We start from the raw sequence: 288,358 nt of genomic DNA, 5'->3' as shown, positions 1-288,358 counted from the left end.
TCAAGGAGTGAGAGCACCTTCAAATTTCTTAAACAGTGTAGTGATAGTCACTGTTTCGCATCATAAACATCAGCTTCATTATCAGTGTCACTCTTCGGCAGACCGTGGTGTAGTGGTTAGAGCATCCGCCCGGAGTGCGGAAGGTCACGGGTTCGATCCCCGACCGCGTCATACCAAAAGACGTTCAAATATGGTACTTGTTGGTCCCTGCCTGGCGCAGGGCATTTATTGGTACAACAAGGACTGGTCGGCTCGGAGTCAGTATAATGTGTCTGAGTGGGGTATTCATGCTTCACTGCGGCATGGTATCTCAGTGGGCTAGCACTCTCAAACCAGCTTCAGTCTGGGCTAGTACAAGCAGCCGCACATACACATACACCCGCATGCACGTCGTCATATGAGCGAAATATTCTCAAGCACGACGTTAAACCCAATTCCACCATCACCACTCTTTGGCATGTCATGGTCCTCCCATACCATGTTGTCACAAGTCTGGTTCGGACATGTCACGGTGCATTTCAGTCCATCGGTAAGGCATTGACACCTTCCTGAAACAAGGTCCGACGCTTCCTGATCCTTGCTCCGCTCCGTGGTGAATCTTCTCACGGTCTCTTCCATATCTTGTTAATCCTTCCCCCAGACAGGCAAGATTAATCTTCTAGAACAGTTTCGTACACTCCACATACATCCGAGCAGAATTTTGAGATCGTAGAGTATCTGAATCTAGTATCAGCTATTTAGGAATTGTGGATTTGTTGGGTGTTTTTTTGCGTTCCATGACAACAGAGTCAATTTTAAACGAACATAGGGATAATTTCAAGTGCAGAACTCAGGAAACGTATCTGGTTTCTTTGTACCAGGCAGGCGAGGAGCCTCGGGGCTATTGAGCTGGTTTCCTTGTTTCCCGGTATTTCTTTCACATGATAAACTAACGTTCACATGATAGTTTCACATTTGCCGGTTAGTTATATGTCGTAATGTCGGTTGCATCCACCATGCTAAGTCACTGGACCCTATTTACTAGGATTACAGGGCTCCTTATATGCCGACACTACAGTGGTCCTATACACCTGGATTACAGTGGTCCTATACACCTGGGTTACAGTGGTCCTATACACCTGGATTACAGTGGTCCTATACACCTGGATTACAGTGGTCCTATACACCTGGATTACAGTGGTCCTATACACCTGGATTACAGTGGTCCTATACACCTGGATTACAGTGGTCCTATACACCTGGATTACAGTGGTCCTATACACCTGGATTACAGTGGTCCTATACACCTGGATTACAGTGGTCCTATACACCTGGGTTACAGTGGTCCTATACACCTGGATTACAGTGGTCCTATACACCTGGATTACAGTGGTCCTATACACCTGGATTACAGTGGTCCTATACACCTGGATTACAGTGGTCCTATACACCTGGATTACAGTGGTCCTATACACCTGGATTACCTGGATTACAGTGGTCCTATACACCTGGATTACAGTGGTCCTATACACCTGGATTACAGTGGTCCTATACACCTGGATTACAGTGGTCCTATTACAGTGGTCCTACACCTGGATTACAGTGGTCCTATACACCTGGATTACAGTGGTCCTATACACCTGGATTACAGTGGCCCTATACACCTGGGTTACAGTGGTCCTATACACCTGGGTTACAGTGGTCCTATACACCTGGATTACAGTGGTCCTATACACCTGGATTACAGTGGTCCTATGGATTACACCTGGATTACAGTGGTCCTATACACCTGGATTACAGTGGTCCTATACACCTGGATTACAGTGGTCCTATACACCTGGGTTACAGTGGCCCTATACACCTGGATTACAGTGGTCCTATACACCTGGATTACAGTGGTCCTATACACCTGGATTACAGTGGCCCTATACACCTAGATTACAGCTATGATAGTCGCAAGAGTATGTTAAAGTATGGGAGTTACGATCAACTTAGCGCTACGATCGCTTTGAGGAAAGAAGCCCTGGATGACAGTGGTCCTATATCCCAATATTGCAGTAGCCCCGTGTATTCATTATATGTTTGAAGAACAACTTGAAAAGTAATGTTTGAAGTTGGCGTTTTCAAGCAACGGCGCGCGAACACTTAGGTAATGATTAATGACATGGGTTTATCAGTTATGACGCGCTAGTGATTAATTCTGTAGTGCATGATAGCTTTTGACAATATACAAGTGGAAAAGGTAAGCTTCTTTGTTGCCTAACCAGTGACACCTGTGCAGATGGAGTATGTGTGTCAGGATATAGGTCGACCGACACAGGTCGAGACGCCAGGTAGGCACACTTACTGTTATATCATCATTTTAATGGATGGGCAGGTCATTAGTGCCAGGTTTTGGCGGTGGCATATCAATTATGTTGTGGTAACTTATGTCCGCTTATTTGCATATCTTGTAAGTGTTATTGTCAATCCTAGAAATAGTATCCTAAACTTGGCTAATAGATGTAATGCAATGAGGATTTACTATGAAGCATTAACTAACAAGGATGTTCATTTCATGTTTTCAAACCAGTATTTATAATCCCCTTGCACTGAACACTGGTACAGTATAGATACTTCTACGCGTCCCTCATCATAAAAAAACACATCCAAAAGTAGCCTCGCTTTCTATCGTCATTGAGCGCCTCTCGCCATTCTATGTTATCCTATCTGTGAAATACACAATACCATTTTAGAAAGTGGTCAAATGTAACATATGTTATATTTGGGATTACACTTTCTCAGTAGAGTACAGATTCTAGTACTTTGGGTGTGTGGGGGGTGTGTGGGGGTGTGGGGTGTGGGGTGTGAGTCCCATCCGGGATTCGAACCAGCACCCTCAGAGTCCGGCACCTAATCGCCAGCACACAAAGTCAGACGCCTAGACCGCTCAGCCACCGCGGCTTCCACAAAATGGAAGTCGGACAACTGGTAGTCTAGACTGGTAGTCTAGAATCTGTACTTTACGGAGTAATCCCAAATATAACATATGTTATCCCATCTGATCGGTCTTATGTGGACGTGGTCTTACGAGCCTCAAAACCAGATTACCGGGGCCATGGTACTTTCATCTCTACAGTCCATGCATCTTACACAGTCCATGCTGTGCCCGGTCCAAAGCCTTAACTCAGTTTTTGGCAGTTCGTCAAGAAACAAATGGTTATATATTCATACATGTCAGCTCTTTTCCTGTAATAATAAAGGTGAGAATTTATAGATGTCAACTTATTTATCATGGGGAATAATGTTTTCCTCATAATATCAACGTTGCCATCCATAAATTCACCCCTTTTAGGTGCACACTTCTAAATGCCGTTCAACGACTCCATAAATGGGGTTCCAGTGCCAGTTGGTGCGTCCTGAGGAAGACCCCACTGCACCAAAAGACTCCCAGCCTTACTCTACTCATTTCGTTTGGACAGAGCTGCAACATCTTCCTTGCAGATGAAATACATACAAACCTTACATCTGAATTCTTCAACTTTTCATATGATGCTAGTCTGTCTCACAATCCCTGAACCGCCTTATTTCCTCTTCTACCTAGCCCTTTCTGCAATGGTAAAAGCCTTAACTGAAGCAAGTCCTCAAGTTCAGGATCTCACTTCTCATTGGGGCTCCTTTTCAATTTAAATGGAATTGTTCCCTATTTTGACTAGTACAATACGTTCCCGAATTATTTCAGGTGAACAATTGACTAGACTTTGCATATGTTTATGATGGGTGCCACTGGTGGGGCAGGAAACGCTCACCTTTTCGCGACCACTTGGTATCTTCCACTATTTCATAGTGATTCATTAACACATGCTCTGTCATGGTATCACGTGGTGACAGTCACCGGATTGTCTGGTCCAGACTCGATTTGTTTACAAACAACATCGTACAACTGTAGTATTGCTGAAACAAATATATGCTCACGATATGGTGACAATTGTACTATCGACTCTGCTTTTAGCATGGATTTCTTATGAATGCGGAAAGCGTTTGGTCGCTTCTATTCCTGCAATGCTGAAGCCCTATATGAAGCAGGTCTAGATTCCCAATCTCCCAACTCACTGAGGCTCCTTTTCAATTTAAATGGGTTTATTTGTTAAAAAGTATATCAAAATTATATCAAAATTATATATATATATATTCTGAGACTAAGCGTTAGCCTAATATAACGCTAACACAAGTCTGTTTCGTGTGTTACAGGGTCAACGTGGGTTATAGGGTCCCGTTACGCTGCATGGCTGTAGGACTACGAGCAGAAACCATGGCCTTAGCGGGGGCCTCACCTGGCCAACCAGGCCTGAGGTGAGTCAATGTGAACATAATGTATTGTCCAGTTCATAATTGAGGGGCCCATGAAGGCCATTCAATCTCATCCACCTCGGGTCCAACGAAACGCAACCCACACCATCACTGGGCCACCACGAGACAAGTTCGAGACAAGCCCCAGAACGCCCAGATTCAAGACAAACTTCGGGCCGAGTAAAAATCTCGTATAAACACAATCTGGAGCTCAGAGCTAAATGCTCGAAATAAGGTCAAAACCACCAATACTTTTGCTGTGCCAGTCCTTTCCTATACCTTTGGGGTAGTTGATTGGACGAAACAAGACATCCAGAGTCTTGACCACCTGACCAGAAGGATCATGTCTGATAACAGAGCCCACCATGCTTGTTCCTCTCAATCGTTTATATATGCCAATCACTTTGGTAGGTCGGGGTTTGATTAATGTAGAGGCTCTTCGTGATAGAATTTTAGTGTGTACTTTTGCACATATTTATTATCGGATGATCCTCTCGTGATGCATGTCAAGATTCATGATGAAAGCAAGGAATTCCACTGCTATTTTCAGCGTGCCAAGGTTGTTGGACAGAATCTGAACGTTGAGGTTGATTGTGCTGGACGGTACAGCGATGGGAGTAAACCAGGTGAAGTCCGTCACGGACATGCCTACCCACTTTAAAGAAAATAGTAAGATCAACTAAAACAACTTGTAAGTCAGGTGCCTTTGCTAGTAAGGCATGTTAATGTCAAGAAATAAAGGTAAACATAGCTAATGTACCTTCTCAGGTAGTATCCGATTCTTCTTTCAATACAGTCACCTATTATACAGTTTCTGATACACAAAGAGCACTTCACAAAACCATATTTTGTCAGGCTGGTAAAAATTTCTTTGGGAAAGATGATTTGTACACACAGGATATCTACTTAAGCAAAGACTTTGAATATGCACTCTTCTAAGATGCTTCGGTGAAAGATCAAAGGCGCCGACAGTACTTTATCAGACACTTTAATGTGCACTTTTTGCATTACGTCACTATGTATTGGCGTCACTGCGCCATTCTAGTCTGCCCCCTCGTAATCGAACAATTTTGCATTACGTCACAATGTAAACGACGTCACGATGCATGTCAGTTGTCAACGCCTCGTACAGCCTCCTACAGTAAACTACTCCTTTGCATCCCGTTTCTTGGTTTGCCGTTGTTCACGCGGCTAACATCACTGGTGGAAAACATTACGTTTATGTTTTCCAACGGTTAAAATGTCTCAATTCGACTCACAAGTTTTCAGCGACACGGTAACGTTCGCATTGTTTACATTCCCACAATGCAATCATGGAATGTCGCTTGGCTACTCAGTTTCATCTGGATGTACTGATCTAAACTTACGTTGGTAGTAAGAAATGCGACGTTCATATTGCCCTATATGGTTTACGTTAATCACAGACGTAATTAAAATATTTTAGAGAAGGTATTTAATTCGACCGTAAACCGTCATCAAACTGTTTATCCTCTTTTTGCTGGTAACGTTCGTCTTAACGTAGGGGGCAAACAGATCAATACAACAGCGCGCCAGTTAGCCCTGTGCGAGGATTCTTAATTTAGGTAACCGACACGGTCGTTTGTTTTCTACCTTAGATTAATCGTAATTATCCTTAGAAAGTATTAAATTTGGCATCTTAGAAAAGAAACACTATACACTATACTATAATCAAGCTTTTGACCCGTGTTTGGGAACTTGATTAAACCCTTAATAAGAAGAAGAGGAACGATTACAGTCAAGCAGTTTACTGTCAGTGGTGTTTTGTGTTACAGAATTGGATACAACAGAAATACATGGCATATGGATTGACAATAATATGAATGCATGAAATATATACAAACAACTTCGATATGAAATGTCAATATTTGTATTACTTAAGGGGAAGCTAGATAGATAGGGGATATAGCTGTAGGTAGAGCTAAGCACACGTTCATGTCTAGAGAGAGAGAGCATTACGACATGTAAGTGAAAATGAATACATATATGCTTGGATTAATACCTCTAAACTATGATGCGTAATTCATTACATGATGATAGATATATACACACATATACATACAAAATAAGGAATATACATATCTTAAAACACACAACGTATCGTGCATGATCATTCATAAAAGAAATAGTTAATACGTATAACCCATATACAAACAAGGGATAATTACGCATAACAGTGCACGTGTCTAAGTGGGTTTATATTAGAAGGTGAGCAACCAATTAAATCATTAACTGTCTAGATTTTTCTATACATATAAGACAACAGTATCAATTAACAAGGCGTAAATGTTTCTTACCTTAATAAGAAGAAGAGGAACGATTACAGTCAAGCAGTTTACTGTCAGTGGTGTTGTGTCCTGACCAGTGAAGATGCTTGGCTTTTATAGTAATCGCCCTCCTATGTTTTGACTTTGAGTGATACCTTACTGAATGAATTGTACATTGTCTTGAATGTTAATCGTGACCGATGATACGTCGCTGCTGTATTGTTACGTAACTATATCCTGTACGGCGATGCAACTGCGACCGCCACACAGTAGACCGTCAGCGGGCGCGATGGCGTTGATGGATGTGTCCATCTTACGTCACTACGTCACACTGTCAGTGTTCAATCTGCCACATACACATCTACTGTTAGATTTGCTTGTAGATATATTCTAATAGAAATGTTATGAATACTTCGATTCCATTTAGGTTTAGTTAATAATTATATTAGAGAACCTCAAATATTTATAGGCAATAATGGAAGTATAATGAGTGCCTTTTACACTGGTATAATACACGTAGAAAGAACTGTATTTCTTACTTCAGTCTCTTGAGATGAGGTTCAGAATACTTTTTATTGAAGCATTCTCCTTCATCTCCTTTCAGTATCATTAGGATTCTGCACTTCTTGAACTGAGCAAAGATCTGTACTCATTGTGATTTTTTTCTTATGAAAGAAAATGTCCTTAACATTGAGCATTTGAATGTGGAATTGTGATAATTCCATGCATGACTTGCGTTTGATATATCGGCTGTCGCTTCACGTTGACGTGAACAGGGGCTGTTCCGTGGCCCTCCCCCTATTATACTATTATACATTTAGCCAGTGGACAAGCTCACTTGCTGGATACCGATATGGCGACACGGAACAGCCAATCTTGTCCGAGAGAAGGAAACGTTTGTTTAAAGTCTTTCACTTTGAAATAAACTCTACAATCACTGTAAGATGCAAAGATTATTTATTCATAATGTTTATGATGCGATTTTTGTTTTTCAGTACTTTATATGTACCGTAAATGACTCTGTAAATAGCATGGACATGCCTATATCTGATATTCTACTATTTATTTCGTAAGGAATTTCAGTATGATCGTAAGGTCGTAATTTAGCACTAGAAATAGTAAGCCTTACGCCAAAATCGTAAGGATAGGCAATCCTGCCTTCACCAAGTCTGCCCAGAGTCGGCCATTTGTGGAGAAGCTTTCTGAGAAACCATTGCATCGTGTGTACATGCAGTGTGTGGAACAGAATAGCAATCCACCATACTCCTTCGCCTGGATGAAGTCGGCTGGTGGCTTCCCTTTTGCTGTCGAGGACCAGGCACTTCCCCCATTCGCATTCGCCTAAATGTGATTCTTAACGAAAATAATAACATGACATGCCGACTGTGTAATGCATGAACAGAGACTGTCCAACACATTAAACACAATAACAGTTTTCCTTAGGTTCAACTAACTGGTTGAAGTAAACTGTTTTTAAAAACTGCTATGGAGAAATATCCAATTGGGACATTCCCATTTACATATGGTAATTAACCCCTAGTCCAGTGTCTGACAATTGGGATGTCTAACTGGTGGGATGTGCAACTAATGGGAGTAAATCCATGTGACTACAACCTTCTAAGCGCCTCACAGGAAGTTCGGGTCATCCGGGGAAAACATGAACTCTCTGCACTATGTGCATGCTGTCGGTGTGGATTTAGCGCAATATAAATGGACTAAATATTATAAAATTCATGAATTAAATTGAATTATAATAATCGTGCGGTTAATGTTCATGTTCCTGCGTCAAACATGTCAGTAACATGCATCGTTGCAGTTTCTAAAAAGTTAAAAAAAGGTGATGTTTAGCAATGTCGTGTTTTAAATCAGATCAGAAATCTGTAGTGCACCTACTGCATGGACATGGGACAAATAGCGTTTGAGATACTGTGTGAAGTACGATCTTTACATGTGCAGAGAGTATGACCAAATAGTAAATTTACATGTTAATGTCGCACATTGTTGTATAACAATTCGTATAATATCCGATTTATCATTTTTTGATTTCATGAAAGGCGTCATTTGCACAGCGCATCCAGATAGTGCGGAAAACTAGTCAAACCAGTCGTGAGTATGACCCATAAAGAGCACATTTTGAGGAAAAAGCCTATCCATATTTCAACCTTCAAGTTGGAGGTTTGTTTCTCTCCTAAGCCAACGCCCGCCCGTGCTAGCAATTCACAAGGCTAGCGATATAGCAAGACATCGGGGGGCGGTGGGGTAGCCTTGTGGTTAAAGCGTTGGCTCGTCACGCCGAAGACCCGGGTTCGAATCCCCACATGGGCACAATGTGTGAAGCCCATTTCTGGTGTCCCCCGCCGTGATGCTGCTGGAATATTGCTAAAAGCGGCGTAAAATCAAACTCAGTCAGTCAGTCAAGACATCGGGTGCGCTACGGCGCTTGTTGAACTGAACTACAGCCGCAAGTGTTCGAAGCCGAGGTTCACAGATTGCTGGGTGATGTAGTGCCTGACAATAGGAATATAGTGGCAAATGTGGTATTTAGATATTTTGATGCTATTGTCGATGCAGTGGAGAAGTCTGCTGCCAAGTTCATACCAGGTCTAGCCCGTAGGCCGTACCCGAAACCTTACTGGAAATCTTGACCTCTGCCATCACCGGATACTCCAGGGAACTAGAATGTTGTGAGCAAGAGGCAGGCCCGGGGTGCCAGCTGCGACTCGTGTACCCTATACACGCATGCTTAATGGGACGGTCAAATTGGTGAAAGTAAACTGTTGTTATATTTTTCACTTTCTCGGTAAAGTATAGATTTTTGTACCATCCGGTATTCGTACTTACACCACCCGAGTGCGACGCCTACTCGCCAGCACACAATGTCAGCTGTAAGCCACTCAGACAACGAGGCACCCTCAAAACCAAATTTGTAACAGACTGGGAAACGATGGACTAAAGAAAAATACGTCCTAATAAAGAACAACATGTGAAGCATATATTGCTAAATTCAAAAGGTATTTAAAGACACATATGTCATCAAAGACCGTAAAGAAACACCTGAAGAATACTGAAGTATACTAGCCACATTAAACATTACAGCAATGGACTATCAGAAGTGTGAACAACTGTTCACACCAGGATGCGGCTCACTAGGTCTCAGAGATACCACTCCAAGACGAGTGACATTGAAATATGTTCATTAAACGACTGAAACAAAACTGCTAGAAAATGAGATCAACTGGACCTGACAAAATCACAAATGAACATATTTATTTACTTTTTTTTTATTAGTTTTGCTCGTCTAACATTTTACAGATATGTACACCATGATGATCACATGTACACCCCCTGAGCTGTCAAGATACAACTATTAAGGACTTACCGAATCCTGCCAATTACAGAGATTATTACCCTCACTTCCTCCTTGAGAAAGCTGCTTAAAAAGACCCTGTTGGAGAGAATGGAGGTATGTTAAAAATATGCTGCCTGATTTGGCTTCCGAGAAGAGCATGGTGCAAACATAGATACCTTTGTATATACACTAGACATCAAAAGAAACGTTACCCTCCTATCTTTATGAATTACTGAAAAAACTATCAAAGATATGTTAGAAGGTTTTAGTTTACAAGAAAGCTTAACAACACAGCTTAATGCAAATCACGTAAAACAATTCTCAAATGCATTCATATTTAGGTGAAATGCATCTTTTTCAGAAGAGGTAAATTGTCCTATATTCGTCCATGCCGAAATAAACCAATAATAGTGATTTTGATGTCCAAAAGAAAGACTGAAATAAAATTCTGCTTTGGGATAATGATAAACCATCTAAAGTCACCATTTTTCAACTACTATAACAACAAACAACTGTTGTAGAGTGTGTGTAAAAAACGTAAAGCAATCATTCCTATGATCTCAGTCTTTTAAAACATTTTCTGCTGATTTGCATTAGTGAAATATTGTGAACAAATGTTTAGGAACATCTAAAATTATCTTTGTTAATATTTTTGCTTGCAAAGTAACACTTTTCCATTTTCTGTTTTACACATAGAAATATTAATCGCCAAAACGCAGCAATATTCAAGCAGTATTTACATCCATTTCACATGTGGAATGATTCTATAGGGTATAAAGAGAGCCTAGAATACATGATCTGATACACAAGTACGAGAAATAAGTACAGCTGAAGAGAGAGAAAGAGCCATTGTGTTGGTGCAGATGGGGTCGACATACAATGCTGTTGCCAACGCCCCCGGATGCCACCGCATCACGGTTATATGACTTATTTAGGGCTTCAGACAGACTGAGGTCACCGTAGAGAGACCAAGAAGTGGACGTCCACGCATCACAACGCCAGCTGAAGATAGGTACCTCCGTCATTAAGGAAGGAGGGTAACGTTTCTTTTGGCGTTTAGTGTACTCCAACCAGTCATATCTTTCTTCACGGAAATATCAACCATTGCATACACTGTGTTTCTTCATCATGATGAACCGTTTGATGGCGTCTGGTACAACACAGTACTTCTGGACCTATGGTGGTGAATCATTGGTGCTGGAGGGAAACCTAGTCATGTGATTTGTCAGTCGTGCCAATAATCTGCTGCCCGTGTCAGACATGCTGGCGAGGCAAAGGTGTAGGACAAGGCGCGACGTATCCTTTTCCATTTGACCTCTCGGATGGTATAACCATCTAAAGCTAAACAGGTAGTGACCTATGTATATCCATTAGTCTCACTCTCGGATGGTATAACCATCTAAAGCTAAACAGGTAGTGACCTATGTATATCCATTAGTCTCACTCTCGGATGGTATATCCCTCTAAAGCTAAACAGGTAGTGACCTATGTATTCACTCTCGGATGGTATATCCCTCTAAAGCTAAACAGGTAGTGACCTATGTATAGCCATTAGTCTCACTCTCGGATGGTATAACCCTCTAAAGCTAAACAGGTAGTGACCTATGTATATCCATTAGTCTTACTCTCGGATGGTATAACCCTCTAAAGTTAAACAGGTAGTGACCTATGTATATCCATCAGTCTCACTCTCGGATGGTAAAACCATCTAAAGCTAAACAGGTAGTGACCTATGTATAGCCATTAGTCTTACTTTCGGATAGTATATCCTTCTAAAGCAAAACAGGTAGTGACCTATGTATATCCATTAGTCTCACTCTCGGATGGTATAACCCTCTAAAGTTAAACAGGTAGTGACCTATGTATATCCATTAGTCTCACTCTCGGATGGTAAAACCATCTAAAGCTAAACAGGTAGTGACCTATGTATAGCCATTAGTCTCACTCTCGGATGGTATAACCCTCTAAAGTTAAACAGGTAGTGACCTATGTATATCCATTAGTCTTACTCTCGGATGGTAAAACCATCTAAAGCTAAACAGGTAGTGACCTATGTATAGCCATTAGTCTCACTCTCGGATGGTATAACCCTCTAAAGCTAAACAGGTAGTGACCTATGTATATCCATTAGTCTCACTCTCGGATGGTATATCCCTCTAAAGCTAAACAGGTAGTGACCTATGTATATCCATTAGTCTCACTCTCGGATGGTATAACCCTCTAAAGCTAAACAGGTAGTGACCTATGTATATCCATTAGTCTTACTCTCGGATGGTATAACCCTCTAAAGCTAAACAGGTAGTGACCTATGTATATCCATTAGTCTCACTCTCGGATGGTATATCCCTCTAAAGCTAAACAGGTAGTGACCTATGTATATCCATTAGTCTCACTCTCGGATGGTATATTCCCTCTAAAGCTAAACAGGTAGTGACCTATGTATATCATTAGTCTTACTCTCGGATGGTAGATCCCTCTTAAGCTAAACAGGTAGTGACCTATGTATATCATTAGTCTTACTCTCGGATGGTATATCTCTCTAAAAGCTAAACAGGTAGTGACCTATGTATATCCATATCTTACTCTCGGATGGTATATCCTCTAAAGCTAAACAGGTAGTGACCTATGTATATCCATTAGTCTCACTCTCGGATGGTATAACCATCTAAAGCTAAACAGGTAGTGACCTATGTATATCCATTAGTCTTACTCTCGGATGGTATATCCCTCTAAAGCTAAACAGGTAGTGACCTATGTATATCCATTAGTCTTACTCTCGGATAGTATAACCCTCTAAAGCTAAACAGGTAGTGACCTATGTATATCCATTAGTCTCACTCTCGGATGGTATAACCCTCTAAAGCTAAACAGGTAGTGACCTATGTATATCCATTAGTCTTACTCTCGGATGGTATAACCATCTAAAGCTAAACAGGTAGTGACCTATGTATATCCATTAGTCTTACTCTCGGATGGTATAACCCTCTAAAGCTAAACAGGTAGTGACCTATGTATATCCATTAGTCTTACTCTCGGATGGTATAACCATCTAAAGCTAAACAGGTAGTGACCTATGTATATCCATTAGTCTTACTCTCGGATGGTATATCCCTCTAAAGCTAAACAGGTAGTGACCTATGTATATCCATTAGTCTTACTCTCGGATGGTATAACCCTCTAAAGCTAAACAGGTAGTGACCTATGTATATCCATTAGTCTTACTCTCGGATGGTATATCCTCTAAAGCTAAACAGGTAGTGACCTATGTATATCCATTAGTCTTACTCTCGGATGGTATAACCCTCTAAAGCTAAACAGGTAGTGACCTATGTATATCCATTAGTCTTACTCTCGGATGGTATAACCCTCTAAAGCTAAACAGGTAGTGACCTATGTATATCCATTAGTCTCACTCTCGGATGGTATAACCATCTAAAGCTAAACAGGTAGTGACCTATGTATATCCATTAGTCTTACTCTCGGATGGTATATCCCTCTAAAGCTAAACAGGTAGTGACCTATGTATATCGATTAGTCTTACTCTCGGATGGTATATCCCTCTAAAGCTAAACAGGTAGTGACCTATGTATATCCATTAGTCTCACTCTCGGATGGTATAACCCTCTAAAGCTAAACAGGTAGTGACCTATGTATATCCATTAGTCTTACTCTCGGATGGTATAACCCTCTAAAGCTAAACAGGTAGTGACCTATGTATATCCATTAGTCTCACTCTCGGATGGTATAACCATCTAAAGCTAAACAAGTAGTGACCTATGTATATCCATTAGTCTCACTCTCGGATGGTATATTCCTCTAAAGCTAAACAGGTAGTGACCTATGTATTGCCATTAGTCTCACTCTCGTATGGTAGGTCCCTCTTAAGCTAAACAGGTAGTGACCTATGTATATCATTAGTCTTACACTCGGATGGTATATCCCTCTAAAGCTAAACAGGTAGTGACCTATTTATTTACTCTCGGATGGAGTAAACAGACCTATGTATATCCATTTCTCACTCTCGGATGGTATAACCATCTAAAGCTAAACAGGTAGTGACCTATGTATATCCATTAGTCTCACTCTCGGATGGTATAACCATCTAAAGCTAAACAGGTAGTGACCTATGTATATCCATTAGTCTCACTCTCGGATGGTATAACCATCTCTAAAGCTAAACAGGTAGTGACCTATGTATATCCATTAGTCTCACTCTCGGATGGTATATCCCTCTAAAGCTAAACAGGTAGTGACCTATGTATATCCATTAGTCTTACTCTCGGATGGTATAACCCTCTAAAGCTAAAACAGGTAGTGACCTATGTATATCCATTAGTCTCTTACTCTCGGATGGTATAACCATCTAAAGCTAAACAGGTAGTGACCTATGTATATCCATTAGTCTTACTCTCGGATGGTATAACCCTCTAAAGCTAAACAGGTAGTGACCTATGTATATCCATTAGTCTTACTCTCGGATGGTATAACCCTCTAAAGCTAAACAGGTAGTGACCTATGTATATCCATTAGTCTCGGACTCTCGGATGGTATATCCATCTAAAGCTAAACAGGTAGTGACCTATGTATATCCATTAGTCTCACTCTCGGATGGTATAACCCTCTAAAGCTAAACAGGTAGTGACCTATGTATATCCATTAGTCTTACTCTCGGATGGTATAACCCTCTAAAGCTAAACAGGTAGTGACCTATGTATATCCATTAGTCTTACACTCTCGGATGGTATATCCCTCTAAAGCTAAACAGGTAGTGACCTATGTATATCCATTAGTCTCACTCTCGGATGGTATAACCCTCTAAAGCTAAACAGGTAGTGACCTATGTATATCCATTAGTCTTACTCTCGGATGGTATATCCCTCTAAAGCTAAACAGGTAGTGACCTATGTATATCCATTAGTCTTACTCTCGGATGGTATATCCCTCTAAAGCTAAACAGGTAGTGACCTATGTATATCCATTAGTCTCACTCTCGGATGGTATATTCCTCTAAAGCTAAACAGGTAGTGACCTATGTATATCCATTAGTCTCACTCTCGGATGGTATAACCCTCTAAAGCTAAACAGGTAGTGACCTATGTATATCATTAGTCTTACTCTCGGATGGTATATCCCTCTAAAGCTAAACAGGTAGTGACCTGGATGTATATTTATTTACTCTCGGATGGAATATCCCTCTAAAGCTAAACAGGTAGTGACCTATGTATATCCATTAGTCTCACTCTCGGATGGTATAACCATCTAAAGCTAAACAGGTAGTGACCTATGTATATCCATTAGTCTCACTCTCGGATGGTATAACCCTCTCTAAAGCTAAACAGGTAGTGACCTATGTATATCCATTAGTCTTACTCTCGGATGGTATATCCCTCTAAAGCTAAACAGGTAGTGACCTATGTATATCCATTAGTCTCACTCTCGGATGGTATAACCCTCTAAAGCTAAACAGGTAGTGACCTATGTATATCCATTAGTCTCACTCTCGGATGGTATAACCCTCTAAAGCTAAACAGGTAGTGACCTATGTATATCCATTAGTCTCACTCTCGGATGGTATAACCCTCTAAAGCTAAACAGGTAGTGACCTATGTATATCCATTAGTCTTACTCTCGGATGGTATAACCCTCTAAAGCTAAACAGGTAGTGACCTATGTATATCCATTAGTCTTACTCTCGGATGGTATATCCCTCTAAAGCTAAACAGGTAGTGACCTATGTATATCCATTAGTCTCACTCTCGGATGGTATAACCCTCTAAAGCTAAACAGGTAGTGACCTATGTATATCCATTAGTCTTACTCTCGGATGGTATATCCCTCTAAAGCTAAACAGGTAGTGACCTATGTATATCCATTAGTCTTACTCTCGGATGGTATATCCCTCTAAAGCTAAACAGGTAGTGACCTATGTATATCCATTAGTCTCACTCTCGGATGGTATAACCCTCTAAAGCTAAACAGGTAGTGACCTATGTATATCCATTAGTCTCACTCTCGGATGGTATAACCATCTAAAGCTAAACAGGTAGTGACCTATGTATATCCATTAGTCTTACTCTCGGATGGTATATCCCTCTAAAGCTAAACAGGTAGTGACCTATGTATATCCATTAGTCTCACTCTCGGATGGTATAACCCTCTAAAGCTAAACAGGTAGTGACCTATGTATATCCATTAGTCTTACTCTCGGATGGTATAACCCTCTAAAGCTAAACAGGTAGTGACCTATGTATATCCATTAGTCTCACTCTCGGATGGTATATCCCTCTAAAGCTAAACAGGTAGTGACCTATGTATATCCATTAGTCTCACTCTCGGATGGTATATCCCTCTAAAGCTAAACAGGTAGTGACCTATGTATATCCATTAGTCTCACTCTCGGATGGTATATCCCTCTAAAGCTAAACAGGTAGTGACCTATGTATATCATTAGTCTTACGCTCGGATGGTATATCCCTCTAAAGCTAAACAGGTAGTGACCTATGTATATCATTAGTCTTACTCTCGGATGGTATATCCCTCTAAAGCTAAACAGGTAGTGACCTATGTATATCCATTAGTCTTACTCTCGGATGGTATAACCATCTAAAGCTAAACAGGTAGTGACCTATGTATATCCATTAGTCTCACTCTCGGATGGTATAACCATCTAAAGCTAAACAGGTAGTGACCTATGTATATCCATTAGTCTTACTCTCGGATGGTATATCCCTCTAAAGCTAAACAGGTAGTGACCTATGTATATCCATTAGTCTTACTCTCGGATGGTATAACCCTCTAAAGCTAAACAGGTAGTGACCTATGTATATCCATTAGTCTTACTCTCGGATGGTATAACCCTCTAAAGCTAAACAGGTAGTGACCTATGTATATCCATTAGTCTTACTCTCGGATGGTATAACCCTCTAAAGCTAAACAGGTAGTGACCTATGTATATCCATTAGTCTCACTCTCGGATGGTATATCCCTCTAAAGCTAAACAGGTAGTGACCTATGTATATCCATTAGTCTTACTCTCGGATGGTATAACCCTCTAAAGCTAAACAGGTAGTGACCTATGTATATCATTAGTCTTACTCTCGGATGGTAGATCCCTCTAAAGCTAAACAGGTAGTGACCTATGTATATCATTAGTCTTACTCTCGGATGGTATATCCCTCTAAAGCTAAACAGGTAGTGACCTATGTATATCCATTAGTCTTACTCTCGGATGGTATATCCCCTCTAAAGCTAAACAGGTAGTGACCTATGTATATCCATTAGTCTTACTCTCGGATGGTATATCCCTCTAAAGCTAAACAGGTAGTGACCTATGTATATCCATTAGTCTCACTCTCGGATGGTATATCCCTCTAAAGCTAAACAGGTAGTGACCTATGTATATCCATTAGTCTTACTCTCTCGGATGGTATATCCCTCTAAAGCTAAACAGGTAGTGACCTATGTATATCCATTAGTCTCCTCTCGGATGGTATATCCCTCTAAAGCTAAACAGGTAGTGACCTATGTATATCCATTAGTCTCACTCTCGGATGGTATAACCCTCTAAAGCTAAACAGGTAGTGACCTATGTATATCCATTAGTCTCACTCTCGGATGGTATAACCCTCTAAAGCTAAACAGGTAGTGACCTATGTATATCCATTAGTCTTACTCTCGGATGGTATAACCATCTAAAGCTAAACAGGTAGTGACCTATGTATATCCATTAGTCTCACTCTCGGATGGTATATCCCTCTAAAGCTAAACAGGTAGTGACCTATGTATATCCATTAGTCTCACTCTCGGATGGTATAACCCTCTAAAGCTAAACAGGTAGTGACCTATGTATATCATTAGTCTTACTCTCGGATGGTATATCCCTCTAAAGCTAAACAGGTAGTGACCTATGTATATCATTAGTCTTACTCTCGGATGGTATATCCCTCTAAAGCTAAACAGGTAGTGACCTATGTATATCCATTAGTCTTACTCTCGGATGGTATAACCCTCTAAAGCTAAACAGGTAGTGACCTATGTATATCCATTAGTCTCACTCTCGGATGGTATAACCATCTAAAGCTAAACAGGTAGTGACCTATGTATATCCATTAGTCTTACTCTCGGATGGTATATCCTCTAAAGCTAAACAGGTAGTGACCTATGTATATCCATTAGTCTTACTCTCGGATGGTATAACCCTCTAAAGCTAAACAGGTAGTGACCTATGTATATCCATTAGTCTTACTCTCGGATGGTATATCCCTCTAAAGCTAAACAGGTAGTGACCTATGTATATCCATTAGTCTCACTCTCGGATGGTATAACCCTCTAAAGCTAAACAGGTAGTGACCTATGTATATCCATTAGTCTTACTCTCGGATGGTATAACCCTCTAAAGCTAAACAGGTAGTGACCTATGTATATCCATTAGTCTTACTCTCGGATGGTATAACCCTCTAAAGCTAAACAGGTAGTGACCTATGTATATCCATTAGTCTCACTCTCGGATGGTATAACCCTCTAAAGCTAAACAGGTAGTGACCTATGTATATCCATTAGTCTCACTCTCGGATGGTATAACCCTCTAAAGCTAAACAGGTAGTGACCTATGTATATCATTAGTCTTACTCTCGGATGGTATATCCCTCTAAAGCTAAACAGGTAGTGACCTATGTATATCATTAGTCTTACTCTCGGATGGTAGAACCCTCTAAAGCTAAACAGGTAGTGACCTATGTATATCCATTAGTCTCACTCTCGGATGGTATATCCCTCTAAAGCTAAACAGGTAGTGACCTATGTATATCCATTAGTCTTACTCTCGGATGGTATATCCCTCTAAAGCTAAACAGGTAGTGACCTATGTATATCCATTAGTCTCACTCTCGGATGGTATAACCCTCTAAAGCTAAACAGGTAGTGACCTATGTATATCCATTAGTCTCACTCTCGGATGGTATATCCCTCTAAAGCTAAACAGGTAGTGACCTATGTATATCCATTAGTCTCACTCTCGGATGGTATATCCCTCTAAAGCTAAACAGGTAGTGACCTATGTATATCCATTAGTCTTACTCTCGGATGGTATATCCCTCTAAAGCTAAACAGGTAGTGACCTATGTATATCCATTAGTCTTACTCTCGGATGGTATATCTCTCTAAAGCTAAACAGGTAGTGACCTATGTATATCCATTAGTCTCACTCTCGGATGGTATAACCCTCTAAAGCTAAACAGGTAGTGACCTATGTATATCCATTAGTCTCACTCTCGGATGGTATAACCTCTAAAGCTAAACAGGTAGTGACCTATGTATATCCATAGTCTTACTCTCGGATGGTATATCCTCTAAAGCTAAACAGGTAGTGACCTATGTATTTCCATTAGTCTCTCTCGGATGGTATATCCTCTAAAGCTAAACAGGTAGTGACCTATGTATATCCATTAGTCTCACTCTCGGATGGTATAACCCTCTAAAGCTAAACAGGTAGTGACCTATGTATATCCATTAGTCTCACTCTCGGATGGTATAACCCTCTAAAGCTAAACAGGTAGTGACCTATGTATATCCATTAGTCTTACTCTCGGATGGTATAACCCTCTAAAGCTAAACAGGTAGTGACCTATGTATATCCATTAGTCTCACTCTCGGATGGTATATCCATCTAAAGCTAAACAGGTAGTAACCTATGTATGTCCATTAGTCTCACTCTCGGATGGTATAACCCTCTAAAGCTAAACAGGTAGTGACCTATGTATATCATTAGTCTTACTCTCGGATGGTATATCCCTCTAAAGCTAAACAGGTAGTGACCTATGTATATCATTAGTCTTACTCTCGGATGGTATATCCCTCTAAAGCTAAACAGGTAGTGACCTATGTATATCCATTAGTCTCACTCTCGGATGGTATAACCCTCTAAAGCTAAACAGGTAGTGACCTATGTATATCCATTAGTCTCACACTCTCGGATGGTATAACCCTCTAAAGCTAAACAGGTAGTGACCTATGTATATCCATTAGTCTCACTCTCGGATGGTATATCCCTCTAAAGCTAAACAGGTAGTGACCTATGTATATCCATTAGTCTCACTCTCGGATGGTATAACCCTCTAAAGCTAAACAGGTAGTGACCTATGTATATCCATTAGTCTTACTCTCGGATGGTATATCCCTCTAAAGCTAAACAGGTAGTGACCTATGTATATCCATTAGTCTTACTCTCGGATGGTATATCCCTCTAAAGCTAAACAGGTAGTGACCTATGTATATCCATTAGTCTTACTCTCTCGGATGGTATATCCCTCTAAAGCTAAACAAGTAGTGACCTATGTATATCCATTAGTCTCACTCTCGGATGGTATATTCCTCTAAAGCTAAACAGGTAGTGACCTATGTATATCCATTAGTCTTACTCTCGGATGGTATAACCCTCTAAAGCTAAACAGGTAGTGACCTATGTATATCCATTAGTCTTACTCTCGGATGGTATAACCCTCTAAAGCTAAACAGGTAGTGACCTATGTATATCCATTAGTCTCACTCTCGGATGGTATATCCCTCTAAAGCTAAACAGGTAGTGACCTATGTATATCCATTAGTCTCACTCTCGGATGGTATAACCCTCTAAAGCTAAACAGGTAGTGACCTATGTATATCATTAGTCTTACTCTCGGATGGTAGATCCCTCTTAAGCTAAACAGGTAGTGACCTATGTATATCATTAGTCTTACGCTCGGATGGTATATCCCTCTAAAGCTAAACAGGTAGTGACCTATGTATATCCATTAGTCTCACTCTCGGATGGTATAACCCTCTAAAGCTAAATAGGTAGTGACCTATGTATATCCATTAGTCTTACTCTCGGATGGTATATCCCTCTAAAGCTAAACAGGTAGTGACCTATGTATATCCATTAGTCTCACTCTCGGATGGTATATCCCTCTAAAGCTAAACAGGTAGTGACCTATGTATATCCATTAGTCTCACTCTCGGATGGTATATTCCTCTAAAGCTAAACAGGTAGTGACCTATGTATTGCCATTAGTCTCACTCTCGTATGGTAGATCCCTCTTAAGCTAAACAGGTAGTGACCTATGTATATCATTAGTCTTACGCTCGGATGGTATATCCCTCTAAAGCTAAACAGGTAGTGACCTATTTATTTACTCTCGGATGGAATATCTCTCTAAAGCTAAACAGGTAGTGACCTATGTATATCCATTAGTCTCACTCTCGGATGGTATAACCATCTAAAGCTAAACAGGTAGTGACCTATGTATATCCATTAGTCTCACTCTCGGATGGTATATCCCTCTAAAGCTAAACAGGTAGTGACCTATGTATATCCATTAGTCTCACTCTCGGATGGTATATCCCTCTAAAGCTAAACAGGTAGTGACCTATGTATATCCATTAGTCTCACTCTCGGATGGTATAACCCTCTAAAGCTAAACAGGTAGTGACCTATGTATATCCATTAGTCTTACTCTCGGATGGTATATCCCTCTTGGTAAAGCTAAACAGGTAGTGACCTATGTATATCATTAGTCTTACTCTCGGATGGTATATCCCTCTTAAGCTAAACAGGTAGTGACCTATGTATATCCATTAGTCTCACTCTCGGATGGTATAACCCTCTAAAGCTAAATAGGTAGTGACCTATGTATATCCATTAGTCTTACTCTCGGATGGTATATCCCTCTAAAGCTAAACAGGTAGTGACCTATGTATATCCATTAGTCTCACTCTCGGATGGTATATCCCTCTAAAGCTAAACAGGTAGTGACCTATGTATATCCATTAGTCTCACTCTCGGATGGTATATTCCTCTAAAGCTAAACAGGTAGTGACCTATGTATTGCCATTAGTCTCACTCTCGTATGGTAGATCCCTCTTAAGCTAAACAGGTAGTGACCTATGTATATCATTAGTCTTACTCTCGGATGGTATATCCCTCTAAAGCTAAACAGGTAGTGACCTATGTATATCCATTAGTCTCACTCTCGGATGGTATATTCCTCTAAAGCTAAACAGGTAGTGACCTATGTATATCCATTAGTCTCACTCTCGGATGGTATATCCCTCTAAAGCTAAACAGGTAGTGACCTATGTATATCCATTAGTCTCACTCTCGGATGGTATAACCATCTAAAGCTAAACAGGTAGTGACCTATGTATATCCATTAGTCTCACTCTCGGATGGTATAACCCTCTAAAGCTAAACAGGTAGTGACCTATGTATATCATTAGTCTTACGCTCGGATGGTATATCCCTCGGCTAAACAGGTAGTGATATCCATTTATTTACTCTCGGATGGAATAACTCTCTAAAGCTAAACAGGTAGTGACCTATGTATATCCATTAGTCTCACTCTCGGATGGTATAACCATCTAAAGCTAAACAGGTAGTGACCTATGTATATCCATTAGTCTCACTCTCGCATGGTATAACCCTCTAAAGCTAAACAGGTAGTGACCTATGTATATCCATTAGTCTTACTCTCGGATGGTATAACCATCTAAAGCTAAACAGGTAGTGACCTATGTATATCCATTAGTCTCACTCTCGGATGGTATATCCATCTAAAGCTAAACAGGTAGTAACCTATGTATGTCCATTAGTCTCACTCTCGGATGGTATAACCCTCTAAAGCTAAACAGGTAGTGACCTATGTATATCATTAGTCTTACTCTCGGATGGTAGATCCCTCTTAAGCTAAACAGGTAGTGACCTATGTATATCATTAGTCTTACGCTCGGATGGTATATCCCTCTTAAGCTAAACAGGTAGTGACCTATGTATATCCATTAGTCTCACTCTCGGATGGTATAACCCTCTAAAGCTAAACAGGTAGTGACCTATGTATATCCATTAGTCTCACTCTCGGATGGTATAACCCTCTAAAGCTAAACAGGTAGTGACCTATGTATATCCATTAGTCTCACTCTCGGATGGTATAATCCTCTAAAGCTAAACAGGTAGTGACCTATGTATATCCATTAGTCTCACTCTCGGATGGTATATCCCTCTAAAGCTAAACAGGTAGTGACCTATGGATATCCATTAGTCTCACTCTCGGATGGTATAACCTTCTAAAGCTAAACAGGTAGTGACCTTTGTATATCCATTAGTCTTACTCTCGGATGGTATAACCCTCTAAAGCTAAACAGGTAGTGACCTATGTATATCCATTAGTCTTACTCTCGCATGGTATAACCCTCTAAAGCTAAACAGGTAGTGACCTATGTATATCCATTAGTCTTACTCTCGGATGGTATAACCATCTAAAGCTAAACAGGTAGTGACCTATGTATATCCATTAGTCTCACTCTCGGATGGTATATCCATCTAAAGCTAAACAGGTAGTAACCTATGTATGTCCATTAGTCTCACTCTCGGATGGTATAACCATCTAAAGCTAAACAGGTAGTGACCTATGTATATCATTAGTCTTACTCTCGGATGGTAGATCCCTCTTAAGCTAAACAGGTAGTGACCTATGTATATCATTAGTCTTACGCTCGGATGGTATATCCCTCTTAAGCTAAACAGGTAGTGACCTATGTATATCCATTAGTCTCACTCTCGGATGGTATAACCCTCTAAAGCTAAATAGGTAGTGACCTATGTATATCCATTAGTCTTACTCTCGGATGGTATATCCCTCTAAAGCTAAACAGGTAGTGACCTATGTATATCCATTAGTCTCACTCTCGGATGATATATCCCTCTAAAGCTAAACAGGTAGTGACCTATGTATATCCATTAGTCTTACTCTCGGATGGTATAACCCTCTAAAGCTAAACAGGTAGTGACCTATGTATATCCATTAGTCTCACTCTCGGATGGTATAACCCTCTAAAGCTAAACAGGTAGTGACCTATTTATTTACTCTCGGATGGAATATCCTTCTAAAGCTAAACAGGTAGTGACCTATGTATATCATTAGTCTTACGCTCGGATGGTATATCCCTCTAAAGCTAAACAGGTAGTGACCTATTTATTTACTCTCGGATGGAATATCTCTCTAAAGCTAAACAGGTAGTGACCTATGTATATCCATTAGTCTCACTCTCGGATGGTATAACCCTCTAAAGCTAAACAGGTAGTGACCTATGTATATCCATTAGTCTTACTCTCGGATGGTATATCCCTCTAAAGCTAAACAGGTAGTGACCTATGTATATCCATTAGTCTTACTCTCGGATGGTATATCCCTCTAAAGCTAAACAGGTAGTGACCTATGTATATCCATTAGTCTCACTCTCGGATGGTATAACCCTCTAAAGCTAAACAGGTAGTGACCTATTTATTTACTTTCGGATGGTATATCCTTCTAAAGCTAAACAGGTAGTGACCTATGTATATCCATTAGTCTTACTCTCGGATGGTATAACCCTCTAAAGCTAAACAGGTAGTGACCTATGTATATCCATTAGTCTTACTCTCGGATGGTATAACCCTCTAAAGCTAAACAGGTAGTGACCTATGTATATCCATTAGTCTCACTCTCGGATGGTATAATCCTCTAAAGCTAAACAGGTAGTGACCTATGTATATCCATTAGTCTCACTCTCGGATGGTATATCCCTCTAAAGCTAAACAGGTAGTGACCTATGTATATCCATGCAAACCACCATCTACATTCTTACGAATTGAGGCTGGTGTGAATGCGCGTACATGCTATGTCTTTAATGATACATGGGACCATATGGACCTGTCACTTCCTTTTAGACCAACTATTGATATAGTGGCCCAGGAATCAAACACAATATACACAGGCCCTTTTATCAGCGCCCATATAGAAATTCGAAGGACCACGATAGTTTGTGCCACGGTGAGAAAAGATTTGAACTCCTTGAGATACTGGCTTGAGAACTGGCGGTCTGAAGTCGGTCCGTCATGTAGACATATGGCTTACAGTGCAATTCCATTTGCATTCTACGCATGTGAACTGTGGTAAAATGTCCAAGACAGAATAGAATTGACTTGTAAATCTCCAGCACTACTTTGCACGTACTGTGCACACTATTTTCTGCAAGACCTCTGCCCGACAGCTGCAACCATTCAAACTGTGGTGTCGTGCAGTATGGAAGCAGTATGGAAGCTACTGTCGACAGAATGAAGCTGATGTTCGTTGAGGGGTAAATGATAGATTTGCCTTGAAACGGTAAACTGTTTAGTTGAATATGTAACACCCAGTCACTAAAGTAAATCTGTTACACATGTTCTACTAAATGTAGGAAAGAAATATGAATTATGGACTTAATTAACAGAACATGAGGGGGCGTGGTAGGCGAACTGGCTAAAGCGCCAGGCTACTCATCCAGCGAGCTTGAGGTGACGGGATCGAGTCCACCTGTGACCGGGTGTAAAAACCTTCTAGTCAACTTTGTGTGCAGACTCTTTCAGTGTTGTCACAACCCCTAGTGTACAGTGCACAACCCTGTGCACTTAAAAGAACCCAGGAATCCGTTGGTATATGACCAGATGGTGGCCACATGGATACGTGCAAACACCTAGTTGCGGGTCCAGCAACGGGCAGTGAACTTGGACAAAGTACTGTGACTATGTGTCCCAGTCCACCCAGCTGTGAATGGGTATCTCGTAAGGATTGGAAAGCAACACTAACTCGGTGCGCCTAGTGGCTGTTCCCCAGGGAGTTAAGATTGATAATACGACGTGCCGTTGAGATTGACATCCAGTGATCGAGGGAAAAAAACAAAGCGCCGTTGAGCAGCTGAGCTGGATATCGGCGCTATACAAATGTTAGTATGTAATGTAATGTAACATGGAACTGCTCGATGTCACACGTCTGCAAGATCGCCCTAAATTGAACAGATGTTATACAGTCCACATCCAGCTTGTACCACATAGGCGGGAATGTTGGTATCTCAGCAGTATGTCAACTAAACCTGTATATTCACATGTGAAAGTATGCACCTACCGAAAACACTGAACTGTGCGTAATATGTGAAGAATGCGAAGAATGCAATATTGTACAGCTTTAGCTGATGCAAGGGGCATACGTTATGAGTATCTGTTGGACACAATAATGAGTGAGTGAGTTTAGTTTTACGCCGCACTCAGCAATATTCCAGCTATATGGCAGCGGTCTTTAAATAATTGAGTCTGGACCAGACAATCCAGTAATCAACAGGATAAACTTCGATCTACGCAACTGGGTTGACAATTGTCAACAATAAATGTATGTGTAGTGAAAAATACAAATTGTGACATTACTAGGCGGTGGATATGAGCCTTGGCAGTTGGGCTGAAGTCACATAATCAATATCGCAATGGCTGAAGTCACATAATCAATATCGCAGTGGTTGAAGTAACATAATCAATTTCGCAATGGCTGAAGTCATATAATCAATATCGCAATGGTTGAAGTCACATAATCAATATCGCAATGGCTGAATATCATAATGGCAAATCATATCATCAATATCGCAATGGTTGAAGTCATATAATCAATATCGCAATGGTTGAAGTCATATAATCAATATCGCAATGGTTGAAGTCATATAATCAATATCGCAATGGTTGAAGTCATATAATCAATATCGCAATGGTTGAAGTCATATAATCAATATCGCAATGGTTGAAGTCATATAATCAATATCGCAATGGCTGAAGTCATATAATCAATATCGCAATGGTTGAAGTCACATAATCAATGTCGCAATGGCTGAAGTCATATCATCAATATCGCAATGGCTGAAGTCACATAATCAATATCGCAATGGCTGAAATCATATCATCAATATCGCAATGGTTGAAGTCATATAATCAATATCGCAATGGTTGAAGTCATATAATCAATATCGCAATGGTTGAAGTCATATAATCAATATCGCAATGGTTGAAGTCATATAATCAATATCGCAATGGTTGAAGTCATATAATCAATATCGCAATGGTTGAAGTCATATAATCAATATCGCAATGGTTGAAGTCATATAATCAATATCGCAATGGCTGAAGTCATATAATCAATATCGCAATGGCTGAAGTCACATAATCAATATCGCAATGGCTGAAATCATATCATCAATATCGCAATGGTTGAAGTCATATAATCAATATCGCAATGGTTGAAGTCATATCATCAATATCGCAATGGTTGAAGTCATATAATCAATATCGCAATGGTTGAAGTCATATAATCAATATCGCAATGGTTGAAGTCATATAATCAATATCGCAATGGTTGAAGTCACATAATCAATATCGCAATGGTTGAAGTCATAATCAATATCGCAATGGTTGAAGTCATATAATCAATATCGCAATGAGTAAGCACCTGGGCCTAGATTTTCGAAGCGCTCTTAGCCCTAAGATAGTCGTAAGTGCCACACATTAACATTAACTTTCGACTATCTAGGCGCTAAGAGAGCTTCGAAAATCTAGTCGCTGGAACCTGCGCCCAGTGATCAGTCTATAGACAGCAACTCATTTCAAACCAGAATCATGTAAATGTGTGGTTCAGTCAAAATTCTATTTCTCTGCTTAATGCTTCTCCATATAAGATCTGTCTACATGGTAACAAACGTATGTTACCTCCGGAGTAATTGGACGAAATATAAACTAAAGGTTTATGCAATCAGTCATATATTCACCAACCGATATACATCCGGAATCCTACAAAAAGAACCCAGCTATCAATCAGCTTATGTAACAAATATTTTCTGGTCCATTTTTTGGTCAGTTGTAGCCTTTTGATCCTGTTCGTATACCGTGAGCAGGCTAAGGTTGGGTGCACGTGTACATCCTTCAACACTAACACTAGAGCAACTTACCTGTAACAGACGCTGGCTGTGACAAACTGTTTGGGGCCCTTCCTTTATACCCCCAGGACACCTGACGACCTTACCTGGATATGTTAATTGTCAAGTGTGGGAAGCTTGTCACACACACACAACCACATGTCAACTAAACCGTTCATTAAAGTTCCTCGAAGCTGTTCTCGCAGTTTATTACTGTGATATTTAGGACACACCTACCTCATGACACAGCAGCCATCCATTGACACAGAAAAAGAGTTTACACATCGAAACGCCATTGCCCCCTAGAACTAACACAGCACATAGAAACACCATTGCCTCTCAGCACTAACACAGCATATCGAAACACTATTTCCTCCCAGCACTAACACGGCACATCCAAACACTATTGCCTCCCAGCACTAACACAGCATATCCAAACACTATTTCCTCCCAGCACTAACACAGCATATCCAAACACTATTTCCTCCCAGCACTAACACGGCACATCCAAACACTATTTCCTCCCAGCACTAACACGGCACATCCAAACACCATTGCCTCTCTAAACATGACACCACTGTCAAATAGCTTTGACGGAAGTGTTGTTTGACATTGTATTGACGTGTATTACTGTCTGTGGTTGCGTATGACTGTATGGTTGTGCATGATTGTATGGTTGTGTATGATAATGCATGGTTGCGTATTACTGTATGTGGTTGCGTATGACTGTATGGTTGTGCATGATTGTATGGTTGTGTATGATAATGCATGGTTGCGTATTACTGTATGTGGTTGCGTATGACTGTATGGTTGTGTATGACTGTATGGTTGCGTATGACTATGGTTGTGTATGACTGTATGGTTGCGTATGACTGTATGGTTGTGCATGACTGTATGGTTGTGTATGACTGTATGGTTGTGTATGACTGTATGGTTGTGCATGACTGTATGGTTGTGTATGACTGTATGGTTGTGTATGACTGTATGGTTGTGTATGACTGTATGGTTGTGTATGACTGAATGGTTGTGCATGCTTGTATGGTTGTGCATGATTGTGTGGTTGTGTATGATAATGCATGGTTGCGTATTACTGTACGTGGTTGAGTATGACTGTATGGTTGTGCATGATTGTATTGTTGTGTATGATAATGCATGGTTTCGTATTACTGTATGTGGTTGCGTATGACTGTATGGTTGTGCATGATTGTATTGTTGTGTATGATAATGCATGGTTTCGTATTACTGTATGTGGTTGCGTATGACTGTATGGTTGTGTATGACTGTATGGTTGTGTATGATAATGCATGGTTGCGTATTACTGTACGTGGTTGCGTATGACTGTATGGTTGTGCATGATTGTATGGTTGTGTATGATAATGCATGGTTGCGTATTACTGTATGTGGTTGCGTATGACTGACTATGTGGTTGAGTATGACTGTATGGTTGTGTATGACTGTATGGTTGTGTATGATTGTATGGTTGTGTATGATAATGCATGGTTGCGTATTACTGTATGTGGTTGCGTATGACTGTATGGTTGTGTATGACTGTATGGTTGTGCATGATTGTATGGTTTGTATGACTGTATGGTTGTGTATGATTGTATGGTTGTGTATGGTAATGCATGGTTGCGTATTACTGTATGTGGTTGCGTATTACTGTATGTGTGGTTGCGTATTACTGTATGTGGTTGCGTATTACTGTATGGTTGTGCATGATTGTATGATTGTGTATGGTAATGCATGGTTGCGTATTACTGTATGGTTGTGTATGATTGTATGGTTGTGTATGATAATGCATGGTTGTGTATTACTGTACGTGGTGATTGTGTAACACTGTACATGGTTGTGTATGGTGGTTGTGCATGACTGTATGGTTGTGTATGATAATGCATATTTGTGTATAACTGAATGTGGTGATTGTGTAACACTGTATATGGTTGTGTATGATACCGGTGTAAGACTATATCACTGTGCCTGGCTATGTATTCCCCTGTGTGGATGTGTGCGACAATATATGGTTGTGTATGATACCGGTGTAAGACTATATCACTGTGCCTGGCTATGTATTCCCCTGTGTGGATGTGTGCGACAATATATGGTTGTGTATGATACCGGTGTAAGACTATATCACTGTGCCTGTCTATGTATTCCCCTGTATGGATGTGTATGACACCGGTGTAAGACTATATCACTGTGCCTGTCTATGTATTCCCCTGTGTGGATGTGTGCGACAATATATAGTTATGGACGGTTGTGTTTCGCCAACCAAACACAGATGCTCGTATTCTACACAATACTTACACAGCCGTCAAATTCATTGCCGGATGTTTCATTATTCATAAATGCAGACCCAGTTTTCACCCTTTGGTTGGAGGGCCGTCAACACTTTGCTTAGCATGCCACACGAAACATAGCTTGATGTTTCTACTGTTCAAAGTAAAACTAGTTCTAGTGAAACTTTAGTCAAACTGACAGAAGACAACTGGTATTGGTCCGGCACAGCGCCAAAGGTACATTATCACACACCCTGGATCTGTAATAAACACGATATGAAAACATCCAGCTACTGACGTTTGCTGTCAAATACATGAGAAAGCAGTTCAACTTCGTGACTATAAAAGTGACTACAAAGTTCGTGTTCTGACTATGTCCTTTCTCGAATATATGTAAATGTAGTGTACGTGGCAGAGCTCGATGCCTGTCTGACATGGCTGAGGAACAAATTGTCCAGTAACTTTCCCAGCAGTCCGTCACATCCGTAAAACGATTCACTATGAAGGAGGACGGTGTCTCTTTACATTCGCCAGATCGAAGATTCCTGACTCAATTAGAGCTGGTTATTGCAGCATTGGTGTGAAGGTGTATGCACCTAATCCACTCCGGTGCTACAACTGCCAAAAGTTTGGACATGGATCCAAGTCCTGTCGTTCCTTTGTTACCGCTGTGGTGACAAGCACGAAGGCAATGACTGTGAAAGTGAAGTGTTCAAACTGCAGTGGTAACCATATGGCCTCTTCCAGATGTTGCCCCGTATGGCCAAAACACAAAGAATATGTCTCCTTTCATGAAGCTAAGAAGAGGGTTGCAAGTCGAACTGCATCCCCTTCAATTATATCCTACTCTTCTGCTGTTTCCCGTCCTGCTATCACTACTGCAACTATCTCGTGTCACACTGATCTAACATGGGTCGAATCTACTCAGCTCATCTCAGCCGCTTCATCTTCAAAACCGACAGTTATAACTTCTGAATCACAAACACAAGAACCTATGCCAATGCCAGAACCTGTAAGCCAAAACAAAAAAGAGAAAAGAAACTACAAGACTAAAGGAGCATGAGCCACTGCCAACCCCCAAACCAAAGGCCACCTCTCCTTTACTCCTCTCCTTTACTCCTCTCCTTTACTCCTCTCCTTTACTCCTCCCCTTTACTCCTCCCCTTTACTCCTCCTTTACTCCTCCTCCTTTACTCCTCTCCTTTACTCCTCTCCTTTACTCCTCTCCTTTACTCCTCCCCTTTACTCCTCTCCTTTACTCCTCCCCTTTACTCCTCTCCTTTACTCCTCTCCTCCCCTTTACTCCTCTCCTTTTACTCCTCCCTCCTTTACTCCTCCCCTTTACTCCTCCTTTACTCCCCTTTACTCCTCTCCTTTACTCCTCTCCTTTACTCCTCTCCTTTACTCCTCCCCTTTACTCTCTTTACTCCTCCTTTCCTCCCTCCTCTTTTTACTCCTCCCCTTTACTCCTCCCCTCTCCTTTTTTACTCCTCTCCTTTACTCCTCTCCTTTACTCCTCTCTCCTTACTCCTCCTTTACCCTCCTCCTTTACTCCCTCTCCTCTCCTTTACTCCTCTCCTCCTTTTACTCCTCTCCTTTACTCCTCTCCTTTACCCCTTTACTCCTCTCCTTTACTCCTCACCTTTTACTCACCTCTCCTCTCCTTTAAAGGTCCCCGTTGAGGTCCATAACTCCTTTGGTACTCTGGATATGGAGGTCACTCCATCTCCACCTGACACCAATAGGAGTACTTTAAACGCTTCCTCACGTTCACGTGACATGTCACCGGTGGAAGCACCATGAATCCACAAAACATGAGTCAATGGAATTGCAGAGGACTTAAGAATAATTTTAATAAACTACAGTTATTGATTCAAGACTTTAAACCATCTGCGTTTTGTCTCCAAGAAACCTACCTATAAAGGACTGATAAATTTGACATCCATCGGTACAGTTCCTACCACTCCTTTACTCCTCCCGGTGTTAAAGTACAGGAGGCACTTCTATCGAGGTGAGGCAGGGCATCCTCCATGGCCCTGTTCCTTAACACCAACCTACAATCTGAACATGGGGTTTACACTATGTTAACCCTATCTTCCTATCTGTAGGGTCGTTGTGTGTGACTAGTACCTATAATTCAGAGATTTCATTTGGGACACTCTTGAAAGATCGCATAAATGTTCAGTTGTTTTTGAAAAGTTGTTTACGGAAGGATCCGAGTCCTGCCGAACAGTCAAAAAAAAAAGTAGATCAGGTAGACGTGCAATACGAAAATCCCCTCAGCTCGGCGTATCGCACAACTGTGTATGTGTTCATCCTGTGATGGTGTTAGTGTAACAGGAGATTGTGTTTATAGTTTTAGCAATACAGTTTTATATTTATCATTTCAAGTTGTTGTTTGTGTTCATTAGTTTATAAGCTTGGGTTACTTATCCAAGCAGTTGGTCTGTTTGGGGCCTCAACAGTCTAGCTTTCAATACAATAGCCCTCAGCTTCCTATTAGATTAACATTATATAACTATAGCTTTCCTTCATAGCACTTGCACACTTTTTAGTCACACTGCTAACAACTCTGCACAGGACAAGCCACTCAGCACAGCTCAGTTTAGACATTTACTTTATATTAACCTAAATAGAATCTCAACTATCCATTAAATATGTTATAAATAATATAAAGTGTTGTAAATAATAATATTTTATATCAAGTAGTCTATACACCTTTTAATCTATCAATATGAAGTGTCTAAATGTATGAATGTGTGAGAGCATGATTTGATCGGTAGTTTGAATGTTGAACAAGAAGTTTCTTTCTACATTATTAATGTAGCCATAGTAAAATATTGTACTTATTATTTGTTTTAGGAATGCATTAACACAGAATACTTGTGTGGGTATATAGACACACCCTGGTGTCACCCACAGGGTATGTACATATTATCTTTTATGATGTATGTAATTATCTATGTGTGATTTAAATATCACCTCTATGATCATTTAGGTTGATCATTTGCATGTTACGTTAAAGCATTATGTAGTGTTTTATACATCAGTGGTAATAATAATAACTTATTATAATTATGAACTAGTTATGTGTAACTGTACGTGTTGCATGTTTAGATTTATGTATAGCATTCTTTCTTATATTACAGGGTGAATGACTGATCAATTGAATAGTTGATACCTATATATGATGTTGGAATAAACGTCACCTCACAAACACACCCGCAGTTCGTCATTATTATTGACTCACCCGCAGATTGTATACGGCAATCAAACACAATGCCGGATATCGCAGCCACTGCTGGTTTGTGTGGTCGCTTCAGGGGATCAACATATCTTCCTCCTGACAAGAAAATCCATATATACAGACAGACCCAGTTTTCACCCTCGCTAGTTTGGCCTTCGGCGTATTGGGAAACGCGTTTTTGGCGTTTTGTACTGGGTTTTGGTAATTTCCTGGTATGAGTAAAACTCAAAATTAGTCTTCCAGGTTGTCAGAACAAGGGAATAACTCAAAATACAACACGCCTACTTACGTCAGGGTAATCCTTAAACAACCCTAAACATTTAAGTGGGATTAACATGATTATAAAATGTATATGTACCTTCCACTGCCAGGGTAAAGTAAGTAATATCTATGACAACACATCCGCCCCCCCTCCTCCCTCCTCCCGACACGCACGCGCACGCACGCACGCACGCACGCACACACACTCGAAGAAAGAGGACGAAGAAAAACACAGAAAACAAAACAAAACACCCAAAATGTAAAGCTACCGTTGATAAATTAGAACATTTGAAAGTTTCCAAAACAGGACGAGTGTTTATTCTTCTTTAAATATGCGCAAAAATTCACACAAATACACCCTTGTCCTCTTGGTCGTGACAGTACGGCTGTCCACCCGCGTTGTGTAGATTATGATGAATAGCGTGCACGTTAAGCGGTTGAGGGTCCGTCACAGCGAGTCGCGATTTAGAATTATGATATTCGGTTCTTTTTTTGTATTTTTTGTATATTAGCCAAAACGTATTTAACGAGTTTCACCCCCTAGAATTTGTAACCTTTGTGAAAACAGGCCATGGTTCATGTCGTGATTGACGTGGACGGTTGCTCATGATGCCAGTTATCGTCTCAGCTTAAATTATTCACAGACTCTCATGATAGAATATAAAAGAACAATACTTCATCAACTCAAAGAGGAATGTGTTTCACAGGCAAAGCAACACAAGATAGACTGGGAATGTACATGAACACACAATCTCTTTAGAAAGTGGTCAAATTACTATATGTTATAGATACACATTAAAACAAATAATTTGCACTACACCATTAAGATCAATATACGCATAGTTTTATCAAAGAGAGAACAACGAATACCTTATAAAGATACTATAAACATGGAAAAACATATTGCAAACCAATTGTAACCGTTTGTACTCATACCACAATTATAGGTTTGTTTGCATTATTATTTTGTCACTTCCGGCTTTACCATAATTTTAGATAAGCACGTACTGGGATCAAAAGCGAGCATCCCGTGCTACACGTGTACCCGTCATTAAGCAAATATAAATTGTCAGTAAAATGTTCTTACAACTTGGAAAATCAATTGCTTTCGTTGTTGATAATCAAATACGGGTCCTTCTCAACAGTCAACAGCTCAAGATGGCATATCATTGGTATGGGAGTGCGGGCAGCCATCGACTATCAGCCGAATAACCCGATAACGTCCCAATGAAAAAATCGGCATGCAAGTAGCTAAGGACCGACGCGTTCAGGTCGACCAAGAGAATAACTCCTTGGAAGGATGGAACCCTTCCCAGAATCACAAGACTTCACCTGTTCATGTCAGGTTAAGTGTGAAAACCAGAGTGGATTCCACGTCGTCGTCGCCTATCACACGACCTTTGTTATCTCCAGTGTACATGGCAGCACGACTTGCTTGTTGTCAACCTTGACGTCACTTAATTTGACGTCATAGGGACTTGGGAAGGGTCGTTATATTAACGTAAAGTTAGTTAACTGTACGTTCAAATTGAACACGCTTTTGAACAATCGGGCCCTGTTGTATAGTGACCAAATGGAAAAAAGATGGGCACATCGCAAAATCGGTTTCCCTTTCAAGCAGTTGTAAAAATGATTGTCGATCACAACCTCTGTAGGTCGGTTTGGGTCAAAATGATCCTGATGAATCTCAATCTAACTCCAAATCGGTTCATGATTAAACATGCATTTCAACACAGAATGTCTAATGAAAACGTCAGATCAACTCTGGAAAAAAGATTAATAAAGTTTGTCTCCAAAATAAAAAAGTTACTCAACAAACTATTATAATTTTGTTTTGATTTTCCGTGGGAGGTTGCAGGAACAGACTCAAGGGCGGGGAGCACGTGCAGCTTAGAATGTCAACATTTGATAGGGGGTGTATCAAAACTCTTCCGGACTGGGATCTGAGGAAATTCCTAATTCACTGATGATGACTGGGTGAATGGTGGCATAATCTAAACCACTTTTATCCAGTACTGATTCTCTATTTCATCTTCAACTTTCTGTACACAATTTTGCCAGATTGCTGATGTTATTTTACTTATGGCGTTGTGTACTTCGTTTTGCACGTCCGAGAGTTTGAACGTGGCATTGTTGAGACCCACATCCGATTTTATCATACTGAAGTCGTGCTTGGCTTACGGCCAAGGTACTTCGTACCTAGAATTGGGGAATTAGCCGGGAGGGATCTCCACACCTTAATACAAACAGAAGGGTTCCAGGGTCAGACTGTTTTATTAATATATGGATTCAATGTCATACAAAATCATTCAACCACAATGATATAAATGTCATTGATGCACATGGGAAGGGTAGAATAAACATATAAACATTACTATATAATACATCATTATCAATTAAGTTAAACTCAATGCAAGGTACCTCTACCGTAACGAGGGTGTAATATAAACATTTATATAGTTATAGATAACATCATGTCTGTACTAAAAATATCTTACTTAAAATGACCTGTATTCATTTATTGTGAACATTTACTCATGACACATTACACCTTTCTTGAACACCTTTCTTTCAACATAGGGGCGTCCTTTACATCAAATACGGTACGCCCGTACGGTGTTCCTTAACATGTACTGTTAATGCCGGATGTACGGTAAATGTAACATAACAGTTACAGAGGAGCAATGATATATTTGACAAATAAATATCATTAAATCAGTTCAACATATGGAGTGATATACAGCTACTCCATGGGTGTAAATGAAAGACAATGTGGCTGATCGTTAGAACGCACTGAGATTGCCTACGGTACGTTACGTCACAAGTAAGCAATCTATAAGTGGACTAGCTGTACTGACCAGTGTGGCGGCGGTGTCGTACCTGGAAGTAGACATTTGTTATTACAGTAAAAATCCTTTGATGTTCGGCCGAGGTAGATACATGTTGTTTTAAAGGATTAATGAGATGGGTGACACTAAAACTTGAACTGGTGAGTGAACTCGGAGTTCACTAATTAGTGATATGAACTCACTAGTTCTAACTATGAACATAGTTGCTGATATGAACTCACTAGTTAAATGACAAATAACACAATTATGATTATTTGATTGATATCAACTCACAAATTAACTATAGAATTTAGATTGATTGATGGTGGCCAAGTCATCTCTGGGTCCGATACCGACGCTGTACAACGAAGTTCTGGCCTCAGTGAGCATATACCCCAGAACACCGGTCCAAGAACCAATAACCACCTGGAAGGTTGGCATGGTCGCCTTAAGAAAATTATTTCTAAGGCTCACCCCAATGTCTTCGAGATGTTGTCTTTCCTCAGGAAAGAGCAGAAACTGAACGAAATCAAGCTTGTTCAGTACGCTGCTGGGAGGAAACCGCCACCAAAAAGGAGGAAGTACATCCATGTCAACTCAAGACTAGAGACTCTGAAGCAAGAACTCCGAGATGGTGCCATGAGTGTCATGGTTTACGCTGATGCCGTGTCGCATCTAATGAAGTTACAGTGAACTGACATTTAGTGTGTGACTTTGAAGTGTGATGCAGTAGACCTAGTGCTAAGTACTGAATGCAATGTTAATCATGCTTTGTGTATAATATTATTTAATTTATGTATGTAATATTAATGTAAATGAACTAATAAAATAAAATAGTGATACCTGATACTTGTACATGACAGTGTTGACAATATCACTTTTGTGATATTTGTGTATATTTATTGAACTTTATTGTATACATATGACTTATGAAATAAAAGTAAGAACGAAACTATGCTATGTATTTTGTTTTTACCTTGGGAATGGTTTGTGGATGTATTCCATCTATTTACCAGTTAACATTTTTGTATGACCCATGTGGTTGAAATAACATAGAACCTCCATTGTTCTCTGGAGGCAGTGGACTTGAAAATCCTTACATGCTCCACTGGTTTGTTGTTTTAAACATCACAAATGTCTACTTCCAGGTATGTACAATGAACCGTTACCGTTGCATTGTTGCACACATTTTACAGCGTTAGCATTTAATCGATAAACCAACTGAAGTGCTTTAAACTGATAATGTAAACAAACTCATTACATGTATTATAACAACTAAGCTGTTAACGGCTCAGTATAGAAAGTTATGAAGAATATGTCTGTCAGTTTGGAAATCTGAAAAAAACGGTTCTTTACGAACTAACCTACAATACACATACACTAAATGTCGTAGCTTCCAAATGATTGCTATTTACCGGACATTTGCCGACTTAATAATTGACGATAGTGAACGACAGTAGCGTGTATCAAATGGAAATTATATATGCACTTAGGCCTTGCTAATGATGTACGCATTTAGTCAGAATAACTTAATGTTCAAGTATTTCTTCTAAACATATGCTGTCACAACTTAGTAACCTGAGAATACAATATCTACGAAAACATTTAGTCACAATATAAAACATATACTTGCACTGACTTGGTTTTGGTTTTCGACAATATGTGATGGTAAAACGTCTGATTTGAAGTAAACTGATAACTCTGACCGTCAGACAGGAATTGTACATGAAACTGAACAGTGTGTTGACACCGGAAAGTATGGATATAACTCATGCTTCATGTTATTCAACATCTTGCATTATATTTGAAAATCACTTTACTAACGGCACACCGACGAATTTTACACATATGAATATTACAGTCCGTGCCAAATTAGCGACTTAAAACATATTCTCGCAGAGTGTAACATGTACATATTCTAATTGCAAAACGCACGTATATACATTGTTAACGGAAAACTTCCAGGACACATATTACGATTGGGTAGAAATAATAAAAGCCTAACTTGTAAACCACGCCTGTGATAGTCAGCCGAATTGTATGTTTAAGTTCTAACTATAGTAATCTTACAAAGTGTTGGATACAGAACTACCGTAGTAAATGATACCAAGTTACATTAATCATAACAGCGCGGCCAAGGTACAAGGTTAGAACATAAATTTGATAACGTGTAGAACTAGGTTCATTGTTCAAGTAAGGCACATTGTAAGCAAAAATATGAAAACAACAAAGTAATAAGTAACTATGGCTTACCTTAATACAAACAGAAGGGTTCCAGGGTCAGACTGATGTATGTGTCAGACCCTGGTGCTTATATAGCTGAACCCTCTGCTTGTATGATATAACCAATTTCCCTAATATGGAGGTGACGCTTTTGACCTATCTTTTGAAGAGTTGTGGCTTTGCAATATTGCTCAATTTTGGCCGATAGCTTTAGTGATTATAATTGCCTTGGTCGTGTGTTATCGGAAAAGTTGAGTAATAACCAGTAATGTACGTGGTTAAGCATACACATCTACGTCTGTCTGATTTTACAGCGTGTACAGGCGTGAATATTTGACCATTAAGTTGTGGCCGGTGCGGTCACTACAAACACTGGAGTGTATATTCAATTAGGCTCTTAGCGGCATGGGCGATAACGGCGGCATAGACAGCTGTCAGTTACACAAGTTGCCGATAACCAGTCTCTTACAACGTGAATACTTTAACAAAGTGTGAGAAATATAAAATCGACTTTGTTGCGAAATCTCTGCACAATTTTAGGTAAAAATAAACACATTTTGCAACTGCTATAGTACTCCAGATAAGTTCTATTGGATTGAGATCGCAGTGGTAAGGCGGTAAACGTAAAGTAAAACACAAATACCATGGCTGACAACGTCTTCTTGATTGTATGTCACAACGTTTCTGGGCTATTCCTTGCCCCTACGTCAGGTGAATTGTAACAAACAAGATACATCAATGAGTATATATACTAAATGTACAAGAAGCCAGTGTTGCATGTATATACAATAAATTGGATAAGAAACGGGAGATGAAAGTGTGAGATGTAAAGATGATGGGCATTGTTTATACAAGAGAAGAGTTTATACAAGTGATTAGCAGATGTGGGTAGAAGCCAGTAATGAGCTAATTGACTTCCCAGGCAGTGGGGAGGTACACTCCTTGATCGCTGTTCAGCTGCGGTTGTAATTGTCTTATTGTTAAAGACTCTAATAGTTTGCGCTTGGACATTAGTGGTTTCTATGGTTGATTGTTGCCAGTCAATAGATTGAGTAGGGTTTTTGACGATGTGCTCTGAGAGAGCTGATTTTTGGTCCATTTTTTTGTACAGATGTTTTGTGCTCCTTCAGCCGTGTATGTCAAATGGGCGGGATGTTTCACCTATGTATGTGGAGCCACAATCACAGAGCAGTTTGTATATGCATCCCCTGGGTCTATTTGGGGTCTTAGTAGAGGAAACTCACCCATTGGCTTTCAGGATGGTTTTCAGGGTCTTATCAGAGTGGAATGTCACGTCGATGCTGGTAGTTTTCTTTAGGAGACGGCTGATGTGGTGACTGATCTCGCCATGGTAGGGTATGTTGATTCTGATAGAAGGTTCAGGTTTAGGAGGGAGTTCATCTTGTTGCTGCTGGAGAGTTGAGGCTATAGTTCTTTCTACTAGATGTTTGGGGTAGCCGTTGAGGTTGACAAATGTTGCTCTGAGGTGGTCTATTTCTGCTGGGAGCTGGGCAGGGTCACAGATGGATTTGGCTCGTCTTGTCAAGGTTGCTACTATGGCTCGTTTGATCTGAGGATGATTGTTGGAAAGGTAGTGGATGTATTGATCTGTATGGGTGGGTTTCCGATAGACTGTAGGGATGATCTTGTCGGGATAGTTCTTAAGGACAAATCAAGAAAGGATGGTTTCTCCTGATCTTCAATCTCCATGGTGAATTGGATCCGGGGGTGTTGTTGGTTAAGATGGCTGAGGAGCCGTGGGGTCATGGTCAGGATCTAAGATGGTGAAGGTATCATCCACCTTTCTGAACCAACAGAGTGGCTGGAAGGGGAAGTGGATAGGGCAGACTCTTCGAAGCTGGTCATAAAGATCTCGGTTATCAGTGGTGAAAGAGGGGAACCCATGGGAGACCATGGGTCTGTCTTGCCAAGTAAAATAGGAGGTGTGAAAGCAGCTTGAGGCTACATTCACAATACTGTCTACAGTCAGTGTAGAGTCCAGGGTATTGATGCAGGAGACTAATCTGGCACGGAAGACATCAAGGGCTTCGTCTAGTGGAATATTTGTGAACAAGTCCACAACATCATAGCTGACCATAGTACCGGATACGTTTAAGTCCAAAAGTTTTTTGACAAATGTAGCAGAGTCGCCGATGAAGGACTTGCCTTCTTTACCTAAAGGTGAAGTAGTTTAGAGAGGAACTGAGCAGTATTGTAGTATACTGAGCCATGAGAACATACAAGAATTCTAGTTTATACAGGCTTTTTGTAGATCTTAACAGTAGCACAAGCATATGGAGACGTACAGTTGATGGGATTGAGTTTATTAAATACAGTGTCATTTTTTTCCATGTTGTCGTGGAGAATTTTTAGGGCCTTCTTGTGTTGACGTTCCAGTCTAGCAATTGGGTCTTTGGGCAAGATCTTGTAGGTGGAGGGGTCGTTCAGGGTGGTGTTGATGAAATCAGGGGTGTCCATGATTACGACTGCTTTGCCCTTGTCTGCTTCGGTGATAGTGATGGTTGTCAAATTTCTTGGTCTGACGGGCTTTCAAGTTCTCGTTGAGGGAAACGTAAAGTTTCATGGCCATGAGCTTTGAGATCTACATGTAGTTAATTAGAGTTGTGTAAAGTAAACGTCCCCTAGAAAAGTTCTCTTGTTAGTTGAATTAATGGAGGCATGGGATATCACAACCACATGATTTTCACATTCCAAAGGAAGTCAGTGTATGACTACACATGAATTCATGCTCCTGGCAGGGCAGATCCTCGAGTCCCGCCAAGTAGGGCCTTGAGAAAACTCTTCTTGTTGATTGAGCTCAACTCAAGGAAGCCATTGTATCACCAGAAAAGTCACAGCTTATTAATATTTCATGGGAATAGGAATCCATCTGCGACCACTACAGTCTGTTTGGGTCAAATGATACCGATGAATCACAATCTAACTCCAAATCGGTTCTTGATCAAACGTTCATTTCAACGTGTTTTGTTGCGCTTAGTTATGTCATACAAAACAGGTTTAGTTGCTTTTGATGGAAATGGAATACCTTGTTTTTCTAGCCATGCCACTATATCACTTTTCCTGCTGTTGGTTGTTGGAGCTTTTGCATCTGGTTCCTGCACGCTATGATGCGTTGTCCAAAACAATTGAACGTTTCTGAGGAAGTGCTGGTACCAGCTGTTTTTTAACCCAATTTAAGAAAACTTCTCCATTCTTTTCAGTGTGGTAATCTCCGTTTTCTTTGGATTTCGCCTTGAACACGAGTGAACAATCAGGCAGAAACCAAACACTTTTACAACCTGCGTGTAACACAGTGAGTCGCTCACCCTTGCCTAATGGCAACTTCCTGTTTCATGATTCTATAGAGGAGCTATCTACCCATTGTGTGTTTGCAGTGCGGCTGGCAGAACAGAACAAAACTTTATTGCTTTTCAGCATATGAAGATCACAGTAATTATACAAATGTATACATTTGACGTTCACCCATGTTTCATCCAAAAACACTGCTTCGAATCCTTCTTGACGGTTTTATCTGATTGTGCGTAAATATTCGTTGCGTAATCGCACGATGTCAGCTCTGCACATGGCGAATGTTCTGTCTCCATGTGTTTTTGCAAAATGCGTAAGGAAAGGAATTTATTTTTGCTATAGAGTCTTCTAACAGCATTTCTTACTAACTCTTTGTGAAAACAGTCAAGTCAGCGCTAACTGGCGCGCTGTTCTATCGATGTGTCTGCCCCCTTCATTAAGACGAACGTTACCAGAAAAAACCCCAAATGATAACAGTTTGATGACGGTTTACGTTCGGAATAAATATCTTCTCTAAATCTGTGATTATCTGTCTTTATACCCGCTTCAATTCGACCCAAGATCGTCCCAAAAGTATAATACCAAGAGTGACAACTCTTGCTCAGGACCGATTCATCCGGGTGTTTGGCCTGCGTCATCAATATACTACAGCAACGGACACTGCAGGACAGGCTCCTGGTCTTCGAAGAATTTCCGACCAAACCAGAAATCGTCTGAGGGAAGTGGGAATTAAAGCATACCGACCAGAGGTTGGACCTCTCCTGACACAACGGCGAGTTCCAATGGTGCAACAGGGTACCAAACGCGTTTGGTTCAGCGATGAATCGCTTTTCCTCCTGCAACGTCGGGATAAGAGACAATGTGTCTATCGACGTCGACACGAACGTTTTAAACTGCGTTCGACAGGTGGACAGATTTGTGGAGAAAGGGTCATTGTGTGGGGAGCCATGTCCCACTCGGGTAGATAAGAGCTAGCGGTGGTTCAAGGCTTACAGCAAATCGCTACATCGACCAAATCCTGCGACCTCGCCTCCTCCCACGTTTTAACCGCCAGAGGGAGCTGTTTAAACACAACACTCGCCCCACACAACTCGTGTAACAGGTGCCTATCTCGCCAATGTCATTCCCTGGCCTTAAAAAATCGCCTGCTCTGAACCGGATCGAGCAACTATGGGACGAAATTGATCTACGCGTCCGTAAATATCACCATCGTCCTCAGACACTTGCAGAGCTTGCCAACGCGTTGCGGGAGGAATGGCAATTAATTCCCCAAGCAAAAATCCGACGACTTGTGCATTAATGTGCAAGTCCTTCAAAGGCGGTGTGTCGAACAGTGACGGCTGCAAGGGGTGGTGTACTGACCTGAACGTCCCCTTGTGTCCACACATGTGCAGTGAGTGAACTGAATTAATGTTGACAATGACAACAATACATATGTTCATCCGTGTGTCGAATTCCCTTCATCTATCTTCAAGTTTAATCGCCACTTAAATACGTTTAATATATTTCCTTATTTTTGGCTTGTGCGATTTTTGGCTTGTGCGTTTCTTGGTTTTTGAAGACTTTATTACACTTGGAACATTGCCAAACTATGAATAACACTGGCACAGAACACTAACTGTCAAACTGATGTTTCATAAAACCTTTACTTCACTTCACTTATGTGGAATAATATTACCTTAGCTGTTAGAAATTGCGACTCTGTTGCATCATTTAAATCTTATATCCACGTGAAAGACAAATGTGCACCTAAATACTATTCAAATGGAATAAGGAAGTTAAATGTTTTTACCTTAATACAAACAGAAGGGTTCCAGGGTCAGACTGATGTATGTGTCAGACCCTGATGCTTATATAGCTGAACCCTCTGCTTGTATGATATAACCAATTTCCCTAATATGGAGGTAACGCTTTACCTATCTTTTGAAGAGTTGTGGCTTCGCAATATTGCTCAATTTTGGCCGATAGCTTTAGTGATTATAATTGCCTTGGCCGTGTGTTATCGGAAAAGTTGAGTAATAACCAGTAATGTACGTGGTTAAGCATACACATCTACGTCTGTCTGATTTTACAGCGTGTACAGGCGTGAATATTTGACCATTAAGTTGTGGCCGGTGCGGTCACTACTATTAACACTGGAGGGTATATTCAATTAGGCTCTTAGCGGCATGGGCGATAACGGCGGCATAGACAGCTGTCAGTTACACAAGTTGCCGATAACCAGTCTCTTACAACGTGAATACTTTAACAAAGTGTGAGAAATATAAAATCGACTTTGTTGCGAAATCTCTGCACAATTTTAGGTAAAAATAAACACATTTTGCAACTGCTATAGTACTCCAGATAAGTTCTATTGGATTGAGATCGCAGTGGTAAGGCGGTAAACGTAAAGTAAAACACAAATACCATGGCTGACAACGTCTTCTTGATTGTATGTCACAACGTTTCTGGGCTATTCCTTGCCCCTACGTCAGGTGAATTGTAACAAACAAGATACATCAATGAGTATATATACTAAATGTACAAGAAGCCAGTGTTGCATGTATATACAATAAATTGGATAAGAAACGGGAGATGAAAGTGTGAGATGTAAAGATGATGGGCATTGTTTATACAAGAGAAGAGTTTATACAAGTGATTAGCAGATGTGGGTAGAAGCCAGTAATGAGCTAATTGACTTCCCAGGCAGTGGGGAGGTACACTCCTTGATCCCTGTTCAGCTGCGGTTGTAATTGTCTTATTGTTAAAGACTCTAATAGTTTGCGCTTGGACATTAGTGGTTAATATGGTTGATTGTTGCCAGTCAATAGATTGAGTAGGGTTTTTGACGATGTGCTCTGAGAGAGCTGATTTTTGGTCCATTTTTTGTACAGATGTTTTGTGCTCCTTCAGCCGTGTATGTCAAATGGGCGGGATGTTTCACCTATGTATGTGGAGCCACAATCACAGAGCAGTTTGTATATGCATCCCCTGGGTCTATTTGGGGTCTTAGTAGAGGAAACTCATCCATTGGCTTTCAGGATGGTTTTCAGGGTCTTATCAGAGTGGAATGTCACGTCGATGCTGGTAGTTTTCTTTAGGAGACGGCTGATGTGGTGACTGATCTCGCCATGGTAGGGTATGTTGATTCTGATAGAAGGTTCAGGTTTAGGAGGGGAGTTCATCTTGTTGCTGCTGGAGAGTTGAGGCTATAGTTCTTTCTACTAGATGTTTGGGGTAGCCGTTGAGGTTGACAAATGTTGCTCTGAGGTGGTCTATTTCTGCTGGGAGCTGGGCAGGGTCACAGATGGATTTGGCTCGTCTTGTCAAGGTTGCTACTATGGCTCGTTTGATCTGAGGATGATTGTTGGAAAGGTAGTGGATGTATTGATCTGTATGGGTGGGTTTCCGATAGACTGTAGGGATGATCTTGTCGGGATAGTTCTTAAGGACAAATCAAGAAAGGATGGTTTCTCCTGATCTTCAATCTCCATGGTGAATTGGATCCGGGGTGTTGTTGGTTAAGATGGCTGAGGAGCCGTGGGGTCATGGTCAGGATCTAAGATGGTGAAGGTATCATCCACCTTTCTGAACCAACAGAGTGGCTGGAAGGGGAAGTGGATAGGGCAGACTCTTCGAAGCTGGTCATAAAGATCTCGGTTATCAGTGGTGAAGAGGGGAACCCATGGGAGACCATGGGTCTGTCTTGCCAAGTAAAATAGGAGGTGTGAAAGCAGCTTGAGGCTACATTCACAATACTGTCTACAGTCAGTGTAGAGTCCAGGGTATTGATGCAGGAGACTAATCTGGCACGGAAGACGTCAAGGGCTTCGTCTAGTGGAATATTTGTGAACAAGTCCACAACATCATAGCTGACCATAGTACCGGATACGTTTAAGTCCAAAAGTTTTTTGACAAATGTAGCAGAGTCGCCGATGAAGGACTTGCCTTCTTTACCTAAAGGTGAAGTAGTTTAGAGAGGAACTGAGCAGTATTGTAGTATACTGAGCCATGAGAACATACAAGAATTCTAGTTTATACAGGCTTTTTGTGGATCTTAACAGTAGCACAAGCATATGGAGACGTACAGTTGATGGGATTGAGTTTATTAAATACAGTGTCATTTTTTTCCATGTTGTCGTGGAGAATTTTTAGGGCCTTCTTGTGTTGACGTTCCAGTCTAGCAATTGGGTCTTTGGGCAAGATCTTGTAGGTGGAGGGGTCGTTCAGGGTGGTGTTGATGAAATCAGGGGTGTCCATGATTACGACTGCTTTGCCCTTGTCTGCTTCGGTGATAGTGATGGATTTGTCACTGCGAAGTTCTGCTATGGCTCTCTGTTCCTGTGGTGAGAGGTTGCTGCGTTGTTTCGGAGTTTTCCTGATGAGTCTAGCTATCTGGTGTCGGAGATAGTCAATGTTGCCATTGGGAGTCAGTTGTTGCAGGCCGCTCTCAATGCAGGTGATGAACTCGTTGGCCTTGCTGCTGCAGCTAGTAGGGACAAACATGAGGCCTTTGGACAAGTCTGAGCTGGGCTCGAGTCAGTTGTTTAGAACTGAGGTTGACAACAGTCTTCTGGATGTCGGTTTCACGACTTACTGTACTCGGTGTGGTGTCAGGTGACTTGGCTGCTGCTTGTCGTTTGAGGTTGTCAAATTTCTTGGTCTGGCGGGCTTTCAAGTTCTCGTTGAGGGAAACGTAAAGTTTCATGGCCATGAGCTTTGAGATCTACATGTAGTTAATTAGAGTTGTGTAAAGTAAACGTCCCCTAGAAAAGTTCTCTTGTTAGTTGAATTAATGGAGGCATGGGATATCACAACCACATGATTTTCACATTCCAAAGGAAGTCAGTGTATGACTACACATGAATTCATGCTCCTGGCAGGGCAGATCCTCGAGTCCCGCCAAGTAGGGCCTTGAGAAAACTCTTCTTGTTGATTGAGCTCAACTCAAGGAAGCCATTGTATCACCAGAAAAGTCACAGCTTATTAATATTTCATGGGAATAGGAATCCATCTGCGACCACTACAGTCTGTTTGGGTCAAATGATACCGATGAAACTCCAAATCGGTTCTTGATCAAACGTTCATTTCAACGTGTTTTGTTGCGCTTAGTTATGTCATACAAAACAGGTTTAGTTGCTTTTTGATGGAAATGGAATACCTTGTTTTTCTAGCCATGCCACTATATCACTTTTCCTGCTGTTGGTTGTTGGAGCTTTTGCATCTGGTTCCTGCACGCTATGATGCGTTGTCCAAAACAATTGAACGTTTCTGAGGAAGTGCTGGTACCAGCTGTTTTAACCCAATTTAAAAAAACTTCTCCATTCTTTTCAGTGTGGTAATCTCCGTTTTCTTTGGATTTCGCCTTGAACACGAGTGAACAATCAGGCAGAAACCAAACACTTTTTACAACCTGCGTTTCAATTGTTTTTCAGACAACCCAACTGCACATGCAGTGCGTTTGATTAATTTACCAACACAGTGAGTCGCTCACCCTTGCCTAATGGCAACTTCCTGTTTCATGATTCTATAGAGGAGCTATCTACCCATTGAGTGTGTTTGCAGTGCGGCTGGCAGTGGTTAAAACAGAACAAAACTTTATTGCTTTTCAGCATATGAAGATCACAGTAATTATATCAAATGTATACATTTGACGTTCAGATGAAGCAGATCCATGTTTCATCCAAAATGATTATGTCACTGCTTCGAATCCTTACTTGGTCATCGGTTTTATCTGATTGTGCGTCAAATATTCGTTTCCCGCGTAATGCGCACGATGTCAGCTCTGCACATGGCGAATGTTCTGTCTCCATGTGTTTTGCAAAATGGCGTAAAAACATTGGAAAGAACGAATTTATGATTTTGCTATAGAGTCTTCTAACATGCATTTCTTACTAACTTTTTCTGAAAACAGTCAAGTCAAACGACGGTGTCGGTGGCCTAAATTAAGAATCCTCGCACAGGGCTAACTGGCGCGCTGTTCTATCGATGTGTCTGCCCCCTTAAGACGAACGTTACAAGAAAAACAACCAAATGATAACAGTTTGATGACGGTTTACGTTCGGAATAAATATCTTCTCTAAATCTGTGATTATCTGTCTATATACCCGCTTCAATTCGACCCAAGATCGTCCCAAAAGTATAATACCAAGAGTGACAACTCTTGCTCAGGACCGATTCATCCGGGTGTTTGGCCTGCGTCACCAATATACTACAGCAACGGACACTGCAGGACAGGCTCCTGGTCTTCGAAGAATTTCCAACCAAACCATCAGAAATCGTCTGAGGGAAGACGGAATTAAAGCATACCGACCAGAGGTTGGACCTCTCCTGACACGACGGCGTGTTCCAATGGTGCAACAGGGTACCAAACGCGTTTGGTTCAGCGATGAATCGCTTTTCCTCCTGCAACGACGGGATAAGAGACAATGTGTCTATCGACGTCGACACGAACGTTTTAAACTGCGTTCGACAGGTGGACAGATTTGTGGAGAAAGGGTCATTGTGTGGGGAGCCATGTCCCACTCGGGTAGATAAGAGCTAGCGGTGGTTCAAGGCTTACAGCAAATCGCTACATCGACCAAATCCTGCGACCTCGCCTCCTCCCACGTTTTAACCGCCAGAGGGAGCTGTTTAAACACGACAACACTCGCCCCACACAACTCGTGTAACAGGTGCCTATCTCGCCAATGTCATTCCCTGGCCTTAAAAAATCGCCTGCTCTGAACCGGATCGAGCAACTATGGGACGAACTTGATCTACGCGTCCGTAAATATCACCATCGTCCTCAGACCCTTGCAGAACTTGCCAACGCGTTGCAGGAGGAATGGCAATTAATTCCCCAAGCAAAAATCCGACGACTTGTGCATTAATGTGCAAGTCCTTCAAAGGCGGTGTGTCGAACAGTGACGGCTGCAAGGGGTGGTGTACTGACCTGAACGTCCCCTTGTGTCCTCCACACATGTGCAGTGAGTGAACTGAATTAATGCTGACAATGACAACAATACATATGTTCATCCGTGTGTCGAATTTCCTTCATCTATCTTCAAGTTTAATCGCCACTTAAATACGTTTAATATATTTCCTTATTTTTGGCTTGTGCGTGTCTTGTTTTTTGAAGACTTTATTACTCTTGGAACATTGCCAAACTATGAATAACACTGGCACAGAACACTAACTGTCAAACTGATGTTTCATGAAACCTTTACTTCACTTCACTTATGTGGAATAATATTCCCTTAGCTGTTAGAAATTGCGACTCTGTTGCATCATTTAAATCTTATATCCACGTGAAAGACAAATGTGCACCTAAATATTATTCATATGGAATAAGGAAGTTAAATGTTTTGCACACTAGATTAAGATATATGACAGGTACACTTAATTATGATTTATTTAGAATAAATGTAAAAAGTAACGCATCATTTAAATGTGGCCATGGATGTGAGAATGCATGCTTTTCATTACTTCCTTAAATGTCCATTGTATACTATTCAAATACATACACTGTTAAAATCTTTAGGAAATATTTTTAAAAATAGAAACACTGATTGGTATTATCTTATCTTACATGGCAGAACAATTTTGAGAACAGAAGACAGATTATTTATTTTTTTTATAATTTTATTTCTTTTCACCGGTACATGTTTTACAGCAAATGGATAGTTCATAGTTCAATACACATAGTATCTTATCAAAATGGGTATGACAATTCAGTAGCTGATGGTTATGGCTTTTACAGGAGATGTATTGTTCAGGTAAATAGGCAATGACATATTGACCAGTACTTCGTGAATTTGGTGTAATCACAAGTTAAGGATGAGGTATCTCTGTCTATATGATATGCATTGGTTATATCTCTTTTGATGTATAGGAAATGTGGTGGTCGTTTAGAAAGTTTGCTTTTATAAATGTTGAATTTAGTTGTATTTATGATCAGATTTACAACATCATTTCGCTTTTCATGATAGCCAAACAGGATATGTTGTTTGGTAAAATCTAGTTTTATTCCTGTTTTCTCCTCGATCCAATCTTCTAGTTCTCTCCAGATATGGCTAATTTCTGTACATTCGTAAAAGAGGTGTGTTATTGATTCAATGTCAGTTTTGCATAAGTCACATTAATTTTGTTATTATTCGTATATTTCATTTTATATAGGAGGTCGTTTGTGGGTAGTATTCTGTAAATGATGTTGTGTTGAAACCATTGTAGTTTGCTGTTTGCATGTGTGCGGAAGGGTATATAATGTATGGTTTTCCATTCTCGTTCTGTCAGGGTACATCTGAGATTGTTCTCCCATTTCCGAATGTGTTTTCTGGTCTTAATGTCGAACATGTTTGTGTTTAATGCGTCATAGAATATCCTGCAGCCTTTTTTCGTTCCACATACATCTTTGATAAAATATGGCAAAGTTTTGATTTGAGTTTAACGCGTTTACTTTTAACATAAGACTCAATTGATTTGATAATGCCATTATATTCAAGGAAGGTTTTTTTTTCTGATATTTCTTCAGAAGGGAGGAAATGTTGGGATAGTTTCCGTCGTTATCAATTAAGTCATTAATGTAGTGGATACCTTTGTCAGAGAAGTGTTTATAGAAGAAGGTGCTTCCTCCTATTCTAATGTTCTTATTGTGCCATACGATTTGGGAAAGGATATCATGTTCGTTTTAGCATTATCACCTTTAAAGTTTAGGTATAATAACTCCCAGCATTTCAGGACATCCCTCCAGAAGGGATTTGTTCTGCGATCTGTTAGTTTACATGTGAGGTTATCTTCGTTATTTATGAGGTGGTCGAGAGATGATCGCGTGGTATTGAAAAGAAATAAATCAAGGGTTTTTGAATTGGGTCTTGAGTTCAATAGTCGTCTAATCCATGATATTTTTCTAGAAGATATTATCTGCCTTGTGTTTGGAGCTCGTAGTCCTCCTTCATCATATGGTTTTGTAATTATTTTTCTACTGATTTTATCGGGTTTGCTTTTTCATATAAAACTGAAGCAGAGTGATTCGATTTCTTTGATTAGTTTATCGTTAGGATCTGAAAGCGACGCGAATAGATGGTTGAGCTTTGATAAGATTAAGCTTTTTAATAAGGTAATTCTTCCTAATGGAGTTAGATCACGTTGTAACCATAAATTCATAATCGACTTAATGCCTTTTAGTTTGTCCTTATAATATTTTTCGACCATTTCCGCCAGGTTGTGTGTAAAGGTGAGGCCTAAAAGGGTGAAACTTTTCTTTTCCCAATTTCCATTGTTTACATAATTTTGCATCTGATGAGCGTTGTGAGCCTATCCAAAATAGTTGTGTTTTAGTCTATGTTGAATATGATTTCTCCATTTTCATCAGTTTCTTTTTGAAATAATATTTTTGTTTTTTTAACGTAATCTTTGTCATAAAGGAGTGAATTATTGAATTTCCAATATCCGCTGCCTCTTCCAGTGTTATCAAATTTAAGGGTTATCCAGTGAATTGAATGATCTGATCTATATGCTGAATCTATTCCAGTTTTATGTATGAATTTGTCGAGGTCGCGCGATAGAAGGATCAAGTCGGGATTGCTTTATTGGTTTTGTTTGTCTCCTGGTATATCGGTTTGAGTTTTGGTGTAATTCTCTCCAAGGGTCATACATGTTATAAACATCGATAAGTTCAAGAACATTTTCTCTTGTATTCGGGTTATTTACAGCTTTATAGTTATATATAGGTCAATGTCCGGGTTTTGGATTAAGTTCCAGTCGCCACAGATGCAATGGTGATCAGAATCGAAGTTTTTAACAATATCAAACATTTTTTCAAAGAACGATGGTGAATCCGTATTAGGTCCGTATATTGTTATTAGTGTAAAGGTTACGTCTGATAGTTGCGGCTTTAGTGCGAGGAAATTTCCATTTTCGAGGTCTTGAAGTAGGTCTAAGATTTTAAATTCAAAATTATCTTCGAAAAGGATAACTACTCCGCGGGAATTACTCCTATATGAGCTGAAGAGACAGTGTTTTGTTCCCCATTCATCTTGTATCTTATTTTCATATTCATTCGTAAAATGGGTATCTTGTAAGCAGTAAATGATCCCCTGTTTGTTTTCCAGGTTTTGAAATACGTCTGCCCTTTTAATTTTGTTATTCAGGCCTTGACATTTACAGCATATTATTTTTAGTGATTCAGCCATTATCTACGGCTGAGTGTTGGGTTATTGAGTCTGATTTGTGCAATTGAACTATTTTCTTATTGGTGGTATGTACCGTATTTTGTTTAAAAGGAAAGGACTTAGAGGAAGGGTAGGTGTGCAAGGTATAAGAAATTAAAAGCATTACCTTATTGAATTTGGAGGGCAGTGATGTGAATCAGCGTTGCTGTTTGTAGTTCGGAGTCTGTCCAAGGCTGTGTCTCTGTACCGTCGGTGAGGTTGATTTAACGTCGTGCTTGAGAATATTTCTCTCATATGACGACGTGCGTGCGTGTGTGTGTGTGTGTATGTGCGGCTGCTTGTACTAGCCCAGACTTAAGCTGGTTTTATAGTGCTAGCCCACTGAGATACCATGCCGCAGTGAAGCATGGATACCCCACTCAGACACATTATACTGACTCCGAGCCGACCAGTCCTTGTTGTACCCATTATTGCCAAACGCCAGGCAGGGACCAACAAGTACCATATTTTAACGTCTTTTGGTATGACGCGGTCGGGGATCGAACCCGTGACCTTCCGCTCTCCGGGCAGACGCTCTAACCACTACACCACGGAGGCACTCTGAAGTTAATGAGTTGTTAATTGGTTTGGAAGTATAAAGTGGTACTATTAATACATTATAGTTAAATTATCGAATTCTATGTGAAGTTCAGGTTCTAGACATTACGCATGCGGATAGTCGAGTTGTTGTTTTGCTTTGAATTATAAATCAAAGTGCTTTTAATTTACAAGTTATAGGATAAGACACTTTTTCTAAAGGTAGTTGTTAGTATTTGTTGTCGTTATTAAAATTCTATGTTAGGCTTGACATGTTTGCCAAGTATGACAAGCTGTTATAACAAAGGCACGATTTTCACTTTAATCCCCTCAAGTGGGGTCTGGTAATTTAAAAACAAATTTCATGATTTGTTTGGTGTAGGTTGACATGCTGTAATATGTTGTGTTTGCTTTAATTTATGTGTGTCTTTGTTTCATGGTAATTACGAAGTTCAAAGTTGATTTGATAGTGTGTATTATTATGAGCAACTATATAGGTGATTCTAGTGGTATATTTGTGTATTTTGATGCGTTTTGTTGTTGAGTTCATGTATTCTGTGGAGATCTGTGTCAGGTTGTTGGTCTTGATAGTCTGTTGTATATGGTCTATCATGTTGTGTCAGCTGTGTGATGTTGTGAGTTGGATTAGGTTTGGTTGTATTTTGTTGTATTTGCTATGATTGTTAGGACTGGATTGGACATGATTATAAGTATATATGGGTGAGTTTTTCAAATTTTGCCTATTCGAAGAAAGACTGGTCCCATACTATATACATTATTATGTGACATACTATATACATTATTATGCATTACTATATAGTAGAAAATATATTCATCAAGGTATTGTCAGGGCCAAGTTAATGTAAAACAGCAAATACTCATGGTAGGACAAGCATATACATGCATACACATATCATACACATATCATACACATATCATACACATGATCATACACATATGCACATTCACATAATATCTGCACACACATAGAGATAATACATCCGTATCATATAGTATATACATTCCCTCATAATAATAATAATAATCTTTATTTGCACTGAGAAGGCCACAGGCCTATAGTACATAAAGTTATGTTACATTTGAGAGGAATTTAGATCGGGTAATCATAGCATAGTAAATGAACATTGAAATATTTTGTAGAAGAACTGGATTTTTACTACTTAACAATGAGGAGAATTTTATCACATTTGGATGGACATAGTAGTATCTTTAAAATATTTTGTTCGCAACCGGTCATAAAATGGACATATTAGGAGAAAATGTAATTCATCTTCTATTTCGTTAAAATTACAAAGTGTACATATTCTATTTTCTCTTTTTACATTCATATATCTGCCTCTTTCAATCAACAAATCATGAGAAGAGCACCTGAATCGTGCCAGTGCTATTCTAAACTTTTTAACATTAACACAGGATAGATATGACTCAAGAACTATGGCATTTTTAAACAATGGATAATACATGCATTTATTTGATAAGGATATCCTTTCACTCCATGTTTGAATATACATATCTTTTAATCTTGTCGTTAAGGATTGTATGAATAACGTAGGTGATTCGACATATTGTGTATTCCATGTAATTCCAAAACCAATAGAATATACATGTTTATGGCGGTGAATGTGTCTGAGGCTTGGTGTTGTAAAACACCAGTGAATGTATAGAGTACTTGTCAGTAGTGCTTACATATCATTATAGGTTTTAGTTTCATGGTATCATCTTGGTCAGATGTACCTTCGTCTTGTACGGTTTAGTTGTAGATCAAGGTATATTGATACTGAGTGTATAAGTGGGCACACATGGGTATACATGGGTGCACAGGTTTGTCTTTGGGATGGTCCCATCAATTTGAATGTTTCATGGGTACATATTATCACCTTAGCTTTAACCTGTTATTGCGGATTTTGACATTGAGTGTTTTAATGAGAATAGATGTATACACAAGTTTGTTTTGGTGATGTTCCACCATGTTTAGTGATTTTTGGGTAAATGATATCCCCTTAGCTTACGGAATTGATACACAAAAATATATGGATTGATGAACATTCCTTATATACACATACACATGTACATACACATATATACGCACACATACACACACACACATACATCGCTATATAAGCTGAATGTATGGTGAGATATAATCTTATAGATAGGCACGACAGGCATGGATAACGAAGTTAGCCATGATGTTTTCAATTTACTCCAAGTTAAACTAACATCAATTGGGTACATATAGTTCGTGTGTCTGGTGTGGTAGAGTCAAGAGTCAGTACTGGGCCAGTGAGTCAGGGATGGGTACAGGCACTCTCCTCCAGGCAGTGTTCCGTTCGTCTAGTTGTTTGACTTCCAGCACTAAATCTATACCTTTTTCTCTCACTCGTGTGTAGAGACCTTTTTCCTTTCTTAGTCCATAGGCACTCTTATTCAGGACAGCTCTTATTCTTCTCATTGAGGTTGGTAAGTCAGTTTGTATAGTTTTCTCGGTGCCGTAGAGCACTTTCTTAGCTTAAAACACATAGTTCCTGTCTTTCATAGAGACGAAGGCTGCTATCATTGTTGGTGGTTATGGGGCGAGTGTCTTGATATCTTGGTTTCCGAAGTCTATGGACATTCCTAAACTGGATTTGTTTGGCTTGGTCTTCAGGGAGTTGGAAATTTATGTCTGCTCTCAGAGTTGTTAAGACAGATTATCATTTAATCACAACAAAGTTCTAATTACACACAATCAAACTTCTCAGTAACGAACCTGTTTCAGTCTCACCCAACTACGCACTAGACAGTGGACTGTTCCATTATACCGGTAGGCGTTACCCTAATTAACCTTCTAGCTCAGTGTCTGTCAATCGACTGTCGGTCAATTGGGAGATAACCATAACACCGGGAAAAAAATCAATCTCTGTTCGGGACATTGACAGTATTACTGACCGACAAGTAGTACATGAAGACAATACAGTATCAAGCAATAACTCTCACGTCGTATGTAAATCCCAATTATTTTTTTATGTTCTTATATATTTCTATATGGGTTTGTCATGATCTAACCCGAATTCTAAGGAATTCCCTAAGGGATATTATGTTTTACCCTATATAGAGAGAGAGAGGAGAGAGAGAGAGAGAGAGAGAGAGACTGCGAGAGAGAGAGAGAGCACTGCGTGTGTGTAACCGTATTTTGGGGGAATTATAAAATTTAGATCACTCGGGAGTGCTCCTTATTATTAATTTATTATCTAGATCGATTCGGTTTGCTTCGCGTACATTTTTACATTAAGATAGATTATGAAAGATCAAGCTCACCTTTTATTATCAGAGTGCAAGGAAGAGTATTTTTTTATCACTGAAATTTCCAAACATTATGAAAATGGACATAACAAAACTTTCAATGGTGGGTGGGAGATGGGAACCACAGAGATACGCTCTGACAGCCTAATCAATATGTTTTTGTTTGAAAAATGCGCATTCTCTGGGCAGAGATTCGACTCGACACGGATAGATTTTCTGGGCTCGGACCGTCGACAGAAACCCTCAGCTGGCCCCCGTCTCACATATCGCAAGTGGACGACGCGCAAAGATTGTCCGATACCAGCTTACTGGGCACAGAATAAGCTGGGCCCCGTCTCGCATATTGCAATATACGCAAGGTGGCGTGCGCAAAGGGAGCCCGGAACCAGCTTTGGCACAAAGAATATAACACATACAACTATCTATAGTTACGTATATTTTCTCACTGGTATCGATTTCATTTGATACCACATGACTATTTATGTTAAAATTTTAAAAAATACCAGGATAATAAATAAAACTAACGAGCCAAACTAACTTTTACTTGTAACTGTAATAGATGGATTCAGTGTGTCGAGTAATAATGAACGATTGCTAATGTGGAATAGTACATGCTGTCAAAATGGCGACGACCTTGGTAAAGTGAGTTTAGTTTCAAAATATTCACCTTTGTTGGTATGAAGGGATATCTTATGTATCTAAAGCAAAACGTACCGGTAAAGTGCATTCTAGCCCGTACCTTAACATGGCCCTTAAACACATACAACTAGTTTACTAGAATAGAAGCCACGCTGTTGCAGGTGACTGCTGGACCCCCCGACAGCCCCAATGTCGTGTCCAGTCATTCTAATTCTACTGGAAATCTTCGATTTATAATCAGTTACTGTTTCCCTTCGTAATTCATTGACAAAACGGCATATTCAGCATAGTCAATATTGTGTAAAATCGCAAGTTATTCAACCAAATTTTGAGATTGCTGTTATCAGAACTATGGCATATATTTTTAGGTCCTTCACCGTCCTTGTTATGTAGAAAATATAGGATCTGCACTTACAATCAGTCAGTGGCGTTTGGTGTCAACAATGAAAGTGTTGATAATCGGAAACCAAATCCACTATCGATTATTGGAGGATTGTGGTGAACGATTATCGATTTTAATCGAATTATATACATTTTTAATGTAGTCACCAATTTTAAGGGGTTTTCCCCAGTTTATTTTGTTAATTGTAATTAATGTGGGTTTTTTAATCACTAATGCTGTCATGCAATGAAATGGGGCGGGAATTGTAATTAAACAATAAAAGTGGTTACAAGTTTATAATGTGCATAGCCTTACGCTGTGGAGCGCATGTTTGTTCGTGAATATTCATCAGATTTGATGGTTAGTTTACTTCATTCAAGGGTGTTATACAAAAGCAACAAAATTCCGAGTAATCGAAAATGTGTTTTTGACAATCGATAATCATTTTTTAAACTTCTTTCAATCGATTTTCGATCATCGAACATAATAATATGTTTTTGTTTGAAAAATGCGCATTCTCTGGGCAGAGATTCGACTCGACACGGATAGATTTTCTGGGCTCGGACCGTCGACAGAAACCCTCAGCTGGCCCCCGTCTCACATATCGCAAGTGGACGACGCGCAAAGATTGTCCGATACCAGCTTACTGGGCACAGAATAAGCTGGGCCCCGTCTCGCATATTGCAATATACGCAAGGTGGCGTGCGCAAAGGGAGCCCGGAACCAGCTTTGGCACAAAGAATATAACACATACAACTATCTATAGTTACGTATATTTTCTCACCGGTATCGATTTCATTTGATACCACATGACTATTTATGTTAAAATTTAAAAAAAATACCAGGATAATAAATAAAAACTAACGAGCCAAACTAACTTTTACTTGTAACTGTAATAGATGGATTCAGTGTGTCGAGTAATAATGAACGATTGCTAATGTGGAATAGTACATGCTGTCAAAATGGCGACGACCTTGGTAAAGTGAGTTTAGTTTCAAAATATTCACCTTTGTTGGTATGAAGGGATATCTTATGTATCTAAAGCAAAACGTACCGGTAAAGTGCATTCTAGCCCGTACCTTAACATGGCCCTTAAACACATACAACTAGTTTACTAGAATAGAAGCCACGCTGTTGCAGGTGACTGCTGGACCCCCCGACAGCCCCAATGTCGTGTCCAGTCATTCTAATTCTACTGGAAATCTTCGATTTATAATCAGTTACTGTTTCCCTTCGTAATTCATTGACAAAACGGCATATTCAGCATAGTCAATATTGTATAAAATCGCAAGTTATTCAACCAAATTTTGAGATTGCTGTTATCAGAACTATGGCATATATTTTTAGGTCCTTCACCGTCCTTGTTATGTAGAAAATATAGGATCTGCACTTACAATCAGTCAGTGGCGTTTGGTGTCAACAATGATAGTGTTGATAATCGGAAACCAAATCCACTATCGATTATTGGAGGATTGTGGTGAACGATTATCGATTTTAATCGAATTATATACATTTTTAATGTAGTCACCAATTTTAAGGGTTTTTCCCCAGTTTATTTTGTTAATTGTAATTAATGTGGGGTTTTTTAATCACTAATGCTGTCATGCAATGAAATGGGGCGGGAATTGTAATTAAACAATAAAAGTGGTTACAAGTTTATAATGTGCATAGCCTTACGCTGTGGAGCGCATGTTTGTTCGTGAATATTCATCAGATTTGATGGTTAGTTTACTTCATTCAAGGGTGTTATACAAAAGCAACAAAATTCCGAGTAATCGAAAATGTGTTTTTGACAATCGATAATCATTTTTTAAACTTCTTTCAATCGATTTTCGATCATCGGAACATCACTAAACAATGATCAAACACTTAAGCTCCCAAATTTTTCGTAATATGTTTACCTCAATGGCGATACACAGACCTATTTATATGTGTAATTTATTGTGCATGTGTGCATTAGGCATTAACATAGGCCATTTTGCCAGTCCCCCAAAACCCTGTTATATAAACATACAAAAATATAGTAAAATAAACACGCTTTCTCATCTGAGGAAATCTGGACAATTATTTTCCCTATTTTGAGAAATATAATAATAATTAAAGTTTGTATTTATATAGCGCCTTTTTCAACAACTTTGCTCAGAGGCTCTTAGGCTTAGGCAAAGAAAATATTAAATCAGTAAAAATTTAGTGTAATATTTTGTTACAGGCTAGCCAGCAAGCTAGCAGTTGGTGCTGGTGCCGTGTATGTGACCATTGACCAGGGTGTGTGGAGCAACAGCAGCAATGGCAGTCAGGCCCTGGAGAAGGTGAAGGGATCTGTCCTGCCTGCTGCCAGTGATTATGCTAAACAGGTAGGCAACATCGCAAGTATGCATGGTAACCATGGTAACAGACTTAAATATCTATTTCATCCAGGAAGAATCAACAATATCCTCTGTGATAAATTATTTTCTTCTTTCCTTTCAGATTCCATCTTTAGATGATGTCAACAATACAGTGTTAAGTGGCTGGAACTCAGGTAAGCTTGTTATTTTTTGGTATGCATGGATAGTAACTCTCACATAAGCTGGTATAATGTGAATGACCCCCCTAAAATTTATGTACAAAATAAGTGACAACCCCCATGTGCAAAAAATCAAGCCCCCCCCCCCCCATCTACCCATAATTTCTAAGCATAATTTTAAACATGTTCTCATGTACAAAGCTCGCCACAACAAAATGGGTGACCCCCCTTAAAATCATCATCACACACGCACCCACCCACATACAGCCATAAATTATGAATGGTCCCTAAGTCAGATGCCTGACCCACTTAGCTACCGTGGCTAACCCCAAATGTAATATATGTTACATATATTACATATAACATTGTGTGTGTATTCTCACATTAGTGTACTATGAATTCTAATTCTCTCTTGTGTTCCTTGACTGTTGAGGACCACAAAGCCTAAGGAGGGATAAGCAAGGTTATTTATGAGGTATGTGCAGAATGTGAAATGGAGAGATTACCAAGCTGTCCTGCCATTCATTCATGTATATTTTTAAGGATAATTTCCACAGCATGCATCACCATGACTTCAGTTTCAAAAACTTTCTATCTTGGACTGACTGCCGAAAGATCTTTAGATTTGGGAGGCCTGTTGGAAAACGGGGCGAACCAGGAAGGCCTGACACTTAGCTCTGTGTTTTGTCCTTTGACTCAGTGAATGATGTTGATTACATGATGTGTTTTAGGGGTGAAGACTGTGTTCCACTACGCGTCATCAGCACCGGATACAGCAGGGGAGTACAGCAAGAAGGCTGTGTCGTCGTCCCTCAACTTTGTGCGTGGAAACTGATGAGGACTTGTTGTGTGTGGCAGATAGCTGAATGACTGGGATTAGATGCATGTATAAACAAAGGACATTGATCAGTGTATATAGCAGAGTGTAATCCTTTAAACCAACGCTAAACTGTTTGGTTTGAGCTCATTTCCTGAACTGTAAAGTGAAGCCTTGGACAGTTCTACATACCATCATATTCTAAAGTATAAAATCCTGTATATTTATGACAACTGTGATCAGTAAACACTTGCAAAACCAATAGCTTTTGTCATATTCATTTTTAGACAATGGTTAAATGTAACCTTTTCCATGTATGAAAGTTCACTAACTATCAAAGTCCAGTTTCCATTCTTGCAGAACTAGGCTGGAATATCATATCTAGATTATAGTACTACCAGTGGCTCATTCAGATTCCATCTTGCAAACTCCATCACTCTTCAAACAAAATGGTGTGAAATGGTCTGATCAAAAATCTGTTTTGTAATAAAACCAGTCTTAAAGTGCATCAAATCACTTGAGCAAGTTAAACTACAAAAATGTGAAAACATCTTTGATTGCCCTGTTGACAGCATATCTTTTTCAAATCCTGTGAACCACAGAAATCTGCACTCCATGTTATTTGTTGTTTCCATTGGCTGGACAGTGTGACAACTTTATCTCAGAAATTCCATCTTAGTTACACAAGGGAGGAAACTCTACTTTCAAATTAGCTCATTCCTTTGCCTGGGGAAGGTGATCTGTGGCATGCACTCCAACAGTGGTGACACAAATGTGATGTCACTTGGGATGGGGTTGACACTGTGATACAGTTATGCTTCATACTAACTAAACAACCTTTTCATTGCATTACCGTTGTCACATTTTCAGCTCACTATGACATTGTCAACCATCCATTTACTAACAGCAGCCTGACCTGTCCAACATGTCACTTGCTACACAACAAAAGCGAACTGCTTCAGCAGCCATCCTGAAAAGTCAGTTAATTGTTCCTTTACAAAGAACACATAAATATTCAACCTCATACAAATCCAGTGTTACCTTCTGAGATAATACCTCTCTGAGTAAGTGAGTGAGTTTAGTTGTACACCGCACTCAGCAATATTCCAGCTATATGGTGGTGGTCTATAAATAATCGAGTCTGGACCAGACAATCCAGTGATCAACAGCATGAGCATCGGTATGCGCAATTGGGAACCGATGACATGTGTCAACCAAGTTAGCGAGCCTGACCACCCAATCCTGTTGGTCGCCTCTTACGACAAGCATGGCAAGCATGGGTTGCTGAAGACCAATTCTAACCCGGATCTCCACGGGTCACCTCTCTGAGAACAACTGTAGTTGGCCATGCACAGTATGCACACTTGTTACATTTCAGCCTCAATAAATTCCCCCCCCCAAAAAAAAGATGAAACTGAAACTGGCAGGGAATATGGAAATGGAGTTTGTCACTTTTCGTTTCCTGGGCAGATCTTGAACATCGTCCAATATTTTATTTTACAAAACATGGCACATGGATAGGTCTACTGGTGAACTAGTGGCTTTGGATTGTTGGGGAGTTTTGAAAAATGTTTCTAGCTTCCATAGCATCAACTTTGACTATGGCTGGAAAAGTCAGTTGTGCTCGTTTCCAGTACAGATTTTGAAAACCATGCAATATTTCTTCAACAAACTTGGCAAATAGATAGGTTTACACATGCAACAGATGTGTCTTTTGCTACTGAGATTCCACAAGATTAGACGGGTCTCCTTGTGGTTGCAGTAGGTTTCATTTCTAGAGCAGAACTGAAAAACTAAGAGATATTTATACAATACTTACTGCACACATTCATCATTAATGATTCATTATATGTAGAAGTTTCTTTTGCTATTTATAATTCCTGTGAATATATAATATTTAAATGTAACATTTATAAATTTGGACTTGTTCCCTGAAATAAATTTAAGGAATGAGTTTCATTCCTGAAGCATAATTGAAAAACTATAAATGTCTTTACGAAGTGTGGTACACACATTCACCATCTGAAGTAAATGTGTTGCACCATACATTCTATTCACTAGCTTTAATTAACTGGTTTTCCAGTACACACTACAACAGATTCAGCTGTGAAAGGAAAGCCTTCATAGGAGATATACGTAAGTGAGTGAGTTTAGTTTTACGCTGCACTTCATAATATTCCAGCTATATGGGGGCGGTCTGTAAATAATCGAGTCTGGACCAAACAATCCACTGATCAACAGCATGATTATCGATATGCAACTGGGATACGATGACGATGACGTGTCAACCAAGTCAGCAAGCCTGACCACCCGATCCCGTTAGTTGCAGTTTACGACAAGCATTGGTTACTGAAGATCAATTCTAACCTTCATAGAGCAGTTAATGAAAGACCTCGGGCTTCTGCAAATGATAATGCCCTGAAAAATAGTGTTACCCATATATTGTTACATACAGGTTCAGCTTCACTTACTCCAGCAAGACAAAGAAGAGATGATGAGATACACATTCCTCTGGACAAAGAGAAAGATTGCATTCAGTACATTCACTCGAGTCAATGCCAAAATATGCATATTTTTTTGTTTCAAAACCAGTAAGTGAGTGAGTGAGTTTAATTTTACGCCACACTCGGCAATATTCCAGCTATATGGCGGCGGTCTGCAAATAATCGAGTCTGGTCCAAACAATCCACTGATCAACAGCATGATTATCGATATGCAATTGGGATACGATGACGATGACGTGTCAACCAAGTCAGCGAGCCTGAAAACCCGATCCCCTTTGTCGCCTCTTAAGACAAGTATGGGTTGCTGAAGATCAATATTGTAACCCGGACCTTCACGTGTTCAAAACCAATAGAATCTTTACTGAATACGGACCATGTACTGAATAATTTCACGGATAAAAATGTAAATTTTCAAGTGAAATATATATTTTTATACTTATCCTGACTCATGATCTTTTGCTTATCTCCCTTTTCTTTTCGAATGGTAGTGGAACACTTGAATCCCTTGAAGTTCCCGAAGCGGACGTAAAAATACACCCGCCCACGAGTTACCACCCTTTTGCTCTTTCCCGCGCAAACAGTCATGTGACCAGCCTTACATGTCACTCTCTCCTGATTTTCTGCCCATGCACTTGGATCGGCTGTGAAATCCGAAGTGTTTCCAGCGGGGAGGTTGGGAGGGCTTCTCGTCATGAGTCGGGATAAGTATAAAAATATCAATTTTACTTGAAAAATTACATATTTTTTCTTATCCTGACTCATGATCTTTAGCTTATAGAATCCGACTGATTGGTGGTGGGTCAAGCCACTTTGTGGATTCATCAGCTGTTATGTCCTTACATACGTCCTGTATCCCCATGGGAACTGCAAAACGGCATTTCCGTGATCCTATTCTTCCAACTTCAGTTATAACTCGGGGGGAGCACTTTCTTGTCTTACTTCAGTCTCAGACAAGTTGAATCATGTTGATTCATGTGGCTACAGATAAACTAGTATCTTCTTATTACTAGATATCTTATAACAACCCATAGATTATGATAAGATCTTTATCATAAATGAGTTGCGACCCCTTGACGTACAGGTAAGATCTTTACCCGTACAGGATCTTTAATCACTCATGCTAGCCTGTCCTAGACTGTGCGCATGGACTTTCAAACTAATACTTTTCCTTAGTAAAAGTTATCAACAAGTCAACGTGATAAAGGGTGAGATTTTCCAACTCAGCGCCTTTGAGGAACCGTTACTTGCTGTGCTACAACAAGAGGCCCAAATTGGTGAATGCCTGAGACGTCTTCAGTGGCTATGCCTCGGCGGTAGTGGTTGGCAAACACCGTGTCCGACTTCCAAGAGCAGCCCTCCATAATTGCAGATATAGAGTAATTTCCATGCACAGCCAGTGTTCACGCCAGTGCTCTGACTTCATGTGGGTTGGAAGCTCTAGGAGGTTCTAGTCCTGCTGCTTTATAGGCTCTCAATATGACGGCTCTCATCCAGAACGATATGGTCGTTCTTGAGACTTCTGCTGATGTCTCTGTGGATAATGGGATGAACAGGCGCTTGAATTTCCGTCTCCTTGTCTTAGTCTTTTGAAGATATATCTTCAGGGCTCTGACCAGACACAAGGATAAGTCCTCTATATCCTCTGGTCCAAGGATTGTAGATAGCGCTGGTAGGTGGAACTGTCCTATCTGGCTGACCAGGTAGTTGGTTCTTGGCAATGAAGTCCCATCTAAGTCCCAGATGAACTGCAGCATGTTGCCCCGTGTCGAATCTGGTTCGACCAAAGTCCAGCGCATGTATCTCTGATATTCGAGCTGCCATGGCTTGCGCAAGCAGGAACAGTCTCTTCTGTGTCAGCAGCTCGAGGGTAGTCTGGTCTAGAGGTTCGTAGGCATCACTCGTAAGATGACGTAGAATTACATTCAGATCCCAGGCTGGAGCTCTGAACTTCTTTGCTGGTCCTCCAGTTTAAAAGATCTCAACAGAGCAAGTAATTCTGGTACTTTCGTCAACTTGATGCCTGTTTTCATGGTACTGTACTGATGGCGGCGAGGTATGTAGATAATGTCGAACCTTTCAGATGTCTGGTCTGTCTAAGAGAACACAGGTATTCCGCCACTTGAGGATGAGAGGCTTTCATCGCAATGAAGCCTTTCCGCCTTGCATAAGTCTCAAACTTCAGCCACTTGTCATCATAGAGGTTACGAATAGATCTGCTTAACGCTAGCGTTACTGCCTCGGCTGCCCTGGTGGAGTATCCTCTTTTCTTCAAACATGTTTTGATATGGTCCACACGTGTAGCTGGAACGCTGACGGGTTCCCGTGGACTTGCTTGATGTGTGGATGTATGAGTAGGTTTGGCCAATCTGGTAACTTGATTGTTGGGACTTCCGAAATCTTCTATTAGGTCTAGGAACCATACTCTCGCTGGCCAGTATGGCGCGACCAAAGTCAGTTGTAGCGCCTGTGTCTGTTTGATCTTCAACAGTACTTCTGGAAGTATTATCGGGGGTGGAAACGCGTAAGCGTTTAGTCCTTCCCAAGATATGCTCAGTGCATCTTTTGCCCAGGCTTGAGGATCTGGAACTGGTGAGACAAACGTCTGTAGTTGTTTGTTGAACCTCGTGGCAAACAGGGGATCCTATTTCCCTTATGATGAGCCGGAACGCTTCTGGATGGAGCATCCATTCCGTAGGTGACGGGTGCAGTGGTCGGGAGAGAGCGTCTGCAAATACGATCTTGGCTCCGGGTATCCTTTATCCAGATGTTTGCTTCCTCCGTGATGTGGAACAACTGGAATGTGAGCTGTAGCAGGCTTGGAGACCTTGTGGATCCTTGCCGATTTATGGAGAATGCCACTGTAGAGTTGTCCGTGTGGACCATCAGCATTTTGTTGTTCAGCGAGCTCGACAATAGTTGTAAGGCGTTGATCACGGCTTTCATCTCCAGCAGATTGATGTGAAGATGCTGCTCTATTTTGGACCACCTTCTTGATGCAACTTGATTGTTTAGATGCGCACCCTAGCCTTGTATCGAAGCGTCTGCGTAGAGATGTGTGTCAAAGGCCGGCTCTTGTAAATAGGTCCCTCCGCAAATGTTCGACCTGTGTGTCCACCACTGTAGATACCTCTTGAGGTTGTCTGGCAGCCAGATTGGGTCGACGCTGTCTAGATGTTTTGTCAGGACCCGTTGCAGCGGTCTTAGTTGTAACCTTCCTGTGCGAGTCAAGTCCTGCGCCGAGGTTAGTAGACCGAGTAGAACTTGCCATGATCGTAGTGTTAACGGAGAGATGACTGCTAGTTGAATCATGGCTTGTTACTTGACCCAACGATCTTCTGGGACGACAATACGATTCTGTGTTGTGATAAACCTTATCCCCAGAAATTGCAGATCTTGTTTTGGTTCCAACTCTGACTTCATAAGGTTCACCAGCCATCCTAGTTGAGTGAGCAACTTGATTGTGAAGTTCAGTTGTAGTCTGAGTTGACTGGCATCTTGGTGAACCTGAATTCAGTCGTCCAAGTAGAAGGCATTGCGTAGACCTCGATGATGTAGATATGCGACTATAGGCTTGGTTACTCATGTGAATAGCCACGGAGCTGAAGATATTCCAAACGGTAGGACGTTCCATTGGAAGTGCTACCCTCTGAATAGGAATCGTAAATACTTTCTTGATTCCGGATGTATGGGGATGTGTAGGTACGCATCCTGCAGGTCTATGCTGGCCATGTAATCTGCTGGACGGACGAGTAGTCTGAGTTGAGGTAGGTGGATCATTCTGAACCTGTCTGGTTTCAGTAGATAGTCTTTGTTGAATTTGCACATGTTGTAAATCAGTGTGAACATCTCCTTGGAGTTCTTCTTGGGTACTAGAAAATTGGGGAGTATAAGCCTGGAGTGAGATGATGCTGATCTACTATCTCTACCGCCTCCTTCATAAGTAGTGAGTTGATGGCTTCTTGTAGTTTGTCTGCCTGCCGCTCTGCATAGTCGAAGACCATCGGGCTGAGGGTTAGCGGAGGTGTGGCCTTGAGTTGTACTCTGTATCCTTCTCGTAGTACTTGGGAGACGTAGTCATCCTCTAGTATTCCCCAATTTTTTCCAGTACCTTTGTAGATGTCCACCCACTGTCAATGGTTTTACAGGAACAGCTGGGGGTGGAAGACTCCAGTCATTCCGAACCCTGATATCAACGTCTAGTTCCTCTGGGAGTCAGCCTCTCCCTGAGTTTCCTCTGTAATTTCCGGATGGGCGACGAAAAGATCCTTTGCAGCCTCTGAAGCTGGAGTACTTCTTCTCCTTTGCCTTCTGTATGCTGGAATATTTGGACTTGCTGTTATACTTTTGCGGAGTATGACAGATGAAGTTGGCTAGAGTGTCTATGTATGTTATCATCCTTATTTCTCTAGAGTCGTGCGTAGCTTCCTTAGCTGCATCGTCTATTTGTCCTCCAAAGATAGTAGGCGCCTCCCATGGAGCTCTCAGTAGCGATTGGGTGAATCTGTCACTCCATGGACAGGATGCAAGTAGCTCTTGTCTGCGTAGTAAAGTGAGACCTGCAGATATAGATGCCAGTTGGTCCGATAAATAGTATTGGTCCTTCTGAGTTCTGAGCGTCGAATATATCATTCTGGCCTCTTCCGAACTTGAGTTCTGGAATTTATTGATCAATGCTTCATTGATAGCTCTGGACCTGGCCAACCCGAAAAAGGATCTCCTTGTAGCAGTATCGAGTTGAGATAACTTTTTATCTTCTACTTTATACATCTTGTTCCGGGAGTCGTTGACTAACTTTATGTTATCATCCCATTCAGGCGCCTTTGTAAATGGATCCATATGATGTAAGGGTAATCTCTTTACATCAAATGATGGCAAATGCTGACTCTGGTACTTGCGAAGGTTGGAGGGTACCTTGGATATAGGTTCAATCAGAGGGATAGTGACGGAGTAAAAGTCGTCGTTACACATCATATAAGTAGATTTCATCTTTATGCTTAGAAGGAGACTCCAAGTTCAACCCGTTGGCAATCCAATCTGTAACCTCTGCGTCTGGGAAGACGAAGTCCGCTTGCTCATCCAGTATCTCCTGATTATTAGAGCTAGGCCTCCTCGTATCATCCATCTGCGAACCTGTATCCCTTGTCGAACTTTCATCATCCTTTCGCGAACCTCTGTCTGCAGATTCCTCCCTACGCGTATGTCTATCTTGAGAGTCCTCTCTTCACGAACCTCTGTGATGTGAGCTTTCTCTTCACAAACGTCTGTCGCAAGATGTATCCCTTCGTGAACTTCTGTGATGTGAGCCTCCTCTTCGCGAACCTCTGTCTCGTGATGAGTGACTTTGCGAACGTCTGTGAGAGATATGAGATCTCGATCTAAAGCGGCTAGGTGTAGGAGATGGATCCTTCGATGTTCTCGAAACATTGAGGGTTCGCAGATGTAGAACGATGAGTAGGCATCTCATGTCTTCTATCCTCCTCCAAGATGACAGAGTCGTACCACTGTGGAGACCTTCGCAAAGGTGTACGTTCGCCAACGTAGTCTTGAGACGTAGTTCTCTGAGGAGTAGGTTCGCGCAGGTCCGTAGGTTTGTGCACGGTGTCGGTAGATGAGAGGCTTTGCCGAGCCTTCGCTTCTTCCTCGAACCTGCGTTTCATCATGGTCATCATCTGGTTGGTGAATTGTCTCATAAATTCACCCGGGTCAAAATTCTGCGTTGGTTGAAACTGCTGCGGTGTAAAGAATGAGTTCTGTGCCTCGACTTGTGCCTCCGTTGAGAAGTAAGTGGTAGTTCATCAAACAGCTGTCCTGCTGTGACGGTTGCAGGAGACGATCTAGTAGTCGTAGAAGTCGATTGAGTTGCTGATCTCGTAGGTACTTCGGGTAGAAGTAATGGGGGATCATCAAAAACGTCTACTTCATGTGGAGTAATATCTCTTCGTTGAAGGATTTCTGATGCGTTGACTTACTAGCCCGCGTAGATGCTTTCTTCTGCGATGTAGAAGAGGATGACGTCTTTTTCTTAGCTTGAGTTGGAGTCAACTGCGTTGTAGCTGATCTCTTCTTAGCCCCCGTACCAGCAGACTGCCCCTGCAACATACTCAACATAGCACCAGTATTATGAATTTCAGCAGTAGCAAGCAGCATACGGTTTGCAGGCTGATCTCCTGTTTAATCAGCCATGACTTGAGATGACTTCCTCACCTGATCCATGGCACGTCTATAGATATAAGACAAATATTGATTAAATTGTAGATTTGATAAATTAACACAATAAGTACAGCGCAAGCTGGAAGAACATGGTTTTATGCACGAAGGGCATTGGGGTGAGGATCAGCCACCGGATAACCTGTGCCTGCAAACACTGCAAGATTTCATGAAATGTAAACAAAGTTACATAACGATGAAATTTTGACACAAATACAAATAATTTTTACATTTTTTTTTTACATATAATACAAAGTAGCTATTGCCAAATCCATACACAGCGTAATTTTGAAGAATAGGAGAATAAAAATGATATAATGCCGTATATGGGACTCCAGTGCTCGCCCAACCAACCAGAGAGAGTGACAAGTAAGGCTGGTCACATGACTGTTTGCGCGGGAAAGGGCAAAAGGGAGGTAACTCGTGGGTGAGTCTATTTTTACATCCGCTTCGGGAACTTCAAGGGATTCAAGTCCACTACCATTCGAAAGGAAAAGGGAGATAAGCAAAAGATCATGAGTCAGGATAAGACAAAAATACACTTTTTTTCTAAGTGTGCCTTAGGGCACCATGCAAAGATTTTAAATGTGCCTTTCAAAAATCAAGTGTGCCCACTGTGGCACATGTTTTCCAGAGTAAATGACTGTAGCAATGATGATGATCATTTGAACCTGTTTTCTGTTATCACTGATATGTCTTCTGTTTAAGATGTCTTTATGAAGCTTCATTTGTTCTACTTTCCCAACACCTTAATAGCTGAGAATTTTGTGACAGGTTCACTTTTTCAGTATATCTAACATACACAATTTCCTCTTCACTAACCGAACTATCAGTACTCACAACATTCTACATGGAAAACAACCACATTTCTTAATATCATCCATCATAATTCCAGTGATTTCCTTGGCAATAAAGTCAATAAATGTTTTTGCCTGTTTGTCATTTGCGTATGTGTTTTGTTTTGGGGATTAAATGACTAAAGGTGTGTTATGCAGTGTATGAAATAATTTACAGCTAGCCAGTCCGATGGTCTGGTAAATTTTTTAGATGTTCCATACATCTGAGTAAATTCACCATATATCTTGGTGTCTGGTCTGGTTAAATCCATTTTGGACTGGTAACATTTTGAAGTTACGAGCCCTGACGCCTGGCGGGGTTTTTGGCTTATTTCATACACTGTGTTATGTCTCTAAAACTTTAGGCATGCCTTAAGGGCACCAAGAACTTTTTTTTATCTGTGTCATTTCAATATTTACTGTGCCATGGCACGCTAATATATAGGATATTTTGAACCCTGATAATCTATCCAAACCAAGGAATATATTGGTTCACATTTTTTATATGACATGTCAAACTGTTTTGGTGGTGAATATTCCATGCTTGTTGAAAATTAGCTGTAGAACAAAACAAGTCAAGTCTATTCTGGCATTGCATAGATTTAATGAAGATATATCACATATCATATATTACAGCATACAGATTTAACTATGATTGTTAATAGAAAGGTGGTAATGAATTACATACAGCCTGACGTCCATCCACGCCCCAACCTGTGTATTACCATGATCAATATACAGTGGAATTATGTAGTGCTGTATAACTTCAATGTAGTGTTTGATAAACAATGATGAATGTTCACAACCTAATTGCATTGCCTCATCAAGTGCTGCCACACTGTGGAATGTAAGCCAGAATCAGCAGCAATGATGCCTTGCTGAATGCTGAACGTTCTTTGATGATGCTGTTGTCTGTCTCCATCAGAGGCGATTCTTGTTTAGTCAATGTGACTGAAGTTGGAGGAAGTCTAGTAGTCTGGTGATGGCGTCATGATGGTGTCTACAAACCTCTGGTATTGCACCTCGGCGCGTGGGTTCAAGCCGTTCTCCTGGAAGAGGCTGTCCACTACAAATACACATAACAAAGCACAATACAGTATAGACCCTGTTGGTTTTGGGTTCCGGGTCGTTTCACCCCAAGTACTTTCACAAGGTTGTTTCATCCCAGTTCCAAACTAGGTCAATTCATCCCATCATATTTCACCGCTAATCATGAGTTGTTTCACCCAACAAATTGAGTATACATGGTGAATGGTATTAATTCTTAAATCTGCTAATCCTAACTAGGCAATGTTTTACAACAATCAAGTAACTGCTACTGTGTCTGTGTTGAGATGGCACATAGGACATAAGCTTATATCTCATCTCATCTCACCTCACCTCATCACGCTTAAAACATTTAAATACGTCGACAATGAGTTAGATATTACACTTGCATTTCTGCCATGGCGACTGCATGTTTGGAGATCTGCCTCAGCCGACTCTGTATGTCTGTCTGCATGTTACACAGTGCTGTTATAGACCCACCCATATATACCCACAGGCATTCGATAAATAATGTTTAATTGATGCCTTTCAAATATCCAACGAGTAAATTTAATCTGTAAATTGTTATTATTCAATAAACTGACTATTTACTTTTTTATCGTGTCTGTATAGGACTTCACCCGATCCAACACAGCCAATATGAACTGATACAGTTATTCAAACAATCTGAATGGAAACAATGTTATAGTTGATAATAATAATAACTATTTGCTGGGTGAAACAAACTCTAAATGGGGTGAAACTGTATGGGGTGAAACAGCCTAGGGTGAAACTGTGCTAGGGTGAACGTGTTTGGGGTGAAATAACCTGTTACCTTGGTTTGGTACCCTACAGTTTGTTACAGTGTGGAATCAAGAGTGCTTCTCTGCATTTCATAAAAATTACTTATAAGGAATATTTGTTAAAATACACACAATAAATCATAAACCTCTACGTGTATATCCAGACTGTGCTGACCATGATTTAAATGACCACTAGCTCCCACACATGTCATAAATAGCAACCTGCTAGACTGGCTTGTCAGACTGTATAACTTCAGTGCATGCATCATTGTTCCCATTATCAATCACTGGATTGTCTGGTCCAGACAATTTACAGACCCCTATCAGCAAGACTATTGATGGGTGTGGCATTTAGTGTTGGGAGTTGGTTAAAATCTCATAATTGATGATTGGTTCATTACAACCAATCAAACATCAAAGATAATTGGTTAGCATAATTTATCAAATTTTCCTGGTTGTTTGTTAATGCACACAAAAAAATAAAGAAAAAAACATGTCGTTATTTCGAGTGTTTTTGCAAATTGCATAAAATGCATCTGCAAAAATTTCACATCTTTAAAGGGTGACTAGTATGTTAGGAACATAAATTTCCTGAAGTCTTTAAGATAATTTCAATCATGACTTGGAACGAGCATGTAGCGCTTATGAAATGTAACAGACAAAACCAACCTAGTGAAAAATGTTGCAAATGCAAACAGGTGTTCCAAAATTGTTTGAGTTCGATTATGAGAAAACATGATTGATTGCTTGGTTGTTTAGTCATTATGACCAATCTTCGATTATTTCAGTTAATCAGACCACCACTAAAAGCATTATACACAACAAACCTTCATTCCTACTCAGCTTTTCTCCCATGGTCATCAGGATGTGTCTCATTTCTGTGGCAGACACAGTTCCCCTCTTGCCATCATCCTGTGCCCGGAATCCCTGCAGCATCTCAGTCTCGCAGTTCTCCACCTCACTGTGCTCATGCATCACGTCCAAGAAGGAGGCAAAGTCGATCCGGCCTGGGGCTGTAAGCACCAACACAGAGGCTTAGAAACTAGTCACACTGCAGACTCAGGAACTAACGACAATTTCAGCAGCATCAACAGATCACACTGCAGACTCAGGAACTAACGACAACTTCAGCAGCATCAACAGATCACACTGCAGACTCAGCGGAACTAACGACAATTTCAGCAGCATCAGCAGCATCAACAGATCACACTGCAGACTCAGGAACTAACAACAATTTCAGCAGCATCAACAGATCACACTGCAGACTCAAGAACTAACAACAACTTCAGCAGCATCAACAGATCACACTGCAGACTCAGGAACTAACAATAATTTCAGTAGCATCAACAGATCACACTGCAGACTCAAGAACTAACAACAACTTCAGCAGCATCAACAGCTCACACTGCAGACTCAAGAACTAACAACAATTTCAGCATCATCAACAGATCACACTGCAGACTCAAGAACTAACAATAATTTCAGCATCATCAACAGATCACACTGCAGACTTAGATCTAACAATAATTTCAGCATCATCAACAACAAGACTCAATTTAATTTCAGCATCATCAACAGATCACACTGCAGACTCAGCAGAAAGAACTAACAATAATTTCAGCATAATTTCAGCATCATCAACAGATCACACTGCAGACTCAGAACTAACAATAATTTCAGCATCATCAACAGATCACACTGCAGACTCAAGAACTAACAATAATTTCAGCATCATCAACAGATCACACTGCAGACTCAAGAACTAACAATAATTTCAGCATCATCAACAGCTCACACTGCAGACTCAGGAACTAACAATAATTTCAGCATCATCAACACCTCACACTGCAGACTCAGGAACTAACAACAATTTCAGCAGCATCATCAACAGATCACACTGCAGACTCAGGAACTAACAACAATTTCAGCATCATCAACAGATCACACTGCAGACTCAGGAACTGCAGACTCAACAACTTCAGCATCATCAACAGATCACACTGCAGACTCAGGAACTAACAACAATTTCAGCATCATCAACAGATCACACTGCAGACTCAGGAACTAACAACAAATTTCAGCATCATCAACAGATCACACTGCAGACTCAAGAACTAACAACAATTTCAGCATCATCACACTGCAGACTCAGATCAACTTCAGACTCACACTGCAGACTAACAACAATTTGCAGCATCATCAACAGATCATCAACAGCACACACTGCAGACTCAAGAGGTCAACAGACTAACTCAACAACAATTCAGCATCATCAACAGATCACACTGCAGACTCAGGAACTAACAACAATTTCCAGCATCATCAACAGATCACACTGCAGACTCAGAAGCAGCATCAACAGCTCACACTGCAAACTCAGGAACTAACTAAACCTTCAGTATCAACAGGTTAAGTTCAGTTCTACAAAGTATACATGGAACCTGCAGATAGTACCCACAGGCAAGCTGTATTTGCAAGGTGACTGACCACACGTCAGTTGTATACCTCCTGTTGGGGTCTTTAGATGCATGGAACCTGCAGATAGTACCCACAGGCAAGCTGTATTTGCAAGGTGACTGACCACATGTCAGTTGTATACCTCCTGTTGGGGTCTTTAGATGCATGGAACCTGCAGATAGTACCCACAGGCAAGCTGTATTTGCAAGGTGACTGACCACACGTCAGTTGTATACCTACTGTTGGGGTCTTTAGATGAACACTTCACATAGTAATTGTGGACTTCCTGTCTGGTGGGACTATAGGCCAGGGACCTCATGATGATGTTCAAGTCTCCCTCTTGCTGGATAAAGCCTTTCCGTGCATGGAAGTAGAAGCACTCTTTAAATTCTGCAAATACAAAGTGAGATACAAATGTATAGCGAGACACCAACTGATGTTTAATGTGAGACACCAACTGATGCTTAATGTGAGACACCAGCTGATGTTTAATCTGAGACACCAACTGATGTTTAATGTGAGACACCAACTGATGCTTAATGTGAGACACCAACTGATGTTTAATGTGAGACACCAACTGATGTTTAATGTGAGACACCAACTGATGCTTAATGTGAGACACCAACTGATGTTTAATGTGAGACACCAACTGATGCTTAATGTGAGACACCAGCTGATGTTTAATGTGAGACACCAACTGATGTTTAATGTGAGACACCAACTGATGCTTAATGTGAGACACCAACTGATGTTTAATGTAAGACACCAACTGATGCTTAATGTGAGACACCAGCTGATGTTTAATGTGAGACACCAACTGATGTTTAATGTGAGACACCAGCTGATGTTTAATGTGAGACACCAACTGATGCTTAATGTGAGACACCAACTGATGTTGAATGTGAGACACCAGCTGATGTTTAATGTGAGACACCAGCTGATGTTAAATCTGAGACACCAGCTGATGTTTAATGTGAGACACCAGCTGATGTTTAATCTGAAACATCAGCTGATGTTTAATGTGAGACACCAGCTGATGTTTAATCTGAGACACCAACTGATGTTTAATGTCTTGAGACACCAGCTGATCTTTAATCTGAGACACCAGCTGATGTTTAATGTGAGACACCAGCTGATGTTTAATGTGAGACACCAACTGATGTTTAATGTGAGACACCAGCTGATGTTTAATGTGAGACACCAGCTGATGTTTAAGACACCAGCTGATGTTTAATGTGAGACACCAACTGATGCTTAATGTGAGACACCAGCTGATGTATAATCTGAGACACCAACTGATGTTTAATGTGAGACACCAACTGATGCTTAATGTGAGACACCAACTGATGTTTAATGTAAGACACCAACTGATGCTTAATGTGAGACACCAGCTGATGTTTAATGTGAGATGTAAAACACAACTTTGCAGATTCTGATACCTTTCAGTTAGGACTTACAGATACAATCATCAAAAATGCAAATTCAACTTATAAAGTTGAAAGGTAACGCGATGAACCCCCCCCCCCACGAAATTAGAGTTCAAACGATTCATAAAATTCACCCCAGCTTGGGGTGAAAAGTGGTTTCAACAGCTGGGCAGCCTAAGCTGCTGCTAAGCATAGCGCGCATCGCGACTAAATAGGTTCGCGCAGCTTGGAAGCGGGATGTCCAGATTATAAGGTTGTGAGCAGGAGTAGTCTACTCAAAACAAATAGTAAATAATCTACTCGTTACATAAAAGAACCTTGTTTGGATCTAGATCTACTCAGCTATCTGTCAACCAGTGAGGCGTTCGACGTTTCAAGTACTCGGTGAAGGCTTTGATGTGAGCTATTTTTCTAATGTTTTGTTGATAGTTCACAGGCACGAGCTTTCTATATGTTATGACAGTAGATTACCGATTTAACAGTTTATATAATTTCATTTCTACCTGTGATATAGATATCAGACTCAATGTCAGTTTTATTGACACTTATGTGTCTGCCTGCCTGTCTGCTAATGACAATATGCAATACACAACTTCGATCACTGACCACATGCAATTTGAACTTAACACCTATCAGGCTATATACACCATAAACAAAATGCATTGATTTATGGCTCGTGCAACCGAGTTCGGTCTATGTCACGGCAGGGGTCACCAGAAATGGGCTTCACACATTTTATCATCCAAAACTGTGTTCTACTGGAGATATTGCTTGTGTGTATCTCAAAGGAGATTTCGTTTTGACAGTAGATTTTGAACAATGCCCTGACATCAATTACATGACTCACAATGCTATGACATCAAAAAACCTGATGACATCACAATGCTACATTATAAGTTGTATGCTTCTCTCGAGGGTAATACGGTCTGATGTACGCCTCTTTGTAACAGTGTCACCCAAGCTGGAAGGGGAGGGATGACACTGCTACAAAGAGGCGTACATCTGACCGTATTACCCGAGGGAGAAGCATATAACGTATTTATCTTAACGCCATGTTAAATGTACAAAATATCATTTTATTTTATGTTAAAGATTGTTAACGACTATATGACATGCAAACAAAATGGCGTCGGCCTCTCGACTGGATTTTTGAAATCAGTGAATCACGATTCTTAGCGCTTCAGCTTCTCAGCGGAGAGCTTGCCGGTTACCGTGGCAGCGGGTTATATTTTTTCCAGTTGTCACCCTCCTGGGAGGAAACTTGTTAAACCATCATTGACCAATGAAATTAAAGTATTTTACATGAAGATACGATAAGATGTCATAAACTTGATGATGTCACAATGCTATGACATCGCTGCACTGCAAGTCTAATGGCAGTACTATGTTCAGCGATGTACCCGGTACATTTTTCATTGAAAACTAAAGATGAGCGATTTTTTATGATAAATAGAATCTCACCCTCGCGTCTTCTGATATCAAATATATCAACACTAGTTGACAGAAGTAAATATATCATCGGCAAGCCACTAGACTACCCAACCATCCACTATATGTAATATGATACTTTTAGGCAATTCGTGAAATGCAGAGAGAGAAATTATATATCATCGGCAGATATTTCTGTCACTTTTACCACTAGACTACCCAACCATCCACTATATGTGAGAATATGATACTTTTAGGCAATTCGTCTGCAATTCGTGAAATGCAGAGATATTTCTGTCATTTTACAAACTGACTGAAAAATCTATCCCTTATCGAACAGATTTACTAAGTTCCAAAGTACTTAAAAACATCACAGTAGCACTTCTGCTGGTATTAGGAGTGAAAAAGAATAAAAACGTAAAAATCACTGGGAAATGAAAATACACTTCCAAATGTTTAGAGAGAGAGAGAGAGAGAGAGAGAGAGAGAGAGAGAGAGAGAGAGAGAGAGAGAGAGAGAGAGAGAGAGAGAGAGGCTTGTAGACGCTAACAACTGCCATCCAGGGAGGATGTAGTGTCACTAACGGGGTCTTATCACTACATATAAAAGGATCCTTTTATATGTAGTGATAAGACCGATCCTTTTATATGTAGTGATAAGACCCCGTTAGTGACACTACATACCTTGATGGCAGTTGTTAGCGTTACAAGCCTCTGTGGAGAGAGATCGGCAGAATAAAAACTTATCGATTGTGGAAGTAAACAAAGTATTTAATTTGTTTCCTGGTTCGGCCGACCTGAAGTTGTGGAAGTTCCTGCACATAATTTCCATATGCATATCGGACTGTCATGCAAACATGGGTGTGGTCAGTGACACTTATAAACTCACCGTCAATCTTCTGCTGATCAAAGAACCTCGCCTGAAAAAAACAAAACAAAAATATTATGAATATCTTAGAAAACAAACTCTTATATAATAACGTTCAAAACAATACAAAGAGGGCTATTCTTACCATTCTGTTAGATGAAGTGTCTCAGCTGAAGTGTTTGTCTTCGTACCTGTTTCTATTACCTCCCCTGAGACCTCGGCTTTTCTCGGAAGACACGATTACCACCGAGTAGACTGGTGCACCTGCTCTTGAGCGCTTGCGCTCCTTGCCCATACCACAAGCTTTGTGTAGATATGAAGGGTACCCATCTGATTTACGGACGAATCTTGACTTGGCTCCTGTCTACCAAAACTGAAGACTGGTACATTGGCCCGTTGCGCAAATTTTGCAACGCATTAGGTCAGTCGCATGCGTTGCAAAAAAATTCATCATACATTATATCTGATTTCATGCGATAACATATCGTGTATTTGTGACTTCAACAGTAATGGCTACAGTAATGATCGGGCATATCATCGTTCGATGAAAGAAACACAGGTTCACGTTGACAAGTTTCAACGGAAGAGTTTCAAGGAAAGTTTTGTAAACTATCGAAAATGGAAGCTACAATATCAAGACACAATGCTCAGAAATGGAATTTCTATCAGAAAACGACTTGACAATTTGTGTTTTATACCCTATTATATCTGCGCGCCTTATAATTTTTTTCTCCATCCATCTATCTGTAAGAATACCGAGTCTAGCACTTTTTGTTGTACTCAAATACCAAAAAGTACTAGATTCGGTAGTCTTACAGATAGTGAACAGATGTAAAACGGTTACATTTGGGATAACTATCTGAATGGTACATTCTAATTTGGGTTTCTTTAAAAGAAAAGACATATTTAAGTCCGTAGATGCAAATTTAATTTTTCTTTGATAACACCATTTGTCGATGTAAATAAACATAAACATCCTCCAAGTATAGATCATCAGCATCTTTGCAAAATGTACGAAACATTAACACTATAATTTAAATGAGCCATCATCTTGATTCATGACGCAGCAATGAAAATCTCAAAGGTTCCATGCATACCTTGAGTTTGCGCTGCAGAGCGAGAAATATTGCTTGTTGCCCTTCAAGCCCTGACAAGTTCATCTCACGTGTTCAAAATATGACGTCATCAAGGGAATTCCGATTCGTTCTAAAACGCGATACTTTTAGAATAGGTGGAAAGAAAATGAAAAGTGTATTTGACATTACCCAAGGCTCAAGTGGAATATTGCCCTGAGCGCCGCAACAAATACGAATACACGAAGATATGATTATATTTTGTACGGCTACAGTACGAAAAACTAAGTTCATTAAATTGCATTACTAATTCAGTATATGGTGACATGTTGTTAAGTCAACACTTCGTGGAAACTATACGACATTTTCTAATTTCTGGTACCAGATACAAATCACACTTTCCCTGCTTCCTCACTTGTAAATATTTGAAAGGACGAAAACACGATACCACTGGTAACAAAATGAATGTTGAAGAATAATGCCAGTTTTTGTCGGAAAAAAAGTTCTTTCGATCACTCAGTGAGGCAACAAGTTTAATTGACAAGGAATATAAAATATTCCATAATGTAAATACAGATATTTATCTAGGCCCATTCTCTCTCTCTCTCTCTCTCCCCAAACAAGCCGCCCATAATCTTAGCAACCCCCCCCCCCACACACACACACACATGCTAACCCCATTCCTCACCATGTTTCCCCCACCATCCACCATGCCACCCCTACCGTTAACTTCCATCTGCTTCCATCGTTTTCAAACTATTCCTTCATATCAAATGATTGAATGATAATACACATTCAACGTGCAGGACAGTTTCTACCCCATTGTTGGGGCCTACGAGGTCTCCAGTGCTTACTGTCAGTGTTTGGTGACGTAATTTAATACTTAATGTTCGATCGGCATGCCTGAAGTTGGTGACTCAGAAATGAAACATACAACTTTATGGATGAAAACTTCTTATTTATTGCATAGAGCGACGTTTCGATGTAGATTTTTACACCGTTATCAAACTTCTTATGTATTGCATAGAGCGACGTTGCCATGTACATTTGTACACCGTTATCAAGTATACTTGATAAGGGTGTAAAAAATCGAAACGTCGCTCTTTGCAATAAATAAGAAGTTGTCATCCATAAAGTTGTATGTTTAATTTTTGGCCTAATTGTTTCACTATTGTCACTTCTGTGTGCCCCACTGTTTCATTTCGTTTCTTTTGTATTAAACTGAAAAAAAGCTCACTTTCATTGTGACAGGGACATGGATACCCCGAAGGCAGATGCGTGTTCATGGCTGACTTGTAACAGATAGCTGCAAACAATGTGATATGGTGCGGCATTGACAGAAGTATTGTCGAATTATTATAGTGTAGTCAAATAAGCAGTGCACACATCAGAACAATGAGTCCTGTGCGTTTGTATCCAGGTTGGGCGTAACATAATACCTATCGTATGTTATCCTTTGTCAAATATACATATGAAAGCACTCATTTGTAATTGCAATCCTATACAACAACTTCTAAACGAGAAGGCGACAGGCGATTCGACTATTTATATATACGATAACTGTCAGAAGACTTTTTTTGGGGAGTGGTCAGGTCTGAATTTGAGATTTTCTTTAGTCTACATTTGTATTCCGTCCGAAGTTTGCCGTTTACATTGGGATTCTGGAATACGTACAGGTAAAAACATTCCAGCTACCTCAATAACCCTAATCCATTCGTGGGCTCAAAATCATTCACCTTTCTGTGGTCTGCCCAGTACACCGAGAGGTTACGATGGTAGGTTTTGGCCTCTTCAAGGCATTTCTTTTGAACCTACAAAGATCCTTGCCACTCTAACATTTCTTTCTGTCTCTTTTCTGCTCCATGTAAATTTTATTGGAAGTGCAGTATGATGGCACAAGTTATGCAGATCACTCCGTAAATATTATTCTATATTGTGCATTCAGACATGCAGTAGGGCGACATCACCTTTCTTTGAGAGCAGTATATCGATCTACCTGGTTCGTATTGTGCAGAACCACAGAGAAACAGCCACTGTATCCTCTAGAGTAATCAGTATCTACAAAGCAAACATATCCTTGATAGATCACGCACCTGTGTCAGTCCCTATAGAGCCAACTGATCCTTGGTGGAACACACACCTGTGTCAGTCCCTAGACAGCAAACTGATCATCGATGGAACACACACCTGTGTCAGTCCCTAGACAGCAAACTGATCATCGATGGAACACACACCTGTGTCAGTCCCTAGAGAGCAAGACTCGTAACGATCCGGGTTAGAATTGGTCTTCTGGAACCCATGCTTGTCGTAAGAGGCGACTAAAGGGATCGGGTGGTCAGACTCGCTGACACGTCATCGTATCCCACTTGCGTAGACCCGAAGACCCGGTTTCGATTCCCCACATGGGTACAATGTGTGAAACCCATTTCTGGTGTCCCCTTCTGTGATGCTGCTGGACTATTGCTAAAACCGACTTAAAACGATTGTGAGCTACACCTTCAGAAAACACACGATCAAAACAACATGGAAATTGACGAAAAAACATTGAATTGAATTTCTGTTTTGTTTCTTGTCCACTGTTCACTACTGGGAAAACTATTTAACAATTAAATAGAATGTTATGACAACATAAAATATGTTAGCATTAAATAACCTTACGTATCACAACGTCAGGCGACAACGCTGCGACAACGTAAATGGAAGTCCACAGAACAACGTTGTGACAACGTGAAATTGTTAGCTGGGTACGTTACAGTAGCATGGTATCCCATCACGTTGACGGGCGCTACCTCAAAGTATCATGATGTTCTTCACCTTGTGTTAAGTACTTGGCCTTCAGATGCACGTTGTAATCATAAAATGTAATTTTGAACGTTCGCCGTGACAATTACACTGGAATTCAAAATCGCGCACCTCGACAGTGATTTCAAAGCTATCCTCGGGAGTTATACTCGGAAAAAGTAGGGACGAGGGAGGAATATATGCATTTCATGAATTAAAAAACAGTGGGTCGTACCTACTTGAGTTGCTAGTCAAGACGTGATGCGGTCATATTTGCGAGGATGTTCTCGTGTGATGAAAAGTTCACCGTCAAGCATAATCCAAAGGGATTCACATTATCAAGCTGTAGATATGTTTTCCCGTGTGCGGGCATCTCATCACCACACATTCTCAATAAATCGTTGCATTACTGTCGCCGACAGTTTTGTTTATTTTTTTTATAAAAACACAACAACTTCATGACTCCATGCAACAAAAGTTAGATTTTCCTTGTTGTCCTCAAACTTTCCAAATTTGCTTTTAATAACCAATTTTGTAATGTACGTTACTGTCGCCAAGCAACATTGAACGCTTTTGCAGATTTCTAAAATAGTGTTCACATTAATAACTCATATGATTGAGATCAATACATTTTCCCTAATATATAAAGATTCATGTATATTCATGGGGGGATCCAGTGATTGCTGATATTTCATTTTATTAAACTCCATACCTGTGTCGCTTGGATTTTCATAAAACAACTGAACATACAAATAATAAGGAAAATACTGTCATATGAATGACAAAAATGACTGGTAAATGCTGAAGTAATATTGCGTTGTGAATGATAAAACCGTAAAAAAACGTTCTATAGCAAAACATCACCGCAATGACAATGTTGGACATCAAAAGTGAAAATCTTAAAGATTATGGATAAGAATGCAATGTACGTTATACCTACCACCTACCAGGAAAACTAAGTTGTACATTTTCCACACTATTTGGTTTCAATGTGTTAGAATGTTAAAGTCCTGAACAGTGTAAATTTGAATAAACTATCATCTATAAATTTGTGTTTTGTTACTTACTCTGACTATTCGTAATGGACGTTACTGATGAATGTGAAACTACGGAGAAATACGGATTTATGCTGTAACAGCTTTGCTTCTGACATGTGATCAGACGACGCCATTTTCTCACGTCACGTTGACGTCGAATGAAGGAAGTAAGATCAACATTTATGAAGTTGCCGGCACTCCAAGTAATTTGAATTGAGGTGTATTTTGTGGGAGTTAAAGAGTAGTGTGATATCCACATTTTAACAAACGTGAACGTGTTTTTTATACATAACTGGCGGGTAAATGTACGTAAAAATATGAAAGTTTTCATTTGTTAACGAACAATCTAACTACAGGGAAATGTACGTTACCGATGGTAACGTACATTACCAAAATCTTATCAGCTAAAACATCATGAAATGTAATAGTTTTCTTGATTGTTAAAGATCACAAATACTCTAGGGGGGTACAAATACATAAATCATATATTATTGGCATCGTTATAAATGAAACTCCGTCATTAAAACTGCTCATTTCGACATTCAGTTAACTTAAATCGACCTTTTTGACAACAGTGCACAATTCTCTCCCGCGAACGAAATTTCAACCAATCAGGGGAGCGCGTCTCCGTGACGTAATGTGAGGTATACATATGAAGGGCGATGTAGAATTCATGTAGAATTCAGGTTTGTCTAAACCTGAAATCGTTGACAATTATTGTGAAAAATGAAAGTTTTATGTTTTCACAATCTACTGTCATTTAATCTTGTCACCTGCTTTGCCTAGCTTCCGTGTTAGAACTTGTTTTCATAGACGATTCTGTCAAAATCGCAGTGGGACATTAGGAAGGGTGGATGCCCATCAGATGCCGTTATTTGAAAATATCCCCGGTACTTCTTGTCTTGTTGTAATAAAGTATCCCAACAGTGAAGGATGTTTTCAGATTTTCTAATGCGTGGATGGTATAATGACTGAAATTTTGATCCTATTTCTGTTCTTATTTCTTGTCTCTATTTTTACTTCGATATTTAATCATGCTATGTAAATATATAATGTCTATTTCCTGCTATGATATTAAAAACACACATTTGATGTATTTGAATCGGTAAACTAAACAACCCCACTTTCTTGGAAAAAATCGTTATGTTACAAGTTGTGTCATGCCAAATCCTTTTGGTCATGATTCAAATAATATTTAACTACGAATAGAAAGTAGTTTTGATTTTCTAACTTGATGAAAACAAACCATTATCTCATTGATTCTCAAACAGACTTTTGCCTGTGACGTCAGGATTTTAAAGAATGGCGGCGCTCTGTCGCGAACATCCGCTAGTCTGAGAAAATATGCTATTTAGGTTTGTTTTCAAAGAGTTACAAAATCAAAACTACTTTCTACTGATAGTAAAATATGTATCTGATTGATGACCAATAGGATTTTTCATGACATACCTTATAACATAACAATTTCTCTGTTGGAAGCGAGGTGGGTGTCAATATTTTACTATTTACAATATTATTGTGACTTCGACCACAACCTCGCTTCCGAGGAAGAAATCGTAATGTTACAAGTTGTGTCATGCAAAATCCATTTGGTCATCAATCATATACATATTTTACTACAACTAGTACGTAGTTTTGATTTTTTTAACTTCCTTGAAGTGATCTGAACAGAAGTAAGATATCGTTCCAGGTTTCCACAACGCTCGCTTCGCAGTGACAAACATAACCCATTTAGCGCGAACTACGGGGTCCGGTGGAAATCTGTGAAACGCGACACCATCACCCGACCCCTGGGAGCAACTGACGGCAACGCAACGATTCGGCATGTCTTCGTTGACGTCGGGAAAGCAGCAAAATGACAAGCTTGTCACTTCCGGTGCTCTGTCGACAGAGTTGCGTAACCTCTCTGTTCTGTTATTGGCGGGCGAGAGTGAAGCAGAAGACATTTTGGCAACTTTTAATCGCTCGGTATTAATTAACCACAAGTTTTTTAATTATGAATTTGGTGTTCCGCTTAAGACTAACCACACGTTCTTCATATGTAATGGTTAAAAGAGTACAAAAACAACAACAAAAGTTTATTCGTTCTTTAAGCAAATTACTCATAGTGATGTTAAAGGATAAAATCATGTTATGTGTGGAAATCACGTTTGTCAAAAAATTGAATTTACTGATGAATTGTGATGAATGAAAAGTACTATAAAAAACAAATGCTGAGATTTATTAATGTAGGTTGTCAAAGTGATAAAATTTGATTAAAACGACAATGGTTATAGTAATTTCGGAATTGTAATTCAAGTATATTTTTAATAAGAATTAGCTCCAATATTGTGTAATTATGTTCTGTCTTTGGAACAGTAGTCATCACAGCGATGGTAACCTACATTTCTACCCTGTTAACGTACATTTCCCTTGCATTAACTCGTTTTCGTTATTTCACAGAAATGACAAAGACTCGTTCTGAAATACAAAAAGCCTATAGAGAAAGAAAAGAAAGGTGAAGCATATCTTGCTAAGGAAAGACAAAGAAGAATGATATATTACGTACCAAGTTCAGAATTGACAACTAAAGAAAAACGTAAAAGATACAAAGAGAAAGAGTGCAGAGGTTTAGGAACAGAAAGAAGGCAGAGGCAGTTTAAGCAGCAGCTGTCCTTTCGCCAAGTGATACCAGTGGATATGATACTGTGGATAACATCGGGTCTCCAAGCAATGAGCAGAATGGCATGATTGTTAGAATGAACCTTTAGACATCTAGACGGTCTGGAACAAGAAGTTGCTAAAGCTCACAAGACAATTGCACAGTTGAGAATAAGGAATCTTACCTTTACCAAAAGGTACAAAACCATTCAAAAACGGCGTGAGCGAATGCGTTCTAAATTTGTATCCTCGTCAAAGTCACCTCGAAGTAGAACAGAACATGATCTGAGACTTGCCGGAATGTCTAAGGTGCAAGGAAATAAAGCTAGAAGACATTTGCTGCTTGGAAATGCTCTTCTCAGCGAAACAGAACAAGCTAAAACAGAAGTTTGTAGAACTAAGAACAAAGAAAAGGCTCTTCACAGTTTATTATGTGGAAAAATCATTAAGAAGTACCGTGGCTATCTTGGCTGGCTGCTTGTACAGGGATGAATCGAAATAAACTTTCACTTTCAGGAAAGAAATGGACCTCAGTACCAAAACAGAAACGGTCACGAACACAGATGAAGTATAGAGAAGAAGTGATGGCCTTCTTTGAGAGAGATGACAATAGCCGTCTACAACCTGGCAAAGCTGTTGCGAAATCCGACAACAATGGTGTGAAGATCCAGACACGTGTTCTGACAGACTACCTTGGGAACTTACATTGCAAATTTCTGTCGGAAAATCCAGAAATACTTGTATCTCGTGCCACATTTTGTAGAATGAGGCCCAAACACATTCTGACAACACATTTCATTAGCAGGAGTTCTTGTCTATGAACCAAGCATCAGAATATGGCTCTTCTTCTGAAGACCCTTAGGTGCAAACCCTGATACATTTATCAAGACACAGAGTATCGATGATGAGGAGCTTTCATCACTCCCTGTAATGGTGGTGGTAGGACAATGCAAGAGAGTGGAGATAACAGAGAAAGATCGCAAGAAGAGCGTAATGAGATTAGTAGAATCAGTAGTGGAGAAAGACCAAGCTAATCTCGCAGCTATCTTCACAAGTGGATGATTTCAAGGGGCATGTTGAACGAATTCAGACCCAGTATGAACAAATTCGGCGATTGAAAGAACATCTCCCTCAACATGACATGGTCGTACAGATGGACTTCGCCGAGAACTACAGCTGTAAGAGTGTAGAAGAAATTCAGAGCACATACTGGAACCAGTCCAGTGTAACCTTGCATCCTGTTGTAGCCTACTATAAGCAGGACGACAAACTCCACCATCAAAGCTTTGTTGTGGTACGGATGATCTGTCACATACTGCAGCTGCAGTGCACGCATTCCTGAAGGTCATCATTCATAAACTCAAAAGTCTGGATCCAGAATTGAAGACTACTCATTACTGGACTGATGGACCGACAAGTCAATACCGCAACAAACAAATGTTCTTCACGACCGCAAACCATTTTGAGATGTTTGGGACAAATGCACGTTGGAATTACTTTGAGGTAGGGCACGGCAAGGGGCCGTGCGATGGACTCGGAGGAACCACAAAGAGAATGGCAGATGAAGCTGTGAGAAGTGAACGAACAGTTATACAGGATGCAATGGATTTCATGAAATGGGCTGAAAACTGAACAATGAAAGATGTTCAGTTTCTGTATGTCTCTTCAACAGACTGTCAAAGGGAACAGGCTGTACTAGCTGCAAGACCAGTGAAGGTCCTCAAAGGAACATTTGCTGTTCATTCTGTCACAGGTCTCGGCAACTCTACAGTAGCAGTCCGTAACGTCAGTTGCTACTGCGAGATCTGTTTGGATGGAGACATGTTCATCCTGGAGAAAGGAATGCCTCGCGACTGATGCTGTTCAACAGAATGCAGTGGAGACTCAGAGGAATGATGCAGAGAGGAATGCAGCAGAGTCAAGGGCACCCGTGATCACCCAGTCTCGTTGGTGCAGTATATGATCGAAACTGGTATGTAGGAAAGGTCTTAACCATCGATGACGAAGATGGAGAGACGGAGATCTGCTTTCTCCAAAGAAAGAAGAATATGTTTCAGTGGCCAAACAGAGAGGATGTCATTTGGGTTTCAAAGGACGATGTCCTCTGCAAAATTAATGCCCCTGTTCCTAGTGGCAAATCAAAGAGAATGCTGAAGATAAGGGAGTCATTCTACCCTCATAACATACACTTTTGAGGCAAGATTTGCATCAATGTAATGTACGTTACACAGACAGTAAGGCATAGCTGCTGTTGTCTTCGTCAAGGTTTAAGACATTCATTTGTTTATCATTCTGGAATAGTTATTATCATGTTGTTCATCAGAAATAACGAACCAAAAGTGGTTTGTGAAAAATGTAAGTGGAGCATTTTGATGAAATGTACGCTGCATAAACATTTCATATTCTTTGTTACATGTTCAAACATTTTCAATATTCAATTTGATTGAAAAGGAATATTTGTTTTAGTTTAATCAATATGGGTAGACATCATTGACCAAATCCATTTTTGAAATTTGTGGGTTTTAGTAGTAATGTACGTTACTGATTACATTGGACTGAAAAATGAAAGTTGCTTTTGTTTAGATAAGGTGATTGACCTTTGGCGGTTGTCATTAAAGACACAAATGGTTTTCTAATATAGAACAACGAATTTGGTTTGCTGCAACCCTTCGTTATTTCTTAAGTAAAAAAACCCCATTTATTAAGGTTTAATTAAATGGAAATAAAAAAATGTGTCAATAAAGAAACACATGATTTCAACAGATCTTGGCGTTTTTCATATACCTCATGTTGTTTTCAAAATAATTCCTCTTGTGTTTTGTACATATGTGATAATAAGAAACACCATTTCAAAAGGTGTATGTATAAAAAGAATAGTTAATAGTTTCAGGAGCAGTTTATGTGGTATTTACGTCCCAAATGAGATGCTAAGTGACGAAAAATCGAAAGCGAGTTATATCCTGTTCCTTTTGGAAAATGTTACATTAGGTATTGAATATTTTGAAAACGAAAGACTCTTTATCATAAATAAACTTTGGTTTTTCTAAGGTTGCCTATATTAATTGCAACGATTTATTGAGAATGAGTGGGTAAGCTACTTAAGAGAAATTGTAAATATGCATTTTTATAACTGACATCTTGGGTTTACATTTGATGTGACAGTTTTTGTGATGGTTTTGTCAATTGTCCAGGAGGATGAAGTAACGCGTTATTCCTGGCATAATCAGTTTCTGTCATCAACCAGGGTTTTAAAGCGAACTCAACCAGGGTGTTTAAGGTGAACCTTTTAAATATCGGTTACCATTGAGTACCACCACCAGTAGCTGGAGTGAAGACGTCAACTCTGCTGGGTTATCACGCAGGTCCTCGTGATCCCCAGTGAGGTGGCGCAGCTTTGGTTGCTGGTGACTTACAGTTGGTTGCTGGTGACTTACAGTTGGTTGCTGGTGACTTACAGTTGGTTGCTGGTGACTTACAGTTGGTGAGGTGAGGTGAAATGGGGTTTAACGTCGTACTTAAGATTATTTCGCTCATATGACGACATGCATGCTTGCATGCTTGTACTATCCCAGACTTAGACTGGTTTTATAGTGCTAGTTCACGGATATACCATGCCACAGTTAAGCATGAATACCCCACTCAGACACATTATACTGACTCCGAGCCGACCAGTCCTTGTTGCACCCATTAATGCCGAGCACTAGGCAGGGACCAACAAGTACCATATTTTAACGTCTTTTGGTATGACGCGGACGGGGATCGAACTCGCGACGTTCCACTCGCCGGGCGGACGCTCTAACCACTACACCACGGAGGCGGTCGCTTACAGTTGGGGCTGGGGACTTACAGTTGGTGCTTTCAGCTGTTGTAGATACTGTAACGTGAAAATATGAAGGATAAGATTGTTTGTAAACGTGTTGTATTAATGTTGAACTAAAGTATATGTATTTGCTTGGTCTTGTCTCCATATGGCTGTTCACTTTTCAATTTTAATTCCCTCACACCGCCAAGTAGTGGTCACCAATGGTATTTATTCAATGGATTATGTCAAGGAGCATATGGTGGTCACACACGATACTGTCACACTCTGCTGGCCACTGACTACAGCCTTCTTCTAAACTCTGCAATTGTATCTTGCACATATTATTTTTGGATTTTCAGAGATGAAATAATTTAAGTGTGTGATCATGGGATAATAAAATGAATACCAAATTGCTTTGGAATTAATTATACCAAATTGCTTTGTTAATTATTACCATAACAAGTGATGCATTTGGATTCAGATATAAGGAAAATATATATATACAATATTACTTTCACTATGATCAGTAATTGTTCAGAAAAAGACACCAGTGTAAGGAAATAAAACACATCACAGACATACTATTCAAAAGGTATCAGTCACGTCTACATACTGGTAGTTTAAAAGATGCTGCAAGAAGAGGTAACCAGAATACACTCTTAGAAACACAATTGATTAATCCCACATTCAACACGTTATATTTGGGAATACACTTTCTCAGTTAAGTACAGATTCTAGTACTTTTGTTGGGTTGAGTCCCATCCAGGATTCGAACCCACACCCTCAGAGTGAGGCACCTAACCCGCTCAGCCTCTCTGGCTTCCACAAACATGGGTGTGAAACCCATTACCGGTGTCCCCCACCGTGATGTTGCTGGAATATTGCTAAAAGCGGGGTAAAACCAAACTCAGTCAGTCAGTCAGTTCACAAAAATGGAAGTCGGACAACTGGTTGTCTAGAATCCGAGGGTGTGGGTTCGAACCCCGGATGGAACGCAACCCAACAAAAGTACTAGAATCTGTACTTTACTAAGAAAGTGTAATCTCCAATATAACATGGGTTACATTTTACCCCTTTCTAAATGGCATTGTGTATTCATGATCCCCCACTGTTTTCCCATCCAACTGCTTCACTGGTTTGCCTTCTTAACACAACTGTAGCGGGCCTTCTTAGAAGTCCCCATTGTAATGCCATACTTCCAGTAAATATGTCAGCCAGATTACTGCCAGATCAATAAACAGGATTAAGGATTCTCCTATGTCTGGACATTCATTTATGATAGGGCACACCCCTAGCAACAGGGAATCGTATTCCTTATATTGTATAGTTTCAGATAATGAGATACAAAAGGAAGATGTTTGGCAGAAGGGTATAGACTCCCCAACACAGGTTAGCTCAAGTCATCAGCCCCTAGGGTTATACCACCTCCCTGTGGCCACCCCAGCTGAATGTAAGTCATTGTTATTCTGTTCCTGGAATATTAATTGCAATTTGATTGATTCTTGCTATTTTGTGCTTATAGCGAACCAATTCCCCAAAACAACTATTAGTCTGGTAGGATTGGTACAGCATTCAAGTCCCGTGGAAGTTTTGTGATGAAAGCAAGACATTGTGTTTTTTGTATTCATCAGACATGTTAGTTAAATAAAAAGTTTGGTTCCAAGTTGAAATATGGTGCAAATAGTACTTTTAAGCACTGTACAAAATGGTTGTGGAAAAGGTTGCTAAAAGGTCAGAAGGTCATAATGGAGGAGTTGAATATTTAGAGTTTGAGGTTATTAACTTTATCCAAGTGTGTTTCTCTATTTCATGAATATTTTATCAAAAGAAACCCCCAAAATATATATATTTTGAATTAAATAAAAAATATAATGAACACTCTCTCCCTCAAAATGGCAGCTAGCAGACGAATTTAAGCAGATGTAGGTTTTGTGCATTTTGTAAGTATATGATTGCTTTATTTCATCAACTCAATGTAAATCAAGTTCTTAAAGAACAGTTATGTATGAAATAAAAAAGAGATGTTTATTTTTGTTTGGTGACACTGTCAGTAAGGGAGCAGTCCTTATTTCAAAATGTAGTTATTCAATATCAAATTATGATTTATCAATTTCTTATTATTACGCTTGAAGTTTTTCTTCTAAAATCAGAGTTTTTTGAAAATAGATAAGAATATAATGAAATGATGGGGAGAAAACACTATTTTCTGCTTCACACTCTCTCAATTAAATCCCTTGAAATAATTTTCAAGTCACCGGATCGGATAATTCTAAAATGGTTATAATCTTTGAAAAGAAATATATACAAATAACTGTGGGGAGAAATCTTTTTTTATCAGCAGGACAGGAGAAGACACGGTGTCCATATTTAGCTTGTTTGACTTTGGGGATAACAAGGTGTTTATTCCCTGATCTGAGAGATCTAGATGGTGCATAAGCCTGAAGAAGATCTGAGAGGTAGACTGGAGCCGTGATAGTCATGCACTGGTATGCGAGACAGAATCGTTTGAAGGAGATTCTGTGTTTCACGGGCAGCCAATGAAGGTCCTTTAGAGTTGGTGTGATGTGCTTTTTTCTGGTGATCTGGGAGGTAATGCGAGCAGCTAAATTCTGTATGCATTGGAGTTGTCAGTGACACAAGATGGAGATCCGGCCAAAAGGCTGTTACAGTAGTCCATACGAGATGTGACTGGGCTGAGGCAGAGTTTTTGAGGCATCTTTGATAATAACGGTCTGGCCTTTGATATTGTGGAGATGTGGGTAGCAAGTTTTAGTAACATACTTGACGTGTTCTGTCATACTTAGATCTTGATCGATGACAACATCCAGATCGTTGACAGTGGAAGAAAGAAGAATGATTGCTCCACAGACACACACACTAGTAATGTCACACTGCTTGCGATTTCCAGCCTGTCCCAGAAGAATGGACTCTGTTTTCTCTTAATTAAATTTCAAGGCATTTGATGACATCCATGAATTTCTTCTGGCAACAGTCTGATGTCTGATAGAGAGACGCTCTAACTGACTCTGTGTTTGGTTGAAAAAACTTCCACAGCTGCGTGTCATCTGCGTAGAAGTGGTCAAGATTAAGGTTTGCTACAACAGAGCCAAGTGGAACAGTGTAGAGGGTGAAGAGGATCGGACCAAGCACGGATCCTTGAGGGACTCCGCACTCAAGCCTAGATGCGGTTGCCACAGACTCACCAACAACAACGGTTTGAGGCCTGTCCTGTAGATAAGATGGAAAGGATGCCAGGAAAGGTGGCCCATGAGACAACTGGAGACTGCACGTTCAATGAGTTTGGATATAAATGCTAAGTTTGAAACAGGCCTGTAGTTTTTTGGATCTTCCTAATCAAGGCTTGATTTCTTCAGATGTGGCCTAACTAGAGCTGACTTGAGTACACTTGGGACATAACCAGATGAAGTAGAAGAGTTAATAATCATCACTAATGTTGGTAAATATCAGTGAAACTATCAATATGAGTAAGAGGCGTTTCATCAAACATTTTTGGAGGAATATCAGCTTCATCCACAGCCGCAGAAGACGAAATCTTGTCATGAATGTTCTTGGATCTTTTTGTAGAAATAATCCGAAAATGTTTGTGCTATTACTTCATTGTCATCAGATGTCGAAAGTGTCGATTCAAAGTGTTTACCCAAGATACTGAACAAAAGTTTAAACAGCAACTTTGGACTTGACTCGTTGGCTTCAATCATAGAATTGAGATATTGATTTGTCTGATGACTGTGTGTTGAGTGATTTTTGGCTGAAATATACATTTGGCGATGAATCTCCAGGAAAGATTGTTTTCCATCTGCGTTCTGCTTTCCCCTTGTCTTTTTTCGCTTGTCGAACTTCAGGTGTGAAGTCCCAAGCAGATGTTTTAGTGACTGGTATGACTCTGTCCTTCACTGGTGCATGTTTGTCTATATATCAGCTCAGATAGAACTCTATTGTATAGCAGAACGAGACTCTCAGCATCAGATGGTGGCTCAAGTATAAGGTCTGAGTTTAGCAAATTGTCTTTAAAAGTATCCATATCCAGGGATCGCATGTTCCTACAGCGAGTAATCTTCACACTTGGACTGGGTATTGAGAGGTCCAAGCTAGATATGGAAATGGTCAGAGAGCTGTAGATCCTATACAGATACACAACTGATACACCCGTCTGTAGCACGGGTAACTATCCAGTCCAGAGTGTGTCCACCTCTGTGGCTTGCCTCTGACACTAGTTGTACACAGTTGTGGACCTCAAGAAGATTAAGTATTCGTTTAGTGTCATGGTTATCCTTGTTGTCAAAATGGAAATTGAAGTCGCCTACGATGATAAGAGCTACTTCGTCAACTTATCCAGTCTGTGCCGAGGCGGTGCTGAGCAGTAATTGCTGCCAATGGTGGCCATACAAGGAACTGACTTTGACGCCATCTTGTGGACTCAAGTAAACAGAAACACAACAGTAAAGGCTTAGTCTATAGACGTTTGAATTTTCACCTTTTTCCATCGGGATAACATGGAATAATTGATCTTAAACTAATGCAAGAAATTCTTCTAAAAAATGGCTTGTGCGTTTCTTTTTTTTTGAGAGTATATTTCCGGGGTCACAGTTTCATGTAAAGACCTCTTCTATAGTTGATGACCGCCTCCGTGGTGTAGTGGTTAGAGCGTCCGCCCAGAGGGCGGATGGTCACGGGTTCGATCCCCGGCCGCGTCATACCAAAAGACGTTCAAATATGGTACTTGTTGGTCCCTGCCTGGCGCTCGGCATTAATGGGTATAACAAGGACTGGTCGGCTCGGAGTCAGTATAATGTGTCTGAGTGGGGTATTCATGCTTCACTGCGGCGTGGTATCTCAGTGAGCTAGCACTATAAAACCAGCTTAAGTCTGGGCTAGTACAAGCAGCCGCACATACACATACAACGATGCACGTTGTCATATGAACGAAATATTCTGAGATATATATTCCGTAACCAAATATGCATGGTATTTGATATTAAAACCATTGTTTTGTTCCGAGTTTTTGCAACTTTTCCGTTCCCAGTTAAATTTGGGCGGCCATCTTGGATTTTGATCTAAAATAGCTTTCGCATCAATATTCAGATTGGAACCAACCATTTTTTTAAACTCCTTTAATATATAAACACAAAAGAATATATGATTTGCTTTCATCAAAAAACTTTCACGAAATCCATAAGCTCCTTGACTATATCATGTTTCGTGTTTGAAACCACATGGTACCAGATGGCAGTACTATAATAGTGTTTGGTATCCATTTGCAGACATACGAGTATATGGCTGTTTAATGGCTATTGCAATGTAGCAAGCATCATGATTGTTATGGTGACAGGCAATCAACTCAGCTCCAGATCTTTACCACGTCTTCCACCAGGCACCACTAGGCAGTAAACCTAGGGTCCCACCCAGCCACAGATACCAGGAGGCTCCATGTCACATGATCTCACTGCTGCGATATCAGAACCGTGATATCCCATCAATCAACGAAACAGTCAGTATTACTGACTCAAAAAAAGATCACATGCAGTCGTTGTATAATAATAATAATAATTTAATAATGATAAATTACAGTGAAGTCCCTGATAAAAGGTATCAAGTGACCAAGCTAATAACCTGAGAATACTGACAGGATTTTGTAAGGCATTCATAGATAGACTGTATACTTAGTATGTCCAGCAGGGAGATTACTGGGAGCCACTCTGTGCTAGCATCTCCGTCTAACATTCATCAAAGACAAAACCAGACTGATTACATGTGATGGTGTAATGTATACTGTGTGCAAACAATGTAACTTATGCAAATAATGTGACTACATGAAGGTGACTGTACATACAGGGTGACAATGTATCTATCTTGTGTACATACAGTGTGACAATGTATCTACCTTGTGTAGATACAGTGTGACAATGTATTTATCTTGTGTACATACAGTGTGACAATGTATTTATCTTGTGTACATACAGTGTGACAATGTATCTGTCTTGTGTACATACAGTGTGACAATGTATCTGTCTTGTGTACATACAGTGTGACAATGTATCTATCTTGTGTACATACAGTGTGACAATGTATCTATCTTGTGTACATACAGTGTGACAATGTATCTATCTTGTGTACATACAGTGTGACAATGTATCTATCTTGTGTACATACAGTGTGACAATGTATCTATCTTGTGTACATACAGTGTGACAATGTATCTATCTTGTGTACATACAGTGTGACAATGTATCTATCTTGTGTACATACAGTGTGACAATGTATCTATCTTGTGTACATACAGTGTGACAATGTATCTATCTTGTGTACATACAGTGTGACAATGTATGTCTTGTGTACATACAGTGTGACAATGTATCTGTCTTGTGTACATACAGTGTGACAATGTATCTGTCTTGTGTACATACAGTGTGACAATGTATCTGTCTTGTGTACATACAGTGTGACAATGTATCTATCTTGTGTACATACAGTGTGACAATGTATCTGTCTTGTGTACATACAGTGTGACAATGTATCTGTCTTGTGTACATATACAGTGTGACAATGTATCTATCTTGTGTACATACAGTGTGACAATGTATCTGTCTTAATGTACATACAGTGTGACAATGTATCTGTCTTGTGTACATACAGTGTGACAATGTATCTATCTTGTGTACATACAGTGTGACAATGTATCTATCTTGTGTACATACAGTGTGACAATGTATCTATCTTGTGTACATACAGAGTGACAATGTATCTATCTTGTGTACATACAGTGTGACAATGTATCTATCTTGTGTACATACAGTGTGACAATGTATCTATCTTGTGTACATACAGTGTGACAATGTATGTCTTGTGTACACACAGAGTGACAATGTATCTGTCTTGTGTACATACAGTGTGACAATGTATCTGTCCTGTGTACATACAGTGTGACAATGTATCTATCTTGTGTACATACAGTGTGACAATGTATCTATCTTGTGTACATACAGTGTGACAATGTATCTATCTTGTGTACATACAGTGTGACAATGTATCTGTCTTGTGTACATACAGTGTGACAATGTATCTATCTTGTGTACATACAGTGTGACAATGTATCTATCTTGTGTACATACAGTGTGACAATGTATCTATCTTGTGTACATACAGTGTGCCAATGTATCTGTCCTGTGTACATACAGTGTGACAATGTATCTGTCTTGTGTACATGCAGTGTGCCAATGTATCTATCTTGTGTACATACAGTGTGACAATGTATCTGTCTTAGTATTATACATACAGTGTGACAATGTATCTGTCTTGTGTACATACAGTGTGCCAATGTATCTATCTTGTGTACATACAGTGTGACAATGTATCTATCTTGTGTACATACAGTGTGACAATGTATCTATCTTGTGTACATACAGTGTGACAATGTATCTGTCTTGTGTACATACAGTGTGACAATGTATCTATCTTGTGTACATACAGTGTGCCAATGTATCTATCTTGTGTACATACAGTGTGACAATGTATCTATCTTGTGTACATACAGTGTGACAATGTATCTGTCTTGTGTACATACAGTGTGACAATGTATCTATCTTGTGTACATACAGTGTGCCAATGTATCTATCTTGTGTACATACAGTGTGACAATGTATCTGTCTTGTGTACATACAGTGTGACAATGTATCTGTCTTGTGTACATACAGTGTGACAATGTATCTGTCCTGTGTACATACAGTGTGACAATGTATCTGTCTTGTGTACATACAGTGTGACAATGTATCTATCTTGTGTACATACAGTGTGACAATGTATCTATCTTGTGTACATACAGTGTGACAATGTATCTGTCTTGTGTACATACAGTGTGCCAATGTATCTATCTTGTGTACATACAGTGTGCCAATGTATCTATCTTGTGTACATACAGTGTGACAATGTATCTATCTTGTGTACATACAGTGTGACAATGTATCTGTCTTGTGTACATACAGTGTGACAATGTATCTATCTTGTGTACATACAGTGTGACAATGTATCTATCTTGTGTACATACAGTGTGACAATGTATCTATCTTGTGTATTACATACAGTGTGACAATGTATCTATCTTGTGTACATACAGTGTGACAATGTATCTATCTTGTGTATGTACATACAGTGTGACAATGTATCTATCTTGTGTACATACAGTGTGCCAATGTATCTATCTTGTGTACACATACAGTGTGACAATGTATCTGTCTTGTGTACATACAGTGTGACAATGTATCTGTCCTGTGTAACACATACAGTGTGACAATGTATCTGTCTTGTGTACATACAGTGTGACAATGTATCTATCTTGTGTACATACAGTGTGACAATGTATCTATCTTGTGTACATACAGTGTGACAATGTATCTATCTTGTGTACATACAGTGTGACAATGTATCTGTCTTGTGTACATACAGTGTGACAATGTATCTGTCTTGTGTACATACAGTGTGACAATGTATCTGTCTTGTGTACATACAGTGTGACAATGTATCTATCTTGTGTACATACAGTGTGACAATGTATCTATCTTGTGTACATACAGTGTGACAATGTATCTATCTTGTGTACATACAGTGTGACAATGTATCTATCTTGTGTACATACAGTGTGACAATGTATCTATCTTGTGTACATACAGTGTGACAATGTATCTGTCTTGTGTACATACAGTGTGACAATGTATCTGTCTTGTGTACATGCAGCATCGGGTGGTAAGGCTCGCTGACTTAGTTAAGACATGTCATCCTATCCCAATTGTGCAGATTGATGCTCATGCTGTTGATCCCTGGATTGTCTGGTCCAGACTCGATTATTTACAGACCGCTGCCATATAGCTCTCCTGTACTGAGAGGGTGTAGTAGTGTTGTGTGTAACATACTTCAGGCTATCTCCTGTAGTGAGAGGGTGTAGCAGTGTCGTGTGTAACATACTTAAGGCCATCTCCTGTAGTGAGAGGGTGTAGCAGTGTTGTGTGTAACATACTTCAGGCTATCTCCTGTAGTGAGAGGGTGTAGCAGTGTCGTGTGTAACATACTTCAGGCTATCTCCTGTAGTGAGAGGGTGTAGCAGTGTCGTGTGTAACATACTTCAGGCTATCTCCTGTAGTGAGAGGGTGTAGCAGTGTCGTGTGTAACGTACTTCAGGCTATCTCCTGTAGTGAGAGGGTGTAGCAGCAGTGTCGTGTGTAACGCGACTTCAGGCTATCTCCTGTAGTGAGAGGGTGTAGCAGTGTCGCAGTGTAACGTACTTCAGGCTATCTCCTGTAGTGAGAGGGTGTAGCAGTGTCGTGTGTAACGTACTTCAGGCTATCTCCTGTAGTGAGAGGGTGTAGCAGTGTCGTGTGTAACGTACTTCAGGCTATCTCCTGTAGTGAGAGGGTGTAGCAGTGTCGTGTATAACATACTTCAGGCTATCTCCTGTAGTGAGAGGGTGTAGCAGTGTCGTGTGTAACATACTTCAGGCTATCTCCTGTAGTGAGAGGGTGTAGCAGTGTCGTGTGTAACATACTTCAGGCTATCTCCTGTAGTGAGCGGGTGTTGAGATGTAGCGTATGACAGACTCTATGGCGTTGGGTAGCCAGTCTCTAAGTAAGTATGGTATCCTGACGTCCAGGTAGGGGAAGTAGATCTCCCTCACACGCCTCTGCCCCCCTTTCACAATGGCCAGGGCTGTGTCTGAGGGGGTGGCGGGCTTCATCACGCTCAGCAAGAACACCTGTCCGAACTCCTTCAACTTTGACATAGCATTGTCTGTACCTGGAGGCAGAGAGATGGCATAAAACATTACAATCTTTGCCAATGCTTCAAAAGTTTTTGAAGGCACAAATTTCTAAGAAAGTAAAAATTCCAGAATTTCTTAAACATTTGGATGGATATTCATTAAAATTTCTTTCTAAAGAGGAATCTGTGTTTTAGTGATACTTGTTAAAAGGTTTTGACCATCAACTCTTGACATAGCAAAAAGCTGTTGTCAAGCCAGACGTATCTTACCTTAGTTATATATTCTCCCAAAAAGTTTCAAATAATATCAAATGATCTGAGAAGTTCAAAGAGGTATCAAGTGATGTAAATGAATGGATTAGAAAAAGGAAAGTCTAAGCATAACATAACAATGAATAGAACATGTTTGTAGTGTAAGAGACCCCAGACCAGCCAGAAAACAGGGGGGTATAGTAACAGACTGACTGTTTAGGATGCCTTGATCTTTAATCGGTCTGTCATCATGATTGGTGAAACATTCATATATGGACATATTTGATATTTTCATATATGGACAATTTGGTGGTGTACTGCAGATGGACATTGATAACAGAAGTCTCCTACTCATGTTCTAAGAGATCTGTATGGGTAGGAAGGTCAGGAGTCATGACTGACATATGTGTTCTGAGACAGCCATATTAAAATTTGCATGTGAATATCATTAAGAATCAACACTGGACACATCCATGTTTTACGAACAGAGACCTGGACATTGCAGCATAGTCTGAACCAGCCTGTTACAGGTATTCCTGTGTAGTCTGAACCAGCGTGTAACAGATATTCCTGAGTAGCCTGAACCAGCCTGTTACAGGTATTCCTGTGTAGTCTGAACCAGTGTGTTACAGATATTTCATCATAGCCTGAACCAGTGTGTTACAGATATTTCTGAGCAGTCTGAACCAGCATGTTACTGATATTCCAGCATTAGTCTGAACCAATGTGTTACTGATATTCCTGAGTAGTCTGAACAAGTGTGTAACAGATATTTCAGCATAGCCTGAACCAGTGTGTTACAGATATTCCTGAGTAGTCTGAACCAGCATGTAACAGATATTTCAGCATAGCCTGAACCAGTGTGTTACAGATATTCCTGAGTCGCCTGAACCAGCGTGTTACAGATATTCCTGAGTAGTCTGAACCAGTGTTACTGATATTCCTGAGTAGTCTGAACCAGTGTGTTAGATATTTCAGCATAGCCTGAACCAGTGTGTTACAGATATTTCTGAGTAGTCTGAACCAGCGTGTTACTGATATTCCAGCATTAGTCTGAACCAGTGTGTTACAGGTGTTCCTGAGTAGTCTGAACTAGCGTGTTACAGATATTCCTGAGTAGTCTGAACCAGCGTGTTACTGATATTCCAGCATTAGTCTGAACCAGTGTGCTACAGATGTTCCTGAGTCATCTGAACCAGCATGTTACAGATATTCCTGAGTAGTCTGAACCAGTGTTACAGATATTCCTGAGTAGTCTGAACCAGCGTGTTACAGATAGTCCTGAGTAGTCTGAACCAGCGAGTTACTGATATTCCAGCATTAGTCTGAACCAGTGTGTTACAGATGTTCCTGAGTAGTCTGAACCAGTGTGTTACAGATATTCCTGAGTCGTTTGAACCAGCGTGTTACAGATATTCCTGACTCATCTGAACCAGCATGTTACAGATATTCCTGAGTAGTCTGAACCAGTGTGTTACAGATATTCCTGAGTAGTCTGAACCAGTGTGTTACAGATATTCCTGAGTTCTCTGAACCAGCGTGTTACAGATATTCCTGAGTAGTCTGAACCAGAGTGTTACTGATATTTCAGCATTAGTCTGAACTAGCGTGTTACAGATATTCCTGAGTAGTCTGAACCAGCGTGTTACAGATATTCCTGAGTAGTCTGAACTAGCGTGTTACAGATATTCCAGCAGTCTGAACCAGCGTGTTACAGATATTCCTGAGTAGTCAGAACCAGCGTGTTACAGATATTCCTGAGTAGTCTGAACCAGCGTGTTACAGATATTCCTGAGTAGTCTGAACCAGTGTGTTACAGATATTCCTGAGTAGTCTGAACCAGCGTGTTACAGATATTCCTGAGTAGTCTGAACCAGCGTGTTACAGATATTCCTGAGTAGTCTGAACCAGTGTGTTACAAATATTCCTGAGTAGTCTGAACCAGCGTGTTACAGATATTTCTGAGTAGTCTGAACCAGAGTGTTACTGATATTTCAGCATAAGTCCGAACCAGTGTGTTACAGATATTCCTGAGTAGTCTGAACCAGCGTGTTACACATATTCCAGCATAAGTCTGAACCAGCATGTTACAGATATTCCAGCATAAGTCTGAACTAGCGTGTTACAGATATTCCAGCATAAGTCTGAACCAGCGTGTTACTGATATTCCAGCAGTCTGAACCAGCGTGTTACACATATTCCAGCATTAGTCTGAACCAGCGTGTTACAGATATTCCAGCATAGTCTGAATCAGCGTGTTACAGATATTCCTGAGTAGTCTGAACCAGCGTGTTACTGATATTCCAGCAGTCTGAACCAGCGTGTTACACATATTCCAGCATTAGTCTGAACCAGCGTGTTACAGATATTCCAGCATAGTCTGAATCAGCGTGTTACAGATATTCCTGAGTAGTCTGAACCAGCGTGTTACTGATATTCCAGCAGTCTGAACCAGCGTGTTACACATATTCCAGCATTAGTCTGAACCAGCGTGTTACAGATATGCCAGCATAGTCTGAACCAGTGTGTTACAGATATTCCAGCATAGTCTGAACCAGTGTGTTACAGATATTCCAGCATAAGTCTGAACCAGCGTGTTACAGATATTCCAGCATAGTCTGAATCAGCGTGTTACAGATATTCCAGCATAGTCTGAACCAGCGTGTTACAGATATTCCAGCATAGTCTGAATCAGCGTGTTACAGATATTCCTGAGTAGTCTGAACTAGCATGTTACAGATATTCCAGCATAGTCTGAATCAGCGTGTTACAGATATTCCAGCATAGTCTGAACCAGCGTGTTACAGATATTCCAGCATAGTCTGAATCAGCGTGTTACAGATATTCCTGAGCAGTCTGAACCAGCGTGTTACTGATATTCCAGCAGTCTGAACCAGCGTGTTACACATATTCCAGCATTAGTCTGAACCAGCGTGTTACAGATATTCCAGCATAGTCTGAACCAGTGTGTTACAGATATTCCAGCATAGTCTGAACCAGTGTGTTACAGATATTCCAGCATAAGTCTGAACCAGCGTGTTACAGATATTCCTGAGTAGTCTGAACCAGCGTGTTACAGATATTCCTGAGTAGTCTGAACCAGTGTGTTACAAATATTCCTGAGTAGTCTGAACCAGCGTGTTACAGATATTCCTGAGTAGTCTGAACCAGAGTGTTACTGATATTTCAGCATTAGTCCGAACCAGTGTGTTACAGATATTCCTGAGTAGTCTGAACCAGTGTGTTACAGATATTCCTGAGTAGTCTGAACCAGCGTGTTACACATATTCCAGCATAAGTCTGAACCAGCATGTTACAGATATTCCAGCATAAGTCTGAACTAGCGTGTTACAGATATTCCAGCATAAAGTCTGAACCAGCGTGTTACTGATATTCATAGTCTGAACCAGCGTGTTACAGATATTCCAGCATTAGTCTGAACCAGCGTGTTACAGATATTCCAGCATAGTCTGAATCAGCGTGTTACAGATATTCCAGCAGTAGTCTGAACCAGCGTGTTACTGATATTCCAGCAGTCTGAACCAGCGTGTTACACATATTCCAGCATTAGTCTGAACCAGCGTGTTACAGATATTCCAGCATAGTCTGAATCAGCGTGTTACAGATATTCCTGAGTAGTCTGAACCAGCGTGTTACTGATATTCCAGCAGTCTGAACCAGCGGTTACATATTCCAGCATTAGTCTGAACCAGCGTGTTACAGATATTCCAGCATAGTCTGAACCAGCGTGTTACAAGATATTCCAGAGTAGTCTGAACCAGCGTGTTACTGATATTCCAGCAGTCTGAACCAGCGTGTTACACATATTCCAGCATTAGTCTGAACCAGCGCGTTACAGATATTCCAGCATAGTCTGAATCAGCGTGTTACAGATATTCCGCAGAGTAGTCTGAACCAGCGTGTTGCTGATATTCCAGCATAGTCTGAACCAGCGTGTTACACATATTCCAGCATTGGTCTGAACCGAGCGTGTTACAGATATTCCAGCATAGTCTGAACCAGTGTGTACAGATATTCCAGCATAGTCTGAACCAGTGTGTTACAGATATTCCAGCATAAGTCTGAACCAGCGTGTTACAGATATTCCAGCATGGTCTGAATCAGTGTTACAGATATTCCAGCATGGTCTGGACCAGTGTTACAGATATTCCAGCATAGTCTGAATCAGTGTTACAGATGTTCCTGGAGTAGTCTGAACTGGCATGTTGCAGATATTCCAACATAGTCTGAATTAGCGTTTGCAGATGTTCCAGCATGGTCTCGAACCAGCCGTGTTACATATTCCAGCATAGTCTGGAATCAGCGTGTTACAGATATTCCAGCCTAGTCTGAATCAGCGTGTTACAGATATTCCTGGGTAGTCTGAACCAGCGTGTTACAGATATTCCAGCAGGTCTGAACCAGCGGTGTTACTGATATTCCAGCAGTCTGAACCAGCGTGTTACACATATTCCAGCATTAGTCTGAACTACGCGTGTTACAGATATTCCAGCATAGTCTGAACCGGTGTGTGTTACAGATATTCCAGCATAGTCTGAACCGGTGTGTTACAGATATTCCAGCATAAGTCTGAACCAGCGTGTTTACAGATGTTCCTGAGTAGTCTGAACCAGCGTGTTACAGATATTCCTGAGTAGTCTGAACCAGTGTGTTACAAATGTTCACTGGTGGTCTGAACCGGCGTGTTACAGATATTCCTGAGTAGTCTGAACCAGAGTGTTACTGATATTTCAGCATTAGTCCGAACCAGTGTGTTACAGATATTCCTGAGTAGTCTGAACCAGTGTGTTACAGATATTCCTGAGTAGTCTGAACCAGCGTGTTACACATATTCCAGCATAAGTCTGAACCAGCATGTTACAGATATTCCAGCATAAGTCTGAACTAGCGTGTTACAGATATTCCAGCATAAGTCTGAACCAGCGTGTTACTGATATTCCAGCAGTCTGAACCAGCGTGTTACACATATTCCAGCATTAGTCTGAACCAGCGTGTTACAGATATTCCAGCATAGTCTGAATCAGCGTGTTACAGATATTCCTGAGTAGTCTGAACCAGCGTGTTACTGATATTCCAGCATAGTCTGAACCAGCGTGTTACACATATTCCAGCATAGTCTGAATCAGCGTGTTACAGATATTCCTGAGTAGTCTGAACCAGCGTGTTATTGATATTCCAGCAGTCTGAACCAGCGTGTTACACATATTCCAGCATTAGTCTGAACCAGCGTGTTACAGATATTCCAGCATAGTCTGAACCAGTGTGTTACAGATATTCCAGCATAGTCTGAACCAGTGTGTTACAGATATTCCAGCATAAGTCTGAACCAGCGTGTTACAGATATTCCAGCATAGTCTGAATCAGCGTGTTACAGATATTCCAGCATAGTCTGAACCAGCGTGTTACAGATATTCCAGCATAGTCTGAATCAGCGTGTTACAGATATTCCTGAGTAGTCTGAACTAGCATGTTACAGATATTCCAGCATAGTCTGAATCAGCGTGTTACAGATATTCCAGCATAGTCTGAACCAGCGTGTTACAGATATTCCAGCATAGTCTGAATCAGCGTGTTACAGATATTCCAGCATAGTCTGAATCAGCGTGTTACAGATATTCCTGAGTAGTCTGAACCAGCGTGTTACAGATATTCCAGCAGTCTGAACCAGCGTGTTACTGATATTCCAGCAGTCTGAACCAGCGTGTTACACATATTCCAGCATTAGTCTGAACCAGCGTGTTACAGATATTCCAGCATAGTCTGAACCAGCCGTGTTACAGATATTCCTGAGTAGTCTGAACCAGCGTGTTACTGATATTCCAGCAGTCTGAACCAGCGTGTTACACATGAGCAGTCTGAACCAGCGCATACAGATATTCCAGCATAGTCTGAACCAGCGTGTTACAGATGTTCCTGAGTAGTCTGAACCAGCGTGTTACAGGATATTCCTGCAGTCTGAACCAGCGTGTTACACATATTCCAGCGTTAGTCTGGACCAGCATGTTACAGATATTCCAGCATAGTCTGAATCAGCGTGTTACAGATATTCCTGAGTAGTCTGAACCAGCGTGTTACTGATATTCCAGCAGTCTGAACCAGCGTGTTACACATATTCCAGCATTAGTCTGAACCAGCGTGTTACAGATATTCCAGCATAGTCTGAACCAGTGTGTTACAGATATTCCAGCATAGTCTGAACCAGTGTGTTACAGATATTCCAGCATAAGTCTGAACCAGCGTGTTACAGATATTCCAGCATAGTCTGAATCCAGTGTTACAGATATTCCAGCATAGTCTGAACCAGCGTGTTACAGATATTCCAGCATAGTCTGAATCAGCGTGTTACAGATATTCCTGAGTAGTCTGAACTAGCATGTTACAGATATTCCAGCATAGTCTGAACCAGCGTGTTACAGATATTCCAGCATAGTCTGAACCAGCGTGTTACAGATATTCCAGCATAGTCTGAATCAGCGTGTTACAGATATTCCAGCATAGTCTGAATCAGCGTGTTACAGATATTCCTGAGTAGTCTGAACCAGCGTGTTACAGATATTCCAGCAGTCTGAACCAGCGTGTTACTGATATTCCAGCAGTCTGAACCAGCGTGTTACACATATTCCAGCATTAGTCTGAACCAGCGTGTTACAGATATTCCAGCATAGTCTGAACCAGTGTGTTACAGATATTCCAGCATAGTCTGAACCAGTGTGTTACAGATATTCCAGCATAAGTCTGAACCAGCGTGTTACAGATATTCCTGAGTAGTCTGAACCAGCGTGTTACTGATATTCCAGCAGTCTGAACCAGCGTGTTACACATATTCCAGCATTAGTCTGAACCAGCGTGTTACAGATATTCCAGCATAGTCTGAATCAGCGTGTTACAGATATTCCAGCATAGTCTGAACCAGCGTGTTACTGATATTCCAGCATAGTCTGAACCAGCGTGTTACACATATTCCAGCATAGTCTGAACCAGCGTGTTACAGATATTCCAGCATAGTCTGAACCAGTGTGTTACAGATATTCCAGCATAGTCTGAACCAGTGTGTTACAGATATTCCAGCATAAGTCTGAACCAGCGTGTTACAGATATTCCAGCATAGTCTGAATCAGCGTGTTACAGATATTCCAGCATAGTCTGAACCAGCGTGTTACAGATATTCCAGCATAGTCTGAATCAGCGTGTTACAGATATTCCTGAGTAGTCTGAACTAGCATGTTACAGATATTCCAACATAGTCTGAATTAGCGTGTTACAGATATTCCAGCATAGTCTGAACCAGCGTGTTACAGATATTCCAGCATAGTCTGAATCAGCGTGTTACAGATATTCCAGCATAGTCTGAATCAGCGTGTTACAGATATTCCTGAGTAGTCTGAACCAGCGTGTTACAGATATTCCAGCATAGTCTGAACCAGCGTGTTACAGATATTCCAGCAGTCTGAACCAGCGTGTTACACATATTCCAGCATTAGTCTGAACCAGCGTGTTACAGATATTCCAGCATAGTCTGAACCAGTGTGTTACAGATATTCCAGCATAGTCTGAACCAGTGTGTTACAGATATTCCAGCATAAGTCTGAACCAGCGTGTTACAGATATTCCTGAGTAGTCTGAACCAGCGTGTTACAGATATTCCTGAGTAGTCTGAACCAGTGTGTTACAAATATTCCTGAGTAGTCTGAACCAGCGTGTTACAGATATTCCTGAGTAGTCTGAACCAGAGTGTTACTGATATTTCAGCATTAGTCTGAACCAGTGTGTTACAGATATTCCTGAGTAGTCTGAACCAGTGTGTTACAGATATTCCTGAGTAGTCTGAACCAGCGTGTTACACATATTCCAGCATAAGTCTGAACCAGCATGTTACAGATATTCCAGCATAAGTCTGAACCAGCGTGTTACAGATATTCCAGCATAAGTCTGAACCAGCGTGTTACAGATATTCCAGCATAGTCTGAACCAGCGTGTTACACATATTCCAGCATTAGTCTGAACCAGCGTGTTACAGATATTCCAGCATAGTCTGAACCAGCGTGTTACAGATATTCCAGCAGTAGTCTGAACCAGCGTGTTACAGATATTCCAGCATAGTCTGAACCAGCGTGTTACACATATTCCAGCATAGTCTGAACCAGCGTGTTACAGATATTCCTGAGTAGTCTGAACCAGCGTGTTACTGATATTCCAGCATTAGTCTGAACCAGCGTGTTACACATATTCCAGCATTAGTCTGAACCAGCGTGTTACAGATATTCCAGCATAGTCTGAACCAGTGTGTTACAGATATTCCAGCATAGTCTGAACCAGTGTGTTACAGATATTCCAGCATAAGTCTGAACCAGCGTGTTACAGATATTCCAGCATAGTCTGAACCAGCGTGTTACAGATATTCCAGCATAGTCTGAACCAGCGTGTTACAGATATTCCAGCATAGTCTGAACCAGCGTGTTACAGATATTCCAGCATTAGTCTGAACCAGTGTGTTACAGATATTCCAGCATAGTCTGAACCAGTGTGTTACAGATATTCCAGCAGTCTGAACCAGCGTGTTACAGATATTCCAGCATTAGTCTGAACCAGTGTGTTACAGATATTCCAGCATAGTCTGAACCAGTGTGTTACAGATATTCCAGCATAGTCTGAACCAGTGTGTTACAGATATTCCAGCATAAGTCTGAACCAGCGTGTTACACATATTCCAGCATTAGTCTGAACCAGCGTGTTACACATATTCCAGCATAGTCTGAACCAGTGTGTTACAGATATTCCAGCATAAGTCTGAACCAGTGTGTTACACATATTCCAGCATTAGTCTGAACCAGCGTGTTACACATATTCCAGCATAGTCTGAACCAGTGTGTTACAGATATTCCAGCAGTCTGAACCAGCGTGTTACAGATATTCCAGCAGTCTGAACCAGCGTGTTACAGATATTCCAGCAGTCTGAACCAGTGTGTTACAGATATTCCAGGACAGAAACTGGAAGCTTTTAGTAGACGTATTAAGGGCACACACTTGCCTCAGTCATCATACAGTGGATTTCACATTACATCAAGAACAGCAGTTGTGTGAAGATCACATTCCCCCCTGGATTCCCAGCCTAGGTCTACTTTGGAGCCTTGACCACTGTTGCAACTACGTGAATATCAACATCCCCGTCTTCATCACTGCTTTTATACTCTTAAAAAAAGTAGAGGAACTTCTTTTTTTAATTTACGATTGAAAAAATTGGGAGATATATGGGAGTCAATCAATGTTGATATGATAATAATGAATGTTTTGAGAGTGCATCACCACTTGCACTTCCTTATGACCATAGTTGTTTGAACAGTAATCCCTCTTGAAAGATGATTGGTGTATCATGTGAAATTTGCATTTGTACGATTTAGAAAGAAACACTAACAACTGTGTGATGCAGGATGATTGTCAAAACTAATGGCCAACAGTGATTTATCAACCTTCTTGAAAACCGTCAAAATCAAGAATGACACCATATGCACGCGTATGGGGGTACTGCACCGTGCATGTGCATCCCATGTGTTGTGTTAAAGTGAGTGAGTTTTTTGTCCAACTATATGTCGGCAGTTGCGTTGTGTTTGGGGGTAGTGATAAAGTGGAATGGTGGTGCATTCATAAGATGTTTGTCTTTGAAAAGTTGTGAACGCTTATACTTCCTATCCAAATTAAAACTTCAGGTGCCCCTACGTTTTTTAAGAGTATATATTGCCATTGTATTTGTACAAGCAGTGAATACTGAGGATGGGGTCACCCACCTACTAATCCTATGATGCATAATGTAATAGATATATCACAGTTTTTCATCCTCAGCTCCTGTCTCAAGGCACTGAAGAATCCATCCAGCGCAAACTTGGAGGCAGAATATGGAGCTACAAAAGGGATGGCCACTTTCCCTGAAACACACGGCACAAGGATTTAAATGGCCATCTTTGAAATATAATCAGCAATCCTGAAACAGGGCAAGGTATTGACATGGCTGTCTTGAGACAGCGTCAGGGTTGCTGAAAGACAACAAGCAGATGGATATAAATGGCGTCCAGGTAGTTTGGAGTAAAACAATACTTACACACTTTCAAAAGGGCACAAAACAAATTATTTGATTAAGTGCTTTAAACACAATTCGAATGCATAAATACATCTTAATACCTGTAAAAACTAATCAAATATCAAATGCATTTGTTCAGCAACAAACAAATTGTATAAAAAAGCAAAATCTAACTTTCTCTGAATCATGAAAAAAGGCGAATGGTATACAGTCATATAGATAAAGGGGAATAACTCCATCATGTTTAACTGTACCCCAGGGGAATTCTGCTATCACAAAGGGTGAGGTGAGGTGAGGTGAAATTCGGTTTAACATCGTGCTTGAGAATATTTCGCTCATAAGACGACGGGCATGGGTGTGTATGTGTATGTGCGGCTGCTTGTACTAGCCCAGACTTAAGCTGGTTTTATAGTGCTAGCCCACTGAGATGCCATGCCACAGTGAAGCATGAATACCCCACTCAGACACATTATTCTGACTCTGAGCCGACCAGTCCTTGAAGTACCCATTAATGCCGAGCGTCAGGCAGGGACCAACAAGTACCATATTTTAATATCTTTTGGTATGACGCGTTTGGGGACGCTCTAACCACTACACAACAGAGGCAGTCCACAAAGGGAAGTAAGCGTATTCTTATAGTAGTACAACCAGAAATTATCGAGAATTTAAAGATTGTAAATTTCTTTGTTTTTTCACTCATTACTCACGTATTTAATGTGAATATTAGCAGAACTTAACTCCTGATTCAAAGACAGGTGAACAGTTAGTATTTTGCCAGGTCACCATGGGCAGCAATGCAGGCTTCAATGCGGCGGTGCATACTACTGATCAAAGAAGTTAGAAAGTCGTGGTCCATGCTGTCCCAATATCGTACCACCTCTTCTTTCATTTCAGCAATATTTGTCAGATTTTTCTTATTGACACTTTCCTTCATAAGTCCCCAATCATTTTCTATTGGATTTAGGTCAGGGCTATAGCTTGGCCAATCTAATAATGTCATATTTTGGGTCCGAAACCAGGCCTGTGAATGCTTTGAACGATGTTTTGGGTCGTTGTCCTGCTGGAAAATCCAAAAATTTCCATAGAACACGTGAGTAGATGGAAGTAAAAGTCCCTCGAGAATATTTGTGTAACGCTTACTGTTCATATTCCTTCACACAGAGGGCGCTGCCCCCTAACACAGATATGCCACCACACACGCAAATGTCGGACTGTACTTAGGACGCTGATACAAAGGTTTTTCAGTTTGTTTGGTCCAGAAGTTCAGTGTATTAGGAAACAGCCACACAGAACTTTCATCTGAGAAAATCACATTGTCCCAGTTAAAATTTCTATGCTGTAAGCACCAGTTCAACCTTCGCTCCTTTTGGTCAGGTTTCATGATCGGTGATGGAATTCCTCGACTTTTCTGCCAACCCATTGCATGCAGCTCAGTTCTAATTGTCTCCTTACAGACAGCCACAGTTCCTCTATCAATCATATCCAGCCTTAAGTTTTCTAAACTCCTTCGTTAGTTTTTAGAAACAAGAATACCAAGCCGCCTCCTGTCACCGACAGTCAATTTTCTGGGCCTACCTGCACCTCCCTGATGCTCAATGCCATATCCATTTGCAATATTTTTCAAAACAAGATAAACAGTGGACAAAGGGATGGCTGTTCTACTTGAAATCACTTTAGCTGATCTGATGTCCTTGTTATAATACTCTAAAATGAACTTCCTCTTCTCTAAATCATCCATACTGAGAATCACTGAAAATGTCATCTGCTAGCAAGTAAACAAAGGGGGATAACTCTTCACAAACTTATGAAAAAGGATTAACGAAGTTGTCTCTCTTGAATGAAACCAAGCACTTGATAGCTGGTCAAGGTTGTTTATACTAGAAATCCAATTAAATATATTCCTAAAATTCTCAATAATTTCTGGTCATACTATAGATCATTATATAGTGAGTTGGATGTTGCTGCACAAATATTGATACTCAAGCCATGAATACTCTTTCGAGCCTCACTAGGCTCAAGCATTCAGGGTGTCCAGGTATTTCTGATCTGCTGACTTAAATGGTGATGTTCGTCAAAAGTGGTTAAATTTTACTGATTGGGTTTTCATGCTGAGTGATGCACACCTATGTGTTTTATATATGATCTACTATCTCTGATTTTTAAAAAATGAAAAGAAATTGTCTTGGAATTATTAAAATGTTAATGAAGTTTGAATAAGCCATTTGCTGGGCACAAACATTTTGTCAATAAAGAAAACAGCTTGTGAAAACAATGACATTTGATCTTAATATTCATGGGATAGCTGGGACATTTTTTAAGTTATTCCCAAAAAAAACCCCAAAATACTTATTGCAATCTTTTCATTGACACTGCAAATGAAAATAAATGCTTTGAGTCCACTTTACTGAGTTTCCTTAAGACTTATGTTTGGACTCACTCACTGTGTGAGTGAGTGAGTGAATGAGTGTAGTTTTACGCCGCACTCAGCAATATTCAAGCTATATGGCAGCGGTCTGTAAACAATTGAGTCTGGACCAGACAATCCAGTGATCAACAGCATGAGCACAAGTACTGGGATACTTGTTGACAACATAGTGGACAACATGGAGGACAGCATCGCTTTTTCTCACACAATGCATTTTTTTCAAAATCTAAAATTCGTCAGTATATGAGGGACAAACCTGTGGAACACTCTTGTAAAATGCGCCCGAATCCAACTCTAAATGTTTTCTCTTCTTTCATTATTTTTCTAGTTCTCATTGTATTTGTAAACACACTTGACAATAATTATGACATGTATATTCCAAACAGGCTGCTAATGAAGTGTCATAGCACAACAAGTAATGTTTCAGATGTGAAGACATGTTTTATACAGGGTCTGTATCAAATGGATGGACTACCACTGCAAGTGTTATTTGCCAAGTACTCCCACGCCCTGAATACACATAACGCTAACAGGCTGTCATCTTTGCTAACAGCCAAACCAGAGGAAACTCACAGCCCCGGTCATGTTGACAGTAGTTCCATAAATCTACACTTGTACCACACAGTTATCACAACAACACCAGGACATTCTCTGCAAACAACAATGTCCCCTCCCCCATGTGATGTCCCTGCCTCCCTACTGCTCCCCTCATCCTGTGCCTCCCCACCAGCCTCCCTGCCTCCCTGCTGCCTCCCTACTGCCTTCTCATCCTGCTGCCTCCCCACCAGCCTCCCTCCTACTGCTTCTCATCCTGCTGCCTCACCACCAGCCTCCCTCCCCTACTGCCTTCTGCCTCTCATCCTGCTGCCTCCCCACCAGCCTCCCTCCCTACTGCCTTCTCATCCTGCTGCCACCCCTCCCCCACTACCTCCTCTCTCATCCTGCTGCCTCCCCACCAGCCTCCCTCCCTCCCTACTGCCTCCTCATCCTGCTGCCTCCCCACTGCCTCCCTCCTCCCTACTGCCTTTCTCATCCTGCTGCCTCCCCACCAGCCTCCTCCCTCTCCCCTGCTGCCTCCCCTCACCTCCTGCCTCTCTCCTACTGCTCGCCAGCCACCAGCCCCTCCCCTCCTGCTCTCTTCTTGCCTCCCCTCCCCATACTGCCTTTCCTCTCCCTACCCTTTTTCATCCCTGCTGCCTCCCTCCCTCATCCTACTGCCCTCCAGCCTCCCTCCCTACTGCCTTCTACATCTCATCCTGCCTGCCTCCCCTGCCAGCCTCCTCCTCTTCTCCCTACTGCCCTGCCCTCCCCACCAGCCTCCCCTCCTCTTCACTGCCTTCTCATCCTGCTGCCTCCCACCAGCCTCCCTCCCTACTGCCTCTCATCCTGCTCCCTCCCTACTCCTCCTGCCTCCTCCTCCCTCCCTACTGCCCTCATCCTGCTGCCTCCCCACCAGCCTCACACCTGCTGCTCCCCTGCAGCCTCCCTACTGCCTCATCATCCTGCTGCCTCCCCACCAGCCTCCCTCCTACTGCCTTCTCATCTCCCTGCTGCCTCCCCTCACCAGCCTCTCCCCTCCCCACTGCCTCTCTTCATCCCACTGCCTCCCCACCAGCCTCCCTCCCTCCCTGCTGCCTCCCCCACCAGCCTCCCTCATCCTGCTGCCTCCCCATCCTGCCAGCCTCCCCTCCCCTACTGCCTTTCTCATCCTGCTGCCTCCCCACCAGCCTCCCTCCCCCTACTGCCTTCTCTCATCCTGCTGCCTCCCCACCAGCCTCCCTCCCTACTGCCTTCTCATCCTGCTGCCTCCCACCAGCCTCCCTCCCTACTGCCTTCCTCATCCTGCCCCACCAGCCTCCCTCCCTACTGCCTGCCCCCCACCAGCCTCCCTCCCCTGCTGCCTTCTCAGCCTCCCCCCACCAGCCTCCCTCTCTGCTGCCTTCTCATCCTGCTGCCTCCCCACCAGCCTCCCTCCCCTGCCTTCTCATCCTCCCTGCTGCCTGCTCCCTCCTGCCTCCCTGCTGCCTCCCCAGCCCTCCCTCCCTACTGCCTTCTCCTCCCCACCAGCCTCCCCCTCCCTGCCCTCCCCTACTGCCCCTACTGCCCCACTCCTCCCCACCAACCTCCCTCCCTCACTGCCTTCCCCACCAGCCTCCCTCCCTGCTGCCTCTCCCTCCCCACTGCCTCCCTCCCTACTGCCTTCTCATCCTCATCAGGAGGTGCTAACTACTATCATATGCCCCTGACTGAAACCAGCCTTATGTTGATCAGACATATTACCTGCAAAAGATGACACAACAATAACGCTGCCACTGTTTTTCTCCAGCTGTGAGAAGGCATGTGATGTGAGGTGGACGTATGCACGGAAGTTGACATCAAAGACATGCTGCAGAGATGAGAGGTTTTGAGGCGTGCCCTTCCATTCCCCCAGGGGCATTACCATGATGTGATTCAGCACCAGAATATCAATTCCCCCAAGACGTCGTTCTGCCTCCTGAAACATGATCAGACACATCACTCACAGAGACCTGAAACGTGCTGGGATTCGAACCACAGACCTTCTGATCTGAAGTTGGACGCCTTGTCCACATGACCAAAGAGGTTAACCCTGTCAGCAAGCTGACAAGGTAAGGATGTCAATCCAGGCCACACATGCATCAACACATGTACAGTTGTGACATACGTGCATTACGTTCTATATGGCCGACATATCACTTATGTCAGCTGTGACATACCTGTATTACGTTCTATATGGCCGACATATTGTTCATGTCAGCTGTGACATACCTGTATTACGTTCTGTGTAGCGGACATATCACTCATGTCAGCTGTGACATACCTGTATTACGTTCTATATGGCCGACATATCACTTATGTCAGCTGTGACATACCTGTATTACGTTCTATATGGCCGACATATCACTTATGTCAGCTGTGACATACCTGTATTACGTTCTATATGGCCGACATATTGTTCATGTCAGCTGTGACATACCTGTATTACGTTCTGTGTAGCGGACATATCACTCATGTCAGCTGTGACATACCTGTATTACGTTCTATATGGCCGACATATCACTTATGTCAGCTGTGACATACCTGTATTACGTTCTATATGGCCGACATATCACTTATGTCAGCTGTGACATACCTGTATTACGTTCTGTGTGGCTGACATATCACTCATGTCAGCTGTGACATACCTGTATTACGTTCTGTGTGGTGGACATGTCGCTCATGTCAGCTGTGGCATACCTGTATTACGTTCTGTGTGGTGGACATGTCGCTCATGTCAGCTGTGGCATACCTGTATTACGTTCTGTGTGGTGGACATATCACCCATGTCAGCTGTGACATACCTGTATTACATTCTGTGTGGACATGACATATCAGCTGTGACATATCGCTCATGTCAGCTGTGACATACCTGTATTACCTGTAATCTGTGAGGCGGACATATCGCTCATGTCAGCTGTGACATACCTGTATTACGTTCTGTGTGACAGACATATCACTCATGTCAGCTGTGACATACCTGTATTACATTCATCATGTCAGCTGTGACATACCTGTATTACGCTCTGTGTGACGTTCATGTCAGCTGACATACCTGTATTATTCGCTCTGTGATGGACATATCACTCATGTCAGCTGTGACATACCTGTATTACGCTCTGTGTGACCTGGACATATCGCTCATGTCAGCTGTGACATACCTGTATTACGTTCTGTGTGACAGACATATCACTCATGACATATCATATCGCTTCATGTCAGCTGTGACATACCTGTATTACGTTCTGTGTGATGGACATATCGCTCATGTCAGCTGTGACATACCTGTATTACATTCTGTGTGGCGGACATATCGCTCATGTCAGCTGTGACATACCTGTATTACGTTCTGTGTGGCGGACATATCGCTCATGTCAGCTGTGACGTACTCGTATTGCCCCTGTGTGCTGCCTACTTGTCTGCATCGAGCTACTACCTGGAGATACAGAACACAATACTGCTATGTGTACATGGCCCTCAAAGTCATCAGCAACTGTCAAGATAGAACAGATCATAGAAGATACGAAAGATCAACCTGGTCAAGCTAGTAAGTGAAACATATAAAATTTCTTGTCAATGGTAACAAACGTGCAGATTTTCAGAGTGTGAGTGGAAACTGCATCCTTCATTGAAAACTGATGTCTTCAGAGCAATGATTTACTTGCTCCCCAAGAAATATACATTTAGTATGTTGACTAACACACACCTGCTTGAGCACCTCCTCTCGTCGAGCAGTGATCAAAATCTTGGCACCAAACCTTGCATAGTGATATGCAATCTGTTCTCCTATACCGGTTGATGCTCCAGTTATAACTACCCGTTTACCTTTCAATGTGTCTGCAACAAAACCATTCATCATGCAAAAGTTATCACATGGGTTTCAGCTTTTTGTTATCGGAAACCAATATCAAGGTCACATGTCAAGGTCAATGTGAAAGAAACAAAGAAGGGTTGAGTAACAGCCATAACAAGTTTCAACTTTCTGTGTAAACATCACAAGGTCAAAATTAAAATATTGCAAAAATACCCCTCAAAACACAACAGGATATACATGTAAAGACCAACTACTGATTACAGTGACCACTGTACCACATGTTATTACATTTTGAGCACAACTATCCTCAGCTGGTAGTATATGTTTCATACTATTTACTTCCTACTAGTTTTATGTTTTGTTGCAATGCTGTGAACATTGGTTTTATTTTGTAGAAATTCACTCCTGTGAAAATTAGCTGGCAATTTTCTGATCTCTTGCTTTGGAGAAAGGCACTAGTATTGTTGAAACCCATTATCACTTACCAATTAGATAATTTAACTTATCCATATAAAAATGGCTAAATATATGACTGCCACAAGCTACATTACATGATGCAGCAACCTTTCTTACATGTTGCTGTAATGTACTAAGATCATATATACTTCACATCAAACGTTTAGACTCACTTAAAACACTCACTATATGTTATGTATACATATATATTGTTACATCTAAGATTGACTTCTCCACTAACTTGGGGGAACCAACTGCAAACCTTATGCAGATGAATTGCACGAGGATTATGCATCAAATTGCTGAAAAGCATGTGCAAATATTGTGCACGTAAACAGCTGTGTTTTGGTGTAAAGTTTTGTTATGAATTTGCCAATTTTCACTGAGTTTTATCATTTATTGAACTCATGACAATAATCTTTCCAACGTTACAAATTTGTTTTACAATACAACAGTTCATGTGTAAACAGTACCTTTAAACAGTATGGAATATTTTGCAAAATTTAGATTAGAACAGTTGCCAGAAGTAAGTGGCTATATTTATACTAGTCAGTCTAAACTTGTGATGGGAAGTATATATACTAATATATTGGGTGTTTTGTTTTGCAGTCACAGGAATGAAAAAACAGACTTGCCTCCCTTGTAGTAGTTACCTCTCTTTACATGGAACAAACTGATTAATTTGGCATGATTATACAAACCTCTGAACTCAACAAATGTAACAGTCATTGATGCTTGGACAGAAAGTATGCAATTAAATAAAGTAATCAACTTTTCATTAAAACTATTCCTTAACTAATCCTGACATTAGTGTATGTTAAAGATTTATTCATATCCTATTGTCAACAATATTTAATGATTATTCATATTACCAGAAATTAATCAGTTCAATATCCAATATCAATTTATGACATGTACAGTTAAAGTATTTTGAAAACAACAACCAAACAACAAAGAGTACATTCATTTTACAGAATTTAGTTTCACATAACTGAATCCCTAAAGCAGAAGATGACACCACTCGCATTGAGGTGAGGTGAGGTGAAATTGGGTTTACGTCGTGCTTGAGAATATTTCGCTCATATGACGACGTGTATGCGTGTGTATGTGTATGTGCGGCTGCTTGTACTAGCCCAGACTTAAGCTGGTTTTCTAGTGCTAGCCCACTGAGATGCCATGCCGCAGTGAAGCATGAATACCCCACTCAGACACATAATACTGACTCCGAGCCGACCAGTCCTTGTTGTACCCATTAATGCCGAGCGCCAGACAGGGACCAACAAGTACCATATTTTAAAGGTCACATAAACCCTAGGGGTTAAAAATACATAAATCACTAACTGGCATCGTTATAAATGAAACCTCGTCATTAAAACTACTCATTTCAACCTTTAATTGACTTAAATCGACCTTTTTGACAACAGTGCACAATTCTCACCCGCAAACGAAATTTCAACCAATCAGAGCGGCGCGACTCTGTGACGCCATATGAGGAATAGCTTTGAGGGCCGATGCAGAATTCATCTACATTTTAGGGGTAAATTATCTTGTTTACAGGCTTGTATAAACCTGAAATCGTGACAATTGTCGTGGAAAATGAAAGCTATATGTTCTCACAATCTACTGGCATTTAATTTTGTCTCCTGCTTTGCCTAGTTTCTGAGTTACAACTTGTTTTCATAGACGCTTCTGTCACAATTGATTGGTGTCGTTAGGGCCCTATTTGTATAATGACTGATCCAAATTGATCCCATTTCTGTGTTTTTTACCTCGATATTTAATCATGTCATGTAAAAATCTGTTTGTATTCTCAAAACAGTGTCGGCCCATAAGTTTTCACATGCAATACAGCAATTAATACTCCCTTGTTGTAACCTCGTGTTAGGTGGTATAAACCTACACATGTTATTTGTCATCATTCACTTGATGGTCAGTTAATGAATTTATAACAGGTATAATTAGTGGTAACATACTTAGATTACCCGACAAAGGTTCCCATTTGGCATTTCTTGTGTCTGGAGTAAATATTCAACATTATAAACATCGATCAAAGGATTAACCGATAACACGCTGATTGATTAATTACTTTTATCTTACACAGCGGAATTGTCAAAAGGTAGTGTTTATGTATGTAGATTTACTAATCTATACTGAATACACTCTGCCGTGTCGGTGTTCATGCGTAAAACAACGTCCTTCTTTCAAAGGATTAACCGCAATACATTGATTGATTGCCCATTATTGGCTAACTAAATTACTGCTTTTAATGAAAGCTGACATTATGCAATTAGTTGCCAGGTGTGCTATCTTGGGTGACCAATGAGACTATACACCAATACCTGAAAAGATTTATCACTTTTCAGAATTAAACTGTTAAAAGACACATCATTTGGAACAGTTTTGTGGATATTGATGGATACATTCCTCTAACAAGGTAATGGCCTGATATTGTTCCTATAACTTTAATCTGTTTTAATTTTAATATTTGCATTTTGTTTTTATTCATTTGTCGAAGCATTCAACAGAATCATTGTTTTCGCTACGTAGAAGTGTAATGAGACAGACAACATACACTAGGGTGTGTGTGCGAATTATGATTCACATTGGCAAACTATAAAATGTCTAGATATTACAGTTCTGTTATAAATTCACTATAAGTATCAGCAGATCGTCAGCTTTTTATTTAGTTTCAAAATGCATAAAAGTATGATAATAAACTAATTAGGATTATAAGACCAAATATAAAGACGCATTACTGACTAGTATCTACATACTGGTGAGTGGACATTAACCATGTGAATGTAGCAAGAAATTTATCGTGCAGTATTGTGACTTCGACCCCCACCTCGCCTGCGGAAGAAATCGCGTTATGTTATAAGTTCTGTCATGCAAAATCCTTTTGGTTATGATTCCAATACATATTTAATTCATGTAGAAAGTAGTTTTGATTTTCTAACTTGATGAAAACAAACTATAATCTCATTTATTCTAACAGACTTTACGATTTTCAAAATGGCGCAAGTGCTCTGTCGGAACATCCGCCAGTCTGTGGATAAATGCTATTTAGGTTTGTTTTCACCGAAGTTACAAAAATCAAAACTACTTTCTACTGGTAGTAAAATATGTATTTTATTGATGGCCAATAGGATTTTGCATGACATAGCAGCGTATAACATACAACAATTTCTCTCCTGGCAGCGAGGTGGTGTCAATATAATACTACTTACAATATTATTGTTACTGACCACAACCTCACTTCCGAGGAAGAAATCGGTAGTTTTGATTCCTTTAACTTCCTCGCGGAAGCCGCATCTGAACACAAGTAAGATATCAAGCTTCAGGCTTCCACAATGCTCGCTTTCACAACGTCGATAACCTTATTTAGCACTAATCCGCGGGTCCTCAGAAATTCAGTGCATGGTGACACCATCACCCTCACCCCTTAGGAGCAATTGATGACAAAAGCAACGATTCGGCATGTCGCCGTTCATGTCGAAATCATCAAAATGATGGAGCGTATACACACTTTCTATACAACTAACTGAAAATCGCTCTTCATATGACGCCATCACAGTTTCACAGAGTTACGTGAACTGTGTCTGTGTATTTCAAGTATGAAGAGAGGGAAGCAGGCTTAATTTTGGCCAATTTTAATCGTCAGTATTAATTAACCACAAGTTTTTAGAGAATAAATTTGGTGGTTCCGGTGATAAGACTAACCACACAAATCTTTCATATGTAATGGTTAAAAGAGTAACAACAAAAACAAAGTTTAGTGGTTCTTAACGCTTTTTGGTATGACGCGGTCGGGATCGAACTCCGCGATCTTTCCGCCTTCTCCCGGCGGACGCTTAACCACTCACCACGGACGGAGGTCCACTCGCATTGAAGAGGATAACACCTGACTGAACAATTCTGTTAAAACCATGTACATGGGTACATTTGTACTCTCATCTATGTAATGTGATTGACTTGCAGATGTAGCAAAAATGTGAGTCAAAACATGGATGAAGACTTTGTATGCTGGATGACTTTTCTACAGACTGAGGGGTCCAGAAAAAATTGTTTTGTTAAAACTAAAATGCTCCCTTTACTGAATTCATCTGTGCAGCAATGCTGTATTGTGTATGAATGTCATTTATCTGAGATGGACACAACAATGATTGAAAACAGATGTCGCCTGAAATAACCAATCAGTGAATAGCTACAACCAGAGTGCCTTACATCGATACACAGTACATGTCACAGCATACCCTGAATCCCACCCCAGGTTCGATTCTCAATACGGGCATTGAATCCAGAAGCCCATTTCTGGTGTCCCCACCATGATATTGCTGGAATATTGCTAAAAGCGGTGTAAAACCATCCTCACTTACTATACCACATCCATTATTACAGTGGAAGACACTCATCCAATGTCGTTACAATGTGGGGCCAAGTCACAGTGCCAAAACTGGACCAACAAGAAAGGGTTGTTCAAACAATATATGGAACCAACATAGGACCAACATTAGGCATGGGCCAAAACTAACCAATATCTTTGTGTTTGCTGGAGGAGGTTTTGTAATACGCGTGCTGAAGTGGCAGAGTGGGTCATCAGTCACAATGGGATTCCATAGATAAACTTTCAGCTTCTTTGGTCGTTGGGTGTCTGAGGAGATGATGTTTATGCTGGATGCTGCCTGGAGGCTTGTGGATCATAGCCACATTAGGGCCAGCCAAACATAAGTTCACTTTAACTCGGGAGTAACAAAAACCTGATTGCTGATCTTGATCAAAATGTTTTCAAACCTTCTACTGTAGGTATGCATAATGTTTATAAATAAATGCATGAATACCTTTTTAACAAGAGTAACCAGAAATGCTATGGAGGGGTTTACCTTTCATGCAGTGTCACCTATGACTTCAAGGGCCAGCTAAAGCGTGAGGTGAGGTGAAATTGGCTTTAACGTCGTGGTTTGAGAATATTTCGCCATATGACGACATCGCAGTACGCTGCAGTGTATGTGTATTACTGCGCGGCTGCTTGCAATAGCCAGACTGAAGCTGGTTTTAGCCAGTAGAAAACTTGACAGTTTGGTTGTTAACACTCAGCAAAAAGTCCATCAACATACGCAGAGTCCTTAGGGTCAATGCAGGATAATGTGGATATAGACCGTACCGGTGTAATTCAAATCCAGAATATTCACAAGAGGGATGAGGGATCGCCGGACTCAGCTAACATGAGATTGATGTCAGAGTGTACTGATTATGTGTTTAATACCAGCTGTATGTCAGAATGATCAGATAATGTGCTTAATACCACGCGGTATGTCTGATTGACCTGATTGCAGTTTAATAACACGAATGTCAGAATCAGATTACTGTGTTTAATACCACATGGATGTCAGAAATGATCAGATAATGTGTTTAATACCACGTATGTCGTAAATGATCAGATAATCGTGTTTAATACATACCATCGGTATGTCTGGAATGACCTGATACTGTGTTTAATACCACATGGATGTCATAATGACCTAATAATGTGTTTAATTGATGTCAGAATGATCAGATTTGCGTTTAATACCACGGTATGTCAGAATGACCTGATACTGTGGCTTATACCACATGGATGTCAGAATGACCTAATAATGTTTAATACCAAGTAGTATGTCAGAATGACCTGATAATGTGTTTAATACCACATGGATGTATCATGGATGACCTAATAATGTGTTAATACCACGTGGTGTATATCAGGAATGACATGATTATGTTTAATACTCACATGGATGTCAGAATGATCAGATTATGTGTTTAATACCACATGGATGTCAGAATGATCTGATACTGTGTTTAATACCACATGGATGTCAGGATGACCTGATACTGTGTTTAATACTCACGTATGGAGGTTCGAATGAATCTCCCTACTAATGTGTTTAATACCACATGGATGTCAGAATGATAAGATAATGTGTTTAATACCACGTGTATGTCAGAATGACCTGATACTGTGTTTAATACCACATGGATGTCAGAATGACCTAATAATGTGTTTAATACCACATGGATTTCAGTGATGATCAGATAATGTGTTTAATATTCAATGGTATGTCAGAATGACCCGATTATGTTGAATAATTGGCGTCTGAATTATTACTCGTGTTTAATACCACGTAGTAAGTCAGAATGACTCCAACTAATGCGTTTCTAATACCACATGGATGTCAGAATGATCAGATAATGTGTTTAATACCAATGGGTATGTGTCAGAAGGATGTCAGAATGACCTGATAATGTGTTTAATACCACATGGATGTCAGAATGATCAGATAATGTGTTTAATACCACATGGATGTCAGAATGACCAGATAATGTGTTTAATACCACATGGATGTCAGAATGATCAGATAATGTGTTTAATACCACATGTCAGAATGATGATAATGTGTATGTCAGAATGACCTGATACTGTGTTTAATACCACATGGATGTCAGAATGATCAGATAATGTGTTTAATACCACGTGTATGTCAGAATGACCCGATTATGTGTTTAATACCACATGGATGTCAGAATGATCAGATAATGTGTTTAATACCACGTGTATGTCAGAATGACCTGATTATGTGTTTAATACCACATGGATGTCAGAATGATCAGATAATGTGTTTAATACCACGTGGATGTCAGAATGACCCGATGATAATGTGATTATGTGTTTAATACCACATGGATTTCAGAATGACCAGATAATGTGTTTAATACCACATGGATGTCAGAATGACCTGATAATGTGTTTAATACCACATGGATGTCAGAATGATCAGATACTGTGTTTAATACCACGTGTATGTCAGAATGACCTGATAATGTGTTTTAATACCATGGGATGACCTGATACTGTGTTTAATACCACATGGATGTCAGAATGTATGTCAATACCACATGGGATTCGTTACTGTCACACATGAAGGTCACCTGCTTCACAATTCTAGCTGTATGTAGTCCTGCGAATTACATGTGAAGGTCACATGACCTGCTCACCTGGATCAAAGTCATCGTACAGCCAGTAGCCAATCACCAGGCCAACTAACACTGCCAAGATCTTCTTCCACATCCTTGATACCTGGAATACACAGTACAAGGTTGTACTCAAATGGCTATACATACATGTCATCAAACTTGATCTAATATTTTCTGTAGTTATCAATAAGGGAGTTTTAGTTGTGTGTTTACATACAGCGTCTCTACTAATCACAGATTTACACTTATCAGAGGGGTACACAAAAACGTCCGCAGTCTAGACTAACAGTTGTCCGACTTCCCTTTTTGTGTGGAAGCCGCGGTGACTGAGTGGGTTAGGCGGCTGACTTTGAGTGTTGGCGATTAGGTGCCAGACTCTGAGGGTGCGGGCTCGAATCCTGCATGGGAGTCAACCCAAAAAGTACTAGAATTTGTACTTTACTAAGAAAGTGTAATCCCAAATATAACATACATGTATGTTGCATTTGAGGAGAGATCACTCACTTTCCATTTAGTTTTGTCGATCAGTGTTGAATGGAAATATCATATGTGAATAAAAAATCCCTGCAGATTTCATATATAGTGTTACAAATAATAACACAACTATTTATATATTTTTTACACAAAAAAATAAAAAATACTGCAACACAAACAGTTTGAATAGCTGACTGAAGTAACCTGTCGAGCCCAAGTTAATAGTGACCTGCATGACTAGGTATCTCAACAGTCTCGGTACTTGGCAAGCTGACTTGTCTCAACTTATCAGCTTGTTTACCATCTTCAACAATCTGTTTGCATTTTAGAAAATTGTTTTTGACCTATTTGGTCTTTTGTAGTGATTAAATAATACTATAAGTCTGGCAAAATCCATCAGTGTTTGCAGGCATCAGTATAATCAAGCTGGACGGCATGTCTCCCCACCATTATAGAAACTCTCCTGTTCCATAACCTGTGGGCTAAATATATAATCTGACAGTCCCTGTGTTTGTCTATGCACTGTTAAACACACATACCTAGATTGGGTAGGGACACTGACCACCATACACTCAGCCAGCTGAAGATCTGGGCCAGCATGAGATTAGTGGAAATAACCTCATAGACAGCAAGAGCTTGGTACATTAAGTTCCTGTGAGTGTTTAGACTGGGGGTTGCATGGGCCGTGGCTATTTACATGATACAGCCATGAAGTACATCAGCATCTTGCAGATGTCCCCCAGCCCTTGCTGCCTCCACCTCTCTGCTGCCTCCACCTCCCTGGTGGGGGAGCGGCACACAGGCAAACACTACAATAATGGGGACGGAGGCCATGTTATTCCATCTCGATATACAGGTACAGACACACACAATCTGACACTTTACATAAGCATGTTATACACTAGTTTTCCCTCTCACGTTGTACATATTTGTGTTGAGGAGAAAGCTGAGTTCCAGACTCAGATACCCCAGTAGTGAGTGACCAGACCACGCTATGATTGCATGTAATGCTGTACGCGTCTCACCAAACATGTCCTGATAACACCCTCTACTCAGTGAATGAGTGAGTGAGTGAGAGTCCTCTTCCCCCAAGCTGCTGAGACATATTATCAACCACTTCTTTGCCATTATTTTATAACCACAGACTTTTCAATTTGATATCAATAATGCATACCACAGACAGGACAGTTTGATATTAAAGTACTGTCGGAAATAGAAAAAAACTGTTTTTTTCACATTTATATCTACAATTTAGGTAGTTAATATGTGAAAGTGTGAAATATCTGTTAACCTAAGTTCGGGTTAACTACAGCCGCAGTGGTACGGAGATAGGAAACGTAAAAGAAGGATTTTACTGAGGAGAGATTAGTGCAGAAATGAGCAATGCATCTTATTCAGAACAGACCATGGCTTTATGCAAATTAGTGTGCGATGATATTGTATTACAAAGGACACTTTTTAAATGATCATTTTGAAATTAGACTTAGCTTCATTATCAACGATAGCAGACGTAAAAATAATAACTTTAATACTGAAACTATTAAGGATGTAGCTACCATGGCGTCTCACTATCACTATAAAAAGAAACAGGTAGGAGGGGTCGTCTCAAAAGCAAAACCAGGACGGGTATCGCAGACGGTGGTTGGAGTCGGGCTAGGGAACTGAGATATTAGCTAAGATAAGATAATCAATAGAGACATATTCAATACACATGAAAAAACATAAAATATCTTTGAGATGACCCCTTGTGCCTGTGGGCAGCACGTGCATTTCATGCCGTGTGAGTCGACAGTCCGTCGTCATACCTGGCGACCTAATTGCCATCTTTAGTCTGATCTATTGTTTTCAGCAGCTATTCGTATTTTACGAGTAAACATGCTTTTTGGATATCCTATTACGCATCCCCCTGAACCCCCAGTTAGACTGATGTGGGCTATCTATTTCGACATATGCTATTTGCAATTGTGTAAATTTAGTGATACAGAGTAACAGCCTAAAATAGTTTTTTTCTATTTCCGACAGTACTTTTATAATGCATACCACAGACAGGACAGTTTGATATCAATAATGCATACCACAGACAGGACAGTTTGATATCAATAATGCATACCACAGACAGGACAGTTTGATATCAATAATGCATTCCACAGACAGGACAGTTTGATATCAATAATGCATTCCACAGACTGGACAGTTTGATATCAATAATGCATACCACAGACTGGACAGTTTGATATCAATAATGCATACCACAGACTGGACAGTTTGATATCAATAATGCATTCCACAGACTGGACAGTTTGATATCAATAATGCATACCACAGACTGGACAGTTTGATATCAATAATGCATTCCACAGACTGGACAGTTTGATATCAATAATGCATGCCACAGACAGACAGTTTGATATCACAGTTTGATATCAATAATGCATACCACAGACTGGACAGTTTGATATCAATAATGCATGCCACAGACAGTTTGATATCAATAATGCATACCACAGACTGTTTGATATCAATAATGCATACCACAGACTGGACTGTTTGATATCAATAATGCATGCCACAGACTGTTTGATATCAATAATGCATACCACAGACTGGACAGTTTGATATCAATAATGCAAACCACAGAGTACTTTTATAGCACCTCATCCACATCACTCAGGGACATACAATCTGATTTTATTTACCCCGGACAACCCATTAGCTGTCTGTGAGGGCTAGAAGATTAATAGTCACATGACTTATCCCACCCGGTACCCATTTTCTGCAGGGTGAACAGTTGCAATTTTGAACAAACTTACATGCCTAAGGCTTCATGTGCTTCATTGTGGGGCAGGACTGAAGTCCTAGAAACTCTCAAGAGTCAAGCTACCAAACACGGTCACCCATCCAAGGACTCTCCACGCTCAGCTTTGCTTAACTTCAACTGATTTGTGACCTGAGCTCTATGCACAGGACCACACACCACCACTATAAATCTATGGGTCCAGGACAACTGGAGCTCCTACAATCATGACAGTGTTCAGGAAATCCAGCTCTCAAGTTTACAGGTTTAAATGATGTCTACTTATTAATAAATTGAAACAAAACCCCACATTATTGTTGTGATGTTTTAGGTTTAACTTTATCAACAAAAGGTATGGCTACACTTATTACATGGTGATTGTAAGTTTCTTGAGTACCCAAGGGAGGCAACTATGCACAATGAATAAAGGCACCTTACACGACTGGGCCACCTTTGCTCTCTCTCTAGTGACAGTACAGATTTTCATATTCATTAACATAAATATATATTTACATTCTGCACAACTGACTAATTGGAATGATATTTTAAATAAAGTTAAAGTGATCAGACATTGGGAACTAGTGATCTACTTTAAGATTCCTCCGACATGGTTTGTTTACATAATGGTGAAACATGAATTACAATACACAGTCTTGTTTTACACCTGGTCCTCCAGCATCAACCATAAGTCACCCCTAAAACACTTCAGTTGACTGTGGAATGAACTTGGCTGCATGATGGGTTATAGGCAATACTCAAACACACACCAGCGTATTACATTCCCTGTAGTAACACATTCCCTGTAGTAACACATTCCCTGTAGTAATACATTCCCTGTAGTAACACATTCCTGTAGTAATACATTCCCTGTAGTAACACATTCCCTGTAGTAATACATTCCCTGTAGTAACACATTCCCTGTAGTAACACATTCCCTGTAGTAATACATTCCTGTAGTAACACATTCCCTGTAGTAATACATTCCATTCCTGTAGTAACACATTCCCTGTAGTAACACATTCCCTGTAGTAACACATTCCCTGTAGTAACACATTCCCTGTAGTAACACATTCCCTGTAGTAACACATTCCCTGTAGTAATACATTCCCTGTAGTAACACATTCCCTGTAGTAATACATTCCCTGTAGTAATACATTCCCTGTAGTAATACATTCCTTGTAGTAACACATTCCCTGTAGTAACACATTCCCTGTAGTAACACATTCCCTGTAGTAACACATTCCCTGTAGTAACACATTCCCTGTAGTAACACATTCCCTGTAGTAACACATTCCCTGTAGTAACACATTCCCTGTAGTAATACATTCCCTGTAGTAACACATTCCCTGTAGTAACACATACATTCCCTGTAGTAACACTTTCCCTGTAGTAATACATTTCCCTGTAGTAACACATGCTTAAGGCAGCAGATATGCATACATAAGTATATACATGTTGTAATGTAGGTAGTAAGCAACTGACTGTTCACCTGTCGGAGTGGGAAGCAACGTTCCACTCATCTGTCCCACTGCTGTGCTCAGGTAGAAATGTCCCTCACACAAGCAGACAGCCCGGCAGGGGAGGAAGCAGGCTAGAGGTCTGCAGTGTCCCTAGCACTGACCACCAGCAGCACCCTGTGTTGACAGAGACCCCAGTGACGGACAGCTGACAGACAGGGCACAGACAGAGTTGCTTCACTGACAGGAGCACACGTGCCAGATGCCTATCAGTAGCTTGTCACACATCCTCACAGGGCCTGGGACACCCACAGCAGGCAGGAAGCCATCTGGAGGCCTCTCACTTCATGTGAAGGAGGAGGAGGGCACATAGGAAGAACTGTTGGCTCAGCACAGCAATCAGTGGGACGGGCTGCGACAGGGCGTTACACGGGTGGTGTTGGAAGTTCTGCATTATTCAGTATCTGAACATGGAGTAATGATCACTCAATCGAACTGTAATTTGAGAATCAACATATGTGCTCCACACAGCCTCATAGCACCTCCTGTTGGTTGAGGGCAGTGTTGGGTGGTGCCATGGGTGCCTGCCAGGGTTGTTGGGTTAGTGTTTGGTGGTGTGTCATTGGAAGTCTGCCAGGGTCAGGTCTGGGGCAGTGTTTGGGTGGTGTTGGTGGTTGTTAGTTCACTGCCAGGGTCCAGGTCTTTGGGCAGAATCAACATATGTGCTGGTGTCATAGTTCACTGCCAGGGGGTCTGGGGCAGTGATGGTGTGTCATTGTTAGTTGAGGTCTGGGCAGTGTTTGTCATTGTCATTGTTAGTTCACTGCCAGGGTCCAGGTCTGGGGCAGTGTTGATGGTGTCATTGTTAGTTCTGCCAGGGTCCAGGTCTGGGGCAGTGTTTGGTGTGGTGTCCATCTGTTTTGGTGGTGTCAGTTAGTTCACTGCCAGGTCCAGTGTTGGATGGTGTCAATGGTTCACTGCCAGGGTCCAGGTCTGGGGCAGTGTTGGTGGTGTCATTGTTAGTTAACTGCCAGGGTCCAGGTCTGGGGCAGTGTTTGGTGGTGTCATTGTTAGTTCATTGCCAGGGTCCAGGTCTGGGGCAGTGTTTGGTGGTGTCATTGTTAGTTCACTGCCAGGGTCCAGGTCAGTGTTGGATGGTGTCATTGTTAGTTCACTGCCAGGGTCCAGGTCTGGGGCAGTGTTGGATGGTGTCATTGTTAGTTCACTGCCAGGGTCCAGGTCTGGGGCAGTGTTGGGTGGTGTCATTGTTAGTTAACTGCCAGGGTCCAGGTCTGGGGCAGTGTTGGATGGTGTCATTGTTAGTTAACTGCCAGGGGTCATTGCCAGGGTCCAGGTCTGGGGCAGGTCTGGGGCAGTGTTGGATGGTGTCATTGTTAGTTCACTGCCAGGGTCCAGGTCTGGGGCAGTGTTGGATGGTGTGATTGTTAGTTCACTGCCAGGGTCCAGGTCTGGGGCAGTGTTGGATGGTGTCATTGTTAGTTCATTGCCAGGGTCCAGGTCTGGGGGTGTGGGGTGTTGGATGGTGTCATTGTTAGTTCATTGCCAGGGTCCAGGTCTGGGGCAGTGTTTGGTATGATCATGGTAGGTGATTCAGCCTAATGTCCTTCCTTGCTGTGATATTGCTACAGCATTTTGTTATTTATTACTTGGTCACAGATTGTATGTTATAAAGCAGTCAGTTGGTGGTTGAAATGAATATAAAATTGCTGACACTCATTTCTTTAGACTAATCATATGCTTGGCAAGGTGAAATGAAAGAACAGATACTACTTACCTGAGAGGAAAATACCATGCACTTTTTTCAATCTAATCTTGTGAATATTTTTGAAAACAATTTATCTACAAAAACATTTTATGTGTACCACAAGTGGCCTAACCCCAGGCAGACATTACCTAGGCCGGCTGAAGACACTTTATAAACAGATGTTTCCTCAATAACATTCAGTTATTTCATTTTGATTTGAATGCAAACATAAATCTGGTATGACAAAATGGCACAGATGTTTAATACAGAACAGCTTTGAATGTGAGGTTGCTTGAATCCTGAGAGAGTGTGGAGATCAGTGGTTTTGAGGAATGAATGATCAACTGTGTTGAAGCATGGTAGTCCATGAACACACCCATCATCAAACCATCTTAAAGTGGATGAGTCACTGTCAGCTTTCCCATCTTAAGTTTGCTTTTCTTAAATCATAATACAGCAATAGAGTGGAACAATCTCCCCTTCCATCTTAGAGTCTCAAACTTTCAATTTCTTCAAATCTCACCTTAAGACCCATCTATTTCAAACTGTCTTTGTTTGACTGACTTTTCATCTCCATATACCTTGGGCACTTAACGCATGCATTGAGCATAGATTAATCCGCTGTCATCAATTGACGATTAAGATTATTATAAATTGGCTTGAAATGGAAAGTATACATTCTTGAGTTAATCTACCATGGTCATCCTCTCTTGACACCAATCTTACATCATACAGGTGAAGTGTTTCTAATGTAACTGTTGAGGGGAGTGCGGTGAAGCAAGTCAATACAGATGAAGGTAAAATAAAACTCACTCATACATGCACAAACTGAAATTTAAATTTTTTATGTAGGCAATAATAAGATGAAAATACAAAATACAGATCTCATTTTCCCCCATAAATTTTCAAATTCAATTTATAATTTTGCAATTATAAGATTCACCTATCTTGAAATGTCCTGAGACCTACATTTAAAACCCATTTTAAGATTGAAAAGAGCCTAGGGAGACCAGAGAGAGATGTGAACCTGGGGAAATCTAGACTTGCTTAGACTAGCTTTAGCACTGCAGGGAGGGCTGGCAGGGGAAATAATGTGGTTCAGGGACTGTGAGACAGACTACATTGCACTGCAGGGAGGGCTAGGTAGTAGGGGAAATAATGTGGTTCAGGGACTGTGAGACAGACTAGCTTTAGCACTGCAGGGAGGGCTGGGTAGTAGGGGAAATAATGTGGTTCAGGGACTGTGAGACAGACTAGCTTTAGCACTGCAGGGAGGGCTGGGTAGTAGGGGAAATAATGTGGTTCAGGGACTGTGAGACAGACTAGCTTTAGCACTGCAGGGAGGGCTGGGTAGTAGGGGAAATAATGTGGTTCAGGGACTGTGAGACAGACTAGCTTTAGCATTGCAGGGAGGGCTGGGTAGTAGGGAACATAATGTGGTTCAGGGACTGTGAGACAGACTAGCTTTAGCACTGCAGGGAGGGCTAGGTAGTAGGGGAACATAATGTGGTTCAGGGACTGTGAGACAGACTAGCTTTAGCATTGCAGGGAGGGCTGGGTAGTAGGGAACATAATGTGGTTCAGGGACTGTGAGACAGACTAGCTTTAGCATTGCAGGGAGGGCTGGGTTGTAGGGAACATAATGTGGTTCAGGGACTGTGAGACAGACTAGCTTTAGCATTGCAGGGAGGGCTGGGTAGTAGGGAACATAATGTGGTTCAGGGACTGTGAGACAGACTAGCTTTAGCATTGCAGGGAGGGCTGGGTAGTAGGGAACATAATGTGGTTCAGGGACTGTGAGACAGACTAGCTTTAGCATTGCAGGGAGGGCTAGGTTGTGGCTAGGGGAAATAATGTGGTTCAGGGACTGTGAGACAGACTAGCTTTAGCATTGCAGGGAGGGCTAGGTTGTAGGGGAAATAATGTGGTTCAGGGACTGTGAGACAGACTAATTGACTTGTGTTGATCCTCACAGCTCACCCCTCCAGCTGGCTACACTTCATGAGGCAGAAGCCATGGACATGGAAGCTATCTTTAGACACACTCTTTGTGCTCATCAACAACTACAACAAGACAAATATTTACCAGCTACCACTTATTGCCAGCAAGCCCAGGCCTGTGTTTCATAATGCCCTGTGTGAACACAGTCGGAATGATCCAAGTCTGGCTGTTCCTGATCCCATAGGCTGTTGACATGCCTGCTGACATATGCTCACACTGTTTGTACACGCCAGCTTCTGGATCAAGTGGTCAGATGTGACATGAACACTTATAGCCGTTCCTACTGGCTGGCTGGAGGATCACTAGCAGCCTTCTCTCAGTTGAATATGTGTCTCACGATAATCTCAGTAGGGAATACACCTCTAATTGCTACTCTCAGATAGAAATACACATCACGCTAGTCTCACTAGGGAATAGTCACCTCACGCTCCTCTCAGAAGGGAATACACCTCATGCTCGTCTTAGTAGGGAATAGTCACCTCTTGCTAGTCTCAGATGGAATTACACATCACGCTAGTCTCAGTAGGGAATAGTCACCTCACGCTTGTCTCAGAAGGGAATACACCTCTCGCTAGTCTCAGTAGGGAATAGTCACCTCACGCTAGTCTCAGTAGGGAATAGTCACCTCATGCTAGTCCCAGTAGGGAATAGTCACCCTCACTTAGTTTCAGTAGGAAATAGTAACCTCACTGCCTAGCTCTCAGAAGGGAATACACCTCTAGCTAGTCTCAGAATGGAATAGTCACCTCACGCTTGTCCTCTCAGTAGGGAATGACAGTCACCACCCAGCCTCAGTAGGGAATAATCACACCATGCTAGTCTCAGTAGGGAATAGTCCTCCCTCACGCTGTCCCAGTAGGGAATAGTCACCTCACGCTTAGCCCAGTAGGAATAGTCACCCCATGCCACTTTCAGTAGGGAATAGTCACCTCAACTGGCCTCAGAAGGGAATACGCCTCCTCAATGCTAGTCTCAGTAGGGAATAGTCACCCCATCATGCTAGTCCTCAGTAGGGAATAGTCACCTCAATGCTAGTCTCAGTGGGAATAGTCACCCTATGCTAGTCTCAGTAGGGAATAGTCACCTCATGCTAGACTCAGTAGGAATAGTCACCCCACGCTAGTCCTCAGTAGGAATAGTCACCCCATGCTAGTCCCAGTAGGGAACAGTCACCTCTTGCTAGTCTCAGTAGGGAATAGTCACCTCATGCTAGTCTCAGTAGGGAATAGTCACCTCCACGCTTAGTTTCAGTAGGGAATAGTCACCTCATGCTAGTCTCAGTAGGGAATAGTCACCATGCTGGTCTCAGTAGGGAATAGTCACCCCATGCTAGTCTCAGTAGGGAATAGTCACCCCATGCTGGTCCAGTAGGAATAGTCACCTCATGCTAGGACTCAGTAGGGAATAGTCACCTCAGCTAGTCTCAGTAGGGAATAGTCACCTCACATGCTAGTCTCAGTAGGGAATAGTCACCTCAGCTAGTCTCAGTAGGGAATAGTCACCTCATGCTAGTCTCAGTAGGGAATAGTCACCTCTGCTAGTCTCAGTAGGGAATAGTCACCTTATGCTAGTCTCAGTAGGGAATAGTCACCCCACGCTAGTCTCAGTAGGGAATAGTCACCTCAGTCTCAGTGAGAGAATAGTCACCCCATGCTAGTCTCAGTAGGGAATAGTCACCTCATAGTCTCAGCTCAGTCTCAGCTAGTCTCAGTAGGGAATAGTCACCTCATGCTAGTCTCAGTAGGGAATAGTCACCCCATGCTAGTCCTCAGTAGGGAATAGTCACCTCATGCTAGTCTCAGTAGGGAATACACCTCAGTAGGGAATAGTCACCCTATGCTAGTCTCAGTAGGGAATAGTCACCTCATGCTAGTCTCAGTAGGAATAGTCACCTCCTCAGCTAGTCTCAGTAGAGAATAGTCACCTTATGCTAGACTCAGTAGGGAATAGTCACACCTCTGGTCTCAGTAGGAATGCTAGTCTCCAGTAGGGAATAGTCACCTCACGCTAGTTCCCAGTAGGGAATAGTCACCCACCTCTAAGCTAGTCTCATGCTAGTCTCAGTAGGGAATAGTCACCTCATGCTAGTCTCAGTAGGGAATAGTCACCCCAGCTAGTCTCAGTAGGGAATAGTCAGTGAGGAATAGTCACCCTCAATGCCCCAGTAGGGAATAGTCACCTCCACGCTAGTCCTCAGTAGGGAATAGCCACAGTAGGGAATAGTCACCTCATGCTAGTCCTCAGTAGGGAATAGTCACCCCACGCTAGTCCCAGTAGGGAATAGTCACCCCATGCTAGTCTCAGTAGGGAATAGTCACCCCATGCTAGTCTCAGTAGGGATAGTCACCTCATGCTAGTCTCAGTAGGGAATAGTCACCCCCTCAGTGCTAGTCCCAGTAGGGGGAATAGTCACCCCAAGTCTCAGTAGGGAATAGTCACCTCAGTAGTAGGGAATAGTCACCCCCATGCTAGTCTCAGTAGGGAATAGTCACCTCATGCTAGTCTCAGTAGGGAATAGTCACCTCATGCTAGTCTCAGTAGGGAATAGTCACCCCATGCTGGTCTCAGTGGGAATAGTCACTCTCATGCTAGTCTCAGTAGGGAATAGTCACCTCATGCTAGTCTCAGTAGGGAATAGTCACCTCATGCTAGTCTCAGCTAGTCTCAGTAGGGAATAGTCACCTCATGCTAGTCTCAGTAGGGGAATAGTCACCTCATGCTGGTCTCAGTAGGGAATAGTCACCTCATGCTAGTCTCAGTAGGGAATAGTCACCTCATGCTAGTCTCAGTAGGGAATAGTCACCTCATGCTAGTCTCAGTAGGGAATAGTCACCTCATGCTGGTCTCAGTAGGGAATACACCTCACGCTAGTCTCAGTAGGGAATAGTCACCCCATGCTAGTCTCCCTAGTCACCTCATGCTAGTCTCAGTAGGGAATAGTCACCTCTGCTAGCTAGTCTCAGTAGGGAATAGTCACCTCATGCTAGTCTCAGTAGGGAATAGTCACCTCATGCTAGTCTCAGTAGGGAATAGTCACCTCATGCTAGTCTCAGTAGGGAATACACCTCTCGCTAGTCTCAGTAGGGAATAGTCACCTCATGCTAGTCTCAGTAGGGAATAGTCACCTCATGCTGGTCTCAGTAGGGAATAGTCACCTCATGCTAGTCTCAGTAGGGAATAGTCACCTCATGCTAGTCTCAGTAGGGAATAGTCACCTCATGCTAGTCTCAGTAGGGAATAGTCACCTCTGCCTAGTCTCAGTAGGGAATAGTCACCTCCTCTCTTAGTAGGGAATAGTCACCCCATGCTAGTCTCAGTAGGGAATAGTCACCTCCATGCTAGTCTCAGTAGGGAATAGTCACCTCAACTAGTCCTCAGTAGGGAATAGTCACCCTCACTAGTCTCCAGTAGGGAATAGTCACCTCATGCTAGTCTCAGTAGGGAATAGTCACCTCATGCTAGTCTCAGTAGGGAATAGTCACCTCATGCTAGTCTCAGTAGGGAATAGTCACCTCATGCTAGTCTCAGTAGGGAATAGTCACCTCATGCTAGTCTCAGTAGGGAATAGTCACCTCATGCTAGTCTCAGTAGGGAATAGTCACCTCACGCTAGTCTCAGTAGGGAATAGTCACCTCATGCTAGTCTCAGTAGGGAATAGTCACCTCACGCTAGTCTCAGTAGGGAATAGTCACCCTCAGTCAATCACAGTGCTAGTCTCAGTAGGGAATAGTCACCTCATGCTAGTCTCAGTAGGGAATAGTCACCTCACGCTAGTCTCCAGTAGGAATAGTCACCCTCATGCTAGTCTCAGTAGGGAATAGTCACCCCATGCTAGTCTCAGTAGGGAATAGTCACCTCATGCTAGTCTCAGTAGGGAATAGTCACCTCACTGCTAGTCTCAGTAGGGAATAGTCACCTCATGCTAGTCTCAGTAGGGAATAGTCACCTCATGCTAGTCTCAGTAGGGAATAGTCACCTCATGCTAGTCTCAGTAGGGAATAGTCACCTCTCATGCTAGTCTCAGTAGGGAATAGTCACCTCATGCTAGTCTCAGTAGGGAATAGTCACCTCATGCTAGTCTCAGTAGGGAATAGTCACCTCACTAGTCTCAGTAGGGAATAGTCACCTCATGCTAGTCTCAGTAGGGAATAGTCACCTCATGCTAGTCTCAGTAGGGAATAGTCACCTCATGCTAGTCTCAGTAGGGAATAGTCACCTCATGCTAGTCTCAGTAGGGAATAGTCACCTCATGCTAGTCTCAGTAGGGAATAGTCACCTCACGCTAGTCTCAGTAGGGAATAGTCACCTCTCACCCTCAGTAGGGAATAGTCACCTCCTGCTAGTCTCAGTAGGGAATAGTCACCCCATGCTAGTCTCAGTAGGGAATAGTCACCTCCAGCTAGTCTCAGTAGGGAATAGTCACCTCATGCTAGTCTCAGTAGGGAATAGTCACCCCATGCTAGTCTCAGTAGGGAATAGTCACCTCACGCTTAGCTCAGTAGGGAATAGTCACCTCATGCTAGTCTCAGTAGGGAATAGTCACCTCATGCTAGTCTCAGTAGGGAATAGTCACCTCATGCTAGTCTCAGTAGGGAATAGTCACCTCATGCTAATAGGGAATAGTCACCTCACTAGTCTCAGTAGGGAATAGTCACCTCTCAGCTAGTCTCAGTAGGGAATAGTCACCTCATGCTAGTCTCAGTAGGGAATAGTCACCTCACATGCTAGTCTCAGTAGGGAATAGTCACCTCCATGCTAGTCTCAGTAGGGAATAGTCACCTCAGCTAGTCTCAGTAGGGAATAGTCACCTCATGCTAGTCTCAGTAGGGAATAGTCACCTCATGCTAGTCTCAGTAGGGAATAGTCACCTCAGCTAGTCTCAGTAGGGAATAGTCACCTCTATGCTAGTCTCAGTAGGGAATAGTCACCTCATGCTAGTCTCAGTAGGGAATAGTCACCTCACTAGTCTCAGTAGGGAATAGTCACCTCTCATGCTAGTCTCTCAGTAGGGAATAGTCACCTCATGCTAGTCTCAGTAGGGAATAGTCACCTCATGCTAGTCTCAGTAGGGAATAGTCACCTCATGCTAGTCTCAGTAGGGAATAGTCACCTCATGCTAGTCTCAGTAGGGAATAGTCACCTCATGCTAGTCTCAGTAGGGAATACACCTCCCCTAGTCTCAGTAGGGAATAGTCACTCTCAGCTAGTCTCAGTAGGGAATAGTCACCTCATGCTAGTCTCAGTAGGGAATAGTCACCTCATGCTAGTCTCAGTAGGGAATAGTCACCTCATGCTAGTCTCAGTAGGGAATAGTCACCTCATGCTAGTCTCAGTAGGGAATAGTCACCTCATGCTAGTCTCAGTAGGGAATAGTCACCTCAGTCTCAGGGAATAGTCACCTCTCATGCTAGTCTCAGTAGGGAATAGTCACCTCATGCTAGTCTCAGTAGGGAATAGTCACCTCATGCTAGTCTCAGTAGGGAATAGTCACCCTCATGCTAGTCTCAGTAGGGAATAGTCTCAGTAGGGGAATAGTCACCTCATGCTAGTCTCAGTAGGGAATAGTCACCTCATGCTAGTCTCAGTAGGGAATAGTCACCTCATGCTAGTCTCAGTAGGAATAGTCACCTCATGCTAGTCTCAGTAGGGAATAGTCACCTCATGCTAGTCTCAGTAGGGAATAGTCACCTCTCGCTAGTCTCAGTAGGGAATAGTCACCTCACGCTAGTCTCAGTAGGGAATAGTCACCTCATGCTAGTCTCAGTAGGGAATAGTCACCTCATGCTAGTCTCAGTAGGGAATAGTCACCTCATGCTAGTCTCAGTAGGGAATAGTCACCTCATGCTAGTCTCAGTAGGGAATAGTCACCTCACGCTAGTCTCAGTAGGGAATAGTCACCTCATGCTAGTCTCAGTAGGGAATAGTCACCTCATGCTAGTCTCAGTAGGGAATAGTCACCTCTCTCTAGTCTCAGTAGGGAATAGTCACCTTCAGCTAGTCTCAGTAGGGAATAGTCACCTCATGCTAGTCTCAGTAGGGAATAGTCACCTCTTGCTAGTCTTAGTAGGGAATAGTCACCTTATGCTAGTCTCAGTAGGGAATAGTCACCTCACGCTAGTCTCAGTAGGGAATAGTCACCTCATGCTAGTCTCAGTAGGGAATAGTCACCTGTTGCTAGTCTCAGTAGGGAATAGTCATCTCACGCTAGTTTCAGTAGGGAACAGTCACCTCTTGCTAGTCTCAGTAGGGAATAGTCACCTCTTGCTAGTCTCAGTAGGGAATAGTCATCTCATGCTAGTCTCAGTAGGGAATAGTCACCTCATGCTAGACTCAGTAGGGAATAGTCACCTCATGCTAGTTTCAGTAGGGAACAGTCACCTCTTGCTAGTCTCAGTAGGGAATACACCTCTTGCTAGTCTCAGTAGGGAATAGTCACCTCACGCTCGTCTCAGAAGGGAATAGTCATCTCACGCTAGTCTCAGTAGGGAATAGTCATCCCACTCTAGTTTCAGTAGGGAATACACCTCATGCTAGTCTCAGTAGGGAATAGTCACCTCATGCTAGTCTCAGCAAGGAATAGTCACCTCATGCTAGTTTCAGCAGGGAATAGTCACCTCATGCTAGTCTCAGTAGGGAATAGTCACCTCCAACCACGGCATCGACAAGCACGACTTCAGTGACACTGTCATCCGACGTCTGCGTTCCAACAACCAACGATGTCGCTGACCAGCACGTGGTCCTGTCCTCCAACCACGGCATCGACAAGCACGACTTTTGTTGCCAATGAACTGTTCTTGCTCAAATTTCTGTATATCTGACGCTGTTGGTATTTGTATTCTATACTGTTAAAAAATAAGTACATATATACTTTATACTAGACTTGCGTATCTTTTTGCGTGTGAGTTTATATTCCCTTTCCTGTCTTGTCACAGTTTAGGTATGACTATATTCCTATATTCCCTTTCCTGTCTTGTCACAGTGCAGGTATAACTATATTCCAATATTCCTCTTCCTGTCTTGTCACAGTGTAGGTATAACTATATTCCCTTTCCTGTCTTGTCACAGTTTAGGGATAACTATATTCCTATATTCCCTTTCCTGTCTTGTCATAGTGTAGGTATAACTATATTCCTATATTCCCTTTCATGTCTTGTCATAGTATAGGTATAACAATATTCCTATATTCTCTTTTCTCTCCTGTCACAGTGTAGGTATAACTATATTCCCTTTCCTGTCTTGTCACAGTTTAGGGATAACTATATTCCTATATTCCCTTTCCTGTCTTGTCATAGTGTAGGTATAACTATATTCCTATATTCCCTTTCCTGTCATGTCACAGTGTAGGTATAACTTTATTCCTATATTCTCTTTTCTCTCCTGTCACAGCGTAGGTATAGATGTGTTTATCCTGTTGGCCTTTAACAGTGTAGATACGGGTGTACATTCACTATTACAGGGTATGTATATCTTTGGATATGTCACAACACAGATGCTCCCTGGACACACTCCATGTGCCTCAACAAAAGCGGGAGCACTTCAAAATTTGCCTTTAAGTGATAATAAAATACCAGTGTGAAAAGAAATATGCCATTATGACAGGTAAATATGGCAATGATCAATCATGAAAGCATTTACCCCCCACTGCTCAAACAAATTGCAACACCTGACAAAAACACCTTCACATACCAGTAGTTTCATGCTGAGCATGACTTGCAGCATTGCCTTGTAAACGTGGTGAGTTCAACATGTTCAGGCTTCACTGGTCAACATTGGTCTAGTACACTGTAACAAACTGACTGGGGTCAACATTGGTCTAGTACACTGTAACAAACTGACTGGGGTCAACATGATCAGGCTTCACTGGTCAACATTGGTCTAGTACACTGTAACACACTGACTGGGGTCAACATGATCAGGCTTCACTGGTCAACATTGGTCTAGTACACTGTAACACACTCTGGGGTCAACATGATCAGGCTTCACTGGTCAACATTGGTCTAGTTCATTGTAACACACTTTGGGGTCAACATGTTCAGGCATCACTGGTCAACATTGGTCTAGTACACTGTAACACACTGACTGGGGTCAACACAGGTCTAGTACACTGTAACACACTGACTGGGGTCAACATTGGTCTAGTACACTGTAACACACTGACTGGGGTCAACATTGGTCTAGTACACTGTAACACACTGACTGGGGTCAACATTGGTCTAGTACACTGTAACACACTGACTGGGGTCAACATTGGTCTAGTACACTGTAACACACTGACTGGGGTCAACATTGGTCTAGTACACTGTAACACACTGACTGGGGTCAACATTGGTCTAGTACACTGTAACACTCTAGGGTCAACAAAGGTCTAGTACACTGTAACACTCTAGGGTCAACAAAGGTCTAGTACACTGTAACACTCTACTGGTCAACATTGGTCTAGTACACTGTAACACACTCACTGGGGTCAACAAAGGTCTAGTACACTGTAACACTCTAGGGTCAACAAAGGTCTAGTACACTGTAACACTCACAGGGTCAACAAAGGTCTAGTCAACAAAGGTCTAGTACACTGTAACATTGCACTAGTACACTGTAACACTCTAGGGTCAACAAAGGTCTAGTACACTGTAACACTCTAGGGTCAACAAAGGTCTAGTACACTGTAACACTCTAGGGTCAACAAAGGTCTAGTACACTGTAACACTCTAGGGTCAACAAAGGTCTAGTACACTGTAACACTCTAGGGTCAACATGATCAGGCTTCACTGGTCAACATTGGTCTAGTACACTGTAACACACTCTGGGGTCAACATGTTCAGGCTTCACTGGTCAACATTCTAGGGTCAACATGATCAGGCTTCACTGGTCAACATTGGTCTAGTACACTGTAGCACACTCTGGGGTCAACATGATCAGGCTTCACTGGTCAACATTGGTCTAGTTCATTGTAACACACTTTGGGGTCAACATGTTCAGGCTTCACTGGTCAACATTGGTCTAGTTCATTGTAACACACTTTGGGGTCAACATGGTCTAGTACACTGTAACACACTGACTGGGGTCAACACAGGTCTAGTACACTGTAACACACTGACTGGGGTCAACATTGGTCTAGTACACTGTAACACACTGACTGGGGTCAACATTGGTCTAGTACACTGTAACACACTGACTGGGTCAACATTGGTCTAGTACACTGTAACACACTGACTGGGGTCAACAAAGGTCTAGTACACTGTAACACACTGACTGGGGTCAACATTGGTCTAGTACACTGTAACACACTGACTGGGGTCAACATTGGTCTAGTACACTGTAACACACTGACTGGGGTCAACATAGGTCTAGTACACTGTAACACACTGACTGGGGTCAACATTGGTCTAGTACACTGTAACACACTGACTGGGGTCACATTGGTCTAGTACACTGTAACACACTGACTGGGGTCAACATTATGACTGGTCAACATTGGTCTAGTACACTGTAACACACTGACTGGGGTCAACATTGGTCTAGTACACTGTAACACACTCTGGGGTCAACATGATCAGGCTTCACTGGTCAACATTGGTCTAGTACACTGTAACACACTGACTGGGGTCAACATGATCAGGCTTCACTGGTCAACACACTGCCTGGTTCAACATAACACTCACTGGGGTCAACATGTTCTAGTTCACTGGTCAACACACCGACTGGTCAACATGTAACACACTGACACTGACTCAGGGTCAACATTGGTCTTTTACACTGTAACACACTGACTGGGGTCAACATTGGTCTAGTACACTGTAACACACTGACTGGGGTCAACATTGGTCTAGTACACTGTAACACACTGACTGGGGTCAACATTGGTCTAGTACACTGTAACACACTGACTGGGGTCAACATTGGTCTAGTACACTGTAACACACTGACTGGGGTCAACATTGGTCTAGTACACTGTAACACACTGACTGGGGTCAACATTGGTCTAGTACACTGTAACACACTGACTGGGGTCAACATTGGTCTAGTACACTGTAACACACTGACTGGGGTCAACATTGGTCTAGTACACTGTAACACACTCACTGGTCAACATTGGTCTAGTTCACTGTAACACACTGACTGGGGTCAACATTGGTCTAGTACACTGTAACACACTCACTGGGGTCAACATTGGTCTGGTACACTGTAACACACTCACTGGTCAACATTGGTCTAGTACACTGTAACACACTGACTGGGGTCAACAAAGGTCTAGTTCACTGTAACACACTAACACTGGTCAACATTGGTCTAGTTCACTGTAACACACTCTGGGGTCAACATTGGTCTAGTTCACTGTAACACACTCACTGGTCAACATTGGTCTAGTTCACTGTAACACACTCACTGGTCAACATTGGTCTAGTTCACTGTAACACACTCACTGGTCAACATTGGTCTAGTTCACTGTAACACACTAGGGTCAACATTGGTCTAACACTGTAACACACTCACTAGGGTCAACAAAGGTCTAGTACACTGTAACACTCTAGGGTCAACAAAGGTCTAGTACACTGTAACACACTCACTGGGTCAACATTGGTCTAGTACACTGTAACACACTCACTGGTCAACATTGGTCTAGTACACTGTAACACACTCACTGGTCAACATTGGTCTAGTACACTGTAACACTCTAGGGTCAACAAAGGTCTAGTACACTGTAACACTCTAGGGTCAACAAAGGTCTAGTACACTGTAACACACTCACTGGTCAACATTGGTCTAGTACACTGTAACACACTCACTGGGGTCAACAAAGGTCTAGTACACTGTAACACTCTAGGGTCAACAAAGGTCTAGTACACTGTAACACTCTAGGGTCAACAAAGGTCTAGTACACTGTAACACACTCACTGGGTCAACAAAGGTCTAGTACACTGTAACACACTAACACTGGTCAACAAAGGTCTAGTACACTGTAACACTCTAGGGTCAACAAAGGTCTAGTACACTGTAACACACTCTAGGGTCAACATTGGTCTAGTACACTGTAACACACTCGGGTCAACAAAGGTCTAGTACACTGTAACACACTCTAGGGTCAACAAAGGTCTAGTACACTGTAACACACTCTAGGGTCAACAAAGGTCTAGTACACTGTAACACTCTGACTACACTGGTCAACATTGGTCTAGTACACTGTAACACACTGACTGGGGTCAACATAGGTCTAGTACACTGTAACACACTGACTGGGGTCAACATTGGTCTAGTACACTGTAACACACTGACTAGGGTCAACATTAAGGTCTAGTACACTGTAACACTCTAGGGTCAACAAAGGTCTAGTACACTGTAACACACTCACTGGTCAACAAAGGTCTAGTACACTGTAACACTCTAGGGTCAACAAAGGTCTAGTACACTGTAACACTCTCTAGGGTCAACTGGGTCAACAACAAGGTCTGTAGTACACTGTCAACACACTCTAGGGTCAACAAAGGTCTAGTACACTGTAACACTGTCAACAAAGGTCTAGTACACTGTAACACTCTAGGGTCAACAAAGGTCTAGTACACTGTAACACACTCTAGGGTCAACAAAGGTCTAGTACACTGTAACACACTACTGGTCAACAAAGGTCTAGTACACTGTAACACACTCACACTGGTCAACAAAGGTCTAGTACACTGTAACACACTCTAGGTCAACAAAGGTCTAGTACACTGTAACACTCTAGGGTCAACAAAGGTCTAGTACACTGTAACACTCTAGGGTCAACAAAGGTGTAGTACACTGTAACACACTCTAGGGTCAACAAAGGTGTAGTACACTGTAACACACTCAGTGATCATCATGAGCATCGTGTACTATAACACACTGGATCACTGGCCAACACAAACCTTATGTATCCACTAAAACACTCATTGGTCAACACAGCTTGCAAAGGTCAATTCTGTATGAATGGGAGATTTTAGCCTTTTTGTTTGACAATATATATTGAGGATAGTTTAAGTTATTTCACATTTAACCAGGATGGTTGTGTGAAGTGAGCGTAGTAAACAGTGTTACAGCAAGTACAGGTATGTTGGTAGGGTGAATATCGGGTTACTGAGAGCTAGTAGTGAAGCTGGACTGAGACAGGTGTTTGTGCGTGACCTGTGACCTGTATCCACCCTGTCACAATACAGCTACAAGAACTATGTAGGCAACTGCATACCTCAGATTAATAGTTGAAGATATACCAGGACATGTACTTACCTGAGACAAGAGTTTGTACTGAGATCTTCATACATGTATCTCCTGGTGTCAGTGGGACAACCGAGTGGGCAGGCATGTGACCCCAGATCTAACACTGCTAAATGTTCCCACTAAGTCACAGCATGCCTCTAGCGTATGCATGGCTCTTTATAATGTCCATTATTTATAACAATAGGGCCAATGGATTACTATAAAAAGACTTGGAGAAGGCAGGGACCATGTCAAAAGCCCACAGCACATTTACTACTCAGTGTCATTGAGTGCAGCATGACTGTGTGAGCTGGGTCCCTTCTATCTCTTCACTCCTAATTACTCCTGTCTCCTCCCTCCTCACTTCAATATCCTCCCTCCTCACTTCTATCTCCTCACTCTATCTCCTCCTCCTACTTCTATCTCTCCTCCTCCTTCCCTCCTATTCTCCTCCTCCCTCCTCACTTCTATCTCCTCCCTCCTCACTTTCTCTCCTCCTCCTCACTTCTATCTCTCCCTCCCTCTATCTCCTTCCTTCTTCTCATCTCCTCCTCTCTATCTCCTCATCTCCTCTTCTATCTCCTCCCTCCTCACTTCTATCTCCTCCCTCCTTACTTCTATCTCCTCCCTCCTCACTTCTATCTCCTCCCTCCTCACTTCTATCTCCTCCCTCCTTACTTCTATCTCCTCCCTCCTCACTTCTATCTCCTCCCTCCCTACTTCTATCTCCTCCTTACTCCCACTATCTCCTCCTTCCTCCCCCCTTCTATCTCCTCCCTCCCATTTCTATCCCTCCCTCCTCCTCTCTTCCTCCTCCCTCCTCACCCTCTCTTCCATCTCCTCCCTCCTTACTTCTATCTCCTCCTATCCTCACTTCTATCTCCCTCCCTCCCTCACTTCTATCTCCTCCCTCCTACTTCTATCTCCTCCCTCCTCACTTTCTATCTCCTCTCCTCACTTCTCCCTCTCCTCTCCTCCTCCACTTTCCTCACAGTCTATCTCCTCCCACACTTTACTTTTGTCTCCTCCCACACTCTTAGTCCCACTCTCCTGTCTCCTCCCCACACTTTTACTCCTGTCTCCTTTTGCATCCTTCCAACACTTTCCTCCTCTGCCTCCTCCCACACTTTTTACTCCCCTGCCTCCTCCCACATTTTACCTTTTGTCTCCTCCTCCCACACTTTAGTCCTGTCTCCTCCCCACACTTTACCCCTTGTCCCCACCCACTCTTTCTCCCCGCCTGCCTCCCACACTTTACTCCTGTCTCCTACCACACTTTACTCCTGTCTCCTCCCACACTTTACTCCTCTCTCCTCCCACACTTTACTTCTGTATCCTCACACACTTTACCCTTGTCCCCACAGACTATTTACTCCCGTCTCCTCCCACACTTTACTCCTGTCTCCTCCCACACTTTACTCCCGTCTCCTCCAACACTTTACTCCTGTCTCCTCCCACTATTTACTCCTGTCTCCACCCACAAATTATTTCTGTCTCCTCCTACACTTTACTTCTGTCTCCTCCCACACTTTACCCTTGTCCCCACCCACTCTTTACTCCCGTCTACTCCCACACTTTACTGCTATCTCCTACCACACTTTACTCCTGTCTCCTCCTACACTTTCCTCATGTCTCTTCACACTTTACTCATGTCTCTTCTCACACTTTTACTCCCCGCCTCCTCCCACACTTTTACTCCTGTCTCCACCCACACTTTTACTCTGTCCCCACCCACTACTTTACTTTTACTCCTTCTCCTCCCACACTTTACTCCCTGTCTCCTCCCACACTTCCCACTTTTCCCTTTTCCTCCACTCCTCCCTTCTCCTCCCACCTTGTCTCCTCCTCACACTTCCTCCTGTCTCCTCCCACACCTTACTCCTGTCTCCTCCCACACTTTACTCCTGTCCCCACCCACACTTTTACTCCTGTCTCCTCCCACACTTTACTCCTCTTGTCTCCTGTCCCACACTTTACTCCTGTCTCCCCCCCACACTCCCCTACCTCCTGTCTCCTCCCATGCTTCCTCCTGTCTCCCCCCACTTTCTTGTCTCCTGTCTTCCCTCCTCCCCTACTCCTGTCTCCCCCACTCACTTTACTCCTGTCTCCTCCCACACTTTACCTGTCTCCTCCCACACTTTACTCCTGTCTCCTCCCACACTTCTCCCTGTCTCCTCCCACACTTCCTCCTTGTCTCCTCCCACACTTTACTTCTGTCTCCTCCCACACTTCACTCCTGTCTCCTCCCACACTTCTCCTTTCCTCCCTACCTCCCACACTTCACTCCTCTCCCCCACATTTTACTCCTGTCTCCTCCTACACTTTTACTCCTGTCTCCTCCCACACTTCTACTCCTGTGTCCCTCCCACACTTTACTCCTGTCTCCTCCCACACTTTACTCCTGTACCTTTTGCCTCCCTCCTACACTTTACTCCTGTGTCCTCCTACACTTCACTCCAGTGTCCTCCCACACTTCACTCCTGTCTCCTCCCATACTTTACTCCTGTCTCCTCCCACACTTATTCTTACAAATATTAATAATTTTACAATTGTTTGAATGTTCCACCTCTGTCACATCATTGCCAGAACATATCACAGTGAAAGACAGTTCTGCCTCCAGTACACAACCTGTATAGCTGACAGCAAACCTTGAGTACTCATTTCCTATCTAAATATTCTGCCTGCATTCCCAAGGATGTGACTTCAACTATTCTTCCTTGAACTAGGTCTGAAAATCTAAGAATTATCAGATAATAAGTGACACCTTCTCATAATTAAGCTAGTTTGGGTGGCAACTACATGCCCTAATGAGTAGATAACAACCAATCTGTTACTGTAGCTTTGGTAATATCTCTATCAGATTTAGTTTTACAAGAGATAAATAATCTCTTCCTTCATCAACGAGAAGGATCTGCTATAGTTCTACCATGACTAAAGTGAATACTAGATTGTGATTGGTTAATTAAAGTCATATAGAGGTATATAACCATGTTATATACCTCTGATTTTCCAACAGTGTATCTTTTTAAAATCTTAATAACACGGTTATGGTCACAATGGAGATAAACATCCCAAAAGTTTTCTTTTTGTGAAGTCCTGATTCATGGTGCACAAGATTTTGAATTTGACAAAACTGGCTTAGATGGCTGGGGAATATTTGTTGGTGATATGAGAGGGCTGATTTTGCTGTGTGCCATGGCTGTTGAGGTTTTATGTTCTTATATGCTTGTATCAACAGGACGGGAGGTTTCAGCTATATATAAGAGTCACACATTCACAATTAATCTTGTAGATCACTCCTTTGGGGGTTGCTTTTTGGAGGGTGGGTTAAACCATTGGCTGGGAGGATGGTTTAAGGGTTGGAGAGCCAGTGAAAATGGTGTTGATGCCTGCTTGGTGCTTAAGTAGGTGACTATTCCAGGAGGAGGGATAGAAGACTGGGAAACAGTAGTAGGTTAGACCATACCAAAGCTATCAGAATAACTTTGCATTATTTCAGTTTGATCTTCTGTATGTAAGGAAAAGTCTAAGTGAGGGTTTTATGCCGCTTTTAGCAACATTCCTGAGCAATATCACGGTGGGGGACACAAGCAATGGGCTTCACACATTGTAATCATGTGGGGAATCGAACCTGGTCCTTCGGTGTGACAAGCTAACGCTTATACCACAAGGCTACCCCACCACCCCAGGAAAGTGTAGACACCTGTGACATCATGGATAGGGCACTGGAATACTTTCAATCCAGTACTGGACTATCATAAGCAGGTAGTTGATGGTTTAGACAAATCAAAATATATCGATAAGGGCAGTGTCCCATAATGTTTTGACCTAAGCCAAAATGTCAGGACGAAGTGTCCATGCAGTAGGTACAATTCTGCCCCTCTGGGAGAGACTTTATGATAATATGTTGAGTTTCCCTGGTATATGTCTCCCTTCCATCTGGCAGCTGCATAAGTCTGCCACGGCTACCAACCAAAACATTCCATTATGAAGGATGAGGACGTGGTTCCCCCTTGTCTCTGAATATAGACAGCTTCTGCGGTATGTAGAAATGAGGCTACCTGAAGCTACCAGAAATGGGGACTTAAGAATTACATCTTTCCTATTCAAACTAAAGATAATCGTTTCTCTGCAATTGGTGTGAAGCTTTCCTTCTTCCAAAGTTTTGATTCCCTGTGTATGAGCTCTCCAACCCACGTTTGAAGCATCACTGAGTAGTAATGATGCACACAACTTTCTGGAAAATAACGTCTTGTTTATTACATAGAACAGTGTTTCGATGTAGATTCTTACACAGTTATCAAGCTAAATGTGACTACAACCATGCAATGAAAAGTGTATATACAGGGTATGTCCAACAGTGACATACAGACCAGCATCAACAACACCATGTAATTGATAACAAGGCAATCATTATTGGATGCCCTAGTTGATCAAAGGTTTGTGGCCCTCTCCACCTGCCCAGTCTAACTATGTCTGCTGGTATAGGAGGGTGGATGACACCTTTGTCATCTTCAGAAACGACCAGGGTATCAGCACCTCAACATCCAGCATCCCTGAATCAAGTTCACAATGAAGACAGAGGACAACAACAAACTCCCCTTCCTAGATGTCCTTGTATCAAGAGACCTCAGTAATGTGATCAACACCTGTCTACAGGAAAAACACCCATTCTGACCAGTACATTCATTTCAACTCCAACCACCCCCTCAACCCTGACCATGTGTGCCAAGAACATCAGCTCCAGCACCCATGACACACACCATGAGTGTATCACCTGCAGTCTTCACCAACCTCAACCAGTATCCCTCTAAGTTAGTCAAGAGGTCAATCCTGACCACACTCCAGCCCAAACCCAATCTGACCAAGCCTGAATCTGCCTCCATCAGAATGATCAAAACCCATATATCGTGTGCTACAGATGCTACAATATTGATGTTTTATGTACATAAGACATATACTATGAAATGGACAATATATTTTACACAGATACAAAAACATCAGTTCTATAAGGTAAATGTTATACTACAACTTGGGTAATATGAATGTAATTACTTATGTTAAACTGTAAACAGGTGAATGATGTAATGTATATGTTAGACAATAGATGGTGTAATATATGTTATAATGTATATGTTAGACAATAGATGGTGTAATATATGTTATATTGTATATGTTAGACAATAGATGGTGAAATATATGTTATATTGTATATGTAAGACAATAAATGGTGTAATATATGTTATATTGTATATGTTATGCACTAGATGGTGTATTGTATATGTTGCATTGTATATACGTGTATTCTATAGTAGATGCTATTATATTGACCTTGTTATATGTTTAGATGCTATGATAAGGATGTTGGGCTATATACTTATAGTGGAATACATGCTTAAATAGGAACATTTTACTACATAACAGTATGTAATACTAACGAATGTTGAACTCAAGAGGCTGTACTATACATGTTTTAGTTAAGATGCTGTAATTAATATGTTCTTATCCTATTGAATAAGTGTTGTACCTGGGATGCTGAAACATATGGCCTTATACAAGTGATGTACCTGGGATGCTGAAACATATGGCCTTATACAAGTGATGTACCTGGGATGATGCGATACATACCCTGCACTATAGGTGTGGTACTACGTGTTCTGCATTGCTGTAATGTGTTGAAGCACCGAGTAATTTGGGGTCATGTAGATGAGCTGGGTGAAGGACTAGGTGTAGAATTCTCCCTGTGCACATGTCCAATGTCAAGGTAAAGGCTTTGATCTTTCCGTAGAGTTGTTGGTTAAAGAAAAGTAAACAACATGTTTGCTTTGCCAATGAGCAGCCAGCCAAACTTTGGGCAAGCCACACATGCTGACAAAGGCTTGGTGCTTGTTTAGCTTATTCAATTAGGCACAAACCCTTCAGGAAGCAATCCTCTGGAATTCCTCCAGTTTACAATGGGCTTGACAACAAACACAACAGATCTATGAAAATAGTTCAACAGCTTGAAGCTCACCTGGTACAGTCAGTGATACATGCAGAAGGAAGTGGGATCTCCAGCTATAAGTAACCAATATGTGATTGCTGGCTCACCTGGTACAGTCAGTGATACATGCAGAAGGAAGTGGGATCTCCAGCTATAAGTAACCAACATTTGATTGCTGGCTCACCTGGTACAGTCAGTGATACATGAAGAAGGAAGTGGGATCTCCAGCTATAAGTAACCAACATTTGATTGCTGGCTCACCTGGTACAGTCAGTGATACATGCAGAAGGAAGTGGGATCTCCAGCTATAAGTAACCAACATTTGATTGCTGGCTCACCTGGTACAGTCAGTGATACATGCAGAAGGAAGTGGGATCTCCAGCTATAAGTAACCAACATTTGATTGCTGGCTCACCTGGTACAGTCAGTGATACATGAAGAAGGAAGTGGGATCTCCAGCTATAAGTAACCAATATTTGATTGCTGTGATGACTTCAAATGCTTAAAATGTAAACTGTCCACTCAGGGCACTGAGACTTGTTCTCCCTAAGGTTTTAAGATGAACACCCATTTATGAAGAAAAACGTCCGGGCTGATTTGAAGTTATTTCTTTGCAGTCATCATTTACATGTTCATTGTCACGCTCTTGAAAACTATGCTGTAAATTAGAGTACCCCCCTAAGACTGCAGTGCCATGAATCCTTCACCTTTCATGATAGGTGATGCTTACAAGGACTTATAATATATTTTTCCATTAGGTATAAATCATCTGCAGACTCAAAATCAAAGCTTGACATGAATCAGTGAGTCTGTCATCTCCCTGGTTTCTCCTGACTATATTCAATCTGATATTCTTTGTTCATTCTTTGTTGAATATAGATGTCACAAATTCTAATTTGGTGATGTTTGTGTTTATGTTGTTATGGAATTGCTTGTAAAATCTGCATGTTTTCTTCTGTAATAACTGATCTCAGAAACAGCCGTACCCTCTCTTGGTGTGTTGCACCCAGAGAAGGGGATTTGATATGGCTGGAGATGTCATAGCCTGTGGCTGGAGTTTGAGGGAATGGAGATGTGTGAGTTGTGAGTGGAGGTCATCTTGTCATTCATCGTGGTGCTATGTAGACTGTCATTAGTACATCTTGTCATTCATCGTGGTGCTATGTAGACTGTCATTAGTACATCTTGTCATTCATCGTGGTGCTATGTAGACTGTCATTAGTACATCTTGTCATTCATCGTGGAGCTATGTAGACTGTCATTAGTACATCTTGTCATTCATCGTGGTGCTATGTAGACTGTCATCAGTACATCTTGTCATTCATCTTGGTGCTATGTAGACTGTCATTAGTACATCTTGTCATTCATCTTGGTGCTATGTAGACTGTCATTAGTACATCTTGTCATTCATCGTGGTGCTATGTAGACTGTCATTAGAACATCTTGTCATTCATCTTGGTGCTATGTAGACTGTCATTAGTACATCTTGTCATTCATCTTGGTGCTATGTAGACTGTCATTAGTACATCTTGTCATTCATCGTGGTGCTATGTAGACTGTCATTAGTACATCTTGTCATTCATCTTGGTGCTATGTAGACTGTCATTAGTACATCTTGTCATTCATCTTGGTGCTATGTAGACTGTCATTAGTACATCTTGTCATTCATCGTGGTGCTATGTAGACTGTCATTAGAACATCTTGTCATTCATCTTGGTGCTATGTAGACTGTCATTAGTACATCTTGTCATTCATCTTGGTGCTATGTAGACTGTCATTAGTACATCTTGTCATTCATCGTGGTGCTATGTAGACTGTCATTAGTACATCTTGTCATTCATCGTGGTGCTATGTAGACTGTCATTAGTACATCTTGTCATTCATCGTGGTGCTATGTGACTGTCATTCATCTTGGTGCTATGTAGACTCTTGTCATTCATCTTGGTGCTATGTAGACTGTCATCAGTACATCTTGTCATTCATCTTGGTGCTATGTAGACTGTCATTAGTACATCTTGTCATTCATCGTGGTGCTATGTACATCTTGTCATTCATCGTGTTGCTATGCAGACTGTCATTAGTACATCTTGTCATTCATCTTGGTGCTATGTAGACTGTCATTAGTACATCTTGTCATTCATCTTGGTGCTATGTAGACTGTCATTAGTACATCTTGTCATTCATCGTGGTGCTATGTAGACTGTCATTCAGTAGATCTTGTCATTCATTGGTGCTATGTACATGTCTTAGTCATCTCATTCATCGTGGTGCTATGTAGACTGTCATTAGTACATCTTGTCATTCATCGTGGTGCTATGTAGACTGTCATCAGTACGTCTTGTCATTCATCGTGGTGCTATGTAGAATGTCATTAGTACATCTTGTCATTCATCGTGGTGCTATGTAGACTGTCATTAGTACATCTTGTCATTCATCGTGGTGCTATGTAGACTGTCATTAGTACATCTTGTCATTCATCGTGGCGCTATGTAGACTGTCATTAGTCCGAAACCAGGCTTGTGAATGCTTTGAATGATGTTTTGGGTCGTTGTCCTGCTGGAAAATCCAAAAATTTCCATAGAACTCGTGAGCAGATGGAAGTAAATGATAGCTGGTCAAGGTTGTTTATACTAGAAATCCAATTAAACATATTCCTAAAATTCTCAATAATTTCTGGTCATACTATACAACGACCTTGTTACAACAGGAAGTAGACTAACAACGTGTCTCTGAAATGAATATATTTTAAAGAAAAAAAAGTTCATAGTAAAAATATATATATATATAATGAAAAGGAGCCTGAGACTTTTTTGGGAGGCTCCCATGATGACACATCCCCTTGATCTCCTTGTTCAACACCAACATCCTCCTGGCCACTGTCACGGGGTGTGAAGGGGGATGGGGGTTGGGAGCAGATGACACATCCCCTTGATCTCCTTGTTCAACACCAACATCCTCCTGGCCACTGTCATGGAGTGTGAAGGGGATGGGGTTGGGAGCAGATGACACATCCCCTTGATCTCCTTGTTCAACACCAACATCCTCCTGGCCACTGACACGGAGTGTGAAGGGGGATGGGGGTTGGGAGCAGATGACAGATCCCCTTGATCTCCTTGTTCAACACCAACATCCTCCTGGCCACTGTCACGGGGTGTGAAGGGGATGGGGGTTGGGAGCAGATGACACATCCCCTTGATCTCCTTGTTCAACACCAACATCCTCCTGGCCACTGACACGGGTGTGAAGGGGGATGGGGGTTGGGAGCAGATGACACATCCCCTTGATCTCCTTGTTCAACACCAACATCCTCCTGGCCACTGACACGGAGTGTGAAGGGGGATGGGGTTGGGAGCAGATGACACATCCCCTTGATCTCCTTGTTCAACACCAACATCCTCCTGGCCACTGTCACGGGTGATGAAGGGGTCACGGGGGTGGGGGGATTGGGAGCAGATGACAGATCCCCTTGATCTCCTTGTTCAACACCAACATCCTCCTGGCCACTGACACGGGTGTGAAGGGGGCCACTGTCACATCCCTTGGGGGTGGGGGTTGGGAGCAGATGACAGATCCCCTTGATCTCCTTGTTCAACACCAACATCCTCCTGGCCACTGTCACGGGGTGTGAAGGGGGATGGGGGTTGGGAGCAGATGACAGATCCCCTTGATCTCCTTGTTCAACACCAACATCCTCCTGGCCACTGTCACGGGGTGTGAAGGGGGATGGGGGTTGGGAGCAGATGACAGATCCCCTTGATCTCCTTGTGTTCAACACCCCCTTGATCTCCTTGTTCACATCCTCCTGGCCACTGACACGGAGTGTGAAGGGGGATGGGGGTTGGGAGCAGATGACACATCCCCTTGATCTCCTTGATCTCCTTGTTCAACACCAACATCCTCCTGGCCACTGTCACGGGTGTGTCCCCTTGAACTCGAGTGTGAGGGGATGGGGGTTGGGAGCAGATGACACATCCCCTTGATCTCCTTGTTCAAACACCAACATCCTCCTGGCCACTGTCACGGAGTGTGAAGGGGATGGGGTTGGGAGCAGATGACACATCCCCTTGATCTCCTTGTTCAACACCAACATCCTCCTGGCCACTGTCACGACGGGAAGGTGTGAAGGGGATGGGGGTTGGGAGCAGATGACAGATCCACTGTCACGGGGGTGTGAAGGGGGGATGGGGGTGGGAGCAGATGACAGATCCTTGATCTCCTTGTTCAACACCAACATCCTCCTGGCCACTGACACGGGTGTGAAGGGGATGGGGTTGGGAGCAGATGACAGATCCCCTTGATCTCCTTGTTCAACACCAACATCCTCCTGGCCACTGTCACGGGTGTGAAGGGGGATGGGGGTTGGGAGCAGATGACACATCCCCTTGATCTCCTTGTTCAACACCAACATCCTCCTGGCCACTGTCACGGAGTGTGAAGAGGGGATGAAGGGGGATGGGGTTGGGGAGCAGATTGGGGCCAGATGACAGATCCCTCCCCTGATCTCCTTGTTCAACACCAACATCCTCCTGGCCACTGACACCGAGTGTGAAGGGGGATGGGGGTTGGGAGCAGATGACACATCCCCTTGTTCAACACCAACATCCTCCTGGCCACTGTCACGGAGTGTGAAGGGGGATGGGGGTTGGGAGCAGATGACACATCCCCTTGATCTCCTTGTTCAACACCAACATCCTCCTGGCCACTGTCACGGAGTGTGAAGGGGGATGGGGGTTGGGAGCAGATGACAGATCCCCTTGTTCAACACCAACATCCTCCTGGCCACTGTCACAGAGTGTGAAGGGGGATGGGGGTTGAACTCAATATGATCCAGGACAGTGTAAGATGCAAACATCTTGAACACTCAACCACATTGACTCAATGAAAAGATAAAGGAAATATGATTAAGTTGATAGGGCACACTGTTTAATGAAAAGGTACTAGAGACGTTAAGTTATGCTTAAAGTACAAATGTTACCTCTGGCTCTAACATCACACACTTTACTGGGAAGTTGACAACAACACAGGAAACAACATCCAACAACAAAACCAGCAAATACTCACATAACGTGAGTCTAAAGCCACCAATCATTCTCCAAAAACAAACACTATAAACTAACTTTTTGAAACTGAGTGAGTGAGTGAGTTTGGTTTTATGCCGCTTTTAGCAATATTCCAGCAATATCATGACATCGAAAAATTCGTAGCCCTATGAACTTCTTAAACCCATTCTTAACACATTGGCTATGATCAAAGTTACGCATTCTTAGGGCTACAAACATTTAGAGAATATGGACTGAGGACCTTTGGCGTGATGAGCGAACGCTTTAACCACTTGGCTACCCCACCGCCATTTTGAAACTGAAACAAAGCAGAGATAATGACACTGGATAACCAAGAAGCCGTTTTTCCTGCCTTTTTAAAGTCTGTGGGAAAATTTGTCATTAGTGTAACTGCAGACAATAAACAGGTATTTATGGCAATGATGTAATAGGAAGAAGATTTGTGAGAATGAATTGAGATTAAAAGTTTTAATGATATGATGTGTTGTGTTGGTTCTGTACCAACTGTAGCTGTGTGTGAGTGAGTGTATTCCAGCTATATGACGTCGGTCTATAAATAATCAAGGCTGGACCAGACAATAGAGTGATCAACAGCATGAGCATTGATCTTCTGTAACAGAGAATATGTATGATAATGCTAAACATCCAGTGAGCCTATACTTATCAAAAAATATTATTTCAATGCATCTGATGATTTCCACAATTTATGATTACAGATAATGTATTTGTACTGGATATACATGTTGATAATGACAAGCTGTTTCCTGCTATTCCAGTCCATGGCAGCCTGTGTTTGTTACTATCTAAGGATAACACAACCTCCAGCACATCCTGCTGCCGCCCACCGCTGCCTTAAAGTTCACATCGCACAATGAGAGTCAGGTGCACCTAATTTCCCCTGACAGTCAGCAGTACTCAGTACAGCAAGCAGCTTCAAATACAACAACTGCAATTAAATATATGATGTTTGGTCTGTAATTACATGCAATGTCCAGATCCCACGCCCGCTTTCAGTTGTTCCTTGCTTAGGTCAGTTGTCAGGAATTCTTGTAGGAAATCAGTCATTTGCTTATTACTGAGATGGCTTTAACGGGAACGGGCAAGCACCTGCTATAAGCAGTGCTTTTCATATATTTCTATCACTTTTAATTCAAAATATCATCAACGGATGGAAACATCATAAATATACTTTTCTGCTATGTTGTTTACACAATGATGTGTCTCCTGAGAACACACGGGACGGGTTAAAATATACAACATTTCCTTAATGCCAGTAGGCAATCCCATGAGTGTGAGAGTGTGCATGCATTGAGTGTGAGTGTGCATGCATCCATGTGTGTACACACACATGGGCATGCATGCATTTGCGGGCAGGCGTGCATGTGTGTGTATGCGTGCGTGTGAGTGCGCACATGCGTGCATGTGCGATCGCGCATGTGTGTGCATGCATGTATTTGTGGGCATGTGTGTGCATATGCTTGTGTGTGTCTGTGTGTGTGTGTCTGTGTGCGCGAAGGTGCGCGTGGGAGTGTGGGCGTCAAATACAATGTTTCTATTACAAAATCAGAAAATTCTAAATTTTCTTCCATCAAAAGTGCCTTTATATCACTGAATTATAGTGTTCACAGAATAGGATGATGGAAAACAAATATTATTAGTTTAGCTAAGGAGGGTACTTAAAATATATCTTGTACTGGCAAATGTGTACTTGTATTGGGAGTTATTACAGATGAAAAATTAATATTTTACTTGCCATGCCAAACCTAATTCACATTTGTCATATTCATATGTCAGGTAAATTTGAAGAAGTTTATTTACTCTAGAACAGACACATGCTTTCTGTATAGTCCTTTGTTACTAAGCTTGAAGCCATATTGAAGGTATAGCACAGTCAGGCTGGCGAGGCTCATCTTCAGGTACATAAGTTGGTCAAGGATGGAAGGATGGATGGATGGATGATTATGGACAGAAGGATGGACAGATGAACTTGGTTCCTGTCTCCCATTTTTTACAATGTATTTTAAATTGTATTACAATCTACATGACACACATGACATTGAGGGTAGTGAGAGGAATGATGTAACATTAAATGACACATGTTACTAATGTCTTCAATGGGATCAAGCATGCAATCTTTGTACATATATTTGTATACAGGTACTGCCAAAACCACATGACTTAAAGAAACTCTTTTTCATGTTCAAGTACATGAGCAAGATATGTTTTGTGTCTATTTCCTAAGGTTCATGGAAAGTGTGATGGAAACATAAAAAATGTTTATAAATATTGTTTCAGACTTCTCCTTTAGTTGTTAAGACACACAGAACACTTCAAAACTACAGTGTGTATTTCCAAGGCATTTCCTTAGTGAATAACTCACCCTCAAAATACAATTATACAAAAACCGAAAAATCAAACAATAGTTATTATTGTATATATTTCTAAGAATTCTACTACCACGCTCCTCCCCATTCTTGTGTCTCATGATGTTTGGAAAGAGGTGAAGGTTTCCCTCCTTTGCAAGTTGAAGGGCTGGATGCCGAATTGTGGTAAAGTTATCTTGACAACTAGTTGTGTGTTGTTGACAGTAAACAAAACATTACCACAGGTATGTAAACAGATTAAACTTGAAATACCATCTCACAGAAGGTTTAAAATTGTAATACTACTAATATTCTGATTTTGACCCATAAAATATTCCTGAAATAGTACACTGATGAGTGATACTGTTACAATATGGATGCCTTGGCACCAGTGTTAAAAGATCTTTCTGTTTTCTGCATATACCCTGATATCATTTCAGGATTCCATCATGCACATTCTTGTTTCAATTGAAGTTTAGATGCAAGAATGAACAAGTGCCAATGGATAGTAGATCACCTGCTACAATTTTCAACATATATCTCTCTGGTACAACAATTTCTATTTGCTACAACACAAACAAATATGGTCACGATATAAATGTTTTCATGGTTGGATGCTGCTCCTTTTCGAAATAAGAAGTCCCCATAGATCTAATTTAGTGTGGTGAACCACTGATTTTATGAGTGCCTCAGTCAGATGTAGGCTATTCTTCTAGTTTCCAGTAATCAATGGATGCAGAATACGTAGATCCTAACTGGATACAAAACACTCAGATCCCCCCCCCCCTTGCTGCAAAACATTCAGGACACCCCCACCCCCACCCCCACCCCCAGCTGCAAAACATGGAGACACCTTTGGATGCAAAATACACAGATTCCCACTGGATTCATAACATTTTCAGATACAGTAAAATGTTAAGACTGTGCCCCAACATTCCTTGGTTTCAAACAAAGAAATTCCCACAATTAGTGTAAGACTTATGAATGTGCCCAAGTTGTGCTGTCATTCATGTCACATTAAACGCTAGACTGCATCAACTCAAACAGCACAAGGGAAAATCAGGTGTCACATGGCATAGATATCCTCTTGGTATTTTGAATAAATACTCAGGTAAAAAGCAAATATGAACAATTAGACAAAGTCAATCTCCAAGTTTTAATGTTATGTGACTCAATAAATAACAAAAGTGGGCAGAGTATCATATAGACTTTGTTTCCTCATACATAACATAGAAATACATTATACTGTTAATGAGACAGTTTCACTGAAATATATGTGATGACACAAGAGTTGCCGTCGTCCTGTGTGTGTCACTCTCCTGTGATGTCGGTATCATCTTACAGAGTATCTTGTGGGATATCTGTTGTCGTATAATGCAGAAGACATCCACATCAAAGGTTAGAACCTTTTCACTGCTTCACTACTCAGTTACCTGTGGGTGTAAATTGTAGACAAGGTGTCAGAGCTTGATCCAGGTAATCACCTGCTTTCAGGTGTTAATTGCCTCTTTGGACAGCCATGCCAGACCTGGTCAGATTTGGTGGGCTGATTGATGATTTGTGAGGAGCTCAGAGACTAGTAGTACATTGTAGACATCAGCATTGTCACCAGCAGACATATGGGAAGACAAAGTGTGTTTGTTATATCAGGCAGTTTGTTGTGTGTGTTTTTGTTATATCAGGCAGTTCGTTGTGTGTGTTTTTGTTATATCAGGCAGTTTGTTGTGTGTGTTTTTGTTATATGAGGCAGTTCGTTGTGTGTGTTTTTGTTATATCAGGCAGTTCGTTGTGTGTGTTTTTGTTATATGAGGCAGTTCGTTGTGTGTGTTTGTTATATCAGGCAGTTCGTTGTGTGTTTTTGTTATATCAGGCAGTTCGTTGTGTGTTTTGTTATATCAGGCAGTTCGTTGTGTGTGTTTGTTATATCAGGCAGTTCGTTGTGTGTGTGTTTGTTATATCAGGCAGTTCGTTGTGTGTGTGTTTGTTATATCCATCAATTATATTTGATTAACAAGAACACAAAGTCATCAATATCCCCTGCAATGGCAGAATACTCTTCATGAATATGTCAATTAGTTATGACTATGTCAAATGTTTTGGCATGTATAGTGAGTGAGTGAGTGGGTGAGTTTAGTTTTATGCCACACTTTGCAATATTCCAGCTTTATGGCAGCGGTCCATAAATAATAGAATTAGGATCAGATAATCCAGCGCTCAACAGCATGAACATCAATCTACACAACTGGGATACAATGATATGTGTCAACCAAGTCAGTGGCTATATTGTAAAGTGGAAGGAGAGTAATGGAAGGTGTTATAGTTCTGTTCCGGAAAAGAGCACTGCCCCCAATTTCTGTACAAGTCAACCTTGTTGCCATGGAAACACAAAATATGTTTTATTCAGAAATCCAAATCAACCAAAAGGCACCAGTTCACCACCAGACCTATCTATCTGCCAAGTTTGGAGAAGAAATATTGAACGGTTTTAAAGTTCTGCCCTGGAAAAGACAAATGTGCATGGACGGATGGAGTGCATTTTAACGCGTTGCTGGGGATAATTATACAGCACCTGCCCATCAGAACATGAAAGATATGTTTGTTATAAACTACAGTTTATATGACATATAGCCGTCAGAATAGGGAACATCTTGACATTTTATTGTAAAGTTACATTGTATATCATCTTCGAAACTCTACATAATGCATTTCCATAAACAAACTACAAAAGGAAAAATTAAAACAATTTCTGAATTTATGTATGTGGTGTGCTCAGGGCATTCAGCTTTGATGACAGTCTGTTCCAAGGTCACCAAAATATGTACACTGAATTGCTTGTGAGGGTTTAAAATCTGGTATTAGGTGGTACAGATCCTCTAAATGCTCCGTGATGGATCAAGGAGTTCATAATCTCATTGAGGAGGGTGACCAAAGTCCTTATAATGATGCTCCCTATTACCCAGATCAGAATTCATACTGTGGGAGCCCTGGTGACAAGTACACTGGCAGAGGTACTTAGTCTGGCTGGTCTCCATGTGGGGCATGATCGAATGATGACTCTGGATGAAGATTAGCACTGACATATTGTAGCTGGACAATCAAGGAGAAGCTGCTGGATGTGCCAGCAGTAAGCTGTGGCTGACATTGTATGCTTCCTTCCAGTCCGTGCAGTTGGTGGCTGCTGATGAGACCCCTCCAAGTGACTGATCCATGAAGATCTGGGTTAGAATTGGTCTTCAGCAACCCATGCTTGTCGTTAAAGGCGACTAACGGGATCGGATGGTCAGGCTCACTGACTTGGTTGACAGATGTCATCGTATCCCATTTGCATAGATCAATGTTTGTGCTGTTGATCACTGGATTGTCCGGTCCAGACGTGATTATTTACAGACCGCCGCCATATAGCTGGAATATTGCTGAGGGTGGCGTAAAACAACAAGCAAACAGCCTTATGTGAATGTCCCTGCTGCAGGCTCCTAGCCGAGGGTTGCTTCTGGGACTGTTCGTCCTGTTTTAGCAATTCCATTTCAGTCGGTATTGTAGTCAAGTGAGAACCACATACAGTGTCGGTAGCTCACTGGTGCTTGGAGCATTGTTGTTCCAACAGACGTACGGCAAAGTAAAGCCGGGCTGCCTCTGGTTTGGTATGGGTCTTGGGGTTGTAAAGAGGCTTGATGGAGGGTAAGGAACAGGTGGTGGAAATATATGCAAACTCATTTACTCTTTTTTGCTGCTTCCTTACCTATGGCTTTCTGACTGACTTGAGTCAAGTCAATCATGAGAGTAAAGATCACTGCACTAGTGTTGTAATGATTCATTGATAGTATCAATGTTTGCACTGTCAACTACGCAATATGAATGCATCGATACAAAACACATTTAGGCAATATATCAGGATATCAATATCGCGAGGGTCCATGATACATCGATGTATCATCACAAGAGACAATATATCCCGATACTACTTACGTAATTTACTAAGAAAACTAAAAAAAATTAGAACCTTACGGGAATCTGTTATCTTTGTTACAAGAACAAAGCAGTTAGTGTATAAGTGAAAAAGTGAACATTTTTCAAACTCTGTGAACTGTAGAATACTTGTCGTCAAGTAATTGAAATATGTTGTAGTTGCTTGACAAATAACACCATTTATTTACAACTATGAACAATGTCTTAACTTTGTTAAGAAAGAGAACAAAGATAAGATAAAATTTAGAAAGCAGACTTTAGAGTTTTTTCAGTGATTCTGAATTCTGATATAATTTTTTAGATCAACAGCTGTTTAAGTGTGTGTCAATGTAACACATGTTCTGCTGAATTACAAATAAAGTTCCAATCATTTTATCTATCATATCTGTTCTGTTTTTAGAAACTGTAATGTATCGGGATACGTAAGTATCACCACCATTGTATCGTGACGATAATCATCTCGTAGGTTCCTTGCCAATACTTTCATGATACATCTTCTCGCCACTTAGGCCACGATACACAGCTCTACACTGCACACACGTTATGTTACATACTTCGTACATCACGACACTTCCAATAAACAGAGTGAGCACAGCACACACCAGTCCCATAATTTGTACTTCACGACACTTCCATCTCCGAAAATCTGAAGGTTTAGTTAAAAGTCTGATAACAGACAAAATACAAGGTCATGGCAATAATGTAAAAAATGTATGGCTGTCAGAAGAATGATATTTCCTACACCAGGATTATATTGGTAGTATGAACTTATATGAATTGATTATGTCATACACCAGTTCAGGACAACCAGTACATTTAATTCCAGCGGCTAATTACCCTGTACGTACGACATGTATGAATCACATACTAGTAATTGTCCTTGGTTATAATCAACATGTTTGTCCAGTACATTTACTGTCAGTCAGCCTGAAAGTGCTGTGTCACTTCTCATTAACTCCTATAGTTGACATTATTACTTGGCTATATATAACAGTCTGGTGAACCATGCTCCTTGTGGTGAATGAGTGAGTGAGTTTGGTTTTACACCGCTTTCAGCAATATTCAAGCAACATCACGGCAGGGGACACCAGAAATGGGCTTCACACATTGTACCCATGAGGGGAATCGAACCTTGGTCTTTGGCGTGACGAGCGAATGCTTTAACCACAAGGCAATACCCACCTGGTCAGAACAGGTTCAATCCAAGCTAAACTGTATGTCAAGTGTTTAACTTGTGACACCATCCTGTAGTTTATTTAGTGACTAAGACAAACAGACATACAGTCCTGCATCAATCCAGTTAATTTTATTCCCCTTTGTCTCTGAATGTATGGAACTACTGTGGTGGTGTTTTGGGCCACCGGTATTGATGATATAAATGTTTCACTGATAGAGAAAATATAAAACTGCTCACATCTCTGAACAGTCTTAGACAGTTTCTACATACCATCATACCAACGTTTTTGCATGCCCCATCCTGAACCGGTCACACCAGTAAGCAGATGGTGCTTGGTTTACAGGTATACCTGTGATAACATCCTCCCCAAAAGCCCGCCAGAGTTGGATGATCCAGTAATACTGGAGGAAACTATGTCCAAAACTTGCCCTTGTGTGTTGAGAGCACAGTGTTTGTGGAAACCTGAATGGGATAAGTCATATCCTGTAGCGAAGTCAGAAGGAAAAGTAAGGACATCCAACTGCAGAATGTATGGCTGGGTCAATTCATCACCGCTGACATCATCCTGCCATCTTGAGGACACTGCATGGCCCTGTGAAGCTGTAACTTGGCTCACATGTAGTTTACATCCTGAACAGCACCCAACATCATCTACTGAACACAAGCAGGGGTAGGAGATGCCATCTTGTCTCCCAGACTACCACCATGGGGGGCTTACAATTTGCTAACAGCCCCAGATAGCTGTGTTAAGACAGCGATGTCTATACCATCCACTATAGCACACAGGTGAGAAAAGAGTCAGATTTCCCCACCTTACACACGCATGGATGAACAACGGACTACGGATTGATGGCAGTGAGCAGGACTATTATCGAAGAGGAGAAATATTAATCTGGCTATTAATCCTATTAATCCTATTCATAATGCTGTTATGTGAACATTTCAATATGACATCAATTTGATCAAACATGGTTAGTTTTGATAACATTATACATTGCTGCAATGTTAAAATCACAAATGTGAAAGTAAGGCCATGTTCTGTCATAAGATACTGACTAAATCATGAAATGAGTCTCTCTTGCAATCATTCTTAAAGTGGTATATTTATATTTAGCATAATGCAATTTATTGTCACATCAGACTGCACAGCTCAGAACAAAGCTCTTCATCATGTGAGGTGAGATAATACAAGTGAATCAAACAGTCATGGTAGTTGCTGTCTGTGTCGGTATCCTTTGTAACCGGGTAACATCAGCAGTATACACAGACAGAACGGCAGACTTGGGGTGACAAGGAGTGACAAGGAGTGAGTGATCCTGTTCTGTCATTGTGTATACAACTACTTATCTTACCTTCATGTAAAATACTTTAATTTCATTGGTCAATGACGCTTTAACAAGTTTCTGTGTCACCCCACCCAGGAAGGTGACAACCGGAAAAAATATTACCCGCTGCCACGGCAACCGCCAAGCTCTTCACCAAGAAGCAGAAGCGCTGACAATCGTATGACGTCATAATATGACGCATGCCGTGCCTGGAGTTCGAAAACCGTTCGATCAGCTGTTTTTGTATTCATTTTGTACAGATATATTTTACCGACTCTCACTGCTTTATTTACGCTATTTTATACATTGAGTGGTTTGCAGAGTCAACCTAAACATAACTAACCATTTTTATAGCAGTTTTAAGCTTGTCAGAATATGTTCCACTGATTTTACAAATCCAGTCGAGAGGCATTTTGTTTACATGTCATATAGTCGCTAGCGATCTTTAACATAAAATAAAATGATATTTTGTACATTGAACATGGTACCGGCTCGGGTGACACTGCTACAAAGAGGTGTACATCAGACCGTATTACCCTCGATAGAAGCATACAACTTATAATATTTCACAGTCTATGTAAACTTAAGCTCAGTATTATTCGTTACACTGCTATACTGAATCTAACAAAACCTAGTAGAAGGTCGCGTCAGCTAACCTTTTGGACTTTCATAACACAGCAAAATTCATCTAAAGTTCGGTTTCATTGTGATTTTGGCCTCAACACATCTTTCATAATTTGAACTTTTGCTTACTCATTAAATTCAGAGTATTGCACAGTATTGGTGAGTTGTAACCCAAATACCACAGCATTGTTTCCAGCAACCCTCAGGTTGTGTCAAAGTGTCTTGTTCCTTGGTATGGATGGGTGTAGTGGCCTCATCATGAACAGCCTTTTCAAGCAGGGTGTCACTTTTGAGTCAAAGGGTCGTAATTCATAATTGACAGTTCCAAATTATTCAAACAGCTGGTGGCACAGCAGATAAAACAGTTTAATAACAAAGGTATTTGACACCTTCTGGAGGAGTTGATATTTGTTAACAAAAAACTGCTGCAGCGGATCTCCTTGGTGCGTTTCCTGGTTACCAGACTTATGTCTAGCATTTATCCAACTCTGTGTCAGTTGAGTGAAAACCGTACTTTGTTCACCACAACATATAACACACACTTTGACATGTGACATATACGTAGGCTATAGATTATACTTTTAATGTATTGTTAGTTAAGCATCCATCCAGGTCTGTTCAGCCAGTCTCTCTGCTGGATACTTATGTGATCAATTACAAAAATGAGGCCCTTTTTCAAATATGGAATGTTGAGATGTCAAAAGACAAAAAGCTTCGTCCTTGCATGAGGGTTCCAACCCATCATTCCCCCGACCCGCTTCACCCTTTGTAGGTTCAGAGGAACTGTTGAAAGTACAATAGTAAATGGCGGACCGGGGTCATGCATAAAGGATATGACATGAGTGTTGTATTGTATTGAGCTTTCTAAGATGCTTGGTGAAAGATCAAGGCGCCGACAGTACTTAATCAGACGATAATGTGCACTTTTTGCATTACGTCACAATGTAATGCCATTCTAGTCTGCCCCCTCGTAATCGAACAATTTTGCATTACGTCACAATGTAAGCGACGTCACGATGCATGTCAGTTGTCATCGCCTTGTACAGCCCCCTACAGTAAACTACTCCGGTGCATCCCTTTTCTTGGTTTGCAGTTGCTTCACGCAGCTTAGACACGTCACTGGTGGAAGCAATACGTTTATGTTTTGCGACGTTTAAAATGTTTCAATTCGACTCACAAGTTTTCAGTGACATGGTAACGTTTGTAATGTTTACATTCCCACAATGCAATCGTGGAATGTCGCTTGACTACTCAGCTTCATCTGGATGTACTGATCTAAACTTGCGTTGATAGTAGAAATGCGACGTTCCTATTGCCCCTTATGGTTTACGTTGATCACAGATGTAATTATAACAATTTAGAGAAGATATTCAATCCAAACGTAAATCGTCATCAAACTGTTTATCATTTGGTTTTTCTGGTAACGTTCGTCTTCACGTAGCGGGGCAGACGCATCAATAGAACAGCGCGCCAGTAAGCCCTGTGTTAGATTCTTAATTTAGGTCACGACACGGCCGTTTGTTTTCTGCCTTAGATCGTAATTATCCTTAGAAAGTATTAAATTTGGCATCTTAGAAAAGAAATACAGTTCGCTCTACCACCATGTATAGTGTAATAAAGCACACTTTCCCCCTGAACTATTATAACGTTAAAGCACTCGGACGCAAGCGCATTTCTTAAATCCACTGACCCCCACAGACAATGTAGTTGAGGTGTCAACTGACTCCCACAGACATTGTAGTTGAGGGGTCAACTGACCCCCACAGACAATGTAGTTGAGGTGTCCACTGTTCCCACAGACAATGTAGTTGAGGTGTCCACTGACCCCCACAGACAATGTAGTTGAGGTGTCCACTGACCCCCACAGACAATGTAGTTGAGGTGTCCACTGACCCCACAGACAATGTAGTTGAAGTGTCCACTGACCCCCACAGACAATGTAGTTGAGGTGTCCACTGACCCCACACAATGTAGTTGAGGTGTCCCCTGACCCCACAGACAATGTAGTTGAATGTAGTTGAGGTGTGTCCACTGACCCCACAGACAATGTAGTTGAGGTGTCCACTGACCCCCACAGACAATGTAGTTGAGGTGTCCACTGACCCCACAGACAATGTAGTTGAGGTGTGTCCACTGACCCCCACAGACATGACCCCAGTTGAGGTGTCCACTGACCCCATGTAGTTGAGTTGTCCACTGAGGTGTCCACTGACCCCACAGACAATGTAGTTGAGGTGTCCACTGACCCCACAGACAATGTAGTTGAGGTGTCCACTGGACCCCACAGACAATGACCCCACAGACAATGTAGTTGAGGTGTCCACTGACCCCACAGACAATGTAGTTGAGGTGTCCACTGACCCCCACAGACAATGTGTAGTTGAGGTGTCCACTGACCCCACAGACAATGTAGTTGAGGTGTCCACTGACCCCACAGACAATGTAGTTGAGGTGTCCACTGACCCCACACAATGTAGTTGAGGTGTCCACTGACCCCCACAGACAATGTAGTTGAGGTGTCCACTGACCCCCACAGACAATGTAGTTGAGGTGTCCACTGACCCCACAGACAATGTAGTTGAGGTGTCCACTGACCCCACAGACAATGTAGTTGAGGTGTCCACTGACCCCACAGACAATGTAGTTGAGGTGTCCACTGACCCCCACAATGTAGTTGAGGTGTCCACTGACCCCACAGACAATGTTGAGTTGACCCCACAGAGTAGTTGAGGTGTCCACTGACCCCACAGACAATGTAGTTGAGGTGTCCACTGACCCCCACAATGTAGTTGAGGTGTCCACTGACCCCCAACAATATATTTAGCTGTCCACTGGGTATCCTCCCGTTTGTCAGACATCCCAATAGTCAGAGAGGATAAAACAACAAACCATCTGGTTGAATGCACAGCTAATCCCCTGCCTGTTACCTCTTAATGAAATAGGAATGGCCCATAAAATAAACAACAGAAAAGAACCTTATTACACTCAGGCCGATATCATCTGCATATCAGGTACAAATGGCTATAAATGATAATATGGTGGAATAATAGTTAGCCGGAAGATTTTACAATTTGCTTGATATGTTTACAGAATTTACTGAGATTTTTCATAACAGATATCTTTTTACATGTAAATAGTGATTTAAATTTTAACATATTTGGTCTTTTTATAAAGGAAGCTGGTACTTACATTGATCTTTTTTTCTAAAATATGTGCATTTAAGAATATAATGAAACTCATCACCCACATCATTCATACAACATATTTTACATTTTCTCTTAAATCTATTGGTATTCTATTCCATCTACCTTTTGAATTGGTAAATGGTGGCGTGAAGTACAAAAATGGACTAAGGGGATAACTTTGTTAATTGAGATATCAAAAGAGCTGGAGATTTGAACAGCACTGGCATTTAAAATTGAACGAGCGGTATTTTTGATCCAGAAGATGAAATAGGAGACTGTGAAAGACATACATAACTTCAAGCAATGTTATTAAAAATATTCCCTATACATGAAAGCCAGCTAAAGCTGTTTCCGGGTCAGGGGAGTTTACAAGGTCAAACAAATTTAAAGATTTATACAGGATCCTAATGTCAAATGCATTCCACTGTCAATCAAGTAATTCAGGTAAATTCAGGAAAATGTACATTATTTATGGCTGCTTTGGTCTTACCCTCCCTGGTTTGAAAATATCAGGATAGTTTTGGATAATAGTGTTCAAGAGCTTGTTGTGAGTATTTAGCTGTGATCAAGCTTAATTATATTGCCACTTTAGGTTTAAAGATATCACTCAACATTAAAAGGGGGATAACAGATTGTATCGACCATGACTCACTATGTAATGGGGATAACAGATTGTATTGACCATGACTCACTATGTAATAAGGATGACAGATTGTATTGACCATGACTCACTGTGTAAGGGAGATGACAGACTGTATTGACCATGACTCACTGTAAAGGGAGATGACAGATTGTATTGACCATGACTCACTATGTAAGGGAGATAACAGATTGTATTGACCATGACTCACTGTAAGGGAGATGACAGATTGTATTGACCATGACTCACTATGTAAGGGAGATGACAGACTGTATTGACCATGACTCACTGTGCAAGGGAGATAACAGATTGTATTGACCATGACTCACTGTGTAAGGGAGATAACAGATTGTATTGACCATGACTCACTGTGTAAGGGAGATGGCATACTGTATTGACCATGACTCACTATGTAAGGGAGATGACAGATTGTATTGACCATGACTCACTATGTAAAGGAGATGACAGACTGTATTGACCATGACTCACTATGTAAGGGAGATGACAGACTGTATTGACCATGACTCACTATGTAAGGGAGATAACAGATTGTATTGGCCATAACTCACTATGTAATGGGGATAACAAACTGTATTGACCATGACTCACTATGTAAGGGAGATAACAGATTGTATTGACCATGACTCACTATGTAAGGGAGATGACAGATTGTATTGACCATGACTCACTATGTAAGGGAGATGACAGATTGTATTGACTATGACTCACTATGTAAGGGAGATGACAGACTGTATTGACCATGACTCACTATGTAATGGGGATGTAATTGCAATACTATTCAATAGTTATTTCTCCTTGAATAGTCTCATTTAAACTCATTTCCCATATGAATGTATAGTTTATATGAAATACAAACAAGTTGAAGCAGTTTCAGTCTCTTTAAATAACTGACGAGAAACGTGAAACCCAGATCACTTAATTAGTTAAAACATAAACCTATTGTTATTCCCAATTTCAAACTCTGAGTCGTATGCCGTGTCTGCCGCCATGTTTGTTTAAGAGGTAACAGGGGCGGTTAAGTCCAATTTAAAGGGAGCGAATCTGGTACTTCCTGTATTTTGTGTTGCACATTTATCAACGGAAGTCAATCACAAAACTATAGATAGTCACACATACTATCGATCGATAGTTTTTCATTTCTATCATCGGAGACTCAGCAATTGCAATCCATCGATAGTTCGATGCATCGTTACAGCACTTAGTATTGACCATGGCTTACTATGTAAAGGGGATGGCAGACTGACATAGACCACAAAAAGGTAATGATTGATGTCGCAAAAGAGGTGGCAAGCCGATATTGACCACTAATGGCAGTCTTTGTTGATTCTCACTCTTGAGAACTCCTCAGAACCTCTCACAACAACCCCATGGAGACTAAACTAAAGAGTTTACCAATACCTGGGGCTACGACAGATACAGAGGCATTATTGATGAAGCTTCAGTTATACTGTACGTCCATAGTAGTTCCATCTAAACACTAACACTCAGTATTGATAGGTTGCCATGAGTCAATCCCACCACATGTATCTCGGCTGTGGAAACACAGCACACACTAAGTGCTAATGGTCTTGATAGCAGCAGGACATGCAATCTGGGAGAGACTGTGTACTGACACATCACAGCTGATCTCACTGTGTCGAAACACGGGATTCTCCTACAGCTTCCTCCAACAAACTTGCTGTTCATTGTCACCTCCTAATCTGACTTTTTGTTTGAAGCAAAGCAGTCAATATCTGTTTAGTGACTGTCAATGCAACAGACCAGTAGGACTTTAATTTTTTTCCACTGATTTCTTGCCCTCTACAAAACATGAACAATGTTAGAACTTAGTTCTCTCAACTGAAGTGTGTGTGTGTCCACTGTCTATGACAAGTTATCATCTGTCTGGAGACAAACACTTGAAAATAAGAAGCACACCACACCACACACACACACCACACACACCACACCACACCACACCACACCACACCACACCACACAATAATATCATATTACAACATCTACAATCTACATTCTGGCATTTTCCGTAATTACAACCAGTATTTCAAGATTTTCACCCATCCATCCAATTCATTTCTTTGACAGCAGGTTATTTCCTTTGCTGAATACATTTTTGTCTCGTCTAAATTAAAATCAAGTTTCTATGAATGACAGTGCATTTCAAGGTGATTTATCAAATTTTGCGGACCTTTTTAAGTACTTGGTTGACACATGTCATCGTATTGTATCCCATGCTCATGCTGTTGATCACTGGATTGCCTGGTCCAGACTCTATTGACAGACCGCCGTCATATAGCTGGAATATTGCTGAGTGCGAAATTAAACAACAAACCAACCAAACTGTAAACATAATTAAATCCTTTTTAAATAGTAACAGGATGTAACGTTCAGGATGTAATTATATGCAGTCATCATAATTTGTCTTTTGACTTGAGCTCATTAAGATGAAACAGAACAAAAAAAGGGCTGAGTGCAGCGTAAAACTAAACTCACGCACTCACTCACTTTGTATATACCATAACATGCCTCTGCAGACTCAGTCGATTGATTTAGAAAAGTCTACAAATATGCAATTCCCCACTTTTGTGTTGCATATACCTGTCCCTAAGTAAATGAAGGATAAACAAATGTTCAGCTGCAGAGTAACCTTATTGAAATCCAGCTTGATCTGCCTCAGTCAAGTGTATCCAGTCCCGATATCATTAATAAATCATGCTAAAACCCAATAAATATGATACTAAATAATCTGGTGAGTGTAACCCTCTATAATTTCTGTCACTGAGCCTTTCTTGTGAACTGGAATGATGGTACCAAGTGTCCAATATTGTGGAAAGTAAGAGACATCCATCATTGGACCGAATGATATTTCCAAACACTGCAGGATGCTATCAAAAGACTATTTTCAAAAATATGTCAGGTAATCATTTTTCAGATTCTGAATTGCAAAATATGATTTCTTTTTTTGTGCGTTTGTGCGGAGAATCTAAAAGCTCCATTGCAAAATTGGTTTTCTCATTTTCAAAAGAGTCCAACACAAGATTTCTGTGGGAATAAGAACTGCTAAAAAGATTTTTGAAATATTTGAACCACTCAGGAATTTCTATCAGTTTCATTCTTTTTTTGCTCGTAGTTTTCAAGTTTGTTCCAAACACAAACACTGTAGTATTTTCCTGTTTCTATCCATACAATTTGGTTTCCTTATTTCTGCAAATAGCTTTAAACCCATTTTTTAAATCTGCAAGTGAATCTACATCCTATATATTGCCTGAAAAGGATGAAATTGTGCATTTTCCTCTCTTTAATAACTTTCATTCCCAGTCAAGACACTGTCAATGTTGGAGGTAGCTTCCTTTTCAGTACAAGGCCTGCACATACAATAGCGAGAAGGTTTCTGATAACAAACATTCTTGGAAAGTTTCTCCTTCACTGTGATCTGACTTATATAAGAATGACTATGGTGAGCATTGCTAACTGTTCTGATGGTTTTCCAAATGAATGAAGCACTTGTAAAGACATACAATGGGACACATCAAATATATCTGTGGTTCTTAATTTGTAACATTATCAACAATGACAACAATTCTCAGACTACTACCACTACCATTTAAGGCATTAGACTCACTAAATGCACAAAGAAACGTATCTAGGTTCACAGTTAATATCGTAGAAATGTCAATCGCTACAAGTATGGATGAGTTCCTTAGGTGTTGTGCTCAGGCCCTCGCGTCTTTGCGAGGATTAAACATGAGAAAAATTGTTTTGAGATGACCCCCAGACTCAAAAAGCTTCACAGTACAATACATCATGACAAGGCCGGACACTTCGGTGTACCCCCCCCTCGCCTTCTTTGCCGATCGCTATGCTACCATCGCATGCAATCGTTTAAAACTTATGTAAACATAATCATGGATGATTGGCCTATCGAGCACCATTCATGACACCTACCAGTTCTTTATTGTTATTTCGATACAAACCCGATTTTGACTCTCAACTAAATTTTCACCTTCTTTATGAATTCGCGGGAATTTTTACTTTCATAGACTGCTTTCTTTTCCAGCAATGGCTTCTCAAAAGAAAGCATCAGTTGTAAATGTCTCCTTAACAAGCATCAACCAACCAGAGGGCTTGCTTCGACCACCCCGGCTTGCTTCGACCGACCGCGTTCATGTGTGAGACGGGAAATATTTTTAGGTTTCTCACACTTCCATTAGGGGAGATAACCCCTGCAGATAGTGCTTGGAGGACCACTAGAAAAAAAAGAGAATATAAATCTATGGAAATTTTATTCAAGTTTAACCTGTGGATTGTGAAACAAGTTTCAGGAAAAATCCAATCAAGTGTTTGAGGGATATACACCATAATAACAAGGAATGAATGAAACATGTCTGTTGTTGTACGTGTACGTGATTATACTATAGTTATATACAATAGCGGAACTTAAAGGCTGCAGTTACCATAATGAAGTTTCTAAATGTGAATGGTTTGTATTCATGCAGCTACAGTTTCCCCTGGCTGCCAATGTATTTTTCTGATGCACAATTTCAAACAGTATGAAAAGTGAATGTTGAGCAAGAATTTCATTCGTGTGGCACTGTAAAATTACACAGAAATGTAGAATATTAAATTTCCTCTCCAATGATGTAAACTCAAGTACAAATACTTCAGCAATATATAAATTAGACACTGCTAAGTGTTGTCCGAAGTTTTGTAACTACAGTCAAATCCCGATGAGGCGAATCTCTGGGGACCAAGTAATAAATTCGACTTATTGATGTATTCGAGACATAAGTATGTCTATGAGGGTAGAAAAAAATGTAATTTTCTGAATAAAATTGATATTTTATACTTATCCTGAGTCATGCTCTTTTGCTTGTCTTCTTCTTCTTTCGAACATAGTGGAACACTTGTATCTCCCTATTGAAGCTCCCTTCAATTGAAACATACGTAAAATCACTAATCACTACTCACCAAGAGTTGCCCCTCTTTGCTTCCACTGGCGGGAAAGACGACGCCACCGTGGCCCACATGCTTCACTCTCTCCTGATAACGGGCCCGAGACTTGAATTTGCAGGGAAATCCAAAGTGTCATGTGGGGAGGATGGGAGGGCTTACCTCATGAGTCAGGATAAGTATAAAATATCAATTTTATTCAGAAAATTACATATTTTTCCTTATCCTGACACATGCTCTTTTGCTGGCAAAAGATACTTTGGATTTAATTAGTGACTTTACGTAAAATAACCCCCTATGGGAACTTCATAATGGCACTGTAAATAAAATAATTTCTGCTGCTATCATACATAAGTTCTACCAGCTGCCATAGATGGGGGGACTACAATAGTAGGTTAAAATAGAAATAAAGCGACTCCAAAGTGGAGAAGCGGCCCAACTGTACAAGTAACAACAAGTACTGGGCTTAAGACTAAACTAGGCTTGAGATATACATGTAGACTAAAGCATAACTCCGTAGAGTTGTAAGCTTGATAATTACTGATATAAATTAGTGAGACTACGTCTCACCGTCTACGAGGAACTGTCAACTGCTGTGCAAGAACCAAAGGACCGAAATGGTGAATGCCTGAGATGTCCTCGGTGGCGATATCTCTCAGGTAGTGGTTAGCAAACACCATGTCCGATTTCCAGAAACAGCCCTCCATGATCGTATTCAGCGAGCAATTTCCATGTAGAGCGAGTGTAGAAGCCAGTGCTCTAATTTCGTGAGGGTTAGATGCTCTTGGAGGTTCGAGTCCTGCAGCCTTGTAGGCTCGTAGTATGACAGTTTGATCCATATAGATATCGTAGTGCGCGAGACTTCAGTCTGTGTCGCTGTAGAGAGAGGGATGAATAATCACTTGAATTTTCGTCGCCTCGTTTTGGATCGTTGTAAATAAACTTTGAGAGTTCTCACTGGGCATAATGATAAGTCAAGAGTATCATGAAGTCCGAGTATGGAGGAAAGTGCTGGGACATGGAATTGTCTGTCTGGTTGACCTGTAAGTTGATTCTTGGCAGTAAGGTCCCATCTCAGTCCCATATGCACGATATTTTGATTTGCATCAAATCGTGTTCTCTCAAATCCAGAGCATGTATTTCCGACATCCTTGCTGCTGTTACTAAGGTTATCAGGACGGCGCCTTCTGCATCAAGAACTCAAATGATGTTCTCTGTAATGGTTCGTAGATGTCACTAGTGAGATGTCGTAGAACAAAGTTGAGGTCCCACATCGGAGCTTAAAATCTCTGATGTTGGTCCTCCAATTAAAAGGGCGTAGTAAGGCCAGTAAATCTGGTACTTTTGTCAGTTGCACTCGTCCTCATGACGATAACTGCTCTCAATGCCGCTAGGTATGTTGAGAGTGTTGACCCTTTTTACCGCTTCCTTTGTCTAGGTGACAAAGGTAGTCCGCCACTTGAGGATGTGTCACTTTCATGGCTGTGAAACCGATCCTCGAAACATATCTTTTGTCACGAAGCATCACTACTTGTCGTCAGACAAGTTGTGTGAAGACTTGTGTAAAGCTAGTGTGACTGCTTTCGCTGCTCTGGCGAAATATCCTCTCTTTGTTCAAGCATGCTTGATACAGTCCACACGTGTAGCCGGAACACCTCCGGGTTGCTGTGCGCCTGCTTTGTGTGAGGATGTACTAGTAGATTCGTACACTCTGGTAGTTGCAGTAGAGGCAGTCCTAGGTCTTGTATGAGGAAATCATATTCTCGCTGGTCAAAAGGCGTGCCCCAATTAGTTGTGGGTCTCTCGCCTGACTGATTTCTGCAATACCCTAGGTATTAGAGCTGGTGGAGAAACACGTAAGTGTTTTAGTCCTAGGCAGGAGATGCTTCGCATGTCCGTTGCCTCTGTCCGTGGATCTGGTATTGGTGAGACGCATGTTACTTGGAACGTGGCATATTCTGCTGTGGACAGTCAGGTTGACTGTTATGCTGATCAACTGAAAGCAGAGGTCCAGAAGGTTCGCCAACTTGTTGATCCTTCTGTGAATGTAGACTGTCACTGTGGAGGTGACTGTGTATACCGTTAGATGAGCATTTTATAAAAAAGCTGATCCGGTGGAGTATGGCGTTTATTGCTGCTTTCATTTCCAGCCTGTGGAAGTGCAGATCGTCTCTGCTATGGTCCATATCACAGCTGACACATTGTTGTTAAGGTGTGCTCCCACTCTAGGAGAGATGCGTCCCCATAGAGATGCATCATGTACTGCGACTCCGCTAATTAGGTGCGTCTGCAACCCTCCTCGCACGGAGTTCACCATATATAGATATGGGTTATAATCTGTCCGGATCGTCCGGTTGTACTTTCATGAAGACCAGTAGTGGGCGTAGTTGTAATTCTCTTTGCATGTCATGTCTTGTGCTGACATGCGAAAAACCATCAGATTTCGCCACTTCGTAGTAAAAACGGAGAGAGTAGTGCTTGAGATACAAGAACTTGTATCTATATCCTACGATCTTGACACCGTTACCGTGTCTGTAAGGAATGAAGTGATGGCCGACTCTGTGACTGCCATCGTTGAAACTCTATGTAAAAATCGCCTGGCTGCCGCGCCCTCGTCTTCAATGATGACAGGGGAGGTCTCTAACCCCATGAAGGCAGCCAAATCACGAAGGTCCAGTCTAACTGGACTGTAATGGAGGCGTTGCTCGCCCGCTGACATGTTGTTGTCACTTCTAACCCATGTCTTGATCTGTGAACTACGTTCGATCTCTGCGCAGGGCGTTGTCCCACGTGGTCCAATCAAAACAAAGCATTTTGATTCTGTAGGCTAGCCGAGCTGTGATGTCACCGGTGTAGCAGGAAAAAGATCCTTGTAGAATCTAGTGCCGTCGTTGTTATCTGATCAATTGTCAGTCTTGTCCGTAGCTTTCCGAAGTTACACGAGTGACCACGTGTGTCGAGGGTTAAATGGTAAATGCGCGAATATTTCAGCGCGAAATATTTCGCCGCGTAATATCGATGCTGGGTAGGCTGTCTACTTCAGTCTTGAAGATAATGCCTTCGTCCTTATACATAGGCTCAAATGAACTTTCACGTTGTCAGCTTGTAGACTGCATACATCAATGAAGCGTCGTAATTGTAGAATTAATGCTGAACTTGTTGTAATTTTTTTCTCAGGGAATCGTTGACGATTATGTATTTATCTCGCTGTAGCAAGGCTGCTGTTGAATCCCGTCATTGAGAATGTCTGCAGATCTGTACGAAGGTGAAGATCTCTATAAGGCCATGAATCTTCTAATGTAGATATATCAATCTATGTGAATCCCATCCTGGATTCCGTCTGAAGATCCGAGCTAGTGATGAATTCTGACAAGAGTACCTCTCTTGTACTGTATTACCTATCTTCAGTCTGTGTACTGATGAAGATTTTCCCCTTCTAGGATGACGCTACTTCGTGTCCTAGTTGAATAACCTTGACGATCTGCGTAGTGATCTGCTTGGTGGTCGGCTTGGTGTGACTGTATGGCACCTTGCATGTAGATAATCGTCTCGTAGTCCGGAATTGCCTACGGGGCAATATATACGGAAATGGTGATTCCCGTGCTGATTTGCGAAGCGTCGTTGATGCCCTTGATGTAGGTAGTCTGTCTGAAGATCCTTTATTAGGCTCTTCATCTGTTGACAGTCTCTGAAGATAGCGCCGTCCTTCGCGCAGCTTGTAGACTATAAGTAGCGTTCTGTTAAGAAGTTAAGTACTGCGACATCTCTGCCTTGTCGATGGCCTGTGCGAATGCCTTCGCGCAGGCTCGGTGATGACATATAGCGTTCTGTTGAGAATGTAAGTACTGCAGGCTTGTAGACGGCATGCAGCGTACAGTTGAGAGACGAAGTACTGCGATGTCTCTGCTTCGCTATAGACCTGTGTGACGACCTGCGTGAAGACCATCATGGAGACCTGCGCGTAGACCTGCGCGGGGATCTGCGTGGAAATCGGTAAGGAGATCGACGTGGTGAATAGTCAGACGAACTGTGCCTGTAGGGTGACCTGTGCTTTCGCGAAGGTCCTGGTGAATCCCTCGACGATCTATAGGACGAAGATGTCTTGTATACTGAAGCTGACGTCCGCACTTGGGGAGTCTGCGTCTGCACTTGGGGAGTGGTGACTGGTCCTTCGCGAAGGTCTTCGCAAAGGCTCATCTGCGTCCGCACTTGGGAAGTGGTGACTGGTCCTTCGCAAAAGCCTTCGCGAACGCTGGTCATCCAATTCTGTATCCGGGGATGGAAAAATTCTCCTTCGCGAAGGCCTTCGCGAATGTTGATTCCGCATCTGGGGGATGGCGACTGGTCGTTCGCGAACGCCTTCGCGAACGCCTTCGCGAACACCTTCGCTAACTCTGTTGGTCCGATTCTGTATCCGGGGATGGCGATTCCTCCTTCGCGAACGCCCTCGCGAATGCTGATCGTCCGTGTCCACCGCAGGGGATGGTTGAGTCGACCTTCGCGACGGCTGGCCTGGAGTGTAGATCTGCTGCCAGATGTCATGTTGATGAAGGGTCCCTCAGAGACGACGTCTGCGTTGGAACCTTCGCGAAGGCTCGGGATCTCGTTGTGGGCTGTGACTTCCTTCCAGGCCGTAACGCTGATCATCTCCTGGTTTGAAGGTCTGCAGTGGTAGTAGCGCTGCCCTTTCTGCATTGATAGTGACGTGGTCCACCGGACGCTCATCTGTTGTCATCGTAGATACCTCGGGTACCGTGGAGATCTGCGCTGAAGTCACCAAAGGTGACTGGTCGTTACTTGTGATGAACCTCTGGGAAGATGATCGGTTGACTTGTAGAGGTAACTAAGTAAGAAATATCAAAGGATATAGTGTGTAGGGAGACACAGGCGCTCTCACATCCTGCTCACTGGGCGAAGAAGGAGAGAGTGAAGCATGTGGGCCATGGTGGCGCCGTCTTTCCCGCCAGTGGAAGCAAAGAGGGGCAACTCTTGGTGAGTAGTGATTAGTGATTTTACGTATGTTTCAATTGAAGGGAGCTTCAATAGGGAGATACAAGTGTTCCACTATGTTCGCAAAGAAGAAGAAGACAAGCAAAAGAGCATGAGTCAGGATAAGGAAAAATAGATGATCCAGTCCTAATTCCTCCGCCTAAGCATGTGTTTATCTAATGATTTCCCTATCACTAATAGGGGCACCTTATCAGTTCCAGTCTGATTAGCACAGACAGTGATTTCCGTAATCTGCGTCAAAGGCGGAAAGGTGTGAGCCGCGCTGGTTTGTTAATTGGATCAGTTTGCTACACCAATCAACTTCCCATTGACTGACTTCGGCTTAAGTAAACAAGATTGCTGTTGTTTGAATCTCATGGGACCAAATTTTCTTCTCGAGTCATCGTGTGTATTTATGAGACGAATTCGTGTAACCGGTATTCAAATGATGACAACTATAAAAGGGAATGGCCGGGAGCGACAGGTACTTTGAATTATGCATAATATTCGAGACACCGACATTCAACTAATCGGGATTTGACTGTAGTAAATTTCTCCGCTTTTCATTTCTCTGCTTTTCATCGTCCACCGATAACAAGTTTTTTTATTTGGCATCTTTACAGAAAGTGTGAGTGAACAAACTACTGCCTGATATCTGAATGACATTAATATATATGAAATGGGTTAGTGTGTTTATGTATAATGCTAAACATTCAATCAAAAACAATCACTTGCAAAACATTATGAAAATGGCTTTTCCTCTATTATGTCAAACGATGACAGAGAGGTCTTACACATATAATGCAATTTCGTAAGTGTCCATAACGGCGACATTTACGATGTACCTAATTTAGAAAGGCAACTTTTGGCACTTTTACTTTGTCTAAGATGAAAGTGGATGGTATCAAGAAACAGGAAATTTCCCACGGAATTGAAAACTGCGAAGTGTGTTTGTGTGTGTTATACATTTTGAATTTTATTTGACTTCAAAGTGGGGTTGAAGAGGAAACACATCCAGGTGGATGCTCACTGCTCACTAGATGGCGTGACTGACTTGAATGTGTCATACCCTAGTCTGTCTCACATTTCCTAAACCATCTTATTTTCTCTACTGTGTAGCCCTCCCTGCAATGATAAAGCCCTAAATGAAGCAAGTCTAGATTTCCCCAGGTTCCTGAACCTCCCAACTCACTGGGGATCCTTTTCTATGTAATGGGTATATTTGTTACTCTCTGGAACTCTATTCCCCACGATATCAGACTGTCACCAACCCTAGACAACTTCAAATCTCATTTTAAGACAGTCCTTTTCTGAAAATACTATCACTGCTAGATTTCTGCATTCCTACTCATTTTAAATACCGTGTATATCCTCACCATAGCTCTTAGAGCAGACACTTAGTGCCTGGAGTATTTTAGTTCTTTATAGATTCACTAATTATTATTATTATTATTACTATGAAAATTCTATCTATTCAGGGACTAAGTGATACCCTTGTGTGTTATGTACACGATATGGTGAGGCTGTCACAGGCTGTACTGATACATTGAGCACACAAACAATGATCAGCTTTGGTGCATTCTGAACTGTTGCGGAAGATGGAATTATTTGGTGATTTTGTTTTCCTATTTTCCATTAGGGAGTACATGCATCATCTCAATGGTCACTAGCAACAGAAACTACTCACAATGCCTACCATCATCAATATTGGAGTGCAGGATCTTGCATCTGCAGAATTGAAAACTGCATTGAATGTGCCCAATCCTCTCAAAATAGTAAGGATGAATCTGCACCTGGGTTCTATTCAATTCATTTTGATCCAGAATGTATACTTAACAGACACAAATAAGATTATTCAAATAGAATGATCACATATCTAATCTGACATTGTTTAATAACATGGAACAACACAACCATAATCTTTGTCATTTTGAACGAACAAAACTGTCATTTTATGACTAGACAGAAATGATGGCACGAAAACTGATTGCATTATGGTATACCGAAGGCAAAATACCGTGGTTTTACTAATACCGCGGTATACCGTTTCACCCCTACTATCCAGGATTGTAGAAAGGCAATGTTTCTTATTTTTGAAACCGTGAAATCAAAGAGCATATTTTCTGTTAATGTCTTTTCTGTGAGAGTTAACCACTCATGGTCAGCAAATCCAAGGAATAAACTGTAGCTGCACAAACCAGATGAGCCTGTTTTCTTACACAACTAAAAATAATCTGCATCAATCTATTAGATTTAGCTTTTCTTCCTTGTTTTGGGAGGAGGGTCTACATAGAGGTCACATGATGTCACTGTGGATGAAGAAACATGTCCTGTGTCTGCTGCCCTGGCTTTACCTGGTGTTTCAAGTCTTACATTACTACCTCATGGAGTCAACAGCATACACAATCGACAATGCTGGAGCTACACTTGACATAAAAGAAGAAAATTAAATCCCCATAAATGCTGAAATAGTCTGACTGGGCCGACATCTTCTGTAGAATATGAACATCATGTCACTCAAACACTTTGAAATGTCTGTATTATGGTCATGAGACCAGCCTAATCTGGTGATAACCTTTAGCAGTGCAATACTGGGTCATGCCTACCTCATCTGACCAAGCACAAACACAACATTGTTTCACAAACAGGAGATTACCTAAATCAAGGTTGGTATGAAAACAGCAGTGAAATTTAATTTCCATAAACATAAAAGCTATTAAATATCTACACAAATGTCTCTTGCTTTCCCTTCATGTGGCAATCCAACACATACAGACTGAACATTCATGTCACAGTGAGACACAACAATGTAATGTTATCACAATGGGTAATAGAATCATGGTGTTACAGCTGGTCATAGAACCCTGATGTCATAGTGAGACACAACAATGGTAATGTTATCATAATGGGTAATAGAATCATGGTGTTACAGTGGGCCCTAGAACCCTGATGTCACAGTGAGACACAACAATGTAATGTTATCACAATGGGTAATAGAATCACAGTGTTACAGTAGGAACGGAACCTGATGTCACAGTGAGACACAACAATGTAATGTTATCACAATGGGTAATAGAATCACAGTGTTACAATGGGCAATAGAACAGAGACTGATGTCACAGTGAGACACAACAATGTAATGTTATCACAATGGGTAATAGAATCATGGTGTTACAGTGGGCCCTAGAACCCTGATGTCATAGTGAGACACAACAATGTAATGTTATCACAATGGGTAATAGAATCACAGTGTTACAGTGGGCCATAGAACCCTGATGTCATAGTGAGACACAACAATGTAATGTTATCACAATGGGTAATAGAATCACAGTGTTACAGTGGACCATAGAACCCTGATGTCATAGTGAGACACAACAATGTAATGTTATCACAATGGGTAATAGAATCACGGTGTTACAGTGGGCCATAGAACCCTGATGTCATAGTGAGACACAACAATGTAATGTTATCACAATGGGTAATAGAATCACGGTGTTACAGTGGGCCATAGAGCCTTGGTGTCACAGTGAGACACAACAATGTAATGTTATCACAATGGGTAATAGAATCGTGGTGTTACAGTAGGCCATAGAACCCTGATGTCATAGTGAGACACAACAATGTAATGTTATCACAATGGGTAATAGAATCACGGTGTTACAGTGGACCCTAGAACCCTGATGCCATAGTGAGACACAACAATGTAATGTTATCACAATGGGTAATAGAATCACAGTGTTACAGTGGGCAATAGAACCCCTGATGTCACAGTGAGACACAACAATGTAATGTTATCACAATGGGTAATAGAATCATGGTGTTACAGTGGACCCTAGAACCCTGATGTCATAGTGAGACACAACAATGTAATGTTATCACAATGGGTAATAGAATCACGGTGTTACAGTGGGCCATAGAACCTTGGTGTCATAGTGAGACACAACAATGTAATGTTATCACAATGGGTAATAGAATCAGTGTTACAGTGGACCATAGAACCTTGATGTCATAGTGAGACACAACAATGTAATGTTATCACAATGGGTAATAGAATCACGGTGTTACAGTAGGCCATAGAACCCTGATGTCATAGTGAGACACAACAATGTAATGTTATCACAATGGGTAATAGAATCACGGTGTTACAGTGGACCCTAGAACCCTGATGTCATAGTGAGACACAACAATGTAATGTTATCACAATGGGTAATAGAATCACGGTGTTACAGTAGGCCATAGAACCTTGGTGTCATAGTGAGACACAACAATGTAATGTTATCACAATGGGTAATAGAATCACAGTGTTACAGTGGGCCATAGAACCCTGATGTCACAGTGAGACACAACAATGTAATGTTATCACAATGGGTAATAGAATCACAGTGTTACAGTGGGCCATAGAACCCTGATGTCATAGTGAGACACAACAATGTAATGTTATCACAATGGGTAATAGAATCATGGTGTTACAGTAAATATAGAACCCTGATGTCACAGTGAGACACAACAATGTAATGTTATCACAATGGGTAATAGAATCACAGTGTTACAGTGGACCATAGAACCTTGATGTCATAGTGAGACACAACAATGTAATGTTATCACAATGGGTAATAGAATCACGGTGTTACAGTAGGCCACAGAACCCTGATGTCACAGTGAGACACAACAATGTAATGTTATCACAATGGGTAATAGAATCACGGTGTTACAGTGGGCCATAGAACCTTGGTGTCATAGTGAGACACAACAACGTAAAGTCATCATAATGGGTAATAGAATCACGGTGTTACAGTGGGCCATAGAACGGAGCCTGATGTCATAGTGAGACACAACAATATAATGTTATCATAATGGGTAATAGAATCACGGTGTTACAGTGGGGCCATAGAACCTCATAGTGAGACACAACAACGTAAAGTCATCATAATGGGTAATAGAATCACGGTGTTACAGTGGGCCATAGAACGGAGCCTGATGTCATAGTGAGACACAACAATGTAATGTTATCATAATGGGTAATAGAATCACAGTGTTACAGTGGACCATAGAACCCTGATGTCACAGTGAGACACAACAATGTAATGTTATCACAATGGGTAATAGAATCACGGTGTTACAGTAGGCCATAGAACCCTGATGTCATAGTGAGACACAACAATGTAATGTTATCACAATGGGTAATAGAATCACGGTGTTACAGTAGGCCATAGAACCTTGATGTCATAGTGAGACACAACAATGTAATGTTATCACAATGGGTAATAGAATCACGGTGTTACAGTGGGCCGTAGAACCTTGGTGTCATAGTGAGACACAATAATGTAATGTTATCACAATGGGTAATAGAATCACGGTGTTACAGTGGACCCTAGAACCCTGATGTCATAGTGAGACACAACAATGTAATGTTATCACAATGGGTAATAGAATCACGGTGTTACAGTAGGCCATAGAACCCTGATGTCATAGTGAGACACAACAATGTAATGTTATCACAATGGGTAATAGAATCACGGTGTTACAGTGGGCCATAGAACCTTGATGTCATAGTGAGACACAACAATGTAATGTTATCACAATGGGTAATAGAATCACAGTGTTACAGTGGGCCATAGAACCTTGGTGTCATAGTGAGACACAACAATGTAATGTTATCACAATGGGTAATAGAATCACGGTGTTACAGTGGGCCATAGAACCCTGATGTCATAGTGAGACACAACAATGTAATGTTATCACAATGGGTAATAGAATCACGGTGTTACAGTGGGCCATAGAACCCTGATGTCATAGTGAGACACAACAATGTAATGTTATCACAATGGGTAATAGAATCACGGTGTTACAGTGGGCCATAGAACCCTGATGTCATAGTGAGACACAACAATGTAATGTTATCATAATGGGTAATAGAATCACAGTGTTACAGCTGGTCATAGAACCTTGGTGTCATAGTGAGACACAACAATGTAATGTTATCACAATGGGTAATAGAATCATGGTGTTACAGTAGGCCCATAGAACCCTGATGTCACAGTGAGACACAACAATGTACTGTTATCACAATGGGTAATAGAATCACAGTGTTACAGTGGGCCATAGAACCTTGGTGTCATAGTGAGTGACACAACAAATGTAATGTTATCACAATGGGTAATAGAATCACGGTGTTACAGTGGGCCATAGAACCTTGATGTCATAGTGAGACACAACAATGTAATGTTATCACAATGGGTAATAGAATCACAGTGTTACAGTGGGACCCTAGAACCCTGATGTCATAGTGAGACACAACAATGTAATGTTATCATAATGGGTAATAGAATCATCATTACAGTGGGCAATAGAACCCTGATGTCATAGTGAGACACAACAATGTAATGTTATCAGTAATGGGTAATAGAATCACGACAGTGGGCCATAGAACCCCCTGATGTCATGAGAGTGAGACACAACAATGTAATGTTATCACAATGGGTAATAGAATCACTGTATGTTACAGTAGGCCATAGAACCTTGATGTCATAGTGAGACACAACAATGTAATGTTATCACAATGGGTAATAGAATCACAATGGGAAATAGAGTGAGACACAACAATGTGTTATCACAATGGGTAATAGAATCACGGTGTTACAGTGGGCCATATGAACCTTGGTGTCAACCCTGATGTCATAGTGAGACACAACAATGTAATGTTATCACAATGGGTAATAGAATCACGGTGTTACAGTGGGCCATAGAACCCTGATGTCACAGTGAGACACAACAATGTAATGTTATCACAATGGGTAATAGAATCACGGTGTTACAGTGGGCCATAGAACCCTGATGTCACAGTGAGACACAACAATGTAATGTTATCACAATGGGTAATAGAATCACGGGTGTTACAGTGGGCCATAGAACCCTGATGTCATAGTGAGACACAACAATGTAATGTTATCACAATGGGTAATAGAATCACGGTGTTACAGTGGGCCATAGAACCCTGATGTCATAGTGAGACACAACAATGTAATGTTATCACAATGGGTAATAGAATCACGGTGTTACAGTGGGCCATAGAACCCTGATGTCATAGTGAGACACAACAATGTAATGTTATCACAATGGGTAATAGAATCACGGTGTTACAGTGGGCCATAGAACCCTGATGTCATAGTGAGACACAACAATGTAATGTTATCACAATGGGTAATAGAATCACAGTGTTACAGTGGGCCATAGAACCCTGATGTCATAGTGAGACACAACAATGTAATGTTATCACAATGGGTAATAGAATCATGGTGTTACAGTGGGCCATAGAACCCTGATGTCACAGTGAGACACAACAATGTAATGTTATCACAATGGGTAATAGAATCACAGTGTTACAGTGGGCCATAGAACCTTGGTGTCATAGTGAGACACAACAATGTAATGTTATCACAATGGGTAATAGAATCATGGTGTTACAGTAGGCCATAGAACCCTGATGTCACAGTGAGACACAACAATGTAATGTTATCACAATGGGTAATAGAATCACAGTGTTACAGTGGGCCATAGAACCCTGATGTCATAGTGAGACACAACAATGTAATGTTATCATAATGGGTAATAGAATCACGGTGTTACAGTGGGCCATAGAACCCTGATGTCATAGTGAGACACAACAATGTAATGTTATCATAATGGGTAATAGAATCACGGTGTTACAGTGGGCCATAGAACCCTTGATGTCATAGTGAGACACAACAATGTAATGTTATCATAATGGGTAATAGAATCACGGTGTTACAGTGGGCCATAGAACCCTGATGTCATAGTGAGACACAACAATGTAATGTTATCACAATGGGTAATAGAATCACAGTGTTACAGTGGACCATAGAACCCTGATGTCACAGTGAGACACAACAATGTAATGTTATCACAATGGGTAATAGAATCACGGTGTTACAGTAGGCCATAGAACCCTGATGTCACAGTGAGACACAACAATGTAATGTTATCACAATGGGTAATAGAATCACGGTGTTACAGTAGGCCATAGAACCTTGGTGTCATAGTGAGACACAACAATGTAATGTTATCACAATGGGTAATAGAATCACGGTGTTACAGTGGGCCATAGAACCTTGGTGTCATAGTGAGACACAACAATGTAATGTTATCACAATGGGTAATAGAATCACGGTGTTACAGTGGGCCATAGAACCCTGATGTCATAGTGAGACACAACAATGTAATGTTATCACAATGGGTAATAGAATCACGGTGTTACAGTGGGCCATAGAACCCTGATGTCATAGTGAGACACAACAATGTAATGTTATCACAATGGGTAATAGAATCACGGTGTTACAGTGGGCCATAGAACCCTGATGTCATAGTGAGACACAACAATGTAATGTTATCATAATGGGTAATAGAATCACGGTGTTACAGTGGGCCATAGAACCTTGGTGTCATAGTGAGACACAACAATGTAATGTTATCACAATGGGTAATAGAATCACGGTGTTACAGTGGGCCATAGAACCCTGATGTCATAGTGAGACACAACAATGTAATGTTATCACAATGGGTAATAGAATCACGGTGTTACAGTGGGCCATAGAACCTTGATGTCATAGTGAGACACAACAATGTAATGTTATCACAATGGGTAATAGAATCACGGTGTTACAGTGGGCCATAGAACCTTGGTGTCATAGTGAGACACAACAATGTAATGTTATCATAATGGGTAATAGAATCACGGTGTTACAGTGGGCCATAGAACCTTGGTGTCATAGTGAGACACAACAATGTAATGTTATCACAATGGGTAATAGAATCATGGTGTTACAGTGGGCCATAGAACCCTGATGTCATAGTGAGACACAACAATGTAATGTTATCACAATGGGTAATAGAATCACGGTGTTACAGTGGGCCATAGAACCCTGATGTCATAGTGAGACACAACAATGTAATGTTATCACAATGGGTAATAGAATCACGGTGTTACAGTGGGCCATAGAACCCTGAGTCCTGATGTCATAGTGAGACACAACAATGTAATGTTATCATAATGGGTAATAGAATCACGGTGTTACAGTGGGCCAGTAGAACCCTGATGTCATAGTGAGACACAACAATGTAATGTTATCATAATGGGTAATAGAATCACGGTGTTTACAGTGGGCCATAGAACCCTGATGTCATAGTGAGACACAACAATGTAATGTTATCACAATGGGTAATAGAATCACGGTGTTACAGTGGGCCATAGAACCCTGATGTCACAGTGAGACACAACAATGTAATGTTATCACAATGGGTAATAGAATCATGGTGTTACAGTGGGCACATAGAACCCTGATGTCATAGTGAGACACACAACAATGTAATGTTATCACAATGGGTAATAGAATCACAGGGTGTTACAGTGGGCCATAGAACCCTGATGTCATAGTGAGACACAACAATGTAATGTTATCACAATGGGTAATAGAATCACGGTGTTACAGTGGGCCATAGAACCCTGATGTCATAGTGAGACACAACAATGTAATGTTATCATAATGGGTAATAGAATCACGGTGTTACAGTGGGCCATAGAACCCTGATGTCATAGTGAGACACAACAACAATGTTATCATAATGGGTTATAGAATCACACATGGTAATAGAATCAACAATGTAATGTTACAGTGGGTAATAGAATCACGTGGTGTTGTCATAGAACCTTGATGTCAGTGAGACACAACAATGTAATGTTATCACAATGGGTAATAGAATCACGGTGTTACAGTGGGCCATAGAACCCTGATGTCATAGTGAGACACAACAATGTAATGTTATCACAATGGGTAATAGAATCACGGTGTTACAGTGGGCCATAGAACCCTGATGTCATAGTGAGACACAACAATGTAATGTTATCACAATGGGTAATAGAATCACGGTGTTACAGTGGGCCATAGAACCCTGATGTCATAGTGAGACACAACAATGTAATGTTATCACAATGGGTAATAGAATCATGGTGTTACAGTGGGCCATAGAACCCTGATGTCACAGTGAGACACAACAATGTAATGTTATCACAATGGGTAATAGAATCACGGTGTTACAGTGGGCCATAGAACCTTGGTGTCATAGTGAGACACAACAATGTAATGTTATCACAATGGGTAATAGAATCATGGTGTTACAGTGGACCCTAGAACCCTGATGTCACAGTGAGACACAACAATGTAATGTTATCACAATGGGTAATAGAATCACGGTGTTACAGTAGGCCATAGAACCCTGATGTCATAGTGAGACACAACAATGTAATGTTATCACAATGGGTAATAGAATCATGGTGTTACAGTGGGCCATAGAACCTTGATGTCATAGTGAGACACAACAATGTAATGTTATCACAATGGGTAATAGAATCACGGTGTTACAGTGGGCCATAGAACCCTGATGTCATAGTGAGACACAACAATGTAATGTTATCACAATGGGTAATAGAATCACGGTGTTACAGTGGGCCATAGAACCCTGATGTCATAGTGAGACACAACAATGTAATGTTATCACAATGGGTAATAGAATCACGGTGTTACAGTGGGCCATAGAACCCTGATGTCATAGTGAGACACAACAATGTAATGTTATCATAATGGGTAATAGAATCATGGTGTTACAGTGGGCCATAGAACCTTGATGTCATAGTGAGACACAACAATGTAATGTTATCACAATGGGTAATAGAATCACGGTGTTACAGTGGGCCATAGAACCCTGATGTCATAGTGAGACACAACAATGTAATGTTATCACAATGGGTAATAGAATCACGGTGTTTACAGTGGGCCATAGAACCCTGATGTCATAGTGAGACACAACAATGTAATGTTATCACAATGGGTAATAGAATCATGGTGTGTTACAGTGGGCCATAGAACCCTGATGTCATAGTGAGACACAACAATGTAATGTTATCACAATGGGTAATAGAATCACGGTGTTACAGTGGGCCATAGAACCCTGATGTCATAGTGAGACACAACAATGTAATGTTATCACAATGGGTAATAGAATCACAGTGGTGTTACAGTGGGCCATAGAACCCTGATGTCATAGTGAGACACAACAATGTAATGTTATCACAATGGGTAATAGAATCACGGTGTTACAGTGGGCCATAGAACCCTGATGTCATAGTGAGACACAACAATGTAATGTTATCACAATGGGTAATAGAATCACGGTGTTACAGTGGGCCATAGAACCCTGATGTCATAGTGAGACACAACAATGTAATGTTATCACAATGGGTAATAGAATCACGGTGTTACAGTTGGCCATAGAACCCTGATGTCATAGTGAGACACAACAATGTAATGTTATCACAATGGGTAATAGAATCATGGTGTTACAGTGGGCCATAGAACCCTGATGTCATAGTGAGACACAACAATGTAATGTTATCACAATGGGTAATAGAATCATGGTGTTACAGCTGGTCATAGAACCTTGGTGTCATAGTGTGTGTAATGTTATCACAATGGGTAATAGAATCATGGTGTTACAGTGGGCCGTAGAACCCTGATGCCATAGTGAGACACAACAATGTAATGTTATCACAATGGGTAATAGAATCACGGTGTTACAGTAGGCCATAGAACGGAGCCTGATGTCACCGTTACTATTTAACTATGGTGTCTTAGTGGGTCATCTATCATTCATTGCTTTACTTCCACAGCAAATGACTTAATGGTTGTCTGGAACAAATTAAATATACATTATTCAATAATTGTGAGCATAGTTTCAGTTAATCAAATTAAATATTTTTCTTTAGTTTTTTTCCATTAAATCTGAAAATATGTACAGATGTATGTTGTAGCTTAAAATTTTGCTTACGCATTTCATTCAATTTAGCAAATGAGGAAATTTGAAAAAAGACTTGACTTTTCTTCTTCTTCCAATTCAGTTATTGTATTATGCCCCTTTCATTTCTACTAATTAGAAAGACATGTACATGCCAAAGGCAAGCTGATGAATTATTTGAGTGTTTTTACCATATGATGTTTCCAATATTGATGCTGGTGGAGAGCTGCTGCTGCTGCAGGCTGGGTGTTCTAGTAGAGTGAGTCTAGTACATGAGTCCGCTGTAATGGCTGGATGCGGTACATGGGGCAGTGGCTGGGTGGGAGCTGCTGCATGTGTGTGCACTTATAACACAGCAGCTCCAAACATGATGGACCAGCCGCTTACACTAATGCTGATAAACAGCAGGCTGATTCAATCAGGAGTCCTCCACAAAGCAGGTACAACCAGGAAGTTTTTTCTAACAGTGTATTTCATTGTTGAAAAGTCAAGAAAGGATTATTTCAAAATTGAAATGTATAATCCCTACTCAAAACTTTAACAAAGGGGTATTTCAGACATACATATGAACTATGTCTGTTCAAAGAAATTCTCAACTAAATGAGAGAAATATGATCGAATAAGCTATTTATTGATCTTTAGATTCAGATCCCTCAAATCAGTCTCTACTTTCATTACTTCATTCAACAAAGTTATTCCAAGGTGAGTATTTTACTTTATCAAAAATGAGTGAAAATTGATAATTATGATAGACATCAGTATATCCTGTAGATGGCAATGATTGACATCCGTGATGTGGTGTAGATGGAACAGTTGGAATCAGTATATACTCTGTAGATGGCAACAATTGAAATCAGTATATCCTGTAGATGGCAATGATTGGAATCAGTATATTCTGTAGATGGCAATGATTGGAATCAGTATATTCTGTAGATGGCAATGATTGGAATCAGTATATTCTGTAGATGGCAATGATTGGAATCAGTATATTCTGTAGATGGCAATGATTGGAATCAGTATATTCTGTAGATGGCAATGATTGGAATCAGTATATCCTGGAGATGGCAATGATTGAATCAGTATATCCTGGAGATGGCAATGATTGAATCAGTATATCCTGGAGATGGCAATGATTGGAATCAGTATATCCTGGAGATGGCAATGATTGGAATCAGTATATCCTGGAGATGGCAATGATTGGAATCAGTATATATCCTGGAGATGGCAATGATTGGAATCAGTATATCCTGGAGATGGCAATGATTGGAATCAGTATATCCTGTAGATGGCAATGATTGGAATCAGTATATCCTGGAGATGGCAATGATTGGAATCAGTATATTCTGGAGATGGCAATGATTGGAATCGCTATATACTGTAGATGGCAATGATTGGAATCAGTATATCCTGGAGATCGCAATGATTGGTATCAGTATATCCTGGAGACAGCAATGATTGGAATCAGTATATCCTGGAGATGGCAATGATTGGAATCAGTATATCCTGGAGATGGCAATGATTGGAATCAGCATATCCTGAGATGGCAATGATTGAATCAGTATATCCTGGAGATGGCAATGATTGGAATCAGTATATCCTGGAGATGGCAATGATCGCTATAACATGTAGAATCAATGATTGAATCAGTATATCCTGGAGATGGCAATGATTGGAATCAGTATATCCTGTAGATGGCAATGATTGGAATCAGTATATTCTGTAGATGGCAATGATTGGAATCAGTATATCCTGGAGATGGCAATGATTGGAATCAGTATATCCTGGAGATGGCAATGATTGGAATCAGTATATCCTGGAGATGGCAATGATTGGAATCAGTATATCCTGGAGATGGCAATGATTGGAATCAGTATATCCTGGAGATGGCAATGATTGGAATCAGTATATCCTGGAGATGGCAATGATTGAATCAGTATATCCTGGAGATGGCAATGATTGGAATAAGCATATATCCTGTAGATGGCAATGATTGAATCAGTATATTCTGTAGATGGCAATGATTGGAATCAGTATATCCTGGAGATGGCAATGATTGAATCAGTATATCCTGGAGATGGCAATGATTGGAATCAGTATATCCTGGAGATGGCCTGGATGATTGGTATCAGTATATCCTGGAGATGGCAATGATTGGAATCAGTATATCCTGAGATGGCAATGATTGGAATCAGTATATCCTGGAGATGGCAATGATTGAATCAGTATATTCTGTAGATGGCAATGATTGAATCAGTATATCCTGGAGATGGCAATGATTGGAATCAGTATATCCTGGAGATGGCAATGATTGGAATCAGTATATTCTGTAGATGGCAATGATTGGAATCAGTATATTCTGTAGATGGCAATGATTGGAATCAGTATATCCTGGAGATGGCAATGATTGGAATCAGTATATCCTGGAGATGGCAATGATTGGTATCAGTATATCCTGGAGATGGCAATGATTGGAATCAGTATATCCTGGAGATGGCAATGATTGGAATCAGTATATCCTGGAGATGGCAATGATTGGAATCAGTATATCCTGTAGATGGCAATGATTGGAATCAGTATATCCTGTAGATGGCAATGATTGGAATCAGTATATCCTGGAGATGGCAATGATTGGAATCAGTATATCCTGTAGATGGCAATGATTGGAATCAGTATATCCTGGAGATGGCAATGATTGGTATATCAGATGGCAATGATTGAATCAGTATATCCTGGAGATGGCAATGATTGGAATCAGTATATCCTGTAGATGGCAATGATTGGAATCAGTATATCCTGGAGATGGCAATGATTGAATCAGTATATCCTGGAGATGGCAATGATTGGAATCAGTATATCCTGGAGATGGCAATGATTGAATCAGTATATCCTGGAGATGGCAATGATTGGAATCAGTATATCCTGGAGATGGCAATGATTGGAATCAGTATATCCTGGAGAGGCAATGGAATCATTGAAATCAGTATATTCTGTATATGGCAATGATTGGAATCAGTATATCCTGGAGATGCAATGATTGGAATCAGTATATCCTGGAGATGGCAATGATTGAATCAGTATATCCTGGAGATGGCAATGATTGGAATCAGTATATATTCTGTAATGATGGCAGTATATCCTGATGGCAATGATTGAATCAGTATATCCTGGAGATGGCAATGATTGGAATCAGTATATCCTGTAGATGGCAATGACTGGAATCAGTATATCCTGGATGGCAATGATTGGAATCGCTATATACTGTAGATGGCAATGATTGGAATCAGTATATCCTGTAGATGGCAATGATTGGAATCAGTATATTCTGTAGATGGCAATGATTGGAATCAGTATATCCTGGAGATGGCAATGATTGGAATCAGTATATCCTGGAGATGGCAATGATTGGAATCAGTATATCCTGTAGATGGCAATGATTGGAATCAGTATATTCTGTAGATGGATCAGTAAGTGGAATTAATTTGGCTGATTAGTATATTACATAAAAGATACCCGTGTGCAGTAAAGATGAGACAAAAATTGTAAAATGTAAAATGACCACAATGTTTGTTATTTTCATTACTCACTGTGTAGAGGGCAGTGATCAGCACCAGTTTATGGCTCCGATAGCAATAATTGGAATCATATTATGGCTCAGGTGGCAATGATATGAATCAGTGTATGATGTAAACAGAATATACCCTGCATCAGTACATATAGCCACAATGTTGGCCTTATATCACTGAGGGGAGTTCCAAAACCCAAAAGGAATACATTTGTCCACCTGAATATAGTTTTTTTTCATTTAGTTTTGTATACATTGCTAGTACACAACTGCATTTCTACCACAGAAAGCCTCACGACAAGGTGCTTGTAGTGGCCAGTGTCTTAATATACTTCATTCATCAAATTATTCTCTCCTTTTTATTAAACATTTTGTCATAGTCCCTTTCCATTCTTCTTTCTAGAGAGAAAGGGGCTGGCAAAGATGCAACTGTCTACCTGATTCTGATTTGGTTGGTCTGTAAAATTACAAATAGCACCAAGCTATCTTCTAAGGCAGCTGGCTGTTATATGTGTTAGATCTTATGTCTTTCTCCATCAAGTTAGAAAAGTGTGGCCCTTTAAGTCTGGGAAAGCACACCCTTTGGGAGAACAGTGTGATCTCGGACAATGTTCCTTGAACATTGAAGAACATTATTATGGTGACAAATAGATCTCCATATGGTGACATCACCATATCATGTAACGATACATCACTAAATACATCGCCATATCATCACTATATATGGTGACATCACCATATCATGTAACGATACATCACTAAATACATCACCATATCATCACTATATATGGTGACATCACCATATCATGTAACGATACATCACTAAATACATCGCCATATCATCACTATATATGGTGACATCACCATATCATGTAACGATACATCACTAAATACATCACCATATCATCACTATATATGGTGACATCACCATATCATGTAATATCGATACATCACTAAATACATCACCATATCATCACTATATATGGTGACATCACATATATGTAACGATACATCACTAAATAATCGATATCACTAAATACATCACCATATCATCACTATATATGGTGACATCACATATATCATCATATCATGGTGACATCGATATCATGTACATCACTAAATACATCGCCATATCATCACTATATATGGTGACATCACCATATCATGTAACGATACATCACTAAATACATCGCCATATCATCACTATATATGGTGACATCACCATATCATGTAACGATACATCACTAAATACATCGCCATATCATCACTATATATGGTGACATCACCATATCATGTAACGATACATCACTAAATACATCGCCATATCATCACTATATATGGTGACATCACCATATCATGTAACGATACATCACCATATCACTATATATGGTGACATCACCATATCATGTAACGATACATCACTAAATACATATCATCACTATATATGGTGACATCACCATATCATCGACTACTATACATCACCATACATCACCATATATGGTGACATCACCATATCATGTAACGATACATCACTAAATACATATCATCCATATATGGTGACATCACCATATATGGTGACATCACCATATCATCATATAACGATACATCACTAAATACATCACCATATCATCACTATATATGGTGACATCACCATATCGATGTAATCGATACATCACTAAATACATCATATCATATCATCACTATATATGGTGACATCACCATCATAAATACATCGTAATCGATACATCACTCATGTAATACATCACTAAATACATCATCATCACTATATATGGTGACATCACCATATCATGTAACGATACATCACTAAATACATCGGTTCATATCATCACTATATGTTAAGCCCATTTCTGGTGTCATCACCATATTGCAAAATGTAAAAGCGAAAACTAAACAGTCAGTCACTAACGATACATCACTAAATACATCGCCATATCATCACACTAATATGGTGACATCACTAAATATCGATACATCACTAAATACATCACCATATCATCACTATATATGGTGACATCACCATATCATGTAACGATACATCACTAAATACATCGCCATATCATCACTATATATGGTGACATCACCATATCGTAACGATACATCACTAAATACATCACCATATCATCACTATATATGGTGACATCACCATATCATGTAACGATACATCACTAAATACATCGCCATATCATCACTATATATGGTGACATCACCATATCATGTAACGATACATCACTAAATACATCGCCATATCATCACTATATATGGTGACATCACCATATCATGTAAGGTTTCTGACATAGCTGGCTATATTTCAACAACATCAAGAGGGCCAATGTGAAGCTGAATGAGGGAAGGTGCAAAAAAAATCCCACTTTCATTATTAGGGACACAAAATTTATATTTTTATCTACAAGATTTTTTGAGTTTCACAAAACAAAAGTCAACTCGATATGCCTATGGTATTTAGTAAATATGAATTCCACTGCCCCATTATACTTCCTACCAGTTTTGGTATTTTACCCTTTTGCTTTCTCAGAAAATGAAACTTCAAGTTCAACAAATCAATAGAATGTTTTCATTTGTCAGCCCCAGCACTGTGGTTGTACACATCTTCAGCTTCAACTCACTGAGTCTTTTTACTAATTTCATAAATACCGGTATATATTTCTCCATTTTCTTGGATGAACAAATCTAATTCCATAGTCCTGCTAGACATCATAATAAAGTGTCTGCTTCCTCAGACGTTTGATGTTTGATGAGTTAACATTCTTAAAGAGAATTTAGTTTCTCATTCATTACAGAACATGACCATTTGTTTAATTTTAATGCCGTGAAAAGTTCTGGTGGTAAACATCCTCTCAAAGTTCCTGGTTCATGTCTCCTGACAGAGAGTAGAAAATACATGACCTAACAGTGTTGGGTCAACAGCCCGTTGCGAGTTGTTTGAAGTAAACTTACAATTATATTTATGATACTGTTTTGTCTTTTTTAAACACAAATTTCATCCATTTTAGCTATAATAGGGAGTTAATTGAAGACTTAGGGCTTCTGAAAATGATAATGCCCTGAAAAACAGCGTTACCCCTATAGTGTAGAGATACATTCAAAAGTTTTGGTGAATCGTTTTTTAAATTGCGACAGTATATACTGATTATACGGTCGGAAATTTATAGCATTGACCAATCAGAACTCGTGTTACATACTAAGTTGAATTAGAATTGAGCATTACTCCTACCAGTATGAGAGCCACAGTGTCCATTCAAGTGCACAATGCTGATCTCCTGATGACTAACTGGCTTGGAGAGTCTATCACTGAACAAAGCACACTCAGGGGCGTGTTCAGTGTTCTGAAGCCAGAGAGCTGTCGGAGGTAATCAATGTTTAATGTTCATATTTACACCTCCACGGTATACTCTTTAACCTCTATAGTTACAGGCCTCACCAGACTACACCAAGTTCCTAGCCAAGAGTGACTTCACTACTGTGAAACATTACAACTGAACTCTTTGTATCTATCTTGAAATAGGACTGAGTTTAGTTTTACGCCGCTTTTAGCAATATTCCAGCAATATCACGGCAGGGGACACCAGAAATGGGCTTAACACTTGAAATAGGAATAAAACTGTGGCTGGATAACCTTGGATTACTAAGTGTAAATTATCTGCTGACATTATAATAATGTTAAAACTGCATGTTTATCCATGAGGAGCTGGTATTTGGTAGTAGAAGGGTCCATGATCCGAGTTGTTAAATACAAACAACCTTAACACCTAACATGTGTAAATAACACTGTTTTGATGACATATATAAAAGGTGAACATTCAGATTTTTCTGGGTTACATTTTCTTTTTATTCTTGAGTACTCAAGAATAAAAAGAAGATGTAACCCAGAAATATCTCTATGTTCATCAAATAGCATCTTTTAAAATGCCAATCAAGCATCTATATAAAAGGTACTCAGGAATGCATGAGCATTTCACTGGTTCTGCATATTCTGTGACAAATAAATCATGGTAACAATTTGTAAAGAACTTACAAGATCACACATGTCAATCATCTAAATACTACTTGGCCAAGTTGATGTGTCTGTTGTGAGAAAACATAACATTGATCAGGAAAATAATATTCATTTTCTGTTCATCTTTTGTTCATGAAAAGCAACCAAACAAAAATTCAAAGAGTAGAATATCACACTGTAAAGAACAAAAACAGCTCAGTTCATAAACAGATAAAGCATTCATCAGATGTTAACAGACACACAAACTGTACAGCATGACAGAATATCGACTTTGTTTGACAATGGTGGAGACATTGGGGGTTCAAACCCTGCTGGCTTCACAGTGTTGGCAAGTTGATCCTCCATCTGTCAATAGGGGCGGTGGGGTAGCCTAGTGGTTAAAGCATTTGCTCGTCGTGCTGAAAAACCCGGGTTGGATTCCCCACATGGGTACACTGTGTGAAGCCCATTTCTGGTGTCCCCCGACGTGATGTTGCTGGAATATTGCTAAAAGTGACACTCACTCATCAGTCAAAAGCAGAAGGTGTTTCATCAGTGCCAATTGGTGTTTAAATAAGCATTCTGCCCAGTTTCAAACAAAGGACCCATAGATTATATGGTGCTTTCACTTAATTAAACTCTCCTTACCACAAAGTTCTGTAGTTGGGAAATTAATAAGGACATAACATGTGGTTACTGCTCGAAGTTCCATAACAAGCTTTGTTTCAAATTTATAATAAATTACTGCATTGTGATACACACTGATCACAACCCTACAACATAATTTATGACAGGTGAACTTAATAAATTTGACAAAATTATAATACACACTTTAAATGATACAAATAATTGAATACCAAAAATGAAAAACTCAAACAAGCAGTGCAGTAGTTGATAAATTGAGTAATCAACATTGTGAAGCTGGAGACAATTGGTCATAGTAGTTAGTATGGAGTACTCAGGACCTTGACGAGTCCTCTCAGGACAGCTGTTTCAACTAGCATGGAGTACTCAGGACCTTGACGAGTCCTCTCAGGACAGCTGTTTCAACTAGCATGGAGTACTCAGGACCTTGACGAGTCCTCTCAGGACAGCTGTTTCAACTAGCATGGAGTACTCAGGACCTTGACGAGTCCTCTCAGGACAGCTGTTTCAACTAGCATGGAGTACTCAGGACCTTGACGAGTCCTCTCAGGACAGCTGTTTCAACTAGCATGGAGTACTCAGGACCAAGACTAGTCCTCTCAGGACAGCTGTTTCAACTAGTATGGAGTACTCAGGACCTGGTCTAGTCCCTCTCAGGACAGCTGTTTCAACTAGCATGGAGTACTCAGGACCTTTGACGCAGTCCCCTGTTTCAACTAGCATGGAGTACTCAGGACCTTGGCTTGACTAGTCCCTCTCAGGACAGCTGTTTCAACTAGCATGGAGTACTCAGGACCTTGACTAGTCCCTCTCAGGACAGCTGTTTCAACTAGCATGGAGTACTCAGGACCTTGACGAGTCCTCTCAGGACAGCTGTTTCAACTAGCATGGAGTACTCAGGACCAAGACTAGTCCTCTCAGGACAGCTGTTTCAACTAGCATGGAGTACTCAGGACCAAGACTAGTCCTCTCAGGACAGCTGTTTCAACTAGCATGGAGTACTCAGGACCAAGACTAGTCCTCTCAGGACAGCTGTTTCAACTAGCATGGAGTACTCAGGACCAAGACTAGTCCTCTCAGGACAGCTGTTTCAACTAGCATGGGGTACTCAGGACCAAGACTAGTCCCTCTCAGGACAGCTGCTCTAATCTAGCATGGAGTACTCAGGACCAATACTAGTCCTCCTCAGGACAGCTGTTTCAACTAGCATGGAGTACTCAGGACCAATACTAGTCCTCTCAGGACAGCTGTTTCAACTAGCATGGGGTACTCAGGACCAAGACTAGTCCTCTCAGGACAGCTGTTTCAACTAGAATGGGGTACTCAGGACCAATACTAGTCCTCTCAGGACAGCTGTTTCACTCACTCACTCAGGACAGCTGTTTCACTGAGCATGGAGTACTCAGGACCAAGACTAGTCCTCTCAGGACAGCTGTTTCAACTAGCATGGAGTACTCAGGACCAAGACTAGTCCTCTCAGGACAGCTGTTTCAACTAGCATGGGGTACTCAGGACCAAGACTAGTCCTCTCAGGACAGCTGTTTCAACTAGCATGGGGTACTCAGGACCAATACTAGTCCTCTCAGGACAGCTGTTTCACTCACTCACTCAGGACAGCTGTTTCACTGAGCATGGAGTACTCAGGACCAAGACTAGTCCTCTCAGGACAGCTGTTTCAACTAGCATGGAGTACTCAGGACCAATACTAGTCCTCTCAGGACAGCTGTTTCAACAAGTATGGAGTACTCAGGACCTGGACTAGACCTCTCAGGACAGCTGTTTCAACTAGCATGGAGTACTCAGGACCTGGTCTAGTCCTCTCAGGACAGCTGTTTCAACTAGCATGGAGTACTCAGGACCAATACTAGTCCTCTCAGGACAGCTGTTTCAACTAGCACAGGGTACTCAGGACCAATACTAGTCCTCTCAGGACAGCTGTTTCACTCACTCACTCAGGACAGCTGTTTCACTGAGCATGGAGTACTCAGGACCAAGACTAGTCCTCTCAGGACAGCTGTTTCAACTAGCATGGAGTACTCAGGACCAATACTAGTCCTCTCAGGACAGCTGTTTCACTCACTCACTCAGGACAGCTGTTTCGAATGTACTACTCAGGACCAAGACTAGTCCTCTCAGGACAGCTGTTTCAACTAGCATGGAGTACTCAGGACCAATACTAGTCCTCTCAGGACAGCTGTTTCAACTAGCATGGAGTACTCCAAGACTAGTCCTCTCAGGACAGCTGTTTCAACTAGCATGGGGTACTCAGGACCAAGACTAGTCCTCTCAGGACAGCTGTTTCAACTAGCATGGGGTACTCAGGACCAATACTAGTCCTCTCAGGACAGCTGTTTCACTCACTCACTCAGGACAGCTGTTTCACTGAGCATGGAGTACTCAGGACCAAGACTAGTCCTCTCAGGACAGCTGTTTCAACTAGCATGGGGTACTCAGGACCTTGACGAGTCCTCTCAGGACAGCTGTTTCAACTAGCATGGAGTACTCAGGACCTGGACGAGTCCTCTCAGGACAGCTGTTTCAACTAGCATGGAGTACTCAGGACCAAGACGAGTCCTCTCAGGACAGCTGTTTCAACTAGCACGGGGTACTCAGGACCAATACTAGTCCTCTCAGGACAGCTGTTTCAACTAGCATGGAGTACTCAGGACCAAGACTAGTCCTCTCAGGACAGCTGTTTCAACTAGCATGGAGTACTCAGGACCTGGTCTAGACCTCTCAGGACAGCTGTTTCAACTAGCATGGAGTACTCAGGACCAATACTAGTCCTCTCAGGACAGCTGTTTCACTCACTCACTCAGGACAGCTGTTTCAACTAGCATGGAGTACTCAGGACCTGGTCTAGACCTCTCAGGACAGCTGTTTCAACTAGCACGGGGTACTCAGGACCAAGACTAGTCCTCTCAGGACAGCTGTTTCAACAAGTATGGAGTACTCAGGACCTGGACTAGACCTCTCAGGACAGCTGTTTCAACTAGCATGGAGTACTCAGGACCAAGACTAGTCCTCTCAGGACAGCTGTTTCAACTAGCATGGAGTACTCAGGACCAATACTAGTCCTCTCAGGACAGCTGTTTCAACTAGCACAGGGTACTCAGGACCAATACTAGTCCTCTCAGGACAGCTGTTTCAACTAGCACAGGGTACTCAGGACCAATACTAGTCCTCTCAGGACAGCTGTTTCAACTAGCATGGAGTACTCAGGACCAATACTAGTCCTCTCAGGACAGCTGTTTCACTCACTCACTCAGGACAGCTGTTTCAACTAGCATGGAGTACTCAGGACCTGGTCTAGACCTCTCAGGACAGCTGTTTCAACTAGCACGGGGTACTCAGGACCAAGACTAGTCCTCTCAGGACAGCTGTTTCAACAAGTATGGAGTACTCAGGACCTGGACTAGACCTCTCAGGACAGCTGTTTCAACTAGCATGGAGTACTCAGGACCAAGACTAGTCCTCTCAGGACAGCTGTTTCAACTAGCATGGAGTACTCAGGACCAAGACTAGTCCTCTCAGGACAGCTGTTTCAACTAGCATGGGGTACTCAGGACCAAGACTAGTCCTCTCAGGACAGCTGTTTCAACTAGCATGGGGTACTCAGGACCAATACTAGTCCTCTCAGGACAGCTGTTTCACTCACTCACTCAGGACAGCTGTTTCACTGAGCATGGAGTACTCAGGACCAAGACTAGTCCTCTCAGGACAGCTGTTTCAACTAGCATGGGGTACTCAGGACCTTGACGAGTCCTCTCAGGACAGCTGTTTCAACTAGCATGGAGTACTCAGGACCTGGACGAGTCCTCTCAGGACAGCTGTTTCAACTAGCATGGAGTACTCAGGACCTTGGATCCAGTCCTCTCGGACCTCTCAGGTCCTCTCTGGACAGCTGTTCTAACTAGCATGGAGTACTCAGGACCAAGACTAGTCCTCTCTCAGGACAGCTGTTTCAACTAGCATGGAGTACTCAGGACCTGGTCTAGACCCTCTCAGGACAGCTGTTTCAACTAGCATGGGAGTACTCAGGACCAATACTGCTAGTCCTCTCAGGACAGCTGTTTCACTCACTCTCTCAGGACAGCTGTTTCAACTAGCATGGAGTACTCAGGACCTGGTCTAGACCTCTCTCAGGACAGCTGTTTCTAACTCTCAGGACCAAGACTAGTCCTCTCAGGGACAGCTGTTTCAACAAGCATGGAGTACTCAGGACCTGGACTAGACCTCTCAGGACAGCTGTTTCAACTAGCATGGAGTACTCAGGACCAAGACTAGTCCTCTCAGGACAGCTGTTTCAACTAGCATGGAGTACTCAGGACCAATCTAGGACCTCTCCAGGACAGCTGTTTCAACTAGCACAGGGTACTCAGGACCAATACTAGTCCTCTCAGGACAGCTGTTTCAACTAGCACAGGGTACTCAGGACCAATACTAGTCCTCTCAGGACAGCTGTTTCAACTAGCATGGAGTACTCAGGACCAATACTAGTCCTCTCAGGACAGCTGTTTCACTCACTCACTCAGGACAGCTGTTTCACCTAGCATGGAGTACTCAGGACCTGGTCTAGACCTCTCAGGACAGCTGTTTCAACTAGCACGGGGTACTCAGGACCAAGACTAGTCCTCTCAGGACAGCTGTTTCAACAAGTATGGAGTACTCAGGACCTGGACTAGACCTCTCAGGACAGCTGTTTCAACTAGCATGGAGTACTCAGGACCAAGACTAGTCCTCTCAGGACAGCTGTTTCAACTAGCATGGAGTACTCAGGACCAATACTAGTCCTCTCAGGACAGCTGTTTCAACTAGCACAGGGTACTCAGGACCAATACTAGTCCTCTCAGGACAGCTGTTTCAACTAGCACAGGGTACTCAGGACCAATACTAGTCCTCTCAGGACAGCTGTTTCACTCACTCACTCAGGACAGCTGTTTCACTGAGCATGGAGTACTCAGGACCTGGACTAGACCTCTCAGGACAGCTGTTTCAACTAGCATGGAGTACTCAGGACCTGGTCTAGACCTTTCAGGACAGCTGTTTCAACCGGCATGGGGTACTCGGAACCTGGGTATGTCCCACATAGCAATGAGCACCATGTCATAGATTATGCTGAAGTTAAGTAGCTACGATCACCTCTTGGCATTAAGATCTCTTAGGGGATCAAATCTACAAAGGGGAATATTTTTATATAAATTCTGAAAACTTTACATCTGTAAGTAATAACACAAACAATAACATACAAGTAGAAGTAGTAGTAGTAGTAGTAGTAGTAGTAGTAGTAGTAGTAGTAGTAGTAGTAGTAGTAGTAGTAGTAGAAGTAGTAACAGGTAAGATGAATAATTTTGCCACAGGCAACAACTGATCACTTCCTACTGTAAATCTTACATTTTAAACTATTCAGAATTTTTTTAACTCTGCTAACACAGATATTCAGGCAAGCAAATTTAATATGACTTTTTTATATCTTCTCTGTTTATTTCTAGATGGTTTCAGGGAACTCGTGAGGGCCATGTCCCCCTGCTTCAAGCTCTGGATCCTATTTGTCAGAGGGCAACTGACTTCTCAGACTGTGTTCCCTAACCACGAGGTTGGTTGTGGCACCTTACATCACTACCAACACTTCATCCCCACTACATACAGTATGTTGTTGATCCCTGGATTGTCTGGTCCAGATCCGATTATTTACAGAATATTGCTAAGTGCGGCATAAAACTCAACTCACTCACTCACATACAGTATTTCTTAATTGATGCAACAGATCAATAGGGGTCCACTCTGAGCCTGTTGGGTATTGTATCCTCCTCCAGTGGACAGTCCTACACCAACACATACCTTCTGATGCTTGAAAACGGTATAGGTATCTATACCGAAACGTCGCAATAGTACCATAAAGAAGTTGATCATCCATAAACACTTGTCATTCCTACATATCTTCTGGCTCAACTAGAATGAGGATAAATGCTGCAGTTTTCTCTCAAGTGAAACTCCCACACAACTGAATTCTAATGACATGACTCGTAACAGCACAGGGAGAAACAACTCACTCATGCACCAAACACATGATGTGTGTACCGGTATGTACATGATTTTCCAAAATCAAGACTGTTTTACCATTTCTAACAAACACAGTACCCAAGGCAGTTATGTATATAAATTGTCTACCAAACTTTTTGTATTTTAATCAGATCTGATATTCTGATATCATCCGACTTAATAAGCTGTGACACTGGGAAACCTGTTTTAACTGAGTATGCTTGGTGGAACTAACAGTGGAGGTCATTCCGTATCAGTTTTGCCCTATTGTATCCATGTGGGGAATCAAACACGAGCCACATCGTGTAACGTTTCAACCATCCAATGTCAGTGGAACAAAATTATATGTCTATTTGAATCAAAATATCACACAAAGTCACCATGTTTGCAGTAAACAGGCAAATTATTATATTTTTTCAAATGAGCTGAAGGTAAATATCAACTATGGAAGTCTGGTGGAAATAATTGTAATGAAATGGTTTTCATTTCTTTGATTCAGCATCTAATTTGTGTTAACAATTATTACTTACTACTAAAATTTGTTTTTTCTGAGACTGAGAGTCAAGAAAAGTATAGACAGCATGTTACATTAAAGTTTTGTAAAGATGCTATTAATTCCATCATCACTCCTGGTTGTCTGTCACTGTCCGTGCAGGCCTGCTAGAGATGCTGCCTGTCTGTCCTCCTCGCCGTGAACATTGAAGTGGGCTGGGTCTGTGTCCAAACATTGAACATCAAACAGACACCGAGAGCCGGGGTCAAAGTGCACTCACAATCACTATCTTCTCTGATTGTCACCCGAAACATACACAACAATCATGTGCTTGCAGAATTACATAGGAGTTGGTTTGCAACTTTCTCCCTGTTACTGGTCATAAAACGGAACTTACCTTTTCTGTAAAGGCGGCCGGACGACTTTACAGCTGCTTTGGGAAGACTCGCATGCATGTGTGTGACTAGAACAGATAGCCTGTCAGACCGAGCTGTGTGAAGGCTGACGGTCGGTCGGTCCACGGTCATGTGATAACACTGATGGTTATATCAGCACTCGCCGGTCGGGCCCCGCGCCACGGGGAGACCCGGGCATGACAGTCCGCGGACAGGTGTCGGGGGAGGGTTGGGGGAGGAACACCGTAAACACGCCCCAGTTATTTGGATGTAGCCATTCAGTTCACTGCCACGACGAATTTATCGGGATGAAGTCGAAAGAAGTTGACAAACTATATATTTATATACATTTACCTGGCAGATGCCAAACTTGTTCGTTCCCGACTGCTTGACAACACTGTCTTGTTATATATATTAGCCATGCATATGACTTTTATAGGAGAACAATGTATTCAATATTATATTTCAGTTACAAAGGACGGCGAAGATAGTGGAGACGCCGCCCAAGTACTATCATATTCAGTACATTTAAACGTGCCCTTCCCATACAGAGAACCAGACTAAAGAACGGACACCTTTCTTGAGCATCAATTAAAGCTCACAAGTTAAATCCTGCCTGTCTGTGATTGATGTTGATAAAACTGATATCCTAACAAACACAAAACAAAACAAACACAATTGCGGCGACAAATGACAACGACTCTGATAGATGTTTTACGTGTTTAAATTACAGAACCGAGTCCATTGTGTACCCAAACAGTTAACTTTCGTATGAGTGTCTACCCATGAAGGTCCGGGTTAGAATATTGATCTTCAGTAACCCATGCTTGTCGTAAAAGGCGACTAACTCGATCGGGTGGTCATGCTCGCTCACTTGGTTGACAAATGTCATCGGTTCCCAACTGATCACTCGATTGTCTGGTCCAGACTCGATTATTTACAGACCGCCGCCATATAGCTGGAATATTGCTGAGTGCAGCGTAAAACTAAACTCACTCACTCGTATGAGTGTTCATGGACGGAGTTGCAGTCGGATAGTTGGAGATTTTTGGGATGGGGTTTGGGGTTGGGGACTTGGTCAAATATTTAATTGCACAAATTATAACTGATGGGTAAGTTTTGACAGAATAAGTTATTTTTCACTTTCTGTTTGTTTGGTTTTGAGTGCCATTACTTCATTCGACACACGAATTTCAACATTCTTACTTTAACACACGTATACTAGGACAATAATAAAACTCGTACAGTCAACAGCTACAACCATCACTCTGTTGTAAAGCAACCAACAGCTACAACCATCACTGTTGTAAAGCAGTCAACAGCTACAACCATCACTGTTGTAAAGCAGTCAACAGCTACAACCATCACCCTGTTGTAAAGCAGTCAACAGCTACAACCATCACTGTTGTAAAGCAGTCAACAGCTACAACCATCACTGTTGTAAAGTAGTCAACAGCTACAACCATCACTCTGTTGTAAAGCAACCAACAGCTACAACCATCACTGTTGTAAAGCAGTCAACAGCTACAACCATCACTGTTGTAAACAACAGCTCAACCATCACTCTGTTGTAAAGCAGTCAACAGCTACAACCATCACTCTGTTGTAAAGCAGTCAACAGCTACAACCATCACAACCATCACTGTTGTAAAGCAACCAACAGCTACAACCATCACTGTTGTAAAGCAGTCAACAGCTACAACCATCACCCTGTTGTAAAGCAGTCAACAGCTACAACCATCACTGTTGTAAAGCAGTCAACAGCTACAACCATCACTCTGTTGTAAAGCAGTCAACAGCTACAACCATCACTGTTGTAAAGCAGTCAACAGCTACAACCATCACTGTTGTAAAGTAGTCAACAGCTACAACCATCTCTGTTGTAAAGCAGTCAACAGCTACAACCATCACTGTTGTAAAGCAGTCAACAGCTACAACCATCACTCTGTTGTAAGGCAACAGCTACAACCATCACTCAACAGCTACAACCATCACTCTGTTGTAAAGCAACCAGCTACAACCATACAACAGTCAACAGCTCAACCATCTGTTGTAAAGCAGTCCAACAGCTACAACCATCACTCTGTTGTAAAGCAGTCAACAGCTACAATCCATCACCCTGTTGTAAAGCAGTCAACAGCTACAACCATCACTGCTACAACCAGCTACAACCTGTTGTAAAGCAGTCAGTCAACAGCTACAACCATCACTCTGTTGTAAGTTGCAGTACAACCAGCTACAACCATCACTGTTGTAAACAGCTACAACCATCAGCTACAACCATCACTGTTGTAAAGCGGTCAACAGCTACAATACAACCCTGTTGTCAACAGCTACAACCATCACTCTGTTGTAAAGCAGTCAACAGCTACAACCATCACTCTGTTGTAAAGCAGTCAACAGCTACAACCATCACCCTGTTGTAAAGCAGTCAACAGCTACAACCATCACTGTTGTAAGGCAGTCAACAGCTACAACCATCACTGTTGTAAAGGCAGTCAACAGCTACAACCATCACCTGTACAACCATCACCCTGTTGTAAAGCAGTCAACAGCTACAACCATCACTGTTGTAAAGCAGTCAACAGCTACAACCATCACTGTTGTAAAGCAACACCAACCATCACTCTGTTGTAAAAGCAGCTACAACCATCACCCTGTTGTAAAGCGGTCAAGCTACAACCATCACTGTTGTAAAAGCAGTCAACAGCTACAACCATCACTCTGTTGTAAAGGCAATCAACAGCTACAACCATCACTGTTGTTGTAACAGGCAGTCAGCAGCTACAACCATCACTCTGTTGTAAAGCAGTCAACAGCTACAACCATCACTCTGTTGTAAAGCAGTCAACAGCTACAACCATCACCCTGTTGTAAAGTCAACAGCAACCCATCACAAAGCAGTCAACAGCTACAACCATCACTGTTGCTACAACCATCACTCTGTTGTAAGGCAATCACTGTTGTAAAGCAACCAACAGCTACAACCATCACTGTTGTAAGGCAGTCAACAGCTACAACCATCATCTGTTGTAAAGCAGTCAACAGCTACAACCATCACCATCTGTTGTAAGGCAGTCAACAGCTACAACCATCACTGTTGTAAAGCCATCTCTCTGTCAAAGCAGCTACAACCATCACTGTTGCAAAGCAACCAACAGCTACAACCATCACCCTGTTGTAAGGCAGTCAACAGCTACAACCATCACTGTTGTAAAGCTACAGTCAACAGCTACAACCACAACCAACAGCTCACCATGTTGTAAAGCAACCAACAGCTACAACCATCACCCTGTTGTAAGGCAGTCAACAGCTACAACCATCACTGTTGTAAAGCAACCAACAGCTACAACCATCACTCTGTTGTAAAGCAACCAACAGCTACAACCATCACCCTGTTGTAAAGCAGTCAACAGCTACAACCATCACTGTTGTAAAGCAACCAACAGCTACAACCATCATTGTTGTAAAGCAGTCAACAGCTACAACCACCACTGTTGTAAAGCAACCAACAGCTACAACCATCACTGTTGTAAAGCAACCAACAGCTACAACCATCACTGTTGTAAAGCAACCAACAGCTACAACCATCACAGTTGTAAAGCAACCAACAGCTACAACCATCACTGTTGTAAAGCAGCCAACAGCTACAACCAACTCGCAGCAGTTACTTAAAGATTACATGTTTTGATAAAATGTCTTTGAGCGTTTGACTCCAAAAACACAACACATGTCTGTTCACAACGACGTTTTGTCCGTGGCCACACCCTCCATTACTGATACCATGCTGGGAGTTTGATTGTTTCTCACGTCATTTTCTTTCATTGCCAGACATTGGTGTATGTTCCTGTAATTTCACACACACAAAAAATATCCTCTCCTTTCTTGTGTACTTTACCTTAAAACTCAGAATCAGTTTTGTGTATTTTATGGGCGCTTCTGAAAACTAATCCAAACACTGACCATGAAGCGTGTGACGTTGTCCGTAATATGAAGAGAAGATGGCGGAAACATGATACAGAGTAGATGGTGACAGTTGAAGATTCAAAGAGTTGGGTTTAGCACAGCATGTTACAGTATACCAGGTACATTACGGCCTGTGGAATGAATGCCCTATTTGGTTCACGCGTTTATCACTAACTGAAACACACGGGCAGAGGTATGGTGCAGACAAACCATAACCTAGGTGAACCAGCTTTTTGGAGATACACCACGGGTATATTGCTTGTCTTATACCCCCTTCACACTTGAGGAGGGATGAGCCGGAATGCCGTCGGAATGAAAATGCCGGGAGATTCCTGGAAATTCGAACTGCATTCTAAAACGTCTTAATCCATTCCAAATGCACTCCAAGTATTCGTGTCAATTCTTGTAATATGCCCGAATGTTGTGAACATGTTCAAAACCTTCGAGGTACATTCGAAGTGGAAAAATATCGAACGGCATTCGAAGTGCATTCTAACTGCATTCTAAGTATTCTGAACGTATTCGAGGGAACATCGAAAAGGCAAGCCACTTCAAATCCTGCAAGAATGTCCCGAATGCACCTCGAATGTACTTCGATTGCTGGTGGAAATTTAGATGGAATATTCTTCAAACGTATAGGAATATTTCGATTGCACTTGGAATACAGCTCGAATGTACACCGAATACACCTCGAATACAGTCAGAACGTCCCGAATGCTCTTCAAATGAGCCCTGACGTCATCAGAGCACCGCCGAATCACATATAAACGTAGCCATCTGTCACTGAAACTTCAGATATCATTCACATCTTCAAGCTGCGCAAGTTGTCTCCAGCCTCCTGGCACCACGTTGTGCTGCTCATCTTCCTCATCCACCATACCATTGTGGAGATTAGGATAACGAGTCCTCATCAAGTTGTGCAGGCAGACACAGCATTCAGTGATGTCCTTTACAACGGAAGGCCTTGGCAGCATGGTGGTGAGGAGGATTTACCAACTCTGGGCCATGATTCCAAATGCATTTTCCACAACCCGTCGGCCCCTGCTGATCCTGTAGTTGTAGATTATTTCGTCTCTCTGGAGAGTCCTATGACCATACGGTTTCACCGCGAAGGCCCTTATTCCAAAGGCATCATTTCCCAGAATAAAGCATGGCATACGCTCGTCATCTTGGGGTAAAGGGGAACGGATCATGAAATCATATGCCTCCGTCTTCAAGACAATCCTTGAGCTCGCACTCGTTGAAGATCTGAGCATCAGACATACTTCCGTAAGCACCAAAGTCCACCCACAGGAACTTGTAATTTGTTGTGGTACAATGAGCCGCTCTTGGCAGGTTTCCCAATGGCCACATGATTTCATCTAAAGCTCCTACGGCATGAGGAAATATTCCACCTGTTTCTAAATGCCTCTTCAGTGGGTGCCCATTCTTCTGGAGTGGTAGGGCAGATGGTAACCCCACCCTTGTATTCCTCCACAATGACCTTACATACTTCTGGGATGATGAGGCTGATTGTGTTCCTTCCCACGCGGAAGCTGTACATGATGCTGGGGTACCTATCACCTGAAGCCAGGAACCTCAATATGATGGCTAGCTTCAAGTCTGGAGGTAGCGCCTTTCTCATATATGTATCCTGCTTCTGTGTTCTTGGTCCCACTCTCTGCACCAACTCATCAAACATCGCAGGCTCCATCCTGAGGTAGTTGAAGAATGACTGCGTGTCCTCAACTCTGAGCTCCTCCATCTGTCTTGTGTAATGTCCATACAGCCTCCTCTTTTCCTCAGTCAGCCATGGTCTGGGCAGGAATCTCCTGGGTCTTCTCCTGTTTCTTCTCCTGGTCTCCTCCACATCACTTTCAATCAGCAACGCAACATGGTCCAAGTGGTCCATAATCTATGGGAGTGGGGCAGTGACTGATGAATAGTCCAGATTCTACGGGTTTTTATACCCCATCGTGGAACATTCCGGCAGCATTCTCGATGCATTTCGGACATTCGTGTTACAATCTAAGTGCATTTGAAGGACATTTGAAATATTCGAGCTGCATTCTGTTTTAATTCCTTAACATTCGATCCATATTCGGGGGTCATTCCAAGAGGGTTCTGAATGCATTCTATGTATATTCGTACAGCATTCGAGGTACTTTCCAACTGAAATTCGAGTGCTATTCACGCAGCAATCGAACCGGACTCGTACGGCAGTCGAAATTCATTTGAGTTATTCGTAGTGTCTTCTAACGGCATTCTAATTATCCCCACCGATTCATTCGAGCTGCATCTGTGATCTAGTACATTTGGAATGAGTAAGAAGCATTCGAGGCGGGTTCGAAGTGCGTCCTAAGTATTCGAAGAGCATTCTTACAAAGCTCGAAAAAATTGTTTATTCTCTCCCGAATGCGGTTCGAATTTTGGGAAAATAAAATTTCTGGCTGATTCTCCTTGATTCCTGTCAATTCGAAATAAGTGTGAAGGACCCTTTAGGGACGCAGTTCTGATCAGTGAATTACCTATAGATGTAGATAACATGGCACAGAGTACATGACGAAACATAACAATGAGCAGGTGATGAACCATGACGTGTAGACGTTGGGAGCGTGACTAGGGGCAGGTGATGAGAACATTCCAATGAGCAGGTGACGAGAGACGAGACGAGAGCGTGACAATGAACAGGTGATGAGAACGTGACAAGGAGCAGGTGACGAGAACATGACTATGTGCAGGTGATGAAAACATGACTCAGTGTAGACGATGAGAGAATGACTAGGGACAGGTGATGAGAACGTGACAAAGAGCAGGTGACGAGAACGTGACAAAGAGCAGGTGATAAGAGCATGACAAAGAGAAGGTGATGAGAACATAACAATGAGCAGGTGATGAGAACATGACTCAGTGTTGACGATGAGAACGTGACAATGAACAGTTGATGTAAATATGACACAATGTAGACGATGAGAGCGTGACTAGGGGCAGGTGATGAGAACATGCCAATGAGCAGGTGATGAGAACATGCCAATGAGCAGGTGATGAGAACATAACAATGAGCAGGTCATGAAAACATGACACAATATAGACGATGAGAGCGTGACTAGGGGCAGGTGATGAGAACATGCCAATGAGCAGGTGATGAGAACATGCCAATGAGCAGGTGATGAGAACATAACAATGAGCAGGTCATAAAAACATGACACAATATAGACGATGAGAGCGTGACTAGGGGCAGGTGATGAGAACATGCCAATGAGCAGGTGATGAGAACATGCCAATGAACAGGTGATGAGAACATGACAATGAGCAGGTGATGAGAACATGACAATGAGCAGGTCATGAAAACATGACAATTAACAGGTGATGAGAACATGACTCAGTGTAGACGATGAGAGCGTGACTAAGGGCAGGTGATGAGAACATGACAAGGAGCAGGTGATGAGAACATGACTCAGTGTAGACGATGAGAGAGTGACAAGGAGCAGGTGATGAGAACATGACTCAGTGTAGACGATGAGGGTGTGACAATGAGCAGGTTGTGAGAACATGACAAGGGTCAGGATCATACGAACGTAATTTTGCAATTCTGTGTCTGCTACTGATTGAACTGAGTTTATGCTAAGGTGGCTGACGAATGTTGCCACATACGCCTTCAGTCGCCTTGACACGAATATTCTCCCCTTTTCCTTTCAGGTTAAACGTTGGCATGGATTTATCACAATGCTGCTTCCATAATTTGCCATTCATTCGTGTACTTTCTGGTCAATCTGTTGCTTTGGTACACTCAAGAAATGTGGGCGTTAGTTGGTGCGTCCACGTTATTCTTGTCGGGGTTCTGTGCCTCCCGACAGAGCGAGTCCCATGTCCTACTTGGTTGGTTCGTATACAGAAGGGAGGCTGACTGGGTTGCGTGTTATGCTTCTTCACGTCGTTCTGTAACCCAGCAGTGAACCAACTTCGAGAGGGTATCCTGACACTTGCCAATCACGTCACTGTTAAAAGGGACAGAAAATTCAACAATATAAATAATTTAATCTATCAAAAACGACAAGGTCAGGTTTGTTGGCAAGGATATATCTCAGGCTCTATATGGGAAAATTGGAACAGATTTTATACCTGTCATTTTCTATGATGCCCACTATTCAGGGTCATACCATGGATGCACCTCGGCGTCAAAACACTAAACAAGGCGAAGACTGTAATAAAAGTACACCATCATGCCACTTAGGAAACTAAAGTGCGAAGGCTAGGCATCCACTGATAGGGTGTTTGACACATTCATTCTAAACATTGCATAATCTATATATTTATGCTTTGATGCAAACTTTGGTGGTTTTGATTGGGAAGTAACAGGTTCTGAGCAGCAAAGCGACAACCATGTCTCACTTTGCAGACCAGCAGACGTCAGCCAAGGGAAGAACTCTGGAGGGTTCTTCTTCTTCTCAAGGGGGTAGCCTTGCGGTTAAAGTGTTTGCTCGTCACGTCGAAGACCCGGGTTCGATTCCCCACATGGGTACAATGTGTAAAGCCCATTTCTGGTTTCCGCCGCCGTGATATTGCTGTAATATTGCTAAAAGCGGCTTTAAACTATACTCACTCACTCTTCGGAGCGGTTTTTCTTTTGATCCTTCTGGATAATACCCTTTTCTGTGTCTTTATCATTGGAAGCCGCATTGTGCTCCCCCAGTGCTACAGCAGCAGCAGCAGCAGCAGCAGCAGCAGCAGACACACAACAGTTGATGTCGTGCAAGAACAGTCATCACTTAAAGTGACAAAATATGTTGATTCAATTTTCTAATTTGATTCTGTAGATATGATTTCTAATATTTGATAGTTGTACTCATGAGAATACAGTAATTACATTTCGAATGCAATTCAATTGAAAAGTAATATTCATTAAAGGCTAATGTTTTATGGCTGTTCTCTTGTTGCAGCAACACTTGTCCAAAGCTTCCGCTGGACCATTGGTTTCTAATTGATGTAGTGCTTGTCGCCCTGTCCGCATCGTCAAGTGAGAGTCACGATAAGTAAGTTTGCACCAATACTATTCTTCTCATAGAGATTTTACCATGAAGAAGGCTTGACAAAGTAACCTGTGAGAGTCAAGATCACTTCTAAAAATCTGTATAAATTACAACTAACATTCTTTTCCCGCAGTTTTTCGATATTCCTCCTGATCGAAAGACGACACGTTTTGTTTTCTATAATTTACTTCAATTCCGGTGGATTTTCAAATAGGTATGTTCCCTTCGTAGGTGTATATCACAGTCCACAACTTCACGTTAGATAGTCTGCGAGGGATGCTGCAAAAACACGTAGTGTCTCATTACTAACAAATATACCTTGACTACCATTTGGCCAACATCACTGCGAATTCATCTAAAAAAGATAATTATTACGTTTTGGGCCCGACAGGTACCGATATGGCAGGTGAACCAGTCAGAAGAACCACCCTTCATTCGAGCACATGATGATAAGTTGGAATACATGGCGACAGTAGAAAGTACGCTTTGGTTCTCACTTCATTAACCCCCACCCCGGGTCCCATTTTTTTTATTCGTATTCCCGGTGCCCGGGACTCGCAGGCCTGGGGACACTCATATATTTTTTAATATATTTTAAACAAGAAAAGCCTATGTCTTTGAAATATGAAAACTTATCCATACAGGTTCACGAAAGCACTATGGGGGTATGCAGAGACTAGTAGAAGAAAGGGGTAAGATTGTTGACGAACTGCGCCAAATCATCAAGGATATAAAACCAACTTGGTGTAACCGTGACTGTTGTCCAACCAAGATGCTACTTCAAATCATTGATTGTGTTCTGCCAGTTATTACGAAAGTTATCAACTTGAGCCTGTCAACCGGAGCGGTTCCTGGGCCTAGATTTTCGAAGCTCTCTTAGCGCTAAGATAGTCGTAAGTGCCATACATTAACATTAACTTACGACTCTCTTAGCGCTAAGAGAGCTTCGAAAATCTAGGCCCTGTAAGCTTCATGAGAGCTATCATTAAGCCTACAATCAAGAAACCTTCACTTGATCCAGACATCTTGAAAAATTACAGGCCAATATCTAACTTATCTTTTATTGTCCAAAGTCTTGGAGAAAGTTGTAAAGATCCAACTTTTGGAACACATGGAGGCATTTTCCTTGCTGACAAGTATCGTTCTGAGCACAAGTCTAACCACAGCAAGGAAACGGTCCTTAATTGTGTCCTTGACCAGATTAAGATGAGGGTTGACTCTAGTTCAGTGGCTATGATGATGTGTTTGGACCTCTCTGCCACATTTGATACGGTTGACCATTAAAGACTATTGGACCGCATACACTATGATAATGGCGTGTGCAGCACAGCACTGGCATGGATTGCTTCTTATGTGTCTGACAGAGTGCAAGCAGTGCAGATTGGTAATGTGCGATCCGACGATATGTCTCTGATCTGTGGAGTGTCACAGTGGATCACTTCCACACAAACAAAGACAAAAAAAGCTGTTTCCAAGGTCGAGAGATGCATCTCAACAATTCAACATTGGATGTCATCAAACATGTTGATGTTGAACGATCGACGACAAGACAGAAGCACTGTTTATAGGGGCACCCTCAAGACACATCACTCACATGGTCCGCGTTTAAAACCTACTGTTGAGGTCTACTCTGGATGTCCCATTCAGATACACAGGATTCAGGTGGACGGCTCGGGGACCAAACATTACCATCTTTGGCTTTAAACATGCCACTGTTAACACTAGTATCCAACCTTTCATGTTCTGCTTCTGATAAATCAGATGCTTCCAATTCAGATACATCAGATCGCACAAAATCACTATCAGAGCCACTATCAGAGCCACTATCTTCAGAGTCAAAATTCATTCCTGCTTCTTCGAGTGGAACACTTTCCAAAAGGTCTCAAACAATTATCTGCTCCTCGCTAAGTCGACCGCCTCCGTGGTGTAGTGGTTAGCGTCCGCCCGGTGAGCGGAAGGTCGTGGGTTCGATCCCTGACCGCGTCATACCAAAAGACGTTAAAATATGGTACTTGTTGGTCCCTGCCTGGTGCTCGGCATTAATGGGTACAACAAGGACTGGTCGGCTTGGAGTCAGTATAATGTGTCTGAGTGGGGTATTCATGCTTCACTGCGGCTCGGTATCTCAGTGGGCTAGCACTATAAAACCAGCTTAAGTCTGGGCTAGTACAAGCAGCCGCACATACACATACACACGCATGCACGTCGTCATATGAGCGAAATATTCTCAAGTACGACTTAAAACCCAATTTCACCTCACCTCACTCATTGTCAATAATATAGACTATTACAGTAACTTGAACTCTAGAACATTTTCTATCTCATGATCACGAAAGAAACAGTATGACCGGGCCTTCTAGGCCCGGATACTGGGTTATTAGGTGAAAAAAATAATCTTTTCGACTGTATATAATTAATGCGATGACCAATATGTATTTTAAACCTGTGCCAGTGTTAAGCACATCAGATGTGACGAATACATTGTGGTGTAAAGGCGCAACAATTTAACATAGAGCTTGGGCGATGTAGCACAACACAGTCACGCACTGAATCTACAGGTACAATGTATAACAGCTGAAACAGTGTTGCAAAACTTATAACACTGCCCCTAACAGTACATTGACTTGGCACTGCAGACGTTATGACTACATATAGTAGCAATCGTGAAGACCACACACACAGACTGGGCACCGGGGCAGGGCACTATGAGGTGAACTAGTGAACAGGGAGACTAACATCACCGGGGCAGGGCACTATGAGGTGAACTAGTGAACAGGGAGACTATCATCTAGACTCTCAAATGAACATGTATGGCAGAAGAAAAAAAACGGTTCATGAATTTTAGATATAAAATATAATGAAAAGGAGCAGAGAGACTTTCTTCATTTTCGTCTGAAACTGGTGAAATATAAACACACATTCTAGACTTGCATGGGCTTCCTTGAATATATATGTTTCAAGGTCTGTATGACAGACTATCGTACAGACAAAATGAATATATCCTACTGATGAGCGGGCCTTTCGTTACAAGTGACATAGATCACATAGGCGCCACACAAAGGGCACGAGTGAGGACAGGCCAAAACCGATGCTATGTCCCATTGGATCGTTGGTAAATTGAAACAATCGAAAGTATCAGTTTTTAGATATTATCCATTTTAAAAACAATCTGCTTTTAATGGTAATGCTGAGTTTCTGTACAAAAAATATTTTTAAATGTGGCACTAACATAATTTATAAATCATTATTTGTTAAACTAACATTCCAGAACCATTAGAAAGAAGACGACATCTCTCTCAGTGTGGCCGCCAGCACCAGTAGATGACAGTTCCGGGTAGACAGCCGGTAAGAGAGTGGACACTTGGCCACATGTATATAGACGCTCCACTGAATGTAGGATTGATTGCTATTTTTACTCATCACCCATCACTGATTGTGTTTTGTTATATTTGCGGCCACTAAACATTGCACATACATTCTTTGAAAGGTGGAGCCCGACAAACCGCGCTAGCATATGGGTCAATATATAGGTTATGTACCCAGGTATGATAATGTCATGTGAATGGTGGTTATGGATGTTCATCCCAAGAGATTGTTGAGTCGATCATGGGTATTTACTGTTTCTATTTCTTTAGAATCAAATATAAATCTCGAGTTTGAATGGTTTTGATTCAGAGTACACTGTATTACTTCTTTTGTCTGGAGTATATAATACACACCAAGTTTTAGCCCAATCGTTGATGTAGCATAAATCGCTATTCGATGTGCCTTCAAGAATATGATGTTCTGCAGATTATGTACCCCGAGAAGTTTCATCTGATAATGATATTGTTGTAGTCAAGGCGGTGTGTAATAGCATTTACATACATAATACCGGGCGGTTGGGTAGCCTAGTGGTTACAGCGGCCGCTCGTCACGCTGATGTGTGAAGCCCATTTCTGGTGTCCGCCGCCGTGATATTGCATGAATATTGCTGAACTCCGGCGTAAAACCCAACTCACTCACATACATAATAAATAAGAAAGGCCCAAATGACTGGACTTGAAACTTCTCTATTCAAATATACATTTTGATGTTGACGACCTGTACAACTTCATAGCCAGTTTAACACCTTACCCTATAAACACTATCCTTTTATTTAACACAACAGACTTCTGTGCCATGCACGATCAAATGCCTCCAAATGACACATCACAAAATATCATACACTAATCTCCTGGAGTATCTGAAGTATAACAATCATTGTCAATAAACTGTATCGACCAGAAGCCTATTTGACATGAAAACAATAGCTTATCATTAAAACATTAAAAGACATAGTATTTTGGAACAACTGTTTCAAACCTTGAGCAACCTCTACTCATTACACCATGGAGAAGCCTGTTCTCTTATGATCAAAGTTTGATTGTAACCACAGTGTTTTGGGAGATAATCTTGTGTGTACTCACATAATCCTATTACTATTAACAACAATCTATAGCAACAGTAAGCATGGTAAGGTTCCATGGCTAATGTATTTCACTTATGGAGTAGCCTGTTCTCTCATGATCAAAGTATGTGAGCATGGTAAGCTTCCATGGCTAATGTATTTCACTTATGGAGTAGCCTGTTCTCTCATGATCAAAGTATGTGAGCATGGTAAGATCAAGATCAAACAGTGACTTTGTCAGTCACTTAGAACTTGGAGCAGAGTAGTGTATCGTCACAGGTAATTAGACTTGGGACATACTCATTTATGCAAAAGGCGTGTTCAATATTGGGATGTAGGCAAAATGGGATGTTGGCAAAATGGGATGTAGGCAAAAAGGGATGCAGGCAAAATGAGACCAAGGAGGGATACTAGCCAGCTGACCATAACACGAAAAAAAACCAATTGAACTTTATTCACTCAAGGCTTCAATGTTGTATGATGAGGTTACAAGAGATATATACAGCCTTGTACATTTTTAAACACATACATTCATATAATGTACATGAATAATATAATGACGGAGTATTTATCTGAATTTACACAGCACATGGCGCAAAATATGGACAATCTTATTAAGGTGGATACATTTTTGTCTGAAATATATTAATCATATTAAATATTGAAGGCTTTGTAATGAACTTTTTGGGAATAAACATTTTTCGTATTTCGTTAAAATATTGACAGTTAAAAAGGTAGTGTCACTCATCTCCTCTTACGTTTAAGGTGCACAATGTACATTTTCTATAATTATAATCAATATTGAACCATCTTCCAGTTAAATCTTACATGTTTACACATTTACACGGAAACTCATAATTACGTCAGACATATCTGGTTTCGTAATTACAAAATAGTTTAAGAAACTAAACGTGACCGTTCGTAGTCCAAAGTAAGGTATGGCTTCTTTCTCTGCATTTATATAACACACAGAACCATTTCAGCCTCATTGTGTCAGAATGCACGGTTGGTTGATCATCATGTTCATTAACAGTGAGGTGAGGTGAGGTGAGGTGAGGTGTGAGGTGAGGTGAGGTGAAATTGGGTTTTACGTCGTGTTTGAGAATATTTCGCTCATATGACGACGTGCATGCGTGTGTATGTGTATGTGCGGCTGCTTGTACTAGCCCAGACTTAAGCTGGTTTTATAGTGCTAGCCCACTGAGATACCATGCCGCAGTGAAGCATGAATATCCCACTCAGACACATTATACTGACTCCGAGCCGACCAGTCCTTGTTGTACCCATTAATGCCGAGCACTAGGCAGGGACCAACAAGTACCATATTTTAACGTCTTTTGGTATGACGCGGTCGGGGATCGAACCCGCGACCTTCCGCTCTCCGGGCGGACGCTCTAACCACTACACCACGGAGGCGGTCTTCATTAACAGTGAAGGGAGTTTGAATTTCCCAGAACTTTTAACAAGATGACGTAAGACTTTCTGATAAAAATGTTTGTTTTATATCCCTACTACTTCATATCGTTTTTTTATTGTATTTCTTTGCTTTCAATTGGCCGACATATTTTTACATATCCCAGAGCATACATTTACAAAAAGAATATTAATCCCCATTTCATTGTGGTCCCATTCTGTGCTCTCACTGCCCGTACTCCATCTGATCTCAGCTATAAGTAATACTCTAACGTTTATTTTATGAAGTATTTTTATTTGAACTCATAAACATTCCCGGGGTATATTTGTTAGTATTGACTGCTGCATGTAGGATTATAAAACATATATACAAAGTTATAAAACATTCTCGTTTTGAAAATTTAACCTTGTACTATATGGACAACCTACCGTGGTCTAGTCTGTCTTATGAATATTTGATCACATATCAGCACCTGAATGTATGATGATCACATATCAACACCTGAATGTATGACGATCACATATCAACACCTGAATGTATGACGATCACATATCAACACCTGAATGTATGATGATCACACATCAACACCTGAATGTATGATGATCACATATCAACACCTGAATGTATGACGATCACATATCAACACCTGAATGTATGACGATCACATATCAACACCTGAATGTATGACGATCACATATCAACACCTGGATGTATGACGATCACATATCAACACCTGAATGTATGACGATCGATCAACACCTGAATGTATGACGATCCCATATCAACACCTGAATGTATGACGATCACATATCAACACCTGAATGTATGACGATCACATATCAACACCTGAATGTATGATGATCATATATCAACACCTGAATGTATGATGATCATATATCAACACCTGAATGTATGATGATCACACTATACAGTATTACTATTATTACTACATATTGATACAAATATTTTAAAAAAACCATAAAAAATATATATTAATTTGTATATGTTCTTGTTTGTATTTGATCTATGGCCCCGTTGACTTAAATAAATGGCCCTTTTGACTTTTTCAATTTTGGCCCTTTTGTCCTTTGGCCCTTTTGACTACAACCCTGTCACAAGCATCTGCTTTTACCACTCAACTATCATACCACCCCTAATTCGGCTTAGATATGAATGGTGTTTGAATGGAAATGTTCGTCAATATAAATATTATTTGATGTCATATTATCATATTAATATAATCATCATTAAACAATGTAATTTCGTGTTATCATTACTGTATTCACTGAATGCAGGCTAATTGTGCGATTTTATCTCCTAGGGGTCCAAGGGAAATAACTCCTTCCAAACTATTCATGAAAAAAACATAACGGTAGAAATAATAACTGGTCCCTCAATCTTCATGTGCGCCATCTTCCGTGAAAATTCCCAGACAGGAGCACTATGTTAGGATTTCAAGAGAGGCGAACTTCAGACTTGTCAGGTAAGGAAGGCACCACTAGGACAGTCTTGCGGCTCTTTCATGTTAAAACGAACCAGTTTTGTGGAGCATGAGAGTTGGGCATGATATATAACATGCGTGAGCTGCGTGTCGAATGTCAGTCGCAAGACATGTGTCAGACTAGAGAACAAAGCAATCGTCTTTGTTTACTCTTATAGTCCTTCAGCCATTTGCAAAATTGATTCGGGTTATGAATCGTGTCATTTCACATGACCTTTCTTATCACTCAAACGACATCGTGGTTGTTTGCGTCTTGAGTGTTAGTACGGACGATCATTTGTATAACATTGTTTTGGTTGGAAGATCTCTGGACATGTGCTCGTGCTGCATGAGTTGAGCGCGCGGCTCGTGGCGAGATGGTGTTCGTCTCGGTGACAGGCTGACCCAGGCCGGCGCACGGGCTGGATTCCCTGTCTTCCTGGCTGTTTGTGATGTAAGACAGGTGCCCTTTGAACACGACAACGACATTACTGATCTACAGTCCTGGTTGGACTTTTAATAAAACCTATTGCAGTATGGGTGCAAAACAGAGTTCTCGCTCACACACGATAAAAAAACCACATCATAAAGTTGGCAGTTACTTATATCAGTTCCTGACAATATGTTGTAAAGCACGTTACAGTTGATAAGAGAAGGACTGTAGGAGAATGGGCATAATCTGATTGATTTGATTTGATAGGTGCATAGTTAGGAACAAAATATAGATTGGGACACTTATTACTTCATGTTCAGTTTCTGCAATGATTGTAAAAAGATAAAAAAAAAAAAATCCTTCCTTGCAGTAGCCCACAAAAACCAATAAAGTTATTAAAGTCAGAAATGAGTTCTTTCAGCGTCACTTATAAGTGTTTTAGTTGTCTGTGTTCAAAATTGTGCATGTCAGTTCTCCCACTAAACCTTGTCATATCCAGTATTGATATCACAACCTTGTCACTTGTGATTGGAGCATGACAGGAGAAGTTAATGATCCCATGCCTTGAAGTTATGAGAAGTGCTGAAAGCTTGTGAACATGTAACTCCAGATACATACCTCATTTAGATCAAACAAACAAACTCCTTACGATGTGATGGCTACCATGTTGCACGATTTGCATATTTGACAAACCATTTCACCAAAACCAAATGTTTTACTCCCATATGATTCTTCACATCTAAGAATACTGAGATAAATGAAGGCAAGATGGGTTTTTAGCCAATCAGGTGTCAGCGTTTTAAAAATATATGATTACACATTTGCAACCTTGCTTCAGAAGTTTCAGAAGACTGATCCACACAGAACATAATAATTGCTTACAGATGGTTATTCCCCTTTAGGTGAAGATGCCACAAAGCTGAGAAACTGCAGGATGTATGGAATATTCACAATGTGATGGTGCCACTATAGTATACTTTCTCCTTTCTAAAATTGTCAGTTTGTTTGGAAAATGTGAAGTCTAAACTTTTGGTTAGAAACTTTTTCTGCCACAGCCTTTCATGAATATGACAGCCTCCCACTTGCCACACCTACTTGCCAGAACCACTTGCCAGAACCACTTGGCAAGTGGGTAAATATCATATTCTTGCCCTTTCGCAAGTACGAAAACTTGACCTGTTGACAAGTCATTCAATATCAAAACAAGAAACAACTGAAAGTATTAATGCTGAGAACTGAAGAACACACACGGATGAGATAAAAAATATTTATAAAAATGGAAACAAGAGTTAAAATATTCTCAGGCAAAGTCTAGTGGCTAACCCATGACAGTGAAACTGGCTTTGAATCAGCCGGGCAAGTAGAAATTTTACGTTCACATGCCTTTGCGCAATTGAAAACCCCTGATGGTTGTAGCGATGCATCGAACTATCGATGGATTGCAACCGATAGCAATTAATCGATGGTACAAAGGAAAAACTATCGTTACATAGAGTTATGTGCGTTGGAGTGCTCTTTATGAATATCCTACACACAACTTCCGTACGGAGCAATTGTTCACATTCCATATATGGCACGTGTTCTCTGCTGGGAAGCTGAGTTTTCAGTTATCAATTTCAGGCAAGTCGTAAGGGATAATATGTCTTTTGTTGCATCAATAGGAAGCTAAAGTGAGTGCATATGCCCCAATATATATAATTATAGGCCAAAATATTGTTGAAAATGTGCCTCTAAGTCAGTCAACAAAACTACTACTAATACTACTACTTACTTACCCCCATGCGAGGTAAATAACGAGCAGTTGTAATCTTATCATCGCTATGTTACCTTTCTGCATATAGGGGTGACTACTGTGGGGAAACAGCTATTGTGATAGCGATAGCCTATTGTGACCAACTATAGCAATACTATTGCCATAGGGTTTTTTCTCCTTGAATTGTCTCATTTGAAGTCATTTCCCATATGAATGTATAGTTTATATGAAATAGAAACAAGCTGAAGTAGTTTCAGTCTCTTTTAATAACTGACAAGAAACTTGAAACCCAGATCAAGTAAACAATCATGTTTAAGAGGTAACAGGGGCTGATAACTCTAAATCAAACTGAACAAATCTGATACTTCCTGTATTTTGCGCTGTGCATTTATCAACGGAAGTCAATTACTATCAATTGATAGTCACAAATACTATCGATGCATCAATAATTTTTCGTTTCTACCATCAAATAATTGCTATTGGAGACTGCTACCCATCGATAGTTCGTTTATTGGATTAACATTGTTTCACTAGTATATGATGTCAGGTCACGTGGCGCCACACTCTGCTCATTAACTCTCAGTAGTTTCTGAAACGTGAGTAGTTTGTTAATGTTTGGGGCTACCAATGTTGACTTTAGGATGCTTTATAAAGATCTTTGCAGTAGTCAAACGGCACATTTGACAAAAGATACATTTCTCTACCTGTTAACTGAATGTGTCATGATTTGATTTTACAATGTTACTGAATATCTCCTTTAAATTCTAAGGTACCACCAAAACATCTTTGCTGTAGTCAAACGGCACATTTGGTGAAAGATACATTTCTCTGCCTGTCATCTGAATGTGTCCTGGCACTCTAAGTCACAAACACTTATATCTGCCAACACAGTAGTGTTGGGATTTGGTAAAATCTCATAACTGATGATTGGGCCATTACAACTGATCTATCATGAAAAGTAACTGGTTAGTGTTATTTATCAAATTTTCCTGTTATATTTGTTCATGCACAAAAAAATAAAGAAAAAACATGTAGTTTTTCTTCGAATTGCACAGAATGCACTTGCAAATTTCCCATCTTTAAAGGATGACTAGTATGTCAGGAACATAAATTTCCAAGAGCCTTAAACATAACTTCAATCTTGACTTGGAACGAGCTCTATTTGATTTTTTGTCAACTAAATTGCAGGTGATCTATTATAAATAAATATTGGAGAAGTAACTTTGGTAAAAAATGCCAGAAAAATCTCAAAGAAATTGACATATTTTACATCTATTATGGATGGATTTATTAACAAAACAGTATTGAGAACATAATCTAGAAGCATGAGTATGGACAAAACTTTGTGTAAAATATAATTATATTTCATCCCAATAGTTCTGGTACAATATTACCGATGACACAATTTTCATATTGATAATTAAAGTACTGTCGGAAAAGCTAGAAAAATGCTTTTTAGCCTTAATATCTTTATAAAGGTGATAAATGAACTATGTTGTCAATATATCAACTCGCCTATTGTCTACCTAATTTTTATTTCAATCGATTTAACCTTCCCATGCATTTAGAGGGCAGTTTACAGGAGAGAATTTGGTACCAAAACAGCAACTTAAGATTTTTTCAGAGTTCAACAACAGAAATCTGAAATAGTCTTTACATTTATGCTAATCATACAGGTGGTGTAAAAATATGAATTAACGTTTTTCCTAAACAAATAAATGTTGAATGTTTGTGTTACTCTACTTAATTATCGTTTCTTTATTGAAGAAATATTAATATAAATGTTAAGTCTTGATAAATAAGTTTCCCGTCATGCATGCACATCTTTATCACAGCCTCCACTATGGCCAACGATTTGCAGTCAATTGTTGCAAAGGTTTATAGTTTTTTTCTGCTTAAACAAAGACAGAGGTAAACCTTTCATTAGTTTGGAAAGGGTTTATTACAGATCTTATAGAGCTGTTGGCATGTCTTACCAACTAGTTTACTATATTGTAAACAAATCAGACAAGACAGACACCGTCTCAAATGCAAAACTGGGACGTGAAACCATCCTTGACAACTTTGACAAGGGAGTGCTTAGACGGGCGGTCTACAAACTTTATGAGAAGAAAAATATATATATTCTAAAGAAGCTACACCAGTGACTTCGTTAAATCTTTGGTCAATGTTCACAACTAGATTAAACTGACCGAATTACATCCATATTTTTTCAATGAAATATACTGTTGACATGCAAAACATTTATTAAAACGTTGCACATTTCTACAATCAATCGATAAGATAACACAAGTGATAGGATTCTTTCCAATGTACAGTAATTTGTATGTTTATTTCAAAACAAACACACATACACAAATGATCCTTTACATAACCGATACGTAATGTACACATATTCAACATTTTGCAGAAAATATCTATTGAGATGACCCCTCCCACGAGCGTGTGCTCAGGTGTCAATTTCACCTGTCGATACAGTGGATGCTGATGACGTAACACAGGCACTTAATGTTTGTATCAAATAACGTCCCACTCCCCCTTATTTTTCTAAGTTTTTGGTATTTTCATCAGTAAAAACACATTTCAGAGCATGTCTCAAAATTTATTCCCTCGGTCTACATTAGGTAAATGTTTCTTGAAGTGATATTTGTTATTTAAGTAACTGTAATACCTCTGAATTTTAAATATAAGTCAAAAAGCATTTTTCTAGCATTTCCGACAGTACTTTAATAATTCTTCCCATTGATGATATTTCCAATGATCAATTGTTTTACTTTTAGCCCATCCATTTCATCAAACAATGGCATCAATATTAAAAAAACATGCACGATGAACTTTTCTTAATTTTTAGGATGTCTTTGGTAGCTAGACAGGGCTCCAAATAACTTTTGGGGGTGCAAGTGTATTTACACATCATATTGCAAGTGGAGGTGTACTGAGAATTTTGAAGGAGTACTGACATGTTTTTGTGTGAGCGAGTTGTGATGTGGTTTGTCTGGACAATTCATCGATCACTATTTCCTACCATGTATTTGTATTTGAAGACGCATGAGAAATAACTGAAGCGACTGTGTGATGCGCGAAATGTCAGGTCCGACTGGATATAAATAGGAACAGTGTAGTTTTTAGCCAATCGAAAAATAGTGACGCATATTGTTGCATGGCAACGCATGTGATTACTACTGTTGGGGTTTCCTCATGTGTCAAATCGTGTTTCGCAAAAGAAACTTGACAAGTATTTATCTGAAATAGATTTCTATTTGCACGATACGCACGGAAATTAAATGTTAGACGTACAAAGGTATTTATGTGCGTACACGATATGCTTGAAATCTTATATTATGTCGTACTTAATTGATTTTGAGGCGTACATTACGCCTGTACGCCCCTTATCTGTAGCCCTGGCTAGACATGATGTTGACAATCTTTAGTATGCATGGAATCTGTAAACCTAGAGACTAACTGAATGCTCCTTTTAAGTTGAGTAGAAGATGGGTCGATACTTACTTCTATATACATGATTTACAAGTTTTTTCACAGGGCAAAATAATGGATATAAATGAAGATGTGTTTGCCATTAGAAATAAAATGATCAAAGACATGTGTTTATCTTGGAAATAATTTACTGATAACATTATTTTTATTGGATATATAAAAAAAGTATGGCAACACATATGATTGTTAACCCCCAGGGCTCCAGATAATTGTTCAACATCAGGAGTACGTACTCCTTATTTTTTCAATATAGGAGTACTGGAAAATCTTACATTTAGAGTACTGAATGGAATATAATGGCATATCAGTAACCTTGTGTTTCGTTTCATATATGCACCACAACATTGCTAGTCTTGTGTAAACAGGTCAATAAACAAAAAAACAAATTGAATACTTTTTTTAGATAAATACGTCTGTAAATGATTCTAAGACCGTACACCATTGCCGTGGTGCGTATCTGCTATGTTTTCTAAATTATTTCCTACCGTATCGTGAATATTTTTTATCCGTACATACGCCGATACGGCCCTTATCTGGTGCCCTGACCCCTGTTTTGACATTTCCATTCTTATCATAATTGGGCGTTTTTGTATGATTATTTTATGACCCTTTGGGCTCACTTTAAATTGATTTTTAGATATGCATGTGCTCTGGTCAAGGTGAGCATCACGTGCAGTATGTGTACCTGTCATAAACCAAATATCAAGTTTCAGTAAACTGTTACAGATCAATAACTTGGAAAATCAATTGATTTCATTATTGATGAAAATATATAGGCAAATATAGGGCCTTCCCAACTGACTACTGCTGGAAGATGGCAAGTTCTTGGTATGTGAAATGTTGACATGTCATAGAGGACTATTGCAAGTGCTGTTGGTTGTCATCCATCAATGACCAGCAGACTGGCCAAAATGCATCAGCAAACTAATGATGTAAAGGACAGTCAGTGTTCGGGTCGATCCTGAGTGATAAAGCTTTGAGAAGTTTATTATACAGCCCTTTTCAGAGCCACATCATTTAGCCAAGTGACTTTACATCATCGTTTGTTCAACAGAAAGGTCTGAAGTTACCTGAAATCAGCCAGGTATATCTCCAAATGACCATTCAGACATCCGTTGTTATCCCGAGACCTTAAAGCAGCATGATAGGCATCAACGTCACTGTAATTAGAGGTCATGGAGAACCCCCTGGGTGGACTCAAGGCAGTTCCTTAGGTTCATGACTGGTGGCCGTACTTGTGTTTTGTGCTGCAGAAACACTCCATTTGTACAGTGGAATATCTTGGAGCAAGTACTGTTTGGCGTGGGTTCACTGATGGTGCAGGGGTGCCTCTAACATGACTGACCTTGACCCTGTGATGATAACACAAAATCTGAATGAACAACGTTATATCACTGACATGCTAGACAGGGTTGTTGTACCACATTCAGATGACCATCCTCTGAACACAAGTCCTGTCATCATGTATGACAATGCACATTTGTGATTTCTTATGTCAAGCATCGTGAAAAAACCCTTTACTTTGGCCCTCGAGGAGGGCATGTTTTGACTTTATGGGTTGCAGAATATGCCAGAGAGAGAAGTTCAAGTACAAAATCTTGATGTATTGGAACAAACCTCCATCAAGAATGGACACAATACCTCAACTTCTGATACAGTCAATGAGGAGGAGGATCAAGAAGTTGACTGCAGTTAGCCGAGGTTACGCCAGATACTGACATTGACGCAGTTGTTGATACTTACATCTTTTCGTGAGGTTTAAGTGCCAGAAACCTGAAAATGAATGCACTTGGTAACATCATAATATGGTCATCAGCATTACAAAGTGAGGCAATTTCTGCCATGTTTGCTTCCAGGAATAAACTGCAGGTTTTCCTTCTATTGTTGTGTGTTTTCGATTTGCCATTTAATGTACATGTTTAATGTTGATTAACAATGACCAGAAGTAGATCAACAATTATTCAAAATACTTGTTCTAATTGGTGTGGATTTCAAAAGTGGGTGTGGAAAACCCTGTGTATCCTTCACGGGTCAATTGTTTTAAGAATCTAGTAGTTCGAACTTACTACATCTGGCCTTCTAGGTGTGAACTGATTGTACAGAATGTTTTTGAACTATAATACCATGTCGCAATATCTCTGGTCACTAAAAATTTAAGGAGGGATGCTCATTTAAATCACTTGTCATTCGCTTGAACATGTAAAAAACACACTTAAAAGATCAAACTCGTTCAGAACATTTTAATGACATCAATACATGGTCAATAAGAACAGTGTGTCAATCAGGACAGTACTCATGAAATACAAATTGTTCAAACACCAACTTTTGCAAGAATTCGTATTTGAAACGAAAATACCTGGCACAAACAATAAAGCTATGGAAATCGCCATTTTGCCATCGCCATATTGCCAAGTCATAACTCACTGGGCCAATGAATTTGAAGAACATCATTGACCTAAATAAAACAACCAATCAGTTGTAATCAAAAATTATTCAGCTGATAAGCACATGGTACATTTCTTTACCAGTTGCAAAAGATCTTGGAAGTTTTGACAGTGTAAATGAAGTTTTTGTAGACAATCAGTGACTTGGTGAATCAAGACTTGGTGTCACCTTCTTGTTCTTTATCACTCCACTTGTTCACAGCATCAATTTCAAGGTTGAGGTTTTGCAGCAACTGAGAACGTGCTTACTGTTCACCAGTCATTTCTTCATCAAACCCCTTGAATGGGTTGTCACTGTCAGAGTTTTTAAGAAGCTTGAAGAAGGGTATCTTTGGAACCATCTTGAGTATTGCTAATGCGCATTTCCGAAACAACTTCACATTAACTTCTGGGGTAGCTGCTTGCCAGGCCTGCTTTAGAATTGTTGGCTTTTCGAGGGCTTTTGAATTGTTGGCTTTTCGAGGGCTTTTGGATTGTTGCCTTTAGATCCACCCTTCCACTGAACAACCAGTCATCATATAGGTTTCTGTATGCATCCTTAAAAGGCTTATTCCAGCTCACATCACATGGCTTCAGCCTGCTTGTACAGCCTCCTGGGATGATAGCAAAATCTGTATTGTACATGGTGGAGAGGGCTTTCTTAATTTCTGGTGTACGGTGAGGACTGACGGAATCCCCCACAAGAAGCGATGCGTTTGAGAATTTCTTCCCCACACAGTTTTCAGCCAGAATTGCATCACCTCTTAATTGGCCCAGGACTAAGGCTCATCTTGACCATCACACAGGGACATCTTTCGGGGGTCACACCTTGTAGCCAAACAAGTGGGGTCAGCTTCATCACATCCGCCATTGCAGCCAAGCAAACTGTTACACGTTTTTCTCATGACCAGTCCTTCCCATTGAAACTGTTGTGTTGCCAGTAGTTTCTAAGGTGTAGTTGCCAGGCATGTCCATCCAAGAGGGGGTTCATCTGTTGTGTTGCCAGTAGTTTCTAAGGTGTAGTTGCCAGGCATGTCCATCCAAGAGGGGGTTCATCTGTTGTGTTGCCAGTAGTTTCTAAGGTGTAGTTGCCAGGCATGTCCATCCAAGAGGGGGTTCATCTGTTGTGTTGCCAGTAGTTTCTAAGGTGTAGTTGCCAGGCATGTCCATCCAAGAGGGGGTTCATCTGTTGTGTTGCCAGTAGTTTCTAAAGTGTAGTTGCCAGTAGTTTCTAAGGTGTAGTTGCCAGGCATGTCCATCCAAGAGGGGGTTCATCTGTTGTGTTGCCAGTAGTTTCTAAGGTGTAGTTGCCAGGCATGTCCATCTAAGAGGGGGTTCATCTGTTGTGTTGCCAGTAGTTTCTAAGGTGTAGTTGCCAGGCATGTCCATCTGAGAGGGGGTTCATCTGTTGTGTTGCCAGTAGTTTCTAAGGTGTAGTTGCCAGGCATGTCCATCCAAGAGGGGGTTCATCTGTTGTGTTGCCAGTAGTTTCTAAGGTGTAGTTGCCAGGCATGTCCATCTAAGAGGGGGTTCATCTATGTTTTCAGTTGCACGTAGGGGGAAATTCTGATGCTGTCTCATTCAGATAATGTATCTCAGAAATGACATCAGTTTGTCAAGAATTTCTTCTCTCTTCTGAGCAATGTGATTTGCTCTACGAAATGAATTTTGTTCCGTTTCATGAAGGAACAAACTTTATGGAGAACTACATCTACAGCTGGCTTTGAAAGTTTGGTTTCCAGGTTCTTTGTGAAGTTATAGAGCTTCTCTCTTCATAGCTTTTCCGGTGATTCAAACGCTGTGACTCCTACGTTCACTCAACCTTACTGTAACAATTCCTCAATTTCTGGATTTAATACATTTTTCCCCAGCCCCAGCTAATTGTCTCCGTTTACATCTGTCTTTCATCACTAGCAAAGATTGTTCTTGCTTTTGCCATTGACGTAGCCTCTTACAGTCAATCTTGAAATGTCTAGATGCAATCGCATTGTTTGCACTTTTGGGAAAAGTAACAACTATCATTTTAACCATAACATCACATGATGCTATCTTTTTTCTCCTTATGCGATGTAGAGGCGTCTACATACATATTGAAAAACTATCTCAATCTATAAAGGATAGACCTATTTTCAATCAATGCTCATGGCACTAAGTGACCTCTTGGTCAAACCTCTAATCATGTGATCATACACCATTGATCATGGCCGCCACTTTCAGTGTTAAAAGTTCTATACGCTGATTTCATGTTTATAGGGACGTTTGGCAGCCAGAAGTAGGAGATAGATTGACAACAAGAAGGGAAGGAAGTAATGTTCATGACTGATTTGCTGTTTGTGTACTGTGTGATTCTACCAGTGTCAGACATCTTCAGAAAGAACTGATCAAAACGTTTTCGAGTTTTCTTAAGCTTGGTGGTAAAATCTCATGTGAAGTTATGGGGAACTACCATCACTCTGTTATAGCTGGTGGGCTTGAAATACTCTGTAAACCTTATTGTAGTGGCAGCACGAGACTGGTAACTCACCTGAAAGCCCTTCTCCAATGATAATTTTTATGTATACAATGTAAATATACCTAAAAAAAGGGTGCTAAAAGTATATTATGAGGACAGGGCACGAAATACGTCGAATACGTTAACTGCCAACAGTCTGTTCCGGTTCTAACACAGTTTCGTTTCTAATCTGGCACAATGATATTTGTTGATGAAATTATATGATACTGTTTGGCATTTAAAATCAAAAGCACATAGTAAACTGGAACTGCAATAATGAACAACTGCATAATGTAATCATGGTGACTCTTTTAAATCATATGTTGTCAGAAAGTTTTGAGAGGTATGATAAGAGTGAATGACTTTTGTGTGAATTATTCCTGTAGTATACAATGATGGTTGCAAGTCAGCAACTGATTGCTGGTGAGGATGAAATAGTACCTTTATATATCTGAATCAGTGTTTGAGGTTATAATAATAAAAATAAACGAGAATATTTATAATGCACCTTTTTTAGGCTAGGTATCCTGCTCAAAGCGTACAATCTGATCATTATTACCCCGCATAACCCAAGCTGCCTGTTAGGTGCTAGAAGGTTAATAGTGTCACGCCTTATTTCACCGGGTACCCATTGTCTGCTGGGTGAGGGATGGGGTAGTCTAGTGGTTAAGCGTTGGCTCGTCACGCCGAAGATCCGGGTTCGAATCCCCTCATGGGCACAATGTGTGAAGCCCATTTCTGGTGTCCCCCGCCGTGATATTGCTGGAATATTGCTAAAAGCGGCGTAAAACCAAACTCAGTCAGTCAGTCAGTCAGTCTGCTGGGTTAACAGAGGCAATTTTGAACAAACTCACTTGCCTAAGGTGAGACCACATGTATCACATGTGCTCCATTGTGGGGCAGGACAGAAGTTCTAGAAACTCTCAAGAGTCAAGCTACCAAAGGCAGTCACCCATCTAAGAACTCTCCGGGCCCAACGTTGCACAGGACCAAACGCCACGTCATCTTGCTGATGTTTTATCTTTTGTTTTGTTTGCAAAGTTCCATTTCAACATTGCTCTAAAGTGTGCATCAAGGTATGTGCCGGCATTCGCTAGTGAATCTGCTAACCCTCTTGCTGTTTGTGGACGTATTTTCATAGAATATAAAGATTGTGTTTGGAAAGCCACTAAAAGGTCGAATATGGTGTCGTGAAAGTAGCTAGATACAAGCTAATTTACCCTGTCAGACGCCATATCACGATATAAGATTACAGCAACACTGAAAGCTCGGGTGTTACCAGTGTTATGCAGGACATCCTCTCTGATGGCCAACAGGAAATGGTTGCATAGAATGGCAAGGTTCAAGTCCACAGCATCCTTTCTGCTCTGTATATCTGAGAACTATTGTGTTGGTGCAATCAGTCTTCCCAGGTGATTGTAGCAGCAGCAGATAGCAACATCCATAACATGTCAGTGCACACTTCAGACCTCTCTATCAATCAGTCTTCCCAGGTGATTGTAGCAGCAGCAGATAGCAACATCTATAACATGTCAGTGCACACTTCAGACCTCTCTATCAATTGTCAGGAAACAGGCCTTCTCCAGTCTTGAATCTGGAATATTTGGAAGATGTCAGGAAGTTGTTCGTTTATGACGTATTCAATCCATTTTCGGAATTTGTTCACCAATGTCTTTTCATATGGCTTGACAATTGTCTTGTGCATAGTGCATTAACTGCAGTGGTTTTGACAGAGAGACCTCATCTACCTGAATCTGACTGAAATACCTGCATTGTTTGTATGTACTTAATTTGTCTACAATTTGATAGATATTCTGTACATAAACAGTATCTTCTTCTGATGTCACAGGGGTTCTCTCCCCTTCCTCTGCCCTGGCTTACATTGATGAAGTATTTTAGTTTAGAATCTTCACTTTTACATTTTGTTTCTAATCATTGTCTCAGTGCCTGTCAGTGTGTGACCGCATGGGTACAATGTGTGAAACCCATTTCTGGTGTCCCCTGCCGCGATGTTGCTGGAATATTGCTAAAAGCGGCGTAAAACTAAACTCAAGTCAGTCAGTCAGTCAGTGTGTGAAGCCTATTTCTGGTGTCCTCCTCTGTGATATTGCTGGAAACCTCACTCACTCACTCACTCACGCAGTGCCTGTTTATCCCATTCCTGTCCTTGACACAACTTCAGGAGAGTGAACTGCCCCTGGGTGATGGACTTGCTGCCTGCTGGACTTGCTGCCTGCTGTAACAAGTACTCATGGACAATTGTGCTGATTGTATAATTGTCCAATATAATGCCAATCAGTTGTATATTTAGATGGTATCACCATACTGTTTGCAATTGTATTGATTTTTGCATTGACATTTGCCACAATATTGTGATGCAAGTGTGGACATTTGAAGTGGGTCTGCCTGCCTGTCTGCCTGCCTGTCTTCCCTTCTGCCCGTCTGCTTGCCCGTCTGTCTAGAGTTTGTCCATTGAGAAAGCAAGCAGCAGTTAAACATCAGAGCTGACCAGTCCTTGTTGTATCCTAATAAGGGGCGGTGGGGTAGCTTAATGGTTAAAGCTCTGGCTCGTCATGCCGAAGACCCGGGTTCGAATCCCCACATGGGTACAATGTGTGAAGCCCATTTCTGGTGTCCCCCGCCGTGATGTTGCTGGAATATTGCTAAAAGCTGCGTAAAACCAAACTCAGTCCGTCAGTATCCTAATAATGCCAGGCAGGGACACATCGAGTCCCATCTTGTGATGTCCTTCGGTTGACGTTGCCATGGCTACATGTCATTCATGGTATGATTATTATCTGTAAATCTGACATTGTACAAAGGCAAATTTTCTTATGGTTTGATTCTTCACCAGTACTATTTCTCCAGGATTGGAACTGTATTCCTGAGGTGTAACCACAGCTGACTTCACCAGTGCTATTTCTCTGGGATTGGAGCTATATTCCAAGGCGTAACCATTGCTGACTTCACCAGTACTATTTCTCCAGGATTGGAACAGTATTCCCGAGGTGTAACCACAGCTGACTTCACCGGTGCTATTTCTCCAGGATTGGAGCTGTATTCCTGAGGTGTAACCACAGCTGACTTCACCAGTACTATTTCTCCAGGATTGGAACAGTATTCCCGAGGTGTAACCACAGCTGACTTCACCGGTGCTATTTCTCCAGGATTGGAGCTGTATTCCGAGGCGTAACCACAGCTGACTTCACCAGTACTATTTCTCCGGGATTGGAGCTTATATTCCAAAGCTGACTTCAACAACTATTTCATTGCTGACTTCACCAGTACTATTTCTCCAGGATTGGAGCTGTATTCCGAGGCGTAACCACAGCTGACTTCACCAGTACTATTTCTCCAGGATTGGAACTGTATTCCCGAGGCGTAACCACAGCTAACTTCACCGGTAATATTTCTCCAGGATTGGAACAGTATTCCCGTGGTGTAACCACAGCTGACTTCAGCAGTGCTATTTCTCCAGGATTGGAACTGTATTCCGATGCGTAACCACAGCTGACTTCACCAGTACTATTTCTCCGGGATTGGAGCTGTATTCCAAGGCGTAATCATTGCTGATTCACCAGTACTATTTCTCTGGGATTGGAGCTGTATTCCAAGGCGTAACCACAGCTGACTTCACCGGTGCTATTTCTCCAGGATTGGAACTGTATTCCAAGGCGTAACCACAGATGACTTCACCGGTGCTATTTCTCCAGGATTGGAACTGTATTCCGATGCGTAACCACAGTTGAGTTCACCAGTGCTATTTCTCCAGGATTGGAACTGTATTCCGAGGTGTATCTATCAAAGGATCGTCATTTGCTGGGTATCAATGTCGGAAATTATTTCTATGTAGCTAAGCTGGTGTATCATCTGACACCTGTAGCCACATATTGCTGCCTTTGAAACAAGATCGGAGACCTTAAATCAGGAACATACGATTGTTGACTGAACATTTCTGAGCCTAACTATGCTGGACAGAGTTGGTCAGATTTCTGCTGATGGGGTCAAATGTCCTTCAACATGATAGCCTTGGAAGCAACAGACTTGTACATACATATGTTGTCCTGTTAATCAACTCACCGTTGTGAGCTTTCAAAGATCTATGTCCTTGATATTCTCACATAGCTACCTAATACGATTGACATAATATTGCCATTAATTGTTTGACCTTTTCTGGGTTAGTCAAAAAGTAGGATTCCTTTGGAGCTCCAGAAGCCATCAAATGCCATCTGATGGAACAGACTTTGATGTCTTCTGCAGAGTAACATAAGATGTTCTCACTGATTCGATGGTTGTTTCATGTTATGGTAGTCCATATTCCGAAACTCATCCATAGTTACAAGGTGCTAACCGAAATCAGATGGAAATTTTTACAAGAGGTGATGAATCTTGAGCATTTATGATCAGGTGTTGGAAGCCTTAGGACGTAAAGTGCTGAGATCTTGACTTGACCAGATCATTCCTCAGAATGTTCTCAACTCTCCAGTGCGTGAGGTGAGGCGTGGACCTTCTGTAATCAGGTCATCAATTTTATGAACATTTTCCTTCATGGTGGCAGGTCCCCCTCATCTTGGATCACCATCTCTTCTTTCCCATCTCAAACTTCTCTGCTTACCTCAAGCAGCTGCAAAGAAGAGCATCAACCTTTTAGACGAAAGGCTGTTGGAGTTGGCCTTTTCAATTGGAGACGGTCGTCATATTTTGGTGTATTATCACCAAGAGAGAATACCTGGTCACTATGATGCCTACAGGCGTATGCAGCCATGAAAGTTTCATGCTTTATGCATGCAGATCGTTATCGTTGTACGAGGGGCATTAAAAAAGTAGTCAGCCTAACTATATTCTCAATGTCCAATGTTTTAAAAGCTTCCATTTTACTTTGAAGGAATCATTAACAAAGCCATATCCAAAATTTCACATATGTAGGTAATGTGGTTAACACATTGGAGTATAATATTTCTTTAAAAATTGCAGAAAATGAAAAAGGATCAGTCATTATTGGTACCTCTTGGATAATGGTATGCCCTCAGATAACATCATATAAAATATGTTCAGTATAGTATTGGATGACTTCCCATCATAATCAACATGCAAAGATTGGGATTCCTTGATTTATGTTTAGACGGGGGCTGTTTTTTAAGGACACCCCCATTTTAATCTTTCAAAAACATTGTGTCCAGATATTCAAGCTGGTACTGTTTACAATATATTGAGAGCTGACACTTGTGTGACCATTCAGTATTTAGTTTGAACACTTGGCATCATGTATGAATAAGTGAAAAGTTGTGTCCTTATGATTACGTCATCTGAAAGGGGTGGGGTGGGGGGGTCTCCAAAATAAGCTCTTTCAGTAAACTTGAAGTGGGGAGTCACTTTAACAAGCGATTATGATTTCAAATTGCCTTTTTATGCACTTTAATATCTAAGTTTGATTTTAACGGACTTCTGCCTGTCTCAAACACACAAATGTTTCTTGCATATTTTGCTTCCTGAAGTTTGTGATGCATTTATTGTAGATTTTGCAAGATAAAAAGTCAAACAAAATGGGGATCGTGAGGCTGGAACATAGCAAAACCAATTTGCTTGAGGTTGACAGATAATATGTAGAAAAATGAAACTTAAAAAACAGCTGCATTTGTATCATATTCTAGGCGACACTGACTACTTTTTGAATGCCCCTGGTAATACACATTTTTCGAAATTAGATTTGGATGTATCTGAAAATGCCTATAGTTGATTCTTGGTGGCCAGGACCTAGATTTTCGAAGCTCTCTTAGCGCTAAGATAGTCGTAAGTTAATGGTAATGTATGGCACTTACGAATGTCTTAGTGCTAAGAGAGCTTCGAAAATCTAGACCCATTTCCTGAATGCAAAATAGTCTCCTTCTGACAAGTGTCCCAAAGAACAGTTTTAAGCATTGTGACAGACATGAAACCTAATCTCTGACGCATCTGAATGAGTCCACCATGTCAGATGTCAGGGAACTAGGTAATGATAGGGTCACAAACAGTTTTCTTGTGTATCATTCAACTGATATTCAAATACTCGATGCATATTTTGTCACCATTATGATATTTATAGGTGTCTTTCAGTGTTTAAGGTTATGAAACTTGAGTTGTGTATTCAATATATCAAGTTGACCATAATATTTATGAAGAAAATGTTTCATTTATTTAGACATGCAGCTGCCAGGGTTCAGGACACTCTCCTACCCAGAGTTCCATGCGGCAAGCCAGCATAGTACCTCTGCCACAGGCCAGAAAAATGTGATGATTCGTCACATCTTGCAATGTCCATTCAATATAATGTATAGATTTCTTTTACTCTTTTATTTTTGACGAGTCTACACATGTAACTAAACATCTTGGGTTCAGGAAAGACGTATTTCACTTCAAACTTTGAAAACATTTTCTGAAATTATCAAAATTTGTAAAATGAAATAATGATGACAGATGTGTAAATATTTTTAAAAAGAACATGAAAAGACACTGCACATGATGAGGATAATAGTTTCCAATTTGTCTGAGATGTCGTCAGTAGCAAGTGAAGTAAGCCATCATAAATGATGCTGTCCACTTATGTCAGTGAATAGATAAGTCAGATTTGTTTATTGTAGTGTGAGCTTCAGTACCTATGTGTCACTGATACCTTGTTATATTGGCTGTGTATTACATCAGTGTTTGTTTCCTGAACAATGCAAGTGATGGAGTATATGGTGATGACAACTGACCAGTGTTCTGTTCCCATCTGTTGTAGGTGTGGCGTGACCTGACAGAGTGGATGTGGCTCCCACACAGCACACCATGTCCGATGCTGACATCATGGCTGAGGCGTATGCTACCGACGGAAGCAGAACCCCAACACAGCCGGCTGTGGAAGAAAATGGGGAGGGAGGAGGAGCAGCAGACAAAGAACAACAGTCAGATGCCTTGGATATGTCTCATACACCTGTCTCCCGCTTTGGCCGCAAGTTCTCCAGTCCAAACCTTGTATCAAGTGCCATGATGAACAGCCTCCGCTATGGGCATAGTAACAAGCTGGCCTGTCGCTACTGTGGAAAGACTTTCTCACAGGCAGGCTACATAAAGGCGCATGAACGATTGCACACAGGAGAAAAACCATTTGCTTGTTCTGTGTGCGGTAAGCGATTTAGTGACCCAAGCAATTGGAAGAAACATGAGCGAGTCCACTCTAATCATAGTAACAACAATGTAGGAGGGGGTGGGGGTGGGGGTAGCAATTCTTCCAGTCCAAAGACCCCACCAGTTCCGCAGCCACAGTCATTGGTCAAGTCTGAGAGTGAAAGGAGCCTTGTAATTCGGGCAGCCAGCTCAATGATCACCTCCTCTTTGCAGCAAAGGATGCTCAATGGGACCGAGATGAATTCTCCCATTGTCTGCAAGCTATGTGGGAAGGTATTTTCTAGTCAAAGCAGCCTGAGCACTCACAAGAGAATCCATACAGGTGAGAGACCCTATACCTGTATATCCTGTGGCAAGAGCTTCACCCAGATAGGCACGCTACGGACTCACGAAAGGATTCACACAGGGGAAAAGCCCTATGTCTGCAAGGTCTGTGGGAGGACGTTTGCTCAGAGTGGAAGCTACAGGATGCATGAGCGGAGGCACATGACTGACACAATCCAGAGATGCCACATCTGCTACGCTACATTCACAAAATGGCAGGATTTGCAGCAGCACATGACAACCCACCCCCAGATGTCGGAAGCCATGATGGACTACTCTCCACCTGGGCTCGTGAGTCCAGGTCACCAGCCCAGTGACCAGAAAGAAGATCTGAGGGGTCCTAGTCTTCCTGTGTCCCACGCAGACACTATCCTGCTGGAGGGCGAGGGGCATTTCCAGGCACAGTCAGTGTTTCAGGTAAGACGGCGCTAACACCCATGTTCAAATGGTTCCACTTGTTTCACCCAGAAATGGTTATTGCATTAGAAGTTGCCCAGAGGCAGACACTGATGTTACAGGCTGCTGTCTCATGTCTACTAACTACGACCATGAACAGGTACACAACAAATATCCAGAGATTCAGAGAAGCTTTTGGCCATGTGGGTATGATACCCATACTTTTGAAACTAAGTGGGTATTTCCAACTTAAAGTGGGTATCTATACTTTTAGATACCCACCATCTTTTCAAAATACGGGTATTCATTTCAAATAAGTATAAGATGTGTGACATTTTCTATTCAATAATAAAATAACCCAAAATCCTTCTAACAATGCTGGGGCAGTGGGGTAGTCTAGTGGTTAAAGCGTCACGCTGTCACGCCGAAGACCTTGGTTCGATTCCCTGCATGGGTACAATTTGTGAAGCCCATTTCTTGTGTCCCCCGGCCGTGATATTGCAGGAATACTCAGTCAGTCGTCCTGACAATGCTAAGTTATGGCTATTACAGCTTTATCTACTTGTGCTGTAAGAAATAATATGTGCTGTAGTCTACATCCGTTTTGGTGTAAAACAAGGTAACAAGATGGCTATTAGATGATAAACAGCCATGTCTTCACTCTAACAGGGTTTTTTCCGAAACCTTGTAGGGGGCTGTGGGGTAGATTAGTGGTTAAAGTGTTCGCTCGTCATGCCGAAGACCCGGGTTTGATTCCCCACATGGGTACATGTGAAGCCCATTTCTGGTGTCCCCCAGCCGTGGTATTGCAGGAATATTGCTTAAAGCTGTGTAAAACCACACTCCCTCACTCCGTCAAAACCTTATTCCCATTGTGTTGTTTCACTTCCACGCCGCGAATAGCTAATGTTACAAGTTCATTTAAAATATCCCTGGCAATTTATTCTGATTGTGAAACACAATACTTGCCTATTAATTCAACTGGCAGTCCTCTAATGAAGTTGTATCCTGTTCGCAAAGTTTAAAAAAAATTAGATATTCTACTTTGAGCGTATGGAAGCCATTATTGATTCGTTTACAGGACGTGTTGAAAGAAAACAGCTATTTGATTGATAGCTGTTTATAGATTGATAGCTGTTTATAGATGGGCCAATCAGTTAAGGGTTAACAAAGCATTATTTGTATTTATCTGCATTGCACTTTTTAATTGCATTTAGAATTATTCAAGATTCTTTTAATCGGGAATATTTAGAGATAGAAAAAAGTTTGACTGGCTTGAATTGATACGATATGCAACATGGTTTTGATGTACTCATTGTACTGAGTAAATACGCATTGTTATTTTGACAAAGCGTAAATGTAAATATTTAGGGATTTTTCATACGTTGGCATTTATTTTACTTGCGTATTTCAACTTTTCTATAGCGTATTATACGCTTATCTGGAGCTCTGAATAATTGTTGTGAATACCCATTAAATACCAAGTATGGAGAATACCCATTAAATACCAAGTATGGAGAATAACCATTATATACCAAGTATGGAGAATACCCATTATATACCAAGTATGAAGAATACCCATTATATACCAAGTATGAAGAATACCCATTAAATACCAAGTATGGAGAATACCCATTATATACCAAGTATGGAGATAACCCATTATATACCAAGTATGAAGAATACCCATTAAATACCAAGTATGAAGAATACCCATTAAATACCAAGTATGGAGAATAACCATTATATACCAAGTATGGAGAATACCCATTATATACCAAGTATGAAGAATACCCATTAAACACCAAGTATGGGGAATACCCATTAAATGCGAAGTGTGGAAAATTTTGTCTAGCTCAGTAGTACCGTATATGACTGTCTATAAGCCGAATTTTGAGGACCAAAAAAAGCAGTCTGTAGAAGGGGGTCGTCTTATCCATGGGTTACGCTTTCGACAAACTTTTTTCCAGGGGTAAGAAAACAACATCGTATCACTGCGCGTGAACAAACAACAGAAGACGACTTTGTCAGTAGAGACGTCAAATTTGCAATTAAACATCACTAGACAAGATTATTTATCTTTAAGTTATAAGTTTTTTTTGCTGGTCATTGTATTATTTGCAGGGATTAAGATTATCGTGTGTATCTGAGCCGGAAATAGCAATCAGCTGTGCACACGTTTCCCGGCGAACAAGTTCAAACATGCACAATAATATAACGGGATGAATTCTGACACAGTCATCAGTAAAATATAATACAGAATACTATTATTTAACCCAAAGAAATATATCCTAGCATTGTGTAATTTTAATTACAGTTTTTATGTAAAATATATATGATCAACACTAAGGTTATACGGACCCTCATGAACGTGGTAAGCAGAAGTTGTACGCACATGGAATGGGGTAAAATACGGAAGCCATTTAAATTCACACATTTTTACCGATGTTACTGTATAGCAGTCAATGGAAAACGAGGCGGTAATCAGTTCGTGATTGTTAAATGGGGTAAAATAAGCAAGCCAGTTTGTTGCTACAATAAATATGATATTTAGAGAAGCAAAATATATTATGCATTTTCTGTCAACTAAGCGCTTCGTTTCGATCCGCGAGTAGACACAAAATATATGACTGTGAATTCTTTGAATAATGTGGACCAAAGTTATAATTATTGGTAACTGCCAGTTGTCTGTGGTCTGTGTTTGCCTCGATTAGGACCCCATCGCGGGGGATCGACTTATGCACGAAACATACCATTTTGACACTGATTTTAAGGGTCAAGTTTGGGGGTCGTCTTATCCATGGGATTGTCTTATAGAAGGTCATATACGGTAATTGATTTGGACAAGCTTGGATTCACTGTCAAGTCATGATTGATTTGATCCTGGGATCGCTGGTTTCGATGCCAAACTTTCCCTGATGCTTGATTTGAGAGTGACACATCGTTGTTTGTGATGGTCATCAATGTGTTGAAAACCTGCATCTCTGTGTCTATTCTAGACTAAGGCTTAGTCTCTGAATATATATAATTTTGATAGTAACAAACAAGCCCATTTATATTGAAAAGGAGCCCTAGGGAGACCAGAGATTCAGAACCTGAGGAAATCTAGACTTGCGTTATTTAGGGCTTTAGCACTGCAGATAGGGCTTGGCAGTAGGGAACATAATGTGGTTCAGGGACTGTGAGACAGACTATGTCTATTCCTTCTACAGGTTATGCACCATAATTTGCCTGAAAATGTACTGAAAGCTGGTTGTCCTGTCTGTGTCTGAATTTGTATGTCAAATATTTCATTTGAAATTCTAAAATTCTAACCCTATTTTAAAAGATGTTTCATTTTTTGCTTATAAGATATGCATGTGTTAGGTCATTATTTACAGAGGAAAAGAACGATTGATCGTTTAAAATATAAGATTGAGATAAATCCATTTTTCTCTACAATTACCTAGTTCCTGTTTGGGATACTTTCATTAAGTCATTGCTTAATCATATGGTGTCCTACAAATCACTGAATGTTATTATTTTGTTGTGAGGGTTCTTTTTTAGTGAGTATTGTTACATTTGACCACTTTCTAAATGGCATTGTGTATTCATAATATAGCTATGGCCATGCAAATTTCAGTTGATTACAGACAAATTAATACAGTCCTGAGACATGTACACCAAACAGCTGACATGAGACATCGCCACAAGTTATGAAATTAGTTTTGACATTGGATAACACTTTTGAGGCCTAATAAGGCAAATTTTATGTAAATGTGCTAAACCTAATTTGATTGATGATGCCAGATAGCTAAAGCAATTAAATGAGTAATGCAGTAACTACTCCAAACTTGCTGATGGAAGTACTAGCAGATGATATGACAGTTCTTTGGCATGTTGGCAGACATGCCTTGATACACAGACCTATATCCCATGTGTTTTGAATTATACGTAGCATCTGTCAGCACACTTTTTTGTTTTAGACCTATGAAGATCTGGGTTTGAAGTGACCCATGCTTGTCATAAGAGGTGGTCAGGCTCGCTGACTTGGTTGACACATGTCATCGTAACCCAATTGTGCAGATCGATGCTCATGTTGTTGATCACTGGGTTGTCTGGTCCCAACTCAGTTATTTACAGACCGCCGCCAAATAGCTGGATATGTGGCTAAAGGTGCAGATTAATATTAACAGTTAACTTTACAAACTTTCAATCTTCAGTCATCAAACAAACAAGCAAATCATTGGCCAGTCTTCTACAACTAGTACAAGGTAAACAAGTGGACCATTTAAGTAAACATACCAAGGTTTATGGCACCAGGACCTGAATGGACAACTGGTGCCTATAGGTATTTGATTGTCTCAGAGATTTTTACACACCAATGTTTAGTTGTGACATATTTCCCCAAAGTAAAGAGATTACAGCTAACATGTAGCAGCAGAAATAGAATGATCAGAAGTTACGTTCTGGTTACCAAACTGTTTCTTGTACATCTGGCTTTGTGATTTTGATTTCTTTTATTAATTTTGTTCAAATTTCATAATTTACATTAAAACTGAATGTGATTTAAGCCACACCTTGTATCTCGTTATTTGCTGTATGTACAAATATGTTCTAATTGCAGATTGGCTCATCGCAGTGACTTGTCAGACATGTACTTTGATATGTGATTGTAACATACCATAGTGCTTCCATTATGATTACATTTCTATATGATATATTTCTAGTTTGGATGTATTTAGAAATAGCAGAAACTAGATTAACTGTACGTTACAATATTAAGTTTAGATGAATAAATTTCATGACAAACAATTTTTACAGCTGGTTGCTGTTTCTGACTTACATGACAGTTACAGATGACAACCTTAATCACTGCATATAAAAGAAATTCCTGGCTTGACGGATTGTAATATATCATAAATACTGAAGTGTGTTTGGTGTCTTCCTACATCCGTGTGTGCCCGCACGCAACTTGCGCTCAAACACACAAAATCTATTGGTCATCCCATCCTACAAACCAAAATCCTTTGGATACTGATTGTTCTCTTACACTGTATCTGTGCTTTGGAACTCTCTCCCATGTGTCATTAAAAGCTGTTGCTATTGACATTTTTATGTCCAGACTTAAAACCCACCTTTTTTCAGCACATTACTTATAATTTCAACTGTAAATACTCCACTGTGAATATTCTGTAGCGCTTTGAACATGCCTTTGGGTGTGGTATAGGCGCATTTTAAATATAGTAATTTATCTTATAGATTTTAGTGACCAAGTGGAGGTCTCCTATGAACATCTGTTGATGACTGCATAGATAGATCTTTGATAACCTAGTACATAATGAAAGAACAGGTGTCAAAGTTTTGTTGCTTTACTTCCATGATTTATGACCTGATATATCTTGATTCGTTATCAAACCAGAATTATACTGGTGCTATGGCCTAATTTCATCTTCAGGCATGTTATGCCATTGTTAATTATCTGGGATTTTGTCTGATGTATGATTGGATGACAACCAAGGTGAAGGTCACTGAACTAGGCAGGAAATGGTCATGTACATGATAACTTTATGATTTGAAATTGCTTGCGTACATAAATATCATCCTCCGGGTGGGGAACGAAATTGGTTTCTTTTTGTTTTGAATGTCAAGTTCTCTTGAATGTAACCTGTTCTGCTTCTTTCTGGGGTAAAACAAGCCACTGTTTGTTTGAGGAGCAGCTTGAAATTATGAAGAATGTGTGTGGTAGAAGTGATGGGTTGAGGTCATTACACTGAAAGTGGGTATAATTTTCTTGTTCTTGTTGCAGCAATGGGTATCCCTGTGCATAAATATCCCCTCATTGTGTACTTCTGAATAACAACACCTTCACAAATGATCTACTTTCATTTGTTGAGAGGATTTTCTATAGCGAGGGACAGAAATATATTTTGGTTAAAGTATGGCTCAGACTCATTAAAAGAGATTAGGGTGCCCTTTTTAATTAGAAAATGAATGATATTTTTCGCACTTTTATGACCTTTGTCGATGTTCCACCGAGGCTAGATATTAGTGGTTGTAATTTTGAAGATTTGCCTCCTGTTTTTGCAGAGAATAATCATTCCATTTGTCATTTCTAAATGCCCGCATTTGGTTTACTTATGCCACAAGGTTTTGTTGTTAGCCTGGTTAAATAAATATCCGAACTGTTAGTGTAGTTGTGTTTATAGGGGTATGAATCTAGTTGAAGATGCACTATATAGCTCATTACATTTATTTCTTCCAGGGTCAACTGCCTCCCTTCTCCTCAATCATGCCGTTTCGATCGCCAGTAGGAACATCATTTTCCCCCAGCTTGTCTGCTCCTCTCAGCATGTACACATCGTCACCTATCACATGCCTCCCTGACCAGCCCGAGATGGGTCTTCTACGGCCCCAGTACTTCCCCAGTATGAGCTTGGCAACACAACTTAAGCTTCCCGAGCAGACGTCACCCGTGTCAACACCTACTGGCACCACAGAAAATAATGAGGTGGTGAGCACAACCAGCCATGGCCAGATCCGCAAATATAGCACTGAGTCCCATAACTCGCCCCCAATTTCCACACTAGATGCCCAAGGAGATGCCAACAGCAAGACGGATCAAGATGCTGACACATCCCAGAATGCAGGGGGACTGAGTGAGTCCAGTGACAGCGGCTCCCAGACTCCTGATGGAGTGGAAAACGGAGGAACTGATGATGCCCAGCCGTTGGCCATCGAGAGGCAGAATCTCAACACTCGCATGATGCCATCTTCCTCAAGCGGACGTAAGCAGCGTCACCCCATGCGACGTTACAGCAGCAGCGCCAGCAGCGAGCAGGAGATGCCTCAGTCGACTTCCTGCCTTCCCACCAACATACACACCAATGGGATGAAACTGCCTGCGGAGCCGAATGACGCCGAGGACGTGGCGCTGGTGTCTTATCTCCTGTGGAAAGGTAAGGTCTACAAGTGTGAACACTGCCACATCATTTTCGATGACTGCACCCTGTACCTTCTCCACAACGGCTTCCACTCTCATGACTCCGACCCCTTCAAATGTGTCATCTGCAAACTCTCTTGTAAAGACCGCATCGACTTCAACTGCCACCTGACAAGTCACATCAAGTAAACACAGCATCACAGTAACAGGAAAAATACTTCAAATATTTTTGACTGCTAGTTTTTTTCAAACTATGTAAGGTGGTGGACCACATATCACCATGCTTTTGTTCATCTAATGATTTGATATATTTAGTGTTTTTTAATTCTTCACTTGGACCACAGGTTGCTAAAACAATTCTTGGTAAATCATTCATTCATGAAAATGATTATCACTTTTGTACTGATAGACGAATTGTATTATTGTCTGTTCGACAGACTCTAAAAGATGCCATAGCCAAAACAATATGATTATTCCATTGGCCATGAAAGCTTTATTTATACAATTTTGAAGTGCTTTTATCATGTTTTCATGTTACATTTGTGTAAACATTTATTGTTTGTATTCACCAAGTATGATTCTCCAAATCTTGAACAAGAAATGTATTTTTATTGGAAATCTGTGAATACTACTGTAATTTCAATGTGCAGGGTATTGTGTTTACGAGCGCATGTCAGTGTAGATAAATATTTACATATATTCATGTAGAAACAGGACCAAGCATGAAGTATTTATTGTTTCTTTCCAGATTCAACATAAAAAGGTTAAGTGCATTTGGTTATAATTTCAACATTTGATAAATTTTTGCATAAATGAGAGCATTATATATTAAGCTGCATTCATAATGTTTCATAATACTCATTGACATATCTGCACCTCATCTCCTGTCTTCTAGACGGGATTTTATGTGACATCACTCTTGTCTGTCTTCTGTATCAAGCATTTCACATTTTTAAGAGGTCTTGAGTCCTCTTTAAAATGCCTATTGAGAAAAAAAAATCAAACAAATTTTGAAAATGAAACCTCAGTCTCAGATGCACTGGCACACAGCAAGGATACTGGGTGAAAATGATTCATTGTGACATATTTCCTTTTTCTACTGCATGTTCATGTGCAATGTGAAGGTTTGGGATATAGGTGTACTGTGTTATCATGTAAACCCAGCGTGTGTGGCTGCTCGCCTGTTTCAGTCTGCCAGTACAGCACTGTGTTGCCACCACTCAGAATGTACTCACTGCTCCTTCTAGTCAACATTGGCAGTGCCATCAATGTCAGTCTTGTTCAAGGTTTTCAACAAATGTTATTTTGCATTCAGAACTGATGTAGGAAAGTAGGTGTTTGGTATCATTGGGTTCTACTCTGTGGTAGAAGTTCTTACTGCATTTGATTTGTCGGCAGAGACCTGAGTATCAATTAGAAACTGTATATAGGAGTACCTGTGCTGTAGAATCATTCTCTTTTGGAGTTACTTTCGCGGTATCAAGTTTGACATGCCTGTTTGGAAGAACATCATCGTGATGTTGTTCAGTTTGTCCGTGGACCAAAGGCAGGTGTGCACTGCAGTTGACAACATAGGCGAGATACATCAGTTCCTGAACACGTGAAGGAAGTCCTTGGTGGGATACCTACTCTGGGGATTCCCATCATTGAGGATGCTAGATGCTGCTGCCATCATTATAAACGGGCTACAAATGCTGTGAGATGTTTATACAGACACTGTACTGTCACTGTTTGTGTTCTGGCCGCCATGATATTACTCCTAAGGCTGCTGGCTGTATGTACAATATTGTACACTTATATATATTACCGTCAATGGTACATTTGCCAGGAAATAGTTTTCTTCAATATTCTTTATCAGCCTGTTTAGTTTGATGAAAGTGTTGACTACTTAGACCTTGATGTGATTGTGTTGTGGGTATATTCATGTATAGCTAGTGAGGCCAGCTCCTCCCCGGGGCTGATGCAGGGGCACCTGCTGCGAAGGGGTGCCCCCTTCAGCACCATACTTATGTATATAGTGACCATAGATGAGGTGTGGGACAACACACCAACACACGTCATGTAGTGGGGCTGCCATTACACATTGCAACGGATTCAAATGTCAAAAATTGTTATATGCCAAAGATCAAAAGAAAAGCTTTATACTGAGTGTACTTACTATTTCCTCGCCGCACAAATTCCAGTTGTCCGTGTCAGTAAAACAGGGGACTAGTTACCTACTTACATTTAATACAGTTATGTTCTTCAAAGTCAAAGTGTTTGGACCAAGTCAGAAGACTGAGTGATAGTTTGATATTTTCATATACATTGTACATGTATAGATATGCATGCTTGCCAGTGTGAGGGCCGAGTGCCGACCAATAGATCTGACACTTTACAAAGTAATTGGGCAGTGATCAATATTGTTTATCATTCTTTCGTCAGTCAGTCACCTCAAAGGTGAACTTTTATATATAATCAAAGTTACATTTAATTTTCCTATATGATATTATGGGTTTAGTAACAATTTATGTTATTGCCCCATTTATTTGGGCATTGTGTGTCAAGAATATATTATATATTTTATGGATGTATTTAGCAGATACCATGTACATGTAGGTATTTTTTGTAATCTGCCTGCTTTTGATTATATTATCATGCAATAGATATACGTGATTACTCTGATTGTCCAGAATCAAAATTCTTGAATGTGATTGTGAGGCCCCTGCTGCTGCTGCTGCTGCTGATGTTGTCTATGCTGCTGCCTGGATAATACGGGCCGACACATAGCGGAGGGGGAGTACATGGCTAGGACCAGGCTCCAGTGTGTGGCAGATGTCCGACCTATCTGCATCACAGTGGTGGCCAGCATGTGTTGTCTCATTGTGTACTGGACATGGCAGTGTTGGTAAGTAAATGTGTGACGTGAAGGATGACCTCGGCATCACCAGCAGCAGCACCAGCAGCAGCACCACCAGCACCAGCTGCAGCAGGAGGCCTCATCCTCCTCTTCCTCCTCCTCCTACTTTCCCAGTGTTCTCTCTGCCAAGCAGCAAACACAGGCCAGCTACACACCTTACACATATTAGTGTACACATGCTTAAAGCAATTATGTGTAGTGGTGTTCTAGCAATATACACTGAAGTTGTTGTGTGAGCAGGCCTCCACTGGTCCGAGTCGCCATCCAGAAGTGTGTCCAGTCACTATAAACCCCGGCAGAAGGGCCACCAACCCATCCCTTGCTGACAACTGGCAGTTGATACACCACTACTCCCAGACTTAGCGTAAAGAGTGGGTGCCACTCACGTGTGTCCCGTACATTCAGTACTTATAACACATCTATTCTATGAAACTTTGTGTGCCACAGTAAATTGTATCTGGTTGGTAATCTCCACATATCTGTAGCAGTGGCGAGTGTCCTCCTTCATGCCTAGCTTCATGCTGTGGAGGAAATCGATCGAACTGACTGAAAATATCTGTGCTTGTGAAGACTTTTATCATCATATACAAATTGTTTTTTAATATTTTTTGTACGTCTTTATGTCTCTGTGGATAAATATATAAATATGAGATACAATATTTTCAGTTGGAGGGTTTCAAAAGTAATTTGGAGATTAAAACCAACTTAGAGCCCCTTTTCCAGCTGCGTGTTTAATGGAAGGTCATTGAGTGACCTTGTGTCTCTGTCCGTCCACTTCAGTTGATGCCAGGTAAGGTGATCCTGGTGGCCTCTTCTCTATGTACTGGCTGGTGACTCTGGACAGTGTGCCAGCCTTTCATTGTGATTTAAAGATCATCATGCAACCAGCTAAGTCCATCATGTTTTTTATTGAAAGCAATATATTATATGGCCAGTCTTGTATAATGCCTTTACAGGACTCCTGTCAGTCTTCTCCAAGCCATGCAGATGAAGCTTCAAGCTACAGCAATACTAACCATGCCTACTTTATCTCTATTTTATCTGTGGTGCTGGATCAACAATTACATTTGTCTCATAGTTATATTATTTGTGTAACATGACATATATATATATCTATATATATTTCCAGTTTTTGTCTATTTTAAGTGAATGGTGACATCCTAGCTGACTACCTAGTAGTGGTGTCACATGTTGGTTAGTGTTAAGACTGCTACTGCTAGCTAGATGTGTTGTCTTGTGTAACTGTGGCCGTCTGTGCTGTCATCCTGCCCCATCACCTATACAGCTTTGCAGCTCTCCACCTCTTGGGTTGACCTTGCCACACCCTACTTGAAGCTTGAAGACTGTTCCCCATTTGCTGTTGCAAACTTCCTCACCCTATGTGCCCAGTGCTTACCTGCTCTGTCCGACCCTATCTTTATACCTGCCAGGCAGCCAGTCTCTACCCTTTATGCAAGTACATATTGTAGACACAGTTCCATAACATGTTACATGTCAAGGTATACCAGCCCATAAGGTAGAACACATTGTATCACTCCATGCTATAAGGTAGGACACATTGTATCACTCCAAGCAATGAGGTAGGACACATTGTATCACTCAAAGATATAAGGTAGGACACATTGTATCACTCCAAGCAATGAGGTAGGACACATTGTATCACTCCATGCTATAAGGTAGGACACATTGTATCACTCCAAGCTGTAAGGTAGGACACATTGTATCACTCCAAGCTATAAGGTAGGACACATTGTATCACTCCAAGCTATAAGGTAGGACACATTGTATCACTCCAAGCAATGAGGTAGGACACATTGTATCACTCCAAGCTATAAGGTAGGACACATTGTATCACTCCAAACTATAAGGTAGGACACATTGTATCACTCCAAGCTATAAGGTAGGACACATTGTATCATTCCAAGCTATAAGGTAGGACACATTGTATCACTCCAAGCTATAAGGTAGGACACATTGTATCACTCCAAGCTATAAGGTAGGACACATTGTATCACTCCAAGCTATAAGGTAGGACACATGGTATCACTCCAAGCTATAAAGAGGTAGGACACACTACAGCAAACCACATCTTAATGTACGACACTTTACTGAAGCCCATCCCATAAGACAATAAACCAGTTAGTACTATGCATGAGATGCATTGACACACCCTGTCAATCGTAGTAATTGATGCTATTTCCTCCTTGTAAACCCCCTTAACAATATCATGCTGACATTTTAGAAACAATACCATACCTTACTCTACACAACCCCCCAAACTGATTTACTCCTTACTAGACAATCCATCCCGACAGCACCACCTCTTACTCCATACCAACCCACTGGATGATACTTTACCTTACTGTAACAAAAAAAAAGTCTCAGAAAATGCCTCATGCTTTACTTTCCACAAAAATGTTTTCAACATCTGGACATCTTCTTCCACAAAACTATGTTTGTAATGGCACTACACCTTCTCCACACACATCTCACCAGGCAGCGCTGCGGTCTACTCAGACCTGCACATCCTGTCCACTTAATGAGCAGGTGCTCCAACACACCAACATTGGCCACTGCATCATGTAGTATGTAACCTGGCCTGTATCCACTCACTCACACCCCTTGTTCATTAACCGATGTTGAGTCATGAAGCACATGGAGAGGTGGGAAAACACCAATGTTATTAAATACAGCTTTATTTAGTGTGCTGGTACACATTATACACATTTACCAAAGATATTCTTTCCGAGATATGTGCACAGATTTCCCAAGGCAATGTGCTTACTGACAGCAGGCATCTGCAGCAGACACCTACACCCCATCTCCCACTGTGGTGTTGCCTTCCCCTTCCCTCCTCCTGGTGGCGGGGTACCTGCACCACTACGCCAGTAACCCATGAGTGAATGGAGTCACCATGAAGTTAGCTTCCCCAAGAATGTTGTCCATGCAGGCATGCAGGTGTTTTTCAGCTTTGAGCATATCTGTGTTCCTGTGTTCTACATGTAGTCATGAAGCAGTCTTCTTCCGGGTAAGTAACACAATGAGCTGACAGTCAATATGTTTCATAGACTGAAGATATATGTCTTAAATATTTCTCAGTAAAGAAACAGACATTGTTATCAAGTTATTGGATCCAAACTGACTAAGTTCATACATTCCAGATTACAAGAAGGATATCTGTTCAGTATGTTAGTCTGTTTTGAACAGTGTTGATCAATGAAAAAATTCCATGTTCAAGAATATACCATTCAGATAATACCGATTCTGCAGACTGTATTAGCATGCTTTCCTCCTTAACTAATTTGGCATGTTACATTAAGACTTATTTGCATTGTAAGCCTCAGCTTATATGGATCTTCATGGAGGGACAGTGATGTTTATGGACTTCAGATGCTGCATCCAAACACAGTTTTCCTTGAGATATTTACACTTTTAAAAAGTTCAAATTTTAGGCTATTCATTGGCTTCTTGGAAGTCTTTTTGTCCACAGTAATAAAAAGTGGATGTTACATGGTTGCTTTTTTCAATTAAATAAAGAACATTTAAAATGGGGTAAACTGTATGTATCATTGTGTAGATTTTTACAATTCTTGGAAATGGTGCTGAAGCATTCATATGTCAATGCCAACATCAGTTTGAAGTGTACAGCTTTCAACAACAACGTGTAAACTGTCAATGTTTTTGAGGAGAAAAAGTTTCCAGATGTTCCTGTATAATTTTTGTGTTGTAGTTGGACCAAATTTATTTTCTTTATTGACAACTGATTATAAATATTATTTTGAATGATTGAAACTCATGATTTTGGGTCTAGATGGAAGTGTGTGTCACATTTCAAGTAATGAAAACAATTACAAGAAAGCGGCTCAGATTGGAAACTAATATTTGGGTGTCATCGTGGGAGGCATGTCTGTAAAAACGTTTCTTTAACACGCTGCATGCCCTTTTGTAACCAACGAACAAATACGTTTGACAGATTTGTAATTATGAGTTATTCGTAACTCTGTAGAACTGTTGACTATGTTTGACCACTTTCAGGTGGAAGTATGCCTATAAAACGTGTGACAAATTTGTTGAAATGAATCACATAAGGAGGCTGAGATATACTCTATTACTATGCAAGCACAAGGCCATTCCATGTATCAGTGTAAGTGACACAGGATCGGGGATAAGTTGATAGGGAGCAATCGCCAGTGCTTGTGGTGGATTTTCAAACAAATCCATGCTTGGCTTTCCTGAAAGTGTAGAAGAACCCTGACATTTATTTACAGCATATTGTTACTACTGATGTGTCATGACTATTTCTGTGCTCTTCATCTCTCAGAATGATATGATGTGCAGGTCACTCTTGATCTGCAACAATCTGTGCAGGTAACAACCGATTGACCATGAGTGGGCACAGAAATGGCGTTCATGGAATGTTACTCTTGAAGCAGATACTTGACGTTAAGAGTTTACTTGCAGGTAGTAAGATGGGGGGTCAGGGTAGGTGTGAGACGGGCAGACAGAGGATGTGGTAACTGAAGGTAGTGACAGGAAGATATGGATGTTTGGGATTTAGCTGTATACCTTGATGGTGGGAGACTTTTGGGACATAGTTTCATCTCCCATATTAGTCAGCAGACACTTTATTTGCTTTGAATTGTTCATTCAACACTTGAAGATTTAACCTGAAATTCATTGCTAGTATTATCTTCATATTGACTGAGGATTGCATTCCTCTCAAGTGAGCATGCCCTTCCTACTGCAAGGCAATCGGTGGCCGTTCTAACTGTAGTCTCCATTGAAACTGATTTATTCACAAGGGTGTGCTGGTTGAAAAGTAAGAAGCTGGAATTAAAAACAAAATCTGGTGTATTGATGATAAGAGCATGTCAATTAGCTGACGTTACATCCAATATCTTTCTTTCTGATTTCAGTGTATCAGATCCCGTCTCTGGCCCACCCTAGTTCAGCCCAAACATAGATGCAATACTTTGTTATTGATAGTTTAAAGGGTATTTTGTTAATAAGCAAGTGGTTTGAAATCTTCTGATGTCGCTGTAAGGGGAATAGGTTGGCATGGTGTTTGGGGATCAGTGGTTGATCTGTACTCATGTTTTGTTCTGCAGTCAACTTTTACATGTTCGTATTGCTGCTTTTTGTCTTGATGCATTTTGCAAACTGTTCCTCTGTGTATTACAATATGTTGGTGCTACATTATCATGCCATTTATTATTCTACAATATATATCATAGTAGGGGAGGGTCTTTATATAGGGCTTCATAGGTCTATATCATATTTGTGAATTTTGTATTTAAAGTTGTGCCTTTAGTTGAGAAATTCTACTTTTGTACACGTGTTAGTTTCAATGACTTGTTTGCGTGCAGACCTAGTCTGTATGCCACATATATGTAGAGGTTGTAGGTATTTTGTTCTGCTCTGGGACTGTTGGACTGGGAGTCAGTCTTTCCCCAAACTGTGAAGTATTGCCCAGCACTGCTGCTACTGGCATACTCAGTCCAGGGCATGGTGGAAGACAAACCAGTCAGTCTGTCTCAGACATTTATTTTCAGTGGTAGTCCTTATGTTTAAGGGTCTAACCCTGCAGCTTGTGAGTAGACAAGTTCTTGTTACAGATGCAACCTATATTTTGACAGGCTTTGAGTGCAACAATTGCACACCACTGTTGTCTCTTGGCATTTTGCCCACACATGTTAAGGGTTCAACCCTAGTTACGCCTTCCAGTGCTACCGATATTGTTGTCTTCTTTATAGATCTGAATCAAAATCATGTTTTGTCCAATTGTAATATTTCAGTGATAATAATTGTGCACGAGCTATTGTCAAAATTGAAATATGTTCCACATATGACTGTTTTAGTGCACATTGGTGACTGATAGTATTGTCTTGCAAGTATTCCCATGAGACTGCCGTGGCATGTTGGACTGGCAGTAATGTCAGCACAGATAGTATACCTACAAACATCTTAGTAGCATGCTTTACCCCGCTCAACATTGAAAAAATCCCATTGTTTTTGTTATTGAAACTGATTATGATACCTATTTTACATGAAATGTTGCCTGATTTCGATCTGCTTGTGAATGTAAGCAAGCTGCACCTGGCTGTCCCAACATGCCACCCTGTCTCCACCACCACAAGCCACCCGGCACCTGGATACAATCAACAGCAGGCACAGACACACTCCCACACTCCAGCCTTCAAACTAACAATACTTCTCCTCAACTTCCTCCAATCAAAAGCATTTTAGAATGATAATTAGAATTATCATTTTTTAAAAAGCATAAGGCCAGACAATTTTATTTCTTGTTTTATTGATATTTGTCCTCAGAAAACCTAAAGGAAGGGGGGAGAGAGAGGAAGGGGGGAGAGAGAATATATAAGAATCACCAGTCAAAGTAATATTCCTTTTAAATACTAAAAGTATTTTACTTTTGGCAATTTATGAAGTGTATGTGGGGCAAAAAACCCAATCTAAGACAAATTTACATGTATTTTTACACTTTTGGCCAGTAAAAACTCTTTTTTTTAAATTTTTGGAGCAGGAAAAATTATTATTTATTTTTTTCTTATTCTTGAAAAAATACGACCGGTGGATCTGTAAAACAAGAAATAAAATAGGTCAGGCCTAAGGTGTTAATCTGCCAATGAATGAATCAATTTGACCTTGTTTTGGAATTGTATATCTTGGCAGTTGTGAGTGGAAGTGTTCAGTGCCTGTTGGGGGTGTATAGAGATGGTGAGGTGGGTGCCTACATGTGTTCCACATCCAGTACTTAGTTATTCATTTGTTGTTTTCTAAGCCATACTGGCTGTATTAGGGTCCATGGTATTATGTATTGTTATCTATTTGTTTTTGTACAAAGCATATCAAGCTAGGTGAGATCGGTGGCTTTGTTAGTTGAGTATTTAGTTTGTTCGTGAAGCCCAAGCTTACAGGTGGGCAGGTCGCCTAGTTATACACATTTTGTTATACATTATACTTTAGATATTTTAGCAATTTATGTATTTGTCTACAGCATTTTTTCAATGTTAGTGGAGCATACCATGAGCTTCCGCATTAAAAGCTTTACAAAACTTTTACTATGTGTTCTTATGTTGTTGTTGGATAACGTGGCAGCTAAAGTGGCCTTGGAGCACTCACTAATCCTTTGGTACATTTGGTGGGGTGGTGGCGTAGATTAGAGGTTAAAGCGATAGCTCATCATGCTGTGGACTGGGTTTGATTCCCCACATGGGTACAATGTGTGAAGCCCACTTCTGGTGTCCCTTGCCGTGATGTTGCTGGAATATTGCAAAAAGCGGCGTAAAACCCAATTCACACACACACACTTACTCACTGGTACATTCTGCACAACTTGTGCAAATCTCTTGCACCTATTTACAATGCAGATGGATTGAAACATAACATTATCAGGGATGACAGTTAATGATTGCTGCTGTAGTCAGTACGTTTCTAAACACTGGTATTTCATGCTTGTATGGACTAAAGGATCGGGTGGTCAGGCTTGCTGGCTTGGTTGACACATGTCATCGGTTCACAGTTGCGCAGAACAATGCTCATGGTGTTGATCACTGGATTGTCTGGTCCAAACTCGATTATTTAAAGACAGCCACCATATACCTGGAACATTGCTGAGAGCGGCATAAACTAAACTCACTCACTCATGCTCGTATGCATGAATGAATTCTGATGGAAGAACACATTTCATTTCAAATGTTTTATTGCAGTAAAGACAAGAGAATGTATCAATCTGTTTTTACTGTCCTTCAAAATTAGGACACTGAGTTAGGTTCACTGAAGACTTGCCTAAAAATGTACTTGTGGCAGACGTGGGAAAATGTTTGCAATGGTGTACTCTTCCTATACATTGGTCCCTACTCCTGCAGCCACAAGAATATTTTTAGGGCATCTTCACAAGATAGTAAAGTTAATCACACTGGAATTTTGAATTTCCTGTTTAATGTGTATATAAATGTAGGGTTTATTTTTCACATTTTGCAAACAACCGGAAATAGGTTTAATCAGCTTCCAATATTGTTCACGATGGTTGACTTTGTCTTGTCTGAGTCTTCTTGTTGACCCTGAAAGAAAATATATCTTCTAAGTCTTGTAATGCAGAGGTTGGGTTGCAGAATAATAATCCTTCTGATTGGTTAGATATTCAGAAAAATAGACAGATGTCCACATTTACTTTCAAAAGAAAGAAAATAAATTAACCTTTCTTCATGATTATGTACGTTTAGGTAAGTTTGCAAAATGAGGATTCGAATCGTGCAAATGCTTCAGACTTGCAGGCTACAAAATTGCCTTTACATAGGATCGGAAAGATGATGGTGAACTCCAACATATTTTGTATTTTGTCTGATCTTGTTTTTAGAATACACCAGGAACTTTCAAATAATGTCACCTGCATTTTCACCTGCATCCCCCTGCTTGGATATCCTGCATGTGGTGAAACAACTCCCACGGGCATTTTCTCTTCCCATTTGCTTTTCGCCATCAACTGTTGTCTGAAAAGTAAGTTTGGTCCAGACTCGAATATTTACAGACCACCGTCAAACAGCTGAATATTGCCGAGTGCAGCGTTAAGCAACAAATCAACCAACTGAACCGTAAGTATGGTTATGTAACTTGTCCACCAAAACATACAATGTGACAATAATGAAATGTATCATCCCAAACTGGATCCCAAAGTGGAAATCAGAGATCAGACAATATACGAAATGGAGATATTCGTATTAAGCGCCGCGAGCAATCACTTGGTGTTTGGAAACGTGCGCTATAGAAGATGATTTATTATGATATGGTCAAAGGTTTTCTTTGTGTTTGAAACAATATGTATGGCTTTTCGTCATGGCTATTGTACCGTTCACCACACTATCTCAATTATGTGGCTCACGGCAGCAGAAGAGTAAGGGACATGATTGGTCGTCGTGTGCAACAAAGGATCCCCCTGTACAGAACCTGGCTCAATTTGAAGCTGCTTTACACGAGGAATGGCGTAGATTGCCCCTTCAGAGGATCAGGGGGTATGAGGAGGAGAGTGCTGGCTGTCATACAGTCACAAGGAGGCTACACTCTATATTGACCTTCAATCGTGTAAGACACGTAAAATGACATTTTGAATGTTAACATTCACCAATAAATTCAGAATTAAACATTCCATGGCTATACTTGTACAGACAGAGTTTATATTCTGAAAATCCGCGGTTTTTATAAATGAGGTACATATTGGTCTTTCCCAAAACAGCGTGATCGTCGAAATTTCCCTATCACTTATGATGAAGGGATCAAAGGGATGAGTCGCTAAACAAACATAGTGTCACTTTGGGTGGACCAATCAGCAGCGCAGTCAACTTCAATCGTTCGGATTAACGCAACTGTTTACAACTTAATTAGTCCAATCCGTTCCAACTGACCAGCGTTCGGAGGCGGAAACTGAATCATCGGACTAACGAGGTGTCAATTATATACAATATATAGGGAGATGATTTGGTGCCCAGTGAGTAGCGTTCGGAAGTCGGTGGATTCGGATTAACGAGGGCCTGATTACCGCGGCCTGACTGTATTATCATCATAAAATCAACTTGGATTCCAATCATTTTGTCGGGGTTTTTTATGAGTCAAGGATCATACGGATCAGATAAACAAATGTTTCCCATCGTGGTCACCACGAGAAGTTAAATACTTTTAACATGCACCAAAGAACAAACATGAGCATCACCCAGATTCTGAACGTTTTCTATACAGAAGCATAAACAGATACATGAGAGATAGTGGGAATGAAACGTGTTGTGTGAGTTCTTGTCCCCTTATTCCTGTGAGCAATTGGTCTTAAATTTATCTCCACTGTCTAGATACAGACAAATCTTGGTACAAATCGGACCTGCAGCTTAAGAGGTTCTGTGGTTTGATGATCGTGTACTTCAGACCGAGGACGAGTGTTTCCCTCACAACAGACTGCAGAAACACAAGGCAGCAAACGTCACTTACAATCTAGAGGCTCACTGAAAGACTGACTGAGTGAGTTTGGTTTTACGCCGCTTTTAGCAATATTCCAGCAACATCACGGCGGGGGGACACCAGAAATGGGCTTCACACATTGTACCCATGTGGGGATTCGAACCCGGGTCTTCGGCGTGACGAGCCAACGCTTTAACCACTAGGCTACCCCACCGCCCCCACTGAAAGACGACAAAGACCATGGGTCATCTGTTTGCTTGTAACACACTGTTAAACATAGTGGGGAATGTGCCATGTTGTGGTGATGTTATTTATAAACCAAGTTGTGTAATGGTATTTTGATTTAAAAAACGATCATTCCATTGACAACGTGTTGTGAATTTCATGCAAGCGCTCACTCATGATGTTGACGCAAGGATGGTCGGGGTAAACTTTGTCAGTGTGTTGCTGAAGATCTTAGTGATGAAAAGAAGATTGAAAGATGTTCGGATATTGTTTTAAACTTAAACAAAGGCTTTTTTGACATGCGACGTCTGTCAAGTTAGGAACGGCGATCTGCAGTTGGCATGTTGGGAGTTGGAACAATCTTTTAGTCAGTTATGAGTAGATTACAAGATTTCAATCAAGATATCCACAGACAAAAAACGTTGATGACACACGTTGATCTGGTCGACAAGGGCAACAACTGGGTCGTTTCATCAGAGTGAAACTGTTCGGACCATTTGTCGATAGGGTTACTCATGGTTCCACACATAGATCTGCCCAAGACAGCTGCAACAAGGAACTATAAATCAAAACTAACAAACGTGTTGCACCCCCTGTCTTTTTTCCCCGGTATGATGTTTTTGTGATTGAACGATAAAGGAATGAGAATTAGAACCCAGATGGTGCATACACCAACAAACTAGTCTTGTGACTATAACATGAACTGAAATAGGGTGTCCCCTGACCTCATGGTATGTAAGAATCTTGTGCTAAAGTATTGCGTTCAAATTCAAGAAGAACGAGACAGGTTTAAGTAAAAAATTAAATAAAATATATTAAATAAAATAAAATATAATTAAATTAAAAATTAAATTTTAAAAAATGCCATAACAAAACCTCTCTTTGGTTGAAAGTGAGAGTGGACAAACACAAACAGTCAATATCGTGAACTTCTGCCCAATACTTGGATAAAAGCTTCCAGTCTTCGTCTCATACCCCTCACCAGACGTCGAAATCGCTCTATGGCCAGCTGCTGCCACTCTTCGTGCAATGCTGCTTCCAGTTCCCGCAAGTTCTGTGGAGGAGGATGCCTGCGTTGTATCAGGTGGCCCAAAATGTCCCATATATGTGTTCCATGGGATTGGGATCTGGACTCATTGCTGGCCACGGAAGGTGAGTCAGTGAATTGTTCTGGATTACCTGGGTCACAGCTCGTGAACGATGTGGAGGAGCATTATCATTCATGGATATTGGCCTGGTTGCAAGTGGGTGATTGTCAAAATGTGGCACAACAAGTGAATCAACCGTATTTCCTGAATGTAGCAATCGCCCGATCGCCCATTAAATTGTCTTGTATGGTCTCTAGATCCAGCTTGCAGTCAAATGATCGATCCACCTCCATATGGTTCCGTCGTCGGCATGATGTTTGTAGGTGTATAGGCTGTACCCCGACGTCTCCAAACTCTGACTCTGCCATCCACAACATGCAGAAGAAATCTGCTCTCGTCTGACCAGTGGACTCTTCTCCAAGACCTCAAGTTCCACCCTTGTCTCTGTCTACACCAGGCTAGACGTAACCTCTTGTGGTTCTCTGTGATTTGGGGTCGTTTGTGGTTGTCTGTGATTTTGGGTCGTTTGTGTTTGTCTGTGAGTTGGGGTCGCTTGATGACTCTTCTTGACCTCAATCCAGTGGCCTTGAGTCGATTTCTCACTGTTTGGTGGCTGATCTGACGATTAGGAAGCCATTGGCGTTTCAGGGTTGCACTTGAAGCAAAGGGTTGTCGCCTTACCAGCCTTAGCAATGCTCTGTCATCCCTGACTGTGGTTATACGTGGTCTGCCTGAAGGTCTGCGATTCTCTACATCATTAGTCTGGGCATGTTTTCTCACTAGGCGGCTTATTGTGGAGTAATGACGTCCGGTTCTTCTGCCAATCTTCTTGAAGGAAAGACCTGCCCTATGGTGACCAACAATCTGCCACTTGACTGCTTCTGGTATTCTTGCACCCGGCATTCTGCGTTACAATGGATTAAACGGCCAGAAAAACAGTTTTTATAGGCGAGATTCATTACATGAAGATACTGCAATTTGCAAAAATCATGGAGTGTGATATTCACATGCTGGTTGCTACGTTTTGAAGATCGTTTTCCTTACGAAAACATAATGACTTTAACACCAAATCCTAACAGAGTGGTTATCGTCAACAACCTATTCGAGCTTTTTATATATGCCAACGTAACCAGAGTTTTACATGGGGGTGCAACACTGTTTTAGTGTGTATATATGTCTACTATCACTGCAGGTATCACTGTTTTAGTGTGTATATGTGTCTACTATCACTGCAGGTATCACTGTTTTAGTGTGTATATGTGTCTACTATCACTGCAGGTATCACTGTTTTAGTGTGTATATATGTCTACTATCACTGCAGGTATCACTGTTTTAGTGTGTATATATGTCTACTATCACTGCAGGTATCACTGTTTTAGTGTGTATATATGTCTACTCATCACTGCAGGTATCACTATCACTGTTTTAGTGTGTATATATGTCTACTATCACTGCAGGTATCACTGTTTTAGTGTGTATATATGTCTACTATCACTGCAGGTATCACTGTTTTAGTGTGTATATATGTGTCTACTATCACTGCAGGTATCACTGTTTTAGTGTATATATATGTCTACTATCACTGCAGGTATCACTGTTTTTAGTGTGTATATTGTCTAGTCACTGTATATATGTTTAGTGTGTATATACTACTATCACTGCAGGTATCACTGTTTTAGTGTGTATATATGTCTACTATCACTGCAGGTATCACTGTTTTAGTGTGTATATATGTCTACTACTATCACTGCAGGTATCACTGTTTTAGTGTGTATATATGTCTACTATCACTGCAGGTATCACTGTTTTAGTGTGTAATATGTCTACTATCACTGCAGGTATCACTTTTTAGTGTGTATATATGTCTACTATCACTGCAGGTATCACTGTTTTAGTGTGTATATATGTCTACTATCACTGCAGGTATCACTGTTTTAGTGTGTGTATATATGTCTACTATCACTGCAGGTATCACTGTTTTAGTGTGTATATTGTTACTGTATATATTTATGTCTACTATCACTGCAGGTATCACTGTTTTAGTGTGTATATATGTCTACTATCACTGCAGGTATCACTGTTTTAGTGTGTATATATGTCTACTATCACTGCAGGTATCACTGTTTTAGTGTGTATATATATGTCTACTATCACTGCAGGTATCACTGTTTTAGTGTGTATATATGTCTACTATCACTGCAGGTATCACTGTTTTAGTGTGTATATATATGTGTATATATGTCTACTATCACTGCAGGTATCACTGTTTTAGTGTGTATATATGTCTACTATCACTGTCTACTATATGTCTACTATCACTGCAGGTATCACTGTTTTAGTGTGTATATATGTCTACTATCACTGCAGGTATCACTGTTTTAGTGTGTATATATGTCTACTATCACTGCAGGTATCACTGTTTTAGTGTGTATATATGTCTACTATCACTGCAGGTATCACTGTTTTAGTGTGTATATATGTCTACTATCACTGCAGGTATCACTGTTTTAGTGTGTATATATGTCTACTATCACTGCAGGTATCACTGTTTTAGTGTGTATATATGTCTACTATCACTGCAGGTATCACTGTTTTAGTGTGTATATATGTCTACTATCACTGCAGGTATCACTGTTTTAGTGTGTATATATGTCTACTATCACTGCAGGTATCACTGTTTTAGTGTGTATATATGTCTACTATCACTGCAGGTATCACTGTTTTAGTGTGTATATATGTCTACTATCACTGCAGGTATCACTGTTTTAGTGTGTATATATGTCTACTATCACTGCAGGTATCACTGTTTTAGTGTGTATATATGTCTACTATCACTGCAGGTATCACTGTTTTAGTGTGTATATATGTCTACTATCACTGCAGGTATCACTGTTTTAGTGTGTATATATGTCTACTATCACTGTTCACTGTTTTTAGTGTGTATATATGTCTACTATCACTGGTATCACTGTTTTAGTATATGTCTACTATGTTTATCACTGTTTTAGTGTGTATATATGTCTACTATCACTGCAGGTATCACTGTTTTAGTGTGTATATATGTCTACTATCACTGCAGGTATCACTGTTTTAGTGTGTATATATGTCTACTATCACTGCAGGTATCACTGTTGAAGCTATTCTTGACCATCTAAGAACAATCACAGGAAATGTACCAACTTCGCCATATACACTGAGAGGCAATGAAAACACAATCAGCATTTTTTGTCGTATAATAGTCCCATAAGAAAACAAAGTTATTAGTTAATGAAAAACATACCTTAGTATGATAATGGTACAATGCCATTGTGTGTAAAGAGAGGTAGGGTTCCGTGCACAATGTCATGAACAAAACGCCAGAACACATCTTTAAGTGCATGCAAACAGTCCACGATTGTCCACTATAAAACACATTGGCACCCATATGAACCATGCCACGGTTAACGCAAGATCAGAGACATCAAGCCATTGGAATGCTGCGAGCTGGCACTTCCCAGATCGACGACACACAACGTGCATCCATCAACTGTAAGTCGTCTCATAAAAGACGCTACGTAGTCACTGGCAGGGTCGAAGACTGGCCACGCCCATGCTGTCAACGTGTGACCACGGCACATCAGGACCGCCGCATTGTCGTGCAACACCTCCGAGATCGATTCCAGACAGCTACACCGACTGCCAACAACACTATTGGAACCAGAGGGAGACCCATCAGCAACCGAACCGAACGTCGACGCCTAGCTGCAGCAGGACTACGGGCACACGGACCTTACCAAGGCCAGATCTTAACTCAGCATCATCTACTTCAACGACACTGATGGGCTGCAGCAGGTGGTTTCCTGGGCAATGTCGGTTGGAGAAATGTTGTTTTTGTCTGATGAGTCTCGCTTTAATGCCTCTTTCCCAGATGGACGCCAACGTGTTTATTGACGTCGAGGTGAACATTTTGTGCGACCCTGTGTTATTGAGAGAGATCGTTTTGGTGGAGGAGGAGTAATGGTTTGCCATAAATGCTCATTTTCTTTCACAGCTTGTTATTGTCAAGACTGTTCTCAGACAGTTCTTCTTCCTCTCTTGAGACAGCATGGTCTCAACCGACTAGTCTTTCAGCATGACAATGTTCGGCCACACACAGCCATCCTGACACGGTATTTCCGTAGGAACAACAATGTGGAAGTCATACAGTAGTCCTCCAGGTCACCAGACATGAATCCAATAGAGCACCTGTGCAACGAACTTGGTTGGTAGGCGTGTGAGACATCACCAGATTCCACCCCACAATCTTGCTGAGCTCACACAGACATTGCAGAATCACTGGAACACTATTCCGAACCATTCCATCCGTCGTTTGTGTCATTCCATGCCAAGACGTTTGCAAGCTTGAGTTCGTGCTCAAGGGACACACCGCAGTCTGCTCAGGCAGTCACGTGTAAATGTGTTGAATACATACCATATGCTTTGTAATGTTACTATGTTAATCCAGTTGACTGGAATTGCGTTTTCACTGCATCTCTGTACAAAAGATGTTTCTTCACCCAAAGAATTCGGTTTAGAAACCCAAGATTGACTCTCGATGTTGATAGCGTCTGTTCCTCTGATGCCCCTTCTTCTCCAGGACAACAAGGGATGCCACAGAACAGAACAGCTGATATAAAACACTAACTGGATTACTTTGACAGATGTCATAAATGAAATGTTGCTTCTTTGATGACTGATAGGCTAAAGTTTTATGTGCTGTGACAAAGCTACCTGTTGGAGTAAAACACCCCTAAACATTTCAATGAAGACACAAAGACTAAGATTTATAACATTTATTACATTAATGTCCATAAACCAATTTCGTCAGCATTCATTGATGTGTTTGATAAGAAGAGTTATCCCCTTTCACATTAAAACATTTAGAAATACATATTTCAGAAAAAATAGTGTTTCATTTGTCTTTGAATGTGTATAGACTCGTGTTTGCTCGGCAATCTGTTATTGATATGATAAATGCATGTATGTGGGATCAGAAAACACCAAGATAAGTGTACCATATGTGCAGGATCACGTTACCGATCTACATTTGTCATAAGAGCTTTAATGGATATCTATAATATTGATAAAGAATATGTTAAGCAATAAGCATATGTTGTACAGCATGGCTTCTGAATAGTGTAACTCTAGATTTGTCTCAAGATATTGATACTATGATAACGTTTGGCGACCATGTTTCTTCATACACTGTACATGTAGCTATGATTTATAACAATCTATGATCATAATGGAATATTTCATTTTCTTAATTCCTATCTGAAAACTGCTGAGGATTAAAACAGGCAAGTTTAGAATGTATGATCTGCCTCACGGATAAGGCTCTCATGGAAGACTTAAACACGGCTGACATAAACCTACTGAAGACTTCATGTAATGTCAGAGTATGAAGTTTTAGTCCAGTTGTTTATGCTTGCGTGTAACAAAGCTCACATATCTCACATTATTACACTTAATGTATTTATACTGAACTGCAAAAGAAACATCACATCGATAGAGATTTCTTAAATCACCCACTTTAATTCGCTCTAATTAACATTCTAAGATGCGTAGCGGTTAGAACAATCGAAAAAAAAATACATTATCAGACAATAAAGGTATAGTTTTTTGATGACGTAACAATTGAATGACGTTATCCCGTCACTGCGCCATTCTAGTGTGCCCCCTCGTAATCGAACCATTTTACATTACGTCACAATGTAAGCGACGTCACGATGCATGTCAGTTGTCATCGCCTCGTACGGCCTCCTACAGTAAACTACTGCGTTGCATCCCGTTTCTTGGTTTGCAGTTGCTTCACTCACCTAACATCACTGGTGGAAACATTACGTTTATGTTTTCTGACTTTTTAAATGTCTCAATTCGACTAGCAAGTTTTCAGCGACACGGTAACGTTCGCAATGTTTACATTCCCACAATGCAGTCGTGGAATGTCGCTAGACTACTCAGCTTCGTCTGGATGTACTGATCTAAACATACGTTGGTAGTAGAAATGCGACGTTCACATGGTTTACGTTAATCACAGATGTAATTAAAATACTTTAGAGAAGATATTTAATCCGAACGTAAACCGTCATCAAACTGTTTATCATTTGTTTTTCTGGTAACGTTCGTCTTAACGTAGGGGTGCAGACACATCAATAGAACAGCGAGCCAGTTAGCCCTGTGCGAGGATTCTTAATTTAGGTCACCGACACCGCCGTTTGTTTTCTGCCTTAAATTAATCGTAATTATCCTTAGAAAGTATTAAATTTGGCATCTTAGAAAAGAAAAACAGTTCGCTCTACCACCATGTATAGTGTAATAAAACACACTTTCTCCCTGAACTATTATGACGCAAGCGTCCTCGTGCTTTAACTATAATAGTTCAGGGCAAAAGTGTGTTTTATTACACTATACATGGTGGTAGAGCGAACTGTATTTCTTAAATCAAAAAGGAGTATTGAGTTCAACCTTAATAATTTTGGTTAACACATTTTTGGGAATCACATTTAGAGATCACACAAACAAAATCACCCAAAATGGTACCTGAAAGTCAGTATCGTGGCGTTGCATTGTCTGTACATGGAATGCCATAGGCACTTGGGTCCATGTTCTGTGAAATGCCTGATCGAGTCCAGCGGCAGTTGTCGGCCTTGGTTGGAGGTCATTCAGCCTTCTTTGAATCTCATCCCAAAGGTGTTCTATTGGACCGAAATCCGGACTGAGTGCAGGCCATTGTATTGTGTGGATGCCATGTTGTCGTAGGAAGTCAAATGTTACCCTGGCAGTGTGGGCACGAGAGTTGTCTTACTGGAAGATGTGATTTCTGTGACGTCCAAAATGTGGTACAACGTGAGGTCTTATGACTTGGTCAATATAGTGAGCAGCTGTCACGTCATTTCCTCATCCTGGACCGAGATTCTGGAACACCACATTGTCAACTGTTTCAGACCGATTCAGACTGTTGTGAGTCCCAATGGTCTGGCGTGCTATTTCCATCGTGCTGGTTGTGTACAATCTGTCGGCCTTGACGTTGTGATGTTAATGGCGGTCTTGGATGCTGTTAGTGGCCTGATACCGCTCCTGCAGTCTGTAGAAAACATAAACATTAAAATGATTGGCTACCCTCGTGCAGTCTGGCTAACTTGCAATCGTCCCAAGGCTTGGTTCCTCTGATGTCTCGTGCACGTGCACCTTGGGTGCGTTTGGTCAATTAGGAAACACACTGATGTTGGTAATAACTGTCAAACCGGATTGAAAAACAGGTTAAGAAAACGGTACAATCATAATAAAATCACCACATAATTTTGCATTTGGTTTTGAAAGGTTCAGTATATATTGTTTTGTAATTTCTTGGAAGGTTGTCCCGGTGGGCGTACTAACGTCTTGAGCTCATGGGATGACATGCTTGAGCAAGTGTTGTTTTGGAAGAACAGACCTAGCACAGGTGAGAGAGAACACTGCAGAAACGCGTATGTGTGGTATAAAATGACTTCCAAGGGTACTTGGTACTTAATACTCCCCACCAGGTAAGCACATTATTTCCCCCGGAACCAATCCAGCTCGATGTTTGGATGTCAATCAACGGCGCATCGTATTTTCAATCTCAACTCCCTGGGGAACAGACAGCTCTTGCACCCATTAGGCGCATCAAGTTAATCTGGTTTTCCGATCCATTCAGAGCTGTGGACACAGTAGTTTGTCCGAGTTACTGCACGTTGCTGTACGTAATCCAGATAGTTGCCAGGGCTGTGCACTGTGACAACTCTGAAAGAGTCTGCATTTTGCAAGTTGTTCACACCCGTTGACAGGTGGGTTCCATCCCAGGCTCTCAAGCGCGCTCGCTCACCACGCTGCAATGAAAGTCACAGGTACTCATTTTTTTCTGCTGGGTGAACAGAGGCAATTTTAAACAAACTCACTTGCCCAAGGTGTGTCACATGTCGTTGAGGGTATGGATTGAAGTCATAGAAACTCTCAGGGGTCAAGCTGCCAACCTCGGTCACCCATCATCCAAGCACTGTCCGCGCCCATCGTTGCTGAACTTCAACTGCTTCACGCCTACAAAAACACACATACCACCACACTGTATGTACACCCTCCCTTTTCTCAATAGTATGCGCACGCACACGCACACGCACGCAGAGGCAATTTTAAACAAACTCACTTGCCCAAGGTGTGTCACATGTCGTTGAGGGTTTGGATTGAAGTCATAGAAACTCTCAGGGGTCAAGCTGCCAACCTCGGTCACCCATCATCCAAGCACTGTCCGCGCCCATCGTTGCTGAACTTCAACTGCTTCACGCCTACAAAAACACACATACCACCACACTGTATGTACACCCTCCCTTTTCTCAATAGTATGCGCACGCACACGCACACGCACGCACGCACGCGCGCGCGCGCACGCATACACACACACACACACTTTCTAAAAAGCTGTATCCGCCCCTGCGGTCTCATTTGAAATCAAACAGACTGTATAGTCCATGTTTTACAGTTTCATGTTATTAAAAACTTTGGTTCTATCCCAAAACTTCCACATCCCAATACTACCACACATTGTTAAAACAACAACTCCTCGTCAACCCTTTTTAGGTAATAGGATAGCCCAGGAAGTGCACTGAACTGAAACAACAGATAATGATACATCACCTGGCTTAGCAGAGTAGAGATTTTAGTAGAGAAGAGAGCAACATAGAGATTTTTTCTGGGTTACATCTTCTTTTTATTCTCGAGTACAACGTTTCAGGGCTTGTTCTGGCCCCATCATCAGGTAAACTGAACAGTAACTGTTAACTCTGGCCGTGACGTCACAATGCTTATGACGTCACAATGCTATGACGACGCAATACACGTGGTGGTCAATCGATACAGATGACATGGCTCATACAAAATTGTTGATTGAATTAGAAATGTACAGAGACGTATTTATAAATGTATAGAATGTAAAGTAATAGCAGTGTATACATAGAAATTATGCTTTATACATGGGAACAGTGACGAGGGTAGGGTATTGTCTTATTGTTTTATGTACCATGCATTTGGGAGGTAGACACCCTGGATAGCCTATTTATTTATTTAACTATTATTGGTTAAACTAGAGAGCAGTTAGTTAATAAATGTGAAATATGTATAATATAAATTCGTGCATACTTCATGTAGGCAAAAATGTAAATTTTGTTTTCTTGTTTTACCTTGAAATGTTGTTGATTACGTTCATAGTATTCTGAATATGCAAAATATAAATTATGCAAGCTTACCGTAATTTAATGTACATGTATATTAACATATGTAGTTTTACAATATAACATGGCTAATTACTGAGTTTTGAAATTATATATTTATTGCTTAAAAGGGGCCAACAAGCCAAATAGTTCCTTTCAATTTTGATTTGCAAATATAACGTAAGATGTAGCAAAATAATTCAAGATGAGAATATGAATTGCATTATCCTTACTTGATGCTCTTCTACCAACCAAACATACTTGCACTACCAAATCCAGGCATAAACACATAAATCAATTTTATTCAAATAAGGAAATTTATAATGTAATGGTATGAACATTGGCATTATTTGTTATGGTAGTGACACAATAACGATAGTGACATTCTTAATAACCCTGCAGAAAAATAGGGCGGATTACGAGTCAAACGCCAATATGAGGAACAAGGATTATTTGTACCTTTGTGTGCCGCTTCTTTCAGTTCTTTCACAGCATGAAATGTGACCTCAAGACTGAAAATATTCATGATACAATGTCGATACACTGTTATACAATACCAAATTTTAATATTTTCAATGAGGAACCGTTTAAATTAAATCTCTTTGTCTTGCTGCGAAATTATATTTTCAGTTTCGTGTTGAGTGGACAAAAGGAAATCATATGTAGGACTTGTTCAGCGTCAGCAGTGGTTTCTGTGTTGCAGGGGGGTAAAAAGAGTGAACTTGAAGTCTAGAATCTGTCTTATATATTGAACGGAGGCAAAACAAAGAATCCGTTCTCAGAATGGATCGCTAAACCAAACCCCCCGGGGTGGTGGGGGCGGGTCGCAGGTTCAGAAGTCCGCGAGAAGAAAAGGGTTCCTCTTAAGAAAGGAGAAGGTTTTGTGTGAGAAAAGTGCTAAAGTGCAAGGCTGGAACCTACTAGAGCTGCCAAACGGTGCATTAGGGCGACTTCGGAGGCTGATTCCACAGGTGCAAAGGTAATTTGGAAGACTTTAGATTGATAGTCTCAGAGACAATTGATGCTGAAAGGCGACTTTAATGAATTATGTTTCAGTTATCTGCCCCTGTCAACAACATCAAATAATGCTGTCAATAATGGAGTCCTAACTATGTTGTACCGCGATGTCGGCAGTTTTGACCGCTGGATCGACGAGCGGGCCGAAACCATCTCTCGGAGACACCAATTTTAGTCAGCCCATGACACAGAAAGATACTTTGTTTTTACGAGACCCAGCTGTGGCGGCCATTCTGAAGGAACTGGTTGTTGTTTATGTTGTACCCAGAGTATCTTAAGCCCAAGTTAAACTTGCCAACAACTATGTCCAACGTCTGACCGCAGGCCGCCCCAAACGTATTTTGTCGTATTCTCCTCAACTGTTTGAATACAACGCTGACATGTGGACTGTATCTACCATTGCATTTGTGTGTGTTTCGTTTTACGATGCAGTTTAGCAGTATTCCAGCAACATCACGACTGGGGACACCAGAAATGGGTTTCACAAATTGTACTCATGTGGGGAATCAAACTCGCGTCTTCAACGTGACGAGCGAACCCTTTAACCTCCATGCTATTCACCGCCCACCATTGTATTTGTACCACCACACTATTATATACCGCCATTGTAGTTAATATACTTTACATTAAAGTAATTTGTAATGATTTGTAAACGGAATTTTGAATACAATTGTGTAACGTTGTTGGTATTTATTTTGTTGGTTTCACGATAAATTCTTTGGGGACGTGTTTCTGGTTAACACATTGTTTCAACGTTGTAATCGACAGATAACCGTACATATAGAAGTAACCAAGGCGGACCGAACACAGACCAAACATTTCTTACTGATAATTTGAAAATGTAAAGGGAAAATGGCTTCCACGAATGTGACTAGTAGGTTTAAAATAGAAAATGCTGATGTTTTACTTTCAGTTTATCAGAAAGTAAAGCTTGCCTTTGTGGTGCTCTGATGGAAGATGACAATCATTTCTTTTTAAAATGTCCAAAGTATGTCAGCTGTCAGCTTTGATAAAAGGCTTTGAGATCCTAAAAGTTAGTTTAGATATTAACACCATTCAGTACGGCAGCCTTAGTCTGCCACAATCTATAAAAGAAAATATTTTTAGTCAAGTCCATAAATTCATTGTACTATATGTAATTGTCGGGAGCGGGCTTTAATAAGTTGAATAACTTGTGCCCAATCTCTTTCAATACTGAATGAAATATGTTCAAACAATAAAATAGAGAAACAGTGACCTTATATTGTGTGTAGCGGAAACATCGTTCTAAACAGTACCTAATTAATTTATCTGTGGAGGGAAATGGTTATACACTAACGGATGTCGAATGTAGAATGTGATGTAACGAGTTGTAAGATTTGTACAGGTAGCTCTGTTAATCTGAACACATTCCCTGATTACTTGTGATGGTTTATGTATTCTCCTCGCCTCCACCAACCATGAACAGACAAGGTTATGTTAATGTATTGCTTTGGAAATATCAAAGGTTCAACGTATTGGCAAAGGTAGTTTTGTAACATTACACGAACCAAGGGGAAAGGTCATGGATGTCTGTATCTGTGGTGTGAGGAACAATGCGAGTGAGTGAATCTAGTTTTACTCCGCGTTTAGCAAATATTTGATTTGTTTGCCATTAATTTCTGAATATTCCCTATGATGTATATAGTGGTATATATGGTCTTTTTTACATATGTAATGTTAGTAGTGGGTGAGTTTAGTTTTACGCCACTTTTAGCAATATTCCAGCAATATCAAGGTGAGGGACACCAGAAATGGGCTTCACACATTGTACTCATGTGTGGAATCGAACGCTGGTCTTTGGCGTTAACCACTAGACTATCCCCGTCTGTAATATGAGTGGGATATGTACAGCATTATCCTTAAATACATGTTTGACTTGTGAGTACACAGACACTTCAGTGTTTAGAGTGACAAAAAACTCTAATCTATATAGCCAGTTTAAAGATAGGCGTGGACTTTTGGTACGTGTAACAGTGGCGGAAGTGCTTTAGCTGTTACTAACACGTGTCGTGTCCGGCCTCTTGGCATTCTGGAATGTCCAGTTCCAGGAGAAATACCATGTGTGATGGTTTAACACGAATGCTGTAACCCTGATCAGGGGAGTCTGGAGCTAAATTTCGTTTGTTGCTCTTTGAATTAGAGAAAGAGCGAGCTTGGCTGTATCTCAAAAGTTATGACACTATAAAGACTCTCACTAGAGTGAGTGAGCTTAGTTTTTCGCCGCACTCTGCAATATTCCAACTATATGGCGGCGGTCTGTAAATAATCGAGTCTGAACCAGACAATCCAGTGATCAACATCATGAGCATCGATATAAGATGATATGTGTCAACCACGTCAGCGAGCCTGATCACCCGATCCCGTTAGTCGCCTCTTACGACTAGCAAGGGTATGCCGACAGATCAATTCTAACCCGGATCTTCACAACGAATACAGTAGCCTGGAACGTACTAGTACAGATAGAAACGTGAACTATTTACGATATTGCCTGCGAACGAGTATTTTGTTCTCTTTTGATGGGTTTTGGGTGACACAACGTTCAAGTGTTCATGGTAGAAAGTTCTTGCAATTCTAATTTTGTCTGCACTTGTCTGTCACAATTCAGTTTTTATATTCGTATCTTCCACATTCCGGTTATGTCATTAGTTTTTTAATTTAATTTTTACTAAAACTGATATATGAATCATACTTGTTAGCTGCGACAGATGACCCCTGCTAGTAATTAAACCAGTATTTTTTTCTGAATGTGTCTGTGTTGAATTTGAATTCAAGGAATTTTCTGGTCTATTTGTAAAAGTATTCTGGAAGGTCGATGGGACAAATGACTAAAGGAATGCAAAGCCCATGCATATCTGTTTGTTCTTCAAACAATTGTTTGCAGCATGTCACGTTTGGTCTGCTTCATCTTAACGTTACCGATAAGATGTTAGTGGTTCAGTTTTAGTTTAAAACACTGAAATGCGTGCCCTTTTTCAGAACGTTTGCCGCAACTATTGGAGGTACCTAAGTGAGTGAGTGAGCTAGCTTGGTTTTACGCCGCTTTTAGCATTATTCCAGCAATATCACGGCGGGGGACACCAGAAATGGGCTTCACACATTGTACCCATGTGGGGATTCGAACCCGGGTCTTCGGCGTGACGAGCCAACGCTTTAACCACTAGGCTACCCCACCGCCCCCACTGAAAGACGGCAAAGACCATGGGTCATCTGTTTGCTTGTAACACACTGTTAAACATAGTGGGGAATGTGCCATGTTGTGGTGATGTTATTTATAAACCAAGTTGTGTAATGGTATTTTGATTTAAAAAACGATCATTCCATTGACAATGTGTTGTGAATTTCATGCAAGCGCTCACTCATGATGTATACGCAAGGATGGTCGGGGTAAACTTTGTCAGTGTGTTGCTGAAGATCTTAGTGATGAAAAGAAGATTGAAAGATGTTCGGATATTGTTTTAAACTCAAACAAAGTGCCAGTTGGTTAAAAGAATTAGCGCAGCTATCATATGGCCTGAACAAGGCAACGTGGTTCCTGTACTGTGGAGATACACAAGGTGAGGTGAGGTGAAATTGGGTTTTACGTCGTGCTTGAGAATATTTCGCTCATATGACGACGTGCATGCGTGTGTATGTGTATGTGCGGCTGCTTGTACTAGCCCAGACTTAAGCTGGTTTTATAGTGCTAGCCCACTGAGATACCATGCCGCAGTGAAGCATGAATACCCCACTCAGACACATTATACTGACTCCGAGCCGACCAGTCCTTGTTGTACCCATAAATGCCGAGCGCCAGGCAGGGACCAACAAGTACCATATGTTAACGTCTTTTGGTATGACGCGGCCGGGGATCGAACCCGCGACCTTCCGCTCTCCGGGCGGACGCTCTAACCACTACACCACGGAGGCGGTCGGAGATACACAAGGACGTAATCGCATAGTAGTAGTAAGCTGGGTGAAATGTGTAATACAAGGAGTGATTTGAAACCAGTCCTGTTCACATGGTTTTAACATCTGTCTTGATTAATTCTTCTTTGGTAAAATTGTGTTATTGATTTGTTTGCCATTTTAATGAAGACATTAAACAGTGTTGCCGTCATACGTGCCGTTGGTGCTTGGAATGAAGGTTTTCGTACTGTTCGCTTTTTTGAAATTATGCATTATAATCATTATCTGCAGGTAATTATTTCTTTTCGATTTTTCCGAACTTATTCAAGTTTGCATCAAACCAGCCATAATCCCCAAACGGGAAGGTCAAAACGGCAACAGGCAAACGTCAAAACGGCCACAACCCATGATAAAAGGGCCACACGCGTCCAAACACACAAATATAATAACAACAACACATAATATTGGATGTATTAGACATTATACAGACAAGGAATATAGCAAATAACGTTAGTGGTCGATGGTCACGCGTACAAGCTAGGTGCACAGACTTAATAATATTTTGTCAACTGTTATCTCAGCGCTGTTGATCAGTCAGTTCTTGACATCACAGCATATATATCTGTGGTGTTCAGAAGTTCAGAAGCTGGGGTGGTGTGATGTCACCTTCAAAAATCTGGTCTTGCTTGTTGGTTGCAAATTGATTTAAATGTACTTTCGGAATCGGTGGAGCTTTCCAGCTTAATGGCATTAATGCTCAATAATAATTTAGTTTGAAATGACACAAAAACAAAGCAATGTAAGGTATAATCTTAAGGATCAACGTTTACGTTTTCTTTTCTTATTGGTACATAGCCAAGTAGAACTTGTTAGTGTTACGTTATGATGTCATTTGGGCCGTTTTGATTTGAGTTTTGTGGCCATTTTATCACGAGACCGTTTTGACTGCAACCATCCAATAACAATCACCCCTATTGTTGTCAAGTTAAATACGATATGCTTCCACAAAAGGAAAACATTGTCATAAAATAACACATTCTCTAAACGGCTTTTTCCAAAGTTATGCAGAACAAGGTTTACTGAAGTAACTATTAAGTTATTATCAAATGTGGCTGAACACCTCGGTAAATCGTAACAGGAAAATAGCACTTACGCATAACTATCCGCGCATGCGCTCCTACCTAAATACCAAATCTAAAACCAAAATGTCGACATGTGCTTTGTTTGTAGTGTGGTTGACACTCAGCATAATACCTTGATCTACTATGAGTCAGGCGTTAGCTGAGCAGTACAACACCGATTATGATGTAGCCAACAACAATCAACCAGAATGGAACAAATTCCTCCCGAGGAATGGCCTGATCGGGGAACAAAACAAAGGCGAGGGTACCAATGTTTACAGTGGAACAGATACGAACGAAAAACACATTGCGGGAAATAATTTGCAAAACTCAAGTAAACAACCCGAGTCCCGTTTCAGCAACATACAAGATGGCATTGAATCATCTATTAGGTAAGTGGTTGCGCAGATCTCATCTTTTCTTCTGGATGTGTTGAGGAAGCAAAGAAGCGCTTACACATTCTTTGGCTGTCAAAGTACTTGGCAGCACATATCTGATTTGACGTTACGTTTGCTGATAGCATTGCGAGTAATCAAGGTGACATTTGGTTTTAGTGTTGATTTAATCCATGGGGGACCCTGTAAACTGTGGCTTTATTTTTAAATTGCTCAAATTTTAACTTTGCTCGTAAGTATATTTATGCCTTGCATTGTATATGCTGCAAATGGAAATGCTACCTTGAGCATCTGAACTGCTGAAGATGATGTACCAAGTAATGATTTAGACTTGATCTTCATGTTCTTGTGAGTGCACAGTGCTTATCACACATGGGAGCTTAGACTGCAGTTTGCACTGATTAGTACTGGGTACGTTTTCATACCATGTAGTGTGTTTTGGTTCTCTTTTACATGATTCAGCTACATATAGAACTGTCACTTATGTCAGCTTTGCCAACAAGATGTAAATATACAAGATTATTAAAACACAGTATGCCAGTATTTTCAGATGATATTGTTATTTACCTTCATTAGTATATCAAATCATTGTACATACATACCAATAGTACCTTGGACCTCTACTGGCTGCCGAACAGTAATCACCATATTTTAGTGGTACATGTATTTACAAAATTACCCTGCCATTCGTTAAATTAATGAAACAGAATTAATTATGATACTTAATTAGCTATTCATTGACGTGTCCAGCCCGTAAAATGCAGCCGATCGTGTTTTTATATAACACGGCGGAATGATGGCAGTAGAGATAGGTGTTCTCTCACAACTAACTGTAACAGTTATCACCATTTCAGAATTTCTCATGTCATTCCTGAAATAATATACATTTATATCCTAAAGTAACCTTGAATAATTGATTGTGTGACCAGCTGAGTGGGGTTTGTTTACAGTAGATTGATAGGGAATGAAACAATTAATGACTCTTGAGAACTTGAACTTGCTACTATATAGATCGAGTGACATCCCCCCCCCCCAATAAGTTAAAGGTTTTTTTATAGGTTCAAAGCGTTATCTTCATCATTTCACTTATGTTACTTACCATGAAGAATTTTCTTTTGCTGTCCTTTATTGTTGTCAAATACAGTGGGAATAAACCGGAACTTTGCACGCGTGATACTGATGTATTGGCAATAACTGTCATGCAGCGATAACTATTCAGCAGCCAGTACAGATTATTGCTGTTGATGCCTTGAACTGTATACTTACTGTCAAACTAATCCTTAGTAAAAAGTAACTGGCAGTATTTCAAAGTGCTACTTTTTTGGTTATGATAAAAAAATGTATGTAGCAAAAGCTTAAGCAAATGTATTGTATCGGAAGTTTGCTAAGGATAACCATTTTAGAATTTTAGAAGGTAAAATTTTGTGCATCTGAATAGCCAAAGATGATATTGCGTGAATACATGTTTAATAAGATTGTGTCAGTTTTAATGTGCCACACAACAGCGAACAACACTGTACCAGTAATCTGTCATATCACCTGTCAAAATGAGAGTATCTGATCGTAACTGTAAGGACATGGAGATCAGTTCTTCCAGCTCTACTGATCCCATTCCAAATCATGATTGAGCCCCCTCCAGAGAGGTCTGCTCCACACTTAGGCAGGACAGTCTGTGAAAGTTAGACAGTTGAAAATACTTGATGCCAGGACTGGTTTGTAAAATTGATGTGATCTCCACCCAAATCCAAACATGCCTGAATGTCAGGTCAGTGGCCAGAGATCAGTTCCTTGGTCCACTGAAATTCGACCGATTAGCACAGAACCACTCAAGCATGATTTGACGGATCGGCACTGCTGACTGTTAAAAATTCGACAGATTGGGCCGTAATCCTTACAAAGATGTTTGCTATCTGACATTGTGTTGCCCCAGTTTAGGCATGCCCATGCATCTGCCTAGTTTGTCATTTGCAAATGTCGTGGATGCTGGGGGGACATACATGCATTCATTTGTTGCAGTCGTCAGCAGCACATGTTGTGCCACGACTTACAATGAATTCAATTTTTTGTTGGATGTGTTTTTGATATGATCTTTTGTGAAACTTGTCCCAGTATAACATGATATTCAAACATATTGATTGTTTCAGTAAGTAGCATTATATGCAATTTCCTCAGTTCAATGTATCAGAAATTCATATTGTATCAAAAGAATATCATTGCAGTTATATCTTTGGGTGGTGTCTAACTGAATCACTGGTACTCAGTGGTAGAGAAAATGGGCATACAGTGGTTTTCTATTTCTGGTTTAGTTTACAAGGCAAATGCACACAGTTAACTTCATCTCTGTAAATAACTTCATGCAATATAAGTCTCCATATAAATATAAACAATTCAGTGACATCTTTTAACTGAAACAAAACTAACATAAAATAATAATACTAATATAGAATTTAACAGCCAACCTGACACTCTCGTCACGCTTGTCATGCCGAAGCTTGGCTCGGGTTCCATTCTGCACATGGGTACAACCCAACTCAATCACAGACTCCCAGATACATGCAATGGTCTCTCATACCACACACCTTCAACACAGACAATCACTCTCTACTTACCAAGCGTACCAGTGTATGAAATAAGCCAAAAATTCGGCCAGACACCAAGATATGGTGAATTTATTCACATGTATGGAATATTTTTTAAATAATTACCAGACCATCGAGCTGGCTAGCTGTAAATTTAGACCGTCCGTCAGAAATCTAGCCCGTCTTCGGGCGGTCGTACGGGCCTCATTTCATACACTGATTGTACTAATAGTGATCCTGGAGGTTGTGACGATGAAATGAAATTGTGATTTGTCAGTGAACACCAATTCGGTGACAGAGGCCAGAAAAGGCACGTGCCAGTCCCATACTGTAATTTTTGATGCACCATTTTTTGAGGTAATGTGTGTATTGGTAATGGGGCATGACTTTCCCAATTACTGTTGCGAACTGAAAATTAGGCCACTATGTTGATGGCTTGTTAAACAGTTGTAAGGGAAATAGCATTTCATTCTGCCAAACAAATATGTCAGAGCTTCTCAGGCTATACTATTTTGCAACACAATAACAGTTAACAAGCACATTGTCAGCTATCTGTATATCAGGTGTGGATTAATTTGTATCATCAATAAATGAGCGAGAAGCTGATGTTTTCCTACAACTGTTTGTGTTTTCTCATCTCCTTGCTGCTTGTATTGTGACATGGATCATCTTATATAGTTTTTGAAATGTTTATTGAACTGTCTGTGACTTAAATGTGTGTATCATTCTGGCTAACATAAAGAGTTATGGCAGTAATTTGAGTAGACTATTGCATACATATATATATATAGTCATTGTCAAATAATCAGAATAATGATTGATTTTCAAGATTTCATTTACAAACTTGAAACATTATTTTGTAAACCCTGTCCAATGTAGTGATCTGGGTTCATCGGCATAGTATGGGAATGATCATTGGTGATTAGATAAAACATTCAGATACCCAATATGTGAAATGATCATTGGTGATTAGATAAAACATCCAGATACCCAATATGTGAAATGATCATTGGTGATTAGATAAAACATCCAGATACCCAATATGTGAAATGATCATTGGTGATTAGATAAAACATCCAGATACCCAATATGTGAAATGATCATTGGTGATTAGATGAAACATCCAGATACCCAATATGTGAAATGATCATTGGTGATTAGATAAAACATCCAGATACCCAATATGTGAAATGACGAAGTTTATCTAGACTTATATCTACTGAAGTGGGTTTATGCCCGTGTGCACTACTTGAAATAAATTGTCTGTCTGTCTGTCGGTTACATACAGAAGAATTTTTTATTTTGTTTTTCACAATTATCATTGAACATGGAATGGGTTTTGTTTTCAGCTCTGAAGGCAAGGAGAGGGTGAACAGGATTCTGGTAAGTATGCCAACTTTGTGTAGTGTGTTTAGATAGCCCGATACCATTCCAGTTGGAATCTGTGTTGAATTAGTAGTTGGGAATGAATACTCCGTTGAGTTCTTGATTTGTGAGATTATAAGAGTCACAATTCCCACGATGTACAACAATACATTGTCTTAAAATGTTGCTAACGTCTGTTGTGTATATCAATAATGTTGAGACCAAACTTATATCAGTCAAAATCAAATGAGAGGCTTTTGAGCTGTTTTCATCAGTGTTGCGTGAGTGTGTGAGTGAGTGAGTATGGTTTTAAGTCGCTTTTAGCAATATTCCAGCAATATTACGGCATCGAACCCTTGTCTTCGGCGTGACGAGCAAACGCTTAAACCACTAGGCTACGACATCAGTGTTATGCCACATGAAAGTATTGGTACACCAGGACATGGTTCACACATGGTGCCTATAACAGAACCTGTGACAAGTGAACACTTCAGGCATTTGGCTATAGGGCGAGCTAAAAAGTCAATAATCAGAAATATTGTCGATGGGAAGAATTCTCAGTGATTATTGATAAGAGAAGAATGTCATCAATAGTATTTTATTTAAAGTATTGAGATGAAATCAAGTTTTAATTTGCACATGTAATACACAAAGTTACGTCTTTATTCAAAGGCTGTGTAGTAAGTTGGTTTTGTTGGTAGCCAATGAACAAATATCACCACTCACCAGTGATATAAAATATGCTCTTTTTTTGCTCAAATTTACTTCTGTGATATTGATGGATACTCAGTCGATATTCAGTTAACGATAATTGATTTCTCTGAGTTATGTTGATAGCCCTACTTAGGTAACAGCAAGCTGAGTAAATAGGATTCTTTCTTTCTAATTCTTGAAGTCTTTCCTTAAAACACATCACTTCAGCTGAGCTTTTCTCTAGACTATCAGGATTGTTTATATATATGTGCATGGCATTGGATGCATAGATACATGGACTATATGCTTAGGAAATCAATTATTATTATTATCAATATTAGTGATAAAACTTTAACATATGTGAAAACCACAAAGGCACAGCGAGACAAGTGAAAAATTTAACAAATCTTTCTTAATGGTGAATAAAACATAAATAATACAGTAGCGTATTTCTTTCATTACAAATAGCAATACAAGCAGTGCAACTGGAATTTTGCTGGTAATACTGGGTTTTATCTTAGGTTGCACCTTGAGCAAGTAGGTTATCATCTCTTAAATTGAGCACTGGTAGTTCATTCACAGGGTAAGATTTCATCTTGTATGCATACTCCTGCTGATCCTGCTGCATGTACTTACACTCGTGCTGCCAATCTCTGCATTGTCTCGTCCAAACTTAATTATTATCAAAGCGCTATCATGTTGCTGAAATATTGCTGAGTGTTGATAAACAACAAAGTAAGATATCAAGATTTGAGGACTTGTTAGATAAGCCAATAGATCTTTAGCGAGGAAAGCATAATACTATTTATTTTTGTTGTTGTTATAGAGTGAGGTGAACAGCTTGTCCGATGTCGAGAAGTTGTTGCTTTACCTGAAGCTTCCAACCGGAGCCAGTCCTGATGACAGTCTACGCCAGTAAGGAAAATGTTTTTTCTTTAAGTTATTGTGACCATTAATATATCCTTTGAATACCTTACCTCTGTTTATTATTCCTGTATTTGGACAGTCATCACAAAGTAAAATCTCTGATTTTAAGCAAACATCCTCTTTGTTCTGCCAGCATGAGGTGACTAGGTGTTGTTACATGTACTGTAAGTCAGGCGAGTATATATCATGGCCTAGCTGTACGTTGTCTGTCGTAAATAGCTTCTCAGAAACCATTAGACCTGTTGATGCCTGACAAGCTGCCTTTCATAGATTGTGTCGATTTGTGTCTCAGAAAGTTATGAATGTGGATTCAGATCCTGTTTTGACAATGAATGTTTGTAGGTTTGTTAGTTCCTGTATTAATCAGTGTCGACAGTGTGGTGAATATTTCAGACCCATATAACACTGCTAGTTTAACTTTGGTTTTCATTATGACCATGAGGTGTTAGACCTGATATCAAAACAATGGGCTGAAAAATGGATTTCTGGTGTGGTTACTCAACATTTTTGTGAAAAATGTAAGGAAATTTGGAACACATATAGTTAGTTGTGCAGTTTAACAGAGTTGTTCTGTTCCATTACAAAATGTTGAATTATAACATTTTGTCCACCATTGTTATAATGTTCTCAAACTGCATGTTCTGAATAATTCTTCTAACCGTAATTTTGCAGACCGACAGAGCTGAACTGTAGCAAATATGTTGTTCTTATTCTTCCTGTCATTTTTCGTTCAAAATATTAGGTTTTAATGTCATTTTTGTCCTCAGTATGTGTACTGTATGGGTTATCAAGGGTTTTCATGTGAGATCAAATACAGCATCTTTGGCTTTTCCTAAGTGGACACCTTCCTGATTGCAACATGCTTGAGTCACCAGTTGTCTTTTTCTGTAGCTGTTGAAGGTGTTAAGAGGTACTTGTCACTGTCAGCAGTGTGTTGGCACACCCCCTCCGACTGAGTGCAGTCACCCTTTGCTAGATACTTGAGGAGGAACATGCAGTCAAGTGATCCCAGACAGCATTCTCTTTGCAGAGTTAATGTCCCTTGGTTGTGGAATGTCATGCTGGATGATTGATTTGCCAGTGAATCTGGCTCCTATGAGTTTAAAGTGTAGACTATACTGGCAAAAGGCCAGGTACATATGATTGTTGTGTGAGTATGTTGTCTGGACATAAGCTTATACAGCTGACATGAAACATTGAAGGTTAGTGACCATGGCTATCAGAAGAACTGGCTATCAGAAGAAATGGCCGACATTGAGCTTATGTCATGGTTTGTTTTCTGTTATCTGCCGATCTGTTGGAACAATAAAATGTATAACTGTAAACAGATTTCTGTGGATTGATTGTTTGAAGTAAATGATTTGAGTGGAAGCCATTGCTTGCAATTCAGAACCCCGACTTCCTTCCTGCACTCTTCAAACCGCATCGAGCAGGCTCAGGCGTTCACCTGGATCCGCAGTCACTTGGAGGAGGACAGTGAGATTTGTGTGCCGAAGCATGAGGTCTACGATGACTACAGGTCAGTATTCATTTACCACCAAACTTTCATACAGTACCTAATGAATTACTTGTCTTAAGTTAACTGGTGATGACCAGCTAGAACTTCATGGAATAATGTTTTTCTTATCTTTTGCAGGCTGTATTGCGAAAGTCATAATCTGAAGCCCCTGTGTCCGGCTGATTTTGGGAAGGTCATGAAATGTGTGTTTCCAAATGTCAAGCCACGTCGTCTTGGGCAGCGAGGACAATCAAAATATCCTTTGAAAACAAAAGGTTGATGTAGTAGCCATACAATTTCTGAGTCCTTTGATGGGATCCAAACCAAGAACTTTCAAGGTTAGGATGTTACATGTGGAATCCTATGCCCTGTTACACAGACAACAATATTAATGATTTTATACTGGCCTGACAGTATTTAAGTTTGTGAATCTGGATTGTTCTGAAATTGGTGAGCGAGTGAGTTTATTCTTTTTCATAGAGATTGTCCTTGGGGTACATATAAGCATTTTCTCCGGCTGAAAATGTCATGTGACAGTTGTATCAATGTTTTAATAAAAATATTGTACAATAAATAAAAATCTTTGTTATCTATTATACGGCCCCCACCATGTGGAGTTACCTCCCTGCTAGCTGAATTACTCATCTTGAGAGAAAAATAATGTCTGAGACTCCAACAACTGTATGTATGATCTTTATTCATTCTTGACAGAACAGTTTTATTGACTTTGCAGTCTGTTATTTCTCATTTATGTGACTTTGTATTAAACTTTACGCTAGCTTTCCCGTGGTTTACGCACATGTTGCTCTTCCATGGCGGGAAGTTTAGCGTGCCAAGTGGTTGTCATATTGCGTTATTAACCAAGTACTTCTTCCTGTGGTTGCTTTCACGTAATTTTCAATGTTTTGTACGTGTATATTTCTGCTGCTGGTTCCACTGTTAGTTACATGCTTGCGTGTTTGCTTTCAGGCGTTTACTGGGTGTTCTGTCTGTGGGCAGAACATTCCGAGAGCCGGTCCGAAGCCGAAGCCCGCCTTCACATCAACGTCTTGGTACTGAGAGATGTGCGGTTTGTTTTCAAGCGCTTCCGGGAGCATGTTCAGGGCCAGGTGGTTTATCTTCAGTTGGACAACCGTACGGCCATGACGTACATCCTGAAGCAAGGCGGCACGGTGTCCCTGGCGCTCCTTCAGGAGACGTGGGAATTTCTCCTCTGGTGCGACCAGTGCGACTGTCAGGTGCTTCCTGTTTATCTCCCTGAGCTGGAGAATGTGCGAGCAGACGCTCTCTCTCGTCGGATCCTGGACCTGCACGCGTGGATGCTCGACCGGCAGATATTCAGAGTTATCTCCCAGTTGTACAGATCGTTCCAGGTGGATCTGTTTGCGTCCGGCGGGACAAATCAGATACCCGTGTTCTGCTCTCGAATACCGGACAAGAGCGCGTTGGCTTCCGACGCCTTCCTGCTGGATTGGACGGGCAAAGTGCTCTGGGCGTTCCCGCCGCTACAACTCATTCCCCGGGCCCTCTCCCAGCTGTCCACCCAGCCAGCTCGGCTACTTGTGCTCCTGGCACCGCTATGGCCGTCACAGAGCTGGTTTCCGGTGATTCTCAGGTTTCTGGCTCAGCCTCCTGTTCTATTACCTTTGCGACCGGACATTCTCACTCAGATTGGCGCACCATACCCAAATCCAAGGATTCAGTGGGTGGCTTGGCCTCTGTCAGGTCTAGCCTCGAAAGCTCGCGCAATTCCTGCAGCAGTTGCAGACACAATTCTGGCTTCGAGACGGGATTCGACAAACGTTCAATATGAGGATAGGTGGTCCAGCTATGCGTGCTGGTGTTCAGATACGGGGATTGCAGATCCCTTTTCTGTGGATTTAGTCCGAGTATTGGAGTTTTTGATAGCTCGTTTTGAAGAAGGCTTGACGGCTTCGACCATTCGTGGCTACTCCACCGCTATTTCCACTTTTCACACCCCTGTCGATGGTGCTCTTCTGGTGCAGCACCCTCTTATGCAGCTCTTTTTAGCTGGCGTGGATCGGGTTCGACCTGCTGTCAGCCCACCTTTGGATTTGTCAATCATGCTATTTCTGGTGGCGGTAACATCTGGGCGAAGGGTCGGCGACTTACATGCTATGTCGGCAGACCTGGCGCTGACTGTGTTTCATCTGTTCTGCTGTTACGGTAGCGGGAAGGCTGGGATGCCGGCGAGCAGACAGTCCCTGTCTCGCTGGCTTGTATCGGTCATTTGTGCTGCTTATCAGGCAAAGGGCAAGCCTTCCCCTGAGGGGTTGAAGGCTCACCCGGTCAGGGCAGTGGCCATGTCAAAGGCTTTTGCATCGGCACTGCCCATTGAAGAGATATGCTCTGCCGTTATTTGGAGCAGGCCTAGCACTTTTATCAGGCACTATCAGCTCGATACACATTCACGTGATCGTGCGCGTTTGGGCGTTCTGTTCTCTCCAGTGGACAGTGTCCTGCCACCCTGACCAAGTGAGTCTTGGTTATCTGGACAGTTGATGCTGCTTTCAATTGAGTATTATTGATATATCCGCTGTCGTGTGATCTAACTCCTTTCTGTTCTCTCCGGAGATTATGGTCGGTTGTGAGTTGGGTTTTCCCCCTTCCGGTGCTCTCTAATAGATCATGATGTGGGCGGGTTTTTTTATTTTCGCACTGTGTGCGATTTACCTTGCTTAACCTATGAGGTTGGATCTAAGTACTTATCCTCCTGTCGGTTACCCTCCCATAATGCCTCTCGCGGATGCTTCGGGACACGTAACAGGTGAGTGTTGTGGCGTCTGTTACATTCTTTTTAAAGATCGCTATTTATGTGTACTTTGACAGAATTCCCTCCTCCCTGGCCTCCGGTCTTTGGGAGTCTGTGTTAATGCATATATGTACCCCAAGGACGATCTCTATGAAAAAGAATTAGCTAAACCTGTAGAGGTTTCCAGTTCTTTGAAGAGAGTCGTCCTTGTGGTAGGGCTGCCCACCTCCCTGCAATTCTGTTCACTGATTTATTCCGCAGAAGGAATGATGATACAGGCCTAGGTGCTTACCTAGTTGGCTGCGCATGCATAGCAGGGAGGTAACGCCACGTGGTGGGGGCCGTATAATAGATAACAAAGATTTTTATTTATTGTACAATATTTTTATTAAAACATTGATACAACTGTCACATGACATTTTCAGCCGCAGAAAATGCATATATGTACCCCAAGGATGACTCTCTTCAAAGAATTGGAAACCTCTACAGGTTTAGCTAAGTTTTATGCCGCTTCTAGCAATATTGGTGAGAGTGGCATTAGTGACTGCAGCCATATTGAAAACTCTGTTTTTACAATGACAAAAAGTCAAGTGGAAATGTCACATTGAGCCACAAAACAGCTTTTTCTGCATTTATCATCATGCAGTTTCATGTGCGGCAAGTACGTGGTAGTCAGAATCATAGCAATAGGATTCAATGCTTTTAGCTGACTGTGCATGTTTCCACCAGTGATGACACCCTATTTTGTTCAAGAGGAACAAATATGATTTTCAATTTCTCAGAAAGTACTGTGCATTATGATTGAACTTAGATATGACCTTATTATTAGTAGGGCTGGGTTCGGGTAACCTGGATACTGGGGATGGGTGGGTAAAGAGTTGGACCCCGGGTACCCATAACATTACAAGGACACGCTTTGTTTATGTGACTTATAAATGAAGAATTAATTGAATGTGTTTGTCTTTGTGCCTGATGTAATGGATTAAAAATATTTCCAGATGCTGCTTTTCATCTCAGCCATGATTGATTTTATTGAAGGGGAATAACTTGCAATGAGTATTATAAGTGCCCGGGTTGGGTCGCGTAACAGTGGGTCAGGTACCCGGGTAGGAAAGTTGGACCCGTCCCAGCCCTAATTATTAGGAAATACTTTGGAAATATTTTGGTAATAGGTGAAGGTCAGAGTTCAGGATTTAGAAGAACATGCTTGCTTCACTGTCAGTTGCTGAGGCATTGCTAGCTTTAAAGGCACAATAGTTTAGGTCTGCATGTATCTTTGTAAATCCTACCATCTAGAATGTTGCCAGAAAGTTTGTCACATATCAAGGAAATTTCTGTTTAATTGTGAAACACGATTGGCAGAGATTTAGGTAGAGATGTGTGATTTATGTGTGATTTATATCCTTAACTCTACCCACATATTGCTATAGTGGACTACGAAAGAAGCTTGAGGTGCAGCCACCATCTCTTCCAGAACTGGAGATCACGCCAAAGAAGGAAAAGGTGTATTTTTAA

The 288,358-nt window shown here is 41.0% G+C and overlaps 5 protein-coding genes across 10 annotated transcripts in view; 3 read left to right on the top strand and 2 right to left on the bottom strand.

Moving 5' to 3' along the window:
- Positions 1–56,467: 56,467 nt before the first annotated feature.
- On the top strand, positions 56,468–60,420 carry LOC124279071 (MICOS complex subunit MIC13-like). 2 transcript variants are annotated; one of them, XM_046714874.1, is made up of 4 exons: positions 56,468–56,512; positions 59,101–59,245; positions 59,361–59,412; positions 60,129–60,420. In XM_046714874.1, the coding sequence occupies exons 1-4, from the start codon at positions 56,493–56,495 to the stop codon at positions 60,230–60,232; spliced, it is 321 nt and encodes a 106-aa protein (XP_046570830.1). In that variant the 5' UTR covers positions 56,468–56,492; the 3' UTR covers positions 60,233–60,420. The 2 variants fall into 2 exon arrangements, with proteins under 2 accessions (XP_046570830.1, XP_046570831.1); XM_046714875.1 differs by lacking the exon at positions 56,468–56,512 and adding an exon at positions 57,744–57,873.
- A 9,928-nt stretch (positions 60,421–70,348) lies between these two features.
- LOC124279070 (calmodulin-like protein 4) lies at positions 70,349–78,015 on the bottom strand. Its single transcript, XM_046714873.1, has 5 exons — positions 77,915–78,015; positions 77,791–77,821; positions 74,288–74,437; positions 72,418–72,603; positions 70,349–70,827 (listed from the first exon to the last, which is right to left on the bottom strand). The coding sequence occupies exons 1-5, from the start codon at positions 77,915–77,917 to the stop codon at positions 70,730–70,732; spliced, it is 468 nt and encodes a 155-aa protein (XP_046570829.1). The 5' UTR covers positions 77,918–78,015; the 3' UTR covers positions 70,349–70,729.
- Positions 78,016–97,859: 19,844 nt separating this feature from the next.
- LOC124279069 (hydroxysteroid 11-beta-dehydrogenase 1-like protein) lies at positions 97,860–205,607 on the bottom strand. 5 transcript variants are annotated; one of them, XM_046714869.1, is made up of 7 exons: positions 205,477–205,607; positions 123,495–123,576; positions 115,899–116,029; positions 115,530–115,628; positions 113,918–114,131; positions 108,923–109,060; positions 97,860–98,903 (listed from the first exon to the last, which is right to left on the bottom strand). In XM_046714869.1, the coding sequence occupies exons 2-7, from the start codon at positions 123,565–123,567 to the stop codon at positions 98,662–98,664; spliced, it is 897 nt and encodes a 298-aa protein (XP_046570825.1). In that variant the 5' UTR covers positions 123,568–123,576; positions 205,477–205,607; the 3' UTR covers positions 97,860–98,661. The 5 variants fall into 5 exon arrangements, with proteins under 5 accessions (XP_046570825.1, XP_046570824.1, XP_046570827.1 ...); XM_046714868.1 differs by lacking the exon at positions 205,477–205,607 and adding an exon at positions 144,205–144,337; XM_046714871.1 differs by lacking the exon at positions 205,477–205,607 and adding an exon at positions 128,224–128,476.
- Positions 205,608–221,685: 16,078 nt separating this feature from the next.
- Positions 221,686–251,496, top strand: LOC124279068 (zinc finger protein 629-like). Its single transcript, XM_046714867.1, has 3 exons — positions 221,686–221,775; positions 239,125–240,251; positions 246,475–251,496. Exons 2-3 carry the CDS (start codon positions 239,172–239,174, stop codon positions 247,339–247,341), a joined length of 1,947 nt encoding a protein of 648 aa, XP_046570823.1. The 5' UTR covers positions 221,686–221,775; positions 239,125–239,171; the 3' UTR covers positions 247,342–251,496.
- Positions 251,497–276,687: 25,191 nt separating this feature from the next.
- Positions 276,688–288,358, top strand: part of LOC124279066 (serine-rich adhesin for platelets-like) — a 19,655-nt gene continuing 7,984 nt past the window's right edge. Inside the window, exons 1-6 of the mRNA XM_046714866.1 lie at positions 276,688–277,005; positions 280,937–280,970; positions 282,472–282,560; positions 283,963–284,091; positions 284,209–284,325; positions 288,262–288,346. Of these exons, the coding sequence (XP_046570822.1) occupies positions 276,758–277,005; positions 280,937–280,970; positions 282,472–282,560; positions 283,963–284,091; positions 284,209–284,325; positions 288,262–288,346 (702 nt within the window). The 5' untranslated portion in view covers positions 276,688–276,757. The remainder of the gene's footprint in view (positions 277,006–280,936; positions 280,971–282,471; positions 282,561–283,962; positions 284,092–284,208; positions 284,326–288,261; positions 288,347–288,358) is intronic.

The sequence above is a fragment of the Haliotis rubra genome, unplaced genomic scaffold (genome assembly GCF_003918875.1).
Source record: "Haliotis rubra isolate DU_JTF1 unplaced genomic scaffold, ASM391887v1 Scf246, whole genome shotgun sequence".
Taxonomy (NCBI): domain Eukaryota; kingdom Metazoa; phylum Mollusca; class Gastropoda; order Lepetellida; family Haliotidae; genus Haliotis; species Haliotis rubra.
The sequence above is the reverse complement of the archived record's forward strand: the minus strand, read 5'-3'. Positions and strand labels throughout refer to the sequence as shown.

Coding starts and splice junctions, on each gene's coding strand:
- LOC124279069 (XM_046714869.1), bottom strand. CDS start 123,567: ATGTGGAAGAAGATCTTGGCAGTGTTAGTTGGCCTGGTGATTGGCTAC. Junction 115,629..115,898: donor GAGAGGAGGTGCTCAAGCAG/GTGTGTGTTAGT, acceptor CTGTATCTCCAG/GTAGTAGCTCGATGCAGACA. Junction 114,132..115,529: donor CCACACAGAACGTAATACAG/GTATGTCACAGC, acceptor ATCATGTTTCAG/GAGGCAGAACGACGTCTTGG.
- LOC124279070 (XM_046714873.1), bottom strand. Junction 72,604..74,287: donor TTCATCTAAAGACCCCAACA/GTAGGTATACAA, acceptor TGGTGCTTACAG/CCCCAGGCCGGATCGACTTT. Junction 70,828..72,417: donor AAAGCTGAGTAGGAATGAAG/GTTTGTTGTGTA, acceptor GTGTATTTGTAG/TGGACAGCCTCTTCCAGGAG.
- LOC124279071 (XM_046714874.1), top strand. CDS start 56,493: ATGGCGACGACCTTGGTAAA. Junction 59,246..59,360: donor CCAGTGATTATGCTAAACAG/GTAGGCAACATC, acceptor CTTTCCTTTCAG/ATTCCATCTTTAGATGATGT. Junction 59,413..60,128: donor GTTAAGTGGCTGGAACTCAG/GTAAGCTTGTTA, acceptor GATGTGTTTTAG/GGGTGAAGACTGTGTTCCAC.
- LOC124279068 (XM_046714867.1), top strand. CDS start 239,172: ATGTCCGATGCTGACATCATGGCTGAGGCGTATGCTACCGACGGAAGC. Junction 240,252..246,474: donor AGGCACAGTCAGTGTTTCAG/GTAAGACGGCGC, acceptor TATTTCTTCCAG/GGTCAACTGCCTCCCTTCTC.